Source organism: Capra hircus, chromosome 10, assembly GCF_001704415.2.
Source record: "Capra hircus breed San Clemente chromosome 10, ASM170441v1, whole genome shotgun sequence".
NCBI classification, from domain to species: domain Eukaryota; kingdom Metazoa; phylum Chordata; class Mammalia; order Artiodactyla; family Bovidae; genus Capra; species Capra hircus.
In genome coordinates, this window is record NC_030817.1 from 83308165 (window position 1) to 83596522 (window position 288358).

General features: G+C 40.3%; 3 protein-coding genes across 4 annotated transcripts; 2 read left to right on the forward strand and 1 right to left on the reverse strand.

The window, feature by feature from the left end:
- Positions 30732-185409, reverse strand: LRRC49 (leucine rich repeat containing 49). 2 transcript variants are annotated; one of them, XM_005685164.3, is made up of 17 exons: positions 184827-185109; positions 184136-184192; positions 182801-182888; positions 177380-177577; positions 176944-177046; positions 175336-175539; positions 160866-160932; positions 154810-154953; positions 128150-128211; positions 93330-93477; positions 76222-76305; positions 72660-72820; positions 52970-53207; positions 50934-51119; positions 46794-46903; positions 40116-40269; positions 30749-31413 (listed from the first exon to the last, which is right to left on the reverse strand). In XM_005685164.3, the coding sequence occupies exons 1-17, from the start codon at positions 184872-184874 to the stop codon at positions 31210-31212; spliced, it is 2256 nt and encodes a 751-aa protein (XP_005685221.1). In that variant the 5' UTR covers positions 184875-185109; the 3' UTR covers positions 30749-31209. The 2 variants fall into 2 exon arrangements, with proteins under 2 accessions (XP_005685222.1, XP_005685221.1); XM_005685165.3 differs by lacking the exon at positions 177380-177577 and having other exon boundaries at positions 30732-31413; positions 184827-185409.
- On the forward strand, positions 184915-186847 carry THAP10 (THAP domain containing 10). Its single transcript, XM_018053784.1, is given in 5 exon segments — positions 184915-185001; positions 185395-185544; positions 185547-185778; positions 185781-185908; positions 185910-186847. Coding segments are annotated over 5 exon segments (696 nt in total). The 3' UTR covers positions 186009-186847.
- LARP6 (La ribonucleoprotein domain family member 6) lies at positions 221490-244404 on the forward strand. Its single transcript, XM_018053565.1, has 3 exons — positions 221490-221782; positions 237352-237562; positions 242826-244404. Exons 1-3 carry the CDS (start codon positions 221583-221585, stop codon positions 243891-243893), a joined length of 1479 nt encoding a protein of 492 aa, XP_017909054.1. The 5' UTR covers positions 221490-221582; the 3' UTR covers positions 243894-244404.

Genomic DNA, 288358 nt, shown 5'->3' on the forward strand with positions numbered 1-288358 from the left:
TCACCTCTTCTTAAAGATTGTATTCAGAAGCATAGGTTCAGACACTGTCAACAAATCTTTTGCTATCTTCTTAAAGTATTAAGACAAAGCACTTCTCCAGATGTTGCTGCAGATCTAGTTTTCTACCAGTAGGACCCCATATGCTGCTGCCAATCAAGAATCCAGTGCTCCAAGCTGGCAAAACAGAACCTAAGCCATTCCCCACCCACTCCCACCCCTGCCTTCTACCACCACCATGCACTGACCCCCATCCTGAATTGAACTTTAAAGCAGCCCACTTGACCTGGAGTGCTAAATATTGTTCACAAAATGCTCCTTTCTCATCCTTCCCCAAACCAAAACTGACCAGCATGGTGGTCCCAAGTTCTGGTTCTGAGACCTGGAAGGATCACACCCCTCATGCTGAAGAACTACTTCCTGAAGCTTAGGGAGGAACATTTCTTTCTGATTCATATAAAGTCCCCTTCACACGACTTCCTCCATTCTCCATGTTCCAGTCTCTATCCCACCTCCAGCAACCATTGGGATGTTATTGACTTATTTTCACTTGTCTGAAGCAAGCTCTTATTCTGACTTGACCTGGGTCACAGTGAAATTTTCTTTAGCCAGTTTCTCAAATATCTTGTGGTGAATGAAGTCAGCTACCCTAAAATCAGCCTTGAATCTTTGCAATGGTATTGACTCAGTTGCTCTTAGACACGTGGAAATCCTAATCCCCAGCTCCAGTTCACACAGCAATTTTTCCCAGTTTATTTTTCTTTTCTTTTTTTCAAAGGACAGAGTTTAGGGAAGTACTGAGGGGAGATTAACCCTCTCGAGCCTACCTAGCTCAATCGGTCCATTCATGGAAGCCAGACTCGGGTGCCACTGCACATCTAGAACGTTACCCCAGTAGGAATTCCCCTTCTGTTTTTCCTTTTTTCCTCCAAATTTAGAATCTGGGCTGTCTGTGTGTGGGGCTGGGGGTGTTTCAGGACAAATGACATCATTTAGACCCATAGAAACAGATGTTCAGACTTTCTATGCTCCGTGAACTCAGCTTCGTGCCATCTACTGGAATGGAAACTGGCCAGGCCATCCAGAGGGAGTTTCTAAGATGAGTGGGCAGGATTTCACTGCTTTCCTTTCATTAAAACAGGAAGGGCCTGGGCTGGAATATGTTAGTGAGGACATCCAGAAAGGGGCATGGAATGCCAGTGCTCAAACCCACAGTAGGTAAAGACTCCAGTTCACTGAGCAGATTTGCAAGTGAGATGGTGAAATAATTTTTCCGCTCCACTTCCCCCCACCCCTACCTCCAGAAAGGCACAGGATATTTTTAGCAGAAAAAATAAATGTCCCATAAAAATGGACATAAAAATACCATACAGGGGACAGCATACCCTCCTATCGATTTCCAAGAGATCCCTGGAATGACCATGAAATTAAACAGGCTTCAAAGCCAGGATTGGCACTACACTTGCTAGTTCTTCTGCCAGAAACACTTTCCTCCCAGATAGCTTCACATTCACCTTTCAATTGCTTCAGGTCTTAATTCAAGACCACTTCTAAAAATGTCACCAGTCTGATAGTTTGGTGTTCTTTTCTTTCCTTTGTTTCTCTCCCTGATGCTTATCACTCATTATCCTACTCTAGAGGGAACATATTCATCGTGTTTATCTGTTTCTCCGCTAGAAGACAAGTTCCATAATTACACAGATCTTTGTCTCTTTTTGTTCACTTTTGCTGCTGTGTCTCTAGCGGTAATCTTTTATAGAATCGATAGAATGAAGAATGATGAGACTATAGGCTCTAAAAATCCATCACCTCTCCTAAGTTCCCTGTTGTTAAGGTTGACACCACTACTTGTCACATCTGCCAACTCATGGGAGCCCTCCTGAGCTGCTCACACCTAACCAGACACTCAGTTGTATTGCTTCTCCCCCCAACATGGATCTTAACTTCTGAACATTTAATTCAGCTTCTGCTTAGTTTAGAAAACCATGACAGACCTCTCAAAATGATACAGGGCAAGTGACTTTGACAAAATCCTAGCCTCTTCTTCCTCATTTGTAAAGTGGGTGTAGTAATACCCCTTTTCATGAGGTGGCTGGGAGGAGTTCATGTAACCTGTCTATTGCGTTTCTCCTGGTTGTGTGCATGTTAAGTCGCTTCAGTCATGTCCAGCTCTTTGCAACCCTGTGGACTGCAGTCCTCCAGGCTGCTCTGTCCATGGGATTCTCCATGCATGCGTACTAGAGTGGGTTACCATGCCCTTCTCCAGGGGATATTTTGTATCTCTTATATCTGCATTGGCAGGTGGGTTCTTTACCACTAGTGCCACGTGGAAGCCCATTTCTCCTGGTGCCTGATACAAAACTTAATGCTGCTTCCCTTCCCTACTGTGCGTGTGCCATTCCAGTGCCTCTAATGGTGACCAGGTAGTTTTGAAAGCTCTCCCTTCGGTCCCTTCACCGAGCAATCACCTTGTCCACTATCACGTGATTTCTTCTGTTATTCTCTGGTTCAAAAACCCACATGTTCCTTCCAAAGAGGGAACCTTTCATTGAATCCAACTGCACCGAGTCAAATATAATCAAACCATGTGGATTCATGTGGCCAGCACAAACAAGGCGATTTCCTAGACAGAGGAGTGCAGGAAAACACACCAGTGAAGATGAGGGCTCTCACCTACCACAAAGCAAGTGGTCAGTTCATCAGCTGAGATCTCTGAACCCTCAAGCCCCATGTACTCTTCCTTGTCTCTGAGACATCCTGAAAGCTGCCTGAGAACCTAGGAGGCAATTGCCTGCCCGCTTCAGGACCCTGCAAATAATAGCACACTTTTCAGGACCTTTAAGGAAGGCCCTCCTTTAAAAAACCCACTGAGCCCCCTCCCAAAAGCGGTTTAGCTACCCCTCTCCTGTGCTCCCACCACCTTATCTGCTCACCACACCATGCCATGGACCATGCTAAATGGCATCTGCTCCCCAGCCTAGGTTGTGAGCCCTGATGGGTAGGGACAATGTCCTATCCCTCCACGGGAACTCAGTATCTAAGACAATATTTGGCACATCATAGGTGCTGAATAAATGCTTTTTGAATAATTGAGTAAGTGAGTCAGTGAAAGAATGGATGATTCAATTAAGTGAATGAAGAAATGCAACACTCCCCTAAGTGGAGGTGTGTGAAGGTATGAAGAGGCTGGAAAAACATGCCTCTTAGGAACAGACCCAAGACAGCACCCACCCCACCAGCCTCCTCTCCCAAGTCATCTCTTCCCCCTGCACACACTTGTTCTCCCTGATCTGCCTCACCCACCCCGGAGGCTTCCATTCCCACCTGGATGTCATTGACTCCCAAAGCAATGGTCCCAAATTCTGTGCCAAACTTAAGCTTTGCTTGCCTGTGCTTTTTCCATTTTAATTTTTGCAGCCACTGCTTCCTCCATGAGAGATCTCTTGTATCTCTGGATTTTGGAGAGCGCTTGCATTCTGGGAACAAGCACCTCTTCGTGTACGGACAGCATTCTGAACCTCCACCAACTGAAAGGCAAATCCTGCTACGTCAGATTCTAGAAGAATTTTAGCAGGTTTGGTGAAGGTAAAGGCATCCGCTGTTTCCATGGAGATGTGCTATTCCACAGTGACAGAGGACAGAGGAGCAAAATTAAGGTTACTTGCCTTGAAATGTAGTAGAAAATGTAAAAACCCAAAGCCTAGATGAGTAGGGCAGGAGTGGGAACTTCTGGCTTCCAGATCTTGGCTCAGTTTTCTTCCAATCTTTGGCAAACACAACAAGTCATGGTTATATTAACCAAGAATGATGCTTATCAGTCGGTTACCACCCAGTCTGGAAATTATCCAGAGCCAATTGGAAGGCACTTGGGCGGTGATACATTTTACAAGCACGTTCTCATTGTCCTGCTTCATTTCAGAATTCATTTTGGCTTCTTACCTTTCAACTCAATCCTCTTTTTCTCCAGAACCTGTGCTAAGTTTTAAAGGAAGTCTTTTGCTTTCTGCTCTTGTTTTATATTGTTGACTGAAGCTGTAAAATCACTGGATGTGAGAGCTGGAAAGACCCTGAGAGATTATCTGGTCTACCTCCCTCATTTTTATGGGCGAGGAAACTGTCAGAGGTGACTTTAACTTTGAATTTTATGAGGCCTATTTGTGTTGACAACATGATGGATTGCTTTGCTTCCGAGACGGAAGATTTGCAAGGAAAAATATTAAAAAATGTCAGTGCTCTTCCTGATGGGAGGGAGTGTGGGGTAACAGCTCTCACTGCTGTAATTTTTCCTGTGCCACACCCTCTGCAGATATAATGTAAGATCTCTCTACCTGGGGTAAGCCACCCACAGTTGGAATGGCTGTAGAAGCTGCTACTCTTCTTGGAGAGGCAATTATTGAATGCTAAGAGGTCACTCCCTCTCCCCAGGGTGATTCAGACTGACATAAAGGGCTGAAGACCTCTGAGGCAATAAGATGTCCAGTTGGCTGCACCCGCTATTCCCAAAGGGGGTTTCTCTTAGGGATTCTGGCTGTTCGGACCTCTTTAAATGAATCTGCTCCTGTGCACTGCAGCTGTAAAGTCTCCACTCCCTATTGAGCAGGGAGGCCACAGAAGGCCTCCTGGCAGTGAGGCCCAGCCTGGTTGTAGGAGCAGTGTACATCATAGGCTATGCTGTATGACATCAGAGAGCTGAATCTTGGAATCATTCTGGAAAAAGGCACAGAGTCCAGAGTTAGAAAAGCAAAAGCAAAATCTGTTCACGGAGGCAGTGAAAACCAGCCGGATGTCAACTCTGACTGGTAGTACCTGCTTGGAGTACATTATTGAGAAGGGTTGGGAGGCTGTGAGTCATTAGAAAGAAGCCCTGTTATAGATTAGTGGTGCCTGCCCAGTATGGGGAGAAATAGCAACCATACTAGACCTTTTCTTTATAGATTTACTTTTATATAGGAATGATGTATATACAGTTTTAAAGGTCAAATAGCCAAACTTTCAAAGTTTGGCTTCTCTGGTGACTCAGTGGTAAGAACCTGCCTGCCAATGCAGGAGACGTGGGCTCAGTCCCTGGGTTAGGAAGATCTCCTGGAGTAGGAAATGGCAACCCACTTTAGAATTCTTTCCTGGAAAATCCCATGGACAGAGGAGCCTGAAGGTCCCTGGGGTCGCAAAAGAGTCAGACATGACTAAGTGACTAAAGAACAACAGCTTCCAATGTTTCTAATGTGAACCAGGAGTCCTCTTCCAACATTCTTGCCAGCAGGCTCCCTGTCCTCACTGAAGAAACCACCTTAACAATAAACTTGGATTAGAGGGTGCTCTGGAAATATTAAAGTATGAGATTATTATGAGAAAAATTATAGATGATTTGAGAGCAAAAGCAAGAAGCTATTGGCCCTAGATAGAGTGGTGTTGTTCTTCAGTGGCTAAGTTGTATCTAAGCTTTGTGACCCCAGGGACTGCAGCAGGCCAGACTTACCTGTCCTTCACCATCTCCCAGAGTTTGTTCAAACTCATGTCCATTGAGTCGATGATGCCATCCAACCATCTCATCCTCTGTTGTCCCCTTATCCTCCTGCCCTCAATCTTTCCCACATCAGGGTCTTTTCCAGTGAGTCGGCTCTTTGTATCAGGTGGCCAAAGTACTGGAGTTTCAGCTTCAGCATCAGTCCTTCCAGTGAATATTCAGGGTTGATTTCCTTTAGGATGGACTGGTTGGATCTCTTTATTGTCTAAGAGACTCTTAAGAGTCTTCTCCAGCAGCACAGTATAGAACCATCAATTCTTTGGTGTTCAGCCTTTTTTTTGGTCCAGCTCTCACATCTGTACATGACTACTGGGAAAACCATAGCTTTGACAATATGGACCTTTGTCAACAAAGTGATGTCTCCGCTTTTTAATATAGAGATACAGGTTATCTGCGTATCTGATATTGATATTTCTCCTGGCAATCTTGATTCCAGCCTGTGCTTCTGCAAATAAGTTAAAGAAGCAGAGTGACAATATATATATAGCCTTGACCTACTCCTTTCCCAATTTGGAACCAGTCTGTTGTTCCATGTTCAGTTCTAACTGTTGCTTCTTGACCTGCATACAGATTTCTCAGGAGGCAGGTAAGGTTGTCTGGTATTTCTGTCTCTTGAAGCATTTTCCAGTTTGTTGTGACCGACACAGTCAAGGCTTTGGCATAATCAATAAGTGAAGAGGAACTAGAGAGCCTCTTGATGAAAGTGAAAGAGGAGAGTGAAAAATTTGGCTTAAAATGTAACACTCAAAAAACTAAGATCATGGCATCTGGTCCCATCACTCCATGGCAAATAGATGGAGAAACAGTGGAAACAGTGACAGACTTTATTTTCCTGGGCTCCAAAATCACTGCAGATGATGACTGTAGCCATGAAATCAAAACACACTTGCTGCTTGGAAGAAAAGCTATGACCAATCTAGACAGCATATTAAAAAGCAGAGACATTACTTTGCCAGCAAAGGTTTGTCTAGTCAAAGCTATGATTTTTCCAGTAGTCATGGATGGATATGAGTTGGACTACAAAGAAGACTGAGCACTGAAGAACTGATGCTTTCAAAATGTGGTGTTGGAGAAGACTCTTGACAGTCCCTTGGACAACAAGGAGATCCAACCAGTCCATCCTAAAGGAAGTCAGTCCTGAACATTCATTGGAAGGACTGATGCTGAAACTGAAACTCCAGTACTTTGGCCATCTGATGCAAAGAACTGACTCATTGGAACAGACCCTGATGCTGGGAAAGATTGAAGGCCGGAGGAGAAGGGGACCACAGAGGATGAGATGGTTGGATGGCATCACCAACTCGATGGATGTGAGTTTGAGTAAGTTCCAGGAGTTGGTGATGGACAGGGAAGCCTGGTGTGCTGCAGTCCATGGGGTCGCAAAGAGTCGGACACAACTGAGTGACTGAACTGAACTGAATTGGACTAAAATGATACAGGTTATCTATTTTCTCTTGAAGGAGCTTTGGTAGTTTGTTTTTCAAAGAATTGATCCATTTCATTTAAGTTGCTAAATTTATGAGTTTCATTATATGCTCTTATTATCCTTTAAATGTCTGTTGAAACTGTGATTACAGTTCCTTCCCCCAGTGTCTTCTTTTTATCATAATCAATCTGACTAGAGATCCATCAATTTTATCGATTAAAAAAAAAGAAGTGTTTGGCTTCACTGGTTTTCTCCTTGGGGTTGAATTACTCTATTTTTGTCTACCTTTTTAAGGTGGTCATTAATTGAGACCTTCCCAAGAAATTCCCTCTAAGAACTAATTAACTAGCTTCCTATAATACTTGATATGTTGTGTTTTCATTTCATTTAGTTTAAAATGCTTTCTGATTTTATTTATGATGTCTTCTTTGATCCATGGGCTATTTAGAAGTATGCTAGTTTCCAAACAGTTGGAGATTTTTCAAGTCTTTTTCTCTTGTTTTCTAATTTAATTCTATTGTAGTCCGAGAACATATTTTGAATGAGTTGAATTGTTTTCAATTTATTGAGGTTTGTTTTACATTCCAGAATATTGTCTTAGTCAATATTCCCTGGGCACTTGAAAAGAATGTGTATTATGTAGTTATTGAGTGGAGTATTCCGTAAATATAAACATGGTTTACCTCTACGGTTATATTGTGTTTTTCAAGTTTTCTTTGTCCAAACAGATTTTCTACTTGATCTATAAATTATTAAAAGAGGATGTTGAAATCTCTGATTATAATTGTAAATTTGCCAACTTCTCCATTCAGGTCCATTAGCTTTTTCCTTGATTTATTTTGATGCTCTGTTACTTGGTACAAAAACACTGTTATGTCCTTTGGTGAAATGACCCTGTTATTATTATAAAATGACTTTCTTTATCCCTGCTAAGATTATTTGCAATGAATTCTACTTTGTTTGGTATTAGTATAGCCCCTCCAGCTTTATTTTGACCAGGGTTAACTTGGGACATCTTGTCCACTTTTATTTTTAATCTGTTGTGTCTTTTGATCCCCAGGTGGCACTAGTGGTAAAGAACCCACCTGCCAATGCAGGAGACATAAAGAGACATGGGTTCAATCCCTGAGTCAGGAAGATCCCCTGAAGTAGGAAATAGCAATCCACTCCAGTATTCTTGCCTGGAGAAGCCCACGGACAGAGGAGTCTGGCAGGCTACAGTTCATAGGGTCGCAAAGAGTCGGACATGCCTGAGCGACTTAGCATGCGTGCGTGCACCGTGTCTTTATATTTGAGATAGATTGCTTGCAGGCAGCATATAGTTAGGTGTTACTTTATTACCCAGTCTGACAATCTCTGGCTTTTAACTTGGTGTTCCCACCATTTGTCCTTTATACAGTAAGTCATATGCTTCTACCTCACTGTTTGACTTCTATTTGTTCCATCTGTCACTTGTGAACTTTTTCCTATTTTATTGACTTCTTTTGGGTTAATTGAATACTTTTATGAGCTTTTTTTCCTCCTTTGGGGATTTACTAGTTAAAACTCTGTTTTGTATACAATAGCTGGTTTAAAGTGTATAGTAAGCAGCTCTAATAATCACTGCCGCTGCTGCTGCTGCTGCTGAGTCGCTTCAGTCGTGTCCGACTCTGTGCGACCCCAGAGACGGCAGCCCACCGTGCTCCCCCGTCCCTGGGATTCTCCAGGCAGGAACACCGGAGTGGGTTGCCATTTCCTTCTCCAATGCATGAAAGTAAAAAGTGAAAGTGAAGCTGCTCAGTTGTGTCTGACTGTTAGCGACCCCATGGACTGCAGCCCACCAACCTCCTCTGTCCATGGATTTTCCAGGCAAGAGCACTGGAGTGGGGGTGCCATTGCCTTCTCTACTAATAATCACTATCTACCTTCAAATAGTAATATTCTAGCTATATATGTGCATAAATGTATATATGTGAACACAAATGTTTATAAATAAGTACATAAATATACATAGAAGAGTTTCACTGTGTCTACACCTCCTAGTATTAAGCAAAGACTTAGCTGTTTTTCTACAGTGCTTTCCTCTCTGGAACTCTGCCTCTACAGCTTCTAGCTACCTCAGATTCCCAGAACTCCAATCTCTGCTCCTCATCTCAGGGAGAACACTGTGTTCTGCTTGGGAAATCCCTACACACTCTGCTGACCAGAGAGCACCTTCAGGAAGCAACTACAGTGATGCTAAGACTCATCTCATTGGTTTCCCTTTTCTCCGGAATCACAGTCTTTATCTTTACATCATCCTGTATCTTAAGACAGTTGCTCCCCATATGCTGTCCAGTTTTTCTCATTGTTTAAGGTGGAAGAGTAAATCTGGTTCTGAGATATACTTTTAATATTGTTGGATTCATTTAATGAACATTTATGGAGGACTTTTCCCTCATTTTCGTAATGGAACATGACTGTATATCTACAGAGGCACATTTCACTTACAAATATAAATACATACATATGTGTATATAACTATATATGTATCTGTGTGTATGTGTTTCTTATTCAGTTTTGGACTCAGTTTTAAGAGAAAATGGCAAACCACTCCAGTATTCCTGCCTGAAAAACCCCACAGACAGAGGAACCTGGCAGGCTACAATCCATAAGGGTCGCAAAGAGTCAGACACCATTGAGTGACTAAGCATGCAAGCAACTTCTTAAAATGTTACAAGAATCTCAGAAGTTTCTATTCTTTCTCTATCTTCCTAACTAAATTTAGGGAGTGTTTCTCAACTTTTTTTTTTTTTTTCTTTTTCAGTAGCATCTCCCCCTGTCACTGGAACTTTTTTAGATATGTTTTTTTTCCCTAATCCCTCACCTTGAAATTTTAATACCACAGAGACACTGTCTGTTTATGTACTGTGACCCTTTGGAAGACTACACACTATTTTAACATCTAAGATTTTTATCCTTCTTCAAAAACCAGTGGATTTTGATTCCATTGAGAATATATGAACTAGGGAATTACCTCGCTCTTATTGTTTGTGAAGCTTTCATCTAAAAAATTTTCCAGGCTGCAGCTTATTGGAAAAGAAAAGCTTTGATTACCATTTTGCTTCTTTAATGTTTACTGGCCTGTATGGTATTTATACTTTTCCTTGGGCCGGTTGGGAATTTAATTTTGATCTCAGAAATATGAAGCCATTATTTGGGCAGGACATACCAGTCTGGCAACCAGAGATCACCCTTTCTGATTGGCACATGCCCAGGCTGATTAACCAGCACCATGCTCTACTTGATGTTGAATAATTTAAATATCATAGAGAGCAAAATCTATTTCATCTACAAGTTCAATACAGTAGACTACGGTTTTCACAACATTCTTTTATTATTTTTAAATGTTGTATCTATCTGCAGTTATTTCCTTTTTATCATTCTGATTTTTATATGACCTTTTTCCTTTCTGCTGAGACCATCTTGTTTATCTTTGCAAAAAAATTTAAAGATCAGCTTTTAATTTTACTGATTTTCAGTATTATTGGTTGTTACTATTATTATATCTTAAATTATTATTGTTTTCTTATTGTTTACTTTGACTTCTGCCCATAATATTTTTTGCTTGCTTGTTTAGTCACTCAATCATGTTCAATTTTTTGTGACTTCATGGACTATAGCCCACTGGGCTCCTCTGTCCATGGGATTTCCCAGGCAAGAATACTGAGTGGGTTGCCATTTCCTTCTCCAGGAATCTTCCAGACTCAGGGATCGAACCTGTGTTTCTTGAACTGAAGGGAGATTCTTTACCTGCTTAATACTGGGTTGACCAAAAAGTTCATTCGGGTTTCTCCATAAGATCCAATGGAAAAACCCAAATGAACTTTTTGGCCAACCCAGTATTTTTTTCCCCTCTCTGACCTCTTTAATTCTGCTCTAATTTCTTTTTTCTTTCTTCTTGAACTAAACACTTAAGTCATTTGTTTTCAATCTTTTTTGATTTCTGATACATTTATTTAAATGTGTAAATTTCCCTCCAAATACTGCTTCAGCTAAGTCCGTAAATTTTGACTTAAAATACTTTGTTTATTCTGTTTTCTATATGATAGTCATGAATTCCTTTTTAATCTAAAGATTATTTAGTTGTATGCAATTTCATATCTACACTTAAAGGATTTTTTAAAGTTATTATCAACAACTGTGAAGAGTTTTACATTTTACCTACTTGTAAGCTACCAATGTTGTCAGTCACAGTTTCAAAAACAGTGGTGAAAGACTCGAGACTTTGATCGAAAGGTGAAAGACAAAGGACTTAATGACTTCATTTTCTCATTGTTTCCCCTTGCCTCCCAAGTCCTACAGGAGTGATGCATGGGTCCAGGAGGATGACATACCTGCAAGAGGTTTCAGTCACAGTTGAAGGACCCTGAGATGAGGAAACTCCTATCTTGCCTAAGGAAGTATAAGCCAACCTACCTAATCTTTTCCACACAGGCAGACATTATCTTCTTTTTCCTAGATAGCAAACAAACCTGCCGTCTGTCATGCAGGGAGATTATACCCTTATTTTCCAAGGCTGCTTGCTATATGGACATCCTTGAAAACATAGTCAAAAGCTGAGAATACTTCTGCTTAGACAATATCCAGAAACACAACAGACCCATGGAGAGTTGTCTCCCAATAATCCAGTTCAGTTCAGTTCAGTTGCTCAGTCATGTCCAACTCTTTGCAACCCCATGGACTGCAGCACACCAGGCCACCCTGTCCATCACCAACTCCCAGAGCTTGTTCAAACTCATGTCCATCGAGTTGGTGATGCTATCCAACCATCTTATCCTCTGTCGTCCCCTTCTCCTCCCACCTTCAATCTTTCCCAGCATCAGGATCTTTTCCAATGAGTCAGTTCTTCGCATCAAGTGGCCAAAGTATTGGAGTTTCAGCTTCAGCATCAGTCCTTCCAATGAATATTCAGCACTGATCTCCTTTAGGATGGACTGGTTGGATCTCCTCACAGTCCATGGGACTGTCAAGAGTCTTCTCCAACACCACAGTTCAAAAGCATCAATTCTTAGGCGATCAGCTTTCTTTATAGTCCAACTCTCATATCCATACATGACTACTGGGAGAACCATAGGTGTGACTAGACAGATCTTTACTGGCAAAGTAATGTCTCAGCTTTTTAATATGCTGTCTAGGTTGGTCATAGCTTTTCTTCCAAGGAGCAAGTGTGTTTTGATTTCATGGCTGCAGTCATCATCTGCAGTGATTTTGGAGCCCAGGAAAATAAAGTCTGAAAGTGTTTGCATTATTTCCCCATCTATTTGCCATGAAGTGATGGGACTGTATGCCATGATCTTAGCTTTCTGAATGTTGAGTTTAAAGCCAACTTTTTCACTCTCCTCTTTCACTTTCATCAAAAGGCTCTTTAGTTCTTCTTTGTTTTCTGCCATAAGTATGGTGTCATCTGCATATCTGAGGTTATTGATATTTCTCCCGGCAATCTTGATTCCAGTTTGTGCTTCATCCAGTCCAGCATTTCTCATGATGTACTCTGCATATAAGTTAAACAAGCAGGGTGACAATATACAGCTTTGATATACTCCTTTCCTGATTTGGAACCAGTCTGTTGTTCCATGTCCAGTTCTAACTGTTGCTTCTTGACCTGCATACAGATTTCTCAGGAGGCAGGTCAGGTAGTCTGGTATTCCCATCTCTTTAAGAATTTTCCACAGTTTGTTGTGATCCACACAGTCAAAGGCTTTGGCATAGTCAAAAAAGCAGAAGTAGATGTTTTTCTAGAACTCTCTCACTTTTCCAATGATCCAACGGATATTGGCAATTTGATCTCTGGTTCTCCTAATAATTTTTTTTTTGTAATTCATTTCTAACATCATTGCATTGTGGTTAGAGAATATAGTCTGTGTGACATCCATATTTAGGATTACTGGTGGAGGCTGGGGAAGATCTCTAGGAATGAGAGCATCACACATCACAGAACCTGCAGACCAACTCCATTCGTAGTTTCTTCATGAGGGATTGCCCCATTCAGAGAATCTCCTTGAATTTCTGGAAAGAAGCAGGTTATCTTGAAGAGATAAAATTCTTAGTCCCCTGTCACTGAGCTATGGAGAGTAAAAGAATGAGGAAGCAAATGCCTTAGGGCAGCTAGATATTATACACAGGTTCCCACTGAATTTTCAGATTGGTAGGGTCTTAAAGCTACCCATCTCCCCAACTCTTCCATTTCCCCCACATGCATACCTGGCATCTGGACTGCTCTTGCTAATTTCTAGTCCATGGGAAGTGATGGGGCCAGAAAAAATCCTGCAAAGCAATGTAGGGGATAAGTAAGAGCAGATTTCACCCTCCATAGCTACACCTACTGCTCCACTATGTCCCCACCCCATACTGCCATGAGTCTCTTCTACAGCAACTCAGAATGGTCTCTGGTTTCCTCATGGCCTTTGCAAACCTTTGATGTTAGTTCTGCAGCCTTCTCAACTCCTCTATCAATTTCTCAAATCTCGCTGCATATTATTTGGAACTGAGGTGTATTTTAAAAATTCTAGTGCCAAGATTCTGCTTCTGAAGATTCTGATACAAATGGTCCAAGGAGGGCTCCTGACTATCAGTAGTTTTTGAAGCTTCCATGGGTAATTCTAATGTGCCACAAAGGTTTCCAATTTCCTCTGGGATGGTTTAGGGCAAGGGACCTCACAGTCCAGATTTCTTAGTTTTCCTACTAGGAGCTAGAAATTTGTATTTTGTTTAATGCTCAAATTACTGAACTCATATGTCTAATAAAAAATATTTTTAAAAATTATCTTGAAATTTTAAACTGACTATAATTTGATTAAGTTCTCCTATATCATTTAAAATGCAATTGCAAATTCATTATGGCTGTTTTTTGAATACTTCAAATGTCATAAAACTTTCACAAATGCCGTGACTACAAAGCTTATTATTATACTTATACTTGAATATATTCTAAAGCCTTGGAACAATGGACTTATTCATTTCTTTGATAATTTATGTGCTTGTTTTATACCTTCTGAGGGGATATTAGTATACTTATTTTAATATCTTCCTAGGGTTTCAGTAATACATTTTTATTTCTTCCCAGGGGTGGAGTAATATTACTAGACCCTCCAAAAAAAGTATATGTGCTCAGCCCAGCCAAGGCTGTAGAATCTGGATTACCGGCTGATCCATTCTTGGTCTGGGTACAGGACTCATCATCAGGCTGCATTAACTTCCGGCCTCACAGCAACATGATTTTTAAGGTCACACCTTCACTTGGGTTTTACTTTTTTACAACCTGCTGTCTTTCAGGAAATGATGCACTTTTAAAATCTCACTTTGCCAGAGTTACAAAACCCATTGTCCTATCAGTATGATATATTGACTTGGTCTGTTACCTTTTTAAAGAATTATGTATTTCTTATTGGTGTTTTATTAAAATGAGTAGGGCCATCTAGTGGTTTCCTTTCCTGTAAGATGAGGCATTGGGTATGAGTTGTAGATTCTTCCTCTTTGGGATATTTGACTAATTAATCTTTTTGGAAGGCCTTGTTGCCCCTTTTTTCTATGTGGCAACATTGTGTGATCACTAATCCTGATAAAGTGTTGGACTTTCTTTCCATTTAAGTTGTATGTTCAACTCAGCACCAGCCAAACCAGTCTTTTCTCCTCTTGCTAGCGTTTCTGCTTTTTTCCTAGATTATTGGTTTGCTCAGTTCCACAATTTTATTTTTTCCTCTGAAACAAATATGTGTACACAGATTTATACATTTTTATAAAAAACAATAATTAAGTGGGAGAAACAAAATATCCATATACAAATAATAGCTACTTGTTAAAATCCATTAACAAGAGGCAAATTCATAGTTGGTTATCCATTTTTTGTATCACAACTATATTTTCATACTCATTATCTTAACTTTTCTGTTTTGATAAATATTATGAATCCATACTTCTTGGAAGGAAAGTTATGACCAACCTAGACAGCATATTAAAAAGCAGAGACATTACTTTGCCTACAAAGGTCCATCTAGTCAAGGCTATGGTTTTTCCAATGGTCATGTATAGATGTGAGAGTTGGACTATAAAGAAAACTGAGTGCTGAAGAATTGATGCTTCTGAACTGTGGTGTTGGAGAAGACTCTTGAGAGTCCCTTGGACTGCAAGGAGATCCAACCAGTCCATTTTAAAGGAGATCAATCCTGGGTGTTCATCGGAAGGACTGATGTTGAAGCTGAAACTTCAATACTTTGGCCACCTGATGCAAAGAGCTGACTCATTGGAAAAGACCCTGATGCTGGGAAAGATTGAGGGCAGGAGGAGAAGGGGATGACAGAGGATGAGATGGTTGGATGGCATCACCGCCTCAATGGACATGAGTTTGGGTGGTCTCCGGGAGACGGTGTTGGACAGGGAGGCCTGGCGTGCTGCAGCTCATGGGGTTGCAAAGAGTCAGACACGACTGAGCGACTGAACTGAACTGAACTGATGAATCCATGGTCTTTCATAGACTCAATTTGCTCCAAGTAACCATAATAAAAATAATATTTCATGTTCAAACTGTTAAAACCTGGTCAATAGAAACTCTTTATTTTTTTTTAATTTTTATTTTTTAATAGAAACTCTTAAATTGGGTTGTTTGGCCTTCTCATATTGCCTCTTACACTTTTTTTAATTAGAATATTTGATTTTAATTTTTAACATTATATTATATATACATCTATATTTATATAGCATTTTTAATTAGAAGAGAATAATAAATACTCAAAACCAGTTAACATTTGGATAAAAGATCATGATGGTTTACCAATCAGTTGCAGAAGTGATTAACTAGTTGGTTGGCTAACTAGTTGACTGGATTTATACACTGGACCTGCAGGTTAGTGAACTTAGCAATGACATCCATTATTTGGTTTTAAGCCATTTCCTATTTTTTTACAGTAATATTCCTCTGCTATTACTGATGGTGGTGGTTTAGATGCTAAGTCATGTCCAACTGTTCTGACTCCATGGGCTGTAGCCCACCAGTTTCCTCTGGTGATTACCCAGGCAAGAATACTGGAGTGGGTTGCCATTTCTTCTCCAGAGCCTCTTATACTTTTAAAAAACAATATTCTTGCTTTCTGGGGGTAGTAGGATATTCCAGGCTCATTCTGATCTTTCTTTTCCATTTCCCAGCACAAAGAACCATCTATCCTCTGGGCAATCCTATTTCACTTTTTTACTTGACAAAAGTATTAGAATCCTGGGCATGAGAGAATGCGTATGAAAAATGGGCAAAAGTTTCCAAAGCCAGTGCTTGGTGACAACCTAGAGGGGTGGGAAGGGGAGGGAGGTGGGTTCAAGGGGGAGGGGACATAGGTATAGTTATGGCCAATTCATGTTAATGGATGGTGGAAACCATCACAATATTGTAATTATCTTCTAATTAAAAATTTTAAAAATATATAAAAATTTAAAAGTTCCAACACTGCTATTGAGCCAGTTGCACTGGAAAATGTGACTTAAAAAATAAACTATGGTTTCCTAAGATTTTTCAAATGTAATGATGTTATATTGATGTACCCTACTTTTCCAAATCCGGAGAAGGAAATGGCAACCTATCCCAGTGTTCTCGCCTGAACAACTCCATGGACAGACTCTTCTGTCTGGAGAAGTCTAGTCCATGGGGTCGAAAAGAGTCAGACACAACTGAGTGACTGAGCATACACTTTTCCTATAGTAATTGGTATCACCTGTTATGAACACTTTCTCCCTAGTAACAAAGGTCCTATAAATATACGTGCCCCTAATATAAGTGTGAAAGTCACTCAATCCTGTCCAACTCTTTGTGACCCTATGGACTGTAGCCTGCCAGGCTCCTCTGTCCATGGAATTCTCCAGGCCAGAATATTGGAGTGGGTAGCTGTTCCCTTCTCCAGGCGGATCTTCCCAATCCAGGAATCGAACCCAGATATCTTTCATTGCAGGAGGATTCGTTACCATCTGAGTCACCAGGGAAGCCCAATAAAATGAAGAGCACTATGTGTTGGCCGGGAAACGAACCCGGGTCACCTGCTTGGAAGGCAGCTATAAATCTTTTTTTTTGGCCACACTGCAAGGCAATTGGGATCTTAGTTCCCCAACCAGGGATTTGAAGCCATGCCCTCTGCCTTGGCAGCGTGGAGTCTTAGCCACGGGACCGACAGGGAAATATGGCCCTAATGTGTTCCCAGCACTGTCCCTGCTTTGAGGAATTCACAGTCTGGTAGGAGAAGACTGGAAGCGACAGGCCTCTGTTCTCCCCATGGGACCATAGATACTGCTTGTCAGAGTAGCCCACGCTCCTTGGCACATTAATTCTCCTAAGAATAACTTGATAGAGGTTGAGATCAACACAGAAATTTTTAAACATAGATATAAAGGTCTTAGAAGACTGAGATAAAGATAAGTGGCTGGAGACACTGAGAAACAAAGAAACAAAAACAAAGACAGGAAGAGACTAAGGGGATGAGAGGGAAGGAGATGGGCTTTGTGATGAGAAGTGTGGGAAAGAGAGAGCGCCAAGAGTGTGCAGCAGGAAAGACAGAGGATTACAGAAATATTTAAGACAAAAAAATAAATAAATGAAATAAAATAGATGACAGATATGGAAAGAATGATGACTTTTGAGAGGGGATTTATAGCAAGATATGAGAAGTAGGGAGAGATGTGGGGACAATAAAGGAAAGAAAAATGGACAGGATGAGAAAGAAAAGCAGAGAGAAACTCACTCATACAGTTTCTTTCCTAGACCACAAATACAAGCCACAGACTCACTGATAGAAAAACCCAGCAGAATTTGAATTGTTTTAGCTGAGCTCATGTTAATAAGTAAGCTCTATGGGGTTAGTTACATATTTCCAGTCTCAGTTTTGCTTGGACATTGGTCATTAGGCTACTTATGTTTGCCTACAGCATCTTCACGTCCATTTCAGGCTTTGTGAATTCAGCCACTAGATTTAACTTCCCATAGCTTATGATGTTGGAGAAGGCAATGGCACCCCACTCCAGTACTCTTGCCTGGAAAATCCCATGGACGGGGGAGCCTGGTAGGCCACAGTCCATGGGGTCGCTAAGAGTCAGACAAGACTGAGCAACTTCACTTTCACTTTTTACTTTCATGCATTGGAGAAGGAAATGGCAACCCACTCCAGTGTTCTTGCCTGGAGAATCCCAGGGATGGGGAAGCCTGGTGGGCTGCCATCTCTGGTGCTGCACAGAGTCGGATACGACTGAAGTGACTTAGCAGCAGCAGCAGCTTATGATGTAAAAGATCTCTGATTTCTTATATTCAGTGCTGGGATTAGCTGAAAGCCAACAGCCTCACTTGCCCCTTGTATTGTTGATCATTCTTAGGCCGTCACCATTTCCACTGCTATCAGCAGGCTATCCCATAGCGCAGAAGCCAGAAGTGTTATCATTCTTAAATAAGACTTAAAGCCACAGTCTCTGCATCACAGTCTCACAAAACGCTCTGTCCCTGGCCACCTTTTTCCTGTAGTCCAGTTTAATATTCTCTGGACTGTGGGACCAGTGCCTCACAGAAATTTGTTGGAAGGAGGGCTACCCAGTTCTGCTAATACAATGTCAGCTAGGGGAGAAAGGCAGAGGTCTTAGACAATTGAAAATATACAAAGTTTTCAAAGGTGATGGCCAAATCTTTCCTTGGATTCTTCTTCTCATTCTCTTGTTGTGAACCCTTTCTTCTTGTTAATATGGGCTTATGTCACCTGGGCTTTGCTCAGGTTGTCTTTCTCCTGGTGAGTTCAGCTTAGTCCAGTGAGACTAGACTGGGCTCTTCTCCAGCTTGCAGGAATACGTCAAGTGACTCATGGATCCCGTATCAGCATCTCCCAAGTATTGGTCTCCAAATGTGGTATATGTAAAGAATGATTTTGGGGCCTGTTAAAAAGGCAGGGACCCACTTGAAGAGATTTTGTCTGAAGAAAGGGAATGCAGGCAGCCATCTGAATTATAAGACTCCCTAATGCGATTCTGATGTGGGCATCCCTATGCCATCCTTCCAGAAATATTTCCCAGAGTAATGACAGTAGGTCTTTGCTTACATTTCAGAAGATGTCTTGCCAGTCATGAACCTGATGTGACCTTCTGCTTGTCAGGCACAGGTATCTAAGACTTCACGTCTTCTTCCCAGAGCACATATCTAACCATCTTCAACATCAGTTCACAGCCTGGATACACTGATAAACTTGACTTATAGAGTTGATGGAAATTAATTATGAGCTTCATATCTGCTTTAGAATAAGAAGTCTACTCTAAGTGTACAGTACCTCCCTATAAACCTGCTAAAAAATGAAAAGTTCATCAGAAGAATGTGTGTATTACGAGCAGCTTTCATTCCCAGAGAGCTAAAAAAATGATCAACTCCACAGTAACAGTCTACCTTTTAGATTCCATCTGTTAAGGAATAATGTTATCTATTTTTTGGCTGTGCTGTGTCTTCATTTCTGCATGGGCTTTTCTCCAGTTGCAGTGAGTGGGGGCTACTCTCTAGTTGTAGAGTGTGGGCATCTCACTGTGGCGGCTTCTCTTGTCGTGGAGCACAGGCTCTAGGGAATGCGGGCTTCAGCAGTCGCAGCGCGTGGGCTCAGTAGTGGCCACTCCCGGGCTCTCGAGTACAGGCTCAATAGTTGTGGTGCATGGGCTTAATTGCTCCATAGCATGTGGGATCTTTCTGGATTATGGGTCTAACCCGTGTCTTCTGCTTTGGCAGGTGGATTCTTTACCACTAAGCCACCATGGAAACCCCTAGATTCCATCTCTGATGATGTCCTTCCAGCAAAATTCTTTCCTTTTTGTTCTTATTTTTTATTGCCTTTCTATCATTTTTAATGATTTTCATCTTTGACTCTACTGTAGTACCTGTCAGGTTTCACTTATCATTAATATCAGAATTACTTATTTGTCTTTTTTCCATTCACTCTGCTGTGCACACATGGTGATGTTCATAAGACTGAGCAGTTGGCTGCTGGGCGTGGCCACTATGATGTAGTTCAGAATATTCTTTGCTCCCTGGCTTATAAAAGTCTGAATTTTGCGTCTGGAAGGTGCATAGACGTGTCGGTGCAAAGGGTTTAAAAAAATGTAGGATGCAAGGATTTTAAAAGTCTGGAAGTTGAGGGCTGTCTCAGAAATGAAAATCCAACTTAAATGAAACTGGTTTGCTATACTATACAAAGTGTAAGATAAAGCTTTATTCAGTTCAGTTCAGTTCAGTCCCTTAGTCGTGTCTGACTCTTTGCAACCCCATGAATTGCAGCACACCAGGCCTCCCTGTCCATTACCAACTCCCAGAGTTCACTCAAACTCACATCCATCGAGTTGTTGATGCCATCCAGCCATCTTATCCTCTGTCGTCCCCTTTTCCTCCTGCTCCCAACCCCTCCCAGCATCAGAGTCTTTTCCAGTGAGTCAACTCTTCGCATGAGGTGGCCAAAGTACTGGAGTTTCAGCTTTAGCATCAGTCCTTCCAAAGAACACCCAGGACTGATCTCCTTTAGGATGGACTGGTTGGATCTCCTTGCAGTCCAAGAGACTCTCAAGAGTCTTCTCCAACACCACAGTTCAAAAGCATCAATTCTTCGGTGCTCAGCTTTCTTCACAGTCCAACTCTCAGATTGTTCCAAATGCCATTCTATGCCTCTTCCTTCCTAAAGCCCCAGACATCATTCAGCGGAGAAAAAATCCAGCAGTAGAGGGCTTCAAGCATAGCTCTAACAGGACTCCTCTAGTCCTCTTTATCAGCAATCCTCTTCTGAGTGTGGGTGATTTCTTTTATGGTATTAAAGAACTATAGAAGTTCTAGCCTTCATATTTGTACATCTTGTATTAAGAGCAAGAGAGAGACAGCTCTCTCTTACTCCCAAACATTCAAAGCATAAAACAAAACTGTACTTCTCTCCGACTGGCTTACTGAACCAATTACTGATGCTAGAGAAATTCCATATGTTGATTGGCTTACGTCTGATGCACTGCACAATGACTGCAGCAGGAGACTAGAGACTGTTAACCAGCTTTTGTCAAACAAGTCTCAACTCTGGAGCAAGTGAAATCAATTCCACCAACCAGATTTCTGCTACACTGCCGGAGGAGGATATGTAAAAAACACATCTACATGTATATTTTGTAAGTCATTTTCTCTAGACCACTGGTGGACGCCAGCAATCTAAGTGAATGAACTGCAGCTAATTTGGTGGTTCCAGAATGGTCAAAAATACTTTAAAAGTTATACACACACATATGTATACACACATATACATGAGCCCTGGTGGCTCAGATGATAAAGAACGTGGTAGAGAATCCACCTGCAATGCAGGAGACCTGGGTTCTATCTCTGGGTTGGAAAGATCCCCTGGAGAAGGGAATGGCTACCCACTCCAGGATTCTTGCCTGGAAAATTTCATGGACAGAGGAGCCTGGCGAGCTTCAGTTCAAGGGGTTGCAAAGAGTCAGACATGACTGAAGTGACTTAGCATGCATGCATGCATATATATATATATTCCACAAATTTGGAACGTAAAATTACCTTCATAGAAGTGTAAGCTTTCCTATATTTTTATTTTTAAAGATTATCCATGTTATAAACAGTTGTTTTCTGCTGAAAATCAGTCAGGAGAACTCCTCTAGGCCAATGGAGCTTCTCACCATGCGGTTTGTGCTGTCTACTTGATTATGAATTTTATGAGGCTACGTTTATTACTGCTCACTTTTATATTCTGAGCCACAGCACTATGCCTGGGATACACTTAATACCCTCATAAGTACTCAGTGAGTGTTTGTTGAATGAGTGCTTCCTTAATATGCATATTTCTCACTTCTATAGAAGAACCTATCTCTTTGCGACCCCGTGGACTGTAGCTTACCAGGCTCCTCTGTCCATGGGATTTTTCAGGCAAGTGTGCTGGAGTGGGTTGCCGTTTCCTTCTCACTTCTATTATAATGTGTTTAGTCACAGTTCATAAAAATGGTTTATTGGTCAAGAATAATGATGAGCATATTAAATTAATGTAAATTATGTAAACTTAAATAGTGAGCTGATTCTACCGTAAATAAAGAATGAGAAAATGAAGGTGCTGGGCAAATGGAACTGTGTAAAATGATGATTTGATATGAAGAAATGAAATATAAAATTGTGAATATGAAGTATAAATGTTCATTATTAAGTCTATATAAAATTTGGGTTTTTATTGAGTTGGTGAAGTTTTACCTCTACATCTTAATTTATTGCATATTATAAAACTATCAGATATGATATATATAAGTTATAGGGAGGTCACTCATAAAATAGAAACAGAGTGTATAGCTTCTAAATCCATATAGGGAAAATTATGGTTAAAAAATACCCACAATTTAATACTAAATAATACTCAATAAATCAAAAGGAAGCAATTAAGGATGAAAAAACACAATGAAATAAAACATGGAAGAGGAGGTAAAGTAAAAGCACAGCCTATGGTAGTTAATTTAAACCCAGTTGATTTTATATTACAGTAAATGCAAATGAACTAAATTCACCTTTAAAAAGGCCACGTTGCTAGGCTAGATAGAAATACAAATTATATGCCATTTAAAAGACACATAAGAGGATGAGATGGCTGAATGGCATCACCGATTCACGGATATGAGTTTGAGCAAACTCCAGGAGATAGTAAAGGACAGGGAGGCCTGGCGTGCTGCAGCCCACGGAGTTGCAAAGGCTTGGACATGACTGAGTGACTGACCAACAGCAACAACCTAGAACATAGGGTATAGAAAGGTTGAAATTAAAACATACAAAATACCTCATTCAAACTGTAAAAAAAAAAGCTGATATAGCTATATTAATATTGAACAAAATAGACTTTAGACATTTCTAGAGACAAAAGAGCCATTTCATAATATCAAAACATCATCTCACCAGGAAGATATGTCAGTTTTTAATTTGTATGCACTTAATAACATGTTCTTAAATGCATAAAGCAAAGGATGATTTGAACAATATACTTGAGAATTTTGACCTGAATTGATATACAGATGTTATAGTCACCTTTCAGAACTGAGATAGACCCTTCAATCAAACTTTGGTTCAGATGTTGATACTGATGATTCCACACACATACCAAAAAGATATGAAATGTTCTATTTTTTTATTCAAATAATGGGCCAAATACTTGGAAACTGAATAACACATTTCTAAGTAACCTCTGAGTCAAAGAATAAATCGCAAGGAAATTTAGCATATATTTTAAAGGATATGGCTCTTCTCATTTTCTTTCAGAAAACAGAGTAGATGGGAAGACTTTCCCACTAGTTTTATGAGACTAACTTAACCTTGATACCAAAACCTGAAAGAGAGGCAACAGAAAAATATCACAGAACAATATTCTTAATAAACATAGACGCAAACACCTCTAAACAAATACTAGCAAATAAAATTGAGCAGTATGTTAAAGGATATCATTATATCATCCTGATAATGCAAAGCTGGTTTAATATTAACAGCCTCAAGGAAGAGTTATATGATTATTTCAACAGATGTAGAAAAATATTTTACAAAAGTCAATATTCATTCACCATAAAAACTTTTAGCAAATTAGGAATAAAAGGGGAAAAATTTCCCCTGTCTGACAAAGGCTATCTATGTAAACCTATAGTTAATCTTAATAATAATGAGACATTGAATACTTTTACATTAGGAACAAAACAATGACAACCACTCTTACCATTTCTTTTAGACAACTGAACTGGCAATCTTAGCCTGTACAATAAAGAAAGAAAAAGAAATAAGGGGTATGATGACTGGAAAGAAAGATGGAACATTGTATTTGTAGACAAATGTGTTTTGGAAAATCCTAAGAAATTTACCAAAGAATCTATTACAATTAGTAAAGCATGGAGTGTTTGTCGTTCAGTCGCTCTCATGTTGGACTCGCTGCAATCCCATGAACTGCAGCACACCAAGTTACAGGATACAAGGTCAACATACAGATCCTCATTATTCACTGCAGTTATATTCTATAAAGATGTTGTGAACACTGAATTAGCAAATGTTAAGCAACTGTTCCTGGGGAAAGTACAGGGTTAGGTGCCTGTGACCCTCTGAGCACAACATTTTTGTCAATTCGTATGTAAACTTTTTAATGTATGCTTTGTTTAAAGACATCTTTTAAAATACATATTATTGATTTAATAACATTTTAACTCATGGCCACAGCATTACAACTCATCCCTGAACAAAATTTATCTAACACACGTATTTTCCCTGTGAGGCACATCACAACCATCTTGTGCTTAAGAGAGCAGTTTGGCACTATCCTTGGGGGACACTTTAAAAAAAACAAACTCACCAACAGAAAAGATAAAAAAGTAACAGCCATGACACTAAATATACCCTGAAAAGGACACTTGTTTACATTATGACAACTAAGACAAGAAGACAGAATGTTGCCTTCCTTGATCTCAGCTGGGAGGTGTGTGCTGGTTGACTTAAATTTCTCATCACTCTGCTTGTGTCTTTGAATCAACATGAAGGCACTGTGAGTACTGACTTTGGGGTTACAAATATACTTTAGCAATTAAGTGAATTCGCAAATACAGAATCTATAAACAATGAGAATCAATTATATATAAATTCTATTACTATGTATTAGCAAAAAGAATTGAAAGTAAAACTAAAATATTTTTAAAATATAAAAAGTCATGAATAAATTTACTTCAGAATAAAATTTAAACTGAAACCTACAAAATTTTGCTGAAAAATGGTCTTAGTAAATGAAGAGATATCTCATATTCATACAGTGGAAGATTCAGTATTATTAAGATATTCATCTTCCTCAATTCATCTATAGTCAGTATAATCCTAATAAAAATGTCCAAAATCATTTCTTTTTGTATAAATTGGCAAGCTGATCCTAAAATTTATATGGAAATGCAAAGACCTAGAGTAGCTAAAACAATTTTGTTAAATAAAAATGAAATTGGTGGGAGTTACGTGATTTCAAGACTTAGTACAGTATTTGTGACAGTATGGTATTCATGTAAAAAGTTTAAAATGGAAAAGAATAGTAAGTATAGAAGGAGATACACACATGTACAGGTCAATCGATTTTTTTAAAAAATTGCCAATGCAATTCAATGGGAGAAAGGAACTTTTTGCACCAAGTTATATCGCTTGTAGCTCAGTCAGTAAAGAGTCTGCCTGCAATGCAGCAGACCCAGGTTTGATTCCTGGGTTGGGAAGATCCCCTGGAGAAGGGAATGGCAACCCACTCCAGTATTCTTGCTTGGAGAATCCCATGGACAGAGCAGCCAGGCAGGCTACAGTCCATGGGGTCTCAAGAGTAAGACACGACTTAGCAACTAAACCACCACCATATGGGAACAACTGGGCTTCCATATGGAAAAGAAAATGAATTTTGATCCCTATTTCACAGTATTTGCACAAATTAATTCAAGAAGGATAACAGTCCTGAATGTGATAATAAATCTAAAAAGCCTCCAGAAGTAAACAGAGAATATCTTTGCAAACTTTGGACAGGCAAATCATTTTAAAGGGAACATCAAAAAGCATTTGCCAGGATTTCCCTGGCAATCCAGCTTAATCAATGGATTAAACTTTATAATTCAAAACAGAAGTATTTTATATAGAACATATATAGAACCCATACAAATCAATAATAAAATGACAATTCAAATTTTAGAAATGGGCAACAGACCTGAATATTTCCTTCACAAAAGAAGAAATAAAAATGACTAAAAAGCACATAAAAACATGATCAACAGCATTAGACATCAGGGAAAATAAAATCAAAGTAACAATGAGATGGCCAAAAAAGCCATGCTAGGATCATTAAAAATAATAAAGGCTCACAACAGCACATGTTGGCAACCACGTGGGCAGCTGGAACTCTGTATATGCTGCTGGAGAGAGTGTGAAATTAACACCTTGAAAAATGCATGGCAGTTCCTTAGAAAGTCAAACTTATAATGACCCAGTAGCTCCACTGAACTTTTATAAAATGTCTTTATTCATAATGTCCTCAAAGTTAGAAACAACCCAATAGAGTGGATAAACAAATTGTAGTATCTTCACACTATGCAATAAAAATTACTATTTCAGATATGCGAAACAATAGGAGTGATTCTTAAAAATATATCTGTTGGGTAAAAGATGCCTGACACAAGAGTACACACTGTATTGTTCTATTTACAGGAAGTTCTAGAACAGACAAAATTAACCAATCAATGGTGAAAGAACTTAGAAAAATAGCTGCTCATAGGGAAAGGCAATTGGCTAGAACAACTTTTCTCAGTGATTAAAATGTTTTATATCTTAATTGGGATGTTGATATTTTCAAAATTAATCAGATTTTACACTTAAGTGCATTTCACTGTATATAAATTTCATCTTAAAAAAAGTTCTTGAATAATCTCTTCTCTGCACAAAAGCCATCCTCAAGAACACACACACATACTGTACATGAACTCGTCAGGTTGCAAAACTTGAAATCTATCGTTGAGAATGTGGAACAACCAAACATGTATTGTGGGAATGTGAACTGGTAATGACTTCAGCAAACAATTTACAGTATTTAATGTAGTTGAAGATGTGCATCTAACCCAGAAATTCCATCACTAATTCTGTGCTCTCAAAACTCAACTGTGAACAAGTATATTCAAAGCAGAATTGTACGTAACAGTTATAAACTAGAAATCACAATGCCCATCATAAAGTATACATTGACCATACAGCCAAATATCAAACAGCAGTAAAAACAACAACAACAAAAGCTGACTTATTTATTCCCATCAATTATGTTTTTGGGTAGAGCGTCTCAGAAACAGAATACCAAGTAGAAAAAAAATATGCAGAAAAAATGCATATTGCATGATACCATTTATATAAAATATCAAAATATAAAGTCAATTCAGTGAACTCCCTATGCGTATGTATATAAATAGGAATGGTATGAAAACATGAATGAATGATAAGCATCAAGTTCAGGATTGTGGTTACCTCTAGGGAAAGAGCTACACAGAGGCTCCTTTTCTACTTGTGATGTTTTATTTTTAAAATCTGAAGCAAATGTGGAAAAATATCTGTTATGCTTGGTGGTGGACACAGGGTTTTATTTGAGATACTGTTCTACCTACATTTCTGCATGTTGAAATATTTCAAGATAAACAAAGAGAAGAAAGAAGTCAACTCTCCAAAAACTCAAGTTTAGAGAGAGTGATATAAGGAATAGTTTCATTGTCTCCTGAAGAGAAACTGTAAAGAATTTCATTGCCCAAAATATAGGAGTAGTCTATTCTTTGGAGCTTTGGGTATATTTTAACTCATTTATTTATCCTTTTCCTCTTTGCAGAAAGGATTTGAGGTAGCTTGCAAAAAAAAAAAAAAATACATACAATGAGCCAGGAAAATATAAACCTAAGTAGAAAATCAGGATCAAAGATAACAAATACTCCATCAATACTGGTTAACCACAGTCAGTGTGATCAAGTTTCAAACTTGGCTCTGAACTTCTTGGCAACCGTCACCATTCCATCTCCAGCTGACCCATAAAAGCAGGTTAGGAAAACTAACCTTTGTCCTTCAAGATTTAACTTAATATTCTCCTGAGCAGTGTCTCTGTATTCTGGTTTGCATGCTTGCCTTGCTAACTAGCCGGGTTCTTCTTTCATTTGTTGTTTTGTCCCTCTTTCCTTTCCTTGCTTCTTCCTTTTCTTCCCTTCCTTTCTTTTCATTCTTTCACTTATATTACTCAGATGCCAAGTGCTTAAGATGAAACATGGTTATGAACGCAGGTCCCATGTACTACTTATTGGACGAAATACTCTTGGGTGAGGTTTTTAACCTCTCAATGTCTCAGTTTTCTAGTGTTCAAATAGGGGCACATGTATATCACAGTGCAGGAAGATAAATGAGACAGTGCATGTAAGGAGCTTAAAACAGGACTCCCGTGGTGGTTCAGTGGTAAAGAATCCGCCTGCCCATGCAGGGGACATGGGTTTGATCTCTGGTCTAGGAAGCTCCCACATGCTGTGGGGCAACTAAACCCATGAGCCACAACCACTGAACCTGAGCTCTAGAGCACTCGCATAGCAACTTCTGAAGCCCTTGCACTCCAGGGCCACGTGCTGCAACTGCCGAATCTGCTCACCTAGAGCCTGTGTGCCACAACTCTGTGAAGCCACCAAAATGAGCAGACCCTGCATCGCAGTCAAGAGCAGACCCCACTTGCTATAACTAGAGAGAGCTGGCATGCAGCAACCAAGACTCAACACGGACAAAAATAAATTTAAAACGTTTTTTAAAAAGAGCTTAAAACAGTGCATGATGCCACCCAATAAATCTTATTTGTTGTTATGATTATTATTACTCAGTGGAGCATAAGAATACCACTGTAGCCCCTACCCTGGAAAGGAACAGATCAGGAGCAGGGTGAGGCTTCATGGTCTCCTGCATCAGGCCTTTAGTGGAGTGAAGCTCACAAAGTAGGGAGCCGACCCGGGCACCACCCTCAGACAGCAGCACAGCTAATTAGCCTCAGATCCAACCGCACACTTAGCCATCCCCAGACCCAACAACAGCACATGTAACCACCTAACTGCTAAACCATAACCCGGGGGATGGTATCTCCCCAGTTGGCGGATTGTGTACCTTTCTGCTTTGGAGGTGATATTCTGTTTGAGCTCGAGATTCTTTTTGGAAAAAGGCAATCCTTCAGAATACACTAGCCTTGATAGTCTCAGCCTGTGGGGTGTGCATCTTACTCCCTTCCTAAAGATCCTGGAAAACCCCGAGTAGAGATAACAACTTGTTGCAGGGATCCCCACTAGCCACAGAGAGTCCTCAGTTGATTTCAGACACAGTAGACCCAGGTCCCCTTGCCCTTTTCTCTGGGGATTATCCTCACCCTGAAAGTCCAGCAAGCATGGGTTGGGAGGAAGCTGAGTGGCAACGGATAAGGATGAGATGGGAGGACACAGTCAGTGGGATTTGGGATCAGGCAAAACAAAGATTCAAGTAACAGAAATCACTCAGTGGGTAAAGTGGGGGTAAATAAGAGGGAGCTCAAGTACAAAGGGATGAAGAGACCAAGTGACTAAAGATGGGGCATTAAGGAGTTCTGATTTCAGAGACAAGGCAGAACCCCTCTTACTAGGCTTGAAGCAGGTGCTCTGAGTTGAGCCAACCTGTAGGTTTGCCACCAAGCCAGGGAGTGCTGATCTTCTTTCAGTTCCTGAAATGCCTAGGAGGACTGGGGAGAGCCAAGAATGCATGTGAACGTGAAGATCTAGGCTCTTTATCATCAGGGGCGGGAGGGTGGGGGGAGGCGAGGCAGCAAGCAGGAAGCTAGACAGGTCGTTTATTAAACAGCCAGGCATTCCCCTGCCTGGCCTAGGGTGAACAACCACTCCCCGCATGCCTGAGGGGTCAGATGTCCTTGCCTCTCCTATTTCCTAGAAGCCCATGAACAAGATACTCTTGTTTTTCATCTCAACATCACCCTCAAAGTGGGCTCTCATTTCTTATACCAAATAAGACAGAAACCCGGGGAGGGGTCACTGTTTACCAGACAGATGAGAGTTGGTCTGTATGTTTCAATTTGGAGAGATGGAGGATTATCAGGAAATAGTAACAGTTCTTCCTGTCCCGGGGCACCAACACCGTGGTTCAACCTGCTTCTAGAAGATAACAAAGAATATCTTCATTTACTTTGTGCTCACTTCTATTTTTTATTTTTTTTAATTTATTTTTTTTTTAATTTTTTTAAATTTTACTTTACAATACTATATTGGTTTTGCCATACATTGACATGAATCTGCCATGGGTGTACATGAGTTCCCAATCCTGAATCCCCCTCCCACCTCCCTCCCCATATCATCTCTCTGGGTTAAATGCATTACCTCATCTGATCCTCACAATGATCTTATAAGATATGTGCTATTATGAGGAAACTGAGGTCCAGATGGTTCACAAGCTAAAGTGAGAGCTGAAGTGCCAAGACGCAAACCCAGGACAGTGAGACTTGAAAGGCCATGTTCTGAAACATGGCTTCCTAAACTTGAGCCCTTCCTAAACTTGAGGGTGACCAAGAGCTCTTAAGGATGTAGGCTTTTCTTAGTGTAAGCAAAGCAGCTTACCTTCCTTCCTTTCAAGCATTTCCGTAGGACTCTATTGTCCTGTAACTTGTTTTCATTTTCCCATATCCTGGTGATCCATATAGCTGCCAGGTGAAATCTGAGCAAATCGGAGAATTCCTATTTATGAACCTGTAAGATTGTGTTTCTAAAGTTGTATCACTTCTGGCTATGGTCATGGGCTCCAAAATCACTAGCATCAACCAGGACACCCCCCTGCTTATATCTTTATATCTTATTTCTCTGTTTGATCTTCAACTGGAATTAGAAAAATTCGAAACCTTCCCTCATAAACCCCTAATACTTTTGAGATACAGGTACACATGCCTGCCTAGAAAAAGAGCCTCAGAGTAGCCAACAACAGAAAGAGACACCATTCACAGAAGCAGACTTACTGGTTAATCACTGCATTTTACATGCAGACACCCAGGACTTCTTAAGGCAGGAACACTTTCTTCCTGTCCCTGTTCGTACTCATTTTCATATTCTCTGCTCATAGTGACCCCCAGGACTTTCTGTGGTGCGCCAAGTATGCATACTTAGAAGAATGAGGCCTCTTCCTACATAAGTAAAGAGAAGGGCTCCTACTCAGCTAAAGAGAAACGTACAATAAATATGACAATTCTGACTGGATTAAGGAGGCAAACACGTTTTCTTTTAAACTAATTTATTAATAAGTTTATTCTTCACTCATATAAAAGAACATATTTTTGGCTTTGAAATCATGACATAAAATAAAGAGATAAGTAACTAAAAATTATCAGCTGAAAGTAGACAGAAGCAACTCATGCTGAATCATGAGCGAACACTACGTGCTTTGGGCTATAGCAGGGGCACCAGTCAAATCAAGAACCCAAGACGCAGGGCCCATTCAAGGGCCCTAAAGATTGCTCAGTTCCCAAAGGCTGTTTGGTCAACATATATAGGAAATGAATTTTCCCTTTTGCTCTTTCCTTCCTAACCTTTAACTACAAGAACAGTAGGCAATAAATGCTTTGATGCTAGTCTTTCTAGCTTGAAGGAAAAGTTTTGTTGTTGTTTTAACATTTTTTTAACCCACATAACCATCAAAAACATAAAACTAAAAATCTCAGTTGTAACTAAGCCATTTCTATTTTTGGTCCGTTATCTGCTGTAGGCAAAGCTTCATATAGGAATTTTTATTGCGGATTTCTATAACTGCATCCCTCACAAGTTCAATGAACATCTGTGGCCAAAGTTTCTGCAAAGCTTCATTTTTCATGTTGATTTCTGTGGCTTCCTTCACAAGATCCTCGATATACATCTTGCAGAATTTCTTTTTTTCCTTTATTTCCTATTAGAAAAAGAATATTTTGCATTGAGTCATAATTAAGCCCCAAGCCAAAGCAACAATTAGCTGAACCAGAGAAGCTTGATAATCTGTTCTGACCCCAGCCCTCAGAGCAGGAACACTTTCCTAGACACTCTGACACAGAGCTCTGCTTGAGTAAAGACAGCAACTGAGGGCTTCCTTCTTGCCAGTCCACTCCCAGCTCTGTGGGACAGCTCTGTTAAAAATGTATTTCTTGGCAACTATGAGAAGAAAACTTCCAGTTGAGCTAATATGAAACTCATTTGCTAATTGTGGGGAGAAATAAAGATTTTAGCTGTATTTTAAAAGTGCTTATTTATTGGCATCACTGGATCCTAACTACAGTTTCTCTGTTGATAGACTTTCTCCTTTCTCAGTGCAGGCAGTTTACCTCACACAAGTCAGCTGAATGTACAGATTCATAGCTTCTAATGGTAAATGATACTAACAATATTAATAAACAAGAGGTCAGTTAATGTGCATGTGTGCTAAGTTGTTTCAGTCATGTCTGACTCTTGCAACCCTATGGAATGTAGCCCACCAGGCTCCTCTGTCCATGGGATTCTCCAGGCAAAAAAACTGGAGTGGATTGCCATGCCCTCCTCCAGGGGATCTTCCCAACCTAGGGATCAAACCCATGTCTCTTACATCTCCTGCACTGGCAGAAGGGTTCTTTACCACTAGCACCACCTGGGAAGCCTTGAGGTCAGTTAATGTTTATATACACACATGAAATATCCACACTCTGAATTATTTCCATATTTTAGGAAAGGATGAAGTGATACATTACACTGACTTCTGTGGCTGAGAATATTTGGACAAAGTTGGGGGAAAGTGAACAAGGAGAAAGAGGACATATATACAAGCCTGGGACCCAGAACCTGGCCTTCAGATGACACCATGCACCCATTCAACTTCTCGGTCTGGCCGTCTACAAATGAAAGGTGAGAGTGAAGCCTGCGCAGGCATGTCCGACTCTTTGCAACCACATGGACTATAGAGTCCATGGGATTCTCCAGGCCAGAACACTGGAGTAGGTAGCCTTTCCCTTCTCCAGGGGATCTTCCTAATCCAGGGATGAAACCCAGGTCTCCGGCATTGCAGGCGGATTCTTTACCAGCTGAGCCACAAGGGAAGCCCAAATGAAAGGCCTGGGTTCAAAACACAACAGAGGATGTCTGAGACCTGAGGTAATTGGGGCATTGGGCCTGGATTTCATCCTAGAAGCTGAAACAAAGCCATTTTGACTAATGCAAGAATTTGACACTTATTTTGGCTATTGATACTTTGAGTATTCAGGCACAATGATGGAAAATGTCATAATATATGTGGAAAAAATCAATGGAATAGATCAGATAATCAGAATTATAGGGGAAGCAATTCACACAAATGGATAAGGAAATAAATAATAAATGTCAATGAGAAAATAGGTTTAACTAATTGAAAAATGATCTACTAAAACCTCCAACTCAAATCAAAATAGCAAAATAATTTTTAAAAAGTTAAATTTAAAACATCAACAAATACTGCCCTTAAAATCTACTATGAAGGTTTATAGTAACAAGGAAAATGCTTACAGTATAATGCTAAGTGGAAAAAGAAAAGTACAAAATGAAGTTTTGATAGAGGTTGGGTTACATGAGTATACGTATTTGTCGAAACTTAATTGTCTACCTAAGATTTATATTTCATTGTATATAAATTATGCCTCAAAATAAGAAACTATATCAATTACTGAACTCTAATGATCTGCTCGCTGAATTATTTAGAGAGAAGCATGGCAATGTGTGCAATTACTTTGAAATAAATTTAAAAAATAAGATAGATTATTGATGGATAGAGGATGGGGAAAAGCACAGATAAGTGATAAAGCAAGTACATGGTACAGTACAATACTAACAGTAGAATTTAAGTTTGGGGAATGAATGTTTACTGTAAAATTATTTCAACTTTGTCATATGTTTGAAATTTCCATTAAAAAGTTACAAAAATATATTCAATATTAATGAAAGAAAATATACCGAAGTGTCATTAAGATTGTCTTAGGGTAGTGAGATGAGTATTTCTACTCCTTTTTTCTTCTCTTCCTTTTCCAAAGTTTTACAATTTATAAAACAAAAAATAAATATGTTTTGTATTCTTGATTAATTTACAGAAGTTAACAACGAGTCCCAATTGTCACTAACTTTGTCTAACAGAGGCACATTTTGGAAATTTTCTTACGACATATAAGATTTCTCTAAATAATCACTTACCATTCAGGGGTCAACATGCTGATCTGATTTGATTTAGTTCATGTGCTAAAAGCAACAGGTCACGTATTGACCTATCATAAAAATATGCACAGATTTTGATGGGCAATAAATAACAGATGGTTCCAGCTGGTGACTTCTTTGGTGAACCAAACTTCACTAACTGTGAAATACTCTCTGGGACTCAGTCATGTGCACTAAGTTAGCTTATCAATGAGAACAGCATTTAGCTGCTCCCTTTTAATACTCAGTAAATTTGGGAAACAAGGAGAATACCAGGAAGAAAGGTAAGTGTGAATCACTGCTGCTGCTGCTGCTAAATCACTTCAGTCGTGTCCGACTCTGTGCGACCCCAGAGACAGCAGCCCACCATGCTTCCCCGTCCCGGGGATTCTCCAGGCAAGAACACTGGAGTGGGTTGCCATTTCCTTCTCTAATGCATGAAAGTGAAAAGTGAAAGTGAAGCCGCTCAGTCATGTCTGACCCTCAGCGACCCCGTGGACTGCAGCCTTCCAGGCTCCTCCATCCATGGGATTTTCCAGGCAAGAGTACTGGAGTGGGGTGCCATTGCCTTCTCCAGTGAATCACTGGAGATCAATAACTAAAACAAGCAATATTTTGCAACGAGCAATGTATTTACATAAGACATCTCTTACCGACGTCTAAGTTTCTTAAAACATGATTTTGAATTTTTAAAAAATTTCTAGCAGTAGGACTGGAAAATTTTTATAGAAATAAAGGATAAGAAAAATATAAAGATATTTAAATGATAACTTTTGTTAAGTAATTTATATATAATACGAATTAAACTTTTCTAATTGGCATAGTGAAATTTTTGGTGCTTTACAATTTTGTGCTAGTTTCTTCCATGACTTCTTTATAAACATGTTGATACAGAATTGTATCTAATATATACTAACTGTTAATGAGTAAATGTGTTTGAAAGCATCCTTGCTTCATCATTTCTTCTCTCCACTAAGCCAGTTTACTCTGCATCTCCATGCAGTATGCTCTAAAACTCATCAGGCATCTGCCAGCACAACTCACTCTGCGTGTACAAAGTGATCCTGTTAAGAGCACATTAGAGATACTTCTCTTGCCCTGACCTGTCAAGAAGTTGCTCCTCTTTGAATAATGCTTTTTCCATTCTCAAATGCTTTCACACATCACACATTTTTTTTTTCTATCCCTGTAGGGGGTCATAAAACAAGTATTTCACAAGTTCAATCCTGATGAGATGAACTCTACAATATTGTTTATGTTAGTTCACTGAACTAACATAATGTCATGACAGCTGAGGAAAACTGGCAACTTTATTGTCATGAAGATAGAAAAAAGCAGGTCATGGTAGACTTGTTATAGAGTTACTTTAACAATAATGGTACTTGTATAGGAATTTAATCCATATCTCCATTTTATAAACAGGACTCTAAGGTTAACAAAGGTTGACAGACTTACTCAGGATTAGCCGTCATCTACTAATACCTACTTGGAGAAAATGCTAATTTCGCTCTTGAAGAACCTGCAGTCTAGTTGGAGAGATGTCCTACACACATTAAAAGCTTAACTAAAAGAAATGAAACAGTACATGAGTGCTGGATGAAATGTTTAGACAGCAAATACCACCAGTGTTCAAGAGAGCCCTTTGTGCTGGGGTGGTCAAGATGACTTTAGGAAGCATTCATATACACTGAAAGGAGCCAAGGGCAGGAATCAGAAGGGCTGAGTTCTAGAGGCAGTTCAGCCCGGAATTCACCATGTGAGCCTCAGCTGTTCACCTAAGTTTCCAGTTTTCCTCAGCTGTCTAATAACAGGACTGGATTCTTTAAAGTCCCTTTCAGCTTTCCATCCATCTTAAATCTTTTTCAGAATGAGTCAGGACATTGGATGAACACCTACCAAGCAACAGAATTATACATGTCATACGTATAGTGAAAGGGGCGGCTTATCCTGATTTGTGAGAAACTTACTTCAAGTAATTCCTTCAACAACTCAAGATATACAGAGGAGAGAGAATCAACACTTTGCGTTGCAGTGATTGAAACATTTTTCAGGAAGTGGGGAATGCTATATTGAGTCAAGAGAAAGTGATTAAGGGACCAGGCAAGGTCTTCCAGGTAATAAATAAGTGGTGGAATCATGGGCTCAGATCCAAATCTCCTAATGACATATTATTCTTTCCAAATGTTATGTGGCTTCAGATTTTATTTTTCCCTTTGATACTTCTCAAAACAGGAATCAGCATTTGCTATCTTTACTTCTTGATTGCTTATTTACCTCTCAAACCACTTTAATCAAGACTCTGCTTATATTACTCCATGGAAACTCTTCCTGTTTTTTTCAAAAAATGACCTCTATTGCCAAATTTATCAAAGTTTCTCCCTACAGTGTATGCCCTTGGAGGGTAGGGGGTTAGAAAATCATAGCCTACCCAATCACGGTCATATTTTCAACTGTTTTTTAAGTGAGAATTTTAAAGTTTGCTTTTCATATTTGGGTTTTTATTTGATCTGGAGTTAATTTTTTAATATGGTTTTTAACAAAGTACACCATAGTAGGGATATGTATTTCTGATTTGACATTTCATTTCCTCAGCAGCATTTATTAGCTAGTCTGTCTGTACTAGTCAGCAATACCTGATATCTGTACAAAGTTTTCCCATAAACATGGGATAGTTCTGGCTATTTTGTCCATGGATCTATGAATCTATTCCTATATGGCCTCAATTACTAGAGCTAAAAATAGTACTTCATATCTGATAAGGCAAGTTCTCCTCACTTATACTGTTGTGTTATTTTAAGTCCTTTGCTCTATCAAACACCTTTAGGATCAACTGGTGAAGTTCTACAAATAACTTTTCCAAATTTTTATTAGAATTGCCTTATACAGATGGATTTAGGAAGAAGTGACATCTGTATTATGTAGAAAGTTTCTGACCATAAACATACACTATCTATTTAGTTCTTCTTCAGTGTCTTTCAATAAAACTTCATAATTTTCTCTGTGGAGGGCTTATACATATTTTAAAGAAAGCTGAGCACCGAAGAATTGATGCTTTTGAACTGTGGAAGTGAAGAAGACTCTTGAGAGTCCCTTGGACTGCAAGGAGATCCAACCAGTCCATTTTAAAGGAGATCAATCCTGGATGTTCACTGGAAGGACTAATGTTGAAGCTGAAACTCCAATACTTTGGCCACCTGATGTGAAGAGCTGATTCATTTGAAAAGACCCTGATGCTGGGAAAGACTGAGGGCAGGAGGAGAAGGGGACAACAGAGGATAAGATGGTTGGATGGCATCACCGACTCAATGAACATGGGTTTGGGTGAACTCTGGGAGTTGGTGATGGACAGGGAGGCCTGGCGTGCTGCGGTTCATGGGGTCGCAAAGAGTCGGACACGACTGAGCGGCTGAACTGAACTGACAGTGTTTATTGTCGTGGTAAATGGTATATTATTTTAAACTTATTTTTGAATAAGTAACACAACCTATACTGGATTGTTGGTCCCTTTTCTCACTAATTTCTAAAAGTTCTTGATAATTTAGGGAGATTAGTTTGGACACAACTGAGCAACTGAACTGAACTGAGTTGCAAATTATTTTTTTCAGTTTGTTTTTTGACATTGCTTATTTTATATCTCGGAAGGTCTTTCTGATCTCAGTGCTGTACATAAATCTTTCATGGTTTTTTGTAGATATTTTACCCTTTCATTATAAACTTCAACATCTCTGACTCATTTGGAATTAATGTGGATGTGAAATTAAAAGACGCTTACTCCTTGGAAGAAAAGTTATGACCAACCTAGATAGCATATTCAAAAGCAGAGACATTACTTTGCCGACTAAGGTCTGTCTAGTCAAGGCTATGGTTTTTCCAGTGGTCATGTATGGATGTGAGAGTTGGACTGTGAAGAAGGCTGAGCGCCGAACAATTGATGCATTTGAACTGTGGTGTTGGAGAAGACTCTTGAGAGTCCCTTGGACTGCAAGGAGATCCAACCAGTCCATTCTAAAGGAGATCAACCCGGGGATTGTTTGGAAGGAATGATGCTAAAGCTGAAACTCCAGTACTTTGGCCACCTCATGTGAAGAGTTGACTCATTGGAAAAGACTCTGATGCTGGGAGGGATTGGGGGCAGGAGGAGAAGGGGACGATTGGGAATGAGATGGCTGGATGGCATCACTGACTCGATGGACGTGAGTCTGAGTGAACTCCAGGAGTTGGTAATGGACAGGGAGGCCTGGCGAGCTGTGATTCATGGGGTCGCAAAGAGTTGGACACGACTGAGCGACTGAACTGAACTGAACTGAAGTATAAAGTCTGAATCCAGCTTTTTTCCCCCCTTAATTCCATAGTTATTTTCAAATCACCACTGGGATAATCCTTCTTGATTTGAGATTATTCTTTATCATATCATAAATTCATTTTTATCTAGATGTATATTTGAATTTTCCATTCTATCTCATGAGACTTTCTCTCCATAAACACCCTGTTTTAACTGATAAGACCATAATATGTCTTAATTTATCTAGCAGTGCTAGTTTTTTCCTCATCATTTTTCTTTTTCAGAGTTTTTATGGTTATTTATGTTTATTTTTCCACAGGTACTGTAGGATCAATTCAATGAAAAATTTTTGGTTTCTTATTGGGATTATATTAAATTTTAAATTACTTTAAGGAACACTGACTTTTAAAAATTGGAGTTTGGTTTCTTTTCACTGCTGTGTTGAAGAGAATCAGCCACATGTATACATGTATCTCCTCTTTGTTTTGATTTCCTTTCTGTTTAGGTCAGCACAGAGCACTAAGCAGAGTTTCCCTGAGCTACAGTCTCCCAACTTACTGATTTACATCATCCCTGCATATGTCTATCTCTTCCATTAGAATGTGAGATTCATGAGGATAATACAGCGACTTCTTAAAGTCCAAGTATTACATGTGACAGGTGCTCAATACGTTATTTTTGAATGTAAGAAAGTATAACTATGAAGATGACTTCAAGTAATTCATTTCAAATATTTAAAGAGTTTTCATAAGGAAGATATTTGCTCTGTTTTCTACATAAGGCAACATTAGCATCACTAATTGAAAGTTATTAGGAGGCAGCTTAACATGGGTAAGAATTTCTCCACTCTTGGAGTTGTTCAGTGATATACAACTACCTCATGAAGCAGTAACCTTTCATGCGCTAGAATTTAAAGCAGAATCTTTTCAAAACATCCTTCAGGATGCTATAATAATATTGTTGCATTGAGTTAAGTGCTTTTCAAAGTATAATCCTTAGAGGCCTACGGGTTCCAAAGAGATTCTTCAGGTCTGGGAATGAGGTGAAGTGAAGTGAAGTGAAGTCGCTTAGTCGTGTCTGACTCTTTGCGACCCCATGGACTGCAGCCTACCAGGCTCCTTTGTCCATGGGATTTTCCAGGCAATAGTACTAAAGTGGAATGCTATTTCCTTCTCCAGGGGATCTTCCTAACTCAGGGATTGAACCTGGGTCTCCTGCATTGTAGACAGACGCTTTACCATCTGAGCCACCAGGGAAGTCCGGGAATGAGGTAAGGAGAAAGGAAAAAATAGAAGATCCAATCAAACAGAGCTCTGAACCCCATCTACAACAGGAGCAGCTCTGCTGTTTTGCTTTCCTTTGATATAATGAGTTTTCAGCTACAATATAATTTGAATAAAGAATCTCACAACCATTATAAAACATTTGAAAAATATTTGGCCAATACACACTAACACACACCCCTAAACCCCTCAAAAACTCTTGCAGAATTTTAACATCTTATTTTTATAGAGATGACTTGTTTCTTCACCTTTCTCTGAGTTCCAGAGGCACACACTGCATGGTTCTCTTCTTTATAGTTCTGCAGTCCCCTAACACAGCAGTCCCTCAAAAAACTTCTGAACACATACAGGAGTAAAGAACTGGTTCTAGCCTTTCTGTCTAAAAGACTATAGTGGAAACAAAATAGGTTAAAACTATGTGACTAAGAACACAGTAGTTAATGCTGTAGGAGAATAAAACAGTGAATTAAAACATCAAGGACCTAGGCAAAGAGAACAGAAATGGAGGTTCTGTTGGGTCTTTCTGCCAGTCTGGCACAGGCTAGGTAAGTACTCAGAGCAAGTCTATTCCAGTTTTCTTAATTCAGAGAGACCTGAATCCTGGTCCTACTTCGGTTTAAATTTTTGGTACCAATTTCTTTCTTTTGAACATTTCTTTCCTGCTTAAATATATTGAACTAAGGGCTCTACTTCTCCCTAATTCCTTGGTGCCTACTGCCCCCAGCTCTGGATATGAGGCTGACTAACATTCCAGAATTAAAAAAGGTTATCTTAAATGAGGAGGAGAGAAACGTATAACTCCCAAGTCTCAAGCCATTTGGAATTTATCCAGGCAATAAGTTCCGCAGATGATGGCAGCTTTACCTCCAGCTTTTCAGTGTAAAAGTCTCTGGTGGTATAATTCAGTGTAGCACGATTTGTGTTTTCTCCCACAAGTCTCTTGCGATCATTATTTTCTTCACTGACAATACCAGGTTTTTTCCCTTTGGTTTCTAGAAGATATCGGAATTGCTTCTTCCTGTAGAAAGATGGTAAGGAGACTTAGAGAGTTATTTATCCAATTGGTGAAAATGTCTTTCCTGTTGATTTTAGAGGGTAGCATATGCTTTTTTGAATATCTGTTTTATCAGTTTGAGTTTTTAAAGTCAATTCACTACTCCAATTTCTCTACTAATTAAGCTACATAACTCGAATTCTTTTGTTTCACTACCAATCATCAACAGACATGTCTCAAGCATTTCTAAAATGAAAAAAACACTGTCTTTAAAAAATCAATATAAAACTTAAATAACACAGAATACACACACAAAAAGCAATTAGACACGTAGTAGACCAAACTTCCACAGTCTTTATTTCCCATAAAACATGTTAGTTACACACCTTATAAATCACAAAAATAGTTCATAATTTCATTATGTAGCTCAGTAGCATCAGCCATAGCTACAAATGGAATGGAATACTGGTTTAAGTTTAGGAAAAGCAGAACAAAAATACTTTTAGCTGTTATCATATCAAGGACGAGATCTCAGCAGGAGGTAAATAATGAAACAGGAAGCTTCATTTGATCATGAAGAACATAAACAGTGTTCAGAGTATCACTTGCAGACCCACAAGCCTAGAATTACAGAGGACAGCAACTCATCATGAAGGTTGCTTTCTGGTTTCTACCACATAGGGTGTCTCTCAGGGAAGTGATGTAACTACTATGAACTGTGAACTGAAGACTGGGAGCAAAACGGGAATATATCTTTTAGAAAATGTCTTCATTTTTCCAATTTAATACGAGTATAACACAGATTTAAAAAATTATAAGGAGTACATATTTTGAAAAGTATAAAGAAATAGCATAAAATCATCCATAAATATATAGCATATAAATCTATATAAATCAGTAACACTGTTCACATTAGACATATTTCCTCATAGGCTTTCTCTGTGAATTTTTATAAACATCCAGGTTTGTACACTGTTTTTGCTTAATGCTATATAATAAGCATTTTCTATGTTATTAAAATTAACATTTTAATAAATGAATAAAATTTAATTGTGATGTAGGTCAATTTATATGATCACTCATTTACTGGATATTTTGGTAGCATAATTTTCTCACTCTTATAAAGAAGAAAGTAATATAGATATTTATCTATATTTATTTTATTGATTTTTAATTATGAAAGCCACATACACATTATCCATCACTTTCAGTAGTGTTTTCAAATAATCAGTTTTTCATTGTTTTCAATGTCTTCATCTCCTTTATTTTTCTTCAGGATTATTTTGCTAATGTTTTCCTAACTTCTTTAGATAAATGTTTAGCTCCTTCATTTTCAGTCTTTATTCTTTCCTAATATACTCATTTCAATAGATATATTGATTTTAAAATCTTATAATACTATTATCATTGCTTTATATAGTCGATGTTTATTTAGTTTCATCCCACAAATTTACTACTTTCTTTGCTCTTTAGTTTTCCTTGCACATCAGAATTTCTATCTGGGATCAGATTCTTTCTGCCTTAATTAGAGACTATCATTTCTTGTACTGCAGGAATACTGATAGGAAATCTCTTAAAATCCTTGTTTTAGAAACTAATACAGTAATTTTAACAAAAAGAATAACAACAAAAAACCAGAACAAACCGAAAAAGATAATTCCAAGTACTACATATAAACATACAGAAAAAGTAAGCCTTTGCACTATGAAATCCTACTGTTCTCAGTTTAACTCATAGAGACAATCATTTCTAAAAATTCAAATATTTAAAATTACACAAGGAAATCTCTGAAGAACATGTTCTATTTCTGAGAAATTGCAGCATACTATACAATTGTTCTTTATCTTGTATTTTTAGTTTCTAAGACATCTTAAAGATTATTTCATATCAGAACTTCTAATAATTTTCATAGCTTCAAGTAATTGGTCCTTTATTAATGGACATGTAGCTGGTTTTACCAAAGGCAGAGGAACCAGAGATCAAATTGCCAATGTCTGCTGGATCATCGAAAAGGCAAGAGAGTTCCAGAAAAACATCTATTTCTGTTCTATTGACTACACCAAAGCCTTTGACTGCGTGGATCACAATAAACTGTGGAAAACTCTGAATGAGATGGGAATACCAGACCACCCAACCTGCTTCTTGAGAAACCTGTATGCAGGTCAGGAAGCCACAGTTAGAACTGGACATGGAACAACAGACTGGTTCCAAATAGGAAAAGGAGTATGTCAAGGCTGTATATTGTCACCTGCTTATTTAACTTATATGCAGAGTACATCATGAGAAACGCTGGGCGGGAAGAAGCACAAGCTGGAATCAAGATTGCCAGGAGAAATATCAATAACCTCAGATATGCAGATGACACCACCCTCGTGGCAGAAAGTGAAGAAGAACTAAAGAGCCTCTTGATGAAAGTGAAAGAGGAGAGTGAAAAAGTTGGCTTAAAGCTCAACATTCAGAAAATGAAGATCATGGCATCTGGTCCCATCACTTCATGGGAAATAGATGGGGAAACAGTGGAAACAGTGTCAGACTTTTTGGGGGGGGGGCTCCAAAATCACTGCAGATGGTGATTGCAGCCATGAAATTAAAAGACGCTTACTCCTTGGAAGGAAAGTTATGACCAACCTAGACAGCATGTTAAAAAGCAGAGACATTACTTTGTGAACAAAGGTCCATCTAGTCAAGGCTATGGTTTTTCCAGTAGTCATGTATGGATGTGAGAGTTGGACTATAAAGAAAGCTGAGTGCTGAAGAATTGATGCGTTTGAACTGTCGTGTTGGACAAGACTCTTGAGAGTCCTTTGGACTGCAAGGAGATCCAACCAGTCTATCCTAAAGGAGATCAGTCCTGGGTGTTCACTGGAAGGACTGATGTTGAAGCTGAAACTCCAATACTTTGGCCACCTAACTCATTTGAAAAGACCCTGATGCTGTGAAAGATTGAGGGCAGGAGGAGAGGGGACGACAGAGGATGAGATGGTTGGATGGCATCACCGACTCAATGGACATGGGTTTGGGTGGACTCTGGGAGTTGGTGATGGACAGGGAGGCCTGACATGCTGCGGTTCATGGGGTCGCAAAGAGTCGGATATGACTGAATGACTGAACTGAACTGAACTGAGTGAGTTTTCATATGTTTGTTATTTAATATTATAAACACTGTAATGAAAATCCCTGGATACCTATGTTTGTGCTGTCTATAACTTTGAGATCAAACAACTTTTTTAAAGTTTTAAGGAAGTTGTATCTTGTTTTCTGAGAATTTGTTTCTCTTGTTTCTTTGCTTTTCCAGTTGCAATTGTACAGGTTTTTGTCTCATTCTTTTTTAATTTTATGATATTATCGTTACAGAAAGTTATGTGCATGAATATGCTTTTTGAGATATATGAAGATTTTCTTTGAGTTTAAATATATGTTCAATTTTTGAAAGTTTTAAATAGGTATTCAAATAGGCTTTTTTCCCCCCTGAATTGGGAATAAGTTTCTGGAAATAAAATTCTAAATACATTTATTTGGTATAGTGTGTTAAGTGAGTTATTCAAATCCTCAGTATTCTTTTCTAACTGTGTTTATTTGATCAAATGATCAAATAGCTTAATATTTACCACAATAATGTGAATTTGTTAATATATACTTATATTTGTTAGCATATTTAGAAGCTGTGATCTTGGTTACATTAAGTTTCATAATTATCTTTTTTGGTGGATTTTAAGTTTTTGATATTATCAAAATGACAGGCTGGATGAGTGACAAGCTGGAATCAAGATAGGTGGGAGAAACAGCAACAATCTCAGTTATTTGGATGATATCACTCTAATGCTCTAATGGCAGAAAGAGAAGCGGAACTAAAGAAGCTCTTGATGAGGGTGAAGGAGGAGAGTGAAACAGCCAGCTTAAAACTAAATATTAAAAATACTAAGATCATGGTATCTGACCGCATTACTTCATGGCAAATAGAAAGAGAAAAGGTGGAAGTAGTGACAGATTTCCTCTTACTGGCCTCTAAAATCACTGTGGATGGTAACTGCAGCCATGAAATTAGAAGACCATTGCTTCTTGGCAGGAAAGCTATGACAAACTTAGTGTGTTGAAAAGCAGACATCACTCTGCCAACAAAGGTCCATGTAGTCCAGGCTTTGGTCTTCCCAGTGGTTACATATGGTTGAGAGAGCTGGACCATAAAGAAGGCAGAGCGCCAAAGAATTGATGCCTTTGAACTGTGGTGCCGGAGAAGACTTCTGAGAGTTGCTTGGACAGCCAGGAGATCAAACCAGTCAATCTTAAAGGAAATCAACCCTGAATACTCATTGGAAGGACTGACGCTGAAGCTGAAGCTCCAGAATTTTAGTCACTGATGTTAACAGCTGAATCACTGGAAAAGTCCCTGATGCTGGGAAAGATTGAGGGCAGAGAGAAAAGGGTGTCAGAGGATGAGATGGCTGCATGGCATCACCAATGCAATGGACATGAACTTGGGAAACTCTGGGAGATGGTAAGGGACAGGCAAGTCTGGCATGCTATGGTCCATGGTGTTGCTGAGTTGGACATGACTGGACAACTGAACAACAACATCATCAATTCTATCACCACTAGTAGTAATATTCCCATATTTATTTATTGTTATTTGCCTGTTATATATTTTCCATCCCTTTATTTTCAACCTTTATATATTAGTTTAGGAGTATCTCTCAAAAACAAAATGAAATTCAGTTTTTAACCTAAGCTGAGAGCTATTATCAATGAATAGAATTTCATTCATGAATATTTATTGTGATAACTGACATGTTCATTTTTTTCTTCCCTTCCTGCTTTTTTTTGTTGATCAGTGGTTTTTTCTTTTAATGATTTAGAAATTGTACATCTTATCTTCTTTTCTAATGGTAGCCCTTGAGATTTGAAAACACATAGATAAACATATACTTTTCTATTTCTCTCTAACAGGGAAAGAAACTTGGCAAACGTCAACATCCTTTTTCTGAGGATATTCTGGAATTATTATTTTCACGTTATTAAAGTTTTTTGCATTATGTGCTGTGCTTAGTCGCTCAGTCGTGTCCAACTCTTTGCTACCCCATGTACTGTTGCCCGTCAGGCTCCTCTGTCCGTGGGGATTCTCTAGCAAGAATACTGGAGTGGGTTACCATGCCCTCCTCCAGCGAACCTTCCCAACCCAAGGATCAAACCCAGGTCTACCTGCAGTGAGGGCAGATTCTTTACCAACTGAGCCACCAGGGAAGCCCACTTACTAATGAGTCTTTGCACAACATCATTTCTTTAAGTCAGTGCTTCCTATTTCTTACATTTACTGTTCATTTTGTAGCAGCACCTCGCTCAGTACTTTTTTTCAGAATGTTCTGCGGGCTTTTTATGAGTTCAGCTCTGCCAATCAGATACACATGGGTAAGCTCTGAAATCAGACCTGATCTAAGTGGGAGAGTAAGCACGCCAGACACCCCTTTTATTGGCATGAATCATAGCAGAGCCAAGTTTTGAGGAGGGGAATGGGGAACTTCCTGACCCCTGTGTGAAAAGTGGACGCCATGGTTCGGACAAGCATCCTGACCCCCCAGCTCCCAGACTGTAGCCAAGGTGGCAGTGCCCTTGGTGGACTGGTTCTGCGGTATCGTTGTGGGATCCGCTCCCGGCCCAGGCTAGAGACTGCTTCCCTCCCCCTCTCAGTGATTTTGTGGATGACCGACTTCCCGTATACCAACTGCTTTCTCCTTCCTCTGGTCAGGGTGACCATCTATAACTGAGTCATGACTGGCACGTCGTCTTTGCCTTTCCTCTGTCCATGCCACACCCTGCCAGTCAGCGTTTTCTGTCAGGTCCACTTCTATGTGGTTTTCAATTATCTTCTCTATTCTGTCTTAGTTCAGACCCTTATAACCTCTCTCCTGGAGTACAGACTGGCCTCTTGAGTGGTCTCCATTCCTTCCATCTGGATCCTCTCAAATGGCAGCTATTCTAGAACATGAATCTAATCACATGATTGTTGTGCTTAATTACAAAGCACAGTATTCATTTTGTTTTTCATGGATTTCTGGGCTCTTCAAAATCAGATCACAATCAATCTTTCTACTTTCACTCTCTATCACAATTCACAATCATCCTATGCTCTAATTATACTGAATTATTTACAAGTCCCTGTGCCTTAGCAGATCTCCTTCCCTCATACCCTGTATCTGAAAAAACCCTTATTCATTCCTGATGAGCTAGAAAAATGTTAAGTCCTTAGTGAAGCCTTCCCCAGTGTTCTTCCAAAGCGTAGTCTCTTCTATACTCTTACAGCCCTCTCTTACAACATCTGAAATGTCTTACCTTATTAGCTCATAAACTAATAATTTATTAGCTTATAAGCCACCAAAAAGCAAGAACTTCATCATATTCATCTTTATATCTCCAAAACTTTGGAGAAGGCCAGACAAAAACAAATTTAGGATGTTTGTGGAATGAATAAATAGCACAATTAAGAAGTGTGTGTTATGTATTACTTTGTCTAGTGCAACAATACTTCTATAAAAACTATAGAAATTAAAGTTTACCTGGCATCACCCAGTATTGAAATCAGACGGTATTGCGGTAATTCAGAAGATGCTACATGTGCTAGGATTCCAAACAGCCTCTCAGCCATTATCATATCATTTTGCGTCACCTGAAGAGACAAATAGGAAAGGGGTAAAAAATGACATTGCCTCATAACTTGATACAACTAACATAATCTCATAGAAATGTCCAGATTAAATATTTTCTTGTAGGGACTTCCCTGGTGGTCCAATGGTTGAGAATCCAATACAGAGGATGCCAGTTTGAGTCTTGGTTCGGGAACTAAGATCCCACATGCTGCAGGGCAACAAAACCTGCAAACTGCAACTGCAGAGCCATGCACTGCAAGGAAGACCCCACATGTTGCAACTAAGACTTGATGGAGCAGCCGAAAATAAATTAATTAATTAAAAATTTTCTTTTCAGGGAAAATACATTCTCCTGGGCTATAAGAAGAGAGTGAGTTCTGGCTGATATTTCTCTTTTTTCCCTGAGCTTGATTAGAATGTAGATTTACAAATGTGGCTTATTGTGATGGAAGAGGGCTGGGAGGTGAGGTGTTAGCTCTGATTTAGAAGCCATGGTTCCTGAGGATTATACTTGAGACACCTTAAATTCTTAATGAATTTTTTTTTCCCCAAAATCCCAAAGCTTCTTTGAGTAGAATGATTTAAGGGGGAAAATCTCAAGTGTCAGTGGAATAGATTAACTTTAATAATGTGTTAAAGGCAAGTCAAGGTGTTGTTAATACCTTGTTCCTGAAAGGATAATTTCATCTCTTTCTGAGGGAATGAACATTGGATTAGGAATGGCACTCCTGCTCCTTCTGAAGTTGCATCCACCTTTCTCCGCACAAGGAACAGTTTGTCACAGGGACATTCCCCATGTGGGCTCATTCCTGTGTTAACCAGGAAACTACTAAAGGCTAAAAGCAAGCCTTGTATTAATATCTGGGCATGTTTTAAATATAAAATTAGGTTTCTTGCATTTTTAAATACTATTTCTTTGCCAATATAATTCAGTGGTTCCCAATCAGGGGCCACTTTGGCCCCTAGGGAATGTTTGCCAGTGTCTGGAGATGTTTTTTGTTTATTGCAACTGGTGGACAGATACTACTAGCATCTAGTGAGTCGAAGCCAGGGATGCCGTTAAATGTCCTACAGTGTACGGGACAGTCTCCATAACAAAGAATTATCTGGTCCAAAATGTCAATAGAGCTGATGTTGAGAGACCCATTTTGGATCTTTAAAACCTTTATTCTTAACACTTGCTATAATTACCCACACAGGGATTTTCTGGAAAATAACCCATAACTCACAAGCGACTTATACATATGAATCACTGCAGACTGACTCTTTCCCTTCCTTCCCTAGACTTCAGTAGTTAATGAGGCTGCAGCTCCCCAGAATCATTCCTTCAGATGACAACTAACTTGTTTGGTCTAACATAGTCACCTAGTGGCCAGTGTAGGCCACTACTCCATCTTTTCCTCTTGATGCTCACAATGCTCACTCTCTCTCATACAAAGAAAAGCAGAAATACAGTATAACATTATCACATACTGTCAAGGACGAGATAAGCAGGTTTATTCTAGGTCTTCTATTAAAAGGTCAAATATTCCTGGGCATCGACATTTTCAGAACTTTAAATCAGAGTACATTACATTGGTTCTTTCTCATTCTTCTCTATATAATGATATTACACTATTACTTCCTATTTTAAGGTTTTATAATAACTATTATGTCTCCAGCAGTGATCCACATTTGGGTAAACACAGTATTTAGGGTTAATGAAGATAATGGATTGGCCACTAACAAGGGAGAATTCCTCACCTATAGCTAAAATAACTATCCTACAGCCCAGGCTAGCTTTGGAAACTTTTGGAACTATTAGTTCTGACCAGTGACTTACAACCTCTCTGGGGAAGTACCAAGAGGGTACATAAAACTAAAACGAATCTCTTGTGAACTAGTTGGAGAAATTAATAGTCATCTGAAGGTTCCAGGTTTGCCCTACATCTTCAACAGATGGCTGATACTGGGGTTATGGACCTACCATTCAGTTCAGTTCAATTCAGTTGCTCAGTCATGTCTGACTCTGCGACCCCATGAACTGCAGCACGCCAGGCTTCCTTGTCCATCACCAACTCCCAGAGTTCACTCAAACTCACGTCCATCTAGTCGGTGATGCCATCCAGCCATCTCATCCTCTGTCGTCCCCTTTTCCTCCTGCCCCCAATCCCTCCCAGCATCAGAGTCTTTTCCAATGAGTCAGCTCTTCGCATGAGGTGGCCAAAGTACTGGAGTTTCAGCTTTAGCATTATTCCTTCCAAAGAACACTCAGGGCTGATCTGCTTTAGAATGGACTGGTTGGATCTCCTTGCAGTTCAAGGGACTCTCAAGAGTCTTCTCCAACACCACAGTTCAAAAGCATCAATTCTTCAGCGCTCAGCTTTCTTCACAGTCCAACTCTCACATCCATACATGACTTCTGGAAAAACCATAGCCTTGACTAGACGGACCTTTGTTGGCAAAGTGATGTCTCTGCTTTTGAATATGCTATCTAGGTTGGTCATAACTTTTCTTCCAAGGAGTTAGTGTGTTTTAATTTAATGGCTGCAACAGTTCAGTTCAGTCGCTCAGTCGTGTCCGACTCTTTGCGACCCCATGAATCGCAGCACACCAGGCCTCCCTGTCCATCACCAACTCCCGGAGTTTACCCAAACTCATGTCCATCGAGTCGGTGATGCCATCCAGCCATCTCATCCTCTGTTGTCCCCTTCTCCTCCTGCCCCCAATCCCTCCCAGCATCAGCGTCTTTTCCAATGAGTCAGCTCTTCTCATGAGGTGGCCAAAGTAGCTGATGCAAATTTCACATGGCTCTTGTATGCTGACCCAGAGACCTGCAATCTCCTGATGGTATGCTGGAGTTCTCAAGTTTTAGGCCAGAGTTACCTTCCCTGGTGGCTCAGAGGTTAAAGCGTTTGCCTGCAAGGCAGGAGACCCGGTTCAATCCCTGGGTCGGGAAGATCCCCTGGAGAAGGAAATGGCAACCCACTCCAGTATTCTTGCCTGGAAAATCCCATGGACAGAGGAGCCTGGTAGGTTACAGTCCACGGAGTCGCAAAGAGTCGGACACGACTGAGCAACTTCACTTCACTTCACTACTTATAGTGTATCAGTTGCAGGGAACAATAGTTGCTCTTCCCACCCTGCTAGCAAAGTTGATTATAGCTCGTCTTACAATAAGGAGGTTTGAATTTTAAGAGATAATCACACTAATACTAGTAGCATATTAAAAGATTTTTTCCTTTTGGAGGACTATCTAAACTCAGTTCTGGAATTCCACAGAAGAAGAAGCATAGCTTCTCTCTCTTCTTCCAAAGTAATATTTAAAGAGAACATGATCTTTGGATAGCTGGAGGATTACCCTCATGACAAGCTTAGCAGAATCAATCTGAAAAATAACTCTTTGCTAATAATTTTCCAGCTATTCAGGCTCCAGACCTGAATTATACAATGTAGATATGTCCAAGCAGCTGTTACAAACTATTAACAAAGCAATCTAGACTTTTACTTATGGTTGTTTTATTTCCTTTTTCATTCATGTAGACTTTTTCGTCTTTTAACTTTCCTCCTTGCTTATTTCTCCCTCTTATCTTCTTTTAAAATCACTCTTCTTTCCCTATGTACATTTTTTTGCATGTTATTCTTCCCTTCCTCTATCGCAACCTTTATTAAATGACATTTAGTATCACTTCCCCAGGCCCTTTTACATGTCAGTATGTAAAACACTCTGAGAAACACAAAGATCACATTACTTACAGAAGTGTTCTTTTTCTTTTCATTTTAAACTATTATTCTATCAATCCTTCTCTGAATACTTAAAAACAATAGAAGAAGTATTTACTGTTCACCATGATCTGGTTACTAATTTATTCACAAAATTTGCCTAGTACATTAGAGGTTTTTAGACAAATATTTTTAGCTTTTCAACATTTTAAATGTGACGATTTAAAAAAAAAATTATTTCTCAAAAGTTCAATCGTGATTTTATACATAAATTCCTGGATATTTTTACGATTATTTCCCTTTAAAAGGAACATTTCAGTTCTACAGTTGACTTAGTGTTTAGCTTACCTCTGTTCCATTTATTTTCTGCATATTAAAATGGCTCAGCCTAAACAGGACATAATATTTCCAGAGTGTAAAACCGACAACTGGATTTCCTTGAGGATCAATTGTCAACTGGTCAACTCGACGGAGCTGTGCTAGTGCATTAAATTGCTGCAGCATTACAAGATTTGTTTCCTTGAATTTAAGGTGCTACAATAATAAACAAAAAAGGGGTGAATATTGGCTCTAACCATCTTAAAATGTTACCATTAAAGCTTCACTATCATTCCCCAAATAAGTCTAAATTTTAGGGTTAACTAATATGTTTTCATTAATACAACTAAATGTATTAAACTTAAATACCTTTAATCTACCTAATACAAAATTATTGATAGAATATATTAAGCCACCCAATATTGAATTTGAAGTGATTTCCATTCTGGAAAGGACGCCCACCTATCTATTAACTAACTACATTTCTAAAAAATTATATAAATATACAATAATTCAGACTCTTCCAGATATTACAATGATTTTATATGTTTTATATGGAGATTAAATCTATAAAGGGAAAACCAGAAGTAAAATTTTCAGAACTTTACGAATACAGGGCTCACAGTACTTCTGAGAAGAACTAGTTAACCATTATTACTTTTATCTTGCTAATTACTATGTAGGCTACTTAAACTGGCTATCAGAAAACAAAATACCAACATTGAAATGCTAATAGAAATGTTCTGTCTGTGAATTTGGATGATCTTTTCTAAACACACTGTCTCCACTACTATCCTTTTTATTAGAGAGGAAAATATAACAAAAGAACAAAATACATTATAAAAGAGTTGGTGACGAGGAAACCAGAATTGAAAGGGACTCATGTACCCCAATGTTCATCGCAGCAATGTTTACAATAGCCAGGACATGGAAGCAACCTAGATGTCCATTGGCAGACGAATGGATAAGAAAACTGTGGTACATATACACAATGGAATATTACTTAGCTATTAAAAAGAATGCATTTGAATCAGTTCTAATGAGGTGGATGAAACTGGAGCCTATTATACAGAATGAAGTAAATCAGAAAGTAAAACACCAATACAGTATATTAATGCATATATATGGAATTTAGAAAGATGGTAACAATGACCTTATATGCGAGATAGCAAAAGAGACACAGATGTAAAGAACAGACTTTTGGACTCTGTGGGAGAAGGTGAGGGTGGGATGATTTGAGAGAATAACACTTAAACATGTATATTACCATATGTGAAATAGATCACCAGTCTAGGTTCAATGCATGAGACAGGGTGCTCAGGGCTGGTGCACTGGGATGACCCTGAGGGATGGGATGGGGAGGAAGTTGGGAGGGGGCTTCAGGATGGGGAACACATGTACACTCATGGCTGATTCATGTCAATGTGTGACAAAAACCACTACAATATTGTGGTTTTTTTACAATATTTAGACTTTAATTAAAATAAATTTTAAAAAAAGCGTTGGTGAGGGAAATCACTAGCTAATTGAGAAAAACACAATGATAATAAAAACTCAAGAAAGAACTCCGAAATCACAGCTTTCACAAATTCATACTAATAATTAATATAATAATACCATAACTGGAAAAGGCAAATTTCTCAAAGTAACTTTAATGAGCTATTAAAATGATTTTAAATGTTGTTAGGGGACTACTATAAAAATTATATGTGAGTACACTTGTCCTGTTAATACCAGGTATAGTAAATGAATTTATAATATAGAGTTAGGTGAGGTCCTGTTGAAAGTTTCCCAAAGTAGAAGCATGTCACTTGAATAAAATTACATCAGTCCTTCATACTCCATAAGGAAGCATTTTCTAGAGAGAAAATTTCCAATATTAATAGAAGACTGCAAGGCCATTTATGAGTACTAATTTAAATATCAGATTCAGAAATTCAACATAAGAACTTAGTCTCCCTGCCAGATAGAAACAGCATAAATAAAAGTTAAAATAGGTCTTTGGCCTGAATATACAAGTCATGACTGAGAAGAATTCAAATATACAACAAAAAGGAAATGCTTACCAGAGAATTAGGAAACTTAATCTTCAATTTGGGAAGCACTTGGACGATTTCATCAAATTCTATGAACGTGAAGGACACTGTTGTCACCATTCCTGCTGTTTGCATGCTCCAGTTCCGATCCAGACACTCCAGTGCTCCTGAGCCATACAGGGAAAGCGTGTCTCCATCCACTTCAACAAGGTGTGTGTCTGTGACAGATAGATCCTGTAATCCACTGGTGAGTCCTGAGTCCAGAGACCTGGGAAACCCATCATATAATCTTAATGAAAGTTTTATCATGCAAAGTAAATAACAGATTATAAAGATCTGTTGGAAAAGGTATTTGAAATTTTACATCCATTTCTTTTTATTTCAATAATTAAACCCAGAGTACCAGAGACTAATTTTCAATAGTGCATCTGCAAGCTTGACGGACATGAGTCTGAGTGAACTCTGGGAATTGGTGATGGACAGGGAGGCCTGGCATGCTGCAATTCATGGGGTCGCAGAGAGTTGGACACGACTGAGCGACTGAACTGAACTGAAGCTTTATATTCTTCTATAGTCATATACTTTAATTTAAAAAGAGGCACATGTGAACAAAAAATTACTACTTTTAAACCCAAATTATTTATACTGATGGAAGATAATTGATATTCTATTTAGTTTTAAAATAATACATTTAAGATAACCAAGAAGGACCTACTGAATAGCACATGGAATTCTGCTCAGTGTTATGTGGCAGCCTGGATGGGACGGGAGCTTGGGAGAGAATGGATACATGTATATGTATGGCTGAGTCCCTTCACTGTTCACCTGAAACTATCACATTGTTAACTGGCTAAACCCCAATACAAAATAAAAAGGTTTTAAAAAAAAGAAAAAAAATAAGACAATCCATTTAATACAGCATAGATGCTTTTGCATGTCAAAACAAGTAAGTTTGCCTACTCTGGAAAGTATTCCACTGTCTGACTGAAAAAAAATGCATTTTACAGAATAATATTTCTATAGTAAGAACAATATAATATAAAACTATGTTTATAAAATACTTGGGAATTCACATACTAACTGCTAACAATAGTTTCTCTCTCAGAAGCTGGACTAAGGGCTAACTTTGACTCCACATTTTTAAATAGTTCAATGTGTTTGAAAATATGCAAGTGTAAATATATTACAGTTATAGGCAGCAAAATCAATGAAGACTCCCTCCCCGTATTGAAATAAGAAATGATAAAAAATCCAGTACACATGCAAAATAACTTCACATACTCTAGTGACTATGATAACTGTTAATATTTTCAAAGTTAGAGCCACACTTCTGTAAAAGGTTACCTAAATGAATGCTCTTGAAGAAGAAAAGAAATAGCTTCAGTTCAGTCGCTCAGTTGTGTCTGACTCTTTGCGACCCCATGGACTGTAGCATGCCAGGCCTTCCTGTCCATCACCAACTTCCAGAGCTTGCTCTAACTCATGTCCATTGAGTTGGTAATGTCATCCAACCATCTCATTCTCTGTTGTGTCCTTCTCCTGCCTTCAATCTTTCCTAGCATCAGGGTCTGTTCCAATGAGTCAGTTCTCTGCATCAGGTCACCAAAGTATTGGAGTTTCAGCTTCAGCATCAGTCCTTCCAATGAATATTCAGGACTGATTTCCTTTAGGATGGACTGGTTGGATCTCCTTGCAGTCCAAGGGACTCTCAAGAGTCTTCTCCAACACCACAGTTCAAAAGTATCAATTCTTAGGCGCTCAGCTTTCTTTATAGTCCAACTCTCACATCCATACGCGACTACTGGAAAAACCATAGCTGCTTGATCCAACTCAAATTTTCTGCTTCATGAATACAGACATAACTATTTGTTACTCAATCTCAAAACTCAAATAATGCTTTGTTTTCATTACGGAATTTTGCCTTTAGATAGTATTTATTTGCCCTTACTAACATATTAATGTTTTGCCTTTCTTTGGGCTACAACAGAATTTTATATACTCCTCTGATACATCACTTCTCATATTCAATCATAATTATGGGTTTACAATTTTGGCTACATTTTTTTCCTCTTTGGAGGGTCTAGAATCTATTAATGGGCTTTTCACAATATAAATGACTGCATTATTAAAGATCTTCAGAAGTTTTATAATGCTGGTGTTGTGAGTAAGACTGACAAACCATCACCTTGCTGGTTTACCATGCTTTACTAGATTTCCATGTACTTACTCCACAGGCACCACTTAACATGTAACATACTTGTTAACACAATAAGAAGTTGGGTAATAACATCCGTCAACTCTGTGAATGTGTGACCAAGAAAATATAAAAAGGATTGATTTCTGCCAGGCTAGTGCTCATGGCAATGATTATTATACAGTAATAATCAAATATTTAGTGAGCAATGGTGTGTGAATAATCTTAGATGAAAATCCTATAAAGGTAATGGCTGATAATAGAACAAAAATAAGGTGAGAATTAAGAGTTCCTTATATTGTGGTTTGTGTGATAACTTTGTGTTGAGCTATGTAGAGTAGGTGGAGCTAGTGATAAACAATCTGCCTGCCAATGCTGGAGACACGGGTTCGATCCCTGGGTTTGGAAGATCCCCTGGAGTAGGAAATGGCACCCCATTCCTTCTTGCCTAGAAAATTCCATGGGCAGAGGAGCCTGGTGGGCTATAGTCCATAGGATGGCAAAGAGCTGGGCAAGACTGAGCGACTGAGTGCACACATAACCCATTAGAACATATAATCATTTCTAGAATAGGATAAAGGAGTTACATTTCAGTACCACTAAAATAAAGATGGCTTTATGAAAAGAACACAGCACTGGCCATACTGTACTGCAGTTGCTTGTCTCTCCTACTGAATAATGTGATCCTTGAGGGTTCAAACTCTGTCACATTCACTATAGTAGATCAGCACCTAGCACAGCTCCTGGCGCATGTCGTAAATATTCCTTCAAAGAATTAATGAATGAGACAATTATGAATTTTCTTAGGAGTATCTACTGAATCTTCAAAAGGGTGTTCCAATCATCAACTGTGGTTTGAACAAAGGGGCAGAGTCGGTGATACAGACACAGGCTAAGGGGTTAGGAAGATGGTTCTCACAGGTGAGGCAAACACAAATAATGAAAAAGTAAAGTCAAGGCAAAAAAAAAAGTTTGCTAGTTAATGTAGTGATGCCTGATGGCCACGATACTCAGCAAAAGAAGTTGAATCATAGCTATGAGAAGTTGTGTTGTTTTACATCGTCTGTTTGAACATGTCTTGTTTATCTTTTTTCCTTATGATATAATAGCCAGGACATGGAAGCAACCTAGATATCCATCAGCAGATGAATGGATAAGAAAGCTGTGGTACATATACACAATGGAGTATTACTCAGCCATTGAAAAGAATACATTTGAATCAGTTCTAATGAGGTGGATGAAACTGGAGCCAATTATACAGAGTGAAGTAAGCCAGAAAGAAAAACACCAATACAGTATACTAATGCATATATATGGAATTTAGAAAGATGGTAACAATAACCCTGTATGCGAGATAACAAAAGAGACACTGATGTATAGAACAGTCTTTCAGACTCTGTGGGAGAGGGCGGGTGGGGGGGATGATTTGGGAGAATGGCATTGAAACATGTATAATATCATATAAGAAATGAATTGCCAGTCTAGGTTCGATGCAGGATACAGGGTGCTTAGGGCTGGTGCACTGGGATGACCCAGAGAGATGGTATGGGAAGGGAGATGGGAAGGGGGTTCAGGATTGGGAACACATGTATACCCATGGCAGATTCATGTTGATGTATGGCAAAACCAATACAATATTGTAAAGTAAAAAAAAAATAATAATAAAATAAAATATGAAAAAATAAACTTCAAAATAAAATGCCTTTATTAGAAAATGGTTATTTTCTTTAAAAGTTTTTTAGTAAACTGTTAAGAAAATAAGTGAAATAATAAATAAGCTTAGCCTCAGCAAAACAGTTGTACAGTTCCAAAACAAAGCAGAATTAATTTCCAACTGTTGTAGACTTCATATGGACATTCAGTAAAAACAAATGGCAAGTTTGCTGGGCTGTTGCTAGGAAACAAAGCACCTATTAAATAGGTCTTACAGGACCAAACTTTTTTCAGTTATTTTCTTTTTTTTCCCCTCGATTAAAAAGAAGGAGCTTTATTTTTTTAATTATTTATTTTAATTGAAGGCTAATTACTTTATAATATTGTAGTGTTTTCTGCCATACATAGACATGAATCAGCCATGGGCATACATGTGTTCCCCATCCTGAAGCCCCCTCCCAACTTCCTCCCCATCCCATCCCTCAGGGTCATCCCAGGGCACCAGCCCTGAGCATCCTGTCTCATGCATCGAACCTGGACTGGCAATCTGTTTCACATATGATAATATACATGTTTTGATGCTACTCTCTCAAATCATCCCACTCTTGCCTTCTCCCACAGAGTTCAAAAGACTATACTCTACATCTATGTCTCTTTTGATGTCTCACATATAGGGTCATCGTTACCATCTTTCTAAATTCCATATATATGTGTTGCTGCTGCTGCTGCTGCTAAGTCGCTTCAGTCATGTCCAACTCTGTGTGACCCCACAGATGGCAGCCCATGAGGCTCCCCCATCCCTGAGATTCTCCAGGCAAGGACACTGGAGTGGGTTGCCATTTCCTTCTCCAATGCATGAAAGTGAAAAGTGAAAGTGAAGTTGCTCAGTCGTGTCCAACTCTTAGCGACCCCATAGACTGCGGCCCACCAGGCTCCTCCGTCCATGGGATTTTCCAGGCAAGAGTGCTGGAGTGGAGTGCCATTGCCGTCTCCAATATATATGTTAGTGTACTGTATTGGTATTTTTCTTTCTGACTTCACTCTGTGTAATAGGCTCCAATTTCATCCACCTCATTAGAACTGATTCAAATGTATTCTTTTTAATAGCTGAGTAATATTCCATTATGTATATGTACAACTTTCTTATCCATTTGTCTGCTGATGAACATCTAGGTTGCTTCCATGTCCTACCTATTGTAAACAGTGCTGCTATGAACATTGGGGTACACGTGTCTCTTTCAATTCTGGTTTCCTCAGTGTGTATGCCCAGCAGTGGGATTGCTGGGTCATATGGCAGATCTGCTTTTAGTTTTTTAAAGGAATCTCCACACTGTTCTCCATAGTGGCTGTAAAAGTCATTTGCATTCCCATCAACAGTGTAAGAGGGTTCCCTTTTCTCCACACCCTCTCCAGCATTTATTGTTTGTAGATTTTTTGATAGCACCCATTCTGACTGGCATGAGATGGTACCTCATTGTGGTTTTGATTTGTATTTCTCTGATAATGAGTGATGCTGAGCATCTTTTCATGTGTTTGTTAGCCATCTGTATGTCTTCTTTGGAGAAATGTCTGTTTAGTTCTTTGGCCCATTTTTTGATTGGGTCGTTTATTTTTCTGGAATTGAGCTGCAGGAGCTGCTTGTATATTTTTGAGATTAATTCTTTCAGTCAGTTGCTTCATTTGCTATTATTTTCTCCCACTCTGAAGGCTGTCTTTTCACCTTGCTTATAGATTCCTTCATTGTGCAAAAGCTTTTAAGTTTAATTAAGTCCCATTTGTTTATTTTTGCTTTTATTTCCATTACTCTGGGAGGTGGGTCATAGAGGATCCTGCTGTGACTTATGTCAGAGAGCATTTTGCCTATGTTTTCCTCTAGGAGTTTTATAGTTCCTGGTCTTACGTTCAGATCTTTAATTCATTTTGAGCTTATTTTTGTGTATGGTGTTAGAAAGTGTTCTAGTTTCATTCTTTTACAAGTGGTTGACCAGTTTTCCCAGCACCACTTGTTAAAGAGATTGTCTTTTCTTCATTGTATATTCTTGCCTCCTTTGTCAAAGGACACCTATAAAGTGTTCACAGGTGCGTGGATTTATCTCTGGGCTTTCTATTTTGTTCCATTGATCTATATTTCTGTCTTTGTGCCAGTACCATACTGTCTTGATGACTGGAACTTTGTAGTATAGTCTGAAGTCAGGCAGGTTGATTCCTCCAGTTCCATTCTTCTTTCTCAAGATTGCTTTGGCTATTTGAGGTTTTTTATATTTCCACACAAATAGTGAAATTATTTGTTCTAGTTTTGTGAAAAATACAGTTGGTAGCTTGATAGGGATTGCATTGAATCTGTAGATTGCTTTTGGTAGTATACTAATTTTAACTATATTGATTCTTCCAATCCATGAACATGGTATATTTCTCCATCTATTTGTGTCCTCTTTGATTCCTTTTATCAGTGTTTTATAGTTTTCTATATATAGGTCTTTTGCTTCTTTAGGTAGCTTTATTCCCAAGTATTTTATTCTTTTCATTGCAATGGTGAATGGAATTGTTTCCTTAATTTCTCTTTCTGATTTCTCATTGTTAGTGTATAGGAATGCAAGGGATTCCTGTGTGTTAGTTTTATATCCTGCAACTTTACTATATTCATTGATTAGCTCCAGTAATTTTCTGGTGGAGTCTTTAGGGGTTTTTATCTAGAGGATCATGTCATTTGCAAACAGTGAGAGTTTTACTTCTTCTTTTCCAATCTGGACTCCTTTTATTTCTTTTCCTTCTCTAATTGCTGTGGCTAAAACTCCCAGAATTATGTTGAATAGTAGTGGTGAGAGTGGGCACCCTTGTCTTATTCCTGATTTAAGGGAAAATGCTTTCAATTTTTCACCATTGAGGATAACATTTGCTGTGGGTTTATCATATATGGCTTTTATTATGTTGAGGCATGTTCCTTCTATTCCTGCTTTCTAGGGGGTTTTTATCATAAATGGATGTTGAGTTTTATCAAAGGCCTTCTCTGCATCTATTGAGATAATCATATGGCTTTTATCTTTCAATTTGTTAATGTGGTGTATCATACTGATTGATTTGCAAATATTGAAGAATCCTTGCATCCCTGGGATAAAGCCCACTTGGTCATGATGTATGATCTTTTTAATATGTTGTTGGATTCTGTCTGCTAGAATTTTGTTAAGGATTTTTGCATCTATGTTCACCAGTGATATTGGCCTGAGTTTTCTTTTTTGTGGCATATTTGTCTGGTTTTGGTATTAGGGTGATGGTGGCCTCATAGAAAGAGTTTGGAAGTTTATCTTCCTCTGCAATTTTCTGCAAGAGTTTCAGTAGGGTAGGTGTTAGCTCTTCTCTACACTTTTGGTAGAATTCAGCTGTGAGGCCATCTGGTCCTGGGCTTTTGTTTGCTGGAAGATTTCTGATTACAGTTTTGATTTCCATGCTTGTGATGGGTCTGTTAAGATTTTATATTTCTTCTTGGTTCAGTTTCAGAAAGTTATACTTTTCTAAGAATTTGTCCATTTCTTCCAAGTTGTCCATTTTATTGGCATATAGTTGCTGATAGTAGTCTCTTATGATCCTCTGTATTTCTGTGTTGTCTGTTGTGACTTCCTCATTTTCATTTCTAATTTTGTTGATTTGATTCTTCTCCCGTTTTCCCTTGATGAGTCTGGCTAATGGTTTGTCTATTTTATTTATCTTCTCTAAAAACCAGCTTTTAGCTTTGTTGATTTTTGCTATGGTCTCCTTTGTTTCTTTTTCATTTACTTCTGACCTAATTCTTCTGATGTCTTTCCTTCTACTAACCCTGGGATGCTTAATTTCTTCTTTTTCTAGTTGCTTTAGGTGTAGAGTTAGGTTATTTATTTGATTTTTTTCTTGTTTCTTGAGGTAAGCTTATATTGCTATGAACCTTCCCCTTAGCACTGCTTTTACTGAATCTCACAGGTTTTGGGTTGTTGTGTTTTCATTTTCATTTGTTTCTATGCATATTTTGATTTCTTCTGTGATTTGTTGGTTATTCAGAAGCGTGTTGTTTAGCCTCCATATGTTTGTATTTTTAATAGTTTTTTTCCTGTAGTTAACATCTAATCTAACCACATTGTGATCAGAAGAGATGCTTGGAATGATTTCAATTTTTCTGAATTTACCAAGGCGAGATTTATGGCCCAGGATGTGATCTGTCCTGGAGAAGGTCCATGTGCACTTGAGAAAAAGGTGAAATTCGTTGTTTTGGGGTGAAATGTCCTATAGATATCAATTAGGCCTAACTGGTCCATTGTATCATTTAAAGTTTGTGTCTCCTTGCTAATTTTCTGTTTAGTTGATCTATCCATAGGTGTGAGTGTGGTATTAAAGTCTCCAACTATTATTGCGTTACTGTTAATTTCCCCTTTCATACTTGTTAGCATTTGCCTTACATATTGCAGTGCTCCTGTGCTGGGTGCATATATATTTATAATTGTTATATTTTCTTCTTGTATTGATCCTTTGATCATTATGTTTCAGTTATTTTCTGAATGAGGTTCAAGGTCAGCCTCAAACTCTGGCCAATAGGAAATAGAGAAGCTGTTCCCCTGGCAAAGTGTGCTCTGATGTCCATAAAAAAAATAATTCAGGAAGTTTTCTCCCCATGTTCATATGTTGGGCATTGTCCTTCCAGTTTTTCTTGTATGCCTAACAGATATGTCCATATCTTTTTAGTCAAACATACATACATATTATTTCTTTTGCTCTATCATTCATTTATTGGCCAAACATTTGCTAAAAGTTCACTGTATACAGGGCACTGTCCTAAGAATTCTGTCACAGGCAACCAGCTCATCTGCATTGAAAAAGTCAATCAGAACAGAAATCATGGGCAAGATTTTTGATATATCAAAACTTTCTTCACTTTTATTGACTTATGGTCCCAGAAAAATAACTGCTCAAATAATACTCTGTAATTAAATTAATAAGCAAATGGGTATAATTTCTAAAGAGCTCAACCCCATTAAACAAATAGGTTAATCTGGAGAGGTATTGTGTCAGGTATTGCAGTAGACACTGGGGATATAAAGATAATAGTTACTTATCCTTAAGGAGCTCCCATTCTATGAGGGTGGAAAGCAAGATAAACATATACATTAATCCAAATATAATAGGCTTATTATCACACAATGAATATTTAAGTAATATGTTACGTAAATGCAGAGGAAGAATGACTAATTCTGCTAGTGCAGAGAAGTCAGGTTTCAGAAGGAGGTAGTATTGATATTTGAACTAGTCCTTGAAAGATAAACAGTAGAATTTTATCAGAAGTAGAAGGAAGAAGCATACTTTATGTAAGAAAAACAGAATGAAGGCACAGAAGCCTAATTATAACATACTCAGTTAAAAACAATTTCAATATGGACGGAACACTGAAATTAAGAAATTAAACACTAAAATATATAGGGGAGTAGAAGCTGAAGCTGAAGTCAAAAAAATCAGATTTTATCCCATAAGTTTGAGAAGCAGAAAAAGATTTTTAAATGAAAACATAACAGAACCATATTCAATGCAAGTTTTTAAGCATCTCCAGTGTGCCATGCATGGAGCTAGGTTCTGTGGCTGGGAATAAAAAGATGAATAAAATATGTTCCCTGCTCTCAAGGACCTACTTGAGACAGATAAGTTGGTCAATTCTGTGGATGAAGTAGATGGCAAGGAGAGACTGAATGGAGGGAGGTTAGTAGGAAGACTAGTGCAATAGTGTCAGCTAGATTATATAACAAAAAAGAAAGCATCAGGCAGTGGAAGAGGCATTGGCAAGAAAATAAGATAGAGCTTAGTTCAAATCCTAGATTTGCCAGAATAAATAGATGACTTTGGGAGCAAGTTGCTGAATTTCTTTGTAGTTTCAGTTTCCTTGTAGGTAAAATATCATAATACATAGTTTTTCAGAGTTGTTATTAAGACTAGAAGTAATATTCTAAACATGGTGGTGGTGGTTTAGTCGTCAAGTCAGGTCTGACTCTTGTGACCCCACGGACTGTAGCCCACCAGGCTCCTTTGTGCATGGGATTTCCCAGGCCAAAATACTGGAGTGGGTTGCCATTGCCTTCTCCAGGGGACCTTCCTGACCCAGGGATCAATTCCAAACCATACTTAACGCTTACTTCAATAGATTTTAATGATGATTACTAATAAAAGAACACAGATATACCAGATATTTAAGAGATTATAAAAGTAGGACTTAGTGACTGTGGGGAAGGAATGACAGGGAGGATTCAAAAGGTTTAGAGTAGGTGATGGAGTCAACCTGGCCTAGGTTTTACCCCTGTCAAGGCTAAATTCATGCTTTAAGAAATGTGGTATTCCTCTACAGAGGATCCATGCTTTATAATTTGCTTTTCCATGAAGTACAATACATTTCAATGTATATTTCCCAATTCAAGTACTATTTATATAACAGTAAGGCAGTCTGCCATCAAATAGGAATTCTCTTAAAGATTTTTAGAAGTTAATTCCAAGTGTTCATTAACCCAACTCAACCTTTATATAAGAATGAATCAGAAAAATATTCTATGCCTTCCTGATTAGTAAAGGACTCTAAGACTAGATGATTAACTTAACACAATAAAGTAATAAGTCCCAGAAAGGCAGGCTAAATGGAGAATATACTCTTAAATGTCTAAGTGGAGAGAAAAGACAATATTTCAGAGGATTACAGTTAAAAAAAAACTTTATGCATTCTATAACAAGCTAGAATAGAAAGACTTAAAATATTTCAGAAGATTCTTTTCCCAATGAATAAGTGGTGCTGATTCCTATAATAATGTATTTTATGAATTTCTATTACAACATTCATAGGTGTGGAAATTCGTTTTATGCATTATATTTTATTATAGTAGTGTTAGCTAAAATACCACACTGTTCATAGACAGGAAATGACCGAAAATAAACCAGCTTCACTGTATGCATCCAATGTAAGCAAAGAAAACATTACACCACGTACTTTCCCATTTCTGGCAGGGGAAAGAAACCTGTAATATGTCATTTTACTATAGAGCTGTCCCAAGTACAGTGAACAGTGAAATCATTAATGGGATATACCAAAGTTTCACAGAATTTCTTCCCTTTATGTGACTATAATTTCTTCATGGACACTTATTTCCAGGCGTTTAGTTACACACCCATAAGCCAAAGGTCACAGACATTATAACACAAGAATTAGCCACTCTTTTGGCATTATGAAATACTAAAGACCATAAATGGGACTGTTAAAAATGGAAAATCTCATGAAGCATTAAAAAGCAAATTGGAACCCTAAGGAAAAGACTCTGTGGCCCTCTGACTTTCTACCTTCAGATAGAGCCAGGCTTGTATCATTCCTGAAAGATGAAATTTAATTATATTTTTAAAGACTTACAGAGAATGTAGTAATAAAACTTCTAATACTTAAAATGTTTCACTTTGTGCTTTCACATAAAATAGTTGATAGAATTAGCATGTGTTTGAAACCTCTCCCTCCAAGACCCCATTAAGGTAATTAAAAGGTTATAAACTCACAATAACAACAAGTAAAGAGGACAGGGGGAAGACAATCTTTAGCAAGAAGTTTCAGCAAGCTTCTGGAAGCTGGAAGGTGAAGAATTTTGTGTGAGGAAGGACAAAGGAAACCATAGCTTTGAATATGAAGTGGGGACAAGAACAAAAATGTCAGCCAAGATGCCCAAACTTTGGAAAGAAATGAACAGAGATATGATGGAAGATGGGAGACTAACACAGGGAGGGGCATTAATTGAAGATCTGCAAGGACCCTACTACTTCCTTCTTCTACTGCCAATAAAACAGGCAGAAGGACATTGCAGTTGATTTGGAAAAGGAAAGAATATTCAACAAATAACACTGGGGCAACTGGTTATTCCCAGTTGAACAAAGAAATTCAACCCAACCTCAAACTTACAAATCAATTTCAGATGTAATAAAGACTAAAATATGATAGGCCATATTTTAACATTTAGGCAGACAAAATGGGAGAATATTTTTATAATCTCAGTGTAGTAAAAAAAAAATTTTTTTTTACCCTTAAACACAATTCAAATGGGTAAACGATAGAAGAAAAGACATACATATTGGTATCTTCAAAATACAAATGGTATTTAAAGTCAAACAAATATATGATATTGCTTAGGGGGAAAGCAGAGAGAGAAAAGAAAGCTCAGGACTAAAATCAGAGGAATTCTACCATCGAGAAGTTGAAAGGACAGAAGTACTTGAGGATATGAAAAAGACACATAATTCAGGTAAAAAGTAAATACTACTATTTAATAGACAAATAAGAAGTTCAAATAAACTGAAATGTGGCAAAGGAAGCACAAATCTCTTTGTTAAACAAACAGGCCATCAGAAACCCTAGATAAAAACAAACTATGTAAGAAAGGCATGATTCAAATACGAAGCAAACTAAACTGTGGCACGGTTTTCAACAAACTTTGAAGCGTAACCTTTGAATCTGATACTAGGACTAGTTTTCTTGAATGGTTTAGGAAGCAGAAAATAAGATATAAGTATACAACTTGACTCTCAAGTAAAAAATAGTTACATGATAATTACATAATCACAGACATCTAAACACTTTATCAGTTTTCAATCTTTGAAAGTGAAAGTGCAAGTTGCTCAGTTGTGTCCAACTCTTTGCAATCCCATGGACTGTAGCCTGCCAGGCTCCTCTGTCCATGGAATTCTCCAGGCAAGAATACTGGTGTGGGTAGCCATTCCCTTCTCCAGGGGATCTTCCCAACCCAGTGATCGAACCCAGGTCTCCCTCATTGAAGGCAGATTCTTTACCATCTGAGCCACCAAGGAAGCTCAAGAATACAGGAGTGGGTGGCCTAGCCCTTCTCCAGGGGATCTTCCCCACCCAGGAATCAAACTGGGGTCTCCTGCATTGCAGGCAGATTCTTTACTAGTTGAGCTGATCTGTAGAAGCTACCAATTGACAAATGTAATGGTTATAGAACAAATATAAATGATACTGATCTTGAAATATAAAAGTATAGTTCATAGAATACAACAAAATTAGAGTACCAAAGAAGGGAAAAAAGCAGGATAGAGAAGTCTGAAACTCCATCTCTCCATAGTTTTGATAGCAAAAACTATCAGATTCAACTTTTTCAGAATTCTGGAATCTAAGAAATATTACATCAATCAGGGGAATGTTTAATGAAGGAAAACAATGTTGATTTTTACAGAATTTAAGACAATTCTGTGGCATTTAAGGTTACCCTGTTCCCATCCCCTACTTCCCAGCTCAGTGGCAGCCTTGAACATGACAGCTCACATTCCTTGTGTGGGTTGTTGGTGCCAGAGGAAGCCATACATACCTTACTAGAAAATAATTGTGGTTATATGTTTTGACATGTCCAGTAGCTTGCCAAAGGATCAGCTCAAGGACTTGCCTTTGTTTCCCTGCCTCTGAGCTTCCCCATAGCTGAGGTGGCTTCCTAGGTGGCAGTTTTCAAAAGTATTTAAAGGCAAAAATGTATTTACTTGCTGCCACACAGGGCAAACAATAGATAGACCAAACAGACTAAGAAACAAGACGCTGGGAAAGAAGATATTTAGGGGAAGAAGGACTTTGGGAAGCTCCTGTGTGCTCCAGGGAATCTACAGGGTGACACTTATGTCCACATTTATGCTCAGAAAAGACCTGCGAAGACTCTAAACATCAACTCCAACGGTGGAATGACAAAGATAAACAGAGATTCTTAAAAGCAACAAGAGAGAAATGAATAGTCCTGTATTAATAAAAAGAATCTTCAGTAAGATTAATAGTCAGCTTCTCATCAGAAACCATGGAAGACAGAAGCAGTGGGATGGCATATTGAAAGGGGAAAAAAAAAACCCCAGAACTGTTAACCAAGAATTCTGTATCCAGCAAAACTATACTTCAAATCTGAGGGAGAAATTAAGACATTTATAGATAAACAAAAATTGTGAGAGTTCACTGCTGGTACACCTAACTCTATTAAAAAAAAAAAAAAACGCTAAAGTAGTCCTTTAGATTGAAATGAGAGGAACCTGGACCATAACTCAAAGTCACACGAAGAAACAAAGAATACTAGAACAGATACTAGACACTGGATCAGTGTCACTGTATTTTTAGTTGGTAACTCCTCTTTATTCTTGCATGATTTAATAGACAAATGCATAAAATAGTACCTGTGTTGCTGCTGCTAAGTCAATGTCCACACAATGTATAAAGATAAAATTTGGAGCTGTATGAGAGCAAAGTGTTTACAAATTAATACAACTAAATTGGTATTAATGCAAACTAAATTGTTAAATATTAAAATACCAGTTATATTCCTTAGTGAAAGTGTTAGTCACTCAGTTGTGTCCGACTCTTTTGCAACCCCACGAACTGTAGCCCACCGGGCTCCTCTGTCCATGACATTTCCAGGCAAGAAAACTGGAGGGGGAGCCATTCCCTTCTCCAGGGGATCTTCTTGACCCAGGGATCAATCTCATATACATTCAAAGACAGAATGTATAGAAATGGAGAAATGGAGTCAGCAAGATATACTTAAAAGAGTGAAAGTAAAAGTTGCTCAGTTGTGTCTGACTTTTTGTGACCCCATGGACTACAAAGTCCATGGAACTCTCCAGGCCAGAATACTGGAGTAGGTAGCTGTTCCCTTCTCCAGGGGATCTTCCTAACCCAGGGTCGAACCCAGGTTTCCAGCATTGCAGGTGGATTCTTTACCAGCTGAGCCACCAGGGAAACCCGCTTAAACAGTAGTCAGCCATAAAAAAACAACAAAATAATGTCAACTGCAGCAACATGGATGGACCTAGAGATTGTCATACTAAGTGAAGTCAGACAGAGACAAATATCTGACGTTGCTTATATGTAGAATCTTTTAAAAAGTGATACAAATTAACTTATTTACAACACAGAAATAGAGTCACAGATGTAGAAAACAAACTTATAATTACCAGGGGGAAAGGAGAGAGGGAGGGAATGAGGGATATATACACGCACCACTATATATAAAATAGGTACCTAATAAGGACCTACCATATAGCACACTCTACTCAATATTCTCTAATGGCCTATATGGGGAAAAAATCTAAAAAAGAGTGGGTATATGTATATGTGTAACTGATTCACTTTGATGTATACCTGAAACTAACACAACACGGTAAATCAACTATACTCCAATTAAAAATTTTAAAAATAAACAAATAATTAAACATACAAAAGAGGAGCCACATAGGTAAAAGGAAAATCAAGTGAATGTGCTCTCAACAATATTAATGCAAAGATCCTACCAACAATGAGTATCAACTATGTCAATGGGTGTGGCATGTTCAAGCAAAATAAGAACTTGAAGTTCAAAAAGTCAATCTGGATTCTCTGTTTAAGAGCCCTTCATGTAGGCATATACAAGGTAAAATAAGCTCTTTAAGAAATATTCCTACCTTTCCAATGTAACAGATTTTACAGGAATCACATAACCAGAAGCCAAACTGAAAAAAAAAAAAAAAAGATCTACAACTACTAGAAGTTGTGATTTTGCATTATAGTCTCTACTAATAATTTCTTGTCTATCTCTAAAGTGTTACTTTTCTGACTTCATAGATAAATGTCATCTGTGTCTCCTTGAATTAAAAGTTTTTAGATTATCAAAAAGGCTTGGACCATGATAATGTAATTGTGTCTCCATGGCACTTTGAACTTACAACCGTAGAAATTTTTGCCAGAAACTGTGGATCTCTTTCCTAATAATTCATTACTGCTCTCCACATCCCCTGCATTGAATCCACACATCAATTTTCCCATCTCTTCCAAATTCTTCATTTGTGCTCTTTCCTTAAAAAGCCTCTAGCTTTGTAGAACTCCTAATAAATGTTCTGAAAATCTTGGGAGCAATTTTAAGTCATAGTAATTTTCACTAGCAGATACTTCTTTCCCTTGGAACCAATTGTTTTTTAGAGGGTCACAAAATTTTTGGAAAAAAGTTGTTTTAAAAGCTTAGAATATCAGGAAAGTCACATTAATAGTCTGGAGTCCACCTATCAGTCTGCCTAATAGTCAGAGTCCAGCAATCAGAGATAGTTTTGCCAGGTAAAAGAATCAATTAACTAACAATGACACTCCCGCTATCACTGCTGCTGCCAACACTAGTGAGAGGTGAACAGTGAACATCTCTGTGATAAGGGCATAGGATGCATGGCTGAGATTGGATGGAGATAACGCTGTTCACCATTGAATACTCTGGCCCTTGGTTCCACACCTAGTTCTATCAGCAATAACTTCAATGACCACACAATAATAACTTCAACTCATCTTCTCTCCTCTTCTCCTCTCCTTATTGATTTCTACTTTTCTCCAACAACTCATTCCCAGGGCCGCAGTGGCCTCCAAAGTGTTTTTTATGTTATTACTAACATATAGTCCATCTCTAAAATCTTCAACTTCAAGAACTTAATTTGACCATAGATTCCCACTAGTTCAGCTCACTACTAACCCTATTACTTTATGTAATTCCCATCTTTAATTTCATTAAGACTTCTAGTCCCAGAAATACTACATTTTCTCCCAATTCATTGGCAAACTTCTACTTTTCTTTTTTTTTTTTTTTTAATTTTTTATTTATTATTTTTTTTTAAATTTTAAAATCTTAAATTCTTACATGCGTTCCCAAACATGAACCCCCCTCCCACCTCCCTCCCCCCAACATCTCTCTGGGTCATCCCCATGCACCTGCCCCAAGCAAGCTGCACCCTACGTCAGACATGGACTGGCGATTCAATTCTTACATGACTATTTAAAAGTAGCCTAGACCATATGATCTATCATTTCTTTCTTTTGACATTTTACTTGAATTTTTAAATTCCTTTCTTTGATCCTCTATTTCCTTATTCTTTCTAAGATATTTAGCTTTTCTACCGATATACCTATAACAAACCTTCAGTGTATTAAAAAACAGAGACATCACTTTGCTGACAAAGGTCCATAAAGTCAAAGCTATAATTTTTCCACTAGTCATGTATGGATGTAGAGCTGCACCATAAAAAAGCTGAGAGCTGAAGAATTGATGATTTTGAATTGTGGTGCTGAAGGAGACTCTTGACAGTAAGGAGATCAAACCAGTCAATCCTAAAGGAAATCAAACCTGAGTATTCACTGTAAGGACTGATGCTGAAGCTCCAATACTCTGGCCATGTGATGCGAAGATCCAACTCATTGGAAAAGACCCTGATGCTAGAAAAGATTGAGGGCAGGAGAAGAAGGGGGTGACAGAGGATGAGATGGCTGGATGACATAACTGACTCAATGGATATGAGTCTGAGCAAACTCCAGGAGACAGTGAAGCACAGGGAAGCCTGGCTTGCTGCTGTCCATGGGGTTGCAAAGACAAGACTTAGTGACTGAACAACAACAACTGATATATCTCGTCACTCTGTACTCCTGGAATATTCGCTCAACAATTCAGACTAGCTGCTACAATTTCATGGTCTATAACTTCCTTTAGTTCCTCAGAATTTTCCTTCAACATCTCAACACCTCCCCAGTTAGCTCCCTAGTATACTTGAAAAATGTAGAGATATACCATGATTTGTAAAGTGATGATTTATTATCTTACAAATGTTAATCCTATTGAAATAAACAACTTAAATGCCATTTGAAAAAGATTCTTAACTTTCCATTTAGATTAAATGATTTTAAAGCTCATATGTAAGAACAAGTGTGTGAGAATTGAAACTTTGAAAAGAATAGTGAAAGCATATTTCCCTTACTAGATATTAAAATTATAAAATGACAATAATCAAAATAGTCTGGTATTGGCATTAAAACAGATAAGTAGGTTAGTGAAATGGAATAGAAAGTTCAGAAATATATCCAGTATTTATGGGAACTTAATATAAGATGAAAATGACATTCCCATTACAAAAGAGAATAATTTAATTGAGGAATGCTATTAGAAAACTGACTAGTCAATTGGAATAAAATCAAGTTAGGCTCTTACCTAACACCATGTATAAAAATAAATTTGATGTATTAAAGAAGGAATTTTAAAACCTTATTAAAATTTTAGAATAAAATTTATAAGGTCATTTGGATAAACTTGGAACTAGGAATCCTTCTTAAGGAAGACAGAAAAAATATTTTTAAAGAAAAGATAAACCAGATAGAACTAATGGGTAGCATTTCATAAATCTAAAGCCCAATGAGATAAAGTTTTAATTTTATAAAGTATAGTTATATACAAGTAGAATTATTTTGACATTTAAATAATATTAAACAAAGTTTCAGGGCAATATAAGTGATATATCCATTATATAAGTTATCACTTAATTAAAATGTTAATTCTTATTTCCTTATTTTTCTAGCTGAAAGATCTGAGAAACTCTACATGTGGATACCCAAGTGAGGTAAAGGAGGTATGCTGGTCAATATAAATTAATCTTATAACTAAAACTGCTAAAGTATATTTGTCATTAAAATATATGTCAAACTCTAACTACAGGAAATTTCCAAAATATTATTCTAATTCCTCTTAAATGACTTGTTGATTACACTCTTCATAAATGGAAAGCTGAAAGAATACTGGCTGAAAAGCTAAAATAAAAGCTATATTATATTTAGTCTGAAATGTGTTTCAGAATTTGGTTAGGCCATTAGATAACTGTGCATCAAATGAAACAAAACTGAAGTGCATTCTATCTTTGAGTTTTAGCTTTTCTTTTTAATCATATATATATATATACACACACACACACATTTTTAAATGATAAACAAACTATGAAGTTATGTATGCTTTATATTCCTCTCATTGACTTGATTCTAGTATGCCTTTATGAGCAGAAGTGAAATATGTTAAGCCTAGATAGTGTCCTCAGATTTGTTCATAAACCAAGGGATATGTGTTATATGATTTGTATGTCATAGAAGGAAAAGGCTGTGAGCCACTGGAAAAGACAGATACTATAGACTGCAACTGGAGTAACTACTTATGTTTTATGCCAAATTGCTTAACACTGATAGTTGAGTAAGGATTTGTGCTAGCTACTGGGGAAACAACAAAGGTTAACACAACCAGGATTTTACATTCTAGTGGGGAAGACAGATACAAAACAACTATTTATGTTGTTGTTCAGTTGCTAAGTTGTGTCCGACCGTGAGACCCCATGGACTATATAGCACAACGGGCCCCTGCGTCCTTCACTGTCTCCCGGAGTTTGTTCAAATTCATGTCCGTTGAGTTGGTGATGCCATCCAGCCAATCTCATTCTCTGCTGCCCTCTTCTCCTTTTTTCCAACTACCCAGTGGTTACTTATGCTCATAAGTGCTAACAAGGGGAAGTGCAGAGTACTGGGAGAAAAACAGGTATCTGATCTAGCCTACTGTCTGGGAAGTCATTAGGAAAGACTTTTCAGGGGAAGTGAGGGTTGAAGTCAAGACCTCCAGGCTGAATTGCAGTTAGCCAGGGCAGGGCGAAGGAAGCAGGGCAGGGGAGAATAGATCTCTTTGTAGAAGAAGGGTTCTAAGGTAGGAAGTAACCAAATTGGCAATCACTGAGCCTGCAGCACAAGAACAGAATGGCTGGTACTATGGGACAAGATAGGTAAGGTGGGTAGATGGCCTTACAGGCTATAGTAAGTAATCTAGATTTATTCCTAAGAAAAACAAGAAACTACTAAAGGGTTCTTAAATTAGGGGCAAGCTTATATTTCCAATATTTCCACCTTAACTTTTAAAACCTATTGCTAATTTCAGTAGGTTTTCTTAAGAAAACTATTTAAAAATAGTTAAATGTAAAATATTTCCCCATTTCTGCTCCAAATTCATTTCTCCAAAGATACTAATATCCGGAAAGAATACCACTGCATACCCTGCTTCCTCTGGAAATGCAGAGACGGTGCTTCCATCGTTCTGACACTGGTCCTGAGAGTCAGAATCTCTTCTATCTTGATTTATAGCGACACTGGTTATTCGATGTTGTTGCAAGTCCCAATTTCGAGCTACATTGTTAATTGTTAACCTTTTCTTCTCCTATGAAAAAGTTCATTGTGACAAGAATTACATAATGCAATTTTTGTAGCAGGAGAATCCAAGGAGCATATTGTTTGTACTACTTATCACATCTTTAAGAGGAGTCAATTACTTAAAGCAGCTACCAAATAGGTATTCTAAAACATGGTATAAGCAGCCTTTGTTCAACCTATGCATTCAAACATCTCAAAAATGCTCTATCATTCTTAAAAAAGTATATACAAATAACAATTACTCCCGTTGGACATAAGAAAATTCACTATTTGCAAGTTTAACTTGACGGAAATTGATATACTCAAATGTTATGGTGGCATGTGTGCTAAGTCGCTTTAGTCATGTCCCACTCCCTGCAACCCATGAATTGTAGCCTTCCAGGCTCCTCTGTCTGTGGACTGTCCAAGAAAGAATACTGGAGTGGGTTTCCGTTTCCTCCTCCAGGGGACTCAAGTGTTATGTGAAGTTTAAATTATGTCTTTGTGCTTAAAGATAGTAAGAAAACCTGACAACATTTTAATCTTTTTAACCAATAATTATGGCAAATATGGTGGAGTGATCTCGGAGGGAGGGAGAAAGGAGAGATTGATCAGCGTTTTAAGCTTCACAGCATAAATTACAATGTCTGAAAATTAACATATATAGACTATTAAAAGAAATTGTACTAGGTTGAAACATTTCTAGATAACTAGTAGCATCTTAGATTATCCATTATCAAACCTCGTAACTCAGATGGTAAAGAATCTACCCGCAATGCAGGAGACCCGTGTTCAACCCCTGGGTAGGGAGGATCCTCTGGAGGAGGAAAAGGCAACCCACTCCAGTATTCTTGCCTGGAGAATCCCATGGACTGAGGATCCTGGTAGGTTATAGTCCATACGGCCACAAAGAGTCGGATATGACTGAGCGACTAACACAACTTCTAAATGGTATGTTGATTAAATCAGAGTCCTGAAAATAGACACCTCCCCTTTTATCTTTACTCAGAGAACAACCATCTAGTGAAAAGTCATCGGTGTGATACTGCCCCTCTTCACCTGCTCCCTTTGGAACCAGTGAAAGCTGTCAGGAAGATTCTCTGCCCATTCCCCCAGTGCATCCACACATGTAAACTTATGTTTCGATCCACTTCTTAGCCTGTCTAAAATTTTAGACATAGAAATGGCACTGAATAGGAATGAAAACTGGTGACAAAGCTTAATTAAAACTAAACATTTTTAAAGTTCTATTTCTCTGTTTAAAAATGTCTTTAACATGGGTTCTTTTTTCTATTGCTTGGTATTTGAAATTTGTTTATATAATTAAATGGGTTCCACTTAGTACGTGTATACTTCTGAGACTTGACATTTTATGTATGTCCTTATCTAAAGAAAGTAGGCATTTGACATCCTACTATAAATTTTCCCCCAAATCTACGATAAGAAGGCATCTTATCTTAAAGGATTCAATTTCAATTATTTGCAGATGACTTGGGACAACCCAATTCTTAATCTACACAATACCATGATTTTCACTCAGTGCCAAGGCAATTTTGAAAGAGGCAGGGGCAGGGAGTTAATGGCAGATGGCTATCATGCTGACACCATGCATGTGGCTTTCTGGTTGACTTGCAGTTGGCAAAAATAAATATTCTTAATAAGGTAGATGTAGCAGTGCTTAGAAAAAAGGCACAAAAGTTTACACCACTCAGTATGTTAAATTTATAACAAGATACTCTGAAAATGCAAACACTTTTCTATACCAATCCCAGAGTTAAGCTTTCTTTAGCTGAGTTGTTAAAATCAGATCAACACCAGGCTGACAAAGAAAATGGGTATTTTCACCGAGGTCAAGAAAAGGGAAGATATAGTTTAAAACAAGAGTGCAATCTGGGGTCAGGTGGGGATCACTGGCTGGTTAGAGGGGCCAACAAGGGCTCTAAGTGCCTGTGGACCAGGAAAAAGAACAAAGGAAAGACAAATATTCTATCAGGCAAAAGAGGGTTCCCCCCTCAAAAAAAATTTATGTTCAAAGATCATGGATGCATCTGGCATATTAGTACAATCACGACTATAACTAGAGGACAGTCTGTCAAATTTGTGTTAAAGTGATAGTTATTTTAGAAGATGCCAACTTTCAGCTTCTGCCACTTGAGTCTATTCTTTATAAACCAAGCAATACCACACCAGTGTATGTCATCACTATCACTTCCATTCATTTTAAAGATTGAAGAGAAAACAGAAAGATAGAAAAGCAACAGGACTAAAGATGGATGTCTATATACCCTTCCTGTCCCTCAGCAACAGCAGTCCCCAACCTTTTTGGGTACCAGGGATGAGCTGAATGGAAGACAATCTTTTCATGGACCAGGATGGGGCGGGTGGTTTGGGGATGTTCAAGTACATTGTATTTATTGTGTGCTTTATTTCTAAATTATTATACGCTGTGATATATAATGACGTAATTATACATCTCACTGGAATGCAGAATCAGTGGGAGCTCCAAGTTTGTTTTCCTGTAACCAGACAGTCCCATCTGGGGGTGATGGAAGACACTGACATCTGAACTGAGATGGGCGGCTATAAACACAGATGAAGCCTCGATCTTTCCATCTTTCGCCTGCCTCTCACCTCCTGCTGTGTGGCCTAGTTCCTAATAGAGTGGAGTTGAGAGGACTTGGGACCAAGTTTGTTTTGTTTGTTAATTTAGTTGTTTTCACAAAGTAAAACACACAGATTCAAATGTACTCTTCGATCAGTTCTGACAAATGCATAAATGTTACCCTGTAATATTTCCATCACCCCAGTAAATTCTCTCGTTTCCTAAGTTTGCTATATACAACTTTGTTATCCCGAAAACCTTTTAAGGACAGTAATATCTGATATACTAAATCTTTTAAAACAAGTTCAAAAAAACCTTTAATTTCTATATGCCTCAAAATCTTTACCACCTCTCTATCGGAGAAGCTAACAGAGATTTTTTTTTTTTAAGCCATCACTAAAAAATAAACCCATGTAGCAGAGCTCATTAAAATATATCACTAAAGATGACAGTTTACTACAGTGGTTTCCAAAATGAAATTTAAATGCCAGGAGGATACACAAGGTGATGTACTGGTGTGGAAAGAAGGTTAACTTCTGTTTTATATATGTACTTTAATCTCTTCCTTTTATAATTTCTCATTTTCACATTTATTTTATAATGTACATTATATTACATTATATTGTATTTCAGAAGTACAGGGTTTTTTTGTTTTAAGGGTGTCTGTTTATTAAAAACACTATCAGTAGGAATGAAAAATTTGCAGTTTGGAAACCACTTTTCTAGCTGATTAGCAAGCTAGCTTCAGTAGGTTTGAGAGTGTGTGTGTGTGTGTGTGTGTGTGTGTGTGCGTGCACATACATGAATGCAGACACCAGAGATAATACCTTAAGCAAAGACTGCTTATGACTTTCCCGCTTCTTCTCTTCCTCTTTTTTGGCTACAACAGATGCCATACGCCTTTCTTCTTCCTAAAAGAAAAATGTAAAAAAGCATTGTTAAGTATTTAACCTTTTTTGATGCTAAGTATCTTCAGTTCTCCAAGTCTGATTTTCTTTGTGAGAGCCATACTACTTGCTAATAGGAAATATGCCCTCAAAGAAAAAGTCAGTATGTTCCTCTTTATTTTCTTCTTCCAACTTAATTCGAAAAGAAAACTGGGCATTCTTAACTCTATTCCCAACTCTTGATGTGAGATAAACCTAAATAATACAAGAAAAAGACTGAGAAGAGAAAGGAGAAAAGGGGAGCAGGGGGCTTCCCTGGTGGCTCAGTGGTAAAGAATTCACCTGCTAATGCAAGAAGCATGGGTTACGGGTTCAATCCCTGGTCCAGGAAGATTCCACATGTCATGAAGCAACTCAGCCCATGTGCCACAACTATTGAGCTTGTGCTCTAAAGCCTGGGAATGCACCTGTTGACCCTACGTGCCACAACGACCGAAGCCTGCATGCCCTAAAGCCCTCGCTCCGCAACGAGAGAAGCCGCTGCAGCGAGAAGCCCGTGCACCACAACTGAAAGTGCCCACCTCACACAACTAGGGAAAGCCATGCATGGCAGCCAAGATCCCACACAGACATAAATGAATAAGATCATACCAAAAGGCAGCAGGAAGCAGGACTGTACAACTTTTCTCTGTACTGTAGTTCTACTTGGAGATTTTTAACAAAGTTTTTATCATGAAGATGAAAATCATACTTTTAACAATCTATTTAATTTATTCTTGCAAGGCAGAGTTTTTTTTAAATGACAATACAATTGTGAAAGCTTTTTAAAAATTTCCATGGATATTAATAAATTATTCTCCATAATATCATTACTTTGTTTTTAAGTTGATTTGGCCAGTCTAATTTCTTCCATTCTAAAAACTATGAAACTTTATTGTAATAACATTACAGTTTAGAAAAACTTTTTAAAAATCAGCCATAATCCCAAAACCCTAACTCAAATATCATAATTTTCCATCACATTATGATATTCACTATAAACAAATTTTTAAATGTTGCAATCTGCATACACAATCTGCATCATGATTTTTCACCCTAAGGATTGGCAAATTTTAATAAAGTAAATTATAGGCATGTAACTCATAATTTTTATTATCAAAAGATTTGTAACATTCAAAATGATGTCATAATTTGAGAAAACAATTTCTTCATGAAAGACAAACTTGAAAATATCTTCAGAGACAGAAAACTATAAAAAGTAATTCAGTACATTTGAAGGAGAACATTTTCAGAAATACAATTTACAAAACCTGAAATTAAAAATTTAATGGAAGTGAGTTGAAGAATGGAATGCTCTCATACCACCCTATAATTGCCAGTCATAGCTCTTAACCTCTTTCATTTAAATTATCTCTGGTACTATCTCTCCTCTTGCCTGCAAATAGATAGCTCCATGAAGGTATGGACCATATCAGCTACCCAGCATATAGTAGATATGCAGTAAATATATATTCAAAGAATGAATTATTAAATGTACATCTCTATGACTGTGACTGTGTAAGTTGCTCAGTCATGTCCAGCTCTTTGTGACCCCATGGACTGTAGCCCTGCCAGGCTCTTCTGTCCATGGGATTCTCCAGGCAAGAATACTGGAGTGGGTTACCATTCCCTTCTCCAAGGGATCTTCCCAACCCAGGGATCAATTTCAGGTCCCCTGATTTGCAGGCAGATCTGAGCCACTGGCTCCTGATCTGAGCCACAGGGAAGCCCACAACTGTTCAATAATTTCCTAAAAGTGAAATCATTAAATCAAATGGTAGACATATTTCTAGGGCTTTTGCTGTGTTTGCAAAAGTACTCCATAAGTGTAGTACTAATTTACATTTCTACCAGAAGTTAACATTTGATTTAAAATATAATGGATAGTCACAAGAGTTGTTCACCAAATATTCCTACTTCTTCCTACATCCTGGCCATATAGTGAGATGGCACTTCATGTCCTCTTGAAGTTAGGTGTGGTCATGTGAATTGCTTTGGCCAATGTCGTATGAACAAAAGTGATATGTGTTACTTTTGGGTAGAAAATTTCAAGGACAATGTATGATATAGCTATTTCCTCTCTCACTTCTGGTACAGAATTTGCAAAGCTCCCGAGGATGGGCACTTTGAAGGCCTTGGTCGTGGAATGAGGACAACACAGAGCAAAGTTCTCAGACCATACAAAGTGGACAGATGGACAGTATGAGCATGAAATAAACTTTGTTGATTTAATCCATTGAGATTAGAGAAGTTGTTACTGTAAGATGGAGAAGCTCTAAACAGCAAAAACAAGACTTGGAGCTGACTGTGGATTAGATCATGAACTCTTTATTGCAAAATTCAGCCTTAAACTGAAGAAAGAAGGGAAAACCACTAGACTTTTCAGATATGATCTAAATCAAATCCCTTATAATTATACAGTAGAGGTGACAAATAAATTCAAAGGATTAGATTTGGTAGACAGAATGCATGAAGAACTATGGACAGAGGTTTGTAACGCTGTATAGGAAGAAAAGAAATGCAAGAAGGCAAAGTGGTTGTCTGAGGAGGCCTTACAAATAGCTGAAAAAAGAAGAGAAGCAAAAGGCAAAGGAGAAAGGGAAAGATATAGCCAAGTGAATGCAGAGATTCAGAGAATAGCAAGGAGAGATAAGAAAGCCTTCATAAGTGAACAATGCAAAAAAAATGGAGGAAAACAATAGAATGGGAAAGACTAGAGATCTTGTCAAAAATATTAGAGATACCAAGAGAACATTTCATGCAAAGATGGGCATAATAAAGAACAGAAACAGCAATCACCTAACAGAAGTAAAAGAGGTTAAAAAGAAGTGGCAAGAATATACAGAAGAACTATAGAAGGAAGGTCTTAATGACCCAGATAGCCACGATGGTGTGGTCACTCACCTAGAGCCAGGCATCCTGGAGTGTGAGGTCAAGTGGGCCTTAGGAAACATTACTATGAACAAAGCTAGTGGAGGTGACAGAATTCCAGCTGAGCTATTTCAAATGCTAAAAGATGATGCTGTGAAAGTGCTGCATTCAGTAAGCCAGCAAATTTGGAAAACTCAGCAATGGCCACAGGACTGGTAAAGGTCAGTTTTTATTCTAATCCCAGAGAAGGGCAATGCCAATGAATGCTCAAACTACCATATAATTGTGCTCATTTCACATGCTATCAAAGTAATGTTCAAAGTCCCTCAAACTAGGCTTCAATGGTACTTAAACTGAAAATTTCCAGATATTCAAGCCGGATTTAGAAAAGGCAGAGGAACCAGAGATCAAATTGCTAACATCCATTGGATCATATAAAAAGCAAAGGAATTCCAAAAACATATCTATTTCTGCTTCATTGACTACGCTAAAGTCTTTGACTGTGTGGATCACAACAAACTGCAAAATTCTTAAAGAAATGGGAATACCAGACCTTTTAACTGTCTCCTGAGAAACTTGTGTGCAGGTCAAGAAGCAACAGTTAGAACTGGACATGGAATAACTATTTCAAAATTGGGAAAGGAGTACATCAAGGCTACATTTTGTCACCCTGCTTATTTAACTTCTGTGCAAAATGCCAGGCTGGATGACTCACAAGCTGAAATCAAGATTGCTGGGAGAAATATCAACAACCTCAGATATGCAGATGATATCACCGTTATAGCAGAAAGTGAAGAAGAACTAAAGAGCCTCTGATGAAGGTGGAAGAGGATAGTGAAAAAGCTCTCAACATTCAAAAAATGAAGATCATGCCATCTGGTCCCATCACTTCATGGAAAACAGATGGGGAAACAGTGAAAACAGTGACAGATTTTATTTTCTTGGGCTCTAAAATCACTGTGGATGGTGACTGCAGCCATGAAATTAAAAGACACTCACTGGAAGAAAAGTTATGACAAACATAGACAGTACATTAAAAAGTAGAGACACCTTTTGCCCTTATAGGTCTGTATAGTCAAAGCTCTGGTTTTTCCAGTAGGCATGTATAGATGTGAGAGTTGAACCATAAAGAAGACTGAGTGCCGAAGAATTGATGTGTTTGATCTGTGGTGCTGGAGAAGATTCTTCACAGTCCCTCGGACAGTAAGGAGATCAAACCAGTCAATCCTAGAGGAAATCAGTCCTGAATATTCATTGGAAGGACTGATGATGAAAATGAATCTCCAGTACCTTGGCCACCTGATGTGAAGAGCTGACTCACTGGAAAAGACCTTGATGCTGGGAAAGATTGAGGGCAAGAGGAGAAGGAGGTGGCAAAAGATGAGATGCTTAGATAACATCACTGACTCAATGGACATGGGTTTGAGCAAACTCCAGGTGATAGTGAAGGACAGGTAAGCCTGGTGTGCTGTGGTCCATGGGGTTGCAAAGAGTCAGATACAACTCAGTGACTGAACAACAGCCTAGAGCATCCTGATCAGCGTATACATTATAATTAGAATTAAGGAAAGTCAAAGAGGCACGAAAATGTATTCTAGGGTGTGAGCCATTATAAATGCTCCCGAAAACAAAGGACTTAGACTAAAGAAGTAAATAAAAAATGCACAAACTATCTCAGAGTTAAAAAGGTAATCAGAAATACATCCACTGGAAGACTCAAATTTTTAAAATGAGGAAATGAACACTCTGAGAAGTTTAGTACCTTATACAAGGTCAAAGCCAGGATCAGAACCAGCGGTCATTTGTGAGAAATGGGGTTTGCACGTTTATAATCAGGATATAATTATACATATTTTACTGGTTTTAGACAGATGAAAAAAGTGAGGTCAAAATTTAGCAGTAATCTGCCATACAATTTAGTTGTTTAAAAGGGAATGAAAATTTATATGATTTTTGGTGAATTTAAAGTACATTTTACAATATGGAAAATAGTTGTTCTTAATGTTTAAAGACTGAACAGAGGTAATGAGGAGAAATAAACTAAATAAGAAATTCAGAACCTTGGTTCCTAGTTTCATAAAATAGCTGAATTAATAACCACATTAAACTCTTTTGTTCAGTAGATGTTGATTTAGTATCTATTAAGTATAACCTGTTTCAGAAAAAAACTTTTTAAAAGAACAAAATATATTGATGGTCAGTTGTCGACTTGTGTATTGAATGTGAACTAGAAACAGATTGGTTATTCAAAGAGCCAATTTTAAGCAGTACTGGAAACTGTATGGATCACGTACTATACATACTTAACAGATGATTTCATTAGATTTGCAAAAAGAATTTGAGCTTCTATTAAAGGCAGGAGGACTTTAAAAGGAAAGCTAAACCTAGGAAAACTGGATAGATGCCAAATCAATTCAAATATTGAATGTTTAAAAAATTTATACATATGATGACTGTATTTCAGCCCAAATAATTACAGAGTAACTAAAGTTAGAAACAAAAATAAACACCTCTAATTGTAAAGATAAGCTATAAATTTGTTGGTAAGAAGGAAAAAAATTGTAAAATTCAGGCATCTTCATGATAATAATCCAATTTCTGGGATAAAAATTATATTCTTTATGTAGCAAAAAAGAGATACCTGAAAATAGACATATACTTTCCTCATTACTGTGGTTTGTCATGAAGACCTAATACAGAAACAGGTTTAAATTAATTAAGAAGCATAGTGATTTAATGGAGAAGGAAATGGCAACCCATTCCAGTGTTCTTGCCTGGAGACTCTCAGGGACAGAGGAGCCTGGTGGGCTGCCGTATATGGGGTCACACAGAGTTGGACACGACTTAAGTGACTTAGCAGCAGCAGCAGTGATTTAATGGGTATTTAATAACTTACATTATACACTCTTAGCAGACTTCTAAGGCTCTAAAACAATGAATTTATTATATGAGAAGACATTTTGCTACAAAATAAATAATAGCAGTCCTAATATAATCAGCAATTTATTATGTGGAATTTTAAAAACAATGGCAATGTGGGTTTTTTAACCATACACTTTAAATAGTTATACAAGACAATGTTTTCCTTGACTACACTAAATATTAAAACAGATTAAATTACAGAGTTTTTATCTAGAGGAGAATGTTCCTTATTTTTCTTTCAATCTTTTTTTCTTAACAGAGAAAACAGATGTTTCCAGGGTCATAGTTAATGTCAGAATGAAGATTAGAAGCTATATCACTTGACTTCTACTGGCCTATGGATAATAGTCATATTATACATTCAGTTCAGTTCAGTTCAGTCACTCAGTCGTGTCCACCTCTTTGTGACCTCATGGACTGCAGTACGCCAGACTTTCCTGTCCATCACCAACACCTGGAGCCTACTCAAACTCATGTCCATTGAGTCGGTGATGCCATCCAACCATGTCATCCTCTGTCATCCCCTTCTCCTCCTACCTTCAATCTTTTCCAGCATCAGGGTCTTTTTCAATGAGTTGGTTCTTTATATCAGGTGGCCAAAGTAATGTAGTTTCAGCTTCAGCATCAGTCCTTCCAATGAATATTCAGGACTGATTTCGTTCAGGACGGACTGGTTGGATCTCTTTGCAGTCCAAGGGACTCTCAAGAGTCTTCTCCAACACCACAGTTCAAAAGCATCAATTCTTAGGTGCCCAGCTTTCTTTATAGTCCAACTCTCACATCCATATATGACTATTGGAAAAACTATAGCTTTGACTAGACTGACTTTTGTTGGTAAAGTAATATCTCTGCTTTTTAATATGCTGTCTAGGTCGGTCATAGCCTTTCTTCCAAGGAGCAAGCTTCTTCTAATTTCATGGCTGCTGTCACCATCTGCAGTGATTCTGGAGCCCCAAAAATAAAGTCTCTCACTGTTTCCATTGTTTCCCCATCTATGTGTCATGAAGTGATGGGACTGGATGCTGTGATCTTAGTTTTTAGAATGTTGAGCTTTAAGCCAACTTTTCCACTCTCCTCTTTCACTTTCATCAAGAGGCTCTTTAGTTTCTCTTCACTTTCTGCCATAAAGGTGGTGTCATCTCCATATCTGAGGTTATTGATATTTCTCCCAGCAGTCCTGATTCCAGCTTGTGCTTCATCCAGCCCAGAATTTTGCATGATGTATGCTACATATAAGTTAAATAAGCAGGATGACAATATACAGCCTTGATGTACTCCTTTCCTGATTTGGAACCAGTCTGTTGTTCCATATCCAGTTCTAACTGTTGCTTCCTAACCTGCATACAGATTTCTCAGGAGGCAGGTAAGGTGGCCTGGTATTCCCACCTCCTTGAAGAATTTTCCAGTTTGTTGTGATCCACACAGTCAAAGGCTTTGGCATAGTCAATAAAGCAGAGGTAGATGTTTCTCTGGAACTCTCTTGCTTTTTCGATGATCCAAAGGATATTGGCAATTTGATCTCTGGTTCCTCTGCCTTTTCTAAATGCAGTTCAAGCTGGAATATCTGGAAGTTCCTGGTTCATGTACTGTTGAAGCCTGGCTTGGAGAATTTTTGGAATTACTTTGCTAGTGTGTGAGATGAGTGCAATTGTGTGGTAGTTTGAGCATTCTTTGGCATTGCCTTTCTTTAGGATTAGAATGAAAACTGATCTTTTCCAGTCCTGTGGCCACTGCTGAGTTTTCCAAATTTGCTGGCATATTGAGTACAGCACTTTCACAGCATCATCTTTCAGGATTTGAAAAAGCTCAATGGGAATTCCATCACTTCCACTAGCTTTGTTCGTAGTGATACTTCCCTCCTCCATCTTGTTTGTAAACCCCATACTATACATTAGGGGAGAAAAAGCCAGAACAGGATAGGTTATACCACCATAATAACTTTAAAACTCACACTGGCTTACAATTAGAAAAGTTTGTTTCTTGATCATGCAAAGAACACCTCAACTGTTCTCCATGTAGTAGGCTAAGTGTTCCTAGGTGCTATGACTTGATGGCATCTTCGACTCAATATATGCTTTCACAATGACCATGACATGGGAGAAAAGCCCAGAAAATCACACTTTGGCCTTTAGATGCTTCTGTCTGAAAATTATGTATATTACTTCTGCTCACATTTCACTGACCAAAGCAAGTTGCATGACCACGTTTAACTTAAGGGAAATGGAAATATCATCTTTCCACTTGCAAGATGTAAGAACACACTGGGGGGATTAGTAATGGCTACCACAACAGGACACTCACTTCCACCTTGGATAGGCTACTTCATATTTTGGAGAACAAATTGTAAACAAGTTCCTATGAAGCCAAATATATGTGAGTTTGAGGTGGAAACTTTAGATACTGTGTCCATTTCAGAACTGTGAGAATAGCACCTGCATTCACAAAATACTGCCTTGGAAATAAAAAATTCTGGGTGGTAGAATTTTCTATACAATGGTCCTTGTTCTAGTCCTTCAAAATATGTCTATTCTAGAACTGCCATACGACCCAGCAATCCCACTGCTGGGCATACACACTGAGGAAACCAGAATTGAAAGAGACACGTGTACCCCAGTGTTCATCACAGCACTGTTTACAATAGCTAGGACATGGAAGCACCTAGATGTCCATCAGCAGACGAATGGATAAGAAGCTGTAGTACATATATACAATGGAATATTACTCAGCTATTAAAAAGAATGCATTTGAATCAGTTCTAATGAGGTGGATGAAACTGGAGCCTATTATACAGAGTGAAGTAAGCCAGAAAGAAAAACACCAATACAGTATACTAATGCATATATATGGAATTTAGAAAGATGGTAACGATTACCCTATATGTGAGACAGCAAAAGAGACACAGATGTATAGAACAGTCTTTTGGACTCTGCGGGAGAAGGTGAAGGTGGGATAATTTGAGAGAAGAGCATTGAAACATGTATATTACCATATGTGAAACAGATCGCCAGTCCAGGTTCAATGCACGAGACAGGGCACTCAGGGCTGGTGCACTGGGATGACCCAGAGGGATGGGATGGGGAGGGAGGTGGGAGCTGGGTTCAAGATGAGGAACACATATACACCCATGGCTGATTCATGTCAATGTATGGCAAAAATCACCACAATATTGTAAAGCAATTAGCCTACAATTAAAATAAATAAATTAATTTTTTTAAATGTGTCTATCCCTTCCTTTTTTGTACAGTCATAAAAATATTTGAACACTACTGGAATATCTTCTTTGTCAATGAATTGTGCTAGGTTTTCTGGAAATGTTTGTTTGCAATCACCTTTTTAAAACTAATAGTTCAGGGGTAATTTAACAACAAAAAAAGTGAACTATTGTCCATTTTTCTAAATTCTCTATTTCTATAAATGAATATTGTTTTAAGCCATATTAACTTCAAACAATCATATTTCATAATTAACTCAATCTGAACTTATCAATTTCAATGCAAGTCTTTTTCACACATGCTAATTCTCTTTCCCCCAACTCTGCATTTGGCTGAGAACTGTCATGTTTGTTGTTAAGAAGTTAAGTCTAGAATTTTCAATTTATCTATTTTTTATCTTGCTAAATTCTGCTTATATTTATAGATTAGAAGTTGGCAAAGTTTTTATACAAAGAGCCAGATAGCAAGTATATGAAGCTTTGTGATCTATATAAAATCTCCAGCACATATTCTTTTTCTTTTTCATAGTGCTTCACAAATATAAAAACAATTCACAGCTTGAGAGCTATGAAAACAAAAAACAAACAAACAAACAAAACAGGCTGTGGGATAGATTTGGCTCACAGGCTGTAGTTTGCCAAACCTTGTTTTATTTTATTTATTTTTATTTTTATTTTTTAATTATTGAGCTTCTTTTGGATTCTGATTTGATCAACTGGTATATCAGGATTTCTAACTTCCCTAGTTTGTCATTTATATATTTTATTAGAATAATATAATGCTCTCAACTAGTCAATACTTAAACAGGTTTAAGAGAATGAGAGTGAGCAAAAAGCCTCGGAGCACCCCAGTACAGATTTCTCTGCAGGTTGGCCGTTAATCCATTACTTTCTGTTCTGTAGGTATACTCGAATCACAAATCCACTTAACGATGTTGTCATGCAATCTACTCAATGTGCCATCATAAAAGACTCCACTCGGTGCTTCGCTTAGATACCAAACACTGTCTCTATAGTATTCATCTGAGAAGGCCTACTTATAATATCTAAAATAGCGACCTAATTTTGTCTGGCACAAATTATTTTTAGTGAACTAATACTGCCTCCTTGTGATCAATTCCTTAAGTACTCACAAATCATCTAAATAATGCAATTTAGATTTCTTTCATAATCTACATTCAAGTTTATTGTCATAATTTGCCACAATATTTTCTCTATCCAAGATAAAAAGAGAGATTAGTTTATCTTACCTTTTAGCTACTCTACTATTCTACACGGCTTTCCAGATATAACTTTCAAAGGCCTAGCAATGTATTCACTACATTTATTCACTGCCCTAGATCAAAGATTGGCAAATTCTAGCCCACAGATCAAATGCAGCATGCCATCTGTTTTTGTAAATACAGTTTTATTGGAACACAGCCATGCTCACTTTTATGTATTGTTCGTGCCTGCTTTTACTTTACAATGAGAGAGTCGAATAGATTTCAACACAGACTATATATCCCCCAAAGCCTAAAATATTTACTATGAGGCCCTTTAGGCTATGTGCTCAGTTGTGTCAGACTCTTTGTAGCCCCATGGACTGTAGCCCTCCAAGGCTCCTCTGTCCATGAAATTTTTCTGGGCAAGAATACTGGAGCACGTTGCCGTTTCCTACTTCAGAGGATCTTCCTGACCTAGGGATTAAAACGGCATCTCTTAGTCTCCTGCATCAGCAGGCAGATTCTTTACCACTAGTGCCACCTGGGAATCCCCATAAGGACATTTAGCCCTGAATAGGTCCGGATTCAAACTTTTTATTCACCTATCCAGCGCTTTATTTTCACTTTGTTAATATCTACTTCTTCTCTTTACTGACTAGTCATTCTTCCCAACAGAGATAAGAAAAGCAAAATAGGAATAGAGGCCAGCAACTCATGTTATCTTGAGATCCCATATCATCTCTTGCCATTCTTCTAGATCAGACCCCCCCAGAAGCTCTTATCCTGACTAACCCTGCTTCTCGTTTTATCACTCATCCTATCTTTCCCAATTTGTCCTCTTGGCTGCTACTCAGACAACCTTTTCAATAGGCAAATCCAATTTAAGTATCTTAAACTCTTCAAGAGTTTCCTACTATATTCAACACAAAAATCTAAACTCTTTCTTATGGCATAAAACATCCTCTTCATGACTCAGCTCTTACTGGTCATGCATCTCTTCTCATCCTGCTACTCTTCTCTCCTATGAACACTCAGTGCTCAGCCATGTTGAACCGCTCTGAGTTGCTATATCCTCACACCCCTCTGCATTTTGTGTGCCTTCTCTCTCTCCAGAATACTTTCTTACTGATATATTATCCTTTGTCTCTGGCCCTCTTCAAGTCTCAAGTCAAGTATTTTCTCCTTTGGAATTTTTTCTATTTCTCCAGTATACACAGGACAGCTTTGTTCTTTGATATCATGGTGCTGTGTGTGTGTTTGTATAAATATATACAAATAATATATCTATTTTTCAATCAATTTTATCTAACTAGTTTATCACTTTGCATTATAATCTGGCTGCATGCCTGCCTCTGTACTTGACTGTAAGTAACTCGAGGCTGTTAATTGCAATTCTGATCTTGTCATCTCTAGAGTCTAATACACACCCTAGTGCAGAAACTCTAAGATGCCTAAGACTTGTCTTGGGAATTTTTCATGGTACCACTCACTAGGTCAGAAAAAATATGTTATAGCTCTGTTTATTAAGTAGTTAGTAAACAACAAGATTCATGTTCTAGCAATTTAGTGAAAGTCGCTCAGTTATATCCGACTCTTTGCAACTCCAATGGAGTACACAGTCCATGGGATTTTCCAGGCCAGAATACTGGAGTGGGTAGCCGTTCCCTTCCTCCAGGGGATCTTCCCAACTCAGGGATCGAACCTAGGTCTCCCTCATTGCAGGCAGATTCTTTTATCAGCTGAGCCACCAGGGGATCATTTCAAAAATAATAATTTAAATAAAAATATCATTATTGAATAACTATAATAACTTACTAATGAAATGTGTGTACCTGTAAGGCATTACACAACTTCTCAAATATGAGAATTAGATTGGATACTGTCATCCTCATTTCCTGCTCTATACTGATTTTAGTATTTGTTTTTATCACAACAGTCACTGAAAGCTCAGCTTTGCCAGGATATAATGCCATAGAGAGAAATATATTGTGACCTAACGTTGAGATGGTAAACTACCTTAAGCTAGTAGTTTTCTCAGGGTCTCACAGATACCAAATCTCATTGCCTTTTGCTTGAAAATTAAAAATACTCCACAACACCCCTGTGAGTTCACTGCAGTATCTTTGGCACACAGTGGGGAACCATAACCACAGTATACACAAGTTCATGAGGTGTCTATGTAATCCACTCCAGGTAGAAAACAGTAGCTACAGAACTGGTATCAATACAATTTTCCAGCCAGATGGTAAATATTTTAGGGTCATAGGCTACATAGTTTCTTTAACAACTACTCAATTTTGCCAGTGTAGCATTAAAGCAGATATAAATACATAAGTGAGTGGACATGATTGTGTTCTAATATAACTTTATTTACAAAAACAGGTGGCCTACTCATGGGCTACTGTTTGTCAATACTAGCCCAGGTTGAAAAATCTATAGAAAGTCTTTTACAAGGTGTATTCTTTACAAATTAAAGTTACTAAAAAGGTATAAACAAAAGGTGAGACAAAATACCATGAGTCTATACTGATATGAATAAGTTAATAAATTGAAACTTTTATGAGGCACAGAATTACAAAAGTGTGATAGTATGATTTATTGTAAGAAATACATGTTTGATCTTCATCCCAGTTTCTGGTTCACAGCTCCTCAAACCCTAGGAATTTCCTAAGTGTGTAGAGTGATAAAAGTGTCTATTGTTTCATTAATGAGATGACTTTTGGACCTCATCTAATGATGGAGGCTGGTTGCCAGGAGAACCAACCAGGCAATTAAGAAGGTTGGAACTTTCCATGGCACCCCCAGAGAAGAGGAGCTGAAGGTTGAATCAATTGCCAGTAGCCAATGATATAATCAATCATGACTATTTAATGAAGCCTCCATAAAAAATCCAAAGCGACAGGTTCAGAGAACTTCGGGGTTGGTGAAACCTGGACATCTGGGGAGAGTGGTATGCTCAGAAGCTCTTTGTCCCTTCCCACCAAGCCCTGTGTATCCCTTTCATCTGGCTGTTTCTGAGTTATATCATTTTACAATAAACTGGTGACCTAGTAAGTACTAGGTTGGTCAAAAATTTCGCTCCAGTTTTCCCATAAGCTGTTATGGAAAAACCCAAATAAACTTTTTGGCCAACCTAACAGTTTCTTCCAGTAGGTCAGAAGTACAGGTAATAACCTGGACTTGTTACTGGCGTCTGGCAGAGCAGGGAGGGTACATGTGCAGTTTTCCAGACTGAGCCCTCAACCTGTGGAATCTGATGCTATCTCCAGGTGGATGGTGTCCAAATTGAATTCTTGAACACTGAGCTGGTGCTCTGAGAATTTCTTACTGGAGGTGTGAGAAACCCTGCCCTCCACATTGGAAATTTAACCTCAGAACACCAAAAGAAAAGGGAATGGGAATAATTTCATATGCAGAAGGCTCACAGACACCATCTTAAAGTAAACAACATGAATAAAGATATACATATACATTGCAGAACACTCAACAGGATACAGTAAGAGAAATGCAAAATCACTGGTGTGATATTCAGGCCAAAAAGCTATAACTATTAATTGATCATTAGGAAACATCAACTAAAACCTGAACTAAGGGTCAGTCTATAAAATAACTGACCTGTAATCTTCATAAATGTCAGTCATGAAGTCAAGGAAAGACTAGGACACTGTTCAGGAAATATGGTGGCAACAGACACCTGCAAACAAAATGCGTCTCTATGCGGTGTGTAATTCCAAACTGGGTCATTCTGCCCCACAGAACAGTGTTAATATGATTGGTAAGATGTGAATGTGCTGTGAGGATTAGACACTAGCAATCATTCAATGTTTATTTCTTGACAGTGTTGGTTATGCTGTGTTTACATGAGATAATGTCTTTGCTTACAAGATATACCATGAAGCATTCAGAGCAGTTGGGGAATTAAGTTAGCAGCTTATTCTCAAATCATTCAATAAAACAAAGTTCTTTGTACTGTACTTACAACTATTCTGTAACTTTGAGATTATTTCCATTAAAAATTTTTGAATTTCTAAAATTAACAGTGGAGGAACAGATGCGCAAGGATTGCTGCTCTATATTTAGCAGAAGAGCTGGCCCTCTCCCATCCCAGGGGATTTTCCTCATCTCCTTACCCAGCAAGCACATTTTAGGGAATGTACAAGGACAATGATTATAGATAGTATTGTTTGTTCTCCCTTATTTCAGACATGAAAGTGAAAAGTGTTAAGTGCTCAGTCGTGTTAGATTGTTTGCGACCCCATGGACGGTAGCCCACTGGGCTCTTCTGTCCATGGAATTCTCCAGGCAAGAATACTGGAGTGGATAGCTATTCCCTTCTCCAAGGGATCTTTCTGACCCAGGGATCAAACCCAGGTCTCCTGCATCACAGGCAGATTCTTTACTGTCTGAGCCACCAGGGAAGCCCATTGATCCCTGGGTCCAGAAGAGCCCCTGGAGAAGGGAATGGCTACCCGTTCTAGTATTCTTGCCTGGAAAATTCCATGGACAGAGAAGCCTGGCAGGTTACAGTCCATGGAGTCACCAAGAGTTGGACGTGACTATGACTGAACAACGAATACAACTTTCCTTTTATTTAAGGCATGGAAAGGGCAAATTTTACTCAACCCCAAAGTCTTTACTGAATATTACTATATTCTCAGCATTGTATGAGATAGAGAAGGAAAGAAAATAAACATGTATAGAACAACTCCATGTATCAGGCAAGGAAGATGAAGAATGGCTTCTGCCCTTAAGGACCATATACCTTAGCTGAGTAGACAAGACTGACATAAATTTACTATGAGAAACGCACCATATAATTACTAATTTATATAAATGGGTCAGCTTCATTTTTCACCCTGTTCACTGCAACCCCAACAGGAAAAGAGTACTAAAGATCCTTAACTAAGAAAGACAAGAAGATAAGAGCAAAAGTATGAGACAGAGCGGCCAGTATAGATCCAAGCAAACTGAGAAGACAAAGAACCTTTGCTACATGCTGGAGCAGAGACAGAGTTGGAACCCTAGGAGATTCCTAGTGTTTACGAATTCATCAACACTTTGCCTGTTAGCCACCATGATGTCCATAATATTCACTTCAGTTCAGTTCAGTCACTCAGTTGTGTCCGACTCTTTGCGACCCCATGAATCGCAGCACACCAGGCCTCCCTGTCCATCACCAACTCCCAGAGTTTACCCAAACTCATGTCCATCGAGTCGGTGATGCCATCCAGCCATCTCATCCTCTGTCGTCCCCTTCTCCTCCTGCCCCCCAATCCCTCCCAGCATCAGGGTCTTTTCCAATAAGTCAACTCTTCGCATGAGGTGGCCAAAGTGCTGGAGCTTCAGCTTCAACATCAGTCCTTCCAATGCACACCCAGGACTGATCTCCTTTAGGGTGGATTGGCTGGATCTCCTTGCAGTCCAAGGGACTCTCAAGAGTCTTCTCCAACACCACAGTTCAAAAGCATCAATTCTTTGGCACTCAGCCTTCTTCACAGTCCAATTCTCACATCCACACATGACCGCTGGAAAAACCATAGCCTTGACTAGACGGACCTTTGTTGGCAACGTAATGTCTCTTCTGCTTTTGAATATGCTATCTAGGTTGGTCATAACTTTCCTTCCAAGGAGCAAGCATCTTTTAGTTTCATGGCTGCAATCACCATCTGCAGTGATTTTGGAGCCCAAAAAATAAAGGTAGAAATGTGAATGGCACACACTGTGAAACCAGTGGACAGGCAATGAGTCAACTGGCAACTGAATAAACCTAAGTGATCACTCAGAATCCACGTCAGGGCATTTGCTGGCTTTCCAGTGGTTAGGACTCTGTGCTTTCACTGCTGAAGGTACAAGTTCAATCCCTGGCTGGAGAACTAAGAAACCAGCAGACACAGGATATGGACCAAAAAAAAAAAAAAAAAAAATCCACATGAAATTAGCACAGTCTAAAAGTAAGAAAACAGTGGAGGTTTAGGATATTTTTCTAGGTCAGAGATTATCAAACTGAGATCATTAACAGATATTTTCTGTTCCCATAAATTTGGGATGCAACAAAACGCACTCAGGCACGTGTCTTTATCAGAACTTCTTAGAGGCTAAAGCATGCTTGTGCGCATTGCACACCTCAAAGGAGGAGCACCCGAAGCAGCATTCCACTTAGCTCCGGAGCCGTGTCAAAACTCCTACTGTGAACAACGTCTACCATGGAGACAGAGTGAATAGAAAAGGAGATACTTCGAGAAATACAGCATCAAGAGCAATAATAATAATAGCTGCATATTATGTTTCCTGGAAGATTCACGCTGTTCTAAGGTTTCGTACTCACTTTTATCTTGACAACAATCATATGCCATACTTATGATCCCCATTTCACTCTGAGGAAAATTAGATAGAAAGGTTAAGCAAACTGTCAAAGGTCATACGACTAGAAAATGGTTAAGCCAGGATTCAGACTCAAGCAGTCTGGCTCCAGCACCTGTCTTAGCCATTATACTATGTAACTTACCAATGAAATCCTTACACATCTATTCCAAAGTAAACTGTTAGCTGGACATTAAGCAAGAATGAAACACAAGCATGATGATTAATTTAAACAGAAAGCTAGGAACTTAATTCAATGAAATTGGGAATATGGGTAGGAGGTAAAAAAGAAAGTTTGTCATTATAATTATGAAGTATATAGTCATGATAATCCATAGATTATTAAAAATCAGCATTTTAAACAGAGATGGTGCACTCTAATTCCCTAGCCCATGCTAAGTAACCAATGCGGCGAGCACTTGGGAAGCGCTCCCACTCACTGTGACTCTCTTCATGTCTAGCTGGCGCAGCTGCGTCATATTCTGAAGGACTGTGTGCTTGTACCATGACTCTTGCGCTATGGGATTGCCATCAAAGGTGATGTCGGAGAGAGAAGTGGAGTCCGCGAGGCAGCAAACACTCTCAAAACTGAGGAGAGACAGACACCAGCCGATTACTGCAAGCCCTTCAAATAACACTTTGTTTTGTTTAACATACATTATTTTTTAGAACACCTACAGAAAACTGAGAAGACAGTTCAGAGTTCCCACATGCTCCACACCAAGTTTCCTCTATTATTAACTTCATGAATTAGCATATTTTTTACAATCAATGAACAAATATTGATATATTCTTACTGACTCAATATTTTACCCAGAGTTCTTTAGTTTTCGTCTAATGCCCCTTTTCAATTCCAGGACCCCATCCAAGATATCACATGACATTTAGTTGTCAGGTCTCCTTAGGCTCCTCTTGGCTGTGACATTTTTGATAACCTTGACAGTTTTGAGGAGCACCGATCTGCTATTCTGTAGGCTGATCCTGTATTGGAATTTATCTGATTTTTTTCATGATTAGGATTACAGTACATACTATTAATGAATATGACACCATTGTTGAAAGTTGACCTTGATCACCTGACTGAAGCAGTGTTTGTTAGGCTCCTCCAGTGTAAAGTTACTCTTCTCTCCCCTTCTTTCCACACTGAACTCTTTGGGGGGAAGTCGTTATGTGCAGCCCATACTGAGGGAGTGGAAGTTCAGTTTCCTCTCACTGAGGGCATAGTATCTACGTAAATTAATTGGGATTGTTCTTCCAAGGAAGGTTGTCTTTTTCTTGTTTATTTATTTGTATTGGGTTTCTATCCATGGATATTTCATTTCATTCTTTGAGTTATAATCCAGTACATCTTTATTTATTTTTTATTGTTCAATTTGTTCCAGTTTTGGCTGTTGGAAGCTCTCTCGGTTGGCTCCTATGTCCCTTTGACATACCCCTATTAACATGGATTTTTTGGTTTTTCTAAGCACTTCCTTACTTTCCAGCATTATAAGATTCTCTATTGTATATTTCCTACTCTAGTCTTAGCATCAGCCATTTCTTCAAGAAGCCATGGTTTCCTTTATTGGGAAATGGCATTAGAAACAAAGATCTGGTGGCAGGTGTACTATTTACTATAAGGTGTCATTTCTTTTAGGCCCTCTGATGACAGAGCAAGGAAATATATGCATGTATACCAACCTGTGTATATATGTGTATTTTTTCTCTAACCATCTGTGTCTATATTAAGCTAAACATGAGTTCAAACTGATGTTTCCAACTCTATCACCAAAAGGATCATTGTCACCTCTCCCCTTACTTATCTGCAAATTCCTACTCCAACCAGGAGAAATCTGGCTGTCACCATCTCTCATCCATTTAATTATTAATTCCAGAATATACGAATAGTGCTATGAGAATTTTCAATTTGTTGTACCCCCTTGGGAAATCACTTTATTAACAAAAGCATAATGATAATGTGTAATTCCTTTTGCATCTAGTCTTACAGACTCATTTCCAAAGTTACTTAGGTTAGCACCTTCCCCTGCCACTCTTCCTTGCTCACACCTTCAAGAAGGTTGTTCCATACAATTGAAATGTGGTTACATTCTCCTGTTATAGTCTATATTCATTTCTTCCTGGGATTCTCCAATCTTCTAAATTATTTTTTAATATGCATACAGTAAGGTTCACTCTTTATGCTGTAAAATTCTGTGAATTTCGACAAGCACGTAATGTCATGTATCCACCAAGAAACTATCATGGAGCTAAAAAATTCCCCATTTAACCATCCTCCTTTCTCCCTGAATCTCTAGCAACCACTGATCTTTTTATTGTCTATATAGTTTTGCCTTTCCAGAATTTCATATAGTTGGAACTATATAGTTTACAGCCTTTTCAGACAGACTTCTTTCACTTAGCAGTATGCAATTAAGGTTCATCCATATCTTTTTGTGGCTTCATAGCTTCCTTAAAAAAAAAATCACTCAGTAATCATATTCCATTTTCTGGCTGTATCACAATTTGTTTGTCCATTCATCTACTGAAGACATCTTGGTTACTTCCAGTTTTCAGCGATTATGAATAAAGTGGCTATAAATATTCATCTTCAGGTTTTTGTGTGAACATAAATATTCATCTCAATTGGTTAATATTCAACAGTGCAGTTGCTGGATTGTACAGTAAAACTATGTTTAGCTTTGTAAGAAACTGCCAAATTGTTTTCCAAAGTAGCTGTACCATCTTGAATTCCTATTGGCTCTATAGTCTTATCAGCATTTCATAAGTGTCAGTTTTTTCTTAATTTTAGCCATTCCAATAGGTGTTCAGTGGTCTCACAGTTTTAACATGCAACTCCCAAAGGACAAAGATGCTGGCATTTTTTCATATGCATATTTGCTATCTGTATATCTTCTTTGCATTTTCAGTTCTCAGGTAGATTTGTAATCGTTTCCTTATTGCTGAGTTTTAAGAGTTCTTTTTCTTATATCATGAATATGTCTTTTATCAGAATATGTTTTGAAATTTTTCTCCCAGTCTGACTTCTTTTCATTTTCTTAACAGTGTCTTTTCCAAGGCATAACTTTTTAATTTTAATATGTCCAACTTATTAATTTCCTTTTTCATGGATCATAATTTTGGTGTTGTATCTAAAAACCTACCAAACCCAGGGGTGCCTAGATTTTCTCTTGAGTTTTCTTCTAGAAGTTCAATAGTTTTGTGTCTTATATTTAGGTATAATCCACTTTTAGTTAATTTTGCAATAGGTATAAGGTCTACACCTAGATTCATTTTTAGATGAATACTCAGTTGTCACAGTGCCATTTATTGAAAGGACTATTCTTTCTCCATTGAACTGCCTATGCTCCTTTGTCAAAGATCACTTGACTATATTTGTGTGGGTATATTTTTGGACCGTCTATTCTTCTTTCACCAATACTGTGCTGTCTGGATTATACTGTATCTTTATAGTAAGTCTTGAAATAGGACAGTATCAGTCCTCCAACTCTGTTCTTTTTCAGCATCATGTTGCTGTTCTAGGTCTTAGCTTTTCCATATAATCTTTAGAATCCATTTGTCAATATCTGCTTGCTGATACTGTAATCAAGACTTTCATTTTTTTATTAAGTTATAGGTGACATACAATATTGTATTAACTTCAGGTAGGCACATGATTCAATATTTGTATATACTGCAAAATGGTCACCATAATTAACTAGTGTTAACATCTATCACCATACATAGTTACAGAAAATTTTTTTCTTGTGATGAGAACTTTTAAGATCTATTCTCTTGGCAATCTTCAAGTATGTAATGTAATATCATCAACTATAGCTGACATGCTGTACGTTACATCCCCAGGACTTACTTGTTTTATAACTGGAAGTTTGTACCTTTTGACGCCCCCTTCACCCATTTCACCAACACCTCACCCCTTGCCTCTGGCAACCACCAATCTGTTTTTATATATGAGCTTAATGCTTTATTTTTCAGATTCCACACATAAGTGAGATCATATTTGTCTTTCTGACTTATCTCACAACGCCCACAAGGTCCATCCACGCAGTTGCAAATGGCAAAATCTCATCCTTTCTGATGACTGAATAATACTCTATTGTGCACGTGTGTGTATGATATTCTCTTTATCCATTTAACCATAAATGGACACTTAGGTTGTTTCCGTATCTTGGCTACTGTAAATAATGCTGCAGTGAACATTGGAGTGCTTATATATTTTCAAGTTAATATTTTCATTTTCTTCAGACAAATATCCAGAAGATTTGCTGGATCACATGGTAGTTTTCTTTTGAATTTTTTAAGGACTCATTTTTTAAAAGAAGCAAATAATCACTTTTCTAAATAATACCTCAAAGCAGATTGATAAATTTCAATTATATTAGAGTCACTCTCTTTAATGACTAAATAACTAATGTAAGTGAAAGGCACTCATTCACGTCTGACTCTGTGACTGCATGGAGTGCAGCCTGCCAGGCTCCTCTGTACGTGGGATTCTCCAGGCAAGAATACTGGAGTGGGTTGCCATTTCCTTCTCCAGGGGATCTTCCCAACCCAGGGATCGAATCCAGGTCTTCTGCATTGCAGGCAGATTCTTTACCATCTGAGCCAACACAGAAGCTAATGAGTGTTGTTAAACACTAAGCTTGATTGGAGGCAAAAGGAGAAGGGGGCAGGAGAGGATAAGATGGTTACACAGCACGACTGGGTCAATGGACATGAATTTAGGCAAACTCCAGAAGACAGTGGAGGACAGAAGAGCCTGCTGTGTTATAGTCCATGGAGCAGCAAAGCGCTGGACATGACTGACTGGTGGAATGACAACAACACTCAAAACTGAATGGCAAAACACAAAACAAAACAATGTCTTCAGTGAAATCTCATACTGTAAGGCATGTTGGTGAAAATAGGAAAAAACCGCAGGCTCAGTAAATGCCATCATGAAGCACTTCCGAGATCTAGAAGAGCTGTTGATGCCCATCTGGCTTACGCCTGTAATTCAAGCACAACCAAAAAGAGGCACCAGGAATGGGAAAATCACTGCAATCCTTAGCAGGTACTTTCCTGGCAATCCTTCCCAGATCAGCAGCTAGCATTGACACCCAGAACGAAGTCTTATGCTTTGAATAATTTTATTAAAGTAAAAATAGATTCATATCTGATCCAGAAGATTCCTCACAAAATTTCATTTCCATCTGTAAGGCATTTGACCAATAAACATGCCAGACATTCCTAGAAACACACTGACAAAGGGCACATGATTTTAAAGACATTCTCTAATCAAACAAAACAAGACTCCTTAAGTACAAACACAGGCTAATGAAGAGCTATATTCTACCTAGCCAAAGAAAGTCTGAATCAGACTGTTAAAAAACAAAAACACTTGGAAAAATAACAGTAAGTATAGTGGAGTAGTACTGGCTTTAAGAACAGTCTCTCCTTTTTTAAGAACACTCAGCTGCTTGTCTCTTCAAAGTACCAAGAGTGGAAAAGTTTTGGTCCAAAGGCTGACATTTAACTCATAGTTTGACTTTAATCTTTTTCCAGGTTACTCATACATTTGTTCTTCCCCTAGCAGTCTCCTCCCAGTGCCACATCTGCTTCCTATCTGCTAAAGAATCTATAGAGGAACAAGCTGTCCCCACTGACCAAAACTCACATCTCAAAAGGAAAATAAACTATTTCAGCCCATTTTATGCTTGCTTAATAAAATAGAGAAAAAACAAAATTTCCATATATGCATGTATACAATATAGTAAAAATTCCTCAATGCCAGTCAAATTTCTCTAATTAGAAAGTTCTCTCCTAAAAGTAAGATAGGTTTTACTCTTTCATACCAATGAAATACCATGTACTCTGTGATAACCTTAACGAAAAGCTCACTTGTTTTATACTGATCATTGAGAATTGTACTGAATAGTTTCTATGTGTCTAGCAGGCTAAAATGAAATGGAACAAATCAAATAGAATAAATCAAGTGTACTCACAAGGATTTAAATATACACAGTTAATAAACATAAATATCAATAAGCTAGATCAATAAGATATCAATAAGATAGATCAATAGGATAATACCTGAGTGCTAAAGAATGAAGGACAGTTAAAGAAAGGAGCACACAATGACAGTGTATTTCTGATAAAATGATGAACTAAGTTTGTGGACTGAGGCTGTTGCTAAAAACAACTAAAAAATATAAATATGTTTTAAACAACTAAAAATAAAATATATTCTTAAAATCTTTTCAAACGCATCTATGACCTGCTAAAAAATACATAAGAATTACACAGACCAAAACCAAGAAAAAAGTAAAGGTAGGAAGCCAGAGAGGCAAGCAGAATGTTGAAACTGACCTTTTTGTTATGAGGGCACTTAGTGAACACAGTGAATCTGAGCTCCAGCTTTCGTGATCTTTAAAGCTGGAGGACAGAAGACAAATCCCAGGGGCCACTCAAGTTGGAGAGTATACCTGGAGACTTGTCCATAACCTTGAGACCCCAGGGGCTTCCCTGGTGGCGCAGATGGTAAAGAATCTGCCTGCAATGCAGGAGACCTAGGTTCGATCCCTGGGTCAGAAAAATCCCCTGGAGAAGGGAACGGCAGCCAACTCCGGTATTCTTACCTCGAGAATTCCATGGACAGAGGAGACTGGTGGGCTACAGTTCATGGGGTAGCAAAGAATCCAGAAACAACTGACTGACTAAGTCACATATACACTGAGACCCCAATGCCTTAGGGTCTCAAAATGTGTTACAAACTTTTCTATCCACTCCCCCAGGACTATCGCTTATCTCAAAACTTGGGGCTAAGGTGAGGATGAAAATTCTTCCCTGGTTACTTGTAACCACAAACCACAATCTGCAACCTGAATCCACACTAAATGGGTGGTCTAAAATATTTCAAGAGGAGAAGTGATATTTTGAAAAAGTCAAAGGCTTGTTATGCCTATAGGCATCTGACAGAAACAAAACTTCTCCATGGAGAAACCTACCTTTAAACAAGACCTCAAAGAATTTCCAAAGATGGGTACCAAGATAAATAAACAGTTCACAGTTCAAAAGGAAATAAAGCACTCTAACCGCCAGGAAAAACAATAGGTGACCCTATCAAACTTGTGACTTCTTCATATAAAATGATCATCAAGCAGACTATAAAAATTATAATATATTTCAAGAAATAAAAACAAATTTGAAAATATGAGTAAACTCCAAGAAGATCTGAAAAGGCACAGATCTTCTAGAGGTAAAAAAATTTTTTAATTAAAATAATAAAGTCAAAGGCAGGGGATGGAGATAAAGGGAGTCAAGCATTTGCCCTATTTTTCCTGCACAAATTGTTCTTCAGGGTAACCAGAAAGCCAGTAAAAGTTTTCTTTAAAGAAGAAACACAGATTTAAAAATGAAGGATGACAGAATATCATTTTGTAATCCCTAAAGAAAGACTGGATCCAGACAACAATCATCAATGACTACTAAAATACTTCAGCAAAAAGATGATGAGGAACTTTATTAAAACTTGCTGAACCTAATTATCACTTTTAATATTACAGTAAGCAAAACTAACACATATTCTTTTCATATATTTTTTTTCTCCATTTACATTTTTTTTTCACTTTCCTGTTTCTTTTGGTGCTCCATAATAAGTAAACATCTAGATTTGATACATGTTAATTAACGTTAGTCACTAGAATTTTTAGTGCATGATGGTGATAAGGGTTCTTAGAAATGAATTGTTCTAAAGAATCTCAAGATATCTTCTAATAATAAGTCACTCTGTTTTTCTCATGATGGAAAAAAGTTTTCACCTAGCATGAAAAAGAACTCCAATTTTCCCTTGGGGGAAGCTATTAAAGTAGTTTAACCTATCCATCACTACATATAAAAGTTTTTAATAACTTGAGAAGATAAAGTGACAACAGATAGAAATAAATAGAAGGCCATGGATAAAGTCAAAAGGAAAGTGAAAAGGTAGAGAGTTAAAGAGTTGACAGATGTAATACAGAAAAATGTTAAAATGTCTCTACATACCTTTTGTTACAACAGTGCCATTGACAACAGTTCAATCAAGGGAATATCTATTATGTCTGTCTGTACTCGTGACAGACACTAGCACAGAGCTGAGTGTCTCATAATTGCAGATGACAATTCTATTAGTTTTCTCAAGGCTACAATGATCATTTTCTAGCAGTAAAATGAAAAAGGGAAAGATATATCCCTTGAATGCAGAGTTCCAGAAATAGCAAGGAGAAATAAGCACAGAAATAGAGGAAAACAATAGAATGGGAAAGACAAGAGATCTCTTTAAGAAAACTGGAATTACCAAGTGAACATTTCATACAAAGATGGGCACAATAAAGGACAAAAATGGCAAGGACATAACAGAAGCAGAAGAGATTAAGAAAAGGTGGCAAGAATACACAGAAGGACTATACAAAAAAGCAGGTAATGACTCAAGTTAACCATGATGATGTGGTCACTCACCTAGAGCCAGACATCCTGGAGTGTGAAGTCAAGCGAGCCTTAGGAAGCATCACTACTAACAAAGCTAGTGGAGATGATGGAACTATAGATGAGCTATTTCAAATGCCAAAAGATGATGCTTTTTAACTGCTGTACTCAACATGCCAGCAAATTTGGAAAATTCCGCAATGGCCATACGACTAGAAAAGGTCAGTTTTCAGTTCAATCCCAAAGAAAAGCAATGCCAAAAAATGTTCAAACTACCACACAATTGTGCTCACTTCACATGCTAGCAAGTGTTCAAAATGTTCAAAATCCTTCATGCTAGGCTTCAGGAATTTCCAGATGTTCAAGCTGGATTTAGAAAAGGCAGAGGCAACAGAGAGATAATTGCCAACATCTGTTGGATTATAGAAAAAACAAGGAAATTCCAGAAAAACATCTATTTCTGCTCCCATGATTATGCCAAAGCCTTTGTGCAGATCACAACAAACTGGAAAATTCTTCAAGAGACAGGAATACCAGACCACCTGACCTGCCTCCTGTGAAACCTGTATGCAGGTCAAGAAGCAACAGTTAGAACCAGGCATGGAACAATGGACTGCTTCAAGACTGGGAAAGGAGCACGTCAAGGCTGTATATTGTCACCGGGCTTATTTAACTTAGATGCAAAGTACGCCATGAGAAATGCCAGGCTGGATGAATCCCAAACTGGAATCAAGACTGTGGGGAGAAATACCAACAACCTCAGATATGCAGATGGTATCACCCTTATGGCAGAAGGTAAAGAGGAACTAAAGAGCCTCTTGATGAAGATGAAAGAGGAGAGTGAAAAAGCTGGCTTAAAATTCATCCTACAAAAAACTAAGATCATGGCATCCGGTCCTATCACTTCATGGCAAATGGATGGGGAAAAAATGGAAACAGTGGCAGATTTTATTTTCTTGGGCTCTAAAATCCCTGTGGACGGTGACTGCAGCCATGAAATTAAAAGATGCTTGCTCCTTGGAAGAAAAGCCATGACCAAGCTAGACAGCATGTTAAAAAGCAGAGACACCAATTTGCAGACAAAGGGACATATAGTCAAAGCTATGGTTTTTCCAGTAGTCATGTACAGATTTGAGAGTTGGACCATAAAGAAGTCTGAGTGCCAAACAATTGATGCCTTCGAACTGTGGTGCTAGAGAAGACTCTTGAGAGTCCCTTGGACAATAAAGTGATCAAACCAGTAAGTCCTAAAAGGAAATCAACCCTGAATATTCAATAGGAAGGACTGAGGCTGAAGCTGAAGCGCCAATACTTGGCCATCTGATTCGAAGAACTGACTCATTGGAAAAGACCCTGATGCTGGGAAAGTTTGAGGGCAAGAGGAGAAGGGTGTGGGAAGGGATGAGGTAGATATTTAGGTAACATCACTGACTCAATGGACATGAGTTTGAGCCAACTCTGGGAGATAGTAAAGGACAGGGCAGCCTGGTGTGCTGCAGTCCATGGGGTCGCAGAGTTGGACACGACTTAGCAACTAAACAACAACAAAAAAAGAAAAAACAAAAACACAGCTTCTGTCTCAGGTGATTTACAGTTACTCTGAGTACTGAGGGTAAATTTCAGGACCTGGTAATGTTCTTGTAATGCTAATTTGTGACACTAAAATCAAATTTAAAATGACAAAGAAAGTTCTTAATGACATATTTCCTTTCACTGAATTGATATGTGAATGCAAATAAGCCTCCTTAAATTTACAAAAAAAAACAAGGATTCTTTGCAATCTCAAATAAGATAATTCTAAAAGACATGCTCATTTTAGTCACTTTCAACCTTTATACTGTTTACTAATTACACTAGCTATGAAACAGGTTAAATAATATTCCACATACAAAGAGATCTAAATTCAGTACTGAGTAAGTAAGCATCTCTCTGAGAAAACAACAATATGCATTTATTTGCCAGTTTCCATGGTGTACGTATTTCCAAAATGGCCGATTTCAAGCTAAAAGGACAAAGTTGCTGAGGTGATGAGATGCACATAAATTGTTCTAGTGAGACAGTATAAGCTGCCTCCAGCACACCACTGCAGACCAAGTTCCTTTTACAGTTAGTGGAAGTGAGGCAGGAGACCTGAGGCAGGGTCTCCTCAAGGTAAAGCAGTTGGAGATTCATTCTCTATGGAGGGAAACTCCAAGAAGATAACAGCAAGGCAATTAAGGAAGAAGGCTGGCCCTGCCTGGACCACATATCTCTCATTCCTGAAGTCAGGAGACCTCCCCAACCACATATGTGTAGAAAAGGCTCCTTGCAGGCCAAAGGGGAAGCAATGTCAAGGGACATTCTATCCAGATACCCTGCATTATATCCAGATACCTTGGCGAAGAGATGCATGCATACACATGGAAGGATCTTGAGATATACCAAATATAGACTGTGAACCAGGTAAATCAAAATGATTGGCCAAAGGAAAACTGGAAGAAACAGCCCATATACGTGATTTAAACTGCCACACAGGCGCATCTCAGGGACTCTCCTTCTGAGTCTGCCTATCCACACATACTGTATTCTTTCTCCTCTTAATAAACACTTGTTTCACTGCTTTTTGTCTTTGTGGAAATTCTTTTCTGCAAAGCCAAAGGGCCAGGGCCTTGTCACTGACCACTGGTCTAGTGGCTAGGATCTGGCGCTTTCACTGCCATGACCCAGCCTTAGTCTCTGGTTGGGAACCCAAGTGCTGCTCCAAGCAGCTGCAGGCTGAGGCCACCCGAGATCATTCTGTCATGAAGGGATTTTGTTTTTTGGAGGAACTTCCTCCTAATGATGGGTTTGCAATATTTTTGAAATTTGTATCAACATACAATACACAGAAAGACTACAAATCACAAGTATACAGCTTGATGATTCTGAACATACCAGGTAACCGGTACCCAGATCAAAATATTACCCACACTCGGATGCCTTTGTGTCCTTTTACAGTAAACCTCCCAAAGGTAACCACTCTCCTGATTCTAACACTATAGATACAGATTTCCTGTTTTAGATAAAATTGTACATATGCATTAGTTTGAATCTGGCTTCTCTTGCTACACATTTTGGTTGGTTGTTTTTTAGTGTTTTTTTTTTTTTGAGATTCATCCACATGGTATGTAGCTGAAGCTTGATGACTCTCATTGCTGGGTAATACTCCATTATTTAAAAATAGCATTCAATTTACTTCCTCTATTCTACTATTAGTGGACGTCTGTCTTGTTTGCAGCCTGGGGTTATTATAAACAGTGCAACTAAGAATATTCAGGTGAACACGTTAAGCATTTCTATGGATTATAAACCTAGGAGTGGAACTGCTGAGTGCAAAGTACGCTATTAAGAAGCTCAGCTTAATAGATGCTGCCAGAGTTTTACAGAATGATTTTACCTAGTCACACTCCTACTAGCAGGTATGAGAGCTTCGGTAGCTTCAATTCCTCGCCCATACTCCTTATAATACGTTAGATGTTGACAAATCATACAACCCTGTCTTCTTTTAAAATCTTAATTTTTCTGTATCTCAGAAGCTGCTAATACTGGCTGGGCATCAGAATCATTTGTGAAGCTTATTGAATACTTAGAACCCATCCAGATCTAAATCAGAATCTCTAGGAGTAGGGTCATAGATGAATAATTCCTAACAGTTCTGTAGGTGATTCTAATACAAAGTCAACATTTGAGACCACTGACCTAAACTTCAATATCCCCTTAAAACTACAGATTTTAACGTGAACTTCACAACTCCTTGCTAATATTAGGAAAGGATTCACAATTCTAAGGAGAAAGATGATTTCTCCAGAGTCACATTGTGATATACTGACCCACTTTCACAAAGATAATATGTTAAAAAAAGATGCATATTATAACACTGCTTGTAATAACAAAAAAAAAGGGCAAACTATCTAAATGACCATCAATAAGAGGCTAATTAAATAAATTGAGAGTGATCCATATAATGAAATTAAACGCAGCCATTAAAAAGAATGAGATGTACATGTAAGGCTGATATATATGTGATATAACTAACTGCCTTAGTTAAAATTCTGAGATAACTTCCACACTAGTTGATAAACACCGCTGTTCTCAAAACACCTAAATGCCCCTCCTCACTGTCCCACTCTCAGCCCTGAGGTGCCCCGCAACACCTATTATTTTGGCAGTAAAAATATAACCCTTGACACAGCAGGGGCTTCATGATCCAATTTAGCATCTATTCTGACTATACCAGTGTCCATGCACGAAAAAAAATTTTTTTGAAACCTTATCTCACTCCATAATTATGCAACAAAAAAGTCTTAAGTGTATAATGAGATTAAATCAGCAGTCTTCTCCATAGCTGTTTCTTCTGCCTTTTTTTCCTAATTATAAAATTTTTCCCTCACCCCCTAATACAGTGAGGAAATTTAATAATAATAAAGTGATGAAATTTAGAAAAGTATAAAACCAAAATTTGGCAAAAAAAAAGAAACCATGTGAAATATTTCCTCCTAAGGACATATAGGTAAACTGGCGTATGAAAAGAACAATGCCTCCACTGTTGGACTTATATTTTTGTCTTCAGCTGCTATTAAAAAAATTCTGTGATGAGTATCCTTGCAATATTCATTTGAGAGGGTTTTCAACAAAGTACTACAAACTGGGTAGTTTAAACAAGAGAAATTCCTTTTCTGATAGTCCTGAAGGATAAACGCCCAAGACCAACGTGTCAGCAGGGTTCACTTTTCTGAGGCCTCTCTCTTTGGCTTGGAGATGGCCATCTTCTCCCCACTTCCACATGGGTTTCTTGTTTGGTGTAGGTGTCCTCATCTATTCTTATCAGGAGTAGGATCCACCCATAAGACCTCATTCTACTTAATTACTTTTTCAAATGCTGTGTCCCCTGATAAGGTCATATTCTCGGGTACTAGGAATTAGGACTTCAACATACAAATGGGCAGGGGTGAGGGGAGGACACGATTCATTCAGCCCACAACACCTGTACATAGATCTTATGTATATTATTTTTTTTCAACTCTTTATTTTGTGTAGTATAGCCAATTAACAATGTTGTGGTAGTTTCAGGTGGACAGCAAAGAGACTCAGCCATACATATTCTTTAAACTTTTTATTTGTGCATATTCTTAGGTTTGATCCCTATATCCCTATCCATCACTTCTCTTTCTGAATCATGAACTGACAAAGTATCTGTCTCTTATTCAAATGGCAGTTACACTAAATTTCATTTCCTGCATGATCCAGACAGGATGGATCATGTAAGAGTTCAGTGTGAAACTGGTATTGGTGAATACACATAATTTCCCTTAAGATTTCATCAGAACATTAAACATTCATTGTAGTACTTTTGACCTTCCCAACCAATTTAAAATATGGTAGCATAAAGCAACACTGCTACTTGTCTCTTTATTTGAACAGAAGATTCCTGAAACCTCTCATTTCATTTTACAGTCAAGTCACAAGAATAATAATAATGTAGCCATTCAGGAACCATGGGGCTCTCCTCTAAACTGAAGAGCATCATTTTATAGTACTATGTAAATCATATTCCTTCATTCATGAGGAATATGGCAATTTCTATATATTCAGGTTATCAAATAATAATTTCTAGTGCTGGTTATCTAGCCCACATGGGCATAGTTGCATAGTTAGAAGGGTTTTCACTTCATGTTACAATCCTTTAATTATCTGCAGCCTTTGGGAAAAGGAAAATTTATTAACAGTAATGTGCAGTTACTACAATTTTGTTTCAATTGTTAATATGAAAAAGAAAGGCTTAAAGGGCATTGTGTATGATAGGCACTGGGAATATTGCTAAGGGCAGAAAGACAAGTAAAACTGAACTGCCGCTCTTAAGGTAATTACATTCTGATAGGAGAGATAGTATATAGATATAACATCTACACACATACATGCATGTATACTATATATATATATAACAAAAAGAGAATGCTCAAGTTTCAAATTACCTATATAACTAGGCAATACAGAAGGACACTTTGGAAAAAATCATGCACAAGAGAGAAATGGGGAACTAGTAGAGGACTAATCTACAGTCATTTCCAGAAAGAGTAATTCCACATTAGGTGTGAAAATATTGGAAACGTTCCAATAGCTCTTCCAGTGCTACACAGAGTGGACTTTTAAAAGCACATGATTTGCAGTCACAGTCTTCAACAACACATTGCTCTTGAGATGGTAGAAAAGAAGGTAGAAGAGGGGTCTTTGGAAATTGGATGGTGAAGATGAAAATGGGCAAGGAGCAAAAGGGGAAAATGCAAGACAAAAGAGAACCCCCAAAATAAAAATAGAATGAAGATATACAACCCTGTCTCCCCAAAATTCATACACACACACACACACACACACACACACACACACACACACACACACCATACTTGGCTTGGCTACACTGACAGAAGAAGATACCCTTGACCTAAGAGTCTTGTAAATCGCCCACACTCACAAAGGAACTTGGCAAAAATAGACTAAATATCTATAAAATATTTTAAGACTAGAAAATCAAACCCACTCAAGCTGATGAAAATTCCCTTCCCCTTCAAAAACAAACATGAAGAACAAGGAAACTGTAATACAACATACCATACTAAATTAAATATCCTCAAATAAGCATATTAAAGTATAAAAAACTCACCTTGAATATAAAATTCAAAAACTAAAAGTGAAAATGGACAATAAACAGGAAGAAACAAAAACAGGGTTGACTGAACTTGGGAAAGAAATGAAAGGAAAAGATAAAATCACTGCAGAATCAAAGTCACCAAGGGAGACCAGATCCAAATAAATTTTTACCAAGGGACATCTAACAAAGCCAGAAAAAACAACCATGAGAATGAAGACGAGGCAAAGAAATGAAAAGGATCAGAAGTAAAGTGGTTGCAATAGAAAAGACCAAAGATGAAAACAATGTGCAATAGAAGAGTCTAAAGATAAGAACAACTGAACAGAACTAATACTTAAAACTATAACCCAAGGAAACTTTCTGGAAATAAGAAAAGACCAAACTGTACATATTGAAATGGACCAACAGGAACTTGGGAAAACTGAATGAGGACGATCAATTTGATATGACAAAGGTCCATATAATCAAGCTATGGCTTTGGAGAAGACTCTTGAGAGTGCTGGTGAAACTCCAGGAGATTATGAAGGATAGTGAACCCTGGCATGCTACAGTCCATGGGGTCTCAAAGAGTCAGACACAACTTAGCAACTGAACAGCAACAATCCTAGTAAAACTGTTAGACTTAACCTCTAAGCATACAGATGACAGCTGAAATCAGACTGGTACTATTTGCCCTAAACATAACTTACAATGCAAAGTAGCAAAAGTGATCTATTAAAAAAAACAACAACAACAAAACCTCATGGCAAAAATGAAGAGAGCAAGAATTACATTTTTTATGTCCCCCCTTTTTTTTTTAATAGGTCACACTTTTGCTACTTTGCATTATAAGTTATGTTTAGGTGGGGTTTCCCTGGTACCTCAGGTGGTAAAGAATCCACCTGCAATGCAGGAGATCCCAGTTCGATTCCTGGGTTGGGAAGATCCCCTGGAGAAGGGATAGGCCACCCACTCCCGTACTTTTGGGCTTCCTTGGTGACTCAGACAGTAAAGAATCTGCCTGCAATGCAGGAAACCTGGGTTCGATTTCTGGGTTGGGAAGATCCCCTGGAGGAGGGCTTGGCAACCCACTCCATGAAGAATCCCCATGGACAGAGGAGCCTGGTGGGCTGCAGTCCATGGGGTCGCAAAGAGTTGGACATAACTGAGTGACTAAGCGCAGAGCACAGTCCTTCAAGCATCAAGGTTAAGATTTCAGAATGTTCTGTACCCATGAACCCTTCCTGAGGAATATACTGGATGAGCTTCATCCACTGAGAGACGACTGAGGAAACTCGACTAGGACTGATGATGCACGTTCAATAATTAATTAGAGATCTAAGACTCTCCATGACTCTCTAAAATAGAAGCATGAATCCAAGTGAAAGAACAACATGCTATGTATGTTATATAATGGGTTTTATGTGCAATAAAGTAGAAATAATGAAGCTGAGAAAAACGAAAGGTGGGAGAAGAAAGACAGTAAAAACAAGTTCATGATTACTGAAGTTTTAACGGGGTTAGATAAGTTGATACTTAAGTAGCATCCCAAATCACCAAGGAAAAGATAGGCTTTTTACATAAGTATCTCTGGCACAACTGGGTAGACGCTCGAAAAACTAAACTTCAAATCTCATGCTATTTATTCCCCCCTCCAAAAAAATAATAACCTCCAAGTGGATCAGGGAACTAAAAACACAAATACTAGAAATGCCACAGAAATACTAGGGAAAAAAACACATGTAAGTTCATCTAAACTACACATGTATCTGCTGATATGTGCAAAAAAAACCATGAAGATAAACCAGAAATGTATAAGGTTATCTAAAAGAGTGGGTGAAAAGAGGATGGAAAGGAAGGGGGTTGAAAATGAGGTAGAAAGAATAGGAAAGTAACCTCTGAGTGATCCCTTTTTTCATAGTTGAGTTTGGGGACCATGTTACAGTTACACAACTGAAAAATTAGTATATCAGATTAGCAAGCCTGGGGGAGAACAACAGAAAGTGGATACAAACAAACAGATAAATCTTACTGCTTAAATGAATAACATAATCACACTGAAAGGGTAGAGGAGAACTAACCCAAACAACTTTAAACACAGTTTTCTGATTACATACTTTTAGGCTAAACACAAACACACAGTACAAAAAAAAAAAATTTTTTTTTTGAGGGAATTCCCTGGCAGTCCAGTGGTTAGGACTCAAAGCTTTCACTGCTGTGGGCCTGGGTTTGATCCCTGGTCAGGAAACTAAGATCCTGCAAGCCGTGCAGCATAGTGAAAAAAAAAAGGGTTAGAAGTTTTATTCCTCCCACAGAGGTGTGGGTTAGCAATTCTCAAACTACTTTCAATATATTCAAGGACTGAGCAAATAAGTAAATATATTATACATAATGGGGAGTCAATGTCAGAGAAAGCAATTGCAAATATGGAAAAGGATTGTGGTAGATGGCTAACATCAGTCCTGCGGAATTGAATTGTAATTCAAAATTTCATTAATGAATTCATGAAGTTGTTGGTATAAAACTATAGTTTTAAATGTATACAGATAGACAAATAGATAAATGTATACAATACACACACACACATTTCCTGATTCTATCCATAGAGAAGGCCTAAAAGCAATGACAGCTCAGTAACCATGACCATATCTGACACTCAGATCTTGATTCCTAAATATTATTTTCCACTAAAAGGAATCAGAACCCCTGTAAAGATGAGCTTGGAACATCTAGTGTGCCAGAAAGTAAGAATGCTCAAAGAATGACGACCCATCAAAAGGCAACAGGAGACAGGTTAACAAACCCAGGAAAATATGAGCATCAAAATACAGCTAATTCTTGAACAATGTGAGGTGAACTGTGTAGTTATAAGCAGATATTTTTCAGAAGTAAATACTACAGTACTACACAGTCTGTGGTTGATTGAACCTGAGGATGCAGAGGAACCTCAGATACAGAGAGCTGACTATAAATTATCAGCAGATTAACCCCAGCATTGTTCAAGGGTCAACTATAAATAACAGAAGTAAAGGATTAAAACCTTCTCTTCCCCTGTATATTAAACTTTCTTTACGGTAGTGACTAGCAGTTATAATTCCTGAGGGCTGAAAGCATGACTCCTTCTAGAGAATACCAGTGCAATTTAACAGTTTGTAACTTGAAAGTTACTTACTTCCAAGGATCAGTGCCATAGTGGCAAGACGAAAGAGGGTAAGTGAGGCATACATGCCTACCAAGACTACAGGGAAGTGAATTCAGACTTAGGCACAGGTACGTATATATAGGTTATCCTAAAGTATTCATTGTACTTGATAAATATGACTCTGAAACGTGATAGAAGAACCAGGCTGTGGAAGAAGCAAGAATCTCTGTTATCTAGGTCAGTCAGACAGATGGTACTGTGAGGCAACGGAGATGGGGAGGATCACACTTGCACGTGTGCACGCACACACACACACAAACATGAAGTGGGATGAAATGATCCAACGTGAAGAGGCTAGTAACAGTGAGCTCTGACATTCGTGTGCACCAAGATCTGAAAGTAGAAATAAGTGTATTTGGGTATTGCTTATGCCCCTGCTTCTCCTGATAACAAAACACTTCTTTTCTGCAGCAAACCCAATCCACAGTATTGTCCTAGAGGACAGATAACATATGTCTCTATAAGCACTGAGTGTGACCTTGAGCATTCAGGGTGACCTATATGCCTGTGGTTGGAGTGATTAGTTCCAACTGGACATTTGACCTAAATAACAAAGAAGCACAGTCAGAACCCTCTGTGACAGTGCTTCCCAGACTATAACGTACACTTGAATTACCCAGGGATCTTTTAAAAAGGAGGATTCTCATCTAGTAGGTCTACAATTGCACTTGAGATTCTGGATATCTGATAAGATCCTAGTGATACTGATACTACTGATCCAGACCCACAGTTTTGAACATCAGGGCTCTTCAAACACTTTTTGTCATGTATATGGAGAAAACTCTAATTTAAAATGAAACATTCACTTCAATGTTCATAGCAGCAATATTTACAATGTTCAAGACACGAGGGGCTTCCCTGGTGGCTCAGAGGTTAAAGCGTCTGCCTCCAATGCGGGAGACCTGGGTTTGATCCCTGGGTCGGGAAGATCCCCTGGAGAAGGAAATGGCAACCCACTCCAGTATTCTTGCCTGGAGAATCCCCTGGACGGAGGAGCCTGGTAGGCTACAGTCCACGGGGTCGCAAAGAGTCAGACACAACTGAGCGACTTCACCTTCACCTTCAAGACATGGAAGCAATGTAAATGCCCATTGACAATGAAAGGATAAAGAAAATAGATAAAAAAATATTACCCAGCCAAACAAAGAATGAAATAATGCCATTAGTAGCAACATGGATGGATCCAGAGATCATTATACTAAGTGAAGTATGTCAGACAGAGAAAGACAAATACCACATGCTGTCACTTATGACACAAATGAACGTTTTTTCAAAACCAAAACAGATTCACAGGAATAGAAAACAAAGTTACGGTTATCAAAGGGGAAGAGGGCAGGGGGAGGAATAAAGTAGGCGTTTGCGATTAGCAGATACAAACTACTGCACATAAAATAAACAAGGTCCTACTGTATGGCACAGGGGACCATATTCGTCCCTGTGGCTGAATAGGGAATGGAAAAGAATACATATATACACATACATATACAAACACACACATACACATATGTGTATATATATTCTTTTTCATATTCTTTTCCATTATGGGTTATTACAGGATGAATATGGGGATATATATATATATATGAATCATTTTGTTGTACACCAAGAACTAACACAATATACTTCAATAAAACTAAAACTATACTTCAATTAAACAAAAAACCCCTCAAAGAAAACATTTTGCCAGCATTATCAGGGAAGAAGTGCCCCTTACATCAAAGCTTCTTAGCTGATAAAACTGTGATACTAGGGCTGTGGGCTTTTCTACAGGCAGCGGGGGTGGTTTGTTTCATCTTTATGTCACTCATGTCTTTGGATGTTCCCTGTCATTAGACTGGGGCTTCATTTTCCCCAGATAGGGAGGCCTCAGGTGGCTCAGTGGTAAAGAATCCACCTGCCAGAGCAGGAGTTGCAGGAGATGCCAGTTCAATCCCTGAGCGAGGAAGACCGCCCGGAGAAGGGAATGGCCGCCCACTCCAGTATTACTGCCGGGAGAAACCCATGGACAGAGGAGCCTGGCGCGCTACAGTCCACGGGGGCACAGGTCAGACGCGACGAGCACACACGCACGCGTGCTGTCGTTAGATTATCCACTTTAGGAAAAAAGGCATATAGACATCCTCTTGTCACGCCCCCAAAAGCCTTATTTGATGTTTTATATAGAGAAATGCATAAACAGTGTTCTCCAGAAACCAACTGCAAGAAATTTTAAAGTCTTTAAATGAAACAGATGGAGAAGATATTTTAATGAAATCATAGAGGATGAGAAAGAGGAGGGTCAGTTATTAGCTACCATGCTCTGGATATCCCTAAGGTGGTCCTCCATCCTAACCCCAAGCAGCTATAAAAACACTCTCGGGAGGACTTCCCTGATGGTCCAGTGGTTAAAAATCCCCCTTGCAATGCAAGGGACATGGGTTCAATCCCTGGTGGGGGAACTAAGATCCCACATACCATGGAGCAACTAAGCCTGAGGTCCACAACTACAGAGTCCACGTGCTGCGACAAAAGGTCCTGTATGATGCAACAAAGATCCCACGGGCCACAGCTAAGATCCGACCCAGCCAAATAAATAAATAAATACCTGGAGAAAACACTCTCATAAGCCCGCAAGCAGGTTACTTTGGAGAATCACAAGCCAATATCCTAGAAGTGCAAAACTCCAAACTTCAAAGATAAGATCAAAGGAACTAGCCAAAAAATATTATTAATTTGGCTTTCATTATTCAGTGCTTCCCAGGAGATTCCTAAACTAAGAACTATGATCTCCAACATGGGGTCTACAACTGACACTGTCAACTTCTTTTTAAACCATAAGAAGGAAGTCTTGTCAACAAATAATTCCCAGAGACTATTCGACAGTTGTAAACTACTCAAGTATCTTGGAGTATATAATTAAGCCACTGTGATATCTTTCTAAGTGCCCAGGACAAACAAATCTAACTGGTTCACCTCCCTTCAAGACAGGAATCTAGAAATAACCTCCTTATTTATAGAGAATCCCAACTCCCTTACTTGGATATCAGCAAGATTTTTTGAAGGGGAGGATGCCCTGTTATTTAACCAAGGCCTGATTGTAAGTTCAGTGCCTATCAAGTTCAGGCAATAATCTTCCTTCCTCCTCAAGCTAAGTTTCACCATATCATAACAGTCATCTTTAATTCTAAAAACAAATATGGAGAAAACAAATAATTCACCCATTTCACACACATACACACACATAATTCCTAGAAGGTAAACTCTCACAGGGGGATGTGCATACGTAAGAGGCCCAGCTTCTCTTATTTTTCTTTCAGGCCACCGGATCTCCAGGATGGGAGTGTTTTCTTAAGCTTCATTGTTCCCAAGGAGAGAGGTCTCTGTTTTCCAGTTCTTTGGCCAGTGAGTTGAAAATCTAATCCAGGAGAGATATACTAGGAAGCCTGACTGTAGATGCATAGCTAAACTGCATTCTGCTATTCTGTACTCCATATATCCGACCACTGTATCTTTCAATTGATTCAAAACTTAGAGCAGAAGAGAAAGGGTGTGATTAACTATCACCCTTCAAACATCAAAAGTCAACAGCTTCTATAGAAACATACAATTCTTATAAATGTACTCCTAAATAATTTAACACACCTTTTAGATAACATGTACTTATCCATAAGAAACAGAAAAATGTATTTTTATTTTGAGAATGACATGATCCTGCACCCTCAGACATGGACTCAGGAATGACTCTATATAGGCATATTTGGGTATATTAAAAGCATCCCAATAATTTACTCATACATTCATTATGTTCTCTTTTCACTTTAACCCATAACTAAACCTGTGTTCTACTGTTACATCTTTCTCTAGCCAGAATTTTCTGGTTTAACTAGCTTTTTCCTCAATCTCTTCAATAAATATTAAAATACATTAAATCACAGTTTTTGAAGGAATTTCTATAGGGAGATTAAGTATGTAAAGACAGAGCATGGAGATTTCTGGACAAATAACATGATCCTGAAGTCGATTTTTACAATACATTTTTAGCTCATTTCTAAATGGCTTATTTTAAATATCAGGAAGGCTTTTGACAGCAACTGCACATCTACCAATTCAGGATTAGATTTAAGTCCCTTGCTCTTAGATTAAAAAATACAGTATTGTTAATTTAAGGGAATTTGCATCTTCTATACACTAGACAGATCGCAAAGATGATATACAACATGATAATTTGAAAATACGGTAGAAGAAACTTGCAGTTTTGGCTATGGGGTTATCAGACTCAATTTCTCAATGTAAACAACTATAAAACTGACAAAATATTTGAAGCAAGCATTGAACAACAGACAGGATAGATGTGGCCCTTAGAGAAGAGAAACACGTGAAAGCCACTTTAATCTTGCTTTCTGCCTGGAGGCACTTCTCAGATCACAGAAAGGGAAGAGGAGTCAAAAAGAGGACAGAAGTCTCACTGCGTGGATCAAACAGAGGTCAGAGTTTGGGTCTGCTGGGGCTGCTGGAATTTGAGGCAGAGGGCTGGACAGTGGAGAATAAGGAGTTGTATAGGGAAGAAACTCCAAAAACATGCATAGAAGTCTTGGCTGAAATTAATATGCACCAACACAGTGTGGCTCCAGGAAGCCTAGCAAATTATAACTACCGAGGGGCCAAAAGATGAAAAGTATACCTGTTGAGCATAGAGAGCTCGGAGACATTGGAGTTCCAACCAGACAGAGACTACGGGGAACACCCAGGCTATACGGCTGAGGTCCCAGCAATGCTATGCCTCAGGTGCTGGTTGCTCCATATTGGGAAACAGTGCTCAGATGTTCATATTTCTGCATGGGCAAAGAAAACTGCCACGTGGCCTCAAAGTGATGGCATAGACAGAGACCTCTCGGGTGACACAGAATTTTATCTCCTACAACTGTGTGTTTACATTCCAAAGGTCATTTGACCAAGAAGCCTTCCCCATCTCTGTCTGTCTGTCTGTCTCTTGCATGTGTGTGTGTGAGCATGTATCTGTCTGTCTGTCTCTTGCTCCTTCTCTGGAGGGGAACAGGTGAAGCTATACAAGAGGCTCCTACATAAGCTCCCAAACTAAAAATGTTGTATTCCACTCAAGAGCCAGAAACCCTCCACCCTGTACATATGGGAGACAACTGCCTTCATCACATAAACCTGTGAGGAAAAATGGAACATTGGAAACCAGTGCAAAGATACTCTGGAGATAAATAATTGGTTTGCTTTTGACGGAGAAATCTTGTGTTTAGTGTCAAGGTAAAATAAATATAGATGCAAAGCTTATTACTTTACTTGTAGAAAAAGATTACTTTAGACCTGCCTGAAAAAGCCTAAATATAAACCTGAACACAACCTGATTCTCCTGTACGTTAGTTCAGTCAGTCAGCTCAGTCACTCAGTTGCGTCCGACTCTTTGCGTCCCCATGAATCGCAGCATGCCAGGCCTCCCTGTCCATCACCAACTCCCGGAGTTCACTCAGACTCACGTCCATCGACTCCATGATGCCATCCAGCCATCTCATCCTCTGTCATCCCTTTCTCCTCCTACCCCCAATCCCTCCCAGCATCAGAGTCTTTTCCAATGAGTCAACTCTTCGCATGAGGTGGCCAAAGTACTGGAGTTTCAGCTTCAGCATCATTCCCTCCAGAGAAATTCCAGTGCTAATCTCCTTCAGAATGGACTGGTTGGATCTCCTTGCAGTCCAAGAGACTCTCAAAAGTCTTCTCCAACACCACATTTCAAAAGCATCAATTCTTCGGCGCTCAGCCTTCTTCACAGTCCAACTCTCACATCCATACATGACTACTGGAAAAACCATAGCCTTGACTAGACGGACCTTAGTCGGCAAAGTAATGTCTCTGCTTTTGAATATGCTATCTGGGTTGGTCATAACTTTCCTTCCAAGGAGTAAGTGTCTTTTAATTTCACGGCTGCAGTCACCATCTACAGTGATTTTGGAGCCCCCCCCCCAAAAAAGTCTGACACTGTTTCCCCATCTACTTCCCATAAAGTGATGGGACCAGATGCCATGATCTTCGTTTTCTGAATGTTGAGCTTTAAGCCAACTTTTTCACTCTCCTCTTTCATTTTCATCAAGAAGCTCTTTAGTTCCTCTTCACTTTCTGCCATAAGGGTGGTGTCATCTGCATATCTGAGGTTATTGATATTTCTCCCGGCAATCTTGATTCCAGCTTGTGTTTCTTCCAGTCCAGTGTTTCTCATGATGTATAAGTTAAATAAGCAGGGTGACAATATACAGCCTTGACGTACTCCTTTTCCTATTTGGAACCAGTCTGTTGTTCCAGGTCCAGTTCTAACTGTTGCTTCCTGACCTGCATAAAGGTTTCTCAAGAGGCAGGTCAGGTGGTCTGGTATTCCCATCTCTTTCAGAATTTTCCACAGTTTATTGTGATCCACACAGTCAAAGGCTTTGGCATAGTCAATGAAGCAGAAATAGATGGTTTTCTGGAACTCTCTTGCTTTTTCCATGATCCAGCGGATGTTGGCAATTTGATCTCTGGTTCCTCTGCCTTTTCTAAAACCAGCTTGAACATTAGGAAGTTCACGGTTCACGTATTGCTGAAGCCTGGCTTGAAGAATTTTGAGCATTAGTGTACTAGCGTGTGAGATGAGTGCAATTGTGTGGTAGTTTGACCATTCTTTGGCATTGCTTTTCTTTGGGATTGGAATGAAAACTGACCTTTTCCAGTTCTGTGGCCACTGCTGACTTTTCCAAATTTGCTGGCATATTGAGTGCAGTACTTTCATAGCATCATCTTTCAGGATTTGAAATAGCTCAATTGGAATTCCATCACCTCCACTAGCTTTGTTCGTAGTGATGCTTTCTAAGGCCCACTTGACTTCACATTCCAGGATGTCCGGCTCTAGGTGAGTGGTCACACCATCATGATTATCTTGGTCATGAAGATCTTTTTTGTACAGTTCTTCTGTGTATTCTTGCCACCTCTTCTTAATATCTTCTGCTTCTGTTAGGTCCATATCATTTCTGTTCCTTATCGAGCCCATTTTGCATGAAATGTTCCCTTGGTATCTCTAATTTTCTTGAAGAGATCTCTAGTCTTTCCCATTCTGTTGCTTTCCTCTAATTCTTTGCATTGATCGCTGAAAAAGGCTTTCTTATCTCTTTTTGCTATTCTTTGGAACTCTGCATTCAGATGCTTATATCTTTCCTTTTCTCCTTTGCTTTTCGCCTCTCTTCTTTTCACAGCTATTTGTAAGGCCTCCTCAGACAGCCATTTTGGTTATTGCAATTCTTTTCCATAGGGATGGTCTTGATCCCTGTCTCCTGTACAATGTCATGAACCTCATTCCATAATTCATCAGGCACTCTGTCTATCAGATCTAGTCCCTTAAATCTATTTCTCACTTCCACTGTATAATCATAAGGGATTTGATTTAGGTCATACTGGAATGGTCTAGTGGTTTTCCCTACTTTCTTCAATTTCAGTCTGAATTTGGCAATAAGGAGTTCATGATCTGAGCCACAGTCAGCTCCCGGTCTTGTTTTTGCTGACTGTATAGAGCCTCTCCATCTTTGGCTGCAAAGAATATAATCAGTCTGATTTTGGTGTTGACCATCTGGTGATGTCCATGTGCAGAGTCTTCTCTTGTGTTGTTGGAAGAGGGTGTTTGCTATGACCAGTGCATTTTCTTGGCTAAACTCTATTAGTCTTTTTGCCCTGCTTCATTCTGTATTCCAAGGCCAAATTTGCCTGTTACACCAGGTGTTTCTTGACTTCCTACTTTTGCATTCCAGTCCCCTAGAATGAAAAGGACATCTTTTTGGGGTGTGAGTTCTAAAAGGTCTTGTAGGTCTTCATAGAACCGTTCAACTTCAACTTCTTCAGTGTTACTGGTTGGGGCATAGACTTGGATTACTGTGATATTGAATGGTGCCTTGGAAATGAACAGATATCATTCTATCGTTTTTGAGATTGCATTCGAGTACTGCATTTCGGACTCTTTTGTTGACCATGATGGCTACTCCATTTCTTCTGAGGGATTCCTGCCCGCAGTAGGAGATATAATGGTCATCTGACTTAAATTCACCCATTCCAGTCCATTTTAGTTCGCTGATTCCTAGAATGTCGACGTTCACTCTTGCCATTTCCTGTTTTACCACTTCCAATTTGCCTTGATTCATGTATGTTAACTACCTTTAAAACAAAATTCAACAACTCTCAAATTAAGACAACAAAACACAGATTCTCAACAATGTAATATTCACAATGCCAGGAATGTAATAAAAAATTGCCAGACATGAGAAAGCAAAAAAAACTCAATATATGTATCAAAAAGGAAAAACAAGTCACTATAAAAGCCTCAGAGATGACACAGCTGTTGGAATATTGGAATTAGTAGACAAGGACTTTAAAATGACTATTATACATATATTTATAAATAAGAGGCTTATCTTATCTTTGTGTTACATAATTCAGAAACTGCCTGCAACAGTCTTAGTTTTTCTTCAAAACAACACTGAATCTACTCAAATATTCAAAAAGTAACTGCTAAAATCTTAAGTCACTGAGGAAAGCTTTTAGTCTGGAAGGTATCTGTTACAGTTGTTTCTAATAATCCAATAAAATAATCCATAAAATAATCAATAATAAAATAATCCATAAAATAATTTTAATTTGCCTTCCTTGTTTTAGTTACTTTTTATTATTTTATATTCCAGGGGACAGCCATGGTGAATTAGCTGCAAACTGGGTCCTTAGACAACCAAATAAGATGACATGCCAAAAAGGGCTATTAAAAATTATCTATGAATATTGAAGAACATCACCTTTAAACTTTGGTTTCTTTTTTTCATTAATTAAAAGAACAATAATTACATGCCTACCATGTGACAGATAATAACTGACACTATTCCCTGGTGGCTCAGATGGTAAAGTGTCTGCCTGCAACGCGGGAGACCCGGGTTCGATTCCTGGGTCGGGAAGATCCCCTGGAGAAGGAAATGGCAACCCATTCCAGCACTCTTGCCTGGAAAAATCCCATGGACGGAGGAGCCTGATAGGCTACAGTCCATGGGGTCGCAAAGAGTCAGACACGACTGAGCGAATTACCCTTACCCCTGTATAATTAAGTTATAACTGGGCATACATCAAAATAGATATTACAGAACTCAAAGAGGTATGGTATAGATAATAGAAAAAGAAAATTATTCTTCTGTTTGGGGTTTGTATTTAATTACAAAGGATGAACAAAAGTTACTCCAGAAGATCAAATTTGAAAGTTCTGCAGTTAGGAGTATATACTTGGGGTTTTGGCATGATTAATTTTGACCTTGCTTTTTCCTAAAATTAACTGGTTTGTTCATTCCTTTCAATATCTGCTCACCTCTGCTTTATTTTCATTTTTTTAAACAACAGAAATTACTATCACACAGTTCTGGAGACTAGAAGTCTGAAATCAAGGTGATGGTAGTGGTGTTGTTTTCTGAGGGCTGTGGAGGCAGAATCTGTTCTAGGCCTTTCTTCTTGGCTTGTAGATAGCTGTCCTTATGTTCACAAGGCAGTCTCCGTGTGTGTGTGTGTGTGTGTGTGTGTGTGTGTGTGTGTGTGTGTCTGCTCAGTCAGGTCTGACTCTTTGCATCCACATGGACTGTATTCTCCAGGAAAGAATACTGGACTGAGTAGCCATTCCCTTCTCTGGGGGCTCTTCCCAACCCAGGGACAGAACATGGGTCTCCTGCATTGCGAGTGGATTCTTTACTGTCTGAGCTACCATGGAAGTCCCTGTATACCTGCCTCCAAATTTCATCTATTTTATAAGAATATCAGTCTTACTACATTAGAGCCCACTTTAATGTCTTCCTTTTAACTTCACTACCTCTGTAAAGACCATATTTTCAAATAAGGTTGGTTACATACTGAGGTACCATGGGTTAAGAGATCAACATAGCAATTTAGGTTGGGGTGGGGGTAGGGTGGGGAGGTGGAATGGACATAAAACAGATATGTAAACATTTTTGTTTCAAATTTGTACATCTCTTTTCATGAAAACCAAAACACTTTGCTGTACACCTACAACTAATACAACATTATAAATCAACTGTACTTCAATTAAAACAAAACAAGATAAGATGAAGATAAGAAGGGAATGTTACAGTCACTTACCTTTGTTTTAAATGTTTATGTTCACTGTATTTGACACTGTTATTGCAAAATACTTCAAACACTTTTTGGAAGTATTTTCTACAAGTTATAAGGAATAGCAACAGGAGAAGTTACTTAATATACTTTATTTCTAAATGCATTTTGGATTTACTCTACTTATACTTTGAATTTGTAGACCAAAACAAAACAGAAATCATAAAACACACTGATCTCAATTTACCATAATTGTGCTTCTCAACCTAGAAACAATCACCCAATATAACATACAATCATGAGTAATTTTAAGACCAGAATTCCCCCTTAGCAATATGTACCAAAAATGTCCACAACTTCTAAAACCTTCACGTTAGCAAAACCCAAAAGGGCCTTTGACACATCAATACATTAAAATGTTAATTTACTGCCATGAATAGCTATCAGCCTCTCAACTATGTAAGTGTGAACCCAGTATGAGACTAGGTGTGCAAAACAGCCTGCTCACCGTGTCTTAGTTTAATTTTAGTTTAAGAATCCTTCCTTTTAGAAAAACTCACACATACACACATTGAATAAATTAGTCTAACACAAAGGAAAATGAAACTTTATGATTATAATAAGAATTATCTGGGGACTTCCCTGGTAGTCCATGCTCCCAAAATTGAGACTCCACAGTGTTTTCTTAATTTTTTAAACCCAATTCATGGTGAGAAATATATTTACATTGTAATCCAGTTCCCAAATATCTATAGCAAAATAACATTCATACACAAACACATACAAATGTATACATAGATACATCTATATATACTAAAACTGCAAACTTCTCATGAGGCAGTGTTCACCCTTACAATGTGTGAGAAACTCTTGACATTTTCTATTCTGCTTTTATGTTTCCAGTCTTGAACTAAAATTGACTAGGATTCTTGTATGGGTTTTGACTCAAAGTCTGGAAAGCACAGATCAGTGGTATTTTTAAATCAGCTGCACAACTTGCTAAAGATACAAATTCCTGAGCCCCATCTAAAACTTTTGAATTAGAATCCATGGAGGATGGATCCCCACGCAGTGCATTTTAGCAGGCTCTTCAGATGATCCTTAAGCATATTAAACTTTGAGAACCCTTGAGATCTATAGGATCATCAGGTGTTATTCAGACAAAGAGAGGTAGAAAAAAATATTATTGTCAGAAGCCATAGTAAATGCAAAGACTAAATGGGCAAGGGAGAGCATGCTTATGTTTAAGGAGGTTCAGTGGAACAAGGCAAGTTCATAGGGCTCTATGGGAAAACAATGTGGATGAAGAGGTAGGCATGGTTCATTCTGGCATCTGCCTCTCCTAGTTAGTTCCATGCCACCTAAAGAATAATATGTAAGTATACATTCTTAAAAGGGAAGGAAACTTACGCATGCTACAACATGGATGAACTTGCAGCCATGAAGCTAAATGATGCTTGCTCTTTGGAAGGAAAGCTATGACAAATCTAGATAGCATATTGAAAAGCAAAGACATCACTTTGGAGACAAAAGTCCATACAGTCAAAGCTATGGTTTTTCCAGTAGTCATGTATGGATGTGAAAGTTGGACCATAAAGAAGGCTATGCACTGTAGAATTGATGCTTTCGAATTGTGGTGCTGGAGAAGACTCTCAAAAGTCCCTTGGACTGTAAGGAGATCAAACCAGTCAATCCTAAAGGAGATCAGTCCTGAATATTCATTGGAAGCACTGATGCTGAAGCTGAAGCTTCAATAATTTGGCCATCTGATGCAAAGAACTGACTCATTGGAAAAGACTCTGATTCTGGGAAAGATCGAAGGCAGGAAGAGAACGGGACAAGAGAAGAAGAGATGGTTGGATGGCATCACCGACTCAATGGACATGAATCTGAATAGACTCCAGGCGATAGTGAAGTACAGGGCAGTCTGGCATGTTGCAGTCCATGGGGGTCACAAAGAGTCCAACACGACTTAAGAGACTGAACTGCAACAACATGGATGAACTTTGAGGACATCATGCAAAGTGACATGAGCCAATCACAAAAAGACAAATATTGCATGGTTCCACATTCATGACATAACTAGAGTAGTCAAAAATTCAGAGACAGAAAGTGGAACGGTGGTTGCCAGGGCCTTGGAGAGGGAGACCGGTTGTTCAATGGGTATAACGTTTCAGTTTTGCCAGATGAAAAGAGTTCTGTGCAACAGAAGACTGACTGCACAAGGGTGTAAATGTATTTATTAACACCATTTCATTGTGTGCTTTAAAATGGTTAAGATGGTACTTTTATGAGTATTTTACCACAATTAAAAAAATAATACATGAGACTAAGAGTCCTGAGTTGACACTTGACCTTGACTAGTATTTGACTCTTTTCCCAGGGATACTAATGTCTCCTTATTTCTGGGAGCAATAGTAACCATTCCTTTTTAGGCAAGGAAAACACTCAAATTATAAATGCGTCTTCTTTTTTTTTTTTTTTTAAAGAAAAAACCTTGTTAAAACTTTCTACATTGGAGAATGAAACAGACAGGAAAGAATCAATTATACCTTAACCTTGTAATGAAGAGTAGAGCTCTGCACAGCCTCAGTGGAAAGGAGATGAAACGCCCTGGGTTTTGCCTACAGATCATAAACTACCTCTGGATGGTAGTACATATCTATCCCTGACAAATACTTTTGTCTAGAAGCTTTTTCTTGTGAAGGGAAATTTCATATAAAATAGTAATCTGCTAGTTAACAAATTTTCTTATTTGGGGGTACCATAACTCAATGGTTCCCAGATCTAGCATCAAGCCGAACATCAGAATTCTCTGAGAAGCCTTAAAAAAATACAGATCCTTGGCCCTACTCCAGATTTACTGGAGCAGGTTACCCAGCAGTGAACTTAAGGCCTATGTGTTTTTAAAGCTGCCAAGGATATTTTTACGGGTGGCCTTTGGGGGGCAAATCACTCAAAGTAAGGACAGCTATGACAATGGCTGCTTGGTGTGTGATCTGACCTCTCTCTACCCTCTCAAAACCTCTCTGAAAAGACTGAATATAAAAGTACAAAAATATCCTTAGCAATACTAGAAAACCAGAAAAAGTTCTATCAGCAGACCAGAGCACTAAGGAATTTCTGGAAGATATAAAGCAGATGGAATCAGTAAAACCCCAAATTGCTAGAGCCTGAAATGAAGAGTATGAAGAGTTAAGAAAATGTTACCAGCAGAACTTCAGAATACTTCCCAGAATCAGAGAGAGAAAGTGTGGCCAGCAGATGTGGGTCAGCTGTCCAGTAACTACTGGAGGGTTTGGTAGCAATTTGCTAGCCTCCTACCCTCAAAAAGGCTGACTCCTGAATTGTCCTCAGGTTGAAAATGGTGAGGGAAGAAGGGCTGTGCTTTGGGGAAGTGCATCTGGCCCAAGATGTAAAAGGAGCCCCCATTCTCAGAGGGCGAGTTTCTTGTGAATATCATAAAGGCAAGTCCAACTGGTTGGATAGCCTTCCTCCTCCCTCCTACATCCTCCACAGACAGAGATCTTATAACTTGCATTCACAGCGACATTTCTAAATTATGCTAAGGAAACAAATTCGTATAGATCCTCATATATAGACAAGAACAAAAAATCATAGAACAAATGAATGGATGAAAGAAAGTATTTTTGTTTAATTTAAAGAACACGTGTAGGTAATGGAGAAAAATAAATTCTAGAAATTGAAAAAAAAACTTTACCTCATTCATAAAACAAGAATAAGCCATTAGAGGGACTTCCCTGGTGGTCCAATGGCTAAGACTCTGTGCTCCCAGTGCAGGGGACCAAGGTTTGATCCCTGTTGAGGGAAGTAGATCCCACATCCTGCAACTAACAAGATTCTGCATGTGGCAATGAAGATCCCACATGCCACAACTAAGACCTAATACAGGCAAATAAATAAATAATTTTTTAAAAAGAATAAGCCATTACAAAAAATGCAGACTACTTGGAAATTAAGATCATAAGAGCAAGACAAAGAAAACAAATCAAGCAGACAATAGCACCTCAGAAGAGCTGAATAATGGAACGAACACGCCTGAAGAACGAACTAGACACAGCTGATTCTCTTGATTAGCCACAGAATATTTCCTTCAAGGTGAGCATTGCAAAGTGTACTTTGGCAGGTCCCTCCAGCATTCCATGGGCTGGAGGAAGACCTGGAGCTAGTTAGGAGGAGAAGGGGGCAAGCATCTCACTGCAGGTTCCCAGAGGGTGGGCCTAGTGAGTCCACTCCGAGCCTTCTACATCTGCTTCGCCTAGGTTGTACCCTTACCTGGAATGTCCAAGGACTATTCACTTTACTGAGGTCTCGGGATCATCTCCCTCTGGGAAGTTTTCCTTAACTTCTCTTCTCTACACTGATTTACATTTTCTAGTGTATCTGCATTTGACCACAACTAAGTTTAACTCACTGTATTATAATTACCTATTTGTGTTTCTGTCATGCTCTGAGGGATATTTTAACCAGAGGCATCACTTTTATTCAGATACACAGATGTGGATATGTCATTCATTCTCTTAATATATCCTGTATGCCTACCAGAAGAACTAAATGCCTGTTCTAATATCTACAGGAAAACATACAAAAATGGTCCTGTCTACCAAGGCCATAGTCAACCCATCATTAAATATAGGTACCTATTTACCCCAAGTTGGAGCTCTCTAAATTCAGTTAGGGTGCTATAACATTCTGGAACTTTCTGAATTTCCACCAGGTAATAGTTTATGCAAATGGGCCTCTAAGAATCCAACAACTTGGTCAAAATCTAGGAAGCCTTACTACTTTAACAGTCAGTACATTTTTGTCTCCCCAAAATGGATACACTGTTGGATATTTCACTTGCTGGATGATATTTGAAAGTTATCCAGAGAAAGTCCTAAAAGGTACTTTCACCTTTATACTGCTATTTCTGCTCTTCCTGTATGCTACTCCTCGACCACTGAATTGAAAGTTATGCAACTCTGTCATGCCAGGACTATAGCAGGATATGAAAGGACATCACAATTAACACTACAGATCATCTACCATCCCAGTCAACTGAAATATTTGTGTCTTGAATAAAACTCATGGAAATGTGAAAAGGGCTTGCACTTTCCAATTCCTCCTGTCCCCTGCCCAAGAGCCAATATATTCTCTATACCATCTGTTGGATTACATGCATCAACAGGAACAAAGCAGAAAATAGAAAATGTACTTGACCTCAAAAGCAGGTCATCTGGATATATTAGAGAAAGGTAAAGAGCTAAGCCTTTGCAGCAACACACAAAAAAGCAATCAGTAAGAATACGAAAACCCTTCCTTTTATCTCAATTTCTCAATAAATCCCACTTTTAATAGAAAGTCATAAGTATTAATCCCATTAATCACATATTTATTTCATTGAGTAGATAAAACTTCTTTTCAGGTTGGGAAGAAAATTCCCTAAATACAGACATTTAAGATCAACTCCCTATAGAGCTAGGAGTTTAGAAGTTGAGGTATCCTGAGGAAGTGGGCATGCCATAACCCCCATACACCCAAATTTATATCTCTTTTTAAATTACTCTCCATAAACAAGACAAGAGCAAAAGTAATAAGTTCCACCACAGGTTGGGGGAAGCTAAGGGTTTGCTGCACCTTCAGCAGCTAATATTGTGAGACATGAGAAACAACACATTTTAAAAACAAGACACTATCTTCTCAAAACAATTGTTAATGGTCTTTGGGTAGAAACTCCTTAAAGAAAATTGAGTGTTCCTTCTATTGCCATTAAAAATAAATTCTACTCTTCCAACAAGATGGGGAGGCAGCTGGAACCGGATTCAACATAAACTGAAGAGCACATTAAAAGTATTTCAGAAACTTAGTATTTCCACACAAAGAAAAAAAAGGAAATGATTAAGGGTATTTTCTTTGAAATAATGCCTATATGCAAAATTCACCATCTAGACTTAACCGCTACCTTTTAGAGATATAGTACAGGGATGGGGGCTAACATAGGAAAAAGGTAGAAACAGAAATTGTGCAAAAGCTCAGCTGGTTTTTAATAGTCAAAAGCACAGACCTAGAACTCAGGAAGAGATATGTTCTCAACTCTTTTATACTTAGTTCTTATCCTTCTATAAAAGTACATTCAGAGAACAGTCTTGAAGTGAAACTAAAGAACTGAGGGGCAAGGGAGAAGAGAAGAAGGAGAGAGTCAGGGAAGGGTGGCTACTCATTCTGCCCTGAAAAGTCTGACTGCCTGTCTCAGCTTCAGTTCTGAAATCTTCCACATTGACCCTGAATGAGACATCATCACAACAGAAAGGATGATATGTTTCAAATATTTATAAAACAACATTTATACATTTATATATTCTAGTACACAGTGTTTAGCTGCATTAGTTCTCCAAGTAGGGACACCAACTTAGAAGTTACGGCCTAATTAGCAAGTGGATTAGGGACAAGTATAACCTGCTATATCAAAATTGCTCAGTAGCTACACAGATTGTAGATGATAATTTATGAAAGAAATTCTAATTCAACTGATTAGTGCAGTAAGTGTCAAACAAAGGACGGCAGAATATATGTTGACATTCCCACATACATGTTTTACAAAGGAGCAACTCTAAACTATAACTATAAAGAGCACATACTATACTAAACCAGTCATCACTTCAGCATCAGAAGCGCTAATAAACACAAGAGCTTTGTTTTTCCACAGAGAACTTTGTCACAGATGGCCCTGTCATTTCCCAGTTGAAAATCTTACATGTCATTAGAAATACTCCAAAGTATTTACAATCTTAATTTAAAGCATTAGAACCCACACAATCAAATTATTAATACATGACAAGTTGGGAGTTTCCACTTACGTAGCTATATTGTTGAAGCTGAGAAACAGACGTTGGAGGCAGGGCAAATTATCCACATCTCTCTAGAAGGAAACAGAAAGCAAAAATCTATCAGCTGAAAGGAAAAAAATATATATATATTATAAAATGTCTTCTTGTTCAGCTGTTGAAATACATAGTCATTGCTAGTTACTGCAACCTTACTAGACCACTGAATGCTACTAGGCATTGAGCTCCATTCTTCTCCACTGCAGATTAAATGGGAGGGTTTTAGTACATCCGCAGAACAAGCTGCACCACTCGCAAGGTAAAAAGCACTGAGGAAAACAGAGGGAGATGCTGCTGCTGCTGCTAGCCTCTTCAAGCATGCTTTTGGGAAAGGAGCCAAAATGCTACTTCAGCCTTTCAACTGTAGCACAAATACAGTATGATCAAACATTTGTTAAAAATCACTTGGAAAAGAATCTGTTCAAACACTTTAAATTTTAAATTTATGCAATCAGCTTTCCAAACAGTACTGAGAATTTCAGAGCCATTCACCTCACTATTCTCAAACCCACAGAAATGTACCACTCAGTTGCAGATGAATCAATACACTGACAATGCCCCCATAATGCTCAAAGTAGATCATCATCACTGTCAATGAAGGGTACTGGAAGGGCAATTTCCAATTTAAGCAAGAATCCAAGGTTCTTACAATTGGAAATCTATGCTGTTCTGTTTAGGTGCAGCACCCCTGAGCAAAACACTGCTGTTTAAATACAGTTACCATCAGCAAATATTGAAATGTTTTGGCCCAAATGATTTTTTACTAATTTTATTAAAAGACACAAACTTCCTGAAAAGTCTGACATATTCTGGAATATCAGAATCTTAAGAGGAAGCTTAGTAATTACCTAGTCCATAATCTCATTATTCACATGAGAAAAAGTAAAACGGTTGAGGTTGTGGCAGGGGCAGCATGGGAGAGGGGTGGAAAGGTGACCAGGAAACATACTGTCACACACACAGAAGCCAAAGTAGGCCAAGATTCCAGTTATCCTGACTTCAGTGCTCTGCTCTGTACAATACTACACACACGGGTACTTCTAATATTAAATATTTTTCACTTTTATTATTTATAATAATTTCTAGTTATTTCAGTTATTTCTAGCAACTGAATGATGCTAATATAAAAATGTACATTTTACATAAATTGTGACCAACATTTAAACCCAATCAAAACTTGTCTTACTCTTTCCATAAGTCATCATCTTTCTTCCTCCCCCTCTTTCCTTCCTCCCTTTTAAAACTACCATTTCCAAGACCAAATAAAAATGTAGGCCATGCATCAAAATTACAGACAAGTTCGGCTTTTCCGAAAAGTCATTTATTTATTTTTAAAAACTTGTTATACAAAGAAAATATAAAAGTGATAGAACTGTGGCAGAGCCACGGTCTCATTGATTTTTTAGAGGACACAGGAGCAATGAATCTGGCTGAAGACATTTTCCCATATAGTTTCCAGGGCTGTAATTTCCAAAAGGAAAGGATAGCTTGCTTCCTATCCGGTCTCCGGAAGTTTAGAGTTACAGTCAGATTGAAAGCCTGTCTGAGGAATCTCTTCTCTTAAATTCTTCCTGGAATCTAAGGGAGATATTTCTGGGCATAAGCATTGTTTGCTGACATCTAACTGGGAGAAAACTGAGAAGCAGTAGCCTGAATCTCCTTTGAATCAAGGCATCTTTAAAAAAAAATGTACATGTGCTTTTTTCTGTGCGATCACTCTCACAAACATGGAGAACGTTCCTAAAACTCACTGGGCTTCTCTAAGGAGTAGGCAAGTATAAATCCCACAAAGTGACAGTACACAAAGGGCAAGGATTCTCTGCATGCCCAAGGAAAGAGGCATTATGACAGGAAGCGGAATGGCTATGGTGGGCACACTAAACCAATTTTCCAGAAAAAGACTAAAACCACTACAAGATTGTACTGAGGCTTGAATACATTGAGCCTAACTGCAGATTTAAGAGAATGCTGGCTATTATGAGATGCAAGCATTTTGAACTGAGAGGAGATAAGAGGAGAAAGAGAAAGTGATCCAGTTCTGAACTTCATATTTTGTTTTATTATGAGGACAATAAAAATTGGAGATTGTTTGCTTCATTTAGTTGCAACTGGTTTTTGGAAGGGAAATAAACTAGTGCCATCAATTTTTTAAGAAATAGTCTTTTGGGGCCCCAGCCTACCACCATCAAAGACTACAGACACACAGACACACCTTTCAAGACAGTTTTTCTATTATTAAAATATAAACTCAAATTACATCAGGTTATAAATTGTGAGAAAAGGGTTTTTTAAGTTTATTTGATTATAATGTTTTATATTTATTTTCATTTAAGAAGCAAAATTTTACCAGAAGTTTTTTATCAAATTTTCAAAATTATTAACTCTCATATGATAGAGGTATAAAAAGTATTCACAAGTTGAAAAATTGAAACTCAGAATTCAACAACATATACCCCAAAATCATTTCAGGAGATAGCCTTTCCAAAACTTTAAAAAGCAAAATAATTATCCACAATCATTGTTGTTGTTCCAAACTTCATTCCTATAAGAAAATTATAACTTTAATTTTTCTAGCAACTCTTAAGATATACTCTGTAATGAATTTCTAGCATTATAATAGACAAAAAGAAATATTCTATTTATATCAATTATCTATGCATGAGTTATTTACAGAAGGAAAAAAAAGACTGCTGAAAGTTACCAGAAGATGGTTGCTCTAATATGAGAGTGAACTAAAGATGCAGATACATGAGATCCAGGAAGTCGATTCACTATTGGAGAGAGACAAGAGAAACTCAAGGATGTCACCTCCATAGCAGGCCTAAGGGCAACCAATCTACATTAGAGACAGAGGAAAAGGGCTAGAAAGGGTATCTTCAAAGACAGAAAATGAAACGGAGAGATTACTTGAGATCTTTGCCCATATAGAGAAGAATTTTAGAGTTCTGTTGGGATTAATGGAGAGTGTTCTGCAATTAATGGAGAAGTGAGACAGTAATTGACGCCAGAGAAAACCAAAGTTTAGTATCATGGTCCAACATTCACTTTGAAAAGCTTATCTTGTTCTGCCAGACAATCCTAACCTGAAAATCTGAAATCTGTTAGTTGCTCAGTTGTGTCCGATTCTTTGCAACCCCATGGACTGTAGCCCACCAGGCTTCTCTGTCCACAGAATTTTCTAGGCAAGAATACTAGAGTGGGTTGCCATTTCCTTCACCAGGGAATCTTCCCAACCCAGGGACCGAACCTGGGTCTCCTGCACAGCATGCAGATTGTTTACCATCTGAGCCACCAAGGGGTAACCTATTATGTCATAAATTCATCAATCTGAAGCCAGTGCACTGAAAGACCCACCTTAAACAAGATCCCCAAGAAATCTCAAAAATACATATTGTGACTTGGTTCTTAAAATATGACTAAGACTGTGTCAAGAAAATGTGCTCTTCCTGTCAGGAAGTAATAATCTCAACTATTCTTTATCAGCAGGTTGTTCTGGTGTTACATTCGGGAAGCCAGCACTCAACAATCTGCATATAATTATTTTGGAATAATGAGAAAAGTTAAAATAAGGGGTTACAGATAATTAAAGAAAGCTAAATCCTTATAACGTTAAGAAAAAGTCAGCATATTTATTTCACTGTCAAGTGTCAAATCCTCCCAGAAATTCTTTTCTGGAGGTAACTATTTCACAGGCACTGAAACTATTCCAAAGAGGCAATAACATACCTAAGATAAGAAAAAGAAGATGAAATATTTACATATAGGGGAATATTTACAGTTCATCTGTTAACCTCTTAATATCAAATTTATTATATTTAACAAAACACACTTCTGGGAATCACATTCAAAATATGTTTTGAAGTTAAGACACAAAACCATTTTACAGATTTTTAAAATATATTCTTCAAAAATAAACTTTAAAAATTATTTACTATATGGTTATTGAGAAGAATACAATTCTTTATTTTTCAAGAGAATAATGACCTGCCAATTTAGAAGCATGTTTGTCCTACCCAGCTCAGATGCTGTTTTCCATATTCCTAAACTTCACAAAAGGACTAAATGATTCAGCAATTTGACCCTGTGTAGAAAGAACATCTATTACTGGAGCTATTTTTAGAGCAGCCTCCTGCAGGGGAATAAGGAAGAAGGGTGAAGAGACAGAGGCTTTGGCACACAGCAAAGAGAACAAAGATGACTGTAATAAAATCACAACAGCTCTCGTTTTGTTACCTATTCTGTTACACAAAAAAGTCAGTGTTAAAATATGTAGGGGTAATTATCTTCATTTTGAGAACTAAAACAAAGCACTAAATAAGCTTGGAAAAAAAAACCAAAGAAAAAAGTGTTCCTTTTTATAAAAAGGCTTATAAATTCTAAAATTACTTACTATAGCCATCACTGTAATACAGACACATATTATATGAGGAATAATATGTGTAAGCCATCATATCAACAACTCAAACATCTTTTTATATACCATGAAAAAAAGTTTGTTATCTGCCTCTATTATCCAAAAGCAGTAATATCCATACCTACTTTTCACATTTACTTATGACATATCACCTGGCAATTATCAGTCAGTCTAGCTGCAAGCTGCTCTTTCAGTCTGATTTATTTCTATACACTGTTGTAATCCCCTGAAAATAAGAAGGAACTGAAAACCAGACTAATAAGCAGGAAATGACACTCTGACTACAGAGATTTCCAGTCTTTATAATCTAAGAGAGTTAGATATAACCACTATGAGGAGAAATAGAAAAAGCCTCAATTTCGCAATCACAGGCCTTTCTACACTTGAATTTCTAGTTCAAATTTACATCACATACATGATCTAACAAAAAAGAGTTAGATGCTCAGTTGCGTCTGATTCTTTGTGACCCCATGGACTGTAGCCCACCAGGGTCCTCTGTCCATGGAATTCTCCATGCAAGAATACTGGAATGGGTAGCCATTAACTTCTCTGGAGATCTTCCAGACAAGGGATCGAATCCAGCTCTCTTGCACTGCAGGCAAATTTTTTACCATTTCAGGCACCAGGGAAACCCAAGACTCCTCATAAAAAATGGTCCCTGCCATTCTTACCCTTACCACTACAGGAAAAACTCACTGGAAAGACATAAACTCAAATCAGCCTTTACAGTGTGTGTGTGCGCCTGTGCACACACACGCACGCACACATGCGCGTGCATGCTCAGTCGCTCTGTTGCTCAGTGGTGCCTTAGTCTTTGCAGCCCCATGGACAGTAGACTGCCAGGCTCCTCAGTCCATGGGATTGTCCAGGCAACATATTGGAGTGGGTTGTCATGCCCTACTCCAGGTGACCATTCGATTCCAGGGATCAAACCAGTGTCTCCTGCATCCCTGTGTCGGCAGGTGGTTCTTTACCACTAGCACTATCTGGGAAGCCCTTACAGCATTCTGACAATTGCAGATGACTAATGAAAAACACTGCTATAAGCAAGAGTAAGCATAAATTTTAGGCAATAAATGTAGAATTACCAAAAAACTAAGAAAATATAATAACTTGATAAAGACTATGAAATAGCTATGTTTAAAATTATTAGATAAATAAAATGAATCAAAACATGAGAAAAAATATGTTACAAAGATATTTGAGTATTTATTTTTTTAAAATCCATGCAGAACTTCTAGAAAGTTCTGGTCATTATTAAAAATTCAGTGGATGGACTGAAAATCAGATTAGACAAAACTAAAGACAAGGTCAGTGAACTGGAAGAAACATTAAAGAAATAAAAATCACACACAAATGTAGCAGAGAAAAGTAAGAATGATGGAAATTTTTTAAGGAACAAAGAATAGAACAAGAAGGCCCATACCATGTCTAGCAGATGCTGAAGAAGCAGAAAGTGGAAGAGATCAATACTTGAAATATAAAGCCTCAGAATATTCCTGCTCCCATAATTAGTCAAAGAAATGAATCCACAGATTCATAAAACATAGATATTGGGTATGTTAATAAAATTATCATATTTAATCAAATCTAAGATATCATCTGATAATTATTTTATGTAACACCTGGTGAAAATAAACTTATGATTAACCAATATAATATCACTTTGAATTTTTATTTCATTATTACCAAAAAAGTTCTTTTAATTTACTTAACCATATTTTTTAAAACCAAATATCATTTCTGTACACATAAAAATTAGGCAAAATAAAATTTTTAAATTAATGATCTCCCCAAATATCTCCATGTATAAAGCTAGAATAATTAGACAGTACAGTCTTGGCATAATGGTAGACAAATAGATGGAACAGAAGAGAAGGTTCAGAGAAAGACTCATTTGACTATAACTCAATTTTGAAAAAGAAAGCAGGTTAATTAAATGGTGGAAAATAAGTCCATTTGAATAACGGTGATGGAGAAAACAGACATTTCTATTTGGGAAAAATGAATCATGACCCCTACATCTCACACCGTGTGTGTGTGTGTGTGTGTGTGTGAGTGTGTGTGTGTGTGAGAGTGTGTGTGTGTGTGAGTATGTGTGTGTGTGTGTGTGTGTGTGTGTAGTCACTCAGTTGCATCCGACTCTCTGTGACCCCATGGACTATAACCCACCAGGCTCTTCTGTCCATGGGATTTCCCAAGCAAGAATATCTGAGTGGGCTGCCATCTCACACCATACACAAAACTTAATTAAAGTGGATCACAGAGGGGTGGTCCTAAGATAATGGAGAAATAGGACGGGGAGACCACTTTCTCCCCCACAAATTCATCAAAAGAACATTTCAACGCTGAGTAAATTCTACAAAACAACTTCTGAATGCTAGCAGAGAACATCAGGCATCCAGAAAAGCAGATCATTGTCTTCAAAAACAGTGAACCTCTCTGGGTGTCCCTCAATGTGGAGAAACTTTTCATCTTTAACCTATATGTTTCATCATCGGTGCTGTATAGATGGAGCAGTCTTGAGGCTACTGTAAAAATAAAACTGAAAACCAGAAACAGGAGGCTTAAGTCCAAATCCTGAGAACATCAGAGAACTCCTGAATCCAGGGAACATTAATTGATAGGAGCTCATCAAACACCTCCATACCTACACTGAAACCAAGCACCACCCAAGGGCCAACAAGTTCCAGAGCAAGACATACCACACAAATTCTCCAGCAACACAGGAACACACCCCTGAGCTTCAATATACAGGCAGCTCAAGTTACTCCAAAACCAGAGACGTCTCATAACTCATTACTGGACACTTCATTGCACTCCAGAGAGAAGAAATCCAGCTCTACCCACCAGAACTCCAACACAAGCTTCCCTAACCAAGAAACCTTGACAAGCTACTGATACAACCCCACGCACAGTGAGGAAACTTCATAATAAAGAGAACTCTACAAATTCCCAGAATACAGACAGGCCAGCCCAAACGCAGCAATATAACCAAGATGAAGAGACAGAGGAATACCCAGCACGTAAAGGAACAGGAGAAATGCCTACCAAACCAAACAAAAGAGGAAGAGATAGGGAATCTACCTGAGAAGGAATTCCGAATAATCATAGTGAAAATGATTCAAAATCTTGAAATCAAAATGGAATCACAGATAAATAGCCTGGAGACAAGGATTGAGAAGATGCAAGAAAGGTTTAACAAGGACCTAGATATATAATGAATAATGCAATAAATGAGATCAGAAACACTCTGGAGGCAACAAATAGTAGAATATCAGAGGCAGAAGATAGGATTAGTGAAATAGAAGATAGAATGGTAGAAATAAATGAATCAGAGAGGAAAAAAGAAAAATGAATGAAAAGAAATGAGGATAATCTCAGAGACCTCCAGGACAGTATGAAATGCTCCAACATTCGAATTATAGGAGTCCCAGAAGAAGAAGACAAAAAGAAAGACCATGAGAAAATACTTGAGGAGATAATAGTTGAAAACTTCCCTAAAATGGGGGAGGAAATAATCACCCAAGTCCAAGAAACCCAGAGAGTTCCAAACAGGATAAACCCAAGGTGAAACACCCCAAGACACATATTAATCAAATTAACAAAGATCAAACACAAAGAACAAATATTAAAAGCAGCAGGGGAAAACAACAAATAACACACAAAGGGATTCCCATAAGGATAACTGCAGATTTTTCAAAAGAAACGCTTCAGGCCAGGAGGGAATGGCAAGACATACTTAAAGTGATGAAAGACAATAACCTACAGCCCAGATTACTGTACCCAGCAAGGATCTCATTTAAATATGAAGGAGAAATCAAAAGCTTTCCAGACAAGCAAAAGCCGAGAGAATTCAGCACCACCAAACCAGCTCTCCAACAAATGCTAAAGGATATTCTCTAGACAGGAAACACAAAAAGGGCGTATAAATCTGAACCCAAAACAATAAAGTAAATGGCAACAGGATCATACTTATCAATAATTACCTTAAACATAAATGGGTTGAATGTCCCAACCAAAAGGCAAAGACTGGCTGAATGGATACAAAAACAAGACCCCTATATATGCTGCCTACAAGAGACCCACCTCAAACAAGGGACACATACAGACTGAAAGTGAAGGACTGGAAAAAGATATTCCACGCAAATAGAGACCAAAAGAAAGCAGGAGTAGCAATACTCATATCTGATAAAATAGACTTTAAAACAAAGGCTGTGAAAAGAGACAAAGAAGGCCACTGCATAATGATCAAAGGATCAATCCAAGAAGAAGATATAACAATTATAAATATATATGCACCCAACATAGGAGCACTGCAATATGTTAGGCAAATGCTAACAAGTATGAAAGGGGAAATTAACAATAACACAATAATAGTGGGAGACTTTAATACCCCACTCACACCTATGGACAGATCAACTAAACAGAAAATTAACAAAGAAACACAAACTTTAAATGATACAATAGACCAGTTAGACCTAATTGATATCTATAGGACATTTCACCCCAAAACAATGAATTTCACCTTTTTCTCAAGTGCTCATGGAACCTTCTCCAGGATAGATCACATCCTGGGCCATAAATCTAACCTTGATAAATTCAAAAAAATTAAAATCATTCCAAGCATCTTTTCTAACCATAATGCATTAAGATTAGATCTCAATTACAGGAGAAAAACTATTAAAAATTCCAACATACAGAGGCTGAACAACACGCTTCTGAATAACCAACAAATCACAGAAGAAATCAAAAAAGAAATAAAAATATGCATAGAAACAAATGAAAATGAAAACACAACAACCCAAAACCTGTGGGACACTATAAAAGCAGTGCTAAGAGGAAAGTTCATAGCAATACAGGCATACCTCAAGAAACAAGAAAAAAGTCAAATAAATAACCTAATTCTACACCTAAAACAACTAGAAAAGGAAGAAATGGAGAACCCCAGAGTTAGTAGAAGGAAAGAAATCTTAAAAATTAGGGCAGAAATAAATGCAAAAGAAACAAAAGAGACCATAGCAAAAATCAACAAAGCCAAAAGTTGGTTCTTTGAAAGGATAAATAAAATTGACAAACCATTAGCCAGACTCATCAAGAAACAAAGGGAGAAAAATCAAATCAATAAAATTAGAAATGAAATGGAGAGATCACAACAGACAACACAGAAATACAAAGGATCATGAGACTACTATCAGCAATTATATGCCAATAAAATGGACAACGTGGAAGAAATGGACAAATTCTTAGAAAAGTACAACTTTCCAAAACTGAACCAGGAAGAAATGGAAAATCTTAACAGACCCATCATAAGCACGGAAATTGAAACTGTAATCAGAAATCTTCCAGCAAACAAAAGCCCAGGTCCAGACGGCTTCACAGCTGAATTCTACCAAAAATTTAGAGAAGAGCTAACACCGATCCTACTCAAACTCTTCCAGAAAATTGCAGAGGAAGGTAAACTTCCAAATGCATTCTACGAGGCCACCATCACCCTAATACCAAAACCTGACAAAGATGCCACAAAAAAAGAAAACTATAGGCCAATATCACTGATGAACATAGATGCAAAAATCCTTAACAAAATTCTAGCAATCAGAATCCAACACATTAAAAAGATCATACACCATGACCAAGTGGGCTTTATCCCAGGGATGCAAGGATTTTTCAATATCTGCAAATCAATCAATGTAATTCACCACATTAACAAATTGAAAAATAAAAACCATATGATTATCTCAATAGATGCAGAGAAGGCCTTTGACAAAATTCAACATCCATTTATGATAAAAACCCTCCAGAAAGCAGGAATAGAAGGAACATACCTCAACATAATAAAAGCTATACATGACAAACCCACAGCAAACATTATCCTCAATGGTGAAAAATTGAAAGCATTTCCCCTAAAGTCAGGAACAAGACAAGGGTGCCCACTTTCACCGCTACTATTCAACATAGTTCTGGAAGTTTTGGCCACAGCAATCAGAGCAGAAAAAGAAATAAAAGGAATCCAAATTGGAAAAGAAGACGTAAAACTCTCACTGTTTGCAGATAACATGATCCTCTACATAGAAAACCCTAAAGACTCCACCAGAAAATTACTAGAGCTAATTAATGAATATAGTAAAGTTGCAGGATATAAAATCAACACACAGAAATCCCTTGCATTCCTATACACTAATAATGAGAAAGTAGAAAAAGAAATTAAGGAAACAATTCCATTCACCATTGTGATGAAAAGAATAAAATACTTAGGAATATACCTACCTAAAGAAACTAAAGACCTATATATAGAAAATTATAAAAGACTGGTGAAAGAAATCAAAGAGGACACTAATAGATGGAGAAATATACCATGTTCATGGATTGGAAGAATCAATATAGTGAAAATGAGTATACTACTCAAAGCAATCTACAGATTCAATGCAATCCTTATCAAGCTACCAGTGGTATTTTTCACAGAACTAGAACAAATAATTTCACAATTTATATAGAAATATAAAAAACCTCAAATAGCCGAGGCAATCTTGAGAAAGAAGAATGGAATTGGAGGAATCAACCTGCCTGACTTCAGGCTCTACTACAAAGCCACAGTCATCAAGACAGTATGGTACTGGCACAAAGACAGAAATATAGATCAGTGGAACAAAATAGAAAGCCCAGAGATAAATCCACACACATATGGACACCTTATCTTTGACAAAGGAGGCAAGAAAATACAATGGATTAAAGACAATCTCTTTAACAAGTGGTGCTGGGAAAACTGGTCAACCACTTGTAAAAGAATGAAACTAGATCACTTTCTAACACCATACACAAAAATAAACTCAAAATGGATTAAAGATCTAAACTTAAGACCAGAAACTATAAAACTCCTAGAGGAGAACATAGGCAAAACACTCTCCGACATAAATCATAGCAGGATCCTCTATGATCCACCTGCCAGAATACTGAAAACAAAGCAAAAATAAACAAATGGGATCTAATTAAAACTAAAAGCTTCTACACAACAAAGGAAACTATAAGCAAGGTGAAAAGACAGCCTTTGGAATGGGAGAAAATAATAGCAAATGAAGCAACTGACAAACAACTAATCTCAAAAATATATAAGCAACTTATGCAGCTCAAGTCGAGAAAAATAAACGATCCAATCAAAAAATGGGCCAAAGAACTAAATAGATATTTCTCCAAAGAAGACATACGGATGGCTAACAAACACATGAAAAGATGCTCAACATCACCCATTATCAGAGAAATGCAAATCAAAACCACAGTGAGGTACCATTTCACACCAGTCAGAATGGCAGCAATCCAAAAGACTACAAGCAATAAATGCTGGAGAGGGTGTGGAGAAAAGGGAACCCTCTTGCACTGTTGGTGGGAATGCAAACTAGTACAGCCACTATGGAGAACAGTGTGGAGATTCCTTAAAAAACTGGAAATAGAACTGCCTTATGACCCAGCAATCCCACTGCTGGGCATACACACCGAGGAAACCAGAATTGAAAAAGACATGTGTACCCCAATGTTCATCGCAGCACTGTTTATAATAGCCAAGACATGGAAGCACCTAAATGTCCATCAGCAGATGAATGGATAGGAAAGCTGTGGTACATATACACAATGGAGTATTACTCAGCCACTGAAAAGAATACATTTGAATCAGTTCTAATGAGGTGGATGAAACTGGAGCCTATTATACAGAGTGAAGTAAGCCAGAAAGAAAAACACCAATACAGTATACTAACACATATATATGGAATTTAGAAAGATGGTAATGATAACCCTGTACATGAGACAGCAAAAGAGACACAGATGTATAGAACGGACTTTTAGACTCTGTGGGAGAGGGAGAGGGTAGGATGATTTGGGAGAATGGCATTGAAACATGTATACTATCAGGTAAGAAATGAATCACCAGTCTATGGTCGATACAGAATACAGGAGGCTTGGGGCTGGTGCACAGGGATGATCCAGAGAGATGATATGGGGTGGGAAGTGGGAGGGGGGTTCAGTATTGGGAACTCATGTATACCCGTGGCTGATTCATGTCAATGTATGGCAAAACCAATACAGTATTGTAAAGCAAAATAAAGTAAAAAATAAAAATAAAAAAAAGTGGATCACAGACCTAAAATGAAAGGTAAAAGTATAAGCCTTCTGGGAGATAAGAGAGGAGAACATATTTATGATATCTGGATAAGCAAAGACTTCCCAGACAAGACAAAAAAAGACACTAATGATAAAAAGAAAACAAATTGATAAACTGTATGTCACTATGACTTAAAGTTTCTACAAGTTGAAAATATTGTTAAGAAAGCAAAAAAGGAAGCCATGCAGAAAATGCATTCAATATATAAATGAAATAAAGGGCTGAATCTAGAATGAAGATCTACCATACTCACTGATAAAAAGATAATATGTTTTTTCTAATGGGCAAAAGACATGAACTGATACTTCACAAAAGGATATACCAGAATAGCCAATAGGTACCTATTGTCCATGAGTCACTAACTGCAAGTAAAACTACAATGAGAATGTAACACAGCTTTGTCAAATGCAGTTATCTTCCTTTCAAGTATTTGACTGTTAATTAGAAAAATCGTGTGGAGTTACAGTCATCCCTCCAATGAAAAGCATATTTCACTAATATTAAATTTGTTTTTGCTATTCTATTTCCATGTTTTTTGGAATAATGTTTGATTTCAATTCCAAATTATGCTATAAAATTTTAAAATACATTTTGCAGAGTAATTAAACTCCACATATATAATACCAACAACTGAACTGATAATATAAACAGTTACCAAAGTCAAATTCCCTGGGGGTTCTCAGTTCTTTGGCTAGATCCCCAGGTTGGGAAACCTGTTGTAGACCCTAGAACTTTGGCAACAGTATGGGAACTTCTTTGTCTATAACTGTTCTCAAGTTTGTGGGTCACCTGCTCGGCAGCTCTATACTGGAGCTAATGGTGGCCTCCTCAAAGCTAGTGGAGGTGATGGAATCCAGTTGAGCTATTTCAAATCCTAAAAGATGATGCTGTGAAAGTACTGCACTCAACATGCCAGCAAACTTGGAAAACTCAGCAGTGGCCACAGGACTGGAAAAGGTCAGTTTTCATTCCAATCCCAAAGAAAGGCAATGCCAAAGAATGTCCAAACTACCTCACAATTGCACTCATTTCACATGCTAGCAAAGTAATGCTCAATATTCTCCAAGCTAGGCTTCAACAGTACGTGAACCAAAAACTTCCAGATGTTCAAGCTGGATTTAGAAAAGGCAGAGGAACCAGAGATCAAATCGCCAACATCTGTTGGATCATCAAAAAAGCCAGAGAATTTAGACAAACATCTACTTCTGCTTCATTGACTATGCTCAAGCCTTTGACTGTGTGGATCACAACAAACTGTGGAAAATTCTTCAAGAGATGGGAATACCAGACCACCTGACCTGCCTCCTGAGAAATCTGTATGCAGGTCAAGAAGCAACAGTTAGAACTGGACATGGAACAATAGACTGGTTCCAAATTGGGAAAGGAGTACATGAACGCTGTGTATTGTCACCCTGCTTATCTAACTTATAGGCACAGTCCATCATGCGAAATGCCAGGCCAGACAAAGCACAAGCTGGAATCAAGATTGCCAGGAGAAATATCAATAACCTCAGATATGCAGATGACACCACCCTTATGACAGAAAGCAAAGAGTAATTAAAGAGCCTCTTGATGAACGTGAAAGAGAAGAGTGAAAAAATTTGGATTTAGAAAAGGCAGAGGAACCAGAGATCAAATTGTCAACATTCACTGGATCATCAAAAAAGAAAGAGAGTTCCCGAAAAACATCTACTTCTGCTTTATTCACTACACTAAAGCCTTTGTGTGGATCACAGCAAACTGTGGAAAATTCTTAAAGGGAACACCAGACCACCTGACCTGCCTCCTGAGAAATCTGTATGCAGGTCAAGAAGCAACAGTTAGAACTGGACATGGAACAATAGACTGGTTCCAAATTGAGAAAGGAGTACGTCAAGGCTGCATATTGTCACCCTGCTTATTTGACTTATATGCAGAGTACATCATGAGAAACGCTGGGCTAGATGAAGCACAAGCTGAAATTAAGATTGCTGGGAGAAATATCAATAACCTCATATGCAGATGACACCACCCTTATGGGAGAAATTGGAGAACTAAAGAGCCTCTTGATGAAAGTGAAAGAAGAGAGGGAAAACGTTGGCTTAAAACTCAACATTCAGAAAACTAAGATCATGGCATCTGGTCCCACCACTTCATGGCAAATAGGTGGGGAAACAGTGGAAACAGTGTCAGACTTAATTTTGGGGGGCTCCAAAATCACTGCAGATGGTGATTGTACCCTTGAAATTAAAAGACACTTGCTCCTTGGAAGAAAAGTTATGACATAGACAGCATATGGAAAAGCAGAGACATTACTTTGCCAACAAAGGTCTGTTTAGTCAAGGCTACGGTTTTTCCAGTAGTCATGTACAGATGTGAGAGTTGGTAAAAAGAAAGCTGAGCTCAGAATTGATGCTTTTGAACTGTCGTGTTGGAAAAGACTCTTGAGAGTCCCTTGGACTGCATGGAGATCCAACCAGTCCATCCTAAAGGAAGTAAGTCCTGAATATTCATTGGAAGAACTGATGCTGAAGCTGCAACTCCAATACTTTGGCCATCTGATGTGAAGAACTTATTTATTGGAAAAAACCCTGATGCTGGGAAAGATTGAAGGCGGAAGAAGAAGGGGATGACAGAGGATGAGATGGCTGGATGGCATCACCAACTCAATGGACACGAGTTTGAGTAAACTCCGGGAGCTGGTGATGGACAGGGAGGCCTGGCATGCTGTAGTCCATGAGGTCACAGAGTTGGGCATGACTGAGAGACTGAAGTGAACTGAACTGATGTAGACTGCAACATATATTCAGATTTCAGATTTGCTGAAATATAGAAAAATACATGCCTCAAATTGGTCAAATATAGTAGTTCCATATCTATATAGATCATAGTGAGTCTGAAAGACTTCAAGAAGTAATCTTATAATCTTAAACAGAGAAAGTAAAAGACTACCAACAAAAAGTGATTGATGACAGTTTAATTACAATAATAGAAAACTGAAGACAAGGGAATATGCACTTCAAAACATCCAGGAGAAAAACAACTGTCAACCAAATCCAGAAATCAGTCATGAGTAAAAGCAAAATAAACAAGTTACTAAACAAAAACTGAGAAAGCTTACTCCCACCATAGCCACCTTAAAGGAACTTTATCTAAGCTATATAGTTTGGGAAGAGTGGTAAAGCCAAACAAGTATGTTGCTGAATCCAAATAAACACTGACTAAAAACACAGCAATTAAAATATATAAATTGGATGGTTTTAAAAAAAAGGAAATACTAGGCAACAAAAGCATACAAAATGAGAGAGGTTTACTGGATTAAATGATTCTAAGGTTCTTTTTCGAGAAGAAGGTAGGGACGTGTACTTGACTATAATTTAAGTCAACTGTGTATTTTAAAATGCAGTAGTAACATTAATGTGAAGAAGAACAGAGAAAACTCCATCAACTGGAAATCAGACACAAGAAAAAAATAGAAAGCTTGAAATAATATCAAATTGATGAATGGAAATGTATGTAATCAAAATTAGTATAATAGACAAACATCTGATCAGAAGACAGATTCTCAGATTATACATTTAAAAATAAATTGTGCATATGACCTACGCATATGTGCACATTTAATTTGCTAAAAGAAGATACTGCCAAGGGGAGAGGGAAAGACAAAAAGAATTTACTTTTCAAGAAAATGTGCTGGGACAACTGGTAATCCATATGAAAAAAAAAAGAAATTGGATTTCAATGGCACATCACAAGCAAAAATCAATGCCAAACAGATGAAACACCTCCACATGAAGAACAACTTTAAAACTCTTGCTAGACAACATAGAAAAATATCTTTATGTCTTCAGCCTATAAAAAAGGATTTTTCAAACAAAAAGAAGAAACAATAAAGGAAACTTTTGATTTTTACATCTGTTTCTCAAAGACAGCAGAAACAAAAGAAATCCTACTGATCAATAGGAAAAAGAAAAAGATGTTAAAACAGTGGGCAAAGGATAAGGCTATCTGCAGAACAAGCAATATCAAAATCAAAAATGGAAAAAAGATGATAGGTATGCAATCCCACTAGAAATTCAAATTCAAATCTCAAGATAATACAATTTCATAGTTACAAGACTGGCAAAAATTAGAAGGTCAACATCTGACAACATCAAGTGTCAATAAAGTAGTGAAGTTAAACTCTCAGGGAATGCTGATGGAAATGTAATTTGGTACAACCACTTTGGGGAAAATGTGGCAGGAACTAATAGAGTAAAATGACGTGCACAGTCCTGGCACCAAGCTGTGCTTCTCCCAAGTCACCATTTAGCATTATTTTTCAAAGGCAGATTACAACCAGTTTTTCATTAGTCAAGAAATCAATTCAGGGATGTCACAGGCGGCTCAGTGGTAAAGAATTCTCTTGCAATGTAGGAGATGCAAGAGACATGAGTTCTATCCCTGTATTGGGAAGATCCCCTGGAGAAGGAAACAGCAACCCACTCCAGTATTTTTGCCTGGGAAATCCCATGGGCAGAGAAGCCTAGTGGGCTACAGTCCATGGGATCGCAAAGAGTCAGATACGACTGAGCATGCATGGACTATGTAAATTTTATTTATTAACATAGACTACGGCTAAAACTGTCTGAAAGCCACTGTCCAAGGGAAACTGTTATAATTATGCACAAAAAGATATATACAAAAATATTCTTTCTTAACAATAAAAATTAGAAATATTATCCAAAAACAGAAGAATAAATATTTAATCATAATCATACAGTCAGATACTATATAACAATGAAAATTAGTGAACTGGAGTGATAGGTATCAACACATATAAATCTCAAAGCATAATAAAAGTAACTTACAGAAGATATGTACTGTTTGATAAAATCATTTACAAAAGACTTAAAAGCATGCAAAATAATCACTTCATTATTTAGGGATATATATGGGATTGTTTGGGAATATATACAGGAAACAGAAACAGACATGCATAGAAATAAACACCAAATTCATAACTGTGGTTATGTCTGCAAAGGAGGGAGGGAATGTGTTGGGGGAGGGCTACAGAGTAGGTCTCAACTATATTTAAAAGGCTTTTATTTAAATTCATTGGTTGACACACAAATGTTGGTAATCTTATTTCCTATTCTTTGGGAATGTTTGAAATGTTTCATAGTTCTTTGAAAGGGAAAGATACACAAATCAAAAAGATATTTGCTTAGAAACTTATAAAATTTCCATGAAAAAGATCAGAGAATTGAATACAACTACACTGTATTAAATAATCATAAGGGATTTGATTTAGGTCATACTTGAATGGTCCAGTGGTTTTCCCTACTTTCTTCAATTTTAGTCTGAATTTGGCAATAAGGAGCTCATGTGAGCCACAGTCAGCTCCCGGTCTTGTTTTTGCTGACTGTATAGAGCTTCTCCATCTTTGGCTGCAAAGAATATAATCAATCTGATTTCGGTGTTGACCATCTGGTGATGTCCATGTGTACAGTCTTCTCTTGTGTTGTTGGAAGAGGGTGTTTGCTATGACCAGTGCATTCTCTTGGCAAAATTCTATTGGCCTTTGCCCTGCTTCCTTCTGTATTCGAAGGCCAAATTTGCCTGTTACCCCAGGTGTTTCTTGACTTCCTACTTTTGCATTCCAGTCCCCTAGAATGAAAAGGACATCTTTTTGAGGTGTGAGTTCTAAAGGGTCTTGCAGGTCTTCATAGAACCATTCAACTTCAGCTTCTTCAGCATTACTGGTTGGGGCATAGACTTGGATTACCGTGATATTGAATGGTTTGCTTTGGAATGAAGAGAGATCATTCTGTTGTTTTTCAGACTGCATCCAAGTACTGCATTTCGGACTCTTTTGTTGACCATGATGGCTACTCCATTTCTTCTAAGGAATTCCTGCCCGCAGTAGTAGATATAATGGTCATCTGAGTTAAATTCACCCATTCCAGTCCATCTTAGTTTGCTGATTCCTAAAATGTCGACGTTCACTCTTGCCAGCTCCTGTTTGACCACTTGCAATATGCCTTGATAAATGGACCTAATATTCCAAGTTCCTATGCAATATTGCTCTTTACAGCATCGGACCTTGCTTCTATCACCAGTCACATCCACAACTGGGTATTGTTTTTGCTTTGGCTCTATCCCTTCATTCTTTCTGGAGTTATTTCTCCACTGATCTCCAGTAGCATATTGGGCACCTACTGACCTGGGGAGTTCCTCTTTCAGTATCCTATCACTTTGCCTTTTCATATTGTTCATGTTGAGCTATTTCAAAACCTGAAAGATGGTGCTGTGAAAGTGCTGCACTCAATATGCCAGGAAATTTGGAAAACTCAGCAGTGGCCACAGGACTGGAAAAGGTCAGTTTTCATTCCAATCCCAAAGAAAGGCAATGCCAAAGAATGCCCAGACTACCACACAATTGCACTCATCTCACATGCTAGTAAAGTAATGCTCAAAATTCTCCAAGCCAGTCTTCAGCAATATGTGAACCATGAACTTCCAGATGTTCAAGCTGGTTTTAGAAAGGGCAGAGGAACCAAACTGCCAACATCCAATGGATCATCGAAAAAGCAAGAGAGTTCCATAAAAACATCTATTCCCGCTTTATTGACTATGCCAAAGCCTTTGACCGTGTGGATCACAGTAAACTGTGGAAAACTCTGAAAGAGATGGGAATACCAGGTGGTCTACCTGACCTGCCTCTTGAGAAACCTACATGCAGGTCAGGAAGCAACAGTTAGAACTGGACATGGAACAACAGACTGGTTCCAAATAGGAAAAGGAGTACGTCAAGGCTGTATATTGTCACCCTGCTTATTTAACTTATATGCAGAGCACATCATGAGAAATGCTGGGCTGGAAGAAGAATGAACTGGAATTAAGATTGCTGGGAGAAATATCAATAACCTCAGATATGCAGATGACACCACCCTTATGGCAGAAAGTGAAGAGGAACTCCAAAAGCGAAAAAGTTGGCTTAAAGCTCAACATTCAGAAAACTAAGATCATGGCATCTGGTTCCATCACTTCATGGGAAATAGATGGGGAAACAGTGGAAACACTGTCAGACTTTATTTTGGGGGGCTCCAAAATCACTGCAGATGGTGACTGAAGCCATGAAATTAAAAGATGCTTACTCCTTGGAAGGAAAGTTTTGACCAATCTATATAGCATATTGAAAAGCAGAGACAACTTTGCTAATGAAGGTCTATCTAGTCAAGGCTATGGTTTTTCCTGTGGTCATGTATGGATGTGAGAGTTGGACTGTGAAGAAAGCTGAGCACCGAAGAATTGATGCTTTTGAACTGTGGTGTTGGAGAAGACTCTTGAGAGTCCCTTGGACTGCAAGGAGATCCAACCAGTCCATTCTGAAGGAGATCAGTCCTGGGTATTCATTGGAAGGAACGATGCTGAAGCTGAAACTCCAGTACTTTGGCCACCTGATGTGAAGAGTTGACTCATTGGAAAAGACCCTGATGCTGGGAGGGATTGGGGGCAGGAGGAAAAGGGGACAACATAGGATGAGATGGCTGGATGGCATCACGGACTCGATGGACAGTAGTCTGAGTGAACTCCGGGAGTTGGTGATGGACAGGGAAGCCTGGGGTGCTGCGATTCATGGGGTCGCAAAGAGTCGGACACGACTGAGCAACTGAACTGACCTGAACTGACACTGTATTATATAGTCATTGGTTTTTTATTGTATTAAATTCTTTTTTTACACTGAAATTATCAGTAAAGACAGTTTCTGATAACATGGTAGAGTAGGTGATGCATTTATTTCATCTCCTTCCCAAGATTCAATGGGTGAAACAAACAAAATAAAGAAAATTAGCAATTCTGCAGAAAATGTTAAAAAAAAGTTATTAATAGAGCAACACTTTTGATGAAATTTCAGGAAGCTGAAAAGCAGATGGATGCTATTGGAGATAACCTTGAACAATGAAAACTGCAGCTCAGAACTGGCCGGAGAGATGCTGCACTGCAAACGTGGCAATTCTCTCCATGAGAATGCCAACCACCACTCTCAGAGTCCGCACAAACAAACACAGGCGTGCACTACGGATAGCTATGACTAGTCAAGTAGACGTATAATTAAAGATGTGTCTGCCAAACAGCTATTCCTGGAACACCAACAAACCCACTGCCCTCCAAGCCCACTCCCACTCCTGCCATGCACACACACAATCATGTACAGAGCAGCTCTCTGAAGAAATCCTCAGCTAGAGCCTCAGGATCTGTTTCTAACAAAACAGAGACTCAAGGAAGGATGGACAGCATGGGTGTTTTATCTATCAGTTCAGTCAGTCAGTTCAGTCACTCATTCGTGTCCGAATCTTTGTAACCCCATGAATTGTAGCACGCCAGGCCTCCCTGTCTATCACCAACTCCTGGAGTTCACTCAAACTCACGTCCATCGAGTCGGTGATGCCATCCAGCCATTTCATTCTCTGTCAACCCCTTCTCCTACCACCAATCCCTCCTAGCATCAGGGTCTTTTCCAATGAGTCAACTCTTCACATCAGGTGGTCAAGAATTGGAGTTTCAGCTTTAGTATCAGTCCTTCCAATGAACACCCAGGACTGATCCCCTTTAGGATAGACTGGTAGGATCTCCTTGCAGTCCAAGGAACTCTCAAGAGTCTTCTCCAACACCACAGTTCAAAAGCATCAATTCTTTGGCGCTCAGCTTTCTTCACAGTCCAACTCTCACATCCATACATGACCACAGGAAAAACCATAGCCTTGACTAGACGGACCTTTGTTGGCAAAGTAATGTCTATGCTTTTCAATATACTATCTAGGTTGGTTACAACTTTGCTTCCAAGGAGTAAGCGTCTTTTAATTTCATGGCTGCAATCATAATCTGCAGTACTTTTGGAGCCCCCAAAAATAAAGTCTGACACTGTTTCCACTGTTTCTCCACCTATTTGCCATGAGTGATGGGACCAGGTGCCATCCATGATCTTAGTTTTCTGAATGTTGAGCTTTAAGCCAACTTTTTCACTCTCCGCTTTCACTTTCATCAAGAGGCTCTTTAGTTCTTCTTCACTTTCTGCCATAAGGGTGGTGTCATCTGCATATCTGAGGTTATTGATATTTCTCCCGGCAATCTTGATTCCAGCTTGTGCTTCTTCCAGTCCAGCGTTTCTCATGATGTACTCTGCATATAAGTTAAATAAGCAGGGTGACAATATACAGCCTTGATGTACTCCTTTTCCTATTTGGAACCAGTCTTTTGTTCCATGTCCAGTTCTAACTGTTGCTTCCTGACCTGCATATAGGTTTCTCAAGAGGCAGGTCACGTGGTCTGGTATTCCTATCTCTTTCAGAATTTTCCACAGTTTGTGGTGATCCACACAGTCAAAGGCGTTGGCATAGTCAATAAAGCAGAAATAGATGTTTTTCTGGAACTCTCTTGCTTTTTCGATGATCCATTGGATGTTGGCAATTTGATCTCTGGTTCCTCTGCCTTTTCTAAAACCAGCTTGAACATCTGGAAGTTCATGGTTCACATATTGCTGAAGACTGGCTTGGAGAATTTTGAGCATTACTTTACTAGCATGTGAGATAAGAGCAATTGTGTGGTAGTTTGAGCATTCTTTGGCATTGCCTTTCTTTGGGATTGGAATGAAAACTGACCTTTTCCAGTTCTGTGGCCACTGCTGACTTTTCCAATTTCCTGGCATATTGAGTGCAGTACTTTCATAGCATCATCTTTCAGGATTTGAAACAGCTCAGCCAGAATTCCATCCCTTCTACTACCTTTGTTCATAGTGATGCTTTCTAAGACCCACCTTACTTCACATTTCAGGATGTTTGGCTCTAGGTGAGTGATCACACCATCGTGACTATCTGGGTTGTGAAGCTCTTTTTTGTACAGTTCTTCTGTGTATTTTTGCCACCTCTTCTTAATATCGTCTGCTTCTGTTAGGTCCATACCATTTCTGTCCTTTATCGAGCCCATCTTTGCATGAAATGTTCCCTTGGTGTCTCTAATTTTCTTGAAGAGATCTCTAGTCTTTCTCATTCTGTTGTTTTCCTCTATTTCTTTGCATTGATCACTGAGGAAGGCTTTCTTATCTCTCCTTGCTATTCTTTGGAACTCTGCATTCAGATGCTTATATCTTTCCTTTTCTCCTTTGCTTTTCACTTCTCTTCTTTTCACAGCTATTTGTAAGGCCTCCCAAGACAGCCATTTTGGTTATTGCAGTTCTTTTCCATAGGGATGGTCTTGATCCCTGTCTCCTGTACAATGTCATGAACCTCCATCCATAGTTCATCAGGCACTCTGTCTATCAGATCTAGTCCCTTAAATCTATTTCTCACTTCCACTGTATAATCATAAGGGATTTGATTTAGGTCATACTTGAATGGTCCAGTGGTTTTCCCTACTTTCTTCAATTTCAGTCTGATTTTGGCAATAAGAAGCTCATGATCTGAGCCACAGTCAGCTCCCGGTCTTGTTTTTGCTGACTGTATAGAGCTTCTCCATCTTTGGCTGCAAAGAATATAATCAATCTGATTTTGGTGTTGACCATCTGGTGATGTCCATGTGTAGAGTCTTCTCTTGTGTTGTTGGAAGAGGGTGTTTGCTATGACCAGTGCGTTCTCTTGGCAAAATTCTATTAGCCTTTGCCCTGCTTCATTCCATATTCCAAGGACAAATTTGCCTGTTACCCCAGGTGTTTCTTGACTTCCTACTTTTGTATTCCAGTCCCCTAGAATGAAACGGTCATTTTTGGGGGGTGTGAGTTCTAAAAGGTCTTGTAGGTCTTCATAGAACCATTCAACTTCAGCTTCTTCAGCATTACTGGTTGGGGCATAGGCTTAGATTACTGTGATATTGAATGGTTTGCTTTGGAAACAAACAGAGATCATTCTGTCATTTCTGAGACTGCATCCAAGTACTGCTTTTCGAACTCTTTTGTTGACTATGATGGCCACTCCATTTCTTCTAAGGATTCCTGCCCACAGTAGTAGATGTAATGGTCATCCGAGTTAAATTCACCCATTCCAATCCATTTTAGTTCACTGATTCCTAGAATGTCAACATTCACTCTTGCCATCTCCTGTTTGATCACTTCCAATTTGCCTTGATTCATGGACCTGACATTCCAGGTTCCTATGCAATATTGCTCTTTACAGCATCAGACCTTGCTTCTATCACCAGTCACATCCACAACTGGGTATTGTTTTTGCTTTGGCTCCATCCCTTCATTCTTTCTGGAGTTATTTCTCCACTGAGCTCCAGTAGCATATTGAGCATCTACCAACCCAGGGAGTTTCCCTTTCAGTATCCTATCATTTTGCCTTTTCATACTTTTTATGGGGTTCTCAAGGCAAGAATACTGAAATGGTTTGCCATTCCCTTCTCCAGTGGAGAAGACAGAATGTGGTCCACTGGAGAAGGGAATGGAAACAACTTCAGTATTTTTGCCTTGAGAACCCCACAAACAGTTTTATCTATGGAGATGTTTAATAACTGTCACAGCAGAACCAGAAGGGGAAGAGGAATGGCAATTTCAGCTGGCACAAAAGATACTGACGTCCTTCTTATTCCTCCTCCCTGCCCTCACAAAGTAGTTTTTCTTATTTTGATAGTTACACAGTGAGCCTGCCTGTCATCCACTCACTCTAAGGGGAAGTCTGCCAATGTGTGGGAATCAGCAACTTACACAAATCTAGTGATCATTCTAGGGAGAGACTTATGGTTAAAAAGACCTATTCAGCTGTAGAGGAGAGTCAGCCATGCCTTAACATGGTCCTTCATTTAAGAATTACCAGTCACTGAGGAAAATCAAAACCATGAGAAAAAACAAAGCAAAAAAAAATAATGTGATAACTGACCCTGGAGAAAAGAAGAGGCAGTTTAAAAAAAAGAGAGAGGGGGGAAAAAGAGGAATCCTCAGATTTAAAGTCTCTTGGGCCTTCAGGAAAAGGATGCTTCAGAAAAGAAATAGAATTGGAAAAGTTTATTTATTCTTACACATACACTCACAGTATCCAGTAAATTAATACACATGATGCTTATACCATATACATAATACTTAAACCTTTTTTACTTTTAGAAATTAAAACAATTTCCTTTTCCATAAGATGCTTACTGCTGCCTAATCTATAACAGTAATGATTAGGTACTCAGTGGGAAATTCATTAATCAATTTCCTGGATGTGTATTACACATTTTCCAAATGAAGGACAAATTGTAGACAGAAATATGCTAAGGCTAACAGATTTCTGTACCCCACACTACTGAAGTCTTTGGATTCTTACCACACCCAATGTCCTGAGGACGGATTAAGTTCAGCCTGAACAGTTCCTCCAGACAGCAATGTAACAGATTAACTCAATATGGATGTCTCTTAAAATAAACAAGCCATTTCCAATATTTAAATCCAATCTGGGGAAAGGTTGGCAGAATTTAAAGGTTCTGGAATAAATCTATGTCTTAGAAAAGGTTTTGTAATTATCCCAGCCTCCTAGAAAATGTAAGCATTACTTGGCTCAGATTTTCTGGAGAAACTTCAAAATGAAACCAATCTGTCCAGTGAGGCCTAGAGACACGGTATCAACTGTCGTCCAACTTTCGCAAGTGTACCACTTAAGTTTATGTAATTATTTACTAAGGAACTCGATGGGCTTACTTACTTACTAATGGGCTTCCCTCATAGCTCAGTTGGTAAAGAATCTGCCTGCAATGCAGGAGACCTAGGTTTGATCCCTGGGTTGGGAAGATTCCCTGGAGAAGGAAATGGCAACCCACTCTAGTATTCTTGCCTGGAGAATCCCATGGACAGAGGAGACCGGCAGGCTACAGTCCATCGGGTTGCAAAAGTCGGACACAACTTAGTGACTAAACCAACCAACCAAGGAACTCAATGTCTTCTTGAAAAAGTTAAGAATCAGATTGTGCCTTTAAGAGTGCTTAAGTGATATCCAGAGAAAACCTAATGCAGTTTCTCTGTTGCATAAAAACAAAGTAAACTTGTTTAAAAACAAATAGTGTTTTTATAAAGCCTTAGATGTCTTCTTGGCCTGTATCATTTCATACAACTGAAAGTCTTATTTCTAGAGCTCCTCACCTATGCAACTTCAACATACCTCAGCATTAAGCAGTTATTTAGCTGCTAAACGTGAGTAAAACTATAAATCTAATGAAGTTCATCCTCAGAGTTTCAGAGTAGCCTCATGATGCCAGCTCTTTTCATCCTGCTCACATGCCAGCTTTGTATCATATTTATATCTTTTTTTCAGAGTCAGCAAACCAAAAAGGACTGCAGAGATGATCTAACCCAATATCCTCATTTTAGAGAAAAGTAAACTGAAGCTCACAGGTGAGTGACTTACCCAAGGTCACACAGCTATCTTCCCTATAGCTCAGATGGTAAAGAATCTGCTTGCAATGCAGGAGAACCAGGTTCGATTCCTGGGTCAGGAAGATCCTCTAGAGAAGGGATTAGCAATTCACTCCCGTATTCTTGCCTGGAGAATCCCATGGACAGAGGAGCCTGGCAGTCTACAGGACGTGGGGTGGCAAAGAGTTGGACACAACTGAGCAACTAACACTACACCACTACACAATTAGTGAGAGATGAAGCAGACCAGCGCCTGGCTTCTGATGTCCTATGCAGCAGTGTTTTTCCCTCCATACAAAGCTGTCTTTGAAAAACTGCAAAGAATATGATATTTATGTGTCTTCAAAGCCCTCAATCTCTCCTCACTGTGTCTTTTTCCTCTCTGTGCAACAATCTGCCAACTTTCAGCCACCAATAACCGTCTTTCTTATTAATTCTATTTCTATAATAACACAGGAAAGGATTCAAAATTCATTTATCCCTAGTTGACTCATTTACTGATAACACTCCTGTTCCTAATTTTACATTTATCTTTTAGAATGGAAAATAACATACTATTTCCCAAACCATAATATTATAAAGCTTAATAATTATATCCACAAGTTAAATTCAGAAAAAAACTAAATTACCTTAGACTCTTACTTTACAGAAGGCAATGCTATAACATTTATTTCATTCCCTTAAAAGAAAGGCCAGAAATCACATAATGATTCCATATTAATACTCACCACAAAAGTAATTTGATTGTGTCGCAGGTTAAGCTCAGTTAGTGAATCCAGCCCATTAAGATTATCAACGTGACTTAAAAAGTTCCTGGCAAGATTTAAAACTCTCAAATCACACAAATGATTGACATTTTCAATTTTGGTAATCTGTTAAAAAAAATGAGGCAGGGATGATTAGCAGGCATAAATCTCAGAGGTGCATGTTATAAAAATAAAAGATCCAGTCATGGGATTCAGTAACAAACATATTTATATAAAGACATTTCAAAATCTATTTCTTGTTTCCTCTGTTATAGATATTATGAAGTTACTTAATTTGTGAAAATTAACTAAAGGAACACATCTTGTAATCTGACCATGGTAATTATTTGAAGTATATTTTACCAAATAATCAATAAGCACTCATTTGGGCATCTCCAAGCAACAGCTAGAACTGGACATGGAACAACAGACTGGTTCCAAATAGGAAAAGAAGTACATCAAGGCTGTATATTGTCACCCTGCTTACTTAATTTATACGCAGAGTACATCATGAGAAACACTGGGCTGGAAGAAGCACAAGCTGGAATCAAGAAGCTGGGAGAAATATCAATAACCTCAGATATGCAGATGACACCACCCTTATGGCAGAAAGTGAAGAAGAACTAAAGAGCCTCTTGATGAAAGTGAAAGAGGAGAGTGAAAAAGTTGGCTTAAAGCTCAACATTCAGAAAACTAAGATCATGGCATCTAGCCCCACCACTTCATGGCAAATAGATGGGGAAACAGTGGCAGACTTTATTTTGGGGGGCTCCAAAATCACTGCAGATGGTGACTGCAGCCACGAAATTAAAAGATGCTTACTCCTTGGAAGAAAAGTTATGACCAACCGAGACAGTATATTAAAAAGCAGAGACATTACTTTGCCAACAAAGGTCTGTCTAGTCAAAGCTATGGTTTTTCCAGTAGTCAGGTATGGATGTGAGAATTGGACTATAAAGAAAGCTGAGTGCCGACGACTGATGCTTTTGAACTGTGGTGTTGAAGAAGACTCTTGAGAGTCCCTTGGACTGCATGGAGATCCAACCAGTTCATCCTAAAGGAAATTAGTCCGGAGTGTTCATTGAAAGGACTGATGTTGAAGCTGAAACTCCAATACTTTGGCCACGTGATGCAAAGAACTGACTCATTGGAAAAGACCCTGATGCTGGGAAAGATTGAAGGCGGGAAGAGAAGGGGATGACAGGGGATAAGATGGTTGGATGGCATCACTGACTCAAAGGACATGAGTCTGAATAAACTCCACGAGTTGGTGATGGACAAGGAGGCCTGGAGTGCTGCAGTTCATGGGGTCACAAAGAGTTGGACACAACTGAGCGACTGAACTGAACTGAACTGAACTGCCCAACACTGAGCCAGGTTCCCAGGAAGGTAAAGAGAAATATATGTACTAGCTGCAAAACAGACCCTGTAAGCCTAAGGTAAGGCATGAGCTCACAATGTTTTGACCAAACAAGACTACCCTCTGAGAGAAAAGACAGAGAAAAGAAATGATACCAATTCTCCCTGTTCATACTCCATTTATACTGCAGGATCCTGAAAGTAGTCAAGAGTCTGAATGGAAAAGGAACTAGGAACCCCAGGAGAGGGTGAGGATAGATATTCTTTATTACTGAAACTGCTTAAGAGAGGAGACAGATAATGCTGAGTCAGGGTACAATATGGTGGACACTGGCTATTTAGAACAAGAGGACTTGAACTATAGACTATACCCATGTACATAAGCACTGAACTGCAGCAGAGGAATCTGAGTTGCACAAGTAAGGGTAAGTTAAAGGGCATGGCCCATGAAGTGATGAGAGTGCAGCATGACTTTAAGCCCCACTATTGTAACATAGCAAGAATAGCACAAAACAGGGTGAGTTTCTACATGACCCACAAGTAGGGCTCCTTGGGAGGGATTCATCAACCTTTTAATCTAACAGACTTAAGTAATATCGAGTTATTCATAACATTTTTTTCCCCAGACATTAAAATATATAAATTTCACAGTCACTGGAGATTAATTTTCTCATCTGTATTGCCATCACAATATTATTTGAAAATTTCTATTTAACATTTCAAAGCAGATATTGGCTAAAATAGCCTTTTTGAAGACTTAAAATACATTTTCTATGATATTATTTAGCCCTTCTCTTACATTCAAGAAATACCATCTAGATTTTGTCTAGATTCAAGAGGAGAAATGTAAGTATATTTACTGCAAATTTAACAATATAAAAGATGAACTATGACCATGCTTTAAAATTTGCACTGAGATTTTTGGTTTAACTAATAATAAAATGAAAACAATTGAAATCTGTAAAAGAAAAAAACAAGGTTATGAGTATTTGCAGAAGACAGAACTGTAAAGACACAGAAAATGACATTTAAAAACTAAATAGGTGATAGAATTTAAAATGTATAGAATCAGCAAAAAGTAAAATGGACATTATAGGAAATCAGTAATATCAACATAAGCTTGAGAAATTCTACTAAAATACTAAAAAAAAATAGAGATAGGTATATGAAAAAGCAATATCTAAATATATACATGTATATATTTTATATATATAAAACTTCTCTGAACTCAAGAAAGATAAATACACAGAATGAAGGGCACACGACCTGTGTATGATGTCTTCCCCCTTCTGCTAATAATCTTGGAGCACTTCTTTTAGAAAACTACCTTTCTCCAATTTCATCTGGTCCTGGTGGGACTTACAATTAGGATGCCTACATTCTAGAGTCCCTTTTTAGTTTGGTGACTCCGAAAAGAAATGTTGTTAATTCATATTAGGTATAAATCTGTAATTAAAAAAAAATCACTGGGGATGTTGTTTAATTTCTTGCTTTGCAAACTGACATGGCAGAATTGGGTGGAACATCTCCGATAGAATAAAATTTGTTACTCTGTTGCAGCCATGGACAAAGTCACAGGAACAGAGCAAATGACAGAATCTTCAAGCAAAAGGTGGTATATAGTGAGAGCAGAGTTCTTGATCAGTTAATAAATTTCACAGCAAGAAGAAGAGAAGATAGGAATGTTCAAAAGCCTAACCTTAGGTCACACTGATCAGAGAGGGTCTTAAGGTAGACAGGAAAGCTTCTTAATACATCTAGGAAAGGTGATCCTCCAGTCTTTTGTATGTGTGTAAGAGTGACCCAGATTGCTCTATCTGGATAAAGACGACCTTCCTATTAAACAATACTGAAAAGAAAGATGTCTGCTTTCAGGCGAGCAATCACAGAAAGGGCAAGCTCTCCCTGAAGGAAAAGATGTCACTGAAAGAACAGATTCTTCTTGAAGTATGTTTGTGTCCATGTTAAAGCAAGCGTTCAACAGGAGAACATTTTCTGCTAGACAAAAAAAAAATCTAGGTTGTAAATTAAGAATCAGTCTCCCATATTCCTCTGAATTCTCTACTACTCACATACAATCAATTGCTAAATCTTAATGTTTTTACTTAACTATTTATCCAATCTGTCCCTTTGTTACACCCCTATTGTTACTGCTTTAAGTCACTTCTCACAAGGATTATTGAATTAGTCTCTCAATTGTTCTCTACCTCCAGTTTCGCCTCCCCTCTCTTTCCATTCCCCAATCTGTTTCTTGAACACTATCACTATTCCTCCCAATGTGTGCACATCAAAAGACCAGTTACATTTCATTTTACAATGTATACCATGTATCATTATTATTTCCAATGGAAGTAAAGTCAAACTATAACAAATATTCACTTAATAGTCTTTTAGTTTTTAAACTATCTGATGCTATTTTTTTAGAGTTGCACATTGTTTCAACTTGAGTTGAAACATCCCCTGACTTTTTAGTCACCAAGACTATCTTTGCCTTGAAATACTCCAAATTTTTGCTTATTGGAGTTAAATATTTGAAATAAGACTAAGATTTTCACTTAAAATTTCTTTCTTGTATTCACAGAATCTTGAGAAATAATTTGTGGGGTATAAATATTTAATTTTAATACACAGACTATCACAAACATGCTGGAATTATAGAACTTATAATATAGGTCAGTTAACAAGGAATAGAGCATTTTTAATCAACATAATGTTGGTAAATAATCCCTATACAAGATATATAGATCAAGTGATATGTTATTCATTTACCAGTTGCTCTTATAGAGATCTTGGGTAATGCCCATGAATTCTTAAAAGTATATTATCATATGAAAACACATAAATGCTTATACATTTTAAAATAAACTTAGGAAAAATATTGCTACCATAAAATGTTTCACTTATACTTATGGACAATATTTAAAATAGTGGGATAAATAAAGACAAAATAGCAATTTCTTAGTACTGCAAATAAAGCACTCCACAAGCTGGCCTTATATCTATCTCTCTTGCCTTACCTCTCACCATCCCCCAACATGTGCTGAACTCTCTAGCAGTAAAAAAATACTTACCATGTTATTTTTAACCTCAGTGCTTTTGTATATGATATTCTCTTACTGACAAACACTTTAATTCTTCTTCCCTTCTACCAACATCTAGCTATTAATAAAAGGCTAACTTTCTCTCTACTAGAAAGACACTAACCAGCCTGCAGGGCTGGACAGTTCCTAGGCCATCAAAAACCCTCCCTCTGTGTGCATATATGGGCAGACATACAGATGGAGCTGGGACCCCAGCCGCTAGCTGACCCCAGCCACTAGCTGATGCAGCCTATCTCATGGTTTTATTAATAACATTCAGTTTTCAACAAAACGCTTGGCATTAACTGAGGCTTATGTCTGACCAACTGCAAGTGGAAAACCTTGTTCTTAACAGGCAGGAACTCCCAGATCATCCCACAATGTACATTTGCCACCTCAGGAGAGGTTTTACCTTCTGCATGAGTATGTAGCTCATGTAGTTATTTAGAAATAAGTATTCATATCGAAAACACTAAAATTTAAATGTAAGAGCAAGCGGTTAAAAAAACAGCCAAGATGCTCTGAGAGAGAAAATAAGGAGGGGAATATAACAAACCAGACACAAATTAAGACAGACAAATATATGGGTAGATAAACTGATCAAACAGGATAATGATCCCAGGTTATATAGTAATCAGGGAAATATAAATCCAGACCATGAGGGGTCACCCCTTTACACCAATTCAACTGGCAAAAATTAAGAAGTATGACAATTCCCAATGTTGAAAAAGATATGAAGCAACAGGATCTATTATGTGTTACCGGTGGGAGTATAAACTGGTACAATCACTTTGGAAAACAATTTGGCATTATTTTTTAAAGTTAGACATTTAAATAACCTATGACCCATCAGTTCCACTCCTAGGAATATACCCTAGAGTAATATAATGTATGGGAGAAACATATATAAGAATGTTCTTAGAAGTGTTATCCGAGTAGAAAACAAAACAAAAAGATGAACAAACAAAAAGGAATCAACTCAAATGTCTATCGATAATAAAATGGAGAAAAATGTTTTTGTACAATCAAACCATGGAACATATAACAATAAACATAAACTACAATTACATAATCAAAATAGATAAATCTCAGTAACATAATGCTGTATCAAAAAAGCAAACATTAGATGACAATCTATAGTGTGACACCTTTTTAAAGTTAAAAGACAATACTACTAAACAATATATTATTTAGACACATGTATATGTGATAAAACCAACTAAAAACACCCACAAAGGAATGATAAATGTGAAATCCAGAATAGTGGTAACTTGGAATAAAGAAGGAACACTTAGGTAGAGGAAAATCAATAGTAATATTCTAGTTCTTGGTTTGGGGTTGGCTATTAAGCTAATAAAAGACTAAATAAGAAACAAACTAGGCATAACTACAAGAATTCTAAATGTTTTTGTCTTATCTGTCATTTGCTGTTGAGAAATTCATGTAAATAGACTTAATACCTTAATACCAAAGCTAATTTCAGTGAATCAGTAAAGTAATTCTGGAAAAATTCAACACAAGTATAATTATTAAAACTTCTATGCCAAATTTCCTAGAGCTTTTTCAAAAGAGTAAGTCACAAAAGGGCTTTAACAATACCTGATTTCCATGAAGGTCCAAGACATCTAAGCTCTTTAGATTCTCCAGATTTGAAATTTTCTTAATTCTGAAAATTAGAATAAGCAGAATGGAAATACAGATGCATCACATCTATTGCAAATAAAAACAGTCTAAGGCATGACTTATTTTAATTTATTCTTTCTCTCCAGATAGATAGATACATAGATATAGACACAGAAATACATATATACACAGAGAGAGAGATCGTATATAATTGCATATATTAAAAAAACATATCTCTATTGATTTAATTGTAATGTTAAAGATGTGGTCCCACTAGGGGAAATGTTCCAAAGACAGCTTCAAAGTGCTATCTTTAGGAAAGAACAATTCTACTTCTAGGAACATTAGCACAAGGCACTTATTCAAGGCAATTTCCTTCACCTTGCTGCTACTACTGCTAAGTTGCTTCAGTCGTGTCCGACTCTGTGTGACCCCACAGACGGCAGCCCACCAGGCTCCCCCATCCCTGGGATTCTCCAGGCAAGAACGCTGCAGTGGGTTGCCATTTCCTTCTCCAATGCATGAAAGTGAAAAGTGAAAGTGAAGTCGCTCAGTCGTGTTCGACTCTTAGTGACCCCATGGACTGCGGCCCACCAGGCTCCTCCGTCCATGGGATTTTCCAGGCAAGAGCACTGGATTGGGTTGCCATTGCCTTCTCCTTCCTTCACCTTAGAATACAACTTAAATCCCTCACCTCAGTCCTGGAGTAACAGGCAAATTTGGCCTTAGAATGCAGAATGAAGCAGGGCAAAGACTAATAGGGTTTTGCCAAGAAAATGCACTGGTCATAGCAAACACCCTCTTCCAACAACACAAGAGAAGACTCTACACATGGACATCACCAGATGGTCAACAATGAAATCAGACTGATTATATTCTTTGCAGCCAATGATGGAGCAGCTATATACAGTCAACAAAAACAAGACTGGGAGATGACTGTGGCTCAGAACTCCTTATTGCCAAATTCAGACTTAAATTGAAGAAAGTAGGGAAAACCACTAGACCATTCAGGTATGACCTAAATCAAATCCCTTATGATTATACAGTGGAAGTGAGAAATAGATTTAAGGGACTAGATCTGATAGATAGAGTGCCTGATGAACTATGGATGGAGGTTCGTGACATTGTACAGGAGACAGGGATCAAGACCATCCCCATGGAAAAGAAATGCAAAAAAGCAAAATGCTTGTCTGAGGAGGCCTTACAAATAGCTGTGAAAAGAAGAGAAGTAAAAAGCAAAGGAGAAAAGGAAAGATATAAGCATCTGAATGCAGAGTTCCAAAGAATAGCAAGAAGAGATAAGAAAGCCTTCCTCAGTGATCAATGCAAAGAAATAGAGGAAAAGAACAGAATGAGAAAGACTAGAGATCTCTTCAAGAAAATTAGAGATACCAAGGGAACATTTCATGCAAAGATGGGCTCGATAAAGGACAGAAATGGTATGGACCTAACAGAAGCAGAAGATATTAAGAAGAGGTGGCAAGAATACACAGAAGAACTGTACAAAAAAGATCTTCATGACCCGGATAACCACGATGGTGTGATCACTCATCTAGAGCCCGACATCCTGGAATGTGAAGTCAAGTGGGCCTTAGAAAGCATCACTATGAACAAAGCCAGTGGATGGCATTCCAGTTAAGCTATTTCAAATCCTGAAAGATGATGCTGTGAAAGTGCTGCACTCAATATGCCAGCAAATTTGGAAAACTCAGTAGTGGCCACAGGACTGGAAAATGTCAGTTTTCATTCCAGTCCCAAAGAAAGGCAATGCCAAAGAATGCTCAAACTACCACACAACTGCACTCATCTCACATGCTAGTAAAGTAATGCTCAAAATTCTCCAAGCCAGGCTTCAGCAATACGTGAACCGTGAACTTCCTAATGTTCAAGCTGGTTTTAGAAAAGGCAGAGGAACCAGAGATCAAATTGCCAACATCCGCTGGATCATGGAAAAGCAAGAGAGTTCCAGAAAAACATCTATTTCTGCTCTATTGACTATGCCAAAGCCTTTGACTGTGTGGATCACAATAAACTGTGGAAAATTCTGAAAGAGATGGGAATACCAGACCACCTGACCTGCCTCTTGAGAAATCTGTATGCAGGTCAGGAAGCAACAGTTAGAACTGGACATGGAACAACAGACTGATTCCAAATAGGAAAAGGAGTACATCAAGGCTGTATATTGTCACCCTGCTTATTTAACTTATATGCAGAGTACATCATGAGAAACACTGGGCTGGAAGAAACGCAAGCTGGAATCAAGATTGCTGGGAGAAATATCAATAACCTCAGAAATGCAGATGACACCACCCTTATGGCAGAAAGGGAAGAGGAACTAAAAAGCCTCTTGATGAAAGTGAAAGAGGAGAGTGAAGAAGTTGGTTTAAAGCTCAACATTTAGAAAATGAAGATCATGGCCGCCGGTCCCATCACTTCATGGGAAATAGATGGGGAAAGAGTGGAAACGGTGGCTGACTTTATTTTGGGGGGCTCCAAAATCACTACAGATGGTGACTGCAGCCATGAAATTAAAAGATGCTTACTCCTTGGAAGAAAAGTTATGAGCAACCTAGACAGCATATTCTAAAGCAGAGACATTACTTTGCTGACTAAGGTCCACCTAGTCAAGGCTATGGTTTTTCCAGAAGTCTTGTATGGATGTGAGAGTTGGACAGTGAAGAAGGCTGAGCGCCGAAGAATGGATGCTTTTGAACTGTGGTGTCGGAGGAGACTCTTGAGAGTCCCTTGGACTGCAAGGAGATCCAACCAGTCCATCCCAAAGGAGATCAGTCCTGGGATTTCTTTGGAAGGAATGATGCTAAAGCTGCAACTCCAGTACTTTGGCCACCTCATGCAAAGAGTTGACTCATTGGAAAAGACTTTGCTGCTGGGAGGGATTGAGGGCAGGAGAAGAAGGGGACGACAGAGGATGAGATGGCTGGATGGCATCACTGAGTCGATGGACGTGAATCGGAGTGAACTCCGGGAGTTGGTGATGGACAGGGAGGCCTGGCGTGCTGCGATTCATGGGGTCGCAGAGTCAGACACGACTGAGTGACTGAACTGAACTGAACTGAACAGTCCTCAAGGCCCTAAACTGCCTGGCTGACTCTTCCTTTAGCTTATCTCCTTCTCAGGCTTACCCACTCAACTCTGCTAAAGCCACAGGGGCTTTCTTGCTATCTCTAACTTGACAAATTCATTTCTGCCTTGGGGTGTTTACCCTTGCTGTTTCTTCTTCCTTAATGTTCTTTCACCAGAGCTTTACATGGTTTATTTCTTCCCATTATTCAAGTCTTGGCTCAAACATCTTCGCAGAGCAGCCTTTCCAGGTGACCCTATCGAAAAAAAGCTCTCTCTTCCTTTCCATCACTCATATCATAGCCAAATCCAGAACTGTGTTACCAACCCATTTTAATTTATAAAAATATTTATCATACACCTATTATGTCCTACTGTAGTGTGACTATTCTTCCTCTCACGCTTATCTCCCCACACCACCCCCTGCCCACACGACTCCATTAGGACCAAAACCCCCCTCTCAGTCTGCTTTCTCACACCTCTCTTCTCGCTAACACGGATTATTTACTGTCTTAGCCACCAGGCAAGGCAAAATAATAAAATATATTCGAGTAAAAAACAGATCACATAAAAACCAAGTTTTAAAACTTACATGTGAGTATAGAATGGTGTATTCAGTGTTGATAACCAATGCTTGGAAACAGGCAAAGGGGTGAATGACTGTCCTTTCAGTGTTGTATCAGAGCACTGTCAACAAACCTACCTAAGGATCATCTATTTACAACTGACTAGAGCCCAAACTCTGTAAGTTATATACTAACTTGTAGAAAACTAGTAACATACCAATGCGACCTGAAAGCTTTTACTTAAAAAGAAATTCTCTCACCAGATGGAAGTGAACTAGAAAAAGACAAGGCTCACTCATCACTCAGCAACTACAGACCTCTAGGGACATACCACAGTTTGTCTCTGCAGGCCACATTATGTGCTGATGTTAGAATAAGGACCCCACTACAGGATCTATATGAGGCCTGGCTTCTCAAGTGTCAAAGAGAAATCCTTAAGTGAGACACTTCAAGAAATCAAAAGGAAAGGAATATGGAATTCCAGGGTCTAGTGGAAAATTCTGTTATCTATAGAACTGGGTGATCACAAGAAAACACGGTAAACAGAGGATATAGAAAGTAGAAGAGTTAGACGGGAAGAACTTCAACAGCAAAGTGGTATAGAGGGGTTGGGAGTTCTTTGGTAGCAATGTAAACTTCCATATGAAGCTGAGCAGGATCTTTCTATCTTTGGAACGGAAATCTTTTTTGGATCTGCTTGAATTTAAAGGCATATGGTTGCACTAGATTGTCACATGTGGTTCCATTGCCTTGGACTCAAAGACTGCAGTGCTTTGAGATGTGCGAGGGAGTAAATGATATTGATTTAACCAGCAGGGTCAACGAGTCACCCAAAACAAACACAAGGAGACAGGGTGGTGGATGTGTTTCTCTCTTCAGCAATCCTCAGCCAGTTTGCCTAATAACCACTAAAGTACGGCCTCAATATAGATTTGCATCTTCAAGGCTCACAGGCTCCTTGCTGTGACAAAGTCAGCTGACTGGAGGAATATGTTAGGGGTAGAATTGCTTGTACTGATACTTCAAAAATATGCAATTTGGGAGAATGTGGACAGTAGTCTTCTGACACATTTTTTTTTTACTCCAAAACACTAAAAGTTTTAGAACTATTGAATAGCTACTTTCTTTATGTGAAAAATAAAGTGTGAGCAAAAGTAAACAAAAAACAGATGGAGGAATAGAAAGACAGACTTGTATCTTCAAAGAACAAAATATTAAAAATATATATATATATATTTCCAAGAAGCCAGATAAACGGAAAAGAAGAGACAGGAATGCGGAGAAAAGAAAACCTTCATGCACTGTTGATGGGAATATAAATTGGCGCAGCCACTATAGAAAATGTTACGGAAATTCCTCCAAAAATTTGAAATAGGGGACTTCCCTGTTGGTTCAGTGGTTAAGAATCTGCCTGCCAATTCAAGGGACACAGTTTGATCCCTAGTGCAGGAAGACACCACATACCATGGGACAACCAAGCCTGTGTGCCACAACCACTGACCCCACACTTTAAAGCCCATGTGCTGCAACTACTGAGGCCCACATGCCCAGAGCCTGGGCTCCACAACCAGAGAAACCACCACAAGGAGAAGCCCTTGCACCACAACAAACAGTGGCCCCCACTCGCTGCAACTAGAGAAAGTCTGTGCCCAGTAATGAAGACACAGCTCAGCCATAGAGAAAGAAAGAATTCTAAAAAAATCTAACATGGAACTACTATATGAAACAAAAATTTCATTTCTGGGTATATATCTGAAGAGAAAAGCACACTTAAAAAGATACGTGCACCCCTATGTTCATTGCAGCATTATGTACAATAGCCACAATATGGAAGCAACCCACGTGCCCATCAGTAGCTGAACCGATAAAGAAGATGTAGTGTATATACACATGGAATATTACTCAGCCATAAAAAAAAATGGAAATCTTGCCTTTTGCAACAACATGGATGGACCTGGCAGGTATAATGCTAACTGAAATACATCAGACAGAGAAAGGCAAAATGCCATATGATTTCACTAATATGTGGAAACCAAAAAACACAAGAAAACAGAAATGGTTATGGAGAACAAACAGGTGGTTGCCAGAGGGAGTAGTGAGAAAGAAATAGGAGAAGGAGATTAAGAGACACAAATTACCATTTGCAAAATAAATGAGTCATGGGTATGAAATGTATAGTGAGGAATATAGTCAATAATTATGTAATATCTTTGGTGAGAGACGGTAACTAGACTTACTGTGGTGATTGCTTTGAAATGTATAGAAATATCAAATCACTATGTTGTGTAACAGGAACTAACAGAGATTTGGAGCTTGATTATATTCATAAACAAAAAAAATCAGGAAAAGAAAGCAGATTTGTGGTTATCAGAGGCAGGGAATAGGTGAGAGGAGGGGGAACTGGATGAAGGCAATCAAAAGATACAAACTTTCAGTTATGAGATAAATAAGTATACTAGGGATACAATGTATAATCAGTTCATTTCAGTCACTCAGTCATGCATGTCCGACTCTGCAACCCCATAAACTGCAACATGCCAGGCCTCCCTGTCCATCACCAACTCCCAGAGTTCACCCAAACCCATGTCCATTGAGGCGGTGATGCCATCCAGCCATCTCATCCTCTGTCATCCCCTTCTCCTCCTGCCCTCAATCCTTCCCAGCATCAGGGTCTTTTCATATGAGTCAGCTCTTCGCATCAAGTGGCCAAAGTATTGGAGTTTCAGCTTCAACATCAGTCCTTCCAATGAACACCCAGGACTGATCTCCTTTAGGATGGACTGGTCTCCTTGCAGTCCAAGGGACTCCCAAGAGTCTTCTCTAACACCACAGTTCAAAAGCATCAATTCTTCAATGCTCAGCTTTCTTTATAGTCCAACTCTCACATCCATACATGACCACTGGAAAAACCATAGCCTTGACTAGATGGACCTTTGTTCACAAAGTAATGTCTCTGCTTTTTAATATGCTGTCTATGTTGGTCAAAACTTTCCTTCCAAGGAGTAAGCGTCTTTTAATTTCATGGCTGCAATCACCATCTGCAGTGATTTTGGAGCCCCTGAAACTAAAGTCAGACACTGTTTCCACTGTTTCCCCATCTATCTGCCATGAAGTGATGGGACCAGATGCCATGATCTTCGTTTTCTGAATGTTGAGCTTTAAGCCAACTTTTTTACTCTCCTTTTTCACTTTCATCAAGAGGCTTTTTAGTTCCTCTTCACTTTCTTCCATAAGGGTGGTGTCATCTGCATATCTGAGGTTATTGATATTTCTCCCGGCAATCTTGACTCCAGCTGGTGCTTCTGCCAGTCCAGCATTTCTCATGATGTACTCTGCATATAAGTTAAATAAGCAGGGTGACAATATACAGCCTTGATGTACTCCTTTTCCTATTTGGGCCAGTCTGTTGTTCCATGTCCAGTTCTAACTGTTGCTTCATGACCTGCATACAGGTTTCTCAAGAGGCAGGTCAGGTGGTCTGGTATTCCCATCTCTTTCAGAATTTTCCACAGTTTATTGTGATCCATATAGTCAAAGGCTTTGGCATAGTCAATAAAGCAGAAATAGATGTTTTTCTGGAACTCTCTTGCTTTTTCAATGATCCATCAGATATTGGCAATATGATAAATATAATTAACACTACTGTATGTTATAAGTGAAAGTTATTAACAAAGTAAATCCTGAGTTCTCATCACAAGGAAACAAGTTTTCTATCTCTTTCATTTTGTATCTATATATGAAATGATGAATATTCCCTAAACTTGTTGTGATAATCACTTCATGATGTATATAAGTCAAATCATTTTGGGGAGAATGGATACATGTATATGTATGATTGAGTCCCTTTGTTCACCTGAAACTATCAAACACTGTTAACTGATTATGCTCCAATAGAAAATATTAAAGTTCTTTTAAAAAACCATTATGCTATATACTTTAAACTTATGCAGTGCTGTATGTCAATTATATCTTCATAAAACTGCAAGAAAAAAAAAAAAAAACAACAAAGTCTACTTACTCAAGGACTAAAAGAAGGACCTAAAAGCCATGATACTAAAGAATAAATGGAAGCTAGAGAAACAAATCAGAAACTCCAAGGATCAGAAACTAGTGAAGAAGTCTCTGGGAGAGACAATCAGGAGCACCTATGAGGAAATGCCTCAAATATATGAAAAGTTTCTTTTATGCTTCACTTTATTGAAGTGAATGCTCGGGTGGCATACTCCAGAGGCATATGTAACCTTGCAAAAGTCACTTTATATCTTCATTTCTTCATCTGTAAATAAGGGAGCTGATCACTGATCTCTGAGTTCACTCCAAATTCTAATACTCTATGATCCCGTAATTCCTCTAAATTCCCTCATGCTACCATAATGCTTAGCTTAACACTTGAGCCAACTGTGGTTGATAAACTACACTGATGGGAACTTTCAAGAAACCACAAAGAATAGACAAGAACCTAGAACACTGGTGCGTAATCTTGAAAAAAAGTATTTTATGTTAATTATCATCAGACAGTGAGAATAAAAATTCAAAGTCCATGCTGTGGGGGTTGGGAAGGAACAGGGAGGAGAGAAACCAAGCTTAGATATAATGCTATATCTAAACTTCATAATATAAAAAATCAGTTTTGGATTTTGCTAAACAGTCTTTCCTGGTAACACTGTAAAAGCTATCCAGTAGAACAGAATGGAAAGAAAACTACTGAACAAATCTCAAGGGAATTAGTCCGGAATTGAGTAGATGTACCAGTACTTTGGCCACCTCATGCGAAGAGCTGACTCATTGGAAAAGACTCTGATGCTGGGAGGGATTGGGGGCAGGAGGAGAAGGGGACGACAGAGGATGAGATGGCTGGATGGCATCACTGATTCGATGGACATGAGTCTGAGTGAACTCTGGGAGTTGGTGACAGACACGGAGGCCTGGCATGCTGCGATTCATGGGGTCGCCAAGAGTCAGACATGACTGAGCGACTGAACTGAACTGAACTACACAACAGATTCTTTTAAAGGGAACTGGGGAAGTTCACATAAGATATAATATTAAAAACACACTGAAAATATCATCTGAGCAATAATCAGTATCACTAAATATCAGCAGGGTATTGGTTCTCAATAGACATCAAAATCTCAGTTCAGTCACTCAGTTGTGTCCAACTCTCTGCAACCCCACGGACTGCAGCATGCCAGGCATCCCTGTCCATCACCAACTCACGGAGCTTGCTCAAACTCATGTCCATCAAGTCAGTGATGCCATACAACCATCTCATCCTCTGTCATCCCCTTCTCCTGCCTTCGATCTTTCCTAGCATCAGGGTATTTTCCAATAAGTCAGTTCTTCACATCACGTGGCCAAAGTACTGGAGTTTCAGCTTCAGCATCAGTCCTTATTCAGGACTGATTTCCTTTAGGATGGACTGGTTGGATCTCCTTGCAGTCCAAGGGATTCTCAAGAGTCTTCTCCAGCACCACAGTTCAAAAGCATCAATTCTTAGGCACTCAGCATTCTTTATAGTCCAACTCTCACATTCATACATAACTACTGGAAAAACCGTAGATTTGACTAGATGGACCTTTGTTGACAAAGTAATGTCTCTGCTTTTTAATATGCTATCTAGGTTAGTCATAACTTTTCTTCCAACGAGCAAGTGTCTTTTAATTTCATGGCTGCAGTCACCATCTGCAGTGATTTTGGAGCCCAAGAAAATAAAATCTGTCACTATTTCCATTGTTTCCCATCTTTTTGCCATGAAGTGATGGAACCAGATGCCATGATCGTAGTTTTCTGAATGTTGAGCTTTAAGCCAACTTTTTCACTCTCCTCTTTCACTTTCATCAAGAGGCTCTTTAGTTCTTTGTTTTCTGCCATAGCGTGGTATCATCTGCATATCTGAGGTTACTGATATTTCTCCTGGCAATCTTGATTCCAACTTGTGTGTGTTTCATCCAGCCTGGCATTTCACATGATGTACTCTGCATATAAGTTAAATAAGCAGGGTGACAGTACACAGCCTTGATGTACTCCTTTTCCTATTTGGAACCAGTCTGTTGTTCCATGTCCAGTTCTAACTGTTTCTTCTTGATCTGCAAACAGATTTCTCATGAGGCAGGTCAGGTGGTTTGGTATTCCCATCTCCTTGAAGAATTTTCCAGTTTATTGTGATCCATACAGTCAAAGGCAATGGCAACCCACTCCAGTACTCCTGCCTGGAAAATCCCATGGACAGGGGAGCCTGGTGGGCTGCAGTTCATGGGGTCACTAAGAGTCAGACACGACTGAGTGGCTTCACTTTCCCACATTGGAGAAGGAAATGGCATTGCCTTTCTTTGGGATTGGAATGAAAACTGACCTTTTCCAGTCCTGTGGCCACTGATGAGTTTTCCAAATTTGCTGGCATATTGAGTGAAGCACTTTCACAGCATCACCTTTCAGGATCTGAAACAGCTCAACTGGAATTCCGTCACCTCCACTAGCTTTGTTTGTAGTGATGCTTTCTAAGGCCCACTTGACTTCACATTCCAGGATGTTTCGCTCTAGGTGAGTGGTCACACCATCGTGATTATCTAGGTCATGAAGATCATTTTTGTACAGTTCTGTGCATTCTTGCCACCTCTTCTTAATATCTTCTGCTTCTGTTAGGTCCATAGCATTTCTGTCCTTTATTGTGCCCATCTTTGCATGAAATGTTCCCTTGGTATCTCTAATTTTCTTGAAGAGATCTTTAGTCTTTGCCATTCTATTTTTATCCTCTATTTCTTTGCACTGATCACTGTGGAAGGCTTTCTTATCCCTCCTTGCTATTCTTTGGAACTCTGAATTCAGATGCTTATATCTTTCCTTTTCTTCTTTGCCTTTATCATCTCTTCTTTTTTCAGCTATTTGTAAGGCCTCCTCAGACAACCATATTGTCTTTTTACATTTCTTTTTCTTGGGAATGGTCTTGATCACTGCCTCTTGTACAATGTCACGAACCTCTGTCCATACTTCTTCAGGCACTCTATCAGATCTAATCCCTTGAATCTATTTGTCACTTCCACTGTATACACATAAGGGGTTTGATTTAGGTCATACCTAAATGGTCTACTGGTTTTCCCTACTTTCTTCAAATTAAGTCTGAGTTTGGCAACAAGAAGTTCATGATCTGAGCCACAGTCAGTTCCTGGTCTTGTTCTGGATGACTGTATAGAGCCTCTCCATCTTTGGCTGCAAAGAATATAATCAATCTGATTTCAGTGTTGACCATCTGGTGATGTCAACATATAGAGTCTTCTCTTGTGTTGTTGGAAGAGGATGTTTGCTATGACCAGTGTCTTCTCTTGGCAAAACTCTGTTAGCCTTTGCCCTGCTTCATTTTGTACTCCAGGGCCAAATTTGCCTGTTACTCCAGGTATCTCTCGACTTCCTACTTTTGCATTCCAATTCCCTATAATGAAAAGGACATCTTTTGGGGGTGTTAGTTCTAGAAGGTCTTGAAGGTCTTCATAGAACTGTTCAACTTCAGCTTCTTCAGCATTACTGGTCGGGGCATAGACTTAGATTACTGTGATATTGCATGGTTTGCCTTGGAGACAAACAGATCATTCTGTCATTTTTGAGATTGCATCCAAGTACTGCATTTCAGACTCTTTTGTTGACCATGATGGCTACTCCATTTCTTCTAAGGAATTCTTGCCCATAGTAGTAGATATAATGGTCATCTGAATTAAATTAACCCGTTCTAGTCCATTTTAGGTCACTGATTCCTAAAATGTCGATGCTTACTCTTGCCATCTGCTGTGTGACCACTTCCAATTTGCCTTGATTCATGGACCTAACATTCCAGGTTCCTATGCAATATTGCTCTTTACAGCATCAGACTTTACTTCCATTACCAGTCACAACCACCAATGGGTGTTGTTTTTGCTTTGGCTCCGTGTCTTCATTCTTTCTGCAGTTATTTCTCCACTGATCTTCCATAGCATATTGGGCACCTACTGACCTGGGGAGTTCATCTTGCAGTGTCCTATCTTTTTGCCTTTTCATAACTGTTCATGGGGTTCTCAAGGCAAGAATACTGAAGTGGTTTGCCATTCCCTTCTCCAGTAGACCACGTTTTGTCAGAACTCTCCACCATGACCAGTCCATCTTTGGTGGCCCTACATGGCATGGCTCATAGTTTCATTGAATTAGACAGGGCTGTAGTCCATGTGATCAATTCGGTTAATTTTCTGTGACTGTGGTTTTCAATCTGTCTGCCCTCTGATAGATAAGGATAAGAGGCTTATGGAAGCTTCCTGATGGGAGAGACTGACTTTGGGGAAACTGGGTCTTGTTCTGATGGGCAGGGCCATGCTCAGTAAATCTTTAATCGTTTTCTGTTGATGGTCAGGGCTGTATTCCCTCCCTGTTGTTTGACCTGAGGTCAACTATGGTGGAGGTAATGAAGATAATGGGAATCTCCTTCAAAAGGTCCTGTGCACGCACTGCCAAACTCAGTACCCCCGACCCTGCAGCAGACCACTGCCAACCCACGCCTCTGTCAGAGACTCCTGGACACTGACAGGCAAGTCTGGCTCAGTTTCTTGTGGAGTCACTGCTCCTTTCTCCTGGGTCCTGGTGCATACAAGGTTTTGTTTGTACCCTCCAAGAGTCTGTTTCCCCAGTCCTGTGTAAGTTCTGGTGGCTCTACAGGGGGGTTAATGGCAATCTCCTCCAAGAGGGCTTATGCCATACCCAGGTCTGCTGCACCCAGAGGCCCTGCCCCTGTGGCAGGCCACTGCTGACCTGTACCCCACAGGAGACACTCAAACACAGTTCTGGCTCAGTCTCTGTGGGGTCTCTAGGTTCTGGTACACACAGGTTTGTTTGAGCCCTCTGAGGATCTCTGGAGGGTAAGGGGTTTGATTCTAAGTGCAATTTTGCCCCTCCTACTATCTTGCTTATGGCAGACACCACCCTTATGGCAGAAAGCAAAGAAGAACTAAAGAGTCTCTTGATGAAAGTGAGAGAGCAGAGTGAAAAAGTTGGCTTAAAAGTCACATTCAGAAAACTAAGATATCTGGTCCTACAACTTCCTGGCAAACAGATGGGGAAACAGTGGAAACACTGGCAGACTTTATTTTCTTGGGCTTCAAAATCATTGCAGATGGTGACTGCACCCATGAAATTAAAAGACACTTGCTCCTTGGAAGAAAAGTTATGACCAACCTAGACAGCATATTAAAAAGCAGAGACATTACTTTGCCAACAAAGGTCTGTCTAGTCAAAGCTATGGTTTTTCCAGTAGTCATGTATGGATGTGAAATTTGGACTATAAAGAGAGCTGAGCACTGAAGATTTGATGCTTTTGAACTGTGGTGCTGGAAAAGACTCTTGAGAGTCCCTTGGAACGCAAGGAGATCCAACCAGTCCATCCTAAAGGAAATTAGTCCTATATATTCATTGGAAGGACTGATGATGAAGCTGAAACTCCAATACTTTGGCCACCTGATGCAAAGACCTGATTCATATGAAAAGATCCTGATGCTGGGAAAGACTGAAGGCAGGAGAAGAAGGGGATGACAGAGGATGACATGGTTGGACGCCATCACTGACTCGATGGACATGAGTTTGAGTAAACTCCGGGAGTTGGTAACGGGGATGCCTGGCGTGCTGCAGTCCGTGGGGTTGCAAAGAGTCAGACACAACTGAGGGACTGAACTGAACTGAACTGCCTTGCTGGGGCTTCTCCTTTGCCCTTGGACATAGGGTATCTTTTTTGGGCAGGATCAGTATCAAAATCTGCAAGTGTTCAAATCCCTTATGTGAAATGGCAGAGTATATGTAGACTTTAAATCATCTCTAGACTACTCATAATATGTACTACAATGTAAATGCTACATAAATAGTCTCCAGGAACACAGTAAATTCAAGATTTACTTTTTTGGAACTTTCTGGAATATTTTTTTCAAGTGTTTTTCAATCCTCAGTTAAATCTGTGGATGAAAAACTGGATACAGATAGCTGACTATAATTTGACAGTCACAAAGTATCAAATGCCCACCCTTAGTTAAGCACTGAGAAGAATCACAAGTGAGACATATAAGCTTAATGTGAATACACATATTTAAAATATAGCCTAAAAAAACATAAAGGCCAAAGTCTGTTGTTTACTCCCACATATGATACGGCTCTGGAAAGCAATGGAAATAATATGCACTTAATAAATGTATGGGCCTCCCAGGTGGCGCTAGTGGTAAAGAAGCCACCTGCCAATGCAGGAGACATAAGAGACGTGGGTTTGATCCCTGAGTTGGGAAGATACCCTGGAGGAAGGCATGACAACCCACTCCAGTATACTTTCCTGGAGAATCCCTTGGACAGAGAAGACTGGTGAGCTACAGTCCATGGGGTCACAAAGAGTCAGACACAACTTCGGATTCCCTGGTGGCTCAGACAGTAAAGAGACCACCTGCAATGCGGGAGACCTGGATTCGATCCCTGGGTTGAGAAGATGCCCTGGAGAATGGAAAGGCTACCCACTTCAGTATTCTGGCCTGGAGAATTCCATGGACAGTATAGTCCATGGGGTGGCAAAGAGCCAGACATGGCTGAGTGACTTTCACTTTCAATACATGTTACTTGGTTTGAATAACTGTCAATATGAAACTCATAAAATAGATTATAAATGAATCTTAACCCAATCAAACAGTCTTTCAAAAACATTAGTCTGTTAGGTTCTTAAGTATTATTCAATGTTGAGTTGCCATCTAGAGACCACAGGAGGACTCAACGTTAGTCCTAAGTATAACAAACAGTGACTAATCTATAATGATTACCTGTTTTTCCCCAACAGAAGGACACGGAGGGATCTCAGAGTAGAAAGTCCACTAATTTCTTCAATCTGATTATCATATAGATCCAAGAATATTAGCCTCTGCAGATTGGAGATATTCTGGATCTGAGTTATAGAATTGTGCTGAAAGTTCAGCAGACGAAGGTGCTCTTCCCCATCAATAATAGGACACACAGTCAGCTTCTGCCTAGAAAACACGTTTAAAGTTAGTAAGGTTCTGATTCAGCAGTCTGCCTCTTCTCAAGAATATTAATAGTAGTATGTTTGTGTGCCCACGCCATGAGAAGAAGAAAAACAGAACCACTTTTTGCCTTCATGAACCAAGCATTCTAGATCTAATTGTAAATCACTCATATAAAAACCGATATACTTTGGTAAGGGTAGTTATTAAAGTTAAGTCTAACACTCATAGTATTTAAAAAGAAAAACTCCAGTATTAATTATTTCATATAAAGTTAACCATCAGAAAACACTCAGTGTAATTGCCTTCTGTGGGAAAGGTTGAGATGATTCAAGGAACCATGTCACATAACCAGAGAAATGCACTTGCCATTACCCACTGAGATAAGCATTGCTCAGGCATTGCTAAGCTAGAAAGTTTGCTTAACGCCTTGCTGTTAGATATGCACTGCGGAGCTAAAGGTATGCACAGCAGAGAAGGTTTCTCTGCAGAGAAGGTTTCTCTGCTGGTTATAACGCTAAGGTAAGGTTGAAATCCTTCATCCATCATTCTACTGCAGATACTTTCCTAGATTTAAAGATAGGGATTAAGTCCTAAACACATGTATTCATTCAAAATTTGTTAAGGGTTTATTTTGTACGGGGCTTTGTTTTAGGTGCTGGGGATACAGAACTGAACAAAACTCCCCATGTCTGTGGAGTTTACATTCTACTCGGAGGAGACAAACAATGAACGACAATAAATGTGCTAGGTTAAATACTTAACATGTGAGAGGGTGATAAGTGCTGAGAAGAAAAGGCAGAGAAAGGTGCTGGAACTGTCAGGGCTGAAGGAGTTGCTGCTTTGGAGAGTCGGGGCAGGGAAGGCTATCCCTAGGTGGTGACATTGGAGGAAAGATCTGATGGAGGTAAGAAAGTGAGCCTACTGATACATGGTGAAATAGCATTCCAGGCAGAGGGAACAGCAAATGCGAAACTCCTGAGGTTTAAACACTCTTGGTGTATTCAAGGAGCAGGTATGCAATAGCAGGGTGAGTGAAGGCCAGACTGGGAGCAGGTGAGGTCAGTAAAGTAAAAGGGAACTCAACTGAATAGTGCTGAGAAGCCCATTGGAGGAGTATATTTTGAAGTTTTTTTCCTATCCTAAAACCCATTTTTATCAATATCATATTTCAGAACCTCTATAGTACTCTTTTGGAGTGTAGTCAAGCTCCTTTACATTCCACAGATATAAAATTTCTCTTCATACTCCTGGAAGGATAAATTTAAAATTGGCAACAGTGATTATACCTAGGTAGGAGAACTAAACGGCTGAAAAACAAGGGGGAGGAAGAGAGACTTTTGTACCTTTCAAATCTTGTACTATATCTATATATCATCTAGTCAAAAAAATTAAATAAGTTGTCCTCACCTTTCTAGGGTCAACCTGTCTGAGTAAAGAATTTTCTCTTCAGAAGAACGTTGGAGAATGGGAAATGAAGGCATTGATGAGCTCACCAAATTAATATGATCACCTATTAAAAATAATATACAAATTACTTGAATAAGAAAAATCTTTCAGATTTTGAAACTAAAATCACCTTATATTTGGAGAACTTTGGCACCTACCAATATCCTTTCTAGAAAACACAGCTTCTATAGCTCTCTGTATTTGAAACTAAAGTTCAGCTTGTTTTCCTCCTCAAGTCTAAACTGTGTGTTCTATACATATCAAATAATTTCTCCCTTGCCTTGTAGATTGGTTGAAAGTACAGGACTACGCTAGTGCTACATTTATCCCTTATAATCCTGACTCCTAATACTATATCTTAACTCTCTTGTAACTGAGATGATAGTTCCCTCATTACCAGATACATTTGGGCCAGCACTATGACAGCCCTGCCGGATTCTGGACTTTGAAGGTGTCTGAATGGAACAATCTCCAAATGCTGATAAGGAGCTCGTGGCAGTTTTCATTTCCAGCCCACATAGTTCTGTCACATTTGTTGTGGACGAGATGCAGGATGATTTATTATGAGGCGAAGGACTTATTACTCTTCCATCTCCTTCAAAATATCAAAAAATTTATCACAAAGCTACACAGTACATGACTTTAGAGAAATATAGAGAAAGTAGTTTTGGATAGCAAATGTAAACCTCGAATCATCCTTTTTTCTTTGTATGTTCAGCTACTATTGGTAGAGAATACTGCAGAGACCAAAGTGGAGTCAATAAATCTTGTACATTTGCAGTTAGGTTTCTAGTTAGGGTCTAACAGGTATTTGACACCCCTGTGAGACTTATAAGCTGATGGTTTGATGTTGACCCTTCCATTAAGTAGCTTTCAATCTAGTGGGCATATGAAAGTAATAAACTGTACAGAACAACATGCACAAAACGCAGAATAAAAAAACAATACCTATTTATATATTCACACATAAATGTGTCTGGTTATTTTTCACTTAAAGAAGATCACAGATGGGTTTCAGTGGAGGTGGATATTAAGATATATTCTAAAGACCTAGAAGAATAGTTAATAAAGACCTAGAATAGTTAATAAAAGATGCTGTGAAGCTCCAGAAATGAAGTAAGACTTGAGAAATGGGTCAAAGGTACCAATTTGAACACCAGAAGAAACTATTTTCTTCTACCAAGAGAAAATTTCCTGAAAGCAGCAACCGATGTTGATGGAAGCGAAAAGCAATAAAATAGAACCTAAAGTGCCACAGAATTCTACTGCTTAAACTGACTGATAAGACAAAGAGATGAACCTAAATACAGGAAGCTATCATTCTCTGGGAGGCCATCTGAAAATCAGGTTCCACACATATCATATTAAAGAGCTGTAAAGCAATGGTATCTGCTAACCTCTCCAGGTGTGCAAGATATGCACCAAAGTGCACATACCTGGCTTATTGAACAGAATACTAGTGCTCACACCCCACTTTTCTGAATACCATGAAATACCAAGATAAATAACAATGATGTTCTAGAGTACAAGCATTCAGAACAAAGATCATGTTCATAAATGAACTGGTCTTGCGACAGGACCAGTTGCTAGCAAAATACCCAAGCAACGATAAGTCAGTAAATTGATTTGGAAATCAAAAACTGAACAGTTAAAAAAACAAAAACTAGAGTAAGGATCAACTGATAAAGGATTGACTGGTCAGTGAAAATAATAAAGGAAAAGCTCCAAACAATAAAGAACCTTGATTTCCCTCATTAGTGTCAGAGTTAGGTGTTTTTTTTTTAGAGTTAGGTTTTTAAAATTACTTTGTTAAGGCTTCAAGCCAGTGCTCAATTTAGAAAGCACATTTAAATTTAATAAGACTTGGGATGTAGAGGCAATAATCAAGGAGTAAATTTCACTTACAGTCAGTGAATAAAGGAACTTCATCCTTCCTCTTGCCACCTCTTATTACACACAGAAGTCAAAATCATGATCTGCATGATGAGTTTACTATCATGATCAGTATGACATACATCTTACAATAAATAGCAGAATATGAGAATGATGAGATATAATGGCCTTAAAATACACAAACAAGACCCTCTAAACAACTGGGAACCAGAATGATCTGCAATTGAAACATCCACAATAAATACCCACACACATATACATATAGTAGATGTATGTATCAAACACCCAAACATATATATATGTGGACTGTTTCATCCCACTTTAAAGTAAAATTTTAATTGAAATATTTCCTGTTATTGGTAATTTCATATATCACTATTTAATGTACCAAATAATAGCTTTTGTCTTCCTAATTAAATTTATAAGCTTCTGGAGAAATGGAGCTCATTTTATATTCTTTATATTCTTTGCGGAATCTAAATTCAGTAGGCAATCATTAAATTAACTGATTTTCCAATTTACTGAGAGTTAATCAGAAATCTGTTTTGTGAATGTTATTTCTGTTAAAAAAGAAATCAGAAATATTTGCATTTTAGTATAAAAATTCTGAATGAATTCTTTCATAATTAGAATCCCAAAGTGTTTAAAGGCATAAAGGTATATATTTGGTATGAGTCTTTACTACACCACACCCTAGATATATGATGGATGGAGGGATAGATGAGAAGGATGGGTGAGTGGATGGATAGAGAGGAAGTTGGACAGAGAGATGGGCAGGGGGATGGACAGATGGCTGGCTGAATAGATGGATAATACAGTACATGTTCATATGCTTGTCCACTCAGCCTTACCTTTAAGACTGTGTTGGCAATCAAAATCCTGATTTTGTATTTTTCATGATTCATCATGATCTTAAGAGTCAAGCACTACCTCTTCCTCTCTATATACATATTTTGGCATTTTTATTCAAGGGATTTAATCAATGAAGGTCTGGAACTGAGATTTTACTGTATAGCAGTTCCTGACTCTTACAAAATTTCAAGGATATAGGGCTTAACTCTTAACATTAATATAAAATGCCTAAAAGAAATCATACACCAAGTTTAAGACCAAGTAGCATAACTAAAACAAAGAGAATCTTTACTTTGGGCTGAGAGTACCACTGGTTAATTTATGGTGTATGTTCAATTAATTTTGAAAAACATAAAAAATATGAAATGAAGTAAAATTAATAATAATAATCCAGTATCAAAATGCAGTTTATTAGATAGAGATTCCCTCATTTTTCCTGATAAATTGCTATTTAAAACTTTTCCAAAGTTTTGTGCCTTTGGAGGAAGAACAGTAAGTACAGAAGTCAAGAACACAGCTACACTGTGAGGCCTTCTTTGCATGAAACTGACTGGAACTAGGAAGGAGGCACATTTGGAAACAATCAGGTATAAATTTTAGAGAGAATGATTTTGAATAATATATTTTAATGAAAAAAATAGGTTTATTTTTCCCTAAGGAATTAATTTGTATTTTACAGGTTATTATTTATGTATAGGACTTTATTCATCTTTCAGGTTCACAAAATTCAGTGCCTCTATACTATTTCCTCATTAGCAAATATCTAGAAATACTTAAACACTAAAATAAATTTATTCAGCCAGACATACACAAATCTGTCTACCAACTTCATCCTCTAACTCAAGAATACCTTGGGAAAAGTATTTCAGTTTGGCTCACGAGTCAGAAAACAAATTTAAGAGTTATTATCAAACATGTAAAGGAAGTTCACAATGTAAATACAAGAAAATTCTACCTGAAAATTTTCAGGTTCACATCTATAGCTCTGAGCCCAATACAGTGTCTGGTACACAGAACATACTCAATAGATATGTACTGAACTGAACCAAAGAAGGGAAGACAGATGCTCTCTGCACTGTGGAACAGTGGTTAGGTTGATGTCATGTCCAGCAATTGACGAAGGGAAGAATTCAAGATATAGGAAACAGAAAAGTCATGTCAGATTAGCTGGGCCCAAGAGGAAAGTCTAAAAATTACAAAACAAAAAAAGAAAGCTAATATTCAAAATTGCCACGTGTTCATGTAAGATGAACAATCTAGAGAGGCCTATACGGATTATCCTTCTCATCCAATAATTCCTAGATGAGGACAGTACTGTATGTTAAGTATTTTGCAGTGCTTAACACTAGCACATTACAGAGAGCTAACAATTGTTGACAACTAAGATGGGAATACCAGACCACCTAACCTGCCTTTTGAGAAACCTATATGCAGCTCAGGAAGCGGCAGTTAGAACTAGACATGGAACAACAGACTGGTTCCAAATAGGAAAAGGAGTACGTCAAGGCTGTATATTGTCACCCTGCTTATTTAACTTCTATGCAGAGTACATCATGAGAAACGCTGGGCTGGAAGAAACACAAGCTGCAATCAAGATTGCCGGGAGAAATATCAATAACCTCAGATGACACCACCCTTATGGCAGGAAGTGAAGAGGAACTAAAAAGCCTCTTGATGAAAGTGAAAAAGGAGAGTAAAAATGTTGGCTTAAAGCTCAACATTCAGAAAACGAAGATCGTAGCATCTGTTCCCATCACTTCATGGGAGATAGATGAGGAAACACTGGAAACAGTGACAGACTTTATTTTTTGGACTCCAAGATCACTGCAGATGGTGACTGCAGCCATGAAATTAAAAGACGCTTACTCCTTGGAAGGAAAGTTATGACCAACCTAGACAGCATATTCAAAAGCAGAGACATCACTTTGCCAACAAAGGTCCGTCTACTCAAGGCTATGGTTTTTCCAGTAGTCATGTATGGATGTGAGAGTTGGACTGTGAAGAAAGCTGAGCGCCAAAGAATTGATGCTTTTGAACTGTGGTGTTGGAGAAGACTCTCGAGAGTCCCTTGGACTGCAAGGAGATCCAACCAGTCTATTCTAAAGGAGATCAGTCCTGGGTATTCTTTGGAAGGACTGATGCTAAAGCTGCAAGTCCAGTACTTTGGCCACCTCATGCGAAGAGCTGACTCATTGGAAAAGACTCTGATGCTGGGAGGGGTTGGAGTCAGGAGGAGAAGGGGACGACAGAGGATGAGCTGGCTGGATGGCATCACCGATTCGATGGACATGAGTATGGATGAACTCCGGGAGTTGGTGATGGACAGGGAGGCCTGGTGTGCTGCGATTCATGGGGTTGGAAAGAGTCGGACACAACTGGGCGACTGAACTGAACTGAAGTAACAACTCAGAAGTTCTAAACAAGATTTCTCCTTTAATTGAACAATACATTTCAGAAATATAACTGGATCATATGAGGCTATTTTTCAAAGGGTGGTCCACAAACCACATCCATCACAGTCTCCTGAGAAGTTATTAAAACACACTTTTCCAAATCCCACCCAAGACCTACAAAGTCAGAATGGGGAAGGGGATGAAGCAAGCACTAAGAATCTGCATTCCTAATAAGATCTTGCATGATGCACACAGATGTCAAAGCCCTCTGATATAATTCTATAAATATATATGTTAGTAAGGAAAAGAGATAGCTTCTTTTCTACTCCCGACTTTCCATTCTTTCCAGTGTCCTTACTTACTTAATATGTGTTCCCATAGTCTTACCCTCACTAATTAGCTATTTTTTCTAGTTCTAAGACATTATTTGGTAGATTCTTTCTAATTCTCTTGTGTATAGCCCACTCCAAACTAAAATACAACAGTTTTTCCTATATTAAAAATAACCTATGTTGTGTACATAAAATCAATTCTGATTTAAACAAATGCCCAATGAATTTGGTAACCAATGAATAATGTCATCATTAATTGAAGTCTATTTGGATCCAGAAATTCAATATTATTAAACAATATTACTTAAAGATGATAAATCATGTCTGATCTCTATTCTCTGACAATACCTTGTCTACTTGAGTAGTTTCTTTCAAGGTCATGTTGTAAGAGTCGACCAGGGAATGACGGTGTTTCTCTATTTAGCCTGAATTCAACCTAAAAAACATTATTTAAGACACAACATTCAGAGAATGTTTTATAAATTCATTCGTGCCTTTTTAGACTCTAGATTTAAGTGATATCATATGATATTTGTCCTTCTCTGTCTGACTTACTTCACTCAGTATGACAATGTCTGGGTCCATCCATGTTGCTGCAAATACCATTATTTCATTCTTTTTTATAACCGAGTAATATTCCATTGTATATATGTACCACAGCTTCTTTGTCCTTCATTTAAGAATTCCCCCAGTAACATCTATTTTAAAACTTTTTAGGCAAAACCTGAATTGTGCCAGTTGAAGGTGTCCAACTTGGTCAAAGAAGAAAATTTTGTGTTGTGTCTTGAGACACAGTTGTGTGGGAGATGGGTAAGTATATCTGAGTGCTCAGGTGACATGAGGGTAAGAAAACCTATGTATCTCAAAAATCAAATCAAAAGCCAGAAATTAAGGAAATCTCAGGGAGAATATGGGCAAATTTTGGGGGGAAAAGAATGCTCAGATCTTAATTTCTAAATCTCATTAGGCCTAAAAAATTTCCACTGCTAATCAATTTTTTCTGGAATGTTAGATATGGGACCCCAAATTATCACATTTTATCTAATATAAGATTTTATCAGTAGTAAAACATGCCATCATTTTATCCACTACTAAGAAAGAAAAAGTTTCCCAGTTAAAATAATAATATGATCTGCCATCAGTTTCAAGAAGGATCCTGATTTAAGAAATGCTTAAATGTCAAAAAAGAAAAAAAAAATACCCATCTTACCTCTTGCAATTGATGAAATAAGATTCAGTTTGTAAAGGAGGTGAGGTTTTTTTTGGTTTTGCTTTGATTTTTCTTAATTGATGTACAGTTGATTTATAATACTATAATACTTTCAGATACACAATGCTGTGATTCAGTACTTTTATAGAATATACTCCATTAAAAGTTATTATGAAATAATGGTTATAATTCTCTGAGATATACAATATATCCTTCTTGCTTATCTATTTTATACACAGTATTTTTAATCACTTAATCCTATACCCCTAATTTGCCCCTCCCCCTTCCCTCTCTTTGGTAACTACTAGTTGGATTTGTGTAGTAGGCAAAAAATAAATATTAGCTTCAAAGTAGAGACCAAAGTAAATCTACTTAAATTTTCCAGTTTAGACTCTGCTCTTTAAATCATGCTATTTGTGCAGAATATAAAACAATTTATATTCAATCTAAATACAAATCTGCTTGAATCTTACTTTGTTTTTTTCAGGAAGCGATGACGTTTGAATAACCAGATGAAGCCCACAGTTCACCTACAATGTAAAAATTAAACCATAAAATATGCTCTTAACTTACACACACACACACACTCCTCCCCAAAACAGTACATAAAGATACAACAAAAAAAATTAGAATTCACTTTTTGTTTGTTTCTGGTAAATTATCATGTTCTGGATATTTGCTGAAAACAATAAAATTACAACTAATAATTAAAAGGTTTCACTGTGATTTATCTTCCAAAATGTCTGCAATTTAACCCTCTACTTAGCACTTCAGGCTTTCGTCACCTGCCATTTGAGGTCTAAGAAAATATCTCAGTGAGACAGGTAAAGGAGGTGGGGGTGCCTGCTAGTATTTTCTTAATTAAAAAAAAAAGGAATTGACCAGTTAAAGGAATGTAAATGAAGCTTAGCCTTTCACAGCAGACCAGCTCCACCTTCTGGGAAGCGCAGATCCTGGACAAGACTTTGAATACCCATCACTCAATGTTAAATACCCTCCAAGTGCCTTGGTCCAGTCCAGGAACCTCAAGCCTCGGTCAGACAATAGCTTGAGTAGACTGAGCGGTCCTGGTCTCAACAATACAGCTCATCACCTAGGACAAAGACTCCAGTCAGAAAGGACGGTACAAATGGAAATGAAGAGAAAGTAGGAAACCCAACCTACGTTGCTCGCAGCCCGGCCAGAAACAGAGCGGTATTTCCCGGGAATCATGGCAGGAGACAGTCCAAGATCAGTTAGATCTGCCTTAGAAATGACGCTACAGCACAGATTGAGAGACCGAAAGGGGTCATCTCCTAGGCAACCCGCTCGGGAGTTACCATGGAAACTGCCATTTCCGGTCTGGTCCTCTCCCAAATCTACTGGTCAATGGACTCATTAGAGCCTCTGGTTATATTTGAGGGGCCCAAAATATCAGCATTTCTTCGTTCTAGCTTCCCAGTTTCAGAAAAACAGAGCATTAGGGTGGGGAGGAGAATAAAACGAGGAAGAGGCCGGCCTCCTCGGTAGCTATGACAACCATCACTTCCGGTCCGTCCCTCTTTACCTCCCACCTCAGCTGGGCCCGCGCGAAATTTGTATCCCTTTGCCTGCTCTCAGGGGAAGACTGCTGGAAGGAGAAGGACCTCCAAAACCCGGGTACTCTCCAAGGTAGGGGCCGCAGTTTGGCACTTTCTCGCGGCCAAAGAAGCAGCAGCCGCGACACGGAGTCGGCAGGTGAGGGCGCTGGGAGTGCGAGGCCGTGCTCAGGAAGCAGGTCCCCAGCTCCCCAGCTCCCAGCCCCGAGGCTGCTGCCGTGCCCATCCGCTGCGGCAACACCACCAAGTCCGGGAAGTTGCTGTTTCGCTTCCCCAAAGGACGGGCCCGTGCGGCTGCTGTGGGACCGCTTCGTACCCGCTTCGTACGTGGCCGCCGGCCAACTGGTACCCGGGCAGGGACAGCTCCGTCATCTGCTCCGAGCACTTCGCTCCCGCCTGTTTTGATGTCTCTTTGGTTATCCAGAAGAATCTGCACTTCTCCGAGCGCCTGAGACCCGTGGCGGGCGCCGCGTCCATCTTGCACCCGGTGTCCTCCCTGCTGAAACCTACGGGGAAAGAAGAGGGAGACTGAGCGGGCGACCGGGAACGGAGGAAAGCCCCAGGCAGTCAGGCAGCCCCAGGCTACCCCAGGGCCAGCCTCCTGTACACTCCTCTGGCCCACGAAGAGGGCTTTCGGCTTCACAGATAAAGGGCCACCCAAAGAGGCCACCCGAGGGTCTTGCAAGAACCCCAATCTGTGGCTAGGCTCCTCCACTTAGTGTCGTCTTGGGAAAATCACCTCACCACGAAGGTTTTTGTTAATCGGTGATCTCCAAGAGCCTATTTAGCATTACTCTGGAATTATAGTTTCTTCTACCTCCTGTTCCCCAAAACACACACGCAAACTCTTTCCCTTCACATTATAGAGAAGCCTTCACTCTCCGCTCCTGAGTTTTTAAATACAAAGGATTTAATTTGAGTAAATCTCAAGAAATGAGGTACTTTAAACTTTCTGCATAGCATATCATTGCATGATAAGCTGCAAGAATGATCAATTATACCGTCAAAATGGTGGGGGAATGGGAGTGCAAGATGCTGATGAAGATAAGGCTTTGCTGATGGACATCCCTTCCCCCTCCTAAACTTCCTCTTGACTAGCTGCCTTTAAACTAAATCGTTCCAGTGAGTTGAATTCTCCTATCCTGCTCTTTTCTGCCTACTTTCTCGGTACTCAGAAGATTGATTACACTTATTTTGCATCTGGTCACTACTGCCTTATTCCCAACTTCCTAACTTCTCAGCCTTCTCTGGGTTAGTCAAACTTCAGCCCTATCAACATAACATAGATTAATTTATGACTCTTCATTGGATCTAAAAGGTGTTCAGTTTTAGAGTTAGATGGAGTTCGCCAAGAAGTCAGCGGACCTGTAACTGACATTCTGGTTGTGAATATACAGAGGTATTCTTGAATTTTAGAGCTGAAGAAAACCTAAGTGATCATATAGTCTAGATTCACAATGTATGCACAAGGAAGCCAACCCAAGGTTAATTTCCTCAGGAGCCAATAATCTTTTCTCTAGGTCCAATCACCAGACAGAAACTTTCTGCAATACCAACCTCCTTCCTGCATGGGGTGGGTGCTTGAAGTCGCTCAGTCGTGTCCAACTCTTTGCGACCCCATGGACTGTAGCCTACCAGGCTTCTCCGTCCACCGGATTCTCCAGGCAAGAATACTGGAGTGGGTTACCATTTCCTTCTCCAGGGGATCTTCCCGACCCAGGGATCGAACCTGGGTCTCCTGCATTGGAGGCAGACCCTTTAACCTCTGAGCCACCAGGGAAGCCCGGGGTGGGTGCTTAAAACCCTTTAATGACGTCCAGCAATTATTAAGGTGGAGAATAAAATTATTAACAAAGTTCCTGCGTGATTTTTGCCCCTGCTTGCAACAGCAGTCCTGCTCCAACCCATGGTCTTTGTTGCTCACTGTGCACCAATCATGCTAATCTTTTCTGTTTTTGAACATACTATATATTCTTTCCTACCAAGCCTTTTCTGAATTATTTCATATAATGCCCTGGAGTTATGCCCCTGCCATTCCCCATCATCACCGATTAAAGCCTTTTACTTCAAAAATCTATTCAAACATCCTTCCCTTTTCATCTCCTTATTTTATATTCTCATTCTTCAAACACTTCAGTAGCACATATACTTCAGTTGCACTCATCACAGTTGTCATGAAATAATTATGTATTTTGCTCAATATAATGTTTGTCCTCACATTAGATTGGAAGCTCTCTGACCTCTGGGCTCTTATCTGATTTTTTCATTATTAACAGTAACTAGAACAATATTTTTCAAATTTAAGGAATTCAGTAAATATTTGTGGAACGATTATATGACTATGAGAGCAGTTTTCTTTAGTACAGTGGAATTTCAGTTCTCTGCCAGTTTCCCTACTCACCAAACTGTATAGCACTCAAGAAGTCTCTACCTTTTCCTTGAACCAATTATCCACCATCGTTACCTAGCCAGGCTTTACCCAAGCCCATATTTATACATCTATCTATGTCTCTGCTGCTGCTAAGCCGCGTCCGTCGTGTCCGACTCTGTGTGACCCCATAGACGGCAGCCCACCAGGCTCCCCCATCCCAGGGGTTCTCCAGGCAAGAACACTGGAGTGGGTTGCCATTTCCTTCTCCAGTGCATGAAAGTGAAAAGTGAAAGTGAAGTCGCTCAGCCGTGTCCGACTCTTCGAGACCCCATGGACTGCAGCCCACCAGCCTCCTCCGTCCATGGGATTTTCCAGCCAAGAGTACTGGAGTGGGGTGCCATCACCTTCTCCAACATCTATCTATAGATATATGTAAATATGTAGTAAAAGAGTTAAATATTAATCGTGCCACACACACCTTTATACTGTTTTTCTTTTTCATAATTCTACCATCTTAAAAATTGGGAGAAGAAAAGCCAGGCTAATAAAACAACCAAAAGTTTTATAATACAACAAAGGCTAACTAGTAAGAAATCCAGAATAGATACCAAATCTGTTTTTCAATTAACAAGGATATCCAGCCAGCATTTCTAACAATATATATTACGTTACCATATATGCTGAGTTATTAGGAGACTGTGTAGGTTTTAACAATAGTACTTTAAAAGCATAGCAATAAATAGACTTGATAGCAGTAAATAATTTTAGCCTTGATAGCAATAAATTTAGATTTGATAGCAGTACATTTTTAGCCAGATCTGGACCCCAATAGCATCTCTAAAAACGTTATCTGTGCCACCCACCTCTCACTCCTTCCCCCGCTCACTTTTTCTTTTCAGGACAAACTGACTAAACAGCAAGTTTCCAGTCATTCTACAACATTTATTGAGCAGCTGTTGTAAACACGGGCTTTTCTGGTGGCTTGGTGGTAAAGAATCCACCTGCCAATGCAGGAGATGCCAGTTTGATCCCTGGGTATGGAAGATCCCCTGGAAAAGGAAATGGCAACCCATTCCAGTGTCCTTGGGACTTCCTAGTGGCTCAGATGATAAAGAATCTGCCTTCAATGAAGGAGACCTGGGTTCAGTCCCTGGTTTGGAAAGATCCTTGGAGAAGGGCATGGCAACCCACTCCAGTCCAATGTTCCTGCCTGGGAAATCCCAAGGACAGAGGAGCCTGTTGGGCTACAGTCCATGGGATCACAAAAGAGTCAAACACAACTTTGCAACTAAACAACAATTTTAACACTGTTTAAGGTGCTTGGTGCTGTAGGTAGATAAATAGAAGTATGAATGTAGGCTATCTTCAGGGAGCTTGAGGAAAGATTTGGGACCACCCCCAAGGGAGAAAAGGGGTTCTATTGAGCACCATACACTGGTAATTTGCTGAGTATAGCTAGGATTATTGTCTCTCCTTAACTATTAATTTTGCATTCTTATTTTTCTAACCCGACTGTATTTTTTAAACTTTAAATTCTGATACAGCAAAGTACAACAAAGTGCTTAGATCATTAAATGACCAGAAGCTGAGCATGTGTAACCACTATGTAAATCAAAGAAATAAAACATTACTAGCAACTCCAGAGCCCAAGCCTCAGTCCCTCAGCCCTCCTCAAAGCAACCAAGTTTGCTTTCTTTTGAACTTAATATAAGTAGATTGATATTGTTGGCATTTCTTGCATCTGGCTTTTTTATTCACCATTATATTTGTGAGATTTATCCATGTTGTTGCATATAATACAGCAGTAATTTGTTTACATTATTATATAGCAATCCATTGTTTAAATATACCAATATTTTAAAAAATCTCTTCTCTTGTTGGACATTTAGATTGTTAACGTTTGAGAGCCATTTTAAGTAACACTGCTGTAAATATCCTTCTGTGTGTCTTTTTCATATGATCTCCCTTAAGATTGACTAGTTTGATCTCCTTACTTTCCAAGATTTCAGGAATCTTCTCCAGCACTACAGTTCGAAGGCATCAGTTGTTCGGCATTCTGCCTTCTTTATGGTCCAGCTCTCACAACCATACCTGACCACTGGGAAGATCATAGCCTTGACTATACAGAACTTGGTCGGCAGAGTAATGTTTCTAATTTTCAACACATTGTCTAGGTTTATCATCGCTTTCCTGCCAAGAAGCAATCGTCTTCTGATTTCATGGCTGCAGTCACTGTCTGCAGTGATTTTGGAGCTCAAGAAGAGGGAATCTGTCACTACTTCCACCTTTTCCCCTTCTATTTGCCATGCAGTAATGGGCCCAGATACCATAATCTTAGTTTTTAATATTTAGTCTTAAGCCAGCTCTTTTACTTCTCCTCCTTCACCCTCATCAGGAGGCTTTTCAGTTCCTCTTCACTTTCTGCCGTTAGAGTGGTATCATCCTCATATCTGAGGTTGTCACTCTCCCACCTATCTTGATTCCAGCTTGTAACTCATCCAGCCTGGCATTTCTCATGATGGGCTCAGCATATAGGTTAAACGAACAGGGTGACAGCAGACAGCCTTGTACCCCTTTCTCGATCTTGAACCAAGCAATTGTGCCATACTAGATTCTATCTGTTGCTTCTAGATCTGCGTACAAGTTTCAGACTACTGGCAGCATAATCAGAGTTTATGTCGTTTCACATTCTTCCTTACATTTAGGTTGTCAGTCTTTCACACGGAGTCCTTTTGAAGGGTTTACTTTGCATTTTTCAATTCATGAATGAAATTAAAGAACAACTTTTCAAATGTTAATTGAACATTTGGATAGCCTCTTGAGTGATAATGCCCATTTTTCTGTTGGATTATCTTTTTCTTATTGATTTAGAGTTCTTAATAAATTTTGTCCTCACATCCTCTTCTCCTTTTCACTCAGTAGTGTTTTTTGTTGTACTGAGCTTTTTTCTTTTCTTTTTCTTGGTGTACTTAGTTCTTAATTTTAATGTAAGCCAAACCAGCAATCTTTTTTTCTGAATACTTTATGCTTAAAACCTGCTACTTTGCTTTTCTCCATAAACTTACCATTTCATTTTTTCCTCCTAGAGAGATGCCTATTGACTTAGCGTCTTTTATGGAGAAGAGTAGCATTTCCTCATTGTCTTGCAGTGTCAACTTTGTCATAAATCAAGCTGTCATACACCCATTAGCCTGTTTCCATGTTTTAAAATTCTGCTCCATTTACCTGTTTGCAAATCTTTACACCATTATCACAGAGCTTTAATTACTATAGCTTATGTTAAGAATTAATATCCAGGACTTCCCTTGTGGTCCAGTGGCTAAGACTCCATGCTCCCAATGCAGGGGGCCTAGGTTCAACCCCTGGTCAAGGGACTAGATTCCATATGCTGCAACCAAAGATTCCACATGCCGCAACTGAAAGAAAGATCTCACATGCCATCCCACATGCCACAACTAAAGAGCCGGCCTAGCCAAATAAGTTAAAAAATAATAATAATGATTAACACTCATTTGGCATATTTTCCTGATGAATGCTTATTTTCAATAATGATTGTTTTTTATGCCATTAGTTTAAATGTACCTTCTAAAATTCTTATTTCTTACAAGCCCTTAATCTAAATCAAAGCTGAGGTAATTGAGTAAGTAATTTTACTTTATATGAAGGTTACTATTGAAATTAAAAATCACAGAACATGGAAAATAAAACATGTGGTCATTGTACAGCCAAAAAAAAAAATATCCAAATGATTAATTAATTCCTCTTAAACCTCATTCATCTTCTTTATCCTTTCATCTGTGGATGAGCCCTTAGGTTGCTTCCATATCTTAGCCATTGTAAATAATGCTGCTATGAACATTGAGCTGCACATTGAAAGATTTACAGTGTTTTTCTTTAATTTTTAAAGGCCTTATTTTTTTAAGGAAAGCTTTAGGTTCCAAGCACAATTGAGAAGAAGATAGGTTTCCCATTTACCCACTGCACCCACACATGCATAGCCTTCTCCATTATCAACATCCCCCACCAGAGTGATACATTTGTTTCAGCTGATGAACCTACATTGATATATCATTATCACCCAAAGTCCATCCTTAACATTACAGTTCATTCTCTCATCTTTCTACTTTTTCAATTTTTATTTACCATTCTTCTCTTTAACTTCTTGAGCATTAAGTTAGACGATTGATTTTCAGGTTTTTTGTAGCAAATGGCAGATGGAGCAGCTGAGATTGACATGCTTATTTCCCAAAAGTAGAGTTCAGTAGAGTGGTATTATTTGAGGAAAAACTCTTGAAATGAAGATACATTAGAAATACCTTGTGAAATACTTTTTTAAATGGTGTTAAAACTGCAATCTAACTTAATCAAGCCTAATAAAATTTTCCTATAGTATTATGTACATTTAAGCATAAATGTACATGATGAGCATAGCATTGACTGAATCCCACAAGTTTTAGATTTCAGATTATTTTTATTATTTAGTGGAAAACATCTTCTAATTTCCACTGTAATTTCATCATGGGTTTAGAAGTATATTAAACATTTCCAACGTGGAGGCATTTAGTAGTTGTATTTTTGTTAAAGACTTCTAGGACAATTATACTGTCACCAGAGAATATACAACATATGGATTTAATCTTTTGAAATGTATTGAAACTATATGAGGCCTACCATGGGTCAGTTTTTATGAATGTTCAGTGTACACTTGAGATGAACATGCATTCTGCAGTTGGGTACGTTTCTCCATTTATGTCTATTGATCGTGTTGTTTAAATTTTTTATCCCTGTGGAATTTTTGCCTACTTACAAGTTACTGAGAGAGGTATGTTAAAAATCTTCTACCTCAGTTTTTAATTTACATATTTAGCCTTCGAACTAACAATTTTGTGTTACATATTTTGAAGCTTTGTTATTATATAGCACTAATAGAGCAATGCCAGCTTTCTGTAGGTTAATGTTGCCATAGTACATCTTTTTACACTCTTTTTGTTTCCGTCTTTCTGTATCCTTAAGAGTTTAGGCATTACTGTGTCTTACAGTTGTCCTTTGGAAGAGAATATATCTTTTGTCTTCTCCCGAGTTTTTCTGTTTGTTTTCCAATTTTACTATAATATGCATAGATATGGTTCCTTTGTCTTCATTTCCCCATTTACTTTTGGCTGTGCTGGGTCTTCATGGCTGCATGTGAGCTTCTTCTAGGTGCAGTAATGGGGCTGCTTTGTAGTAGTGGGGGGTGGGCTCCTCATTGTGAGGCTCCTCTTGTCATGAGCATGAGCTCTAGGGTGCTTGGGCTCAGTGTCTGCTGCTCGTGGGCTCTAGATGCACAGGTTCAGCAGTTGTGGTGCAGGGTTTAGTTGCCCCATGGCATGTGGAATCTTCCCGGACCAAGGATCAAACCCATGGCCCCTGCATTGGCAGACAGATTCTTAACTACGAGACCACTAGGAAGTCCCCTTTGTTTTCAGTTTAGTAAATACATTTAGTACTTTTGTAAAACCATGATTAATGCCTTCTATTCATTTTGGTAAATTCTCAGATATTATTTGTTCAAATATTGTTTCTGTGCCATTTTCTCCGTTTTACTTTGGGGCTACAATTAATATTACATGTTATGCTTTTTCATCTTATCTGCTATTTGTTTTAATGACCTTTTCTATAGTTTCCATCATTTTGTCTTTCTCTCCCTAATTCTAAATATTTTCTTTTGACTCATGTTCCGGTTGATTAATACATACTGGAAATTCTATTTCTTAAGCTTTTAATATAAATAAGTAATCAGTTCAGTTCAGTTCAGTCACTCAGTCGTGTCCGACTCTTTGTGACCCCATGAATCGCAGCACGCCAGGCCTCCCTGTCCATCACCAACTCCCGGAGTTCACTCAGACTCATGTCCATCAAGTCAGTGACGCCATCCAGCCATCTCATCCTCTGTCGTCCCCTTCTCCTCCTGCCCCCAATCCCTCCCAGCATCAGAGTCTTTTCCAATGAGTCAACTCTTCGCATGAGGCGGCCAAAGTACTAGAGTTTCAGCTTTAGCATCATTCCTTCCAAAGAAATCCCAGGGCTGATCTTCAGAATGGACTGGTTGGATCTCCTTGCAGTCCAAGGGACTCTCAAGAGTCTTCTCCAACACCACAGTTCAAAAGCATCAATTCTTTGGCACTCATGTATGTGCAAAAATGATTTATATTTAAAGATTTCTGATTTATGGATTATTTTAATAAATTATAGTTTATATGTACAGTAGATTATATACAGCCATAAAAATTATATGTAGACTATTTAACAACATAGAAACATGTATTAAAGAGGAAAATAAGATTATAAAACATATGATCAGAATTTTAATAAATAAAAGACAAAGATAAAAAATATACCAAAATATGAAGTTGTTAGCTACAAATGATGGAATTCTGGCTAATTTTTTTCTTTTTGCTTCTCCATTGGGCACAAATTTTCTTCAGTGATAAAATGTACAAAGAGAACAAAAGTTATTTCTTAAAGCCTGAATAAATTCCTAAAACTCCATTTTATCAGCTGTACATCTGTTTTGTAAAGAAATATGTACTTCTTTTAGACTTTTATAATGCTTGGCTTAGAAGTAGACATAGCTATCAAAATTAGTCAAAATTTTATAAACACAAAGATAAGATTTCAATTTTTATTTAAATCCTCAATAATAGTAGGTATAATTATTCATGTTACAAAGGGACTCTTTACTAAAATTTCTTCATAAAGTTTCTTTAACTTGGGTATTAATAGCTTGTGCAAAGATGGGCTGAATAAAGGACAGAAATGGTATGGACCTAACAGAAGCAGGAGATATTGAGAAGAGGTGGCAAGAATACACAGAAAAACTGTACAAAAAGATTTTCGTGACCCAGATAATCACGATGGTATGATCACTCACCTAGAGCCAGACGTCCTGGAATGTGAAGTCAAGTGGGCCTTAGAAAGCATCACTATGAACAAAGATAGTGGAGGTGATGGAATTCCAGTTGAGCTGTTTCAAATCCTGAAAGGTGATGCTGTGAAAGTGTTGCACTCAATATGCCAGCAAATTTGGAAAACTCATCAACGGCCACAGGACTGGAAAAGGTCAGTTTTCTTTCTAATCCCAAAGAAAGTCAATGCCAAAGAATGCTCAAACTGCCGCACAACTGCACTCATCTCACACACTAGTAAAGTAAAGCTCAAAATTCTCCAAGCCAGCAATACATGAACCATGAACTTCCAGATGTTCAAGCTGGATTTAGAAAAGGCAGAGGAAGCAGAGATCAAATTGCCAACATCTGCTGGATCATCGAAGAAGCAAGAGAGTTGCAGAAAAACATCTATTTCTGCTTTATTGACTATGCCAAAGCCTTTGACTGTGTGGATCACAATAAACTGTGGAAAATTCTGAAAAAGATAGGAATACCAGACCACCTGACCTGCCTCTTGAGAAACCTGTATGCAGGTCAAGAAGCAACAGTTAGAACGTGACATAGAACAACAGACTGGTTCCAAATAGGAAAAGGAGTACATCAAGGCTGTATATTGTCACCCTGCTTATTTAACTTATATGGAGAGTACATCATGAGGAACACTGGGCTGGAAGAAGAACAAGCTGGAATCAAGATTGCCGGGAGAAATATCAATAACCTCAGATATGCAGATGACACCACCCTTATGGAAGAAAGTGAAGAAGAAATAAAGAGCCTCTTGATGAAAGTGAGAGAGAAGAGTGAAAAAGTTGGTTTAAAGCTCAACATTCAGAAAACTAAGATCATGGCATCTGGTCCCATCACTTCATGGCAAATAGAGGGGAAAACAATCGAAACCATGGCTGACTTTATTTTTTGGGGCTCCAAAATCACTGCAGATGGTGATTGCAGCCATGAAATTAATAGATGCTTACTCCTTTGAAGGAAAATTATGACCAACCTAGATAGCATATTAAAAAGCAGAGACATTACTTGCCGACAAAGATCCGTCTAGTCAAGGCTATGGTTTTTCTAGTAGTCATGTATGGATGTGAGAGTTGGACTGTGAAGAAAGCTGAGTGCCAAAGAATTGATGCTTTTGAACTGTGGTGTTGGAAAAGACTCTTGAGAGTCCCTTGGACTGCAAGGAGATCCAACCAGTCCGTCCTAAAGAAGATCAGTCCTGGGTGTTCATTGGAAGGACTGATGTTGAAGCTGCAAGTCCAGTACTTTGGCCACCTCATGAGAAGAGCTGACTCATTGGAGAAGACCCTGATGCTGGGAAAGATTGAGGGCAGGAGGAGAAGGGGACGACAGAGGATGAAATGGTTGGATGGCATCATCTACTCGATGGACATGGGTTTGGGTGGACTTTGGGAATTGGTGATGGACAGGGAGGCCTGGCGTTGCTGCAGTTCATGGGGTCGCAGAGAGTCAGACACGACTAAGTGACTGAACTGTACTGAACTGAACAGCAACCAAAGGTGCTCACTGAAATATTTTTTCAATGTTCTAGGTAAAATTACAAAGCACTTCTTTTCATTTCTCTCTCATTATTTTTTCTTCCCACAACCCTTCTTACATTTTCCATAAACCTTTTATTAGCCTCTCACGTAATGTGTAGGTACTCAGTTTTGTTTTTGTTTTTTTTTTTTTAGTTCTTTAATTTCAAAAATTTTATACCGTATTGGTTTTGCCATACATTGACATGAATCCACCACAGGTGTACATGAGTTCCCAACCCTGAACCCCCTCCCACCACCCTCCCCATATCATCTCTCTGGGTTACCCCAGTATACTCAGTTTTAGATTACCTTCTAAATATCCAAATTCTCTTCCTTTCTACGTCTTATTTTCCCTACAAGTAAAAATTTCCATTTCACACTGTAATTTTTCTCAGGAAAGCATTAAAAACATTAAAGCCAATCATGTCATCTTGCTGAAGTATTCCTCATAATGTATAGAGGGCTGATGATTATGTTTTCTAAAATAATGTTACTGCTTTACTCCTATATTTAGTACTATTACAATAATAGCTAGTAGTAGTATCTCTTCCAGCTGTTAATTTGGGGAAAATATAATGGGTTGTAAACAACTAGCTTAATAGCAAATAGGTTTCTGCTTGGCCACAGTGCTTAGCAATTTTTAATTTAGAAATAGTAAAGAACAGTATGGCAGGGTTCTTAAGAACTTGGCCTATCGAGCCAGCTTGCCTAGGTTCAAATTCCAGCCTTCCAGGTCCGTGACCTTGATAAGTATTATCTGTACTCTTTTACTACTTATAACTTTAAAGAAATAAAATCATATAAAGTAGATCTTACCTTTGATATCATTCTCCTCTAATTTATATTTTTAGATTGCATGTAAGAATCAAGTTATACAAACACAATGGATGTAGGCCTGCATATATCTTTTGTAATTAGTGTTTTTGGTTTCTTCGGCTAAATACCCATGAGCCGAATTGTTGGATCATATGATAGTTCTATATTTAATTTTTTGAGGAATCTCCGTATTTTCCACAGTGGCTGCACCAATTTACATTCCCATCGACAGTGCAGGAAAGGGTTCCCTTTCTCCGACACCCTTGCCAATACCTGTTATTTGTTATCCTTTTTGTAATAGCCATTGTGACAGGTATGAGGTGATGTCTCATCGTAGTTTTGACTTGCATTTCCATGATGATTAGTGATGTTGAGCATCTTTTCATGTGCCTGTTGGTCTCTGTATGTCTTCTTTGGAAAAATGCCCGTTCAGATCCTTTACCCATTTTTCAATTGGGCTATTTGAGTTTTGTTATTGAGTTGAATTCTTTTTATATTTTGGTTATTAACCCCTCATCAGATATATCATTTGCAAATATCTTCTCCCATTAAGTAGGCAGACTTTTAGTTTTATTGATAGCTTCCTTTGCTGTGCAAAGGCTGTGGCTTTAAGTTAAATAGAATATATGGAACTTATAGTTTATATATTACTATTTACTTTTTGCATACATATTTTTGATTATCAAATTTTCTTTTATTATTGGATGAGTTTATTGGGGGGTTATATTTACCTCAACGTCTTCCATATTATTCTTCATTTATTTATTTAATAAATACTTACTAAACATACTTGTGCCAGACAGTTGCCGTAGACAGTAAGGATACATTGGTGAATAACACAGACAAAGATTCTGCCCTCTTGGTGCTGAGCTTTTAGTGAGGAGCCAGATAAGAAAACAAGGAAATAAGTGAATAATCTCAGATAGTGATTACTGCTTTGAAGAAAATCAGCAGAGTAAGATGGTACAGCATCATTCAGGTGGGGGAGAGCATTTACTCTTTTAGGTAGTGTAGTCAGTAAAGGCCTCTATGAAGATACAATATATGATCAGAGACCTGAATAATCAGAAGAAAGTGAAAGTCATTCAGTTGTGTCCAACTCTTTGTGACCTCATGGACTGTACAGTCCCTGAAATTCTCCAGGCAAGAATACTGGAGTGTGTAGCCTTTCCCTTCTCCAGGAGATCTTCCCAACCCAGGGATCAAACTCAGGTCTCCTGCATTGCAGCAGATTCTTTACCAGCTGAGCCACCAGGGAAGCCCAAGAGTACTGGAGTGGGTAGGCTATCCCTTCTCCAGCATATCTTCCTGACCCAGGAGTTGAACCAGGGTCTCCGACATTGCAGGGGGATTCTTCACCAATTGAGCTATCAGGAACAGCACATGCTCTGGAATTTGAGGAATAGCAAGACAGCTAAGGTGTCGCTGGAGATAATGAACTAGGCAGAGAATGATCAGAGATGAGATTGGAGTGGTATATAGGACCATACCACCTAAGACATTTAAGGTCACAAGCGTTTTATTCTGGGCTTAAATTCTGTTTTGAATGTATTCTTTGAGCTGGCTTAGCTAGTATTTATTTCTTATTCTTAAAAAGCTTGATTAGATACACATGTAAAATCATTAGACCTAGGTGAGAGAAGAAAGAAATGGCAAGTGTGAATATCAAATTTTATCAGTCAAAAATAAGCCTCTAGGAATTCTGGAAAGATGGTAGTGGTGAACGGTGTCATTTCTTTAAATCTCCCCAAATTTCTCCATGAAAGCAAAGAGAGTAGTTCCTACTCTGTTAGTAGCAAAAAAACCTTGTACCAGATTAACCCTCCCATGGATGACATGTAAATTTGGGGAAGAAACATACCAGACAGCTCTGGAGGCGGGGACTAGGGCGCATCTAAAGCAAGCAGGACCATGAAGCCAGTCTTCCAGAGTTGAGTTGCCCTAGGGGAGGTGTCCTCTATGTGCCTTTCCACCTGGCTACGCTCCCTGTTCCACACTGTGAAAGGCAGTAGAACTCAGGCAGAAAACTGCAGCCTTACTGGCTTGAGGAGTCAAAGGTGAAAACTAAGACTATCAGAATGAAAAGTAATAGTCATGGAAAATGAGAAGCCACTCAGGAGGGGGAACCAAAATCTGCTTACGAATTCTACCCAGATCCTTGACTAATCACTTTTATGTTTTATGGAGAGACCTCAAGGGACCCAGCAAAAAGCAGCAGTTGGAAGCCTTACTTTAGTTGCTATCCATCATAGTGGGAACAGGGAGTTTGATTCCAGCCAAGTTAACTGGCTATTTGGACAAAATCCATCATGCTTTGGAAGAACAAAAAACAGAATTTATCATCCAAAATATCCTGTGCAAAATTTAGAATTATTATTTATGCAGAGAAATTGGAAAGCATGACTCATAATCAAGACAAAAATAATTGATAGAAACCAACCCCAAGATAACCAGTTGTGATTACCGGGCAAGAACTTTAAAGGAGCTATTATAAATATGTTTAAATAGGAAAATATCGCAGTATGGAAAGAAGAGTTAGGGAATCTCTGCAGATAAATGGAAGCTATAAAAAAAGGGCCAAATGAAAGTTCTAGAACTGAAAACAGACTATCAAAACTGACACAAAAAGAAACAGAAAATCTGACTATCTTTACAGTTATTAAATAAATTGAATTTATAATTATCCTTCCTTTCACAAAGAAAAGTCTAGGCCCAGATGACTTCACTTATAAATTTTATCAAACCCATAAGAAAAAATGCCAATGTTACACAGCTCTTTCAAGAGAAATGGACTGTTAAACACTTGATTTCATGTTTTGAGTTTAACTCATCACTCTATTACCAAAACTAGGCAAAATAAATAAATAAAAGAAATTACAGGCCAACATCCCCTGTGGAATAGATGCAAATATATTTAACTTTTAGCAAACATATCCTGCAATATATTATAAGACTAATATAATATGTCCAAGTATAGTTTAGCTCAGCAATGCAAGGTTATCTTTACATTTAAAAAAATCAATGAATGTAAGGACTTCCCTGGCAGTCCAGTGGCTAAGACTCCCAGTGCAGGGGGCCCAGGTTCAATCCCTGCTTGGGGAACTATATCCCATATATTACAACTAAGAGTTTGCATATACCACAATGAAGATTGAAGATTCTGTGTGCTGCAACTAAGACCCAGAGCAGCCAACTGAATAAATAAATACTTAAAAAAAAAAAAATCAGTGAATGTAATTCACCACATTGAGAGAATAAAGGGTACGAATCATATCATCTCATTAGATTTAGAAGAATATTTGACCTCAACATCCATTCATGATTAAAAAAAAAAATAAAGGACACCTCTTAGTAAGATAGGAATAGGAGGGAACTTAATTTCTCAATCTGATGAATGGCAGCTGTGAAGTATACACTAATAATATCATAGTTAATGTTCAGGGGCTGAAAGCTTTATTCTTAAGATCAGGAACAAGGCAAAGATATCCATTCTTCAATATTCCTGTTTAACATTCTGCTAAAGATCCTAATTAGTTCAGTAAAGATAAAAAGAAAGAAAATACATAGATGTTTAAAAGGAAGATAAAAATCTGTTTCTTTCTATAGATGACACGATCATATACATAGAAATGCCTATAGGATCTATCGGAAAGCTACCTAAGCCAATAAGTGAGTTAACAGTCAAAGTACAAAAATCACTATTTCTATATAGTAGCAATAAGTAATTATGGAGAATGAAATTTTAGAAATCCATACCACTTACATAAGAATTCCCTGGCAGTCAAGTGATTAGCACTCCATGTTTCCATTGTAGGAAGCCTGGGTTCAGTCCCTGGGGAACTAAGATCCCACAAGTCACATGGCAGAGCCAAAAAAAAAAAAAAAAAATCCATACCACTCACAATATGGAAGTGCAAAGTATTTAGAGTAACCAAGGGTTGGAGAGAGAAAGAGCAAGTGAAATTCTCATACATGGCTGTTGCGAACATGAAGTGTCACAACACTTTGGAAAACAGTTTGGCAAACTTTCATAAAAGTAACATACCCAAATCATTTGACCACATAATTTCATTCCTTGGTATCTGTCCAAGAGACATTAAAATACCTAGTCACACAAAGACTTTTACACAAATATTCTTAAAAGTCAAAACCTGAAAGCAACCCAAATGCTCATCAGCAGGTAAATGGATAAACAAATAGTATTATATTCAAACAACGAAATTCTCTCAGCAAAGAAAAAAAGCAGATGAACAAACATACATGTAACACCATGAATGAATTTTGAAAACATGGTGGTTGGTGGTTTAGTCGCTAATTCGTGTCCGACTCTTGTGACCCCATGGACTGCTGGGCTCCTCTGTCCTGCTGAGAGAAAAAATTCAGACTCAAAAAAGAGTACACACTCAGTATTTCTGTTTATGTGAAAGTTTAGAAAAGAGAAAAACAAACCTGTATTAATAGAAAGGAAGTAGGTGGTTGTCTAGGACTGGGGCAGGGAGGACACTACCTCAAAGGGGCAGAAGGAAGTGTTTGGGGGCTATGCAAGCCTTTTATATTATGATGTATTGAACGTCACATTGGTACACACAGTTGCAGTTGTGTAAGTCACGCCTTTGTGAAGCTGACTGAAGAGAAAAGCAACACATGCTAATTACCAAATGACCAACACAAACAATAAATTCAGTGAATTCAAAGTAGGCTTCACAGAACAGGAAAAACTCGAATGACCCTTTGAGGCGAAATAGGATATAGATATGTTATATGTTTTAAAAAGAAATGGAAAGCAAAGACAAAGTCAACACTGGCATGAATGCAGAAAAGGATGGGCTAGAGCAGGGTTTCCCAATCGCAGGTCTGGAGATCACTACCAGTGGGTGGCCTGTTAGGAGCCTGTGTCACACAGCAGGAGGTCAGCAGCGGGTAATTCAACAAAATTCATCTGCTACTTCCTTTCAGCTCGCATTACAGCCTGAACAATAGCTTCTCCCCACCCCCAGCCTACTCCACCTCCCCCATTAGTGGGAAATTGTCTTCCATGAAACCACTCACAGGTGGAAAAAGGTTGAGGATCTCCTCTAAAAGGGTTGAAAGAAAGTGAAAGTGAAGTCGCTCTGTCGTGTCCTACTCTTTGCGACCCCATGGACTGTAGCCTACCAGGCTCCTCAGTCCATGGAATTTTCCAGGCAAGAGTACTGGAGTGGGTTGCCATTTCCTTCTCCTTCTCTGGGTTGGGGGTCTTCCCAACCCAGGGATTGAACCCGGGTCTCCTGCACTGCACCCAGACGCTATTACATTGAAAGCAGAGGCTCTTACAATGAGATTCCTAGAATGTGGGAGGAGAAAGCTAGAAACAGAATGTTGCCAAAACAAGGGGATTAATCCTTATCCTTTGAGCTCTGAATGACCTTTTGCAATTTTTTAATGGGAAAGTATGTTAGGCAAATGAATCTGGAATATGGTGTGAAAAGAACTGACAGAGAAAATTGGCTTCCACTGTAGCAGAGGAGGCTTCAATCCCTGATGGGGAACTAGGATCCAGCATGCTTCAGCCTGCACTGCTCCTCCCCAGCCCCGCAAAAAAAAAGAGAGAGAATTGGCTAGGGTTAAGATGACAGACTTCCATAATGGTCTTGGCTTGAGAAGATAAAAGACAGAACTAGATTAGGGGAAGGTAAAGAACAGAGGCAACAAGAAAGAAGAATTGATTGGACACAGTGATTAATTTAGACACTGGATTGGTGAGCAAGGAGAGACTTGTACACCATGACTGAGTTTTTAAGCCTGGGTACATAAAAACAGCAGTGTAATTAGTAAAAATAAGAAGGAGCCAGTTTGTGGAGAAAGATAGTGATTTCAGTTTTAGGAATCAGTTGTCCGAGAGACCTACCATGACCTTACTCTTACTCTCCCTTAAGGCTGGATGAAATGTCATTGCGTCTAGCAAAGCATGTCATGCTTAACCCACCAAAGCATTTATCACTTTGTTGTAAATGACTGTTTACCAGTATCCCCCCACTAGTCTCCATCTTGAATGTGAGGATTGTCTTTCATTAGTATTTGCATGTGCCAAGCACTGTTCTAAAGGTCTAAGGGGTTTGCAGATGTGCTTGGCATGCTTATAAGTTACCTGCTAATAAATGTTGAATTTGAGAGAATAATGGAGCAGGAAAGCAGATGCCTTTCTCAGGCAATTAAGAGTGGTGAGGCATGGAGATGTAGCCTTGGGAGACATTTACAGAAAAGTAATACTTGAGCCATGATGTAGAATCCCTAAAGGAGAGCTTCTAACACTCCCGTGGCGTTTAATGTCTTCATTACTTACCTAGCAAAACTGCTCCAAAATAGGAAGCAGAAGAGACCAAGAAAATTGTACAAGCCTGCGTTATCTATTAATCAACAACTTCTGAGTATTCTGGAACTGGCTCTTGAGATAACTGGCAAAACAAAATCAAACAAACAGAAAGACCCCAGCTCTGTCTGGTGTTTGATGCTTGCCTCTTCCCTTTCTGTGCCAAGAATAATGAAGCAGTGATGTTGAGAAAGTAGGAGAAAAATTCCAGGAAGATGGCGGCAGCCTGAATGCACCTATCCTGGCTGAATACAGAAACTTGGATGCAGGCTGCACCACTTATCAGCTATATGAGCTTAGACAAGTTACTTCATCTCCCGGGGCCTCACCCTTCTCGTCTGAGAAACTGTGATTTTAGTACAGACATCCTATTTTTGTTGAGAGGGTTAAGTAAGTTACAATATGCAAAACTTTCAGAAACAGTGCTTGACAGAGGGTAAGAAATGCGTAACTCTTAGCTAGAATCGGGGATGTGCGGTGGTTAAGAGGATGGACCTTGTAGTTCACTATCGGGACTTGAATCCTGGCACGGCCGCTTACCAGGCATGTTGCTTGACCTTTCTGTACCGTGTTTCCTTATCTGTAAAGGAGGACTGTTATTAGTACCTTTATCATGGGCTTGTTGTGAAAATTAAATGAACATCAACTGCTGAGAAGAGTGCCCAACACAGAATAAACATTATGTCGGTGTTAACTGTAACTTCCATCAACCCTGTACCCCTTAGATCTTGATTCTCAAGCCTGTCTTCAGTTACGTCCAGACTCTTCAGTGGCCTCTCATCAGTCAATAGGACTATTGAAGGTTTTCAAATAAGGTCACACAGTGACACTAGATGGGGTTGCTGAGCTAAAGCACCTAAGAAAGGCTAGGCAGTCGTTATCAGAACTTCGGAGTTGAGTGAGACTTTAGGGATGATCCGGTCTGCTCTTTTCATCTTGCAGATTAAGAAACTAAAGATCAGGGAAGTTATCTGATGTAACCCCAGCCTGAAATGTTCTCAACAATCCAGTCTCTTCATTTCTGGTAAACCCCATCCAATTTCTTATCAGAAATGATGGAAAAATGAAGCTGGATATGTTTACAAATGTGACTTTGTCTCTAAAATAATTTGATCAAGCCCAAATGATACTGAAATCTCCAAAGAGGTGGGACCAGGCTGCTGTCATTCACTGACTGCTCTGTCTGGCATACAGTAGATTCTCAGTTAATATTTGTTGTATGAATAATAGGGATCTACCATGTTTTTAAACCTCTAGAGATTTTAGATCTTCCTCAATATCTGTTCCATGCTGTCTGAAGTGGATTCCCTTGACATACATGTCTATTCCTCTCTGTCTAGCTTCCATGAAGATGTCAGAGCTGAAAAGAACTTTGGAAAAATCATCCAGCCAAAATCCCTCATCTTGTCAACGAGAAAACTAAACGAGGTGATTTGTCTGGGGTCAGCTAACTGACTGATCAGTGGCAGAGCAGAGATTAGAGTTTTCCCTAACTCATAATCTTTAATAAAAATTCAAACTGCTTTAAGAGACCATCAGATTTTTTTCCCACCTGTCCTTTTAAATGTTCCCGAAACTTTCCTCCAGGTAACAGATGACTCCAGCTTATTATTAATTTTGAAAAACAAATGTTTTTGTAACTTCCCTCTGGGAGCACGCTTACCTTTCATATCCTTTTTTTCCTGCTGATTCCATTCAAACTACTAACCTGCCCTATCACGGCTACTCACCCATCTACCCTTTGTCCCTTCTGGATCTTAATCCCGGCCCTTGAAGAAACAGTAGGTTCTCTTTCCACTGGTGTGAGTAAGGATGGGTCTTCAGATATTTCTAGGAGGCTGTCCCTGCCTTGTTATTAATAGTTTCAGAACAGACGGATTCCAGACATCAAGAACACCTCCAGGATTGTTCTAAGATGGTTCTATTCAAGGCCTCAAAAGTTATGTTGGACTGTGTGATAACATAACCCAGGGTATCCCTAAACAGAGTGTGCCTTAGCTGGACTAAATGACATTCAGGTATTTTTGCTACCACCACCTAGGAAATGACAATTTGTCCATAAGTTCTAAGGAGCAGTTTATTTCTTTACCAACCCTATAATAGATTTTTCAAGTGACCATAAATTCTTCTACTATCATCAAGAGGTAAAATTTATTTGTCCACTCCTTGAATCTGGCGTGGCTATATGACTCACTTTCACCAATAGGACATTAGCAAAAGTTATGCATACTGAAGTTTTGAAAATGCGTGAGTATCAAGCTTTGTCTTCCTCCTGTGCTTGGAAACCTAATATCACTATATGAATGAGCCCAGGCTGGCCTGCTGGAGGATGAGAGGCCATGTGCAGAAGAAATCAGACTCTTACAAGAGCCTTGGAAATGTCTTCAGAAATAAGGTCCCCTTTCACTCTAGGCATAGATCCACACCACGGTTTCAGATCAAAATTACTCTCCTCATGGGCATGACATCTCTCTTAGATTCTAATTATGGAACTGCCCTGGTCTAGATTTCCTCTTTTATTAAAGTGACAATAATTTTCTCCTTTTTGACAATGTTTTCATCCTTTTAGACTACACACACTTTTGGAAACTCTAAACTGTATCACAACTTGATCTCCAACATCTTCCCAGGCTTCTTAACCACTATTCTGGATCCCTAAACCAGACCACTCAGGAAGTTACTTCTAAGTATTCATCCTCTGGGTTAACCTCGTAGCACAATGTGAATGTTTTTTCACTGATTCAACAAACTGAGGATAAAATCAATCATGACAGAAGCAGGCCTCCCTTTAAAGACCTTATAGCATTTCTAAAAATTCTTTAAACCAATTCCAATCATGTTTTAGTTCGAATTTGATTCCCAGTGGGGAACAGGATAAAACGATATCCTTTCTTATCCTTGAGAGGGATAAGAATTACCTAATAGGCTTATTCAGAATAGTTCTGTCCTGAGCTGTTTTACTCTTTGGAGTTGATGCAACTTCACGCGAATCTGCTGCTGCTAAGTCGCTTCAGTCGTGTCCGACTCTGTGCGACCCCAAGACGGCAGCCCACCAGGCTCCCCATCCCTGAGATTCTCCAGGCAAGAACACTGGAGTGGGTTGCCATTTCCTTCTCCAATGCATGAAAGCGAAAAGTGAAAGTGAAGTCACTCAATCGTGTCCGACTCTTAGCGAACCCATGGACTGCAGCCTACCAGGCTCCTCCATCCATGGGATTTTCCAGGCAAGAGTACTGGAGTGGGGTGCCATTGCCTTCTTCGTCATGCAAATCTGACGTGTCACCAAAAAGTGGTAACCAACTATCTGGCATTCACTCATTTCTAAAAATGAAAAACCACAATGGAGTTAGCACAACACTGCGGGAGGATTTTTATGACAAAGTGTGGGATGCTCTGCAACAGTCCCAATTCAATTTGCTGATGACTCACCCCTCCAGTTTTCAAGTCTATAAATCAATGGGGAAAACCACGCCCTGCATCTTTGATTCAGCATCAGTCTTTGCTGTTGGAATCCTCAGAGAGTTGCTGGGGGAAATGACAGGGCTTTGCTCTGCATAGAAGAATTTTGCCTGGACACATTCCAAACTTAATAAGCTGTCCCCTGGATTTTGAAACAAACTAAAAGAAACCAAGACAATCTCTCAGTTTCTAAAGCTCAGCCTGTCAAAAATAGGAAGGTTTGGGACTGAGTATCCTCAACTAGGAAACATTTCAGTAAATAATTTTTTTCTACCTGCAGCTCAGTGTTTTAATTTTAATAATATTTTCTTATTGTTAAAGGGACAATGTATTGAGTGTAGGAGATTAAGAATAAACAAATAGGCAAGAATAAACAAAAGTCACCTGTTAATTTAAGACCCTGCCTAAGCGTGGGTGCGGAAAGGTTATAAACATTAAACTGTAACACTTTTGTCTCTGTTACGTTTCCATCTTCCCAACCCAGGGAAGATCTCGGGGAGGAGGGCATGGCAACCCACTCCAGTATTCTTGTCTGGAACATCCCATGGACAGAAGAGCCTGGCAGGCTACAGTCCATGGGGTCGCCAAGAGTCAGACAGGACTGAGTGACTGAACACACACACACACACACACTAATTAGCTCCAGTCAAATAAAAAGGAGGTTGCTGGAAACGTATCAGGGGCAAAAGTGTTACTGTTTAATGTTTACAACCTTCCCCACCCATGCTTTTTAAAGAGGATTTGTGTGCGTGTGCGCATGTGCTGCTTAGCTACTGAACTTGTAGATGATGATAACCAGTAAAGCTACAGATCAGCGGCCTCTAATGACACACAGCCCGAGGGGGTCACCTGTCCTGAGTCTGCATATATATCCCGCAGCTTCCTAACCACCGTTTCTGGATTTGGTAGTCCAGTTTTGTGTTGAAGACTCTGATAGGTTCATCCTGGGTCAATCACTTCTCAGGTCCAATCACCTATCGCTGGAAGGGTGGGGCCACTTGCTACACATATGGCAGCCTAAAATTCCCCTTCTGTATTTGGAAGGATGAGGCGATCGGTAGGACATGTTGTTTTAGAAGATCAAGTAGGGAGGAAATGATTAATATCGATTGTGCAAATGTAATGCAATCCAGAATTCATGACTATTAACATTTCAGTGCATTTTCTTACTTGATATACTATTTACAGCACTATATATGAATTTTGTATTTGATGTACTATATATGTAGCTATGTGCTTTGAGCTTTCATTTAATAGTATATCACAAGCCTTTCCTCTCATCATTAAAAAAATTTCCTTTGATAATACTCCATTGTATGGATATTACTGTAACTTATGAAATATTGGGTATTTGTGTGATTTTCAAGTCCCTACCACTTTTTATAAACTGCAGCAAATATTCCTATACCTTAGTCTTTGCATACATTTTTGATGAGTTCCTTAGAGATACCTAGAAGTGGGATTACTAGTTCAATACTTGTAAGTATTTATTTACCGCCAATTAGTTTTTTAGAAAGTCTGTACCAAAGGGCCTCTCACCATCAATGACTAAGTGTCATCATCTCATTTTGTCACCAATTCGTACCCATTTGTAAAAACAAAACAGAGCATGAAACTGGGCGTTGCCAGTGTGTGCGACTTTTACCAGTCTTTGTATTGCATTCAACTCCTGACTCAGGCTGACCAAGGTTCAAAACTGCTGCTGCTGTGTCACTTCAGCTGTGTCCGACTCTGTGCGACCCCGTAGACGGCAGCCCACCAGGCTCCCCCTTCCCTGGGATTCTCCAGGCAAGAATAGTGGAATGGAGTGCCATTGCCTTCTCCAATGCATGAAAGTGAAAAGTGAAAGTGAAGTCGCTTAGTCATGTCCGACTCTTAGCGACCCCATGGACTGCAGCCTACCAGGCTCCTCCGTCCATGGGATTTTCCAGGCAAGAGTACTGGAGTGGGGTGCCATTGCCTTCTCCAAGGTTTAAAACTAAGATTCTTAAAATACGGTCCCCAGACCAGTAGCCTCAGTCTCACCTGGAAACTGATCAGAAATGCAAATTCTCTGAGATGCTGAATCAGAAACCCCCAGGAGATGGGAGCCAGCCTGAGTTTTAACAGGTCTTCCCGGTGACTCTGATGCCCACTCACGTTTGAGAACCACCATTTGAAAGCACTGAAGTGTCCTTTCTAAGCTCTCTTGAGTGTTTTCACTTTTGAGTGCCCAAATACCCATTTTCTGGAGGAGAAGGGGACGACGGAGGATGAGATGGCTTCACCGACTCAATGGATATGAGTTTAAGCAAGGTCTGGGAGATGGTGAAGGACGGGGAAGCCTGATGTGCTGCAGTCCATGGGATCGCAAAGAGTTGGACACAACTGAGCGACTGAACAATAACAACATTTATTTACAGGGGCCGATGTGACATAGCATGAAGGCAGGGCTTTATTTTAGAGGGCCCTGGCTGTTAATTCCTGGATGACTCCCTACTGGGTTGCATCCAAACACGTGTAATAATGACTTATTATACTGTTATAGCTTACATTTCAAGGTGAACATTTTTTCTATATCATTTAGCCCAAATGTGACACTGGAGGGAAGTTTTAAGCTAAGTTACCCCAGATGTTTCATGGTTACGCAAGAGTGCAAAACAAAACATGTTTTCCCCACTGAATGAAAACACAATATAAGTTTTCTTTAGCAGCTGTGGCTGGAGATTGCAAAATGGAATAATCTGGCCACCCTCCAGGCTATTTGCACCCCTCCCCCTCCCTCGAGGGCAAAGGACAATGTCACCAAAGAGAAGAGAAAACAGTGCTCCGAATTCACAGCTAACATTGGGAAATGGCGCTGCTGGAGCATCTGGAACATATCAGAATAGAGGTGACAGAGAGGAGGAATACAGAGCACCTCACCCTAGACCTCTGGATCGGACTAGTCCATTCCGAATGACTCTGAGCACCATGACCCCAATATTCATCTCAAAGCAATGCATGTCAGAATTTCAGGCAGTGTGCTGAGTGTAGTAGAGAAAATTGGGGAGATAAAAGTCTTTCCAGTGCCCTTCGAATAGCATGGCAGCCATGATGATCCTCTTCCCCCAGATTTAATAATTTCCCCATTTCTAAGGCTGTTTAGACCTTAGTCCCATTGCATCTCCAAAAGATAGCAGGGTAGTATAATGGGAAAAGTGTAGACTTGAAGTCAGATAGCATAACTCTTCACGTCCGTCGCATCCCAGCCATATGACATTTAGAAAAAGCCACTTTTCTAAAACTCAGTTTCCCTGAAAAAGGCTTCATTGAAATTTCTACAAGGATTCAGTAAGGTCATTTGCACAGAAAACAGTATTTGCTCTTAAATGGTCATTCCCTTTGTCTTCTTTACTGTACTTTGGTGTCTTAATACTTCTGTCCCCCACTTTAGTGTGACGGACACATGAAAAGTACTCCGTTGATGCTTAAAAAACCAATCTCATCATGCATTTCATAATTCCTTCACAGTTAGGAAGTCCTCTTTCAAGTACTCTTGTCTATCAGTCTTTAATTGATACTTCATAGGGCCCCTCAATTCTTGCCACTAATTCATCCCTTTATGACTTAGCCTGGGTCCCACCCGGATGTTCCTCTGGAAACGGAGAAAGGAGTGAGAGAGCATACATTGAGATGTGTTACCTCTCATTTGGACTTGCCAGTCCAGGGAGCTGTGCCTTCAAGATTCTACTTCAGATCAGCCTCCAACTGACCCAGTGCTACTTCAAGTCTGTCACCAAATCTTCAACCCAGATTTTCCCAAAGGCCAGACATGACTTTGAGTCCATCTGACGCTCAGACCAGGTCCAGGATTATACCACCTTTCAACTGCCCTCCTAACCCTATCCCCTCCTTCTTGGCCAATCAGAGACCAATCATTTAATGGCCCTGAGGCGTTCAACTCTGGAGAAAGGGACAAGGACTGAGTAGAACTATTTTAATTTCTACTTGATTTAGTTTAATTTTCTTGCAGTGTTACTAATCTCCTTAGGACCCTCGTACGTGGGCCAGTGCTGCTTAGCATTGGGTTAAGTGTCTCCAGATTCCCTAATACCCCCTATTTTTATCTGTACCCTCACTGCCTGAAGCCTCTGAGGTCTTAGAGGCTAAGATCTGCATCTGATGTTGAAGATTATTTAAACGTCCAGAATCTTACCTGGAAGACTAGGATGATTGCATGGGATGCTTTTCCAGATCTCCGTGCAGGCAACATAATCTACCAACCAGGGCTGCAGTCTTAAATACTGGTTAAAATTGTCTTTGCTGGGCATTCAGAAAATATATGCTGAATTCTGCTTTCTATATTTAATTGTGAAGTATTGACATCATTAACTTATTCCTTCATTCAACAAACAGTTAATAAAACTTGCTATTTACCTGAACTATGGGAATACAGTGAGGTTAGAGTAGTGAGAAAGACTTGCAAGTCCCTGCCTTCAGGGAGTTTACTGTCCATTGAAAAATCAGACATGAAGCAGAGTCAAAAACATGATGAGTTTTGCAAAAGCATAAGCGTAGGATGCTTATCAAACCATTTATCAGTCAAGTGTGGCTGCATAATATTGGATTATTGTTTTTTAAGAGTAGGTGGGTAGGTGTAGTCGCTCAGTCATGTCCAACTCTTTGCGACCCCATGGACTGTAGGCCACCAGGCTCCTCTGTCCATGGGATTCTCCAGGCAAGAATACTGGAGTGGGTTGCCATTTCCTTCTCCAGGGGATCTTCCCAACCCAGGGATCAAACCTGGGTCCTCTGCATCACAGGCAGATGCTTTACCCTCTGAGCCTTTATTTTATTTGGTTGTGCCACACAGCATGCGGGATCTTCATTTCCCCAGGGATCGAAACTACCCCCTGCATTAGAAGCACAGTCTTAAATCTTAACCACTGAACCACCAGGGAAGTCCCTGGATTATTATTATTTTTAGAGATTTAGCTTGAACCTTATAACCATTAAAGTAAACATCCAAGTCTGTGCCTCCTTGCCTCTAGGGTTATCAGCTCATCCTGGTTTGCGCAGAACATTCTTGATTTGGGCAGAAAAGTTCTGGGGTCAGAGAAAACCCTCAGTCCTGAGTAAACCATGACAGTTGGCTACACTTGTCTTAGGGAAACTTTGGAGCAGAGTTCTTTGACTTTGGTTTACAAAAGCCTTAGTCTTTCAGGTTAACTGACGTAAAACCTTCAAACAAGTCAATTTCAAAAAACAACAACAGCCACAATATAAAAAGGCAGAGAAAGTTTGCTAGATTAAAACTATATTCTAGAATAGTATAAGGTTAAGAATGTGTGACTCCGACTCTGGTTTTTGTTTCTAAGCATAAAAATTATTGGAATGAAACATTTGGGAATAATTTGAATACAGAGTAGATATTAGATGATTTTGTGGAAATATTGATAATTTTGTTGGGTGTGATGGAGTTGTGGTTATGAAGACAAATGACTTTGTTTTTAGAAAACATAGTCTGGAGTACTTAGAGTTCAGGATGTAATAACGGCAAAACATCAACAATCTTTTAATTCTGTGGAGTTTATAAGGATGATCACTTTTTCTTATTCTTTCAACCTTTCTGTATCTATGAGAAGAATAAAAAGTATTGGGGAAGAAGTTAGCAACCTTTGAGTTGAATACGATTTGAGATAAGAGTAACTTCTCTGGGAACTAGAAAATGATTCCTCTAGGATGAAAGCAAGAGGAGAAAGGAAGAAAATGGGTGTGTGTCAGGGGTGTTAATTGTAGGCACACCAAATCATGCCAAACCCAGCAAAGATCCCCATGCTCCAGTTTGGGCCTTGCAGCAGCAAACTTGACCTAGAGGCAGCCAAGAGAGCTTCTGACTGAGGATGATCTTGGTAGATCGATTCCTGGGGAAACAGACAACTGGTGACCAGATGACAGTGTGGAATTTTGATCCAAATCCAAGTTACAAGAAAAGCGCAAACTGAAACTGAGATTCAGTTTCCAGCCACCCAAAGAGCTATACTTTTTCCACATCTGAGTTTATGTCGTCATTCGGTCTCTAAGTCAGGTCCAATTCTTGGTGACCCCACGGACTGCAGCGCACCAGGCTTCCCTGTCCTTCACTGTCTCCTGGAGTCTACTCAAATTCATGTCCATTGAGTTGGTGATGCTATCCAACCATCTCATCCTCTGTGGCCCCCTTTTCCTCCTGCCTTCTATGTTCTATCAGGGTCTTTTCCAACAAGTCAGCTCTTCACATCAGGTGGCCAAAGTATTGGAGCTTCAGCTTTAGCATCAGCCCTTCCAATGAACATTCATGGTTGATTTCCTTTCAGTTCAGTTCAGTTCAGTTCAGTCGCTCAGTCGTGTCCAACTCTTTGCGACCCCATGAATCGCAGCACGCCAGGCCTCCCTGTCCATCACCAACTCTCAGAGCTCACTCAGACTCACATCCATCGAGTCAGTGATGCCATCCAGCCATTCCCATCCTCTGTTGTCTTTAGGACTGACTGATTTGATCTCTTGCTATCCCAAGGGACTCTCAGGAGCCTTATCCAGCATTACAATTTGAAAGCATCAATTTTTTGGCCCTCAGCCTTCTTTATGGTCCAACTCTTACACCTGTACATGACTACTGGAAAAACCCTAGCTTTGACTATAGAGACCTTTGTTGGAAAAGTGATGTCTCTGCTTTTTAATACACTGTCTAGGTTTGTTGTAGCTTTTCTTCCAAGGAGCAAGCGTCTTTTTTTTTTTCTGCTGAGTTTATGGATTGCATTTCATGTCCTAGACCCTGAGCTGGTGACTCCAGAAAGGTCCATCTGAGTGAGTGACATTTTGGCTGACAGGTTAGTAGGAACTGGCCTGTAGTGGGAGATGGGGGGTGCCAAATTAGCATTTCAAGCACCTGAAGCTCAAGAGAGTGTTGGTGGCTTAAGGTAAACTGAGAGAAGCTCCACGTGGTTGGAGCAGAGACCTAGGGCCAGGGTGACAGGAGATAAGGGTGGGAAGGCGGGCAGGGGCCAGGATGTGCTAGAGCTTTCAGCCTCAGGGATCCTGGAGTGCTTGATCTGGGCTACAAATGAGAAGTCACTCTGACTGGGCATTAAGTTCCTTCTGCAAAAGGGGTGATAATGAAGGAAAGCCCCATCTTCTGTATCTGTTACCCATGATTTGGGGGCTCCTTCCACCTGCCCTTTCTCACTCACTAGTGCCATTAATATGGATCCTCATTCCTGCCCCACCCCAAACACACCCAAGAATCAGTGGGAATTCCCTGGGTGGGGGTGGGGCTCACATGTGTTCACAGGTGAGTACCTAGTCATCACCTGGTTGTTGTAGGTCCTCCTTCCTCTGCTGCCCAGTGTTTCTCAGCTACACAGTGCCCCCTCCCCTGCACACAGCTGTGTCTACCAGGCACCACAGGCTCCGTCCTGCAGCTGAGGAGGGGCACAGGAGGTCCCAAAGCTGTGAAATGTTGTTCTGGCAAGCAGCAAAGAATGCCTCCCCCTTTGTGGGTATGTTCAACCAGTAGGGTTCCACAGTCATTTTCCTTCTGCCCAAATAGTTTATATTGGTTATAAGAAAACAGCTCTTCCCATTGTAATACACTGGCCCCCCAGTTTTCCATGGAACTTGAATGTGGTTATATATTATCCACAGAGCATCAACAGGGGTTTGGTAGCAGGGCTTTGGCCCATAAGCAAACACACATCAGACGCTGAGTGGTCTGCAAATCACTCTTCCTTTCAGACAGTGGCACCTTTGTTAGTGGGACAGGCTGGTGGTGCCTGGCTCCTATGTCCCTGGGATGACTCTTCTCCTGGGAGGAGCTTCCTCTTGTAGAGATTTTTGAGTCTGCTGGCTGGTTCTCTGAATGTGCCGGATCCACATGAGCCCCAGCAGAACTCATAGCTTGGGCTCCCCCTGGGACCCACACTTTTGTCTGTGTCTCCCACTGAATCAGGATGCTTGAAAAGAGACAGGATCTTACTTTCTCTTGTATCCTTGAAAGGTGGCACAGACCTGGCATGTAGAAGGTACTCAATTTATTTTTATTGAAAGACCATGCCATACACTCACCTGTGGTCACCAACTTCAGCTTGATGGAATCCACTCAGGATATTGTTTAAAAAACAGATTTCTCAGCCCTGTTCAAACATCTGATTCATTAGATCTGGGATAAAGGTCCAGGAACTTGTGTTCTAGTAAAATTGCAGGTAATCCCAACACAGAAGGTTCTTGGATATCCCTGTGCCTCTACCTCAGGCAGGCCTGAAACATAGACACTATTAGCCCTTCAGCTCCTTTGTGAGCCTTAAAAACGGGCACCTTTTCCTCTTCTAGCGGTATCAAGTCCAAGGCCAGGGCAACAGCTTGGTGAGCAGAGTTTAAGCTGGAGTTTCAGTCCCTCCCTACCCTTTACCAAGCATCCTTGTGCTGTGTACAACCTACACAACTGCTTGCAGCAACCTGGTCAGAAGTCCGCTTCTGCTGAGAGATGGTAATTCACCTTTGAGTCATCTAGTTTCTCAGTTAACTCTATGAAACTGCTGGGATTGAACTGGGCTCTTTACTCACACCTGGAAATCAGGTGAGCCAGTAGCCAGTCTCCAGATCTTTTAAGAGAGGCCTGGGAAGGAATGTGAACTTGAATCTGACACAGAGGTTCTTATCCTTTGCCACACATTAGAATCACATTGAGAGTTTTGGGGGATTTTGATGCCTGACTCTCACCCCCAGAACTTAATTGAGGGAGGTACAACTTGGGCATCAGACTTTTGAAGAGCTCCCTAGGTGATACTAATGTACCAGAATCTTAGACCCAATAAGGTTCCCACCCCAATCAGGGTGCAGCTTTCACTGCTGTGTGTCTTCCTAGGAACTGGAGGACTGGGGATGCGCTCATCTTTCTGATCAGAGAACACAACTGACTCTATTGCTCTGAGTGATCCAGCTTTGTTCTGGTTCTTCAGACTTTCCCTAATTGAATATCTCTGCTTGTGCTTTTTGGCACTTCTGCCAATCACCTTTACCCCTGACATTTCTGAATACTCTCCTAGAACTAGCCCTCTTCTCACTTCCCTCCCAGCCCAAATAAAATCCATCTATTTTTAATGTATCATACTCCCCAGCAGTTTGATAGACTAGTCTTCTACAATGCATAATGGCAGGCAAAGTTTAAACACTATCTCTCTGAAGTTGTGCCAAAACAATTTGATAATATGCCACAAAGAAATTCATGTTAAAATAGCAATGTGTTACTTTGAAATAGTGGGACCCAGGCTTGGGGTGTGGCTCTTCTGGGGAGAGGGAACCTCAAACTTAAGGGAGTAGGAGACAGTATCTGAGAGCCTTGGAAGCCCCCACTGTTTTTGCCATGTGCAAAAATGACTGGACTTCCACTAGTAATGCTGGTGATGCTATTCTTGCAAAGGGATTGTGCATGCTAAGTCGCCTCAGTCATGTCCGACTCTTTGTGACCCTATGAACTGTAGCTCCGCCTGGCTCCTCGGTCCATGGGATTCTCCAGACAAGAATTCTGCAGCGGGTTGCCATGCCCTCCTCCAGGGGATCTTCCTGACCCAGGGATGGACCCCGTGTCTCTTATGCCTCTTGCACTGGCAGGCAGGTTCTTTACCACTAGGGCCACCTGGGAAACAAAGGGATTAGGAGCAGGAATAAGTAACTCAAGTGCCCCAATATAATATGAGTTCCCAGAAAGAGATCGTATTCTATCCTTTTTTGAATTCTGCTTCATTCTTACCACATAATCTATATACTTTTGTCATGCAACAAACGTTACTGAATGGTCAAATGTTTAAAATTAAAACTTAACATCAATTTATTGAATGACTGCTATATCCTGAATTCTAAGCTAGTTGCATCCATAGATTATTTCATTCAATCTCAGTAAACCCTCAGGTATTGGTTAGGATACAGACTAAGCTGCTTCAACAAAGCTATCTCAAAATACAGGGTTAAGCAAAGTCTGAGTTTCCTTTCCTTCTCAAATGATGGTCCAGATAAATGATTCACTAAATCAGTCTAGGATTTGTCTCTGCCATCTTTAACATGTGGTTTCCATCCTTGAAGCCAAGGTGGTTGCTCCAGTCAATGCACACAGAAAAAAGTCCAAGGAGGCACATTTACATTTCTAGAAGGCGCAACCCAGAAAGCATTTTACTCCCATCTCATTGGCCAGAGTTTAGTCACATGATAAGGACAATATACAAAGCATTCTGGGAAATATGATTTCTAGTTAGGTGGCTATTGGGGATTTATATTATTTAATAAACGAAGTATATTGATGGAAAAGGCTCTTAAAACACCTCATATCTGTGGATGAATGTCTTAATTCTTACTGAAGCCAGAAATGAACTATAGAAAGATCCTGATTTCCTGCCCAGAGAGGTTCTGTTTTGTCAGTATATTCAGAATCAAGTTGGCTCTAAAAGGCTACCTCAATTTATAAAGATTGTTGCATTTAGACAAAAAATACCAACTTATTGATTTACAATGGAGGAAGATATATATGCAGTAACTGGAACGTTTGTGTTTCCCACACAGGCTAAGAGTTTCCTTGAATGAAGGAACTTGGAAGGCCATATCACAGTGTATACCAGCATACACTGAGCATCTCATCTGAGCCAAGTGCTGTGCTAGGCATTTTCCACAAAAACCCTGATTTAATCTGTATCTCTCGCTTGATGAGATAAGGATCATTCAGACCATTTTGCAGGTGTGAAAACAGCAGCAGGAGGTTTATGTAGCTAAGATGTGGCAAGGCTGGTGTCTGACCCCAGGTCTATTTGAGAGCAGAGCAAGTACTTTTCCCACTACACTCTGCTGCTTTTCTAGTAAGTGTCAAGACATCCTTGGTGATGTTTTTATAGGCTGTGCCTCTTTGTTCAGGTTTCTGCTACGTTTATTGCAGTGGACACATTCTTGTTATTGAAGGCTGTCTTTTCCAGGCTTCCTCCATCTTCTGCTATTCATGGATCATGTCTTAGTCACTTTACAAAATTGAGGCCAGCACAGGGCCTGGTATTTGTTACATGCTTAAACAAATGATTAAATAAGTAAATAAAATGCCTCCAGCACCTAACAGTTATTGGGAGGGTCTTTCAGAGTTAAGTTTTTGCTTTAATTTAACCTCAGGCCATCCCTATGCCTTCTCAGTGTTTTTCCTTCTGTTTTATCCTCAGAAACTATGGGAAAAAGCTATGTCCCAGTTTGAGTTTACTATAAAAATGAGCTTTCAAGATTCCAGGAGAAGGGAATGGTGCCAACTGTGAGCTGAGGTCATGATTTTGTTGAAGGAGACTTTGCTAATCATCTCAATACTGATGCAAACAGCCAGCAATGATGCTAAACACAGGCCAGGGTGGAACTGGCTTCACTCCCTGGCCACAGCCCTGTGAAGGAAGAAGCTGGAAACCAGAAGGGGCCCTTTAAAAGGCCTGGTTCCTTCATCAGTGACACAAGATGATGAGGTGTGTGGGTAGGATTAATCAAATCAAACGTGAAGTTGCCTTAAAAATTTCATGCAAGTTTTGCATTTGATTCTCTCAGTGGGAGCCTGGCAGAAAGGTTTGTACTCTTGCAGTACCCAGAGCAGAACAGGAAGAACTCAGGGCTGGACGGCGTCTTACATCCTTTCTAAATCCAAAATTCCTTTACGCAGAGTCAGAAATTAAAAATACCAGAATCAGCATAGGTAGACAATTTGGATCTAAGGGCTTCCCTGGTGGCTCAGACAGTAAAGAATCTGCCTGCAATGCAGGAGACCCAGGTTTGATCCCTGGGTAGGGAAGATCCCCTGGAGAAGGGAATGACTACCCACTTCAGTATTTTTGCCTAGAGGATTCCATGAACAGAGACTGAGCTTAGTTAGTCATCAGACATGACTGATTAACACACACACACTCAAGAGCATATAAATTCTATTCATTTTTTCAAAACTCCAACCAAATAAAACACTTCTGAGGATCAAATATACTTACCAGCTGCCAGTTTTCAAATTATAAGGGACTAGGAATTGGCATTTTCAGAGCAGTCCCCAGGGGACTCTTATGATCAGGCAATTGGAAACCCTGATATAATGTATGCATAAATTCTACATAAATTAAAACCTGGTACCAATGAAGCCATTATCATGGGTAAGGACAATAATCCCTGAAGTCTTTGCCAAACAGAACAGTTCAAATGAGAAGATGCATATTGTTTTGTGAATTTAGGAACTAAAGTTATCAGATCAGGATGTGTGGAGCGGCTTACAAATCTCTTTCCTCTTGCTCTCCATTGCGGTTGTGTACCAGGTGTGCAGAGGTCCTATAACCACTGTAGCCCTGAAGGGATGCACAGCTGAGTAGGAGAAAGATCCTCTGAACTTTTTGCCGCTTCCAGTAGCTCAGACTGCAGGCTGTGAGCTGTTCTGGAGCAGAACACCAAGGGTCTCCCTCTTCTTTCACTTACTCATTCTAGGACCTCTTTTTTCAAAAGAGAGATCTGAAAGGATACATGCACCCCATGTATCACTGCAGCACTATTTACAGCAGCCAAGACCTGGAAACAACCTACATGTCCATCAACAGAGGATTGGACAAAGAACATGTGGTATACTCTGTCCACGGGATTCTCCAGGCAAGAATACTGGAATGGGTTGCCATTTCCTTTTCCAGGGAATCTTCTGGACCAGGGATTGAATCTAGGTCTCCAGCATTGGCAGGCAGATTCTTTATCACTCAGCCACCAGGGAAGCCTCACAAAGGAATTAAAAGAACATTAAAAAGCCATTAAAAAGAACAAAATAAAGTCATTTGCAGCAACATGGATGGACCTAGACATCATCAGCAAGGAGATCAAACCAGTCAATCCTCAGAAGTCAACACTGAATACTCATTGGAAGAACTGATAATGTTGAAGCTGAAGCTCCAAGCATTTTGGTCATCTGATGTGAACAGTTGACTCATTGGAAAATTCCCTGATACTGGGAAAGATCGAGGGCGGAAGAAGAGGGCGTCAGAGGAAAGGATGGTTGGATGGCATCACAGATGGAATGGACATGAACTTGGGCAAACTTCGGGAGATGGTGAGGGACAAGGAGGCCTGGCGTGCTGCAGTCTATGGGGTTGCAAAGAGTCGGACACGACTGGGCAACTGAACAACAACAGACATTGTCATACTGAGTGAAACAAGTCAGAGAGAGGAGAAATAGCATATGATGCCCCTTATATGTGGTATCTACAAAGAAATGATATGAATGAATTTACCTCCAAAATAGAAACAGACTCTCAGAGAATGTATTTATGGTTGCCTGTACACACTGCTATATTTAAAATGGATGACCAACAAGGATCTACCTACTGTATAGCACAGGGAACTCTCCTCAATATTATGTGGCAGCCTGGATGGGAGGAGAGTTTGGGGGAGAATGGATACATGTATATGTATGGCTGAGTCCCTTTGCTGCTCACCTGAAACTCACAACATTGTTAATCAGCTATACCCCAATACAGAATAAAAAGTTTAAAAAAATAAAATTTAAAAGAGAGATCTGAAAAAGAAAGGGATGCAGATTCCAGTCAGATCTTGAGCAGCTGTTCTATTGCACCCCTGGGTCTCTCCTGAAAGTGAAAGCTGCAAAGTAGTCCACGGAATTCTCCAGGCCAGAATACTGGGTAGCCTGAAGTGGGTAACCTTTCCCTTCTCCAGGGATCTTCCCAAGCCAGGGATCAAACCCAGGTCTCCCGCATTTCTGGCAGATTCTTTACCAGCTGGACCACAGGGAAGCCCCAGGTCTCTCCTGGCCCAGCTCAGATGCCAAGAGCCTCCTGCATGGTGTTCTTTTTCAAGGATGCTGCTTTCCAAGCCCCCATTTAGTGAGTCAAAAGGTATTCTTTTGAAGCCCTACTGTGGCAAATTAACACAACAGATTATGCGTAAGTCACTCAATCAAGAGCTTTGTGACAGCAGATTGAAGTTTTATGCATAGCTATGGCCCCGTCCCTAGATTCTGGGTCACATTTGAAGGGTGGAGATAAAATTCAGTGTAAGCTAAAGGTGAAAAAGTGGCAGGGTTTCGACCATACTGGCATTTCAATAGCTTCATTTATTCATTCAACAAATATTTGGATGCTTACTAGCCATGTGCAGGGCATATTCTAAGAGGCATATATAGGGCAGTGGATTTCAAACTTTAGTGAATTTCAACGTCACTTGGAGGGCTTGGTAAAACACAAAATTCTGAATCATGCTGATAGCTTCCTAATCAGGTAAAGCTCAAGGTGTTAGTCTGTGAACCACACTCCGGGCACCACTGCACCGGAGCACCGCCAGAGCCAAGTCCCTGACTTCACAGGACGCACAGTGTAGGGTAGTTATGCCAAAGAGACCTAAGGTGGAGACTTCAGTCGTCTGTGCGAGGCAGACGGGGTGACGCGCAGCAAGCACAGCAGCCCCTTAAGCTCCTCTCTGTGCCTGCCACCCTCAGATTCACCCACAAACTGTGAAGTCAGATGTGCCGCGCCCCTCCCCTCCTCCGGGCAGCCTGGAAAGGAGCGGGCGGGAGGAGGGAGCCCCGGCACGTCCTCGCGGGCTTGGGCCGCGCCAGCCGCCGGCGCGCACAGTGAGGATCGGGGGTCTGCGGACCGGTCCCGGACAGCCCCCTGCGGGAGGACAGCAGAGGAGCGTGCCTCCCCCTGCGCGGCCCCGCCTGCGCGGGCGCACGGGGTGGCGGCTGCGGCGCGGGGCGGGGCGCCGCGACCCCCGTCCTTCCCCGGCCGAGCGCTCGCGCCGCCCCCGCCCCTCGTCGCATTAGCCGCCGCCCGGCTGGCTCGGCCTGTCGGCGGCGCCGGGATCCGGCCGCGCCGCAGTCCCGGCCGGCCCGCGAGCCATGGCCCAGCGCGGCGAGGAGACTCTGCCAGGGCCCGAGACCGCGGTGCAGATCCGCGTCGCCATCCAGGAGGCCGAGGACGTGGAGGAGCCGGAGGACGAGGAGGAGGGGGCGGAGGCGCGGGGCGCCGGGGACCCGGCTCGGTACCTCAGTCCGGGCTGGGGCAGCGCCAGCGAGGAGGAGCCGAGCCGCGGGCACAGGTAGGCGCGGCCCGGGCCCGGGTGGCAGCCGCCGACCCCGAGTCCTGGCCGAAGCCGAGCTGGGGGGCCACAACTCCGCGGGCACGGCGGGTCGTCGGCCCGGGACAGCGGAGTCGGAAGCGGCTCTGGGCGGCCGTCGGTGCCCGGGTCCGCATTCCGGGAATCCTACCAAGACTCCCGGGGCTGGCGGCGGGGATCTGAGGGGCCTGGACGTGGGCATGCTCTGGGACCCGGGGAACGTCCTTCCTGGCCAGCCTCGCCATCTTCTCTCCAGAGGAGACTCTGCTTGCCTGCTGAGTTCAACCAAAGACCCTCCAAAAAAGCTAACCCAGCCCAGCCTTCACTTCCGGAGCCGCCCCACCTCCCCAGGAGAGTGGTCCCACCTAGCCTTCACTGCCACCGTTGCCCTGTGTGCTTCTCAGTCCGAATGGGGCTGGGGGTGGGGGGTGGGCAGGCCAGGCAGAGTTGACACTTGCTGCTGGGAGATCCGAGGACAGTTGATTTCATGGTGTAGAGAGCTCACGTGCCCCGATTTGGGATCAGTTCAGGGCATGCTGCTTCATCCTGCCCTGCTGGGGGATTCCCGTTTTCATTCACCTTCTGCAGATTTCTAAGCTTGCATCATCATCTTGCTGCCGTGGCGTGGGGTTCCTGGGTGATGGATGGTCAGTCTAGCTCAAGAAACCACCTGTCTAACCTCCCCCCTGGGCCCTCATCTCTATTATCAGCCAGAGACCTTAGTTTTGTGTCCATTAACATCCAGGCCTTTCAGGACTGTGGTTTTTGTAACTGCTGTCGAAAGGAGATGCAGTGTGGAGCATCCATAGAAATGAGGGTAGGACAGTGCTAGAACTTGTAAATTCTGGGAAATTCCACGAGGCACTTCTTAAGAGCCCTCTTTCTTCAGGGACTCAGCACACACACTGAGCTGTCAGAGCTCTGCAGCATCATTCCCTGGCAGGCACATTTTTACTTCATTGGGAGAGTAATCAAGGGTTTAAGAATACAGGGGCCAGAACTATTCCCTTTCACAACCTGATGTTTTCCTAGTGGAAGAGATCTGGGTTTAAGGACTCAAGAGTTTCAGGGCTGTTCAGAGGTATTCTAGGAGGAAAGTCCAGCCCAGCTGTTTAGTGCAGGAAAGCTGGGCCATAGCAGATGACACAAGAGATAAGTACATAATATCAGTACTTAACTGTAAAGTCTGATTTAATCATTCGCTCGGCTCTGTCCTGAGTTGTTTTTTTTCCCCTATTTTTTTGATTGCAGCATGCGGGATCTTAGTTCCCTGAGCTGGGGTTGAACCTGGGCCCCCTGCTGTGAAAGTGCAGAGTCCTAACCACTGAACCACCACGGAAGTCCCCATGCTGAGTATTGAGAGTATAAAAATAATGAGTCACTGACATCTCACAGTCTTAAAAAGGCAGCTACCTAGTCAAAATCATTTCAGAGTTTGTGTCAAATAGCCCAGAGTGACTTATTCTGCTGCCTTTATTTGCCTATGACTGTGGCAAAGAGCTGTTACATATCCTGGGGACTGCATGTTGAGACTGTACCGTTAGCAGGGATCAAAGCGCTCCTTATTTCCCTAGGGAGCCCTAGGAAAACACGGGCCCTTCTTTCAGGGGGCAGGGGCTTCTTATCCTCACCCCTAACACTCTCCCTCCAGAGCCATCCTCTCTCCCAGCTCCAGGGGCTGGAGTGTCGTGGAGTATTCAGCCTGAACCCTCCTGCTGGCCGCTGGCATAGAGTTGCCCCCAGATGATCCCTGGGGCTCTTCAGGGTGGTGGAACTGACAGAGCCCAGCGGGCAAACACGAGAGCACAAGGAGAGTGCAGCCAAGAATAGGAACCACGCTGTCCCCTGTTTGGGCCAGCCTGGCACAGCAGCCGCCACTGCCCTTTATGAATACTTCTGGGCTACCAGAGCCTGCAGGAAAAAGCCCAGGTTCCTAAACCTGCTGGTTGAGGTAGGCATCCACCCACATCATCCCTTAACCCATTGCTTCCTTCCCTGCCTGTTTTCACAATTCCTGCTCCCCAGTGCTGAGCCCCTCCAGAGCCCTGAACACGGGGTGCTGTTTTGTGTCCATGTATCTTTGCACTCCCACCTCTGATCCCTCTGATTAATTTCTACTCACCTTAAAACTTTGCATCATCCCCACCATCCTCAGTCCCTACCCCAAAGCCGAGTTTATGTTCTCTTCTTTGTGTTGTTTAGCACTCTGTACACACCACAGTGCTAATTTTGTCCCCCTCTTAAGAATATGAGCTCCATGAATTCAGGAACCACATCAACCTTGTTATCACTGTATCCTTAGCTCCCCAGCACAGCACCTGGCACCTAGTGGGTCCTCGGTAAATATCTGTTGAATGAATGAGGGTCTCTCTCATCACAGTCACTGCAGGAAGTTGAGTTAGTTGTGTGTTTCTCCTCTTCTAGACAGTGAGGTCTTTGAATGTAGCAACTTTGTCTTAATCTTCTTCATATCCCCAATACCTACCCCAGTACCTGACTTATCCCTGGGGAACAGGGGAAAAATGGAATTAAGGAAAAATCTGTATAACCTCCAAATGTTCACTAGTCTTACCCCTCACCTTGCTTACTAAAAAAGTGTCTTTTCTCTTATTCTCACCTTTTTAACATAGAAAAATCAGACATAAATGTGAAAGAGAAGTAATGTGAGCATTTGTGTATCTACCATCTAAATTAAACAGTTGTTAGTATTTTGCCATATTTGTTTGATGGATATATAATGTGTGTGATTTTTCCCTAAACTATTTGGAAGTATGTTGTACACAAGATTTATCCCCTAAGTACTTCATTTTGTAGCTTTTAATAATGACATTTTCCTATAAAATCATGATACTGCTATTGCAACTAAGAAAATTAACCATTTTTGTTGTTATTCAGTCCCTCAGTCATGTCTGACTCTTTGAGACCCCATGGACTGCAGCATACCAGGCTTCCCTGTCCTTCCTGTCCTTCACTGTTTCCCGGTGCTTGCTCAAACTCATGTCCATTGAGTCGGTGATGCCATCCAACCATCTCATCCTCTGTCACCCACTTCTCCTCCTGCCCTTAATCTTTCCCAGCACCAGAATCTTTTCCACTGGGTTGGCCCTTTGCATCAGGTGGCCAAAGTATTGGAGCTTCAGCTTCATAACTACCCTAAATATAATCCCTAAAATAATCTGATAGCCAAGTTCCATATTCATGTTTTCCCTAATTGTCCCACATTACATTTTACAGCTGCTCCTTTCTTCTTCAAACCAGAACACAAGCCAGATCAAAACAGTCGCCTATTATCTCTCTTTAGAATCTTTTAATCTAGAGCATCTCCACTTTTTAAAATGGTTTCCTATTTTAGAAATAAGAGCCCAGGTGCCTTGATGACTGTTTCACTGTTTGAACTGATCTGGTTATGTTCTCATCCTCTAGCTTAACTTGCTCCTTTGTACCATGTGTTTCCCATGAGCTCAAGTTAGTGCTAAAGGATTGGTTAGATTCAGTTAAACATTTTGGCAAGAACAGCTTATGGGCATTACCATGAACTTGTCCTATGACCACAGGCAGCATCCAGCATTTGTGATGCTAAATGACTTCTTGATTAAGGTGATCCCTCCATTGTGATTAACAGCATCTGGGCTTCTTGTGAATTTTCTTTGACTTTTCACCTAATGGTGTTAGCATCCACTGATGATCGATGCTTACTTATTTGAGTCAGCTCATTGTAAATTACACATTGATGATTTTCTCATTTTATTATTCTTGGTACATTTATTAGCTGACATTCTTATGTAAAATAGAGCTCTCCCTGATCATCTGGGATTGAACAAGTGTTCCTCTTAAAGAGGCAAGCAGATGGGGAGGTGGGAGGGAGATTCAAGAGGGAGGAGACATATACTTATGGCTGATTCGTGTTGTTGTATGGCAGAAACCAGCACAACATTTTAAAGCAATTATCCTGCAATTAAAAAACAAACAAACAAGAAAAAGAGGCAAGCAGAAATGAGCACTTCCTTTCCTTTTCCCCCTCAGCTTATTTCCCCCCTCATTTATTTTATTTAAAGTTTATTTAAGTTTATTTTTCTTTTCTTCCAGTTTCATTGAGATATAATCGACTACAGCATTGTATAAGGTGTACAAAATAATGGTTTGACTTGCTTACATTGTGAAATGATTACCACAGTAAGTTTAGTGAATATCCATCATCTTATATAGATACAAAATTAAAGAAATAGAAAATAATTTTTCCTTGTGATGAGAACTCTTAGGCTTGACTTTCTTAACATGTTTCATATGTAACATAGAGCAGTGTTAATTATATTTATCATGTTGTACATTAGATCTCTCGTACTTATTTATCTTATAACTGGAAGTTTATTATCTTTTGACCACCTTCATCCAATTCCCCCTTCCCTCACCCGTCCTTTGCCCCTGGTAACCACAAGTCTAATTTCTTTTTCTGACTTTGTTAGCTTGTTTTTGAAGTATAATTAACCTCCAACACTATGTTATTCCCTGTTACACAGTGATTATAGTGATTCAATGCTTCTGAACATTTCAAAATGATCACCACTTAAGTCTAGTTATCATCTCTCACCAAACAAAAATATTACATAATTATTAACTATATTCCCCATGCTGGACATTTCATACCCGTGACTCATTTATTTTGCAGCTGAAAGTTTGTACCTCTTCATCTCCCTCACCCGTTTCTCTCCTTCTCTGCCTCCTCCCCTGCAGCCATCAGTTTGTTCTCTGAATCTGTTTTGTTCTGTTCTGTCTGTTCACTTGTTTTTTAGCTTCCACATATAAGTGAAATCATACAGTGTGTGTCGTTCTGTGTCTGACTTATTTCATTTAGCATAATACCCTCTAGTTCCATTCATGTTGCAAGTGAGAAGATTTTATTCTTTTTTTTTTAGTGATAGAACAATATTCTTCTGTGTGTGTGTATTCCTCATCTTCTTTATCTGTTCATCTGTTTATGGATACTTAGGTTGCTTCCATATCTTGGCTATTTTAAATTATGCTGTAGTGAACATAGAGGTGGATATATCTTTTATAATTAATATTTTCATTTTCTTCAAATAAATACTTACGAGTAGAATTGCTAGATCATATGGTAGTTCTATTTTTATTTTTTGAGGACTCTCATCTTGTTTTCCATAGTGGCTACACCAACTTACATTCCCGTCAATGGTGCATGAGGGTTTCTTTTTCTGCATATCCTTGCCAACACTTGTTATTTGTTGTCTTTTTGATAATAGCCATTATGACAGCTGTTAGGTAATATCTTATTGTAGTTTTGATTTGTATGTCCCTGTAGTGATGCTGAGCATTTTTTAATGTGCCTGTCGGCCATCTCTGTGTCTTCTTTGCTTTCTGATACTAGATATTCTAGGCTTAATTTATACTTTTGTCATGATATGTATCCATTTCCACAGGAATCTCTGTTTTTTCAAATACTAGGTGGGAGGTATTTGGAAACCAAGGCCTGGAATTAAAAGTGCTAATCTCTACTGGGGCATTATTACTTTCAAGTCCTTTCAATACAGCTAGGAAATATATTTTTAACAAATAAGATTATATTGATAACTCCAATTCAGATTTAACATTTCAGGGTTTTTGCTTTATTTCTTTTGTTTTTTTATACTGAAAATCTGATTCTTGATAACATAACATTTACTTATTTGCATTGTCTTGCAAGAAGAAATAAGAAAGCCTTCTTCAGCGATCAATGCAAAGAAATAGAGGAAAACAACAGAATGGGAAAGACTAGAGATCTTTTCAAAAAAAATTAGAGATACTAAGGGAACATTTCATGCAAAGATGGGCTCGATAAAGGACAGAAATGGTATGGACCTAACAGAAGCAGAAGATATTAAGAAGAGGTGGCAAGAATACACAGAAGAACTGTATAAAAAAGATCTTCATGACCAAGATAATCATGATGGTGTGATCACTCATCTAGAGCCAGACATCCTGGAATGTGAAGTCAAATGGGCCTTGGAAAGCATAGCTATGAACAAAGCTAGTGGAGCTGATGGAATTCCAGTTGAGCTGTTTCAAATCCTGAAAGATGATGCTGTGAAAGTGCTGCACTCAATATGCCAGCAAATTTGGAAAACTCATCAGTGGCCACAGGACTGGAAAAGGTCAGTTTTCATTCCAATCCCAAAGAAAGGCAATGCCAAAGAATGCTCAAACTATTGCACAGTTGCACTCATCTCACACGCTAGTAAAGTAATGCTCAAAATTCTCCAAGCCAGGCTTTAGCAATACGTGAACCATGAATTTCCTGATGTTCAAGCTGGTTTTAGAAAAGGCAGAGGAAGCAGAGATCAAATTGCCAATATCCGCTGGATCATCGAAAAAGCAAGAGAGTTGCAGAAAACCATCTATTTCTGCTTTATTGACTATGCCAAAGCCTTTGACTGTGTGGATCACAATAAACTGTGGAAAATTCTTCAAGAGATGGAAATACCAGACCACCTGACCTGCCTCTTGAGAAATCTGTATGCAGGTCAGGAAGCAACAGTTAGAACTGGGCATGGAACAACAGACTGGTTCCAAATAGGAAAAGGAGTATGTCAAGGCTGTATATTGTCACCCTGCTTATTTAACTTCTATGCAGAGTACATCATGAGAAACACTGGACTGGAAGAAGCACAAGCTGGAATCAAGATTGCCGGGAGAAATATCAATAACTTCAGATATGCAGATGACACCACCCTTATGGCAGAAAGTGAAGAGGAACTAAAAAGCCTCTTGATGAAAGTGAAAGAGGAGAGTGAAAAAGTTGGCCTAAAGCTCAACATTCAGAAAACTAAGATCGTAGCATCTGGTCTATCACTTTATGAGAAATAGATGGGGAAACAGTGGAAACAGTGGCAGACATTTTTGGAGGGGGGGCTCCAAAATCACTGCAGATGGTGACTGCAGCCATGAAATTAAAAGACGCTTACTCCTTGGAAAAAAAAGTTATGACCAACCTAGATAGTATATTCAAAAGCAGAGACATTACTTTGCCGACTAAGGTCCGTCTGGTCAAGGCTATGGTTTTTCCTGTGGTCATGTATGGATGTGAGAGTTGGACTGTGAAGAAGGCTGAGCGCTGAAGAATTGATGCTTTTGAACTGTGGTGTTGGAGAAGACTCTTGAGAGTCCCTTGGACTGCAAGGAGATCCAACTAGTCCATGTTGAAGGACATCAGCCCTGGGATTTCTTTGGAAGGAATGATGCTAAAGCTGAAACTCCAGTACTTTGGCCACCTCATGCAAAGAGTTGACTCATTAGAAAGACTCTGATGCTGGGAGGGATTGGGGGCAGGAGGAGAAGGGGATGACAGAGGATGAGATGGCTGGATGGCATCACTGACTTGATGGACGTGAGTCTGAGTGAACTCCAGGAGTTGGTGATGGACAGGGAGGCCTGGCGTGCTGTGATTCATGGGGTCGCAAAGAGTCGGACACGACTAAGCAACTGAACTGAACTGAACAGTATGTAAAAAGGATTTAAAATATAATACTAAATAGCAGTATGAATAATAAAACCACTGAGCATACTTGCCCTTCATTTAACAAACAAAAACGTCTAGGTTTCTTTCTCTGTGTGATGTTTCAGGGCCATTGCACAAGGCTCTTTTCCCTTGTTCTGGGTGATGTTAATAGAAGCTTTTATTAATGCCAATTGTGTGCCAAGGTTGTAACCATGTACCTTGTATACATTGTCTCTGCTCCACACCACAAACCATTATTTAGACATGGAGAGACATTCACTGGCTATACTTTTCCTAGGCCCTAGGAAATACGCCAGAACAGCACAGCAGAAGACAGGATTAGAGAGGAAGGAAGGTCCTGATCTCTGTAATAAATATGTAGGAACCCATGGGCCAGCCATACATAGCATGGAGCCTTTCCATCTCCAGTGGATCTTCCCAACCCAAGGATCAAACCCACATTGCAGGCAGATTCTTTACCATCTGAGCCCCCAGGGTTGTTCCTCCAAATAATTTACAAATATAATAAGTATTTCACCACTGGTCTGTGCGGCCCAGTTATCTGTTTAAAATGTATCCTTTATTTCTATGCTTTGTTTCCATTTCTAGCAGGTTTACAGTCATAATATAAGAACTCATCACCGCTCCCAATTTATAATGCTTTATTTAAAGCAAAACAATAACGTAAGCATAAAACTTCTTCACAGTGAAACCCACTAATGACATATTCACTAGGAACCATACTTTATCTCTAAAAGTATCCTGATAAGTGATTTGCCTATACAAAAACAATTCATCTTACCTTGGGGATGCTTTTTAAATTTCTGCTATGTTCAAGACTCTGGGTAGAATGAGAAAAATCAATATGAATCCTGCCATCCCAGAACTTAGAGCTCAGGACATTAATATATGCACACAAGTAGCTCTAATACAAGTAGACACAAGTACTTGAAGAAGTTGAAATTGTTTTCTTCCTGGGAGAGTTGTATTTGAGATGGATCTTGATGTGTGGCTAGGATTCAGAGAGAGAGGGGTATTCAAGGAGATAGGAGCTGCATGCACAAAGGCTTAGAGTCCAGAAAGCTTGTGCTACTTACAGGGAACTATAAGTCTTTTATTTGCTTCAAAAGATCTGCATGAAAGTAGACAGAAGTAAATTTGGAAGCTGGCTATAGCCAGATTCTAAGTGCATCTGAATAAAGAGCTAAGGATTTGTGCTCTTATTTAATAAGAAATATAAAAATTATTAGTATTAATGCAGAGCAGTGGTATTTTATACCTGGTCTTGAAAACATATAATAAAACACAAAATGAAGAGACTGTAGCCCAAAAGACAACAGGAGGTGGCGGGAGCCTAGAAAGGCTGTTGTAGGCAACTGTGCAGAGGATACAACAGTAAAAAGGGATGCTGATATCTGAGAGGTAATTGAAATTCTTCCTTTAGAACCGTTGCCCAGTCTCTCTGCTTGTCAGTGAGAGATAGCAAGCAACCTGCCCTTTACTTCCCAGGGAAAAAGGAACCGGATAATTTTCTAAAGGAATTGAATGAACTACGTGGTGATCTAGGGCTGCTAAGATAGAGCTGGCACCTGTTATAAGGCTCCTACTTAATGATTCCCTTCCTGCTCACTCCGAAGCAAAGTCTGCCATTTGGCATGCCCCAGCCACATATGTAGAGCCAGCTACGGAAGAAAAGTAACAGGAGTGTACAGCAAGAGGAGTCTCACATCTCAGGCCTTCATTCTTCAAAATGAATGGCTATGGAACCATAGTTCCATACTCCTTATATATGGACTTCTTTCCAAGGTGTACAGTATGGAAAGGAAGAAAAAGGAGTCATTTTAGCGTGGAGTCACCTGACAAATGCTTATGTCAACCAGGTGATCAGGGTCAGCATCCACAATAATCAGTCATGCTGATAGTATGTACCATGTGATGTGATAAGAATGGAAATTTACATCTGTGGTCCTCTTCCCAAAAGCTCATGTCCCCAGTCCAAGCATGAGAAAAATATCAGACAAATCTGAATTGAGGGACATTCTACAATATACCTGACCAATACTCCTCAACATTGTCAAGGACATCAAAAGTGAGGAAAGTCTGAGAAAGTGTCATAGCCAAGAGAAAAGAGTCACAGTCATTAAATGTAGCATGGGATGAAATCTTGAAACAGAAAAAGGATATCCGGTAAAAACTAAGGAAATTTGAATAAAGTATGGACTTTAATTATAATGTATCAATACTAGTTCATTAATGGTACCATACTAATGCAAGATAATAATGGGAGAATTCTGGTGTTGGATATATGGGAATTCTATGCTATTTTCACCAGTTTTCTAAATTCTAATCTAAAACTATTCTAAAATAAGTTAATTTAGAAAACCTCTTTAAAAGAAAAAGATGACTTGTATACCTGTCATGTGAAGGAAATCAATGACATGAAAATTAAATGGAAAAACTGACTCCAGAGGATATAGAGGCAACACTGTTGAAACAAAGGAAACTTAAAAATGACATATACTCCAGTTAGTGCCCTGAGAGAATTTAAGATATGTATCCATGAAACAGCAACAGGACCGTGTGTGAAATAGATAGTGAATGGGAAGCTGCTGTATAGCACAGACAGCTCCGCTCGGTGCTCTGAGATGACCTGCAAGGGTGAGTTGGGGAGAGGGTGGGAGGGAAACCCCAAGAGGGAGGGGAATATGTTTACATATGGCTGGTTCACCTTGTTCTACAGCAGAAACCAGCACAACACTGTAAAGCAGTTATACTCCAATTTAAAAAAGAGAAATAAGACATACGTGTAAAAACAGGATGCTCTTCAAAAGGAACAGCCTGAAGAAATAAAAAACATTTTTTAAGACTAAATAATTACTGAAATTTTAAAATTCATTGGAAAAGGTTAGAAAATAATGTCAAAGAAATCTCTTAGCATGTCTTTGATATACATTCAAAGACAAAATATGAGCGAAAATAATAGATGTGGAGGATGAACCCAAGTAGCCAACTAACAGTATTTTAAGAAAAGAAGTGTAATCTTAGCAAATGCCTTCTCCCTGTGGTGACCAGTGTTTTATGTAGTCAAAATATTAATAGTAACCTACAACTGGTTGACTTTTAAGTGTTTACTGACTATAGACAAAGCATGAAATAGTAGTTGTGGAAGAGACAGTAAATATTAAGAACCATGACGCTAGGAAATAAAGGCACATCTGATAAAATTTGGGAAGTTGGAAATGTAAGAAGAGATGAAGGAAAAGGAGAGATGATAATGTGCACATTGTATGTTATGAGGAATTGAGAAATAGTTTTTAATGTTGGTGGAATAAGAAACAGAATTTTAAGTATATTATTTAAAAACACAGGGAAGGCTAATAGAAAAAAACAAAAATAGCATAAAATTTGACCCCCTGAAATCCTTATTTTGTATCATAGGACGTGAATAGAGAACTTTGGAAATTGCCGAGTGGTATGTAGGGCTGTGAGCTTTGAGAACTGTAAGCAGCTCTTTAGAAATTAAACGGTTGAACACAGGTTGCATCTAGGAAGGAGTGAAGTGGGAGATTGTTGCTTTCTCTCCAGGTTCTCTACTATTTTGATTTTTTCTATATATATGTATTACTTTAATTTTAAGAATTATTTTTTATAAACTATTAATAGGGTCCAAAGGAAAAGTAATGAGAACAGTTGGAATGAAAAAGAGAGAACAGATGGGAGACACTGCAGAATAAAATCAACGCTTGATAATGACTCAATCTGGGGGCAAAAGAGAAGGCTGAAAAATGCATTTTAGGTTTTGAGTCTAAGCACAGAGAAGAGAGTATAGGGAAAGTGGGACAATTTGGGAGGGAAGATACGTGGTTACTACAGGATCGTTGCACAATGATTAAAAAGTTGCCAGTGTTTGTATATAAAGACTATAAACTTCTTTAATGTTTGTGAAGGATACATGGTCTTTTGTGTTCAAAGGCTGTCACAAGAACCAGGAAATAGTGCAGCAGGTTCCCATATTTAAACTAGGCCTTCCTGCTCTTCCTTGATTCCCCTTGGGAGACGCACAGTTGCTCCTGACAGCACCCATGCCGAGGGAGGGGTCCTCTGAGTACAAGCAGCTCACCTCTGCACTCATACAGGGATTTGTTTTATCGCCTCCCAGTACTGCCCACCTGCTCTGGGTTACTTGCTCACCAGGTGCCAATAACCCAGGAGTCCCTCCCAACACATTATGGATTATTTACTGAGAGACTGTGTGAAAATAAGATGAGCTGCCCATGTAGAATGTCTCCTGGTGAGCAGGCCTCGGCTCAGTCCTACCTGAGGCTGAGTTCTGCAGAAGGTGACAGTTTGATTCTGGGTATATTGATACTGAAGCAATATCAGCCTATCCACATGGAAACATCTGGCCGGCAGTTGGGAATTGAGGAGTGGACTTGAGTGAGAGCAGGATGGAGGGGTGGGAGGAGAGGCAGAGACGAATCAGATGACCCAACTAGCAGCTGAAGTGTGGAGATCGCCAGGGGATAAAGAACCAAGGAAAGATTCTTGGGGAATACCTGCATTTAGAAACGGGAGGAGAAAGATAAACCTGAAAGGGCAGTCAAATGGGGAGAAAAACTAGAAAAGGACAACTCATATAATATAAGTCCGGAGGAAGACTGTCAAGAAGAAGGTGACCAACTGTGTCCCATCCCATAGCTGGGGGCGGGAGACTAAGATGGAGAAAAGGCACCCGGATAGAGCAAATGAATTTTGCTCTATGGTGGATGTCCAGACATGCAGATAAGCTTGAGGAAGGCCTGGGCAATCTGACTGGATGAATTTTGTTTTCTCAGTCAAGTTGGAGGTAGAATCATCTGCAGAGAATAAAGTCTTCCCATGGGAATAGTGACCTTGGGAGGAATGGGAAGATCTAGCATAGGCACTGAGGAAACGGAGAAGGTGCATCACCTTCCTTCCATTCTGTTTTTGTTTGCTGTGTTTTATTTGATTAGTGATAGCATCAGCTGCTCTGGTTTGGGAGTAGGACTTCTTGGTCTGTGAGTCCTTTCGGTGGTCTGGTCACCTCTGATATTAGCCATTTGTCATAACTTTGGTCATTTTGCTCATACCCCTGAGTCCACCCAGAACTCCTCGCTGGTCATTATCACACACATCACCACGTTTCCTGCTGCTTATTGTCACTCTTGCCAGCTGGGCCTAGAATTTCCTATGCATTTGTAGTTATTTTACCTGGTATATTCAACCTCTAATTTAACTATTGTCTAGGGCATAAACTTTCTCTAAAATGAAAATTTATCTTTCCAGCTTGCATTACCTTTTTCATTTCTTTGTCCCACTGATACTTTTCCTGTGGCATGTTTTGAAGACCTCTTTTCTCAGTGTTGTTTACTATCCTAGTATTTGGCTGTAAGTAGGAGAAAACCCAACTAACAAGTGAATTAAACAGAATTTTATCTTTCTCTTATAATAATAGTTCTGCAAGTAGTTAGTTATATCAGTTGGTTCAGTAACTTGGTAATGTCAGAAAACCAATAATGAAAATAAACCAGACCAAGCTGATTCTCTTGGCCTTTTCCTTATGGTAGGAAAATTGCTGCTATTGCTCCAACCATTACATCCACACTCAAAACAGATAAAAGGGGAAGGAACAAGGCCAAGAGATGTTCACTGGTATGTTATTAGCCATAACATGACAAATGGCTGCCATGTGTAAGAGAGACGGGAAAGTGAGCATTTAGTTTTTATAGCCTCCATAGTACCGGAGGGTAAGTGAGAAAGAGTTTGCTGTTAAATGTCAGGTGAGTCAGACTGGTGTCTGCCCCAGGTGCCCTTTAGGACTTCTGAAATATTCAGCTTATCTGCTTAAGTTGCACTTGACCTGTTGTCTCTAATGGGCTGCCTTAGTGTATGCTCCTAGTTTATCATCACATTTTTAAAAAGCCTTTCTAAAAAACATACTCTTAAAGTTGGTCTCTCTGTTTTTTTTTTACCCTTTACAAAGGTACACATTTGTCTTGTGACATCAGTAAGGTATTTTAAAAAACCACTTCCAAACTATCTACAGGCTAATAAATAAAACACTTTGTTTTTCAAATCAACCAATGTCTGGTATTTAAGCTGAATATAATTTCTGAATTTGAAAAATTAAGATAGATTTATTTAGTGTTTTCCTCTCCTGCCAGAATGTTTGACTTTTGGTCTTATTTTGACTCTTACACAGTTCCTTTTCTTTTTAAGGTTGTGAGCCAGTGAAAATTTTGCTGAACTTGAAGGACTTACGTGTATGAATCTTTTTTGACTATCAACTGTCACCTTCATAGATTCTTTTACTTTACGAGCCCCATTTTCAATTGGTTGATTATTTATTTGAACTCTCTAAGCCCTTTTGGAGAAGGAAATGGCAACCCACTCCAGTATTCTTGCCTGGAAAATCCCATGGACAGAGGAACCTTGCAGGCTACAGTCCACGGGGTCACAAAGAGTCGGGCACGACTGAGCAACTGAGCACGCATGTACCCACTCAGCCCTTTGGGGAGCCTGGCAAGTTCTCCCAACACACTGGAAGCGCCTTGAGTGCTTTAGAAAGACTAGGATGATTTGGGGGATTAGGCATGTCCCTCCATCCCAAGAGATGCTCTCTCTGCTCAGAACATGTTGACAGAAGTCCTGGGTCTGATGGTTAATGTTACTAGACATCAAGCTGCCACAAAGGAGAGCAGTTCTTTTTCTTTTCTCTGGAAGTGATTTTTAACCAATCCTTTGTATTGAATTACAAATACAGTGTTTATATAATATATAATTTGGTAATTAAATATACAAAAGAGAACTCACTTTTGATAACTTCTAATAATGGTGTCAACTATGATATGGATAACCAGAAATTCCTTAAAATATTACAAAGATTTTGTAGTCTCTTCATGAAATATTGGCCTTCTTAAAAAAGCTTTGCCCCAATACTTCTTTGCCTAGTCCTCCTCTCCTAATATTCTGGGAGAGAGGGAGAGGAAGTGTGTCCAGGTGGAGATGCTGGGGAAGGGGATTCATTTAGAGGGGCCCCAGTGAATGAGATTGTTTCCAGATTCCATGCAGTGTCCCAACAAAATATGGAAGGTATCATCTGAGCTGACTTTGGAGACAGAAAATTTGAGTTTTAATCCTTTATCTGGCACTTACGAATGAATAAATGAATGTATCACTTACTGAGCTGTCAGGGTATTCATAGATATTTCCACAAATTAATTAATCTTCGTACAATCCTATCAAGAAAGTGATCATCGTGAATCCCAATTTACAGCTATTAAGTACTGAGGTGTGGCAGTGGAGTTCCTTGCCTGAGTTGACTCAGCTAATAAATGTTGGTGTCAGGATTCAAACTCAGGCAGCCTAACTCTAGAACCCCAGGGCTCTTAGTCACTCTGCTAAACAGTCTTGTAGAAATAGGAATTTGGGGGTAGAGTGGGGAGGGAAGAATAAGGAGGGTGTATGAAAAGCATGCTGTCAACGGCAGAGCAACATAAATGTTAATAGACGGTTAAACAAAAACTTGATTTCTTAGCTAGTTAGGGGCAAACTATCCCCTTGTGGCCCTGTGATTCTCACCTCTGAGGAGTCCAGTTCAGATATGAGCCATTATAGTTTCCTGCAGCCGCTCTAACCAAGAGCCACAAACTGTGTGGCTTACAACAGCAGAAGTGTATTGCTTCAGAGTTCTGGAGGCTGGCAGTCCAAGGTCAAGGTGTCAGCGGGGGCTCGCTACCTCTTGAGGTGCTGGGAAGGGTCTGTGCAGGCCTGTCCCCTAACTTGTGGTGGTTTGCTGGCGATCTTAGACGCTCTGCGACCTCTGCCTTCATTCATCCCCACATGGTATTCTCCCTGCTCTGTGGGTGGAATAGGGCCCACCCCCCAGCTCTAGTATGATCTCATCCTTTCATTACATTTGCAAGACGTTTTTCCCAAATATCACCAAACTCTGACATATCGGGGGTTGAGACTTCCACGTAGGAAACTTGGGGAGATTAGAGTTCAACCCCTAACATTTCATGTCCCTTTCTGGTCTCAGTGGTGCCACGACGAGCGGGGGCGAGAATGAGCGTGATGACCTGGAGCAGGAGTGGCAGCCCCCGGACGAGGAGTTAATCAAGAAGCTGGTGGACCAGATCGAATTCTACTTTTCTGATGAAAACCTGGAGAAAGACGCCTTCCTGCTCAAGCACGTGAGGAGGAACAAGCTGGGATATGTGAGTGTCAAGCTGCTCACCTCCTTCAAAAAGGTGAGGCTTCATTCTCAGAAGCTGCTCTGAGGATTTCAGGGGTGCTGTGGGTTGTGGTTCTAAATATTTTTTACCCCCTTGAAACCTGATAACTAACAACTTTTTATTTCCTCTGAGCCCTGAAAAAGAGGGAAAAAAATGATCAAGAGAAGGGATTTAGGATCATTATTAAGAATGTCCTCCCAGAAACGACCCTGGTGGTCCAGTGGTTAAGAATCTGCCTTCCATTACAGGGGACAGAGGTTCAATTCCCGGTTGGGGAACTCAGATCCCACTCGCCATTGGGCAACTATGCCTGTGCTCTGCAACTAAGATCCTACACAACCAAATAAATAAATGAAAAGAATGTCCTCCTACACTATTGAAAGGGTCCTGGGTACTGAGACAAATCCCAGCTGGTAGCAGTTATGACATGACATTCCTTGTTCTTAGCAAAGTTCAAGGACTCTTGCTGGGCAAGTGGGTGGCTGGGAGGATGCTTTGCCAGGACAGGGGGGCTCAGAGGCCTTGGGAGACCCCTACCAGGCCTTGTTGTTGTTCAGTCTCTAAGTTTGTCTGACTCTTTGCAACCCTGTGGACTGCAGCATGCCAGGCTTCCCTGTCCTTCACTGTCTCCTGGAGGTTGCACAAGTTCATATCCATTGAGTCGGTGATGCTATCTAACCATCTCATCCTCTGCCGCCCCCTTCACCTTTTGCCTTCAATCTTTCCCAGCATCAGGGGCTTTTCCAATGACTTGCCTCTTCGCATCAGGTGGCCAAAGTATTGGAGCTTCAGCTACCAAGCCTAGAAATGTATAAAATCTAAGCTTTTCATTTGTGGAATTGAGTAAATAAGAGGTTCAGGGAGCTCTGGGAGATGGGCCTTCTCCAAGACTCCAGCCACCTTTGCTGTGTAATGCCAACATCCTCATCTATTTCTCTGCTGTATAGATCCAGCAACTGGGTTGTGCCTTTCCTACTTGTTGATGAGTTGACAGGCCAGTTTGAGTAAGAACTTGGTGTCTCCCTTGGGGGAAGTTTATTTACTAGAATGGAAAAGCCCGTGTGGCCTGTTGCATAACGAGATGTGTAACGAGTGAGTCCCAGCCTGTGTTGCTAGTGTACTTGGTTAGAGAGCCCTGGAGGGGGCTTTCCTCCCAGAGTTCTTCTCTGCCTTGCCTGTTAGAATTCTCTGCCCTCTTCTCTTGATCTCTTTCCTTTATTCATTCACCAAATGTATTTATTCTATATGCTGAGTGCTGTGTTAGGCATAGGATATACCAAATGAATATGGCATTCTCCATGCCCTGGCAAAGTCCAGTCAGAGAGAGAGACCAGTGAAGGATCACAGTATGACCATCAATAGATCACATCAAGAGATCGCCATCAGTGTAGTCACAATAGACCATGAACCTGCAACAGAAAGAACAAAGTACTGTTTGGAGCTAAGTGATCAGAACAGCTAACCCTGCGTGAAAGATTGAGAAGCCTTCCCAGAATTGGTGACATTGAAATAGGATCTTGGAGGATGAGTAGGAGTTTTCAAGGTATTGGAGAAGGGAAGGGGCATTTCAGGCTATGAAGGAAAGCCTACTCTGCCTCCTCACAGTACTTCTGCCGCCAGATGTGAAGGAGATTTCCCCACACTAAGCAGTTCTGCGACACCAGCTGGATCTCCTGTGGTCTGACTCAGTTCTGGCACCATCTACCTGGAGGTGGCATCAGGTCCCACAGGTTAAGGATTCTGCACCCCTCTTCAGGTGCCAATCACAAGTAGCACATCCCCAGAATCCACAACTTCTGTCCAGCCCAGCTACAAATCAGAGTTTCTGATGACCCTTTGGCTTTGATTATTTGCTACAACAGCTCACAGAACTTAGGAAAAAGCTTAATTACATTTACCAGTTTATTAAAGAATAAGGTAAAGGGTACAGATGAACCTTCAGATGCAGAGACACATAGGGCAGGGTCTGGGAGGGTCCTGAGTGTAGGAGTTTCTGCCCCCATGGAATGGGGCTATGACACCCTCCTGGTAGGTTGGATGTGTTCATCAGCCTAGAATCTCTCCAAACCTTGCGCGTTTGGACTTTTTATTGGGCCTTCATCAAGTCGTCACAATCAATTATAACTGCAGTTCCTGCCCCTCTCCCCTCTCTGGAGAATGGCAGGCTGGGCTGCAAGTTCCAAGCTTCGGAACATGACTGGTCTTTCTGGTGACCAGCCCCGCCCCATCCAAGAGCCCACCCAGAGTCACCTTATTAGAACAAAAGATGCTCCTGTGCTCCTGTGGTTGGTTAGTCACTGAGTCACTTCCACCCCTTTTGGGACCCGGTGGACTGTAGCCAGGCTCCTCTATCCATGGGATTTCCCAGGCAAGAACACTGGAGTGGGTTGCCATTTCCTTCTCCAGGGGATCTTCCTGACCCAGGGATCGAACCCAAGTCTCCTGCATTGCAGGTGGATTATTTACCACTGAATCCTCTGGGAAGCTGCTTCTTGTGCTCTTATCACTCAGAAAGTTACGAAGGTCTCAGGAACTCAGTGCTAGTACCAGGGATGAAGACCAGATAAATATATTCCTTAGTATAAATCACAGTATCACACATGTCCAGAAAACAGTGAGCAAGCCCTCACATGGAAGGTGTTTGTGGGGGACCCCAAAATGGAGCAACCAGTGGACTCATCCTGTACCTTCCTTTTTTTTCCTCCACGGAGACTCTTAAAGTGAGCCTAATTTTGTTTCATGCTTCCCACGTAGCTCAGTCAGTAAAGAATCTGCCTGCAATGCAGAAGACGTGTGTTCAATTCCTGGGTTGGGTAGATACCCTGGAGAAGGACCTGGCTCCCCACTCCAGTATTCTTGCCAGGAGAATCCCAGAGATAGAGGACCCTGGCAGGCTACAGTCCATGGGGTCGCAAGAGTCGGACACAACTTAGCGATGCACTTGACTTGTATTTTGTTTCACTTTTAAGCTTCTACTTAACTGAATCTGTTTAGGAGAGTTCTCCTCTGTTGAAAACTGGCTGCAGAATAGACACAGACTCCCCAACACCTCCAAAATAACATCAAGGACCTTTTTCATTCTAAAAGATTTCCTGCTAATCATAATAGGAAGCATATATGACAAAGGTAGGGGCTTCCCACAGAGAAGGCAGTGGCACCCTGCTCCAGTACTCTCGCCTGGCAAATCCCATGGACGGAGGAGCCTGGTAGGCTGTAGTCCATGGGGTCACTAAGGGTCAGACACGACTGAGTGACTTCACTTTCACTTTTCACTTTCATGCATTGGAGAAGGAAATGGCAACCCACTCCAGTGTTCTTGCCTGGAGAATCCCAGGGATGGGGGAGCCTGGTGGGCTGCCGTCTGTGGGGTCACACACAGTCGGACACGACTGAAGCGACTTAGCAGCAGCAGCAGAGGCTTCCCAGGTGGCACTAGTGGTAAAGAACCCATCTGCCAGTGCAGGAGACGTAAGAAATGCAGATTCGATCCCTGGGTCAGAAAGATCCCTTGGAGGAGGGCATGGCAACCCACTCCAGTGTTTTTGTCTGGAGAATCGCATGGACAGAGGAGCCTGGTAGGCTATGGTCCATAGGGTCGCAAAGAGTCAGACGTGACTGAAGCAACTTAACGTGCACATGCATTACAAAGGTAACTAACGGCAATCACAGAATTTTAAGAAGTCTTACCAAGCTCTAGTAATTGTACAAGGATGGCAGCTGCCTGGTTCCTCTTCCCAGATTGTACCTGGACGTTCCTTCTCCAGGCTCACAGACCCAGGCTTGGGATGCTCGGTCCTAACGGAGGTTTTCTAGTGGCCCTGACTCCTGGCTTTCACCAGCAGGTGCTGGGTCCTGCTTCTCTCTGGATTGGGCATGGTCTTCCAGCAGCTTCTGCAGCCCTCTAAGGCCAGGTTGCCCTCGCCTCCCCCAACACTCCTTGCCTGGTCTTCCCCTCCTCTCCTGAGTGCTCCCTCCCTGACCAGCAACAGACAAGGCTCCCCTGTGTCTCACCCCCACAGAGCCACTGTGTGGGTGTCCCATGCCCCAGAACTGTCCCTGGGTCATTTTCTTCACATTTTCTGGGTCCCTCGTTGACGCTGTCCACCTGAAGTCCAACCCTTTGCCTGGATCTGCTTCTCTCTGCCCTTGGTTCGTGCCACCGTGGTCAGCCCTGAGTCTGTTTGTAGGTGACTGGTGATTCCCGAACCCCAAGCCCCAGTCTGGGCCGTTTCACCCAGAGGCCACAGGACAGTGGACAGTACCCTCTCCACAGGAGCTTGGCAGCACCAGTTCCCACACCTGCCCTGTCTGGGAGCCCTCCCTTCTTCGTTACGGGAAGTTTCTGTTTGAGTCAGGGTGCCTCTGCCCACTCTCTGCACTGGCTCAGGTTACCCACCCCACCCACCTCCGCTGGTTCTTTGGGATGACTCATTCTCCATGGCATTCCCTTTACCGGAAGTGGGCCTCTTGAAAATTACTGTTTTACAGTATAAATATAGCTTCCCTGGGCTGTAGCATTGATACACACAATTTCCACTAAAAGAAGAGGAGTGAGGGACTGTTTCTTCATTCTCCTTGATACCCAAGTAGGATTTAATTCCTCGTCAAAACAGCCCACATCGTTTTCAGGAGATACTGAAAGATCTTTTGACACCTTCTGTGTATTAACTGCAGAAATACCACTTCAGAGAAGGATTCAACTGTTAAAATCTCCAGATGCTGTCAAAATGGTAGCATGTAATATTTAAAATATGGATACCACATAATATTTATCAAATACTCTGTGAGCTGGACACTGCCCTAAGTTTTATATAAATGTGTATCTGGGTGTAGATATGTATATATTTCTCTATTCATTTAATTCTTATGACAGTTCTATGAGGTAGGCAATATTAATATCTCCATTTTACAAATGAGAAAGTTGAGGTACTGAGAGACTGAATAAGTCTTCAGGTCTTACTGCCAGCCAGAGATGGACCTTGGAATTTCGTATCCAATAGAGTTGTTTTGGATTTAACCTCGCCACTTACACAGAATAGAATATTTCCATCACCTCAGAAAGATCTGTTGGACATGACTGCTCTAAACCATACTGTCTTGTTCATAATTATAGAAAGCGTGTGCGTTCACTCACTAGGTTTTTGAGTGCCTGCACACACCAGGTGTGATTCCAGATCCTGGTGTTACCGGGGTAAGGAAAGGAGGGAGGGAGATTATAGAGGGCGCCAGGAGGACAAGGACGATAGGCACCATTTCCGATCTCCTCTGTGTTCTTCAGGTGAAACACCTTACCCGGGACTGGAGGACCACAGCTCACGCCTTAAAGTACTCAGTGACCCTGGAGTTGAACGAGGACCACCGGAAGGTGAGGAGGACCACCCCTGTCCCACTCTTCCCCAACGAGAACCTCCCCAGCAAGATGCTCCTGGTCTATGACCTCTACCTGTCCCCCAAGCTGTGGGCCCTGGCCACCCCCCAGAAGAATGGAAGGGTTCAGGAGAAGGTGATGGAACACTTGCTCAAGCTCTTCGGGACCTTTGGAGTCATCTCATCAGTGCGAATCCTCAAACCAGGGCGAGAGCTGCCCCCTGATATCCGCAGGATCAGCAACCGGTACAGCCAAGTGGGGACCCAAGAGTGTGCCATTGTAGAGTTCGAGGAGGTGGAAGCAGCCATCAAAGCCCACGAGTTCATGATCACAGAGTCTCAGGGCAGGGAAAGCATGAAAGCTGTCCTGATTGGCATGAAGCCACCCAAAAAGAAACCATCCAAAGAGAAGAACCAGGACGAAGAACCCACCTCGAGCATCCACCTGAGCAAGTCCCTCAACAGGAGAGTCGAGGAGCTGCAGTACGTGGGGGACGAGTCTTCCGCCAACAGCTCCTCCGACCCTGAGAGCAATCCAGCATCCCCTATGGCTGGCCGGCGACATGCCGTTGCCAACAAGCTCAGCCCTTCCAGCCACCAGAATCTCTTTCTGAGCCCCAATGCCTCCCCGTGCTCAAGTCCTTGGAGCAGCCCCTTGGCTCAGCGCAAAGGGGTCTCCAGAAAATCCCCACTGGCCGAAGAAGGGAGGCCGAACACAAGCGCTAGTCCTGAGATCATCCGCAAGTGCACGGACTATTCCTCGGACAGCAGCGTCACTCCCTCTGGCAGCCCCTGGGTTCGGAGGCGCCGTCAAGCCGAGATGGGGCCGCAGGAGAAGAGCCCCCGAGCGAGTCCCCTGCTGTCTCGGAAGATGCAGACTGCAGATGGGCTACCTGTGGGGGTACTGAGGTTGCCCAGAGGCCCGGACAATACCAGAGGGTTCCATGGTGGACACGAGAGGAGCAGGGCCTGTGTATAAATACCTTCTAATTTTAATACCAGCTCCACTGAGCATCGCCTTTGTTTTCAAGGTTCTGACAAATACCTGGCATGACATTGAATGAAATTAATATCCCCTTGGAAAGATTTTGTATACCTGTAGACCTCTTAATTTATATATTTGTAATATATATAAATTGCCTGGTATGCTCTGGTTTTAAGACTATCTTCTAGTTCAGAATACCCATTCCTCCCAGCATGACCATTATTTTGAATATGCCCAACTTGTGTGAATGGCTCTGCAGGGCTCTGGTACAGAGGCTGCCCAGAGAGGGCCTGGCAGTGGGTCTATTCTTCAGGGCAGGATTCTTCTCTCCAGTGACTGAGCTGTCCTCAGTTGGCCATGCAAGGGCTTCCTGAATGCCCAAAGGAGTTCTGTTGTACAACAGCAACTAATTAAGCCAGTAGCATGGTGTTTTATATGACCAAATGTATGTTTCCTGTCAAGTGAATAAATAATAAAACACCTAACTGGGAGTGCTGGCTCTGAACCCATAGACTGTGCCTAAATGTGCATCTGACAAGGTGTGGGTGGTGTCATGAGGCTCCAAGGAGCTTAACAGAGACACAGTTCCTGAATGTGCCCCAGGGCTCTCCTTGGGGCTCCCGGCAGCCTGAGAGGTCAGCGGAGTTTTTGCAGATGTTGTTCAGTCGCTGTTGTGCCCGACTCTTTGTGACCTGCAGCACGCCAGGCTTCCCTGTCCTTCACCATCTCCCGGAGCTTGCTCAAACTCATGTCCTTTGAGTCAATGATGCCATCCAACCATCTCATCCTCTGTCACCCCCTTCTCCCCCTGTCCTCAATCTTTCCCAGCATCAGAGTCTTTTCCAATGAGTTAGCTCTTCGCATCAGGTAACCAAAGTATTGGAGCTATCAGTCCTTCCAATGACTATTCAGGGTAGACCACCACAATCTCTCATCACAATGAATTGTACCCAACAAAGACAGCTTAGTATAGGCCAAATTCTCTAGATGTGGTGCCCAAACCAGCAGCATTGATGTCATCTGGAAACTTGTTAAGAATGCAAATTCTCAGGCTCTACCTCAGGCTGACTGAATCAAAAACTCTGGGAGAAGCAACTATATACCAATTAAAAAAAACTTTTAAAGATGGTGCACAGTTTCAGCTATAAGATATATAAGTCCTGGGGATGCAATGTCCAGTCTGGTAACTGTAGTTAGTAATACCCTGTTGTATATTTGAAAGTTGTTAAGACTGTAGTAGTAGGATCAGAGCCATATTTCCTTCTTAGTAATAAAACCCATTTTTAATTTCAGAAGTGAAAGAAAAAATGCCATAAAAATCCCTGGAAGAAGGGCTTGTAATCTGAATTTTAGCAAACCCTCCAGGTGACTCTGATGCACACTAGAATTTTAAGAGTGATTGGCATAGACAGTGGTTGTGGGACTTGAGGTCAGACAGTCTGACTCCCAGATTCCCAGCTAACTAGTTCTGTGACGTTAAGAGAGTTACTCGCCCCTCCTCGGCTCATAATATCCCTATGAAGTGCTTTGCCTTGATGTCAGTGTCTCGAGATGCAGTAGGTCCTCCATCAGTGTTAGCTCGTTTTCAATGGAAGCTGCCACAGTGTAGCAGAAAGTGTTGTGCTGGATTCCAGGGTTGGCTAATCCATTTGCTTTTGGGGGTATTTTAGGCAAGTTGTCCTTAATGAAATTTGTCAACAGCTATTGAACAGCGATTGGATGCCAGGGCCTCTGCCAAGAGCTTTCCATGCTTTATCTCATTTAATCCTCCCAACCACCACACAAGAAAGATTCACATGTTATTTCTATTTCTTACTGGAAGAAACAGAAGCTCTGTGTGGGTAACTAACTTGTCCAAGGTTTAAGGACTAGATGATTGGCGGAGCTGGCTTGAAGCTAGCAGTCTGGCTGTGGAGCCCACACTCTTCACTACCAGATGGGACTCAGCAGGTGGCACCTCACCATCCACATCCTAAAAAGAAGCAACCACAAAGGGAGCTAACATGTATTCAGCACCTTCTATGGGCTAGGCAGGCTTCCCAGATGGCACAGTCATAAAGAATCTGCCTGCCAATGAAGGAAATGCAAAAGACACAGGTTCAACCCCTGGGTCGCAAACAGCAACCCACTCCAGTAGTCTTGCCTGGATAATGTCATGGATAGAGAAGCCTGGTGGGCTACAGACCATGGGGTTGCAAAGAGTCAGACATGGCTGAAGCCCCTGAGCACAGCCCAGTATGTGCCAGGCGTTTAGCTAGACACATCCTTTCATTCATCCTCTGTGTCGCCATGAAGTATTATTATATCACTTTTACTCATGAAGCTGTTGTGGCAGGATAATACCTCAGGCCACTGTGAAATGGAAAAAGAGTGTATTCTTAATTACACAGCTCGATACAAATTAGCAGGTGATTGTTATCTGGTTAGTAAAATGATGTGCCCCTAAATTTCCAGAAGAATTCCTATTAACTGGTAATGCCTCCAGGAATTGCTCAGATTTGCTCTTTACACCACTACGATTGAGGTGGCCCAAGACTCATATGTGGAGCTCAGGCCACCAGGCTTTCTGGACAGCGCCACACCAGGTCCTGCCCTGGGCTTCCTTCTCTTACCTTCAGTCCACTCACCTTCTCCCTGGTCTTTCCCATCACCCCCTGACAATGGGACGCCTGGGCTTCACCAGCTATTTCTGGCCTGGCCACATTCCTGGTGTCCCAACTCCTTTATACCCTGGCCACAGCTGCAGCTCTTGTTTTAAGATTCGCTCCTGTGATCACTATTACTTTAAAAGGTAGCTACACTCTCACCTTTTTATGTGAATACATATGAGCTTGGCCTGCCTTCTGTGGCGTTGCCCTGTGTGGCCTTATGAAGGAACTCTGGACTGGACTTCAGCCCATCTGGATTCTAGTCATGGCGTTTCCAGTCAGTAACTGACCTTGAGCAAGTCATTTCTCTTTTTTTGAGTCATGGTTTCCCCTCCAACTTGTAGATAATGAGACGATACTCCTTAAAAAGGCCATAAGGCCATGTATGTGAAAGTTTCTTATGAATTGAAAAGTACTTTATAGATGTTAGTCGTTTCCCTATTCTCTGATCATCTCCAAAGATGGAATTCTCCTCCTATGCTCGGGTGCTTAATTCAAGTCTCACCCAGGAGTCACCTAAAGAGCTTTGCAAAACTGCCTGTGCCCACCCTGACATAGGCTGATTTAACTGGATCTGGGGTGCAGCCTGGGCATCAGTGGTTTTTAAATCTCCCTGGGTGATTCTGATGAGTGGGCAGTGTTGAGAAGAATTGCTTCATTGGAACAAGGAGAGGACTTGGGATAAATTGACAGAGTCTCAGAGACACTGATCCCTCCCCCTTAGTCAAGGTTGGGGTGGTGTGGTCTCCTTCGTAGACCTCTCTGCAGCCCAGAGACCCTGAGCACCTTGCTGATGAACCTGATGTTCCTAAATTTCTGGCCAAACCTTTAGCTGGGGCATGGGCTTCCTGTTTGTGAGCATAGCAGGACTTTCTGGAATAGTTTGACCAGGGAAGTCGGCCAACAGCATTTTTACAGATGTTTCATATTTTTAATGAAAACCAGCTCCCTCTCCAAATTGGGACCTGAAGCCTGCTGTACATCAACACTTGAGGTGCTGGCTTATTTGTTCAGTTGCTCATTTGCATCAGACTCTTTGCAACCCCATGGACAGTCGCCCGCCAGGCTCCTCTGTCCATGGGATTTCCCAGGCAAGAATACTGGAGTGGGTTTCTGTGCCCTCCTCCACGGGACCTTTCCAGATCAGGGATTGCATCTGTGTTGGCAGGCAGATTCGTTACCACTGAGCCACCAGGGAAGCCCGAGGTGCTGGCAGAACATCCAGATTCCTCACGTCCAAAACATCACCTTGTCTGCCCTCCTCCTACCCCCACCCACCCACACACCGACACCTACTGCTCCTGACTTCCTATCTCAGCCAGTGACACCACTGTCATCTGCATCCCCCAGACTGGGGAAGAGACTCTGTGCGATGTGATAAGTGGAGCTTCTGGATTTTGACGACCTGAGTTCAGATCCTAGTCACTTTGACAAGTGACTTAGCCTCTATGTGCCTCAGTTTCCTGTCCCAGGAAAAGTGGATGATAATTCCTGCCTCCAATTTGTCATAATTAAATGGGTCAATTCCCATAAAATGCAAACTGTCTTGCACATGTGAAAGGAACTCAATTGCGTCCAACTCTTCGCCAGCCCATGGACTGTAGCCCACCAGGTTCCTCTGTCCGTGGAATTCTCCAGGCCAAAATACTGGAGTGGGTAGCTGTTCCCTTCTCCAGGGAATCTTCCCAACCCAGAGACTGAACCCAGGTCTCCCGCATTGCAGGTGAATTCTTCACTGTCTGAGCCACCAGGGAAGCCCATAGTGAATGGGCACATAGTAAGTGCTCAAAGAATGTGAGGTCATCATGTTTATACCTTCATTTTTTCCCCATATTCAACCAACAACTCAGAACTGTTAGTTCCATCCTTGAAATGTTCCTTACATGTTCTTTCCCTTCCCATGTGCTTACTTACATCCACATACCCTCTTCCCTGTCTTCAAACACTGTCTTTAATCTATCCCCCATCGTGCCACCAAACCCATCTTACTAAAGGAGAGTTCTGTTTGCATAATTTCCCTACTTCAAAACATTGCTGGCTGCCCCTTTCCTGAATGTAGAGTAAGTGCCGAACTGCCTCAAATTCCTGCCATGCTTTTCATCTTGGAGGGAAGTCTCTGATCGTTAGCTTGGTTGATCCACAGCCTGCTGGACTGTAGGGTGACCTGAGCTGCTGGCCAGCTTCACATCCAGAAACATGTCCATGCCTCTGTCTTGTTTACTATTGCATCACCCCAGGGTGTGGTGGGTTGAAAAGGCTCTGTTTAGTTTTTGCCATGCGGGACTGAACCACATGAGAGAGTACTTTTTGAAGATACATTGGTCATTGATTGTTTTTAAATCCTTTCCCTAAAATGTGAACTAGTTTTTTCCAGTAGTTTTCAGCTACATATTCTCCTTAGGAGTTGTAAACATGCTAGAAAAGCTATTAAAGCTAGCAACTAATGGCAAAGCTCTAAGAAGGAAGGGGCTTCCCTGGTGGCCCAGATGGTAAAGAATCTGCCTGCTATGTGGGAGACCTGGGTTCGATGCCTGGGTTGGGAAGATCCCCTGGAGAAGGGAATGGCAACTCACTCCAGTATTCTTGCCTAGAGAATCCCATGGACAGAGGAGCCTGGTGGGCTACAGTTCATGCGGACGCAAAGAGTCGGACATGACTGAGCAGCTACCACTTTCACTTTCTAAAAAGGAAAGGATTGAAACAGCAGGGGATGTTGACTTCTTGTTTCCAACACTGACTGATACCTTCGAGTGCTCCTTCTCTTAGCAGAGAGGTAACCCTGCAGGTTTACCTGCAGCCTGAGGACTTCCTCCCTGTGGAGCATCCCTCAGGTTGAGAATCATGCTGATGGACAGTCCTTTAAATGCTGCCAATGGACTGGGGGCTATGCCAGCCACTCATTGCTCTGGGAGCTGGAATAAATGGGGCTGTGGAGGACGATTCAGGAGTGTGTATGCAGCCCCCAGATGAACTGGGCTACTTTCACTTGGACGAATTTCTTTTTGAGCAACTATCAGCATAAGAGCCGTGGTTTGGCATCAGCTATAGGATGAACATCAGAGAAGGCAATGGCACCCCACTCCAGTACTCTCGCTTGGAAAATCCCATGGACGGAGGAGCCTGGTGGGCTGCAGTCCATGGAGTCGCTAAGAGTTGGACGCAACTGAGCGACTTCACTTTCACTTTTCACTTTCAGGCATTGGAGAAGGAAATGGCAACCCACTCCAGCGTTTTTGCTTGGAGAATCCCAGGGACGGGGGAGCCTCTTGGGCTGCTGTCTATCGGGTCGCACAGAGTCGGACACGACTGAAGCGACTTAGCAGCAGCAGCGGCATAGGATGAACATAAGCAAGCCTGTCGTGGTGTACAGGCTTGTACACAAACTGAGACTGTACACAAACATCAGTTAAATTCGACATGCATTCCCTAAGATGGGTAAAAGTAGTAGTGAGCTGAAGTGCTTTGGATGAAAAATGAATCCTAAGTGAACCTTGCCTTTTTCTGTAACTGGAATGTGCAGTAGGTTCAGACTTGCCTTCTCACTATTGCAGTTACAGTTAATCCACCTTCAAAGATGACTCTGGGAAGGGCAATTTGTTGTAGCTGTTCATGGAGAAGTAGCCCAGAGGCAAATTCTTCTCATTCCTATACTCTCTTAGTGCCCTCTAGTGTCCAAATTGGGAAATAGCCCTGTCTAAGGGGAGCGTAACCTGGCACCTGCACAGTGTACTCATGGTTGAGAAACAAATGAAAGTCTAGCCATCTGTCAAATTATGAGGCCTATCTCATATCTCTAAATTTCAGTTTCCTCATCTGTAAAATGAGAATGATAATACTGCAACATCACTGTTCTTGTAAGGATTAAATGGGATACTGTAATACATGGAAATTTCTCTCTATGAATGAATAGTTCATCAGGACTTCCCTGGTGGGCCAGTAGTTAAGAATCAGCATTCCAGAGCAGGGGACATGAGTTCAATCCCTGGTCAGGGAACTAAAATCCCACATGCTGCCGGCAAGAGCCCCCAAGCCACAACTACTGAGCCTGTGTGCCCTAGAGCCTGGGCTCTGCCAGCAATTAGAGAAAAGCCAGACACCAAAATGACCAAGCACAGCCAAAAGAAAAGCAACAACAGCTTCCCCAAATACATCCTAATTATAACTCTTGGCTGTAAACTCATCCTAACAAGAGTGGGAAAGACTTACTTATAGCACTAATCACTTTGCATTATAGCAATTGTTTTGCACCATTTTTTTTTTTTTTTGCTGGATTATGAACCACGAGGTAAGAATCAATAACTCAAAACATCTTATAGAATCTAGTCCATGGCTGGAGCTCAGGAAATTGTTGTTGAATGGATCCTCAATAAAAACTTACTTTCTCCAGTCTTAAAATTATTGTGCACTATAATATAAATTCAGTGTTTCCAAACATCCAAGCAGGGCATATAGATTCTAAGGGCTCTGCATTACTGCACCATTTGACAACTTCACCTTGTCCTGAAATACTCTGACCCTGGACTCCACCTTGGAGTATCCAATCAAAGGTATGGAAAAGCATCTTTTGCGTGATTAAGTTTGGAATGGGGACCTCTGAGCTCTGAATCACTGAGGAATCTGAAAATGAGCATGAGTCCCTAGGATTGAGGCAGGGGAACTTGGCAATGCAATAGAGACTTTTGGAAGTCAGGACCAAAAGACCACCCAAGCTGCCTCTCTCGGAGATAAAATGAGGGTGATGGTCCTAACCTGAAGCACCTGGAGCGCATGTGAAAGGTCAATCCCAATTAACAAGCGCCCAGATGAATTCCATTATACAAATATCTTTGTGTCTGTAAATGTCATCTTGAGTGGCTATGAGGCAGACTTCAGAGAGAACAAATAGTAACTGTTAGGAACATGAATATTTTCTTTATCCAAAAGTGATTCTTCTAATATCACAAGTCCAGAAACCCAAAACCCAGAAGAGGAAATAAATGACACAAATATATTCGTTCTAAGCACAATAAATATGCAGAAATGTCCACCGTGTTTTCAGTTTTAACGACCTAAATTTGGAAGAGACACGTGCTTATTCTGAGTTGTACAGCCCCTTCTCAAGATGGGGAAGCTGAATTTGGCATTGAGAACTGATTAGACGCTGTTAATTGCAGATTTATAGAACACACCATCTGTTCTTTGTTTATAGCCTCAAACAATGTAAGGAAGATAGAACCTGTGAAACCTAAACATCTTTGACATCAACAACCTCACAGGGAACCTCACAGTAGGTCAAATGAAAGTGTTGGGCTTTGGTGCCTTTTACATATTGGCAGGTAACCAAATCTGGGGGCCATGAAATGACCGTGAAGAGCTTCTGGAGGGCACGTAGTCCCTACATCATCACAATCCTTGCTGTCCATCCAAGGAGAAAAGAGCTGGGGCGTGTATGTGAAGGACTGGGATCACTTTGAGACAAACAATGAGGCCATCCTGAGATCTTATTCTTTAAATGAAGTGTTAGTTGCTCAGTTGTGTCCAACTGTTTGTGACCCCATGGAGCCCGCCAGGCTCTTCTGTCCATGGAATTTTCCAGGCAAGAGCACTGGAGTGGGTTACCATTCTCTTCTCCAGGGAATCTTCCTGACCCAGGGACTGAACCTAGATTTCCTCATTGCAGGCAAATTCTTTACAGTCTGAGCCACCAGGAAAAGCCAATTTTTAAATAGTATCAAGAATAAAATACCTACCCACTACAACACATCACCTGTTTGGGCAATCACAATAGATGTACGATGCTGATAAAGTTCATTGTTTTAAACTGTTTTTGGTGCTGGGAGTAAAGAAGTGAATATGGCTCAGGTACATTCTGTGTATGTGGTGCTTGTAATTCTTCTGGGAGGAGGCAGACAATATACCAATAAATGAGATAATTTCAGATAATAGTTTTAAAAATATAACAATGTAATGGAGTAGAAAATGACAGTAGGTGAGGATGAAAGGCTGTATATTTATTTTTATAATGAAAATATTTCAAGAAAGACGAAAGTAGAGTACAATGAATACTAGTACATTCCCCAGATTTAACGATTATCAGTTTTCCCCACATTTATTTCATCTGGACATTTTCTGATTTTGTTTCATTTTTCCCTTCTTTTTTCTCCTTTTTTTCTGAAATATTTAAAAATAAATTCCAGATTTCATTCACATCACCCCTACATTCTTCAGTATGCATCTGTAATAATTAAGGGCTAGGTAAGGTGTTTTTTTTAACTTTTGTTGAAATAAGTTTGTAATTCGTAAAAATTGTATAAATTATAAACATATGAGAGTACAACATAACCTGACATTTTAATAATAGTTATATAAATTATATATACTATTATAAAGTTATAAATTGTTAAATAATTAATGTCACCCAAACTTAGTAACTATTTAAAAATTTAGGTGTTCTTTTTTAAAAAATGGAGATGTGAGTTTTCTTATTTCTCTATTAAACAGTTTATTTATTTTTGTATTTTTTATTTTTTTTTGCCTCACCACGCAGCATTCGGGATCTTAATTCCCAGACCAGGGATCTAAACTGTGCCCCCAGCAGTGGAAGCACAGAGTCAGCCACTGGATCACCAGGGAAGTCCCTAGATGCTTTTTCTTCCATCTTTTAAAAAAAATTTTTTTTTACAATATAACATACTGTTGAAAAGTACACTTTATCATAAGGTTATAGTTCGCTGAAGAGTCCTTAAGTGAACACATCTGTGTAACTACAACTCTGGCACTTCAGGGTTTTTCTTTTGCAATTTATTTATTAAAGAAATATCTCATTGTTTTATAGTTTCCCACATACCAGACCTATTCAATCTTTCTTCTGTCTGTTCTCTAAGATGGTCATTAGATCCAGATTCTAGACCAGGGTCAGATCAACAATGGTGCTGAGCCGTAATGGAGCCTGGGGCAAAGGAGAAACCAGTGATTCTGATTCTGTCTTTATTTAAACTATTTTGTTCCTAATTATTTTGCATTAATTTCTATTTTTAAAAACCTGCATTAAAATGTTGTTCATCTTGATCACTGACTCTTTTGGCATCCCCTAGTATCAGCTCTGGCTAAAGGATTGGTTGGTCTCAGGCTCAGTTTTTTCAAAAATACCTCATAGCTGACTGTGCACCATGTTAAAAGTGACTTGCTTGCTGTCTGGCTGTCTCTCTCTTTGTTATGTTAAAAATGATCAGTGGAGCATAATAACTCTAACCGCAACTGTTCTGTATTACACCGGAAATCCTGGCAAGTAATAGACAACCTATAAAAGTCATTGGAAAGATAGAAATAAGACTGTTCCGGATCACAGATGACATTATTGTTTATGTAGAAAATCCCAAGGAATCTGTAAAAAACACTTCTAGAACTAAGTGTATTTAGCAAGATCAAGGTCAACACACAAAATCAACCATTTTTCTATACCTACAAATGAACAATTGGAAACTGAAATTCAAAGCATTCAAAAGGTTTTCAAAATTTCAAGAACATTAATATCTATAATAGCATCCAAAAGAATATGATATACTCAGCTATACCTCTAACAAAACACGTGCAGGGTCTATATGGTAAAAACCACAAAACACTGATGAAAGAAATCAAAGAAAACCTTAATAAATGGGAAGACATATTCTGTTCATGTATTAGAAGGTTCGTTATAGCTAAAATGTCACACTCAACCAATGGATCCATGAATTTAAGACCATCTTAAACAAATCCCAGTATGATTATTTATAGATAGAGACAAGCTGTTTATAAAATTTATATGTGAATGTAGAAGCATGTAGACACACTAGAATACTCAAACAAAGCTGAAGAATTTGAGACTCATACTACCTGATTTTAATATATATCATATTAAAATATATATTAATATAATTAATTTAATATATATTATTAAAATATAATATATATGATTATATATAGTTTAATATATATTATATAATTTAATCACCACAGATGGTGACTGCAGCCATGAAATTAAAAGATGCTTACTCCTTGAAAGGAAAGTTATGACCAACCTAGATAGTGTATTAAAAAGCAGAGACATTACTTTGCCAACCAAGTTCTGTCTAGTCAAGGCTATGGTTTTTTCAGTGGTCATGTATGAATGTGAAAGCTGGACTGTGAAGAAAGCTGAGCGCCGAAGAATTGATGCTCTTGAACTGTGGTGTTGGAGAAGACTCTTGAGAGTTCCTTGGACTGCAAGGAGATCCAACCAGTCCATCCTAAAGGAGATCAGTCCTGTGTGTTCATTGGAAGGACTGATACTAAAGCTGAAACTCCAATACTTGGCCACCTCATGCAAACAGTTGACTCATTGGAAAAGACTCTGATGCTGGGAGGGATTGGGGGCAGGAGGAGAAGGGGATGATGGAGGATGAGGTGGTTGGATGGCATTGCCTGATGGACATGAGTGAGTGAACTCCAGGAGTTGGTGATGGACAGGGAGGCCTGGTGTGCTGCGGTTCATGGGGTCGCAAAGAGTCGGACACGACTGAGCGACTGAACTGAACTGAATATATAATATATATATTTAATTAATATATATATAATAAAATTACAGTGATCAAAATACCTTGGTATTGACTGAAAGTGAAACAATAGAGACTTCAAAAATAGATTCATAAAATATGGTCAATTTTAAAGAGTTTTATTAAGGTACAATTGACATAACAAATTGCACATACTTAGAGTGTACAATTTGATAAATCTGACATACATATACATCTGTAACACCATCACATCTATCAAGATAATGAACATACCTCTTATCTCCAAAGGTTGCCTTATGTCTTTTCCTCGCCACCTCCCCATCTTATCTCCTGGCAATCACCAATATGCTTTCTGTCATTTACGTTTGCTTACAGTTCTCAAAATTTTATATCAATGGAATCATACAGAATGTACTTTTTTGTCTTGCTTCTTGAATGCGATATAATCACTTTGAGAATCATCCATGTTGTAGCATCTATCAATAGTTCACTCTTTTTAATGCTATGCAGTATCCCGTCATAATCATGCTTATCCATTCTCTTGTTGATGGGCGTTCAGGGTTTACCTAGTCTCTTTGTTAGGGATAAAGATGCTAAGAACATCCTGTATGAGTGTTTGTATGGAAATATGCTTTTATTTCTCTTGAGTAAATATCTTGGAGTATAATGGCTGGATTATATCGGAACTGTGTGTTTAACTTTCAAAGAAACTAACAAACTGTTTTCCTAAGTTGTTATACCATTTTACATTTCTACCAGCAGAGTTTCAGCTCTGTGACACTCTTGGTAGCCTAAAAAGTGCATGTGATTATTTGTTGTGGTTTTAATTTGAATGTTCCTAACATGGAGAATCGGGGAAGGCAATGGTACCCCACACCAGTACTCTTGCCTGGAAAATCCCATGGATGGAGGAGCCTGGTGGGCTGCAGTCCACGGGGTTGCGAAGAGTCAGACATGACTGAGCAACTTCACTTTCCCTTTTCACCTTCATGCATTGAAGAAGGAAATGGCAACCCACTCCAGTGTTCTTGCCTGGAGAATCTCAGGGATGGTGGAGCCTGGTGGGCTGCCATCTATGGGGTTGCACAGAGTTGGACACGACTGAAGCGACTTAGCAGCAGCAGCAGCAGCAGCAACATGGAAATTGAATGTCTTTTCACATGCTTATTTACCATTGGTATATCTTCTTTTGTGAAGTGTCTGTTCACAGTTTGAAAGCAATTCAATAGATGTTTATCAACACATAGTGCTAGAGCAACTGGATATTCATAAGTAAATTTGAGCTTCAACTATACCTCAAATTATATACAAATATTACTGAAAATGCATCATAAATCTAAACGTAAAATTTTAAAAGTTGTGAAACTCTTAGATTCAAAATATATGAGAAAATATTTGGATTCTTGGATCACAAAAGATCCTTAAAAAAATTGAGTTTATTTTATTAAAGGGGCTTCCCTGATGGCTCAGACAGTAAAAAAATCTGCCTGCAATATGGAAGACCCAGGTTCAATCCCTGGGTCAGGAAGATCCCCTGGAGAAGGAAATGGCCACCCACTCCAGTATTCTTGCTTGGAAAATCCCATGGACAGAGGAGCCTGGAGGGCTACAGTCCATGGGGTCACAAAGAGTTGGACATGACTGAGCAACTAACACCTTCACTTTTCATTGAATTAAAAACTTTTGTTCTACAAAAGACACTGTTAAGGGGATGAAAAGATAAGCCATAGACTGCCATCCAAAGTATATAAAGAACTCTCAAAACTCAACAATAAGTAAGCCAACAACCCCATTTTTTAAACAGACCAAAGAACTGAACATGTACTTCACCAGAGAAGATATACAGATGGCAAGTAAATACACAAACAGATATTCACATCAGTCGTCATCACGAAAATGTAGATTAAAAATCACAGTGATATACCATTAAATACCTATTAGAACAACTAATATAAAAATTCTGATAATACATAATGTCCTCAAGGATATGGAACAAGTGGAACTCTCATACATGGCTGGCGAGAATGCAATATGATACAGGACAGGCCGTCTAGATAATAGTTTGGTATTTTCTTATAAAGATAAAAATATACTTAAAAACATATACTTTACCTGTTGACTGAGCTACCTCCTCTGTAGGTATTCATTTATTACAGAGAAGTGAAAACTTACATGCACACAAAAACCTGTGTATTAATTTTTAACAGCAGCTTGATAGCAGCATTATTCATAATTTTCCTAAACTGGAAATGACTCAAATATTCTCCTGTGAGTAAATGGATTGGGGGGAAAAATGGTGATATATCCACAAATAGAAATATATTTGTGAATATATAGAAATATATATAGAATATAGAAATATATCCACTACTCAGCCAGAAAAGAAAAAGGAATGGGCTATTGCTACCACACAGCAACTTGCAAAACTCTCAAATGCATTATTCTAGGTGAAAGAAATCAGCCTCAAAAGATAATATACTGTATGACACCCTTCATATCACAGTCTGGAAAAGGAAAAACTATAAGGACAGATGGATGGTTGCCACGGGGAGGGGCCAGAAACTGACTATAGGAGGGCAGCATGAGGGAATTCTTTTGGGTATACATGTTGTTTTGTATCCTGTTTATGGCAGTGATTACAAAAATCTATGCATGTATAAAACCTCATAGGACTGAACAACGACAAAAATGGAGTTTACTGTATATAAATTTTTTTTTAAATAATGAAAATGGTTGATGAGTGGTTTCAGGAGTATATGCCACCTAATCCATCCTTAGCTGGCTAGCTGTGCTAGGCTCAGTCATGTCCAGCTCTCCAGCCTCCTCTGTCCGTGGAATTCTCCAGGCAAGAATACTAGAGTGGGTTGCCGTTTCCTTCTCCCGGGGGATCTTCCCCACCCAGGGATGAACCTGCATCTCCTGCAATGGCAGACAGATTCTTTACCACCTGGGAGGCCCACCCTTATCAGTCCCCCAAACCTGAAGCGCTCGGTACCGAGGCCGGTGTGGCTGGAGCTAAGGGCTGGGAGGAGATACAGTGAATTCAGACAGAAGGGCAGGGCGAGCCATAGAAAGAGTCGGAAAGGAATCTGTTCGTGCTGCTATGTGGAAAATGAATCTGTAACAGTGAATTATGGGAAAAGGGATTTTTCATTACAAAAAAAGATGGATTAAAGAGAAATGTTATCATAGCTTGAGAAGAGAGGCCCAAATAATTGGAACATTGAACTGGGACTGAGGACTGGGAGGGACAAAAAACAGTCTGCATTTAAAATGTGGTTTTGTCTTGCGGTGAGAGAGAATTTCCATGTCTGGCTAACTCTGAGGATAAAGGGTCAGGGCTCCTTTCAATGTGTTTTCTTGGCTTTCTGTCTCAGAATAAACAAACGTGGTGTCTCCAAGCTTTCTTGAGGGTCCCAGGTACAGGGTGATCCAACCCAGACCACAGGAGCCTTACAGCCAGTTTACAATGTGGGTCCTGTTGCTATAAACACACCACTCAGGAGGCCCGGGCAAGTTTGAACACCTACTGGAACTTGTTTCTATGTCATCCTGACTCCCCCTGGATAAGGGAGGCTCAACCATGGAGCACAGAGCATCACAGGAAGGGCCTGCACCTCTGACCTCAGAAAGCACTGAAAAATGAGACTATTGGAAGGCCCATGAGTCACCACTTCAGTGTCTTCTCGTTTAGTCCAGAAAAGAGATGATGCTTAAGCACCAATAGAAGTGTCTATTTGCTGGACCCTGTGGCTGGTAGCAAAAATGCCAACTCAAACACCAACAAAATGGCTATACAGATATTAATCCTGTGGGAGAGAGACAGAGAGAGAAATAGCGGGAGAGAGAGAGAGGAGAGAGAAAAAGAGAGAGGAGAGAGAGGCTTCAGCCTGCACATCACGGATTCCTTCCTTTTTGTCTCTCCCATGTAGCCAATGCCCATTCAAAGGGGGCATTTCATTTAGTCCCTGAGTTGTTTCTGTACCTCTTTCCTGCTTTGTTTCTGCTCTTCAAAGCCCTGGTCACCTTGGTCATGAGTGAATGTCTCCTCTTGGACTCACTTAGCGTGAGGACTGCAGCCAAGCTCCGTGGCTCAATTTCAAGTTCCCTTTTAAATGGAACCATTGGACACAACTTTGCCCATGAGATCCTAGTCACTGAGTTTACTGAAAACAAAGTGGAGTCTCTGACTCAGGGATTTAATTCTCCACTTACACAAACATTGGTAATCACTCTGCCAAAAACAAAACAAGGCAAAAATAGACTTTAAAAAACTGAAAATAAAAATTTCCTTCAGTTAGCACCAGAAAACCCAGCGCAGGAGTCTTGGTTGGTGAGTTCCCCAGAACATCTAACACACTGACTTTCAATGTGTTCATCAGAGTCAATTTTAAAGTGGAAACAGGACCAAGATACATCTAAGAAAATAGCGAACAAAAATTAGACTTGGGGACTTACTTGATGGTCCAATGGTTAAGACTCTGGGCTCCCAATGCAGGGGTCCCCCAGGGACTGGATTCCTTAGTCAGGGAACTAGATCCCGAATGCAGGAGTTAAAAAAAAATCCTGCATGCCTCAAAGAAAATCAAAGACCCCACATGCCACCACCAAGACCTGGCCCAACTGAATAAATAATCAAAAACAAAACAAAAAATACAAGACCTGATCTGGAAGTCAGGAGAGGTGGGCTCTAGACACAGATCTCAGATGTCAGTGACCCTTGCCGCCCCAGGCTTCTCAGTTTCCTCTTATGGAAAATTAAGAACTAGAACTTGATCTGTGTCTCCCAAAATTCCTATACCGGCTTGGTGGTGGTTTAGTCGCTCAGTCGTGTCCAACTCTTGCAATCCCCATGGACTGAAGCCCACCAGGCTCCTTTGTCCATGGGATTCTCCAGGCAAGAATACTGGAGTAGGTAGCTATGTCCTTCTCCAGCGGATCTTCCCAACCCAGAAATTGAACCCAGGTCTCCTGCATTGCAAGCAGATTCTTTACTGCCTGAGATATGAAGGAAGCCCCATACCTGCTTTGATGCTCAAATGTTTATTTTGATCTTAAATTGTTGACCTTCTACTCACCATATATATCCTTGTATCGATGGGAAGTCTCTTGCTGACTGTCCTGCTGTTAAATCAAAACAATCAAGTTAAAAATCACACCTCTGGATCAGCCCTCTCAGTCAGCCATCCTTCTCTCCCCTTTTTATCTCAGTGATGAAGGAATTTATGGTACAACCTAAATGATAGCCCTCCTTCCCTTCTTAAGTGTTCCCTTCCTCCCTCTATATTTGGGAGAGAAGTAAGGGTTGTTTCCCTTGTCCCCCGTCTGAGTTTTCCTGCCCTCTGTCCCTCTGAGTCTGGCTCTCTTCCTGGCTCTGGGTTCTGTGTGGGTCACGACTCAGGTCAGTACTCACCCCCAACATCCTGTTGCTTACTGAATAATGGTCTACCTGCAGGGACAGGCATAGAAACATGTCTCTTCTCTCTCCACAACATTATCACACAATCACGAATAAATAAATGTTTCAGAATTCCCTGTTGGCTCAGATGGTAAAGAATCTGCCTGCAATGCACCAGACCTGGATTAGATCCCTGGGTTGGGAAGATCCTCTGGAGAAGGGAATGGTAACCCACTCCGGTATTCTTGTCTGAGAAATCCCATGGACAGAGAAGCCTGGAGGCTACAGTCCTTGGGGTCACAGAGTTGGACATGACTGAGCGACGAACACTTTCACACTTTCAGGCTTTACTAAAAATTGTAAGAATTAAAGTTACAACAAATTAGACAGAATTTGAAGCAGCCATTAATACCATTTTTCCTGGAAAAACATCCAAGAAATTAAATGTTTCATAGGAGGAAATTCTTTTGGTGGGTGCTCTCCATAACCTGATTTTGCTCCTTTGATCTTAGATCTGCCCTCCTTTTGGAGAGGCAGTTTCCTCTTCAAAACATCTCAGCTCTGGGGTGTGCATCCCTTCCCATGTTTAAGTGATACCACCTCTCACCTACAGGCACTGGTCTGACACAGGGATCTCCACCCACCCCCATGCAACTCCCCAGGAGTTCATTAAGCCAAGGCTTAGTTATCCCATCCAGTATGGCCCAGCCAAGTCATACAGGATGCACTTGGACCCTCCAAGTCCTTCAGAGCCAGATAAGCTGTGGGGGATGTGGGGACGCCATGAGTGAGTGAGTGAAACTCGCTTAGTTGTGTCTGACTCTTTGCGACCCTGAATTCTCCAGGCCAGAATACTGGAGTGGGTAGCCCTTTCCTTCTCCAGGGGATCTTCCCAACCCAGGGATTGAACCCAGGTCTCCCGCATTTCTGGCAGATTCTTTACCAGCTGAGCCACAAGGGAAGCTCAGTTCCTAGGATAGCATAGAGTACCTGTAGACCCTTAAGGAGAAAAGAAACACTTTTCCCCTAACTTCCTGTACTTTGCAAGGCTGCCCCCTTGAAATTTCACTTAGCATTCTTTTGGTGACCAGAATATACTCCCATGCTTAACGCTTTCTCCACCCTTTCTTCTTTCCAATTGCACTCCCTTAGTCTGGCTAAGAATAAGAAAAGGGGCCGACTGGTCATATACTTTTTATTAGTAGCTTGTGGGGCTTCTCAAAGACCACCCCCTCTGGAGACCTGGAACATATTCCTTGTAATGTGAGAAACGGATGAAATTCTTAGCTGATGGGCCCCTGCTGCTCTCAATTCCTGTATGAAAGGGGGTAGTGAGGAAAGCATGTGTATGTAAGGGAGTAATTCTCCCAGTTATAATAGCAATAAAAAGGGTGATGTCTGACCCGTTGCTCACCAATTTTTATAGCATCTTTCAATCCTGACTGCACATTAGAATCACCCGGAGAGCTTGAAAAATACCAAGGCCTCACCCTTGAACTATTAAATCAGAATCTCTGGGAGTGACATCTGGGCATTGCTGTGTTTAAAAGCCTGTAGGTGATTCTGTTGGGCAGCAGGGTTGAGAATCACAGATGTGTGGGGGGTGGGAAATGATCACAGCTGGAAAAGGTCACGTTTGTTGCACCTGGAATGAATTCTGCAGCCCCAGGCGGTCTAGTTCCATCAGGCTCCTTTCGGCTTCCAAGAGTCTCAGTGAGATTTCAAATAGAGTGAAGAGGGAGGTTATTGGGTTCCTATGATGCAGCTCTTATGGAGGGTCTGAAATGACTGCTATCATCCATCCCAGTGAAAGTTTCCCACCACCTAAGCAGACTCTTATTTTTAATATAAGGAGATGGCTGCAGTTACTATAGAGTGCCTGATAGAGAGTGGACTCTCAACAGATACAGTACTTGTTGAAATAATGAATTATTTCAGCAGAGCATTAATGGGCCGTTACCCTCTTCTACCACGAGATGGCAACCTTACAAAAGATCAGTGTAGAACAGTGTTTCAACTCCGCCAAAACAGAAAAAGGGATGAACAGCAGAACCCGAAGATCAAAACCAGCATATTTTGGATGTATGGGTGTGTGGTGGGGAGGGGAGCCATGGCTCTTGTTTTCAGCTCTTTATCCTTTTACTTATCATTCTTGGCTGCATTGGGCCTCTGTTGCTCTGCGCAGGCCATCTCTGATTGTAGAGAGCAGGCTGCTTACTGCGGTGGCTTCTCTCGTGGAGTGCAGGCTCTATAGGGCTCAGTAGTTGTGGCTCAAAGGCTCAGTTGCCTTAGTTGCCTCACGGCTTGTGGGATCAGGGACCAAACCCCGTGTCCCCTGAATTAACAGGCAGATGCTTAAACACTTGGACCACCAGGGAAGTCCCTATTTATCCCTTCAGATAAGTGGATCAACAAAATTCAAAGTGGTTTAAGAAAAGGGGAGAATGCAGTGAATTCACATGGCTCATCTCTCTCCTAGCAGGCTAAGCTCCTTGGTTGACATCTGTGAGCTCATGGCATTTCCAGAAGGTAGGCCAGGGCCAAGCGCTAAGCTACTTTACATGTAAGGACAATAAACGGCCCCAGTCTGGTTGCTCTGCCAATAATCCTCTGCCAGAAAACATGTTTTCAAGTTACCCTGGTCTCTAGCTTTCTTCACCACCTGGGGAGTTTTAGGAAACAGCTAATCTGTGGAAACAAAGATAGTCAGTTATGTAAAAGAATCTGCCTGCCAATGCAGGAGAAATAGATATGGATTCAGTCCCTAGATAGGGAAGATCCCCTGGAGGAGGAAACAGCAACCCACTCCAGTACTCTTGCCTGGAGAATCCCATGGACAGAGGGGCCTGGAGGGCCATAGTCCATGGGGTTACAGAGTCAGACACGACTGAGTAACTGAGTACAGACATCAGTTAATGAAACCTCTGGACAAGCCCCTTTTAATGGAGGTGGCCTTGGCACTGCGAAAGCTTGGTGGGATTTCTTGTCCACATGTTGGTAGGGGAGAGGCAGGGGAGTGAGGTCGCATGAGCAGTGTTTGATTGACAGGCTGAGAGCTACATCCTGCTGTCTAAAGAGTGTGTGTACACCAGGCGATGGGCGGTTCCACCCTGCCTTGGCTGCATGCTGCTTCTGGAACGCTGGGCCCCAAGAGATCCGTCATCGCCAGAGGGGCAGGACTGCCTCCCTTGCCATCTGCTCCTGCAGCACCCAAGCTGACCACAGAGCCAGTCACTTGACCCTGGAGGGGAGAGGAGGCAGAGATGGCACATGGGGATGGCCTGCTGGTGACTAAAATCTTTCTACTGCTGGATGCTCTGAAGAGGAAATCATAAATTCAGTCTTCAGTGCATCTGAGCCCTCCTTCGCCATGTCGCTAGAAAGCATCCCGTCCCTTCTCCAGGTTGACTGTTCTAGATCCTCACCACTGCGCTCTCATTCCATTCTGACTCCCCTTGTCTGCAGATGGCTTGGCCGCCTAGTTTCCAGAGAAAGCTGAGACCATGCACCACGAAATCCCTCAACTTCCAGCTTCCCTCCTACAGAGGTATTTGTGTCTGCGCCCCCCACACCCTCCCAGTGACGTCAGAGAGCAGAGGGGTCCCACGCTATGGAGACCAGATTCTCTCTGCCTATGTCCTGGCTTCCAGAGCCTTCAGCTCCTCCCAGGGTTCCTCTGGGGCTTCGCTCTACCAGCTTTCATCTCTCTCTGCTTTTCTGGCTCTTTCCACGTGCAAGCTCCCCCGTCATGAAAAAAATGAAATAGGGACTTCCCTGGTGGTCCAGTGGTAAAGAATTCACCTTGCAATGCAGGGGACATGGGTTCGATCTCTGGTTGGGGAACTAGGATCCCACATGCTTCGGAGCAGTTAAGCATACACAACATAAATACTGAGCCTTCACCCTCCAGAGTCCATATCACAACGAGAAAGCCCGAGCGCTATAACTCCTGAAGCTGCATGCCACAACTAGGTAGCCTGTGGGCCACATCGAAAGATCCCAAATGACGCAACTAAGACCTGACACGGCCAGATGAATAAATAAAATGAAACAAAACAAGATAAAACCTATTGTAGCCCTTTCTCAAGTCTGTCCCAGGTCTCTCACTCCTAAGCACTCAGCTTCAGATGGGGGGCAGTGTAGAGACACGGGGTGAGGGAGGGGGAGAAGCCCCTTGCCCTTCTTCTCCCCACCCTGTCAGTGGTCTGTTATCGCTCAGCGGCGGACCAGTGAAAATAGACGCAGGGCCCCAGCAGCAGCGCTGCTGAGCAGATGCGACTGTGACCTTGAGGTTGAGCCGTTGACATCTGAGTTGGCATCAGAGGCTTCTATGGGCAGTGAAAGCCTCTGTCCTAGGTTACCCCTGGCCTTGCCTCCTGCCAAATCTCGCCTTCAGTCTCCAAGACCGAGGCCCAAGTGGACACGAGCCAGGCCAGAAGCCTGTCCTTTCTGAGGATCAAACAGAGGCAGGAGCAGCAGCAGAAATAGCACTCAGGGTGAGGGATGGGTGGGTGTGCTCTGGGCCGAGGCCAGAGTGGGTAGCCAATGGGCAGGTGCTGCCTGGAGATGAAATGAATTGCGAGAGGGGGCTTGGAGTGGTGTTCGAGTCGCTCTCCATGTTCAAAGAGCAGAGAATCCTCACACTCAGAATCTTGTCTGGGAAGTCTTCAGGCTGGCCTTGGCGTCACTGTCATGCCCCTACCTCGGGCTGAATGTGCCCCTCTCTGAGATGCTGTTGCTGGGCACTGACTCAAAGGCCTCCTGGGTGCCTGCTCTTCAATTGCTCTAATCATTGTAACAAAAACAGCCTTGTCTGAGCTCATTCTATGTGTCCAGCAATATACTAAATATTCTGCATACCTCATCTCAGTGCATTTAATCATTCCCAACACTATGAAGTAAGTTTTATGATCTCTAGCTCATAAAGGAGGAAGTTGGGATGTAAAGAAGTCAAGTCACCACCCAAGTTTATGTATGAAACTAATGAGCAATGGAGCCAGAATTTGAGCCCCACTCTGTTTGACTCTGGGCTTACCTGGTAGCTCAGCTGGTGAAGAATCCGCCTGCAATGCAGGAGACCTTGGTTCAATTCCTGGGTTGGGAAGATCCCCTGGAGAAGGGATAGACTACCCACTCCAGTATTCTTGGACTTCCCTGGTGGCTCAGATGGTAAAGATTCTGCCTGAAGTTCGGGAGACGTGGGTTCAATCCCTGGGTTGGGAAGATCTCCTGGCATGGCAATCCACTCCAGTATTCAAACCTGGAGAACCCCCATGAACAGAGGAGCCTGGAGGGCTACAGTCCAGGGGATCGCCAAGAGTTGGGCACAACTGAGTGACTGAGCACAGCACAGCTGTTTGGCTCCATGCCCTTCTGATTCTATAGCCCAAATGGCTATAACAAGGATGTTTGTTTCAACACACACAGACGCAAGAGAAGTCATATACTAACAGCAAGATGGCAGTACCAGCTGTTACCAGGAGCTCTAACCTAAGCTCATTTTTCCTATTAAAAACAAGAGGCAAAGCTGATATGCCAGAGCTTTATGGGGAGGTGAGTTAATCCCAGGCCAGAGACTGAGAGAACTAGGAGAGGGCAGACAAAGAGCAAAGCAAATGCAAAGCGGTCCGTTACTGAACTGACTGCTGCGCCACGAGAAACTGAACGGACGGCTCAGCCACGCTGAATGTTTCTGGAAGACCACGTGAAGTCATTGCACCCAGGAACAGTCTGCTTGGGAGAAGTGTTAGGAATCTCTGTTTCTTCCTCCCTGTCTTGGGTCTCTTGGTCAAAATTCACCCTGTGGGGCATTAACTCTGTTGTACTTATGGGTCTCAAAGAGTCAGACATGACTGAGCAACTGAACTAAACTTATGGGTTGTGTAGCTGGGCCCCCTGGGCAGCTTTGAGGCCGGACTCAGTGAGTCCAGGTCGGGGTGGACATGTGTCCAGGGCCTGTTTCAGTTCCTCCAATCATGGGGGACATAATAAAGGTCATGCCCAAACCCAAAAATGACCCGAGGGTGGCTGAGGCAGTCTGTTGTGTTAGGAGGTACACGACAGTCACAGCACAGCTTCTCCAATGAGCAGGGCCAGGAAAAGAGCTTGGTGGGAGGCCTGTGGGCTGGAGCAAATTTACTTTCCATTCCCTTTAAGTCGACATCCAGTTTCCTCAGCATGCATCCAGGACCTTCCACGGGGCGGCCCTAGCCAATTGTTTCAAGCTAGTCCCCTGCACCTCCATTCACACCCCCAGTCAGGGCCACCATCAGCCCATCAAGAGCCTACATATGAATAAGAAATAGGCACCTCTCTAAGTGGTCACAGCCCTGTGGCTCTGGCTTTGGCTGGCAGAATGGTGTTTGGGTGTAAATTAGAAAAATAAAACACTCTTCCTGGTCACAGCTCATGCCAGAGTATACAGCTGGATTTTCAAGTGTCCTCTGGCCACCGGGCACAGAGGCTTGGCAAACCACGCTAAATCCTGGATGAGGAAACAGGCCTACATAGGTAGACGCCCTTGCCCAGAGTCACAGAGACCTGCCAGACATAGGGCTCAGCTTCTGACCCGAATCCAGCCACTGCCTCCTACTTCACCCAAGGCTCAGCTGGGCAGCTTGGAGCGACCCATCCTCCAGCCCACACAGAAATAATTTATGAAATTTCCCAGGTGTGTCCGGCATTGACCCCATGTTCTGGCCTGCTCTAGTGCCCACAGCTGTGAGAAAGGGTTGTACCCCCGCTTTCTCCCAGCCACCACCCTGTGACCTCCAGAGAATCAGCCCCTGGGGGCTGTGCCAATGACCTCATGGGGAACTGCTGCCCACTGACTTCCTGTTTTTATATTCTTTCCTCCTCTGCTTGTTTTTTCTGCTTTGTTGTTCTTTGATCATTTTTGGTTCTCTTCCCCTGGCCATGCTACAGAAACTAAACTTGATTTTTGGTGATTATTTAAAATCCGTGTTTAGACAAAGAGACCTCATACCTTTTGTCCATTTGGGGAACTGGCATTAAAGGTAATTTCCTCCCACCCCACCCCTTTTTCTCTCTCCGCATTCCCCATGGTTTATCTCCTAAATGACGTTCTTCAGGTTCCACAGCCCAGGAGAAGCAAACTCAAGCTGTGTCTGCAAGGACCATGTGACTTCAGGATTCTGCTTCTACGAGAGACCTCCTTTCTATTGAATGGAAGGGAAGAGATCTGCCAGCTTCCCCACTGTCATATCCTCAGCTCCAGGAAACTACAGACAGAGCCCCTACGGAAAAAACCACACGGTTCTCCATTTCTTCCAAGATCAAGGGCAGATTCCATAGCATGCATCAAAGAGCCTCCAAAGGGTGGGTGGCCCAGGGTCCCTTTCCACCCTAGGTCACTGTTACTGCATCTGCTTCTCCCTCCTTCCACCCTCTTTGCTCTGTTCCAGCCACGCTAATCTCCTTACCTTTCCTGGAAACACTGTGCTCCTTCTTGCCTCCCTACTTTCACACTTGCTGTTCCTCTGCCTGGAATTCTCTTCCCTTTCTTCCTTGGGAATTCCTATTTACCCTTCAAAGCCTAACTAAAACATCACCTTCTCAAGGATGACTTAATCGTGTCCTCCAAGCTGAATTTGTTACCCCCTCTTCTGTGTTCCTTTGGCTCCCTTTTCCTAAGAGGAAATATAAATGTATTATAGAAGTAAATATAAGGACTTCCCTGGCAGCCCAGTGGTTAAGAATCTGCCTTGCAATGCATAGGTTCTCTCCCTGGTCAGGGAACTAAGATGCCACATACCTTGGGGCAACTAAAGGCCTGCCCACTCTGGAGCCCACATGCCACAACAAAGACCCAGCACAGCCAAAAAAAAAAAGAGGAGTAAATATAAATGTTTATAACCTCATTCATCACTTCCCTGGTGGCTCAGATGGTAAAGAATCTGCCTGCAATGCAGAAGGCCCAGGTTCAACCCCTAGGACAGGAAGATCTCTTGGAGAAGGGAATGGAAGCCCACTCCAGTATTCTTACCTGGGAAATCCCATGGACAGAGGAGCCTGATGGGCTCCAGTCTATGGGGTCGCATAGAGCTGGACAGGACTGAGTGACAAACACACACAATTCAACCTCATTTATGTGCTCTCTTAGGTGGTATTTGAGTCACTTGAGCTTTGCCTTGTTATTGTGTAATAGTTTCCTCCTCTCCTTTATTGAATTAGTCCTGTGTATTTATATTTATTTGCTTCCAAGTCTCTGAGACAAATGTTTCTCTTTATTCTGTGTATGCCTAGGAATGTGCGTGTGTGTGGTATGTATGAAAGTTTTACTGATTACAGTGTTGAAATATGATTTATGCCACAAAGGTCTGTGGGGCAATCCCTCATGGGAAGGCATGAACTGAAAAGGTTGGTCACTCTCAGCATTGGTCTCAGAGGAGATTATGGTTCATTTAACAGGAAGCCAGAACCTGGGGCAGGTGGGAAAGGAAATGCTCGTGTCTTCAGGGCAGTGCTTATCAAAATATAGCTTGTGATCCAACCATATCAGAATCACCTGGGGGTGGGGGTCGGGAGGTGGGACTTGTTAAAAATTCAGACAGGGGGGCTCAAATTTAAGCCTTTTGAATCCAGCTCTCTGGGGGTAGTTCCCAGGAATCCGCATTTTAATAAACTGCCGGGAGGTTTTTCTGCACCAGCCTTTGAGAACCACTGATCCAGGTGTTTTGGGAGCTGGAGTTCGTGCCACTGAAACCTGTGCTTGTCCAGGTCACTCGTTGTCACACCTTCTGAACGTTCAGTCTACTAGCTGCTTCCAGGCCTCATTCTCCGGCTCTCTGGTGGTTTGGGACCCAGAGAAGCACGGCCTCTTTTTTGAATCTCTTCACTCCCTCGTGCTCTGTGAAGCCCTCTGTTCCCAGTTCGTATCCTGACTCTTGACTCATTCTTTTCCATCGTCCCCACCAGTCTCCTCTTCCTCCAAATGCTCCCTCACTCTTGGGGCCTCTCTCAGGTTTTGACCTCAGCCTTGTCCTTGACATTCCACACCACACCTGTGGCTTCCTCCACTGTCTGTGGACGCTGACGGTGGCTAAGTTTATGTTTCCAGCACAGATGCTCTCCCCGGATTCTGTCCTATACACACAGCTCCCTATGGGAGGGTCCCCTGGAATGGTCCAGGCCTCCCAAATTGCACACTTCCAAAACCTTTCTGTGTATCTTCCTCTTATATTTCTTCTCTCTGTGGACCCTGAGCCAGACACCTAAAGGTTATTCCACCCCTGAGTGTCACCTTGGACAAGTGACCTATTTTTCTGTGCCTCCACCTCCTCATCTGAAATATGGGCATCATGATAGTTCCTGTCTTGCTGGATTGTGCGGATTAATTGAATTTGTGCCTATAAAGGGCTCAGGATAGTAACGGGCGTGGTGCACGTGCTCAGTAAGCACCAACTATTAATAATGGTGATGACACTAACACTGCTTAGTAGTTAACAGTCACTTTTATCGTTCTGGTCTCCTCCTCCTTCCCCTCACCCCCACCCACTAGACAGTCACCTTCCAGCTTCCCTCTCTAACACTCCCTCTCAGTGCCGTCTGCCCCAGCTTCCCAGTCACCTCTGCTCAGTCTCGCTCAGAATACCCTCATGTCTTCCCTGGACTCATCTAGGACTGATCTCGCTCCTAAGTTCTTGTCTCCTTTCCCGCCTTTGTGACCCCCTGCAGGGCTCACGCTTCATTTCTCTTTGGGTCTCCTAGCACCTGAGAGTATTTTAAGTATTTACAGGATAAATAAGTGAAATAGTGGATGAATGGGTGGGTGGACAAAATCAATGCATTACGTAGAAATCTCTGAAGTGGGTAAGGTGCCTTATAAATCAAGGTGGCAATGATATTTAGAAACTTGAGAAAACAAACTCTAAATAAGGTTGAATTTGCAGGGTTTCCCTGGTGGTCAAGTGGTTAAGAATCCACCTGCCATCGCAGGGGACAGGGGTTTAATACTTTGTCAGGGAAGATCCCCATGCCCCAAGGCAACTAAGTCCATGGGCCTCAACTACTGGGGCCTGCACACTTGGGGCCCTTGCTCCACAACAAAAGAGGCCACTGCAACAAGAGGCCCGTGCACCGCAAAGAAGAGTAGCCCCCGCTGTCCATAACTAGAGAAAGCCCAGGCACAGCAATGAAGACCCAGTACAGCCAAAAAGAGATAAGTAAATAATTGTTTTTTCTTTTTTTAAAGTCGAATTCCCATAAGGTGCTTCTGAGTAGAACAGTAGCAGCAGCTTCACCAGTCTGGGGAAGCATGCCTCCCAGAAGGAATGGGATCTGCAGAGACGTTGAAGAGGAAGCCCTGTCTGCAAGCTGTCAATGTGCCTCCTGTTATTCTCAAGGGAGACAGGCACTGGACGGGAGAGTCTGCGGTTTTCCCACTGCTGGGGAGAGGGCACTGTTGTCAGACAGAGGCATTTCATCCGCCTTTTCTGACTCGTGTGAAATATTCACTCTGAGCCTTCCCACTTACTTTCCTCTCATTCCATCCTCTTCATGGGACTGAGTCTTTGTGATGACTAATTTAGTCTCGGGAGCAGATAAGGCTCATTATACCCTCAGAGAGTCCTCAGGTTTAATTTTGCTGTCAGTATCTCACAAATGTGGTTCTTGTTGGTTTCCTCCCAAGAGACCAAGCAGCTCCAGAGGCACTACCAGCACTGAGCTTCTGGACCTGTGAGGCTGGCGAGGAGACCTGTGGCTCTAGGAAAGTCACTGGGGACTGCCCAGGCAAACCTGGGTTGCCAGCTAGAGTCCCAAATCGTGGGTTTCCTTAGACACAGAATTGTGTTCCCTGGTGATGTCAGCGGTCCCCAACCTTTTTGGCATCAGGGACAAGTTTAATGGAAGACAATTTTCCACGGATGGAGGGTGGAGGTGGAGGGATGGTTTCAGGATAATTCAAGAGCATTACTTTTATTGTGCACTTTATTTCTAATCTAATGCCACCACTAATCTGACAGGAGGTACCAGTCTGTGGCCCGGAGGCTGGCCCTGAATAATGTCTGGCTGAGTTCATCCAAGTTCTGCCTTCACCATCACTGTTCCCAGGAAATGTTGTCTAATTCATCGGAAAATCCCCTTTCCAATTGACCCATTTAACATTTAACTTTGATGATTCTGCTTTCCTTACTCACTGACCACTGACTGATAATATGGAACAAGGATGGCACATCTAAGGCAGACATATTGCCTCTATGCCCACCCATGTTCTTTGTACACATTGCTAGAATCTTGGCTTTCTTTTCCACCAAGTTGTCCTCAAATTCTTCTCAACATGGCCTTCCAGAAAGACACTACCAATCAATAAAATTGATAGATGGGATGTAACTTGTTTATCATTATTGATCTAAGTTTTATATATATATATATTTACAAAGAAGTAGTATCTCAATTATCTCTTACTGTATAACATGCCAACCCCAAAATCAGTGGCTTAAAACTACAATTACGTTTTCTTCTGATTCTATGGGTCAGTCAGCAACTTGAACTCAGCTCAGCAGGACAAGTCTTCTTCTGACTTTGTCTGGCTTCAGCCAGACAAAGGGACAGGTAGGGACAGGAGGTTCTAAAACAGCCTCGTTCACATGAATGGTGGTTGGAGCTGGCTGTTGACTGCGCGTCTCTAGCAGCCTGGCTCAGGTTTCTTCATATGGTGTGCATGTTCTGATGTGCTTTTCAAGCCCGTGTTGTATCATGTTTGCTAAGGTCCCATCGGTGCCAAAGCGAATTATGTGGCCAAGCCCAGAATCAATGTAGAAGACATACAAGGACATGGACTCGGAGAGGCATGATTCACTGTGGATCATTTCTGTAACCATACACCCCAGATTGGTTGGTACTTCATTGATTACGAATTTACTGATTGGCAGATAACTATGCTTGGCACAGAGTATAAAATGACAAAGAAATTTGGAAGAACTTTAAAGACTGGGAAGGCTCTGACTAGGTGCAAAGAGGAAAGAATTCAAACTGCTTTTTAAAAGATATTTATTTGTTTATTTGGCTGCTTTGGATCTTACTTGTAGCACTTCATTGCATCACGTGGGATCTTTCTTGCTTCGCACAGTCTTAGTTGCTCTGTGGCACATGGGATCTTAGTTCACTGGCCAGGGATCGAACCCGAGTCCTCTACATTGCAAGGCAGATTCTTAACCACTGGACCACCAAGGAAGTCCCCAGACTGCTATTTGAATCATGATGGAGGCAGTTGCCTCTGTGCCCGCATGTGTGTACATGTCAGAAGGAAGAAGGGTGTTGAATCATTCAGAAATTTTTTTCTGTTCTCCATTTCATGTGATCTATGCAGCCTTGGTTGAATGAGTAATGCTATTGTTGTTCATTGTGATCTGTCCTCTAAAGCTTTTCTTCAGACTCGAAAACATTCAAAACAATCACAGAAGTGTGGTCTTCATGATTACAAAGAACTACTTCAGGCTTTTTTTTTTTCCCCTAGAAACCTGGCCAAGTCCTAGGCTGAGGCCCATGCTTGCTAACTCTGATCTCTCCTCCCTCCCCACATTCCTGCCACCCACAGCTGCTCCAGTGCAGAGTGAAAGTTCAGAGGCCAAATACTTACTGTCCAAATAGCTCTCCAGCGGTGATGGCAAAGAGACAGCTCCACTTAGGAAAACAAACAATCACCCCTTCCACTCGTATAGCTCTTGAGCTTGCTCTCCAGTGCATATTCACATCCTTCCTCTCATTAGATCGTCCCCCAAACCCTTTGAGGTGGGCAGGGCAGATAACAGATGGGGAACCTGAGGGCCAGAGAGGGGAAGTGACTTTCTCAGGGAACGACAAGGCTGAAAGTAGAGCTCCAGCTTTCCCGTTCTAGATCTTGGCATGTCCAATATGTTACACGGCCATGAACTGAGCTGTATCCTCCTCCCAGGTCTAGGAGCCCTGCTTTGAAATCCTGCTGCGGTTTTCTACTCCATACCTTAATAGTTCTGCTGAAATGGAGCAGGGTCCTATGGTCCTTGTTCCCCAGCCATGTCCTCTGACCGCCTTTTGTCTGTGGACAACTTTAGTCAAAGAACAAGTTTAATCAGAGCAGTGGAAAATGCGGAAACCAGGGAAAGCAGTCAACGGAGACTAGATAATAAAAACGTGATCATTTAGCATAGTCAAGGACCTTTAGTTCTTTCTCAAGGGCTATAGATAATATTCTGAGCCATATCCTATGAGCTGTCTTATAGACACTGAAACACACAGGTGAAGAAGTTAACTACGTGATGGCCAGACTGTACCCAGGACATGAGCTGCCACAGTTCTGAGAACTGGCCTCAAAGAACAAACGGACCCTAGAACAAACAAAAGACCCTGAAACTGAAAATTAACTACCGAAAACAATTAAGATGACTCTGGTCAGACCACCGATGACCAATCTGAAGATGACTGTCAGAGCTGACTGTACTATTTCTCCATGTAGCCCCTTCCTTCTGTCTATAAAAGCTCTTGCCCCACTGGTTTCTAGGGGCCCATCAGACATCTGCCCTCCCGACACCACCCCCTAGTTGCTGGCATCTGAAATAAAGCAAACTTTCCTTTCCACCAACCTGGCCTGTTTATTGACTTTTGAGTGGCAAGCAGTTGGACCTTACACACTCTCTCAGTAACACTACTAATAGCCATTTTATTTTAAAAAAAAGTATTAATTTATTTTTATTTTTAGCTGTGCTGGGTCTTCACTGCAGCTCAAGTTTTCTGCAGTTGCAGCAAGCAGAGGCTACTGTTTATTTGTGGGGTGTGGCCTTCTCATCATTGTGGCTTCCCTAGTTGTGGAGCACGGGCTCTAGGGAGGGGGCTTCAGGAGCTGCGCCAGGTGGGTTCAGTAGTTGGAGCTCCCATGCTCTAGAGCACAGGCTTAACAGTTGCGGTACACAGGCTTAGTTGCTTCACTGCAGGTGGGATCTTCCCAGATCAGGGGTCAAACCCATGGTTCCCGCACTGGCAGGCGGATTCTTCACCACTGAGTCACGAGGGAAGCCCCAACAGCCGTTTTAAAGTTGCTTTACTTTCGTTTCCGTGGAAAGATTGAAGGGAAATATCAAACATTTCCCTGTGCACCAGTTTCTAAATCTTTTGTCACCAGAAGATAGAGGATTCTCTTTGAAGTTCCAATTTCCGAGCTATAAAATGATCCAGCCAGTATCTTCCTGGTGGAAAAATAGGGGCCTGGAGCCAATGGCTCTGTGATTACCCACCATGCCTCCTCAAAACAAAATGTGATATAGAACAAAATTTTAAATTAACATCAAGAGAAGGCTTGGAGGGGATAAGCCACATCCAAGAATAAAAAGCGAGCTGACGAAGTCCTTGCCTCCGTGTTGCCAGAAGGCTTTGGTGCTCTGCAGATCTGCTCTTTAGCACCGGTCAGCTCCTTCTCCCTAAACTCACTGTTCTTGAGAGAACTGGTTTTCTGTATCACCATCCTAGAGCACAGGAACCCTTTGGAAAGCTGGAACTGGAACGAACATACTGATTCTCATACAGAAGGTCAGGGAGGGAGAGAGATCGTGGTTCTGCTGCTTCCCACATTCCTTCTGTGGGGCAGACAGTGGCTCAGACGGTAAAGCGTCTGTCTGCAATGCAGGAGAGCCGGGTTCGATCCCTGGGTTGGGAAGGTCTCCTGGAGAAGGAAATGGCAGCCCACTCCAGTATTCTTGCCTGGAAAATCCCATGGACCGCGGAGTCTGGTAGGTCGCAAAGAGTCTGACACTACTGAGCGAGTTCACTTTCACTTTTCTTTGGCAATCTTTATGGTTGAGAATGGGAGCAGCTTAGCATCCTTCTCGGTATAACCTTTGATTAGGCTGCCATGCTGAATGAAATCCCTCTGTCAATTCCCTAGTCCCTTGTGACCCAAAGGCCTTGCAGAAAGGAAGAAGTGGGAAAGTATTCAGGTACGTGTGAGGTGGACATTCCTCTCTCCTAAAGGCTCCCATGTGCTAGGTTTTAAATTCAGGGGAAATGATCAGTTAGAAAGCAGAGCTTGTGGCTATAGAAGAGGTGACTGAAGGATTTTGACACTCAACATCAGAACATCAAAGTTTGCCTTGCAGTCTTTCCATGCCATTAGTGTAGGACCAGTACTCACCTGTAAGATGCAGAAAACACAAAAGGTTGTGAGTAGTCACAAAAGGAATGTTCTAAACCATGTTACTAAATAAACTTTTCACGTGAGGGAGGAAAACAGTGGAGCAGCTAAAGGAGAAAAGGATAGCAGAGCTCATCTGGTCTGGTGCCCCTGGCTAACTGATGAAGGAACAGGACCAGAGTAGGAAAGCAACTTCTTCAAAGCCACACAGCACATTGGCAGAACTGGAACCCTGTCCCCTCACTCCTAGCATAACACTCTGTGGATTCACTGCACACCCTCTCCTTTCTTCTGTACCCCTCACCTTTTGTTGTTTAGTTGCTAAATCACGTCTGACTCTTTTGCGACCCTGCAGACTACAGCCCGCCAGGCTCCTCTGTCCATGGGATTTCCTAGGCAAGAAAACTGGACTGGGTTGCCATTTCCTTCTCCACGAGATCTTCCCATCCCAGGGGTTGAACCTGCATCTCCTGCGTGACAGGTCGATTCTTTACCACTGAGTCACCTGGGAAGCCCTCCGCACACCAGTATTCCTTTATAAACCTGTTGCTGGCACCAGCGCCCGTTCCCTATCGAGCCACCTCCCTCCTCGGTGGGGAAGATCATTAGTTTAAAGAGTCAGCTCAATTTAAATTGCACTAGGGAAACTCCCCAGTGGACCAGTGGTTAAGAGCCCACCTGCCAATGCAGGGAACATGGGTTCTACCCCTGGGTTGGAAGATCCCACATACCGAGGAGCATCTAAGCCCATGAGCTGCAACCACAGAGCCCACATGCCCCAGTGACTGAAGCCTGTGCACCCTAGACCTGGGGCTTTGCAACAGGGGGAGCCACCACAGTGAGACACCTGGGCACCGCAACTAGAGTAGCTCTGGCTTGCTACAACTAGAGAAAGCCTGTGTGCAGCAATGAAGACCCAGCACAACCAAAAATAGATAATTTTTTTAAAATTGTGAAAAATAAATAAACTATACTAGGAAGTTGGGGTGGGGGATGGTGAGTGGGAAGAATCTTACCCTGTTGTTCAAGTCACTCAGTCATGTCTGACTCTTTGCAACCCCATGGACTGCAGCACTCCAGGCTTCCCTGTCTATCACCAACTCCCAGAGCTTACACAAACTCATGTCCATTGAGTCGGTGATGCCATCCAACCATCTCATCCTCTGTGGTCCTCTTCTCCTCATGCCTTCAGTCTTTCCCAGCATCAGGGTCTTTTCCAATGAGTCGGCTCTTTGCATCAGATGGCCAGAGTATTGGAGCTTCAACTTCAGCATCAGTCCTTCCAGTGAATATTCAAGGTTGATCATCTTCAGGCTTGACTGGTTTGATCTTGCTGTCTTGTTTTCTAACAAATCCGACAATTTGTGTTTCTGTTTTGAGCCCTTTGGCTTGTTCTCCAAATACTCTCAGGGCAGAGGTGTGAAGTGAGAAGTAACCGAGTAGCCAAAGAGTACCTGAGACTTCGGCCTCTAGAAGGTGAGTAACGCCCATAGATGACACTAAATTGACAGCCTTTGCTTTTACAAGAAGCTGTAGTGCAATCGTGACCCCGTGTGCACAGCTGGCCCCCTTCCTCTGACACTAACAGTCGGAGGAATCTGGTGCGTCCCTTCCTCATCTCACACGGCACAGACAGCACTCTACCTGAAGCCAGCAGGTCTGGGCTCTGGGCCTGGGCGGTCTGTTCTGCCACCACCCCCCACCTTTATTCCTTTTGTAGCACTTTTGGCCAATCTCTGGGTTTCATTTTCCCAACATATGGAGATCAAAAAGCTGCAAGCAATTTGACTTCTGGGAATGGATTCCAAAAACGCATTAAGCATTTATGCAAATATTTAGCTGCATGAATGTTCATTACAACACTCTTATGAATAGAGAAAAAGTTGGAATAACATAAGCCTTTAGCAATGAGGGACTGGTTAAATAAACTGAGTAGTTCAGGTAATAGGAATGTATGCAGGCATTAAAATGATGTTGAGAAATATATCTATAGCCTCATAAAATGTTAGGTAAGGGGCAGGAAAAAATCACAAAAACAGTATAAACAGGATGAACCCATTTTTGCTTGAAAAAAGTACATTTGGGGTGTGTGTATATATAATTATACATAATAAAATATATAGTACATTGTGTATTTTATATAGTACAATATATTCCTTTTATATAATAACATGTATACATGTATATATATTTACTGAGGAAGGTATTCTAATTATCTAATATGGTGTTAATAGTGTAAAATGTTATACCAATTATAAAAAAATTAATATCTTTATTTATATAGGGGGATATTTTAGTTATCTAACATGGTGTTACTACATGGTGATTGTTTAAAACAGGTGTGTGTGTGTGTGTGTGTTAGTCGCTCAGTCGTGCCCGACTCTTTGCGACCCCATGGGCTACAATCCACCAGGTTCCTCTGTCCATGAGATTTTCCAGGCAAGGATACTGGAGTGGGTTGCCGTTTCCTTCTCCAGGGGATCTTCCCAACCCAGGGATCGAACCCGGGTCTCCTGCACTGCAGGCAGATTCTTTACCATCTGAGCTACAAGGGAAGCCCTCTTAAAACAGGTGAGATTATGGATATTTGACCATTTCTTCTTTTCACTTGCCTGTATTTCCTCACTTATCTCTAATGAGCAGTGGTGCTGTTTAAAAAGAAAACAGTAGGACGTCCCTGGTTGCTAAGGTAAGAATTCACCTTCCAATGCAGGAGACTCGGGTTATATTCCTGGTCAGGCAACTAAGATGCTATTCATACATGCTGCGGAGCAACTAAACCCTCTCGAGACAACTGCTGAGCCACAGCCAGAGGAGAGCACAAGCAGGTACGAAGACACAGTGCAGCCAACAAATAAAAGTCTTAAACAAAGAGAAAAAGCCAATAAAAAAAATTTTATTTTGACGAAAAGGATCGCTTGACTATGACTGCTGAAGTTCAGTCATGCCCAAGAGTTCTGGAAGGAAGACCCAATGCCAATAGAACAGTGGTGGGATGGCGAGGGGAAGGATGCCTCGCCCCGGGCTGAGGGCTGGGGAAGCCACCATCACCTTGACTTTGGCCTGTACTCTCCCACATGATATCCTCTCCTCCTAGCTCATGCACCATCCTGGAGTTACTCATCCCTGGCTGTCTGCTTATTTTGCCTCACTCCTCAGACTTCATCTAAAAGGAATTTCTGTTTAACCACAGCGCCCACATGAAGAATTCTACTAAAATTTCATTTTAACTAAATTCCAGCAGACAGATGACTTAAATAAGCTACAGTGGACTCAGAGAAAGTGATGCCGCAGTTGTTGCTCGTGGGCCTGATCAGCAGATGGGCAAACTCCATTTTATACACACACTCGCCTCCTACATCCACAAAGTCCAGGCATCAGTCGACAACATGTGCCCTTCATTCTTGAGTTCCCAGCGTCGACCGGTCGCCAGGGCTGGCTCCTGATGTGCCCGTCTCTACCCCAGCGGTTGAAGGGAAGCCCCTGTGGTACCAGGGGCACTTGTAGCCTTGGATCCAGAGTGACTTTGAGAGCTGTGGATGCACTGTTCCATCTCACAGGGAACTCTGCCATCTTCCCTGCATTTGGCTCGCCTGAATGCTGATTTTCCTTTCTGTTTATTTTTCCCCTCAGGCCCACCCAAGGAAGCTCTTCCATACCTCTCAGTGTGCTTCAAGAAATGTGCGTGGGCTTCAGCATTTACTTGGCTGGCTCTTTGGGAAGGCCTTGATGTGTTATTTTTCCTTTAATGTTAAGGTCCCCTGGGGTCCCCTCGACTTTTGTGGGCTAGTTATACTTGGCTCAAGACTGGACCCCACTGTGTGTGTGACCAGAAGCAGTGTAGCAGGGTGGGAAATGGGGGTGGGGGACTTTTCCACATCTTTAAAGATAATATAATAACATCATGCTTAAGATGAGAATGGAAATATGCTCAGTTCAGTTCAGTCGCTCAGCGTGTAAGAGAAAGCAAGACTGTGAGACAGATGGGGAAAAGCTACCCCACCCACCAGTGGTGGAGGCTCTGCTGCCCCGACTCTGCCAGCTTAGCTCTTGACCACCCCTCTGCCTGTGACAACAAAGCTCTCCTTGGGATTTCTTAAGAGTCTGGGGCTTATTTCCCAGGATTCCTCTGCTCCCTGCATCTTTTTTTTGTTTTCAATTTATTTTTAATTGGACGGTGATTGCTTTATAATGTGCTCATTTCTACCATACAACAATGTGAATCAGCTATAAGTAAACATATGCCCCCACCTTCTGATGCCTCCCTCCCACCTCCACCCCATCCTAACCCTCTAGGTCATCACAGAGCACCAAGCTGAGCTCCTGTGTTGTAGAGCAGGGTCCCACTAGCTACCTATTTTACACATGGTAGTGTATGTATATACACACACTCTCAATGCTTCTCTCTCAATGTTCCCACCCTCTCCCTCCCCCACTGCGTCCACAAGTCCACTCTCTCTGTCTGCAGTCCTTCTTGCAGCGTGTCTCTGTTTAGCCCCATGACAACAACAGAGGCTCGCCTCAGCCTTCCAGTGGTTTCCCAACAGCATCTCCATACCGTCTCCATCTCCCATGCCTGGCCTCCTGGACAGGAGCTCCAGCCTCACTTCCCGATCCAGCACGCTCTCTTGCTGACACTTAGGGTCTCCACTCCTTGCCCCTGCGTCCCTTCACTCTATCCCTGGCACTTTCTCCCTTTCTCAGCATCAGACTTATCCCTTTTCTGCCGTGAGGCACCAGGTCCTCTTCCTTTAGTTCTCATTTAACTGTGAATCATTTGTCAGGCAAATCACTTCTCTGCCAGTGTCTGTTCAAAGGTGAAGATTGGCCTCACCCTTCCCATCCTCCTCCCCCACCCCTCCCAATTCAAGGTTTCCAGGGACTACTTGGTACCAACTTCTGCCTTTATTTTTTTAAGCTTATTATTATTTTGCTTCTAAGGAGTAAGCATCTGGAAGAAAAGCTATGACCAACCTAGACAGCATATTAAAAAGCAGAGACATTACTTTGCTAACAAAGATCCATCTAGTCAAAGCTATAGTTTTTCCAGTAGTCATATATGGATGTGAGAGTTGGACTATAAAGAGAGCTGAGCACCAAAGAATTGATGCTTTTGAACTGTGGTGTTGGAGAAGACTCTTGAGAGTCCCCTGGACTGCAAGGAGATCAAACCAATCAATCCTAAAGGAAATCAGTCCTGAAGATTCATTGGAAGGACTGATGCTGAAGCTGAAGCTCCAATACTTTGGCCACCTGATACAAAGAACTGACTCATTTGAAAAGACGCTGATGCTGGGAAAGATTAAAGGTAGGAGGAGAAGGGGATAGACATTAGAGGATGAGATGGTTGGATGGCATCACCATCTCAATGGACATGAGTTTGAGCAAGCTCCAGGAGCTGGTTATGGATGGGGAAGGCTCGTGTGCTGCAGTCCATGAGGTCTCAAACAGCTGGACATGACTGAGTGACTTAACTGAAGTGATTACTCTTTTAAAAAGAACACTGCTTTATTTATTTGGCTGTGTCGAGCCGTAGTTGTGGCATGAGGGGTCTTCTGTTGCAGGGCACAGGCTTCTCTCTAGTTACATTTCTTGGGCTCTAGAGTGAGTGGGCTTAGATGCCCTGTGGCTTGTGGGGTCTTAGCTCCCTGACCAGGGATCAAACCCACGTCCCCTGCATTGGGAGGTGTATTCTTAACCATCGAAGGAAGTCCCCAGGCTTCTGCTTTATACCTAGAACTTTGAATCATAACTAGTTTTCTCTCCTTGGACTGAACAATGAGCTTGGCACAGACAAGGACTGGGTCTTTCCTCAATGCTTCCAGCTCTGCTTATGACCGATGTCTTTAACATGCATTTGAGCAGGTATTGAATGAAGTTGGGCTGGTGACATTGGAGACAAGACTGAATAATGCCTACTTGTAGGTTAGGTTGTCCATCTAGTGCCCGCCCACCAAGAGGAAATCCAGAAAAGTGCCTTCATGGATGGAAGAGAACTGGTCTGCAGTAAGTGGTGTAGGGGTGTGGTAAGGAAGGGAGCACCATCCCATACGTCTCTTCTCAAAGGGGAGAGGTTCCCATAGTCTTCCCCAAGGGCCTGCTTGATGAGATCTACCCTATCTTACCCTTGTCATTCATTCAACACCATTTATCAAGCATCAACTACTTCCCTGGTGGCTCAGATGGTAAAGAATCTGCCTGCAATGCAGGAGACCTGGGTTTGATCCCTGGGTTGGGAAGATCCCCTGGAGAAGGGAATGGCTACCCACTCCAGTATTCTTGCCTGGAGAATTCCATGGACAGAGGAACCTGGTGGGCTGTAGTCCATGGGGTCACAAAGAATTAGATACTACTGAGCGACTAACACTTTCAGTAACTACCTGCCAGGTCCTGTCTCAAGGTCAAATGGGGAAACTGAGGCACCAATCAAGCCGCTTGTCTGAGGCCTCCCAGCTAGGTAGTGGAAGAGCTGGAGGATAAGTAAGACTCCCACTGCAGAGCCCCCATGTTTCGCCTCAGTGCCAGATGTTTGAGATGAAGAGCAGAAGCCTTGAGTGTTTCCTGGGTTTTGTTCAGCCTGGAATCTGCTGGGAATCTGACCTCCCTGCGGCTGGAGCCTGCCAGTCTTTGGAGCAGCAGAGGGAAGGGACAACCTCTAGTGGAAACACCTGTCCAGCTGGCAACTGGCCTCAGCTGACTCTTGCTGGGCAAGAGTGGCTGGGCATTTGTGGGGATCAGTGAGTTCACCTCCAGTTCTTAGGATAAACAAGCTGCACTGGTTGACCAAGATGTTTGCAAGCGCCGTTTCCATTCAACAGCACAACCCAGATTTAGGTTTCTGAGACCTGCTAAGCAGCCACCCCCTTGGATCTTTATCCTTCCTCCTATGTCCTTCCTGCCACCTGTAGTCTAAATTTAGAGATAAGCACAGTAGAGCACCTTCCGGCCTGGGTCACTCTGGCAGGCCCTTGAGCTGCTGATGAGCTGTACTGCACCATCTCTCAGCACCGACGGGGTGGGGAGTGTGTGGGAGCCTTCTGATAATCATCCCGAGAGGGTCTCCTGAGCTAAGGGCTTTCTTGCATTGTTTTCCTTTGATTATACAAATGATATATAGCTTGGAAAAATGCAGAAAAATATAAAGGAAAAAAAATTGCATCCCATTTGTTACGAGGTTTCATTGTTAATATTTTATCCAGGTTTGCTTCTTTATATTTAAATCATATTTTTATTTTGATAATAATAAAACTTATTGATAAAAAGAGATGATTATGAGCAAGGAGGAATCCTAGCCCCCAGAAATACCACTGCTAATATTTTGACATATTAGGTTGGCAAAAAAGTTTGTTTTGGTTTATGTACAATGGTACAAAACAACCAGAATGAACATTTTGGTCAACCCAGTAATTTTTTAAGGCATTTTAAAATTTTTCTTTTTTTTGGCTTACAGAGTTAAAATCATACCATATGATCAATTTTGTCTCCCACCCTCTCTACTTATCACTTTGCAAAATAAGCAGTCTCCAAGTTTTTATTTCAAAGTCTTTAAAATCAATTGTTAACACAGTATTTCATTGCTTCAATAAACTATGATTTCCTTAACCATATTGACTTCCTTCCATCTCCCTCTTTTGAGGTGGTTTCTGATATTTTGCAACTATAAATTATACAACTTGATGAACATCTTTATGCCTGAATATTTAATGACATTTAGAGTTACATTCTTAAGATTGGTATCTTAGGATTATAAGATAAAAGACTATGAGTATTCTTAAACACTGTGATCCTTCCTGCCAAAAAGCTTTCCAAAAGACCTGGGTCATCTTTCATGATCTCCTCCAGTAGTGCAGTCAGCATTTTGATGTGCGTGAAACCAAGTTCAAAGAAAGAGAAAAAGAAATTGGATTCTCTGGCAAATAGTAACCTAAAGGGAAAAGGTCAGAAAGGGAGAAAGTGAAGTATTATCTTTGCAGTGTGTTAATTGTTCAGTCATGTCCAATTCTTTGCAACCCTTTGGACTGTAGCTTTCCAGGCTTTTCTGTCCATGGAATTCTCCAGGCAACAATCCTGGAGAAGAAGATCCAGGGGATCTTCCTGACCCAAGGATCAAATCTGGGTCTCCTGAACTGCAGGCAGATTCTTTACCATCTGAGCCACCAGGAAAGCCCACAGAGAGAACAATTTTCACAAAAAAAGTCATAGGAATGAGACTCTTGGGGCTTTTTCCAGATCATTTTGGAAAGTCATCTGCTACTCCTTCCTTCACTGTTACGGATAACACCCTTGTCCGCTTCTCTTAGGACAGCGGCACAGCAGTCAGCTCCCCTGTGGACAGGTGGCTCTTCCTACCACAGTCACCTTCCAAAAGGCAGAAACTTGCCAACAGAAAGAGACCTGAAAAATTCTTTGGTCCAATCCTTCATTTTGTCAGATCAAAGTCTAGACAAATGATGTGACTTTCCCAAGAAGTGATTCACAGTTAGTTTGTTGGAAAATGTTGGACTAGTACCCATATTTCCATCCACAGTTGATGACAAATAAAAGTCATTGTGTTCAGCACAATCTTTGTATATGTGATTCCTTGTATACATTTCCCTCATTAAGTTTTGAGGATGTATGTAGTTGTCTACAGTCCTTAGAAGGTACACTTTAAAAAATCTGAAAAAAGTTAAATTGTAAAGCCTCCTGACCTATTGGCATACATTACTAAGGTGAATGATTTCTTATGTCTTTGCAAACTGTCTGGATGCTCTTTAAGTTGACCTGAGGTCCACATCCACCCATGCTCCAACCCACGTGTGTGCTTCCTGCTCTTGAAGTATCATGACCTGTCAGGGAGGGAACTGGAGCATGTAGGTATGAGGCGCTTCTTGTGGCCTTTCTCCTTCCATATGCATTGCTGTTGTTTAGTCATAAGTCATGTCTGACTCTTTTGTGACCCTGTGGACTATAGCTGGCCAGGTTCCTCTGTCCATGGGACTTCTCAGGCAAGAATCCTGGAGTGTGTTCCAATTTCCTTCTCCTGGGGATCTTCCCCACCCAGGAACCAAACCAGTATCTCCTGAATTGGCAGGCAGATTCTTTATCACTGAGCCACCACGAAAGTCCTTCATATACACTGCTGCTGCTGCTGCTGCTGCTGCTCAGTCGCTTCAGCCGTGTCCGACTCTGTGCGACCCCATAGAGGGCAGCCCACCAGGCTCCGCCGTCCCTGAGATTCTCCAGGCAAGAACACTGGAGTGGGTTGCCATTTCCTTCTCCGATGCATGAAAGTGAAAAGTGAAAATTGAAAGCGAAGCCACTCAGTCATATCCAACTCGCAGTGACCCCAGGGACTGCAGCCCACCAGGCTCCTCTATCCATGGGATTTTCAGGCAACAGTAATGGAGTGGCTTACTTCACTCTGTATAATCGGCTCCAGTTTCGTCCATCTCATCAGAACTGATTCAAATGAATTCTTTTTTACGGCTGAGTAATACTCCATTGTGTATATGTACCACAGCTTTCTTAAGAAAAACACCAATACAGTATACTAACACATATATATGGAATTTAGGAAGATGGCAATGACGACCCTGTATGCAAGACAGGGAAAGAGACACAGATGTGTATAATGGACTTTTGGACTCAGAGGGAGGGAGAGGGTGGGATGATTTGGGAGAATGACATTCTAACATGTATACTATCATGTAAGAATTGAATCGCCAGTCTATGTCTGATGCAGGATACAGCATGCTTGGAGCTGGTGCATGGGGATGACCCAGAGAGATGTTATGGGGAGGGAGGTGGGAGGGGGGTTCATGTTTGGGAACGCATGTAAGAATTAAAGATTTTAAAATTAAAAAAAAAAAAAAGAGTACTGGAGTGGGGTGCCATTGCCTTCTCCATCATATATACTAGTACACCTGAAATGGGTTGAACCTCAGATATGCCGTTGCTGTTACAAACTTAATCATTATTCAAAGATGAATTTAAATCCCATCTCTTTCAGGTAGAAAAAAGAAATCCTTTGACCCACTTAGGCTAACAAGTTCACTTTCTTTTCTAAACTTGGCCTGTCTAGACGAGTGGTTTGAACAATCCTATTTGGGTATGATCATGTCTCTTTTTTAACTTCAAAAAATCTTTGCATAATCTACATCACAATAATTGTTCTTTCAGTACCTATTATAAAAATTCATGATGACCAAAGGATAGCATGGCAAATAGCTATGTATTTCGCCAATCATGATATGTATTTGAAAAGTAAATATATGCACTTTTTGAGATGGGTCTAAGTCATCTTATAAATATGTGGATTTCTGAGGCTTCATTCAACCCATAAATTACAAGAGATTTGAGGTCCAAAGTTTGGGAATCACTGGTCTATGGATTTATTTGCAATGAATCACAGGCCAAGGGTACTGCTTGCATTGTCACACAGCTCTTCAGGCTGGAGTGTAGCCTTCATTTAGACTGAATCCTCCCTGAGGAAAAGAACTTCCTCTAACATGCCTTTTACATCCAGCATGCTAATGGACCAATCGATCAAGGATCATTAATTGAGCACTAACCATATCCAGGACACTGAACTTGATCCTGTGGGAGATACAAAGTGTAAGATCCAGTTCCTGCCTATGAGGGCTCACAGTTAGTAGAGACAGGACATAATATGTCTCTATAAATGGATTAATGAATGAAGGCTCTGAGAGCAAGGCTTGAGATATAAAGTAACAATTGGATTGCTAAACTCCACAGGCCTATAGGACGAATTGTGGAATGAGTTGAACAAACACTAAAAGGTAACAGCACAGAAAAGAAGGAAAGTGTGCCAGTGAGCAGGAAGGCTTTGCAGAGGAGAGCTCTGAGTGTGAACCTTCAGGTGAGCAGGACTTGGCTGCTTCCCTCCGCCCTGGAAGGTGCTCAGAGAATCCTTTAATGAATGTGCACAAAAAGCACTTTGGGTCATTTATACCTCTACAGATCCAGGTGAAATCCTTGTTCTTTTAAAGAACTCCAATGGTGCAGTGACTCATCCAGAATCATACAGCCAGTTAGGAGCACAGTCAGGACATCTGGGAGCTGGACTTAAGGTTAGTGTACTTTCCACTCTATCCTGTTACCCCTAGAATTCCCTCCCTTTTAGCGAACTTTCCAGAACAACGTGTGTAACTTAAGTTTCCCTGAGGCTAACCATTCACACCTCCTCTTTTTTCTAATCTCAGTGCTAGACAGGCGTTTCTTCTCTTGCTATCCAAACGTGCCCCAATGAGAAATTAGAAGCAACTTCTGGGCCCTGGCCAACGCTTCAAAGGGACTGTGTATTGGCATCCACTATGCCAAAGCCATCTTGTAAAAGACAAACTATTAATTACAAAATCCAAACCATTGCTTTGTGGACTATGGGGATCTCATGAGCATGGTGGAAGATGGGGGTGTTTCTGGAGGGGCCCTCTCCACTGCCATTAGGTTTCACCCACAACAGAGAGAGTTGCCTCCTTTAGGATACCACAAACCAATTAGTTTGGGACCCTTCCAAGTAAACTGTCACCATCTGCTGAATATTCAGGCAGCTTGGGTGATCTGAAAAAACAGTGGGTGGTCACTGGGATACACAGACAGGACTTACGGCCAAGGATGCTCCAGGCTCAGGAACCTAGAAGGCAAATACCCTTAAGAAATTACCTCCAAATCCCCTGGGCATCTGTGGCCTGAAGTCAAGCCATTGGTTTGCCTTGTTCCATTGTGAAGTGTTTAGCAAATCCTTTGCTAAGAGGTCTTGGCTTCTCCTAACGGTACACTTCTCTTGTTTCAGTGATAACTTTCTTTATTACTATCAAAGACTCCTGGGCTTCATACTTTCTCTGTCCTGATCTATCCCAGCAAAGCCTTATTCTCAGAGCCTGAATCCATGAATCCATTCACAAAATGTATCTACTTCGCTGGCTTAGTACAGTGAAGTCACTACTTAAAGACCACTGGGAGACGCGACTTCCTCTGATTCTACTGCTCACTGTGTAACTTGGGCAAGGCATTTACTTTTCTGGCCCCTCTGCTTTAATCTCCTTACATATAAAGTGAGGGAGTTATATAACATGATTCTTTTTCATTCTATCTTTGTCATTCAAGGTAAGAGACAGAAACCACACCATACTAGGAACAGGGAAGGTTTCATGTAAGGATTTATTGGCTAATAACAAGGAACTAGCAACTCAGGGGTAAAGTAAACTTCTAAGAATACTGGAACCACAGACAGAAGGAACAGCTTAGGGCCTGCCCCAGGGGCTGAGGTAGAGTACCCAAGGAAGGAGCACATTTGGAGAATACCCACTCCCAAGGCTGAAATAAAGACCTTATAGCTGTATCCCGACCAATGGCACAGAGATTCACTGGGGTATTACAGAATGGGGCTGACAGGTGAGGGGTACTAGAAAAACTCATCAAGGAGCTGCCTGTCTCATGGAGAAGTCAGCTTGGGTGCTGGTGGAATTCCACAGATGTGCCTGTGGGGCGCTCCTGATACCCACCTGAGGTGAGCATGCCCCCAGCCCCATCCCTTGTCTCCACAAGAAAGCCGCAGGAGGAAGTAGAAAAGAAAACACACCCGGGAATTCCCTGGTGGCCCAGTGGTTAGGACTCCGAGCTTCCCACTGCAGGGAGCTAAGTTTGATCCCAGGTTGGGGAACGAAGATCTCGAGTAGGATTAAAAAAAAAATTTTTTTTTAAAGGAAAGAAATCACACTAGAACCAGGAAAAGAAGTAAGTCCCTTTCCCCTACTTTCCCACAGTATCTCTCCAGA

Excerpts from the sequence above, each read along its gene's own strand:
- LARP6 (XM_018053565.1), top strand. The coding sequence starts at position 221,583 with ATGGCCCAGCGCGGCGAGGAGACTCTGCCAGGGCCCGAGACCGCGGTG. Across the intron at positions 221,783-237,351 it reads GAGCCGAGCCGCGGGCACAG|TGGTGCCACGACGAGCGGGG; the intron begins GTAGGCGCGGCC and ends TTCTGGTCTCAG. Across the intron at positions 237,563-242,825 it reads TGCTCACCTCCTTCAAAAAG|GTGAAACACCTTACCCGGGA; the intron begins GTGAGGCTTCAT and ends TGTGTTCTTCAG.
- LRRC49 (XM_005685164.3), bottom strand. The coding sequence starts at position 184,874 with ATGATTCCCGGGAAATACCGCTCTGTTTCTGGCCGGGCTGCGAGCAAC. Across the intron at positions 182,889-184,135 it reads CGCTTCCTGAAAAAAACAAA|GTTGAATTCAGGCTAAATAG; the intron begins GTAAGATTCAAG and ends AATGTTTTTTAG. Across the intron at positions 31,414-40,115 it reads TTTACACTGAAAAGCTGGAG|GAAATAAAGGAAAAAAAGAA; the intron begins GTAAAGCTGCCA and ends TTTTTCTAATAG.